We start from the raw sequence: 288,358 nt of genomic DNA on the forward strand, positions 1-288,358 counted from the left end.
GAAGAGAGCCTTCTTGACAGGAAGAGAGAAGTGAGACAAAATAAAATTTCAGTGGCTGAGAGATTTCAAACAGAGTTGAGAGGTTATCCTGGACATTATTCTTATGCATTATATATATATATATCCTTTTTTAGTTTATGGTGCATTGGAGTGGCTAGAGGAAAGTACCTGAAACTGTTGAATTGTATTCCAGTAGCCTTGATTCTTGAAGATGATTGTATGAAGATATAACTTTTACAATGTGACTGTGTGATTGTGAAAACCTTGTGTCTGATGTTCCTTTTATCCAGAGTATGGACAGATGAGTAAAGAAAATGGGTAAAAAAGAAATAAATAATAGGGGGGATAAGAGGTAAAATAAAGTGGGTAGATTGAAATGCTTGTGGTCAATGAGAGGTAGGAGTAAGGGGTATGGGATGTATGAGTTTTTCTTCTTCTTTCTATTTCTTTTTCTGGAGTGATGCAAATGTTCTAAAAAAAATGATCATGGTGATAAATACACAACTATGTGATGATATTGTGAGCCATTGATTGTATACCATGTTTGGACTATATGTGTGTGAAGACTTTTCAACAGAAATTAGAAAAAAAAGAATCAAGATATCAGTGGAGTCTGACTACTGTGACACTGCACTCCAAACTGCATTCTGTTTCCCTCTCCTTAACTCCTGTTGTATTAAAACATCTGCATCATCCATTTAATTTTTGGGACACACCATCCTGCCTTGTAAGTGTGTGTGAAGATACACATATAGGATATGGGATTGCAAGTTCCTTGAGCTTCAAAAATCTTCACACTTTTGTCCTTTCCATGACTGGCACATTGTAGATGCTAATCAGATGTGCCTTGGTAGTTGTTTCCAAGCTCAAGTTAACATCCCACCTTTTCTTGCTTGCCTGCGTTCTTGCCAATCTTCCATACTAACTTATAGAGTGATATTGAAAAATGTTCTAACCATAGTTAGGTCCCAGTTTCCTGTCAGGTGGGTCAGCAATGCTGATTCTATGGAAAAGAATAACTCATTCATTCATTCCTTTACTCACTCATTCATTCAGGATTTATTGAGTACCTTCTATGAAAACTATGTCAGGTGTCATAAAGCATACAAAGATAAATTAAAAATATATATTGTGACCTAAGAGTATTTAAAAACCTGTATGGAATGTAAAATAAGAATAAAATTTCTTAAAGGTAAGTTTGAATATTGTGTGTCAAAACATTTTATCGATCCCTTACAGAGGGAAATTTAGCAACATCTAACAAAATTATAAATATACTTCCCCCTTGACTCAGCAATGACTTATGGGAGTTTACCCTGAAAACATACCTCCATAAAAATGAAATGACACATGTATAAGGATTTTCACTGTGGCAATTTTTAATGTAAATATTTGGAAATAGTCTAAATATCCATCCTTTGAAGTCTGGTTGAATAAATTATGGAAAATCGACCCAGTTGAATATTTTGCAGCCCTCAAAGAAACAATATATGCTCTTTCTTGGTGTCTTCTTTCATTCAGCTTGATTTTGAGATTCATCCTTGTTGTTCTGTGCTTCGACAGTTTATTCTTTTTTATTACTGAGCAATGTTCCACTGTACCTTATTACTGAGGAAGATTTTATGGATTGAGTGGAGTGATTTCCAATACATATTAAGAGAAAAAAGCAAGGTGCAAAAAGTATATACAGTGTGCTAACTTTCGTGCTTGCAAAGGACAGAAAAATTAAAACTATATATTGTTTGCTTATTTTTGCATTTAAAAAAAACAGGAAAAATGAACTAGAAATTAATGAAAATGGTTACCAATGGCAGAGACATCTTGGGGGAATGGGTACAAAACTTCTCAAAGTTTTAACTTCTGAAATAAAAATCTTTTATATATTCAAAAGTGAACCTGAATTTAAAGGAATGAAAGAAACCAACCATTCGAATAGAATGCAAACATAAATTAATGGACACACTGTAAATCAATTTGGAAACAACAGAGAGATAAGAAATAATTGAGGTAACTGAGAACACAGTACTCTGTCACAACAATTACTGAATGAGAAGTGTTCTGAGGTCAAAAAGAAGCAAAGAAACCTTATATTTTGGTAAGATTTATTATTGGCAATTATATTGGTGTTGTAATTCTGAAACTATTTTGGGTGTGATGTAGAAGAGAATGATTACATGGATGTGATAGGGCACCAGAAAGTTCACAATGGTGGGAGAAGGGTAATGCAAATACGAATGGAGGAGTGAGGGAGAGCCTCGTGTACCAGATTTGATTTTAAAATATTATTATAGATTAATTTTTAAATTGTATTTTGTAGCCCTGTCAACTGAAAATAATAACACCCCAGTAGGAATGAGCACATCTAGTATCCAGATTTTGTTTTCCAAATATCATGTCTCACTTAAAAAAAACAGGGATCCTTAAGAGATGACTTGTTTCAGATTTGGTAAAATAAGAGTTGAAGGAAAACCTGGAACATCTTGTTGTTCCAGAAAGCAAGAAGGTACTAAAAAATTAATGGTGGTTGGGGGGGAGAATATCAAAATATCACAGAAACTAACTTGAGGGTTTCTCATTGGCCAACTTTGGGAAAATTGAATATCAAAAAGAATAATAGAGGGCAGTGCAATGTGAGTCAGTGGCAGAATTCTTGCCTGCCATGCTGGAGACCCGAGTTCAATTCCCAGAGCCTGCCCATGCCAAAAAAAAAAAAATAATAAGAATAATAGAATATAACACATTAAATAAGGAGAGATCCATGAGTCTATGTAGGAGAGAGAGAGAGAGAGGGAGAGAAACGGAGAATGGAATACCACTGAGCAATAAAAAGGAACAAACTTGATACACAAAACAACATGGATGAGTTTCAAAATCAAACGCTAAAAGAAACCAGAACCCCCCTCCCCCATAAAAGAGTACATAGCATTGATTTATATGAAATTCTAGTAAATGAAAACAAATCTAAGGTGGCAGGAAGCAGGCCCATGGTTGCTTGTGGATGGACTTGGAGAAAAGAGGTCAGAAAAATCCTCTGGAGGTGATGAAAATGCTTGTTGTCTTGATTAGAGTGATAGTTTTACAAATGTATATATGTGTCGAAACTCACCAAACTATACATTTTAATCATATGCAGCCTGCTTCTATTAACAAAAGAAAGGCAAATGAGGGCATGCCAGGCAAAAATAACAACTCTCCCTTACCAAGAACTTCGAAAAATTAAACAAAATCATTAAAGCAAATAAAAAAATAAGCATTCAATAATATTAACCCATAAAGTAAGAGTCACTATCCACTTAGAAACCCTGCCCATTTCTCCCATGGCTGTGATATGATGGAATAGAATCCAAACTCCCCTATTGCTTCTCCTAAATAACTGATTTGAGAAGCAAACTGAAAAAGAAATAATTAGGTTGGATCTGACCTTAATTTGCTTAAATAGTAACTTGGTGGACTTAATCGCTGCACCTATACCTGAAAGGAAGCAGCCCTCCTTTGCAGTAGAACTTTTGCAAACAAATAGAACAAAACTCTCAATCTGATTGCTACTTTTGGGATCTGTACTATCGGTAGAGAACCACCGCAGGCATCCTCATTTCTCCCAACGCTAGGTAGGGTTCGGCTGAAATAGTTTGTCACTGCTTGAACTGGATCGCTCTTTTCAGAATAAAGCTATAGTGTAGTGTTGTTTTCAAATAGAGTCTTCTGTTTTCTTCTAAATATTGGGTAATAGCCATTTCCATTCTCTCCGGGTACAACCCATTACTGCCAATCTCAGTGTTGTATCATACTGAATATTCTGGAGATTGTGCATACTGTCACAAGAAACCAGATTTATAAACTATTGTTATCTCAACCATTCCTGGTTTGTTCTGCTGTATTGAGGCCCTAGCTCATCGGTCATTAGGAATGTTCTATATAAGATTCACAGCTCTTGCAAATGGAGCTTTAGAGGTTTCCATATGTGAGTGAAAAGTCCATCCATTACTGCTACCCAGGAAGCAGACAAATGTTGCTATACGCTGAGCACCAAGGTGGGTGGGCACCCAAGGGCACTCCCTCTATGCCAATAAAGGCCTCAGTGTGAGCATTCCACACTGCTGGATTCAGGGAACAACAGACCCGATCAGTATGGGCCCTTGTTCTGGAAAGCAATTAAGCAACGCCAGGTCTACGAAGGTTCAGACAGGTCTGTTCCTCTTAGGAGAATTGTCACATGCACTTTGCCCACGGCAACTGTGGTTGACCCTACCCAGTGGGTGAAGTTAGCCACGTCTTGTTACAGCAGAGGGATGTCATCCATCCAGAGCCCTTCTAGAACTTTCCCACAGAGGCATGGCTTTCACCTCTGTGAATCTGTTTCTTCTCTGGAAGATGTAGACTTGGGCAGCAGGAAGTGTGCCCAGAGCCACTTCATTCTTCGTAGCCCATCACCCCTGAGACAAGCTGCTCGTTCGTCTTACTTTCAGATTGTGTCAAAGTGTGATGTGTAAACCTAATCTTTAGAAAGCTTGTTTTATTTAAGGGCTCTGGGGGAGCTTATTATCTAAAGAAAGCAAGTGACAAAGCCTGGCAAAATGTGGATAATCAAACCATAATGGATTTATTCTGAAAATGTGCATCTTATTTCACTTAAAATCAATATTGGAGGCTGGAGTGATCAACGGTCTCATTTCTTTTCCAAAAGTGGAGGCCAGTTTATTCTTTTCCAAGGTGACAAATTGGTGATCAGGAGGCCGTGGTCACATCTGGTCAGGGAGCTGAGTTCTCTTCTTGCTGCTTTCTGCTGCCAGGTGTCTTCCCTTTGGGTTTGAGGCAACCACCCCCAGCTTTTTAATCTTTCTCTCTTTACTGCACCAGAAAGTGACTGAGTATGTCCAAGAGCTAATTTGGGAGGAGTTGAAGCAGTCTCCATGGGTTTTGTGCTTGTGATTCATTTCCGTTAGCCTCCAAGAGATGATGGATGGCACTGGATTCCATATCCAATTTTTGAGGCTTGATATTTGCTAACTATTATAGCCAGGCCCCTTTGGCTCCCACAGAAGGGGAAATTTCAGCTATTAATTGAGATAAAGTGACTCATTTTGAGGTCAAACAGTAAGTCAGGGATAGAATGAGAATTAGAATCACAGCTCCAGACTGCTGCAAAAATGAAGACTTGAAGAAGAGAAGAAAGGACACAATTTAGGAAGATTAGTTACTCTTTCTCCCATGGCTACAGTGACAGACAACCCTGGCTCTGGTTTATTCTCAGGGATTAATAATTCATTTTGAACCTCAATAATGAATTAGAGTGTTGATGCACACGCATCTTTGTGTGAGAGTTCTGTGCTCAGCTCTAGAAGAAAAATGAAGCAGATGTAAATGGTTTGCCAATTCCTGCCCACCACCCCCTGTCTTCACGGTTGATGCAGTTCAACTTAATTCAGCAAGAATTTATTTCACACACACTGGGTGCCAAGCATTGCATTAATCCCCTAAAGTAAAATTGGGAATTTAAATGACAGAATTCCTGTCCATGAGGTACCTGAAATCCAGTGTCCTCTTCATTAAGAACCTCAAATTATTATTTGTGCACCCTTCCTTCTTTGACAAGTATAATTACAGGAAGAACACAAATTGGACTTTGACTTAAAAGTATCAAGAATACACAGTGTTCTTGAGGACACACTCAGTTAGTTATTTTTCATTCAGCCAGATGAATTGGAAAATGCCAACATGCACTCATTGACATCAGCTTCAGCTGTAGACTTGGAAAGAATATTCTAAATCCTTCAGCAAAGTGTTTTTGGCAGGCATTTTTATCCAGACATTATGACCAACAAAACTAAAACAATCCACACATCAATTCTGACTCTCAAGGGGGTCCTCGATGGAAATGTTAGAGACTGGAGGGTCAAGTGCTTTTACCCAAGCAAATCCCATTTTCTGATCAGTCATAATCTTTTAACTTGCTCTTCTGTCCAGGGTAAATAAAGTAACACAGGCATTGCCTTGTCCTTTTGCATTTTTCATTACTGCGATGTTTTTGGAGGTTATGACTAATCAAAGACTTCATTTCATTAGAACACTCTCAGTAGCAAAATGGCTTTTGAAGAAAACATTCCACAAGAAAACAACCAATTGAAGACGGGAGAGAACATGATCTGGGTAGTCCTTTTATTTGACAGCTATTTATCTCGATAGCACTCTGCTGGAGCTCACACATCTTAGATCAATGGCTCAATCTCTTTGAGCCTCAGTGTTCTTCACTTGTGAAATGGAAACAGTGATACCGTGCTGGTTAGAAACTGTTATATACCCCAGAAAAGTCATGTTCTTCTAATCCATTCTCGTGGGTGCAGACCTGTTGTGGGTGGGACTTGTTGTGGGTGAGACCTGTTGCTCAGGTTGTTTCCATGGACATGTGACCCATCCCATTCAAGGTGGATCTGAATCCTCTTGTTGGAGTCCTCATTGAGAGGATAAAAGACATGAAACTGAGAGAACTCAGAGATGTTTAGAGAAACGGAGAGAGAAAATGCCCTGGGAGAAGCCAAGAAATGCCCAGAAACATTTTGGAGACAGCGATAGAAATCAGAAGCCTAGAAAGGACCAGCAGATGTCACCATGTGCCTTCCCATGTGGTAGAGGAAGCTCAGCCACCATCAGCCTTTCTTCAGTGAAGGTATCCTCTTGTTGATGCCTTAATTTGGACATTTTTATGGCCTTCGAATTATAACTTGGAACTTTATAAGTTCCATAAAAAGCTAACCCATTTCTGATATATTGCATTCTGGCAGGTTTAGCAAATCAAACCAGATACCTACTTCCCAGGGTGCCGGTGGACATTAAGGACAAGGAGCTATGTCACAGGGCCCACTTAGGGGAAATACTCTGTGAACAGAGTTTTCCTTCATTGCCAGGGGAGAAGGAACATGCATATCAATGAAATGTAGTTTTTTTTCCACTTTCATCAAGTCCCCTTCTCCACCTCTACCCTCTTCACTTTTAACACATGCAATCATGGCGATTTCTTTAGTAGAGATAAACTAGAGTTCATTCTTTAGGAGCACCTTCATATTCCATATTCTTGTTTTCTGACTTCTCAGTCTGTACTCAGTCTTCACCTGTTTGGCCTCAGAATATCACCCACTCTTCTGCTGGTCTTCTCTTTCTGTGATCTGAGCCTATTCCATCCTGATTCCTAAGAACATCCTGACAATCATTCCTCTTGCCTCCCCTGACTCCTTCCAAAAACTTCCATCTTTTCCTTTCCTCTGATACTTCACTTTCTGCATATGAAAAAATTCAAACCTCTTCCTGGGTTCTTGAGTCCCCATCTAACTACCACCTTTCTCTCTGTTACTTCAAAATCCAGCTTCTGGAATAAATGGAGGTTATTCTCTCTACTTTCTCAATTGCCTTTCACACCACAAGCCATTGCCTCCTGGCTTCCACCTTCCTCATCTACTCACACAGCTCTTGCCAAAGACATCCTTCATTTCCAAATTGATTGGATATTTTTTCACCTTATCCTTCTTGGTTCTTTATGCTTTCTAAGACTGTTTTCCTTCTTGATATTGCTGTTTCCTTGGTTATATGGTACTGATTTTTTCTAGTCCTCCACTTCCCTCTCTGGCCATTCATGACAACTCCAAGGTCTACTTATCCATTACATCTGATGATACTAACCAATTTTTACTGAGACCTCAATATCTGCAGGTAATTTTCTAAGCACTTTACATATATTGTCATTTCATCGTCACAACAAACCTTTAAGGAGTACCAGTATTTTATCCATTTTATACATATGAAAGTGAGGTTTTAAAAGATTATCTACCCAGCTAATAAATGGTGGGACTGGTTAAAGTAAATAAAGAATTATTTATTGAATGAATGGGCTATACAGGCAATCTAATCCCAGATCTCTCTTATCACTCCCAGAATGTTAGTTTTTCTCCTCAATTTTTTTTTTGTTTTAATATTTCAATCTTTTTTTCTTCTCATGCTAGATGCTCTTCCTGGGATATCTCATTTACTTCCATTCTTCCATTTGCTCCATGCAACCATGGAGATTTCTTTAGAGAGGAATTTCTAAAGTCACTATATATAAGTGACTCTGTGTCAGTTCAGCTTTTCCAAGAAGCAGACACCAAAATGAAATTAGATGTACGTTTTAGTTTCCTAGCTGGTAAAACAAATATCATGCAATAGGTTGGTTTAAACAATGGGAATTTATTGTTTCATGGTTTTGAGGCTAAGAGAAATCCAACATTAGGGGATCCTCAAGGCGATGCTTTCCCCCAGAAGACTGGCATTTTAGGGCTGGATACTAGCGATCCTGGGCCCTAGGCTCCTGTCTCAAAAGGCAATGCACATAGCAGCATCTCCTGGCTTCACTGGGTTCCATTGACTTCTGGATTCTTCCCATGGCTTTCTCTTTGTGTGCTGAATTTCATTCTGCTTCTAAAGGACTCCAATAATAGTATTAAGACCCATCCTGATTGGGGTGGGCCATGCTTTCACTGAAGTAACTTCATCCAAATGTCCCACTTACAATGGGGGTACATAGACACAGGAATGGATGAAGATTAAGAACGTGCTTTTCTAGGGCACATTGCTCCAAGCCTCTACAATGTGTAAGAGAGTTATTGTGAGAAGAGCCTGTGAAGGACGAAGGGGAAGGGGAGCAAGAGGGGGTGGGAAAGACTCCAGACTATGATGCTAATCTGACACTTGAGAAAGGAGAGAGGGAAGGAGATAAGATTGAGATGGAAGAGTCTCAGATTGCAGCAGAGGCTGATGGGGAGTGTCAGAACAAACCAGCTCTAAGAGAAATCCAGAAGGGCCTGGATTCATGCTCAGTCATGGCCTGGAGTTACTCAGGAAGACCATGGCCTTAGCATAAGCCCTGAGAGGGCTGAAGGTAGAATTGCTGAAGGCTGGAGGCCAGCTACTCTTTGCACAAGGGTCTCATAACTAGAGACCTGAGAATGCACTTCCATCATCACTACAAATCCCAAATCTATATTCCCAGTACTGACTTAACTTGAACTCGTTTCTTATACCCAACTGTTTGTTTCCCACACACATGCCACAAGAATGTCATACTTGGCAAATCCAAGACTGGATTTTCCCACTTCACCCCTCAAAGTTCCGTGTCCTCTAAATTTTCTACATCAGGATATGGCAAACCATCTGCTCATCATCTAAAGTCAACCTTTCTCTTTTTCTTGTGCCTCCACATGCAATCAGTAACCAAGTTTTGTGGATCTTATATCCTAGGCTCTCCATCCATCTTCCTGCTGCCTTTGTTCAGATCCTCATCATTTCACTCTATCATAAGAGATTTATATCTCCTTAACTCTGCTCTTTTCTCATTGCACTACCACTAGAGTGGTAGTCCCTCCTTCTTGCACCTCCCCGCCCTCCCCCCCCAAATTACCCCTTGAACTGCTATTCTGTATGGTAGAGTGGAGTGGCTTAGAGGTGAGCCCCAAGTGCTATAAGAATTCAAAGAGGGGCCATTCAGCCCCTGATGGAAGTACAGAGGGAGGCTGCCTAGAGGAAGGCATCTGGAAAATCACAAAGTAGAGGGCTAGCCCCTGTTTAAACAGACAATAATCGACTGGAAACAGCCATGGTTTTTCATGGCCAAGAATGAGCTTGTCCTAAGAGCGTTTCATGCTGCTTTTAAAACAGAGGATTGCTAAAGGCAAATAAGGAAGGCGCTTCAATTTCCCTGAAATTTGAGGACCTTATAGGTTTGGGATTTCTATCTTTTAAGCAGAGTCAACATTGACACACATCTTTGCCATAATGCTCCCGGACCTCACCTCATGCTTCCCGTGTCCTTTTAACTTGAGAGGCAAACACCTCACCTCTCTTCAAGGAGGGATTGTTTATTGTCTTTTAGCAGAGAAACTTGAGAAGGCCAACAGCCTGGGCCTCCCCAGCCAGTACAGTGAATTCTAATGGGTCTGAAAAGCAGCTACCTTAGCAGAGTCTATTTTGGTTTTCAAGGATATGAACATCTTTAGACAATCACCCAAGTTTTGAATATTTTGAGTTTAATTTCAGGAGATAGCAATACTGATATGACTTTAATATATTCTGGAGGACACCAGATATTTTGTTCAGTGAACTGACTTGTGAAAGTTTAATCAGTTCACTTGTTCTGTCCCTGTCTCAGTCTCTCCAGGATACAGAAATTAACACTTAAATTCTTCCAGAAGATATGTATTTTACATTCTCTATGAGATTCTGTAATGGGAGCTATAATAAATCAGATAAACTGATTTATGTGAAAATGTTATAAACTATAAATAATGCCAAATGTAAAACTTATGATGATGACATCTAAATATAATTTCCCTAGGGCATTTCACTATATTAACACATAGTTTATTAGCTTCTTTGTGCTTATTTTCTAAGGGAAATGATCCCGCCATCTTCCTTCTGACTATAGGAGGAGAGGAGAGGCAGCAGAAGAAAGACAACTGAAGGAAAAGGTCACAGATATCGATTTGATTGTTCAGGCAGATGATTAACTGCCTCTGCAGAGGCTGCCCCATAGGCCATGAAAGTATTGCTCAATTTAAGACTTTCCCAAGTTTCCTTCTTTATTACTGAAATCTGATCTTTATTTTCAGGCATGCAGCAGTGGCTTGTTAACTTCTTTTTTTTTTTACTGTAATTTTTCTCCGTATTCAAGACTAGAAAAGTAGATAATAGCTTTATACACAGTGCTGCATCTTCATGCTGGTATTTGTCTTGGCATGTCAAGGTGGGAAGGAATAAGAGCTGGGAGGGGACGTCCAGAGAGGCCAGACCTGGGAACCACAGGTCTCTGGGCCCTCTGTGACCAGTCATTCTATTTAGAATTAGCTCAGCCAATGTTTCAGCTTTTTAAAGCTGCCGGAATGCAAAATACCAGAACTGGGTTGGATTTTACAAGAGGGATTTATTAGTTTGCAAATTTACAGTTCTAAAGCCCATGAATATGTCTAAATTAAGGTATCAAGAGAAAGATACCTTCTCTGAAGAAAGGCCACTGGCATCTGGGACACCTCTGCCACATGGGGAAGGCACACAGCTGGCAACTGCTGGTCCTTATCTCCTGGGTTCCATTGCTTTCAGTGTCTCATTCTAGTGACTTTCTCTCTGATGTCTGTGGGCCTTCTCTTAGCATCTCTGGGGCTATTTTCCCTCTGAGCTCTCTAGGTTTTTCTGTCTTTTATCCTCTCATAAAGGACTCCAATAAAAAGGATTAGACCCACCTTGAATTGGGTGGGTCACATCTCCATGGAAACAACCTAAACAGTGGGTCCCACCCACAAGAGGTCTACCCCCATAGGAAAGGATTAAAAGGAAAGGGCTCTTTCTAGGCTACATAACAGCTTCAAACCAGCACAGCCAGTTTCCTGGTGGGCCAAGCTGTTGGTCTATCATCCAGGTAGATGAAACATCCTGAAGTCAGGTTCAGTTGCAAATTTTGTCACTCACATACCCATTACTAATTATAATGTTGTAGAGCTTTTATTAGCTGTAGCTTTTATTATTATCAAATAAATGTGAGCAGATTAACAGTTATCCTTAAAATAATGGCCCACTAATCTGATCCATTCCAATGAGTTTTCCTGGGGGATGAATATGGGAGGGGGTGGTTGCTAATAGGGCATGGAGAATAGGAAAGCACTCTATGATTACCCTGGTGGTTAGGACCTGAGAACTTCTTCCATGTTAAGTGTTCTGATGAGCATAAGGTCCAAGATCCACCATGATGAGAATCACTGGTCCAAGAATAATCTTCCGGACCTCTCAGCTGGTGCATATGCAGATTTATGTGCAGTATCTTTTTTTCCTCCTTCTCTTGCAGTCTGGCCATAGATACGACACAACATTATGTTCAATTGGTTCTTAGATTTCAGAGGAACTCCTTCTGAAACCTCCTTTTGCTGAGTTGCCTTGGACCAGGCTGCCGACTCTAAACTGGTGCTTCAGTTCCACCCTCAAGGCTCCAAACATCCGAGGGAAGGGGGGAAATGGACTCAATCCCTCTATTCCTCCAGGACACGAGCCCTAACTACTCAGCATGAGTAATGGTGAAGTTCATGCATTGACTTGGCTAGATTATGGTGCCCAAGTTGATCAAATGCTGACTTAGATGTTGCAATGGAGGTATTTCATAGATGTGATTAGCATCTACAGTCAGTTGACTTTATAAAAAAGAGATTATTTTGGGTAACTGAGGTTTCCGGGAAAAGAATAATTTTTCTCTTGAGAACTACCACATCAACAACTATGTGATGATATTGTGAACCATTGATTGTATATTTTGGATGGATGGATGGATGATATGTGAGTATATTTCAAAACAACTGCTGAAAAAAAAAAAAGAACCACCATATTAACAATTGTCTGAGTTTCCAGCCTGCCAGTATGCCAGTATGCCCTACAAATTTTGGACTTGACAGCCCCCACCCCACCCCCAATCACATGAGCCAATTCCTTAATATATATACATATATACCCTATTGGTTCTGCCACTCTGTAGACCCCTAATCACTACAGCATGCCAGGATAATTGGCTGTGTTTTTCCTTTTTCAAAGAATGAAGGTTCAAATCACATCTCTGCCATTTAACTAGTGCATGACCTTGGGAAATTTTTTTAACCCCTCCAAAACCTCAGTTCCCTGCTGGAAATGAAGCAGGGTCGTGATGAGGGTTAAGTGAGATGATGTTATAAAAACACACAGTGCTATCTAGGTGTGAGTTGTATGGCTAACACATGATGTTGTTGTTGACATTATAGCTTAGGTAATGTCAAAGACATTACTAAAAAAATGGCACCACTGGCCCTATGGACAATGCACCAGTTTGGAGCAGAAGGTCCGCTGAGGCGTGGGATGTACCATGGCAGGCAAAGCAGCAATGTTGGCCAAGGGGAGGAAGGCTGGGCCTGACCAAGAGGAGAAAGGACTTTTCCACTCTCTACTCCTTTTCAATAAACACAAATGGAGGGTTTCTATCCATGTCTTGTAACAACAACCCACAAAAATCAAACTGAATAAAAATCATTTTATTTATGAAGTTTTACTCCAGATTTCTGTAGAGATGTCCAAAACCAGACAAGACACATGGCAGGAGGATTCTAGAGTCAAAGCAAGAATTTCAATCATCAAACAAGGACCAGAGGAAAACTTGCATCTCAGGTTTGTATATTTTTAAATCCTAGAACACAAAGAAACTCTCCCAAAATGAATAACTTTTATGTCAATATGTTATCAGGCTTCCAGATATTTTAAGCACTTGTAAGAAAAATCTATAAAATAACGGATAAATCTTTAGTTTACTCCCTAGAGAAAAGAATGGCAGCATGATAAATGATCCATACTGCATAGATTTTCACGTTTTAATTCCTTTTTTCAGGAAATCACATTCCCTCATTCTATCTGTGTCACAGAGTATGTAGCTGAGGATAAGGGCACATTAGAAAAGATTCTTGTAGCATTAAAATAAGTCTAGTATAGATAATGTACAAAAATAGGCTGATTCCCAGTGAGAGACTTGCTTTAGTTTTATTTATAATTTTATTATTTATTAATTGCATGTGGTACAATTAGCATTGCGTTAAACCTATAAATGTTATTCTATATTTAAGCAAACAATTAAAACATGGATCAATCTGAAATTTTAATAAGGTAAGGATGGTGGTTTGTCAAATATTTTCTTCAGTAAGGTGGATTTTTTTTCCTCCCTGGCTAACTGACAATTAAATAAGAAGAAAAGTAGGATACACTAATGATTACAGAAACAAATGAAATTTGTTTGTTTTAATATAAACACATCTTCCAATAAATTTTAGAGGGACTTGGTTACTGATGCCAAAGATGATCAATCAGTAAAGTTGTACATGTTAAGTACATGAGGTACTTTTTAACAAGTAGGCATTTCTGGGATTGTTTGAGGAGCAGTGATGCTTTCCTCATTTCAAAAGGTTGCCTTTTGTTACCCATTATATCTTCCCCTTGGGCACTTACTTATGAAAAGTAAATGAAAGAATTGCTTAATTGCTCTATTTACCTAAAAAAAATCTTGTCTGCATGTTGTCAGAGTCTTTACAGACATAATTAGTTCTTTCGGATTGTAAATCCCCAAACCAGTGGTTTTCTGCTCTGGTGTCATGTCTGATGTGTCATCATCTATCTAAGTAGCACATTCCTATCTAAGTACTAACTGAGGGTGTTAGCAAGAGAAAGGAGAGGTGTTGCAACTGTGGGGTGAAGTGGGGCTGGAATTAAGTGTAACTTGAAGGCTGCCCTATATAGCTATGCCCAGGTCTTTCAAACCTCTTGAATGCCTGTGGGATAGGGTCCCAGATGCCAATGTCCTCTGGCAGGTGTGTCTCTGGAGAACAAAGTTTAAGACCCAGGGTGCATGTGGCTTGAGGTCATGGTGATCCAAATGAATCTGACCAGCAAGCATCACTGGGAGCTGGCATCTCATAAAGGTCCCTGATGGTGATAACAAAGCAGGCATTGTCGTGATGGTAAAGTACTTTACTTTCAACTAGTTTCTAATATCCTTTATTTCATCTCTGCTTAGCCTACTAGACCCTAGAAAAGTTGGAAAGTTGGTTCTTAGAGCCAATGATAGCTTCCTGTCAGGAAGCTCAGTGAAAGGCATGGCATAAGATGAATCCACTCTTCTGCTCTGCTTGTCATACTTGCAGGCTGTGCTGGTTTGAAACTGTTATATACCCCAGAAAAACCATCTTCTTTTTCCTAATCCAGTCTAGTGGGGGCAAACTTATTGTTTAAGGTGGGACATTTTGGTTAGGTTGTTTCTATAGAGGTGTGACCCACCTAATTGTGGGTGGGATCTTTTTGATTAAGTTGTTTCCATGGAGATGTGACCCAACCAATTGTGGGTGGGACCTTTTGATTAAGTGGTTTCCATGGAGATGTGTCTCCACCCATTCAAGGTGGGTCTTAATCCACTTATTGGAGTCCTTTAAGAGGGAATGATTTAGGGGAAATCTCAAAGCTAATACAGACAGATATGTTTGGAGATGCAGAAAGAAAATGCCCCTGGGAAGGCTATTTGAAAGCAGAAGCCAAAACATCAGCAGATGCCAGCCACAGGCCTTCCCACCTGACAGAAGTGTTCCAGATGCCACTGGCCTTTCTTGAGTCAAGGTATCCTTCCCTGGATACCTTAGTTTGGATATCTTTATTGCCTTAGAACTGTAACCTTGTAACTTAATAAATCCCCTTTATGAACACCAACACATTTCTAGTGTATTGCATTTTGACAGCATTAGCAAACTAAAACATAGGCCCAGAAACAGAGGAAAAAGAAACGGGATCACATGAATTTGGACTTAGTAGCACATTCCTATCTAAGAAGTACATTCCTATGTAAGCACTAACTTAGGGTGTTAGCATTCACCAAGAGTTCCACAAACACTATCTCATTTGATTCCCACAACAGCCCAGTGAAGTCATTATTATTATTTCCATTTTATAGATGAGAAATTTGTCTCAAAAAGATTGAGTGTTCAAGTTTTTACAACTTTTTTGCACATCCAGGATTCTTTCCACCACACCCAAACCGTGTCTTGCCCTCAGGTCACTTAAGATCTAAAATTAGCAAGACATGGTATCCATGCATTTAAAATTAAAAAACGAACAATATTTGGAAGACAATGCAAAACAGCTATTCAGGAAATTTTACAGGGTGGTACATGATTAAGTGCCAAATGCGTAGGGGAGAGAGTAAGCATTTTTCAGGTGGAACTTTTCATTATTGATAGAGAATCAGTGTGTATATTATTGCAAGTGGAAAATCTTCCCTACAGAAGGACTAATAGCACATACTTGGAATTTGTTATGAATATATATAAACTATTGTTAACTTCAAATAAGTAAAAATGGATAAACTTGATCCATGTTTCTAATAGAGCCTTGCCATATCCTTTATTTAATTAAAAAAATTTTTTATTAGAGAAGTTGTGGGTTTACAGAACAATCATGCACAAAATACAGGAATGCTGTACACCACCCCATCACCAACACTTGCACTGGTGTGAAAAATTTGTTGAAGTTATATGACTACACTTTATTTTTGTAATTCTGCTATTTTTGAGCAGTCATTACATTTGTTACAATTGATCAAGACTGTTAAAGTAGCACTAGAGCTATTGTGCATAGTTTACGTATGGGTATTTTCCCCATATTCCTGATCTATTATTATTATTAATTTTTTTCATGCATGTCCTTATTTTATTTACTCATCTACCCATACACTGGATAAAGGGGGTGTTCATCACAAGGTTCTTACAATCACACAGTCACATATAGTTATAACTATATAACTATATAGTTATACAGTCATTATCAAAGATCAAGGCTACTGGATTTTTAAAGTTCAACAATTTCAGGTATTTCCTTTGGGCTATTCCAATACACTAGAAACTAAAAAGAATCATCCATATAATGATTCAGTAGTCATAATCATTTGGTAAATCTTGTTGTGCAAAATAAATAAATAAGGGGTGCAAGGGTAGTTCAGTGGTAGAACTCTCGCCTGCCATGCAGGAGATCTGGGTTTGATTCCCCCAAACAAAGCAAACAAACAAAAACCAACCAAAGAAAAATTGAACAAATGGTGCTGCAATAATGAAATAATCACATGGAAAAATAATGAAATGTGAGCCCACCATACAGCAAAACAAACAAATAAATAAATAAATGTCCATTCATCGAAGCCCATTTTTAATTGGGTGTTCTGTAACTTACAGCTGAAAGCAATCCCAGTTGATACATGGCATCACAGGGCATGCTGCTTGCTGTGCAGAGAGGCCATCTCCTTCTTTGCAAGGACAGCTCTCTTATTGGATAAGATATTATATTTTGGGTGATGATTTATGCGCTGCTCACTAAAACCAACTGATGGCTCCAGACGGAGATGCCAAGGCCACCCATCCACCCAGGGGGCACTCCCAGCCACCACAGAGCCTGGAGGGGGAACCACCACAGGCCCATTACTGCAGAATAAGGTAAGGGACTCCCTTTCAGGGGCAACTTTGGCTTCAGGACTCTCTATAAGCCTGGCTGAAATTACCTTTGCGCTCTGCTGCATCTGAGACTCTTCCTGTCCAATGCTCCTTCCTGTCCTTCTTAAAAAAAAAATTAAATATGTGAAAGTAGAAAGAAGAAATTAAAAGCTCACTTGAAATGCCATTCCTGGAAAAGCTACCATTAACATGTTTATGATATTTTTCACGCATTTGTATGTATATGGAATTATCTAGATTATTCTCACTATCTTGTCTGCTCTCCCCAATCCTTTCCCTGGAGATAAGTGAAGAACCATCTAATCACAGCTTAATATAAATTTAGTTGTCAGACTTTGCCTGGATGCTTACACTGCTTAGCAATATTTTAAAATCTATCTCGTTTTCTTCCTATCACATTTAGTTCTTCTCAAGCACTGCCCACCTTGGTGAATGTAGAGTGTCCCCAAACCCCTTTGATTCCCTTTTGACTCAGGGGACTTCTGTCATGGTCCATGCATCAAAAAAGGCTGGGGAGGGCAAAGAGGAAGGAGACAGCTCGGAGCCACCTTGGAATGGGCAGTTGGCGAGCTTGGAAGACAGAAGCTGGGCAGGTGGAGCATGTCAGATGACGCAGTCCCTGGAGCAAGGCCAAATCCAGATGCAGAAAAGCCAGCAAGGCAAAGTGAGATTGCAATGGAAGCTCAGGAAGGGCCTTATTAGAAATCCTGTTAGAGTCTCAAGTGAGGTTTTTAGTGGACTTTATTACAATTAACTCCAAAGGCTAAATTACTTACAGGGGTAAGTGTGACCTATGACAGTCTGGAAGTCTGATTCCCAAGAACAGAGACCCCACTGAGATCTTCCACTAGCTATTTCTTTCATTCCACTTGCCTGACCTTGCGTCTCAGACACAGCTATTGCCTGCACTAAGGTTAAGCATATGCCACACTCTGTACTCTGACTTGTCAACTGTACACAGTGGCCCTAGAAACAATTCCGCCCTGGCAGGTGGTTTTTCCAAAGTATTCTTCCTGATATTCCCTAATACTCTTGCCAAGCTCTGACAAAAGATACTAGATCACTTATCACACAAAAGATACTACATCGCCGTGTTCAAAGGAAGGAGAACATCCTACATTTTGCTGCTGCTGTGTAGAAAAGACAGGGGAAAATCACCTGAGTCCCTGAATCCTTCAATTTCCTGAGTGAGACTTGCAAGTCTGCTGGTAAAGAAGAGACAGTTGTCCCCCATATGCAGTAGTAGCGGGGGTCGAGGGTCTACAGGTTTCTTATCCAGACTTTCAAGCATCTACTTGTTTTCACCTGCAGGTTCATCTTCAATGCCCATCTTCAATTCCTGGGACTCTAATTCCTAAGCATTTTATAAGTTTTGTGAGGTAAGGTCACTTCTAGATTTCCCTCACTGCTGGCTTAGGATTCAGTATTCTCAGGTCTACCAATCTACTGTACAGTATTCAGAATGTTGCTAGTGTTTTTCCTCATGGGCTTATGCCAATCGTTTAAATTTTATTTATTTTTAACCTTTTACTTCTATTTTCAAGGAGGTTGAGAAAGGACTGAAGTAAATTTGTGCTTAATCCACCATCTTAAACCAGAAGTGAATATGAAAGTATTTGAGAAGGAGCACAGCATTGTGAAAACTTTATTTTAGGAAGTTGAGACCATCTACAAAATGCAGGATAAATCTGAGGAGTAGGAATTTAAGAAATGCAATCAGGAGGGCATGAAAAAATTCAAAGAAGAGATAGCAAAGCACTGAAAATATGATAGTGGTAAAAGGAATGAAAAGAAAGAAAAAAATCTTAGAAGAAGAAGGAGAAGGAGGAAGAGGAACTTGTTGACCAACTGACTTCAGGGAGGAAGAGAAGTAATGAAGAAGAGAAAGTGAAGGTGTTTGGGGGTAGTGGATGGGTTCTGTTTTTATAATGGTGTGTTGAGACTGAGGGAAAAGTGTACTATTTTCTTATAGCACCCAAAATATAATAGAAATTCTGTCAAAATTCATCAAACTTTAAAACATTAATTTATAAGGAAATCAATTTTTTAAATATATTTGAAATATATATCCAAGAACTTTCATATTACATAGGAAATCAAAAGACTCAGAGATCCCAGTGGTAATTTCCTTTCTTCTACTATTTGAAGGTCACAATTTTGAAGGAAAATGTTTCCTATTGTCTGGAGAAAGTAAATCAGAGGGTTACTGATTCGGGAATTACTAGGCATGGTTTAAGGTTGGGGTACTACAATGAAATCTGGGGAATTAAGGCAAATCCTACAGCTCTCTCATCTCCCTGGTAGCCAGGCTGTGTTTTCCATCTAAGGACCTGAAAAGCCTTTAAAAAAAATTCTGACCAGCCCAAAAAGAAAGATCTATGTATAAGAACAGCAGACCACCTGTGAAACTGTCCAGGCAGATCCCCCTCACACACCAAAGTCCACAGTCAACAACTACAACCTACAGCACAGACCTTCCAGTCAGTGTTTTTAAACCACCCTCCCTAAAATAAGAGAAGTTAACCAGAAATGAGGAGACATCTGAGGAAAGGCGCTTGGAGGAAACAGAAATATTCAGGGAGAGAAAAAAAAAAATCCCATCTAATCTAACATCATCAGAGAGATAAGAGAAGATAGTTCTATCATGAAACAAGAAAGAAATCATTGCAAAGAAGACTTCAGAGAATACAGAAAAAGGAGCTCTTAGAAACTACAAATATGAGAACAGAAACGAAAAACTTTGTTTAAGAATTGTAAGATAAAGCTGAGGAAATCTCCCAGAAAGCAGAACAAAATGACAAAGAGTTGGAAAATAGACAAGAAAATAAAATTATAAGATCAGTTTAGGAGGATCAGCAACTGAATAAGGTTTCCAGGAAGAAAAAAAAAACAGAGAAAATGGAAGAGAGGAAATTATCAAAGAAATAATGCAAGAAAGTTTCCAAGCAATAGAGGTCATGAGTTTGCAGATTGAAAAAGTTTACCCAGTTCCCAGCCCATTGGATAAATACATACCCACAACAAGTCATTTCATCATGGAATTTAAGAACACAAAGCTAAAATACTAAAGCTGGGGTCAGGGTCAGGAATGGGTGGGTGGGGTAGACAAGATGAATTATATACAAAGATCAAGGACAATGAACAATGCCTTCAAAACTCTGAGGAAAAGTGATACTTTAACTCAGAATCTTATTTCCAACCAACCTAGCAAATGTAAGTCATTTTCAGAAATGAAATCTCTCAAATAATTTGCTTCCCAAGCACTTTTTCTCAACAAGTGATGAAGGATGTGTTCTTCCCAAAAATAAAAGTGGTAGGGAGTAAACAAAGAAAAAGGAGAACAGGAGATTCAGAAATCAAGGGCTCTAACAAAACAGGGAGGCAAAAGGAACACATAGCAGGATAGTGACAGGAAATTCCAAGACATAGCTGTGTAAGAGAAAGCAGTCAGTCCACACTGGCTACATCAGAGCAACTTAAGAGAAACATCTCCAAGAATAAGAAGTTCACAGGACACCTGCCATGTTTAAACATATTAAGAGGAGATTTACACTTCTTGAGGAGAGTTTGGGGAGAGAAAATTAAGGAAAGGGGGGGGGGGGGGAAGCTCAAGGAAATAATTAAATCCAGAGAAAGCAAAAGGTTGTTCAAGAAAGGGAAGTAATAATGCCGGCTAATACTACTTGGCTCAATTATGAATAGTATTTACCTCATCAAGATAATGTAAACAGTAAATATTGTTTAACAAAATTATCTATTTGTATGGAGGATATATATTTATGGTACAGACAGGGAAGTGGAGAAAGAGAACTAGGTCTTTATCATTTACAATGGGAAATAGGGAGGATGCAGTAGTAACAAATCAAGAAACAGCAGCCCAGTAAGGTTACTTAAAGATTTAGAGGTAAATATACAAAAAGCAATTAAGGATTTAGAAGTGCTTGTCAATGAAAAGAGAAAATTAATGGTAAAGAGGAGGATGGCTGACTCTCATGATCAGCTTTGTAGAACTGTTTGACTCTTTGCACATGTATAATCTTCATAAAAACGAAACTTTATTTAAAAAAAAATCTTTCCAAACTTGTCATATGAACCTCAAGCTGCTGACAGTTTAAGAGCTCAGCTCGTGGAGTCAGACTGACCTGAGTTTTAATACCAGCTCTGCCACTTACCAACTGTATAGCCGAGGACAGGTTACCTAAATTCTCCAGTCTCTGGGAAAAGCAGATAACAATAACTCTCATGGTGTTGGAAATGGAATCCTTTCCCCCACAAAAGGCATGTTCAGGTTGCAACCTCTGGGCCTGTGAGTGTGAATCCATTTTTAAATAGGAGCTTATAAAATGTTGTTAGTTAAGGTGTGCCCAGACTGAATGTGGGTGGGACTTAATCCAATACGAATGAAGTTCTTGTAAGCAAAGGAAATTGGACACAGAGAGAGAAGCCCCAGGGAGCAGCCAGGACCTGAAAGTCAATGGAACCAGAAAGAAAAAATCACCGTGGGCATTGTCGCGTGGGCATTGTCATGCGACAGAGACGCCAAGGAAGCCCGAAGATTGCCAGCCAGCTGGAAGCCAGAAAGTAAGCCTTCTAGGCTCTGAAATCATGAGCCAGTAAATAACTCTCTGTTTAAGTCAACCCATTGTAATGTATTTGTTTTAGCAGCTAGGAAACTCAGATGTATGGTAATGGTACATAATGACTGATTAGCAGCACTGGTTCTGAAGAATGAATAAAATCATGTGTATAAGCTGGTATGTCCCTGGAACTTTGGGTACCTGTATGACACCCAAGACTCAGAGCTGGAATTCTGTGGCTCCAAAAGTCAACACTGCTAAATACAACTGTTAAAGAAACTGAAAAAGAAAATAGACTTCAATTAAAGATAAGAATGAGGCTAATTGTGGTTGGGACTAAGGTACATTGGAATTTAGGGTAAACAATAACAAAGTCTGTATTTTAGAACCTCGCTTACTGTATGAGACCAAAGTAAGACAGCTTTATTTTGTCTAAAACCTAAATTTTCTGTGGCACACAATCTGACCCAACCTGTCTGGATAGTTCATTTAAACAACCCAAACACATGGAGCCCAGAATGGCAATGAGGGCTTGCAATTCTGTATAGTTTAATGTAATTCCTAGACACATCCCAGAGTATGCTGGGCATAAAATAAAAAGTATAGGCAAAGTCCCTTAAGAGACTGGAAAAAATAGGGAACTATTAAACATTCCCACCTAGGAAACCCCTGACACTCTCTCAAATGCTATGGATCCCCAACTTAATAGAACAAGACTCTGATCTTGAGGTTTGCACTTAAGAAACTTATTTCAGCAGTGGAAAAACTAAGCCCACCTATAATTACGCCAGAGAACCTTTTTTGTTGCTCAGATGTAGCCTCTCTCTGTCTTTAAGCCCAACTTTGCAAGGAAAATCATTACCCTAACCCCTACGTGGGATGTGATGCCCAGGGGTGTGAGTATCCCTGGCAGTGGGGACGCGAGTCCCAAGGTGGAACCTGGCCCTAGCACCATGGGATAGACAATGTCTTCCTGACAAAAAAAAAAAGGAGAATTGTAACAAATAAGGTAGCAGTGCCTGAGAGAGTTCAAATAGAGTTGAAAGGCTACTCTGGAGGCTACTCCTATACAAGCTTCAGCTAGATATTGCTCATTGCTACAGTTTGCCAAACCTCAACCAATATCATTCCTCCTAACCCTAAGAACAACCAGGACTCTATATGAGATCCTACAAAAGTTGCACACACTAAGTTTGATTTTCAGAAACTTAAAACCTTCAGATGGTTCCTAGGCCAGCTAAGTCCTGAAACCCAGAGGTACCAGTCTTTCCAAGAACATCAGCCAGTACCATCCCCCTATACCATATTGTTGATACCACTTTTCAACATGAAAAAAGTTATAATGGGCATAACCCAAATATCCCTAAAGATTGGGAGAAGGATCAAAGGAGAAGGAGGAGTTGTAACAGAGAAGATAGGATTTAACAAAGGAGTATGAGTGCTGAATCATTAAATTGATATTTCTTTTTAGTCTCCAGTGGCTTGAAACAGCTAGAAGGAAAAACCTGGAACTGCAGAACTGTAGCCCATATCAAACTTGGAAATCAGTTCTATAACTACTTGTTAAAATGTACTTTGAAATGTATTGCTTTGTTATATACATGTCATCTTTCATGATAAAAAATGAATAAAATAACATGAGAAGTATAAGCATCATGCTGTACATGGAAATAGTATAAAATCTGTTACTGTTTTTATTGTCATTGGACAGACAGTCAAGATTCTTTGTCATCTCTACCAGCCTTCTTCCTACATTGTGACCCTGTTAGTCTCTTAGCTAAACTCCAGGCTTGGATCAGGCAGTTCTCCTTTCTGAAACATGGCATGCTCTTTCCTGCCTCCCCACCTCCGCCACCGCTCATGTTATTGTTTGTTTTCCTGTTTACATACTCCAGCTGGAATGACAATGCAAATGTGCTACACCCACTAAATAATTGCACAATGTTTGCCTTCAGAGGATCTAAATCCAAGATGTAAATCTTCTAGGGGTGGTAAGCTGAAAGGAGGAGTCCCATTTCCACTCAAGATGTGTTCATCTTGTCATTGTTCAAGGTTGCAAGGGTTCCTGACTGAAATACTTTCTTGATACTTCCAGGACTTAAGCTTCTGTCACCAACATTTGAACAAGTGGGAAGATCCTCATTTGATGGAGACAGGCAGATAGGGAGGGTGCTGGAGCTACAAATAAAAAGCCAGAATTTTCATGTCTGAATTACAAACTGATCGCTGTTGTCCCTGACACTGCATATTCCTAGCTTCATTTCTGTGAGTGTGATCAGGGAGCAATTTATTTAGTAAACCAGAGAGAGAGTCTTTACCCTTTTCCTCCTATGGCACAATTTAAATGGAAAAAAAAAATAACCATTTGCTTGTAGTTTTAACAATAACGGCTTCAATTTGTAAGTAAATTGTTAGAGCCAATTACTTTATTAGAGTGAGAGCTCATTAGAACATTAAGATGGGCAAAGTCTAGTCCCAAAAAAATTAAACTGATGAAAATTAAGCTAATTAACTTTGATAATCTATACTCTTGTCAACCTCACAATCATTATTAATTTTCTAATCATAGGATAGAAGAGTTCTTTGATAAGAATAAAATTGTATTTTTATGAGCCTCATACCTGTCTTTGACATGTTTGTCCCATGGTTCTACCTTGGTTTAGAGACATTTGGTCTCTGTGATGGTTGGGTTCATGTGTCGACTTGGCCAGATTGTGGTGTTCAGTTCTTTGTTTAAGTAAGTATTGGACTGATTATTACTTTGAGGATATTCCCTGGACTTAAATTATCAGTCAATTGGTTGCCTCCATGGCTGATGACATCTACAATAAACTGAGGAGATTGCCTTCAGTAATAAGAAAAGTCTCATCCAAACATTTGAAGGCTTTAGAAGGTAAAGTGACAATTTCAGCAGATAGAAAGGAGAATTTCCATCTCTCTGCTTCAGCTGACCAGCTTCTCCTGGGGAATTCTTTTATCAGAGTTCACAGCTCGTGGCCTGCCCTACAAAATTTGGACTTGTGCATCCCCACAGTCATGTGAGGCAATTTTTATAAAATCTCACAATATTTACAGATATCTTCTGTCAATTCTGTTTCCCTGGAGAACCCTGAGTAAAACAGATTTGGTCTGGGAGTAGCTCTTGAGAAATATAATCTTAAGTATGAGATTTCTGAATTGATTCTGGGGATTTTGCAATTGGTTCTCTATTCTGATTTGATTCAAAGGCACTGATGACTCTATTCCCAATAATCAACATGGCACTGATAGTCCATGGCCTGAGTTGGCAATGGAGATATGCAAAACATCACCCACTGGATATGGCTACTCAAATGCTAATAAGAGGTAAGGCTCTGGGTGAGAGAGTTTTTGACACCTTAACAGAGTTTTGTGGAGGTATATAGTATAATGATGTTGGATGATCCTTCCTAAATATGCTAGGTACAGTCATAAAAAAAATGAGATAAGCTGAAAGCTACAAATTTGTAACTTAAGCACTACATGAAGGATGTGAAAGTTTCTGTGTGTGCCTTAAAAGAAAATCTTATTTCATACAGCTGCAGATTTGAGATTTCTGAAAAACAGACCCAGAGTTTCACTGTGTGAGCAGTTAAATTACGTTGTAATCTAAATTCCCAATCTTTCAGGGTGTCTGCTATTAAAGTTAGGGCATTGATTGGAAAGGGATAGGATCCCTGAAATTTGGAATGGGAAAATACAGGTTGATGATGGTGATGGGAGAATTGAAATTTTAAATTCTGCTGAGTCTTTGCCAGAAAAACCTGTTATGGTCCATCCTGAGTAAACAGTCACCTGACCTCCAGTCTGTCCTTAGGACTCTCCATCCAACCTCCATCTGAAGAGATTTACCTACTGGACCCTGATAAGCCTGTAACCAACTCCCCTGAGCAAATAGCCCTCATGCTTCTTTCTATCTAAAAAGTTTAACCATTTACCAGATGAAACTGCAATGGAATGCCCTGAGGTAGTTGGCTTTCAAGACACTTTTAATTCTTCTCATGACCCACTCACAATATCACTCTTTTTTTCCAGACCTATAATTAGACTAAAGTCCCAACAAGCCCCAAAAGGTGAGGTACAAAGTGTGACCCATTAGGTATGCTATACTCCAAAAGAACTGTATGAGTTTTCCAATTTGTACAGACAAAAATCAGAGGATGATATGTGGGAATGGATACTAAGGGTATGAGATAATGGTGGAAGGGATATAAAGTTGGATCAAGTTGAATTTATTGATATGGGCTCACTAAGCAGGAATTCTGGATTCATTGTTGAGGTTTTCAGGGGTTAAAAAAAGGCATTAACAATTTGCTTGGGTGGTTGACTGAACCATGGAACAAAAGGTGGCCCACACTGCCTGAGGTAAAAATGCCATAATTGCCATGATATAATGTAGAAGAAGGGATCCAAAGGCTTAGAGAGGTTGGAATGTTAGAGTGGATTTATCTTGGAAGACCTGCTCACACACCCCAGGGATGTCCAGAGGACATACCTTTCAGGAAGACTATGGGAAAAAAAATTTGAGACTAGCTCCATCATCCCTGGAGAGCTGCATGGTTGCTCTTCTCTGTAAGTCAGATATTATTGTGGGAAAGACTGTCACTGAACTGGAATCCTTAAACACATTGGAGATGATCAGATCCTAAGTTGGCAGAAGCTAAGTAGCAGCACTTAGTTACCAAAGATAAGGTGGGCAGGTCTACCAAAATGGACAGCAGAGTCACAGCAGCAACCAGAATAATCGGATTCACAGAGACCTATGGCATTGGCTAGCAGCATAGAACCAAGCAGTGCAATAGATGGGTAGTACTAAATTTAATTGATCTGTATATGCAGAAGAGTCCTAGGTCATGTGAACAAAAGTCTAACTTGAATTACAAAAACAGAGATGGACCCTTAATCAATTCCCAGACCTGAGACAGTTTACAAACCCAGAGCCCTTTGAATGAGGGGAAGAATGGGTCCTCTTGGGGAAGTACCCTGTTACACTGCACCAAATTTATACCCTTAATCTTCCTTCCAGCCTGCCAAGAGACCTATAGCCTTTTACCAGGGTAGCTATGCACTGGGGAAAAGGAAATGATCAGACATTTTGAGGATTATGACACTGGCTTAGAAGTGACACTAATCCCAGGAGACCCAAAATGTCACTCTGGTCCACCAGTCAGAGTGGGGGCTTGTAGGGGTTATGTGATTAATGGAGTTTTAGCTCAGGTCCATCTCACAGTGGGTCTAGTGGATTCCCAGACCCATCCTGCAGTTATTTCCCAAGTTCTGGAATGCATAATTAGAATAGACATACATAGCAACTGGCAGAATCCCCATATTGATTCCCTGACTTGTGGAGTGAAGACTATTATGGTAGGAAAGGCCAACTGGAAGCCACTAGAACTGCCCCTACTTAGCAATATAGTACATTAAAAGCAACACCAGATTCCTAAAGGATAATAGAAATTAGTGCTACCATCCATCAAAGACTTGAAGGATTCAAGGATATTCCCACCATATCCCATTCAACTCTTCTATTTGACCCACGCAGAGAACAGATGAATCTTGGAGGATAACAGTGGATTACTGTAAACTTAACCAGGTTGAGACTTCAATTGCAGCTGCTGTTCCAGATGTAGCATCATTGCTTAAGCAAATCAACACATCCCCCAGTAGCTGGTATACAACTATTGATACAGCAAATGCTTTTTTCTCAATTGCTGTTGTAAAGACCACCAGAAACAGTTTGCAATACATCTTCACTGTCCTACCTCAAGTCTCCAGTCCTATGTCATAATTATGTTTGCAGGGACCTTATCATTTCTACCTCCCACTAGATATCACACTGCTCCATTATATGGATCATATCATGTTGACTGGACCTTGTGAGCAAGAAGTAGCAACTACTCTAGACTTATTGATAAGGCATTTGCATGTCAGGAGATAAATCCAACAAACAAACAAAATTTTTCTACCTCAGTGAAATTTCTAGGTGTCTACTGGTGCAGGGTATGTCGAGATATCCCTTCTAAGGTGAAGGATAAGGTATTCATCTGGTCCCTCCTATGGCTAAAAAAAAAAGAGGCACAATGCCTAGTTGGTCTCTTCAGATTTGGAGACAACATATTCTTCATTTGGGTGTGCTGCTCCAGCCCATTTACAGAGTGACCAGAAAACCTGCTAGTTTTGAATGAGGACCAGAACAAGAGGAGGCTCTGTGACAGGTCCAGGCTGCTATGCAAGTTGCTCTGCTACTTGGCCATATGATCCAACAGATCTGATATTGGAGGTGTCAGTGGTAAACAGAGATGCTGTCCGGAGCCTTTGAAAGGCCCCTATAGGACAATGACAATGCTGGCCCTTAGGATTTTGGAGCAAAATCTCGCCATCCTCTACAGATAACGACTCTCCTTTTGAGAAACTGCTTTTGGCCTGTTACTGGGCCTTAGTAGAAACCAAACACTTAACCATGGGCCACCAAGGTACCATGAGATTGCCTATCATGAACTGGGTGTTGTCTGACCCACCAAGCCATATAGTTGGGCATGCACAGCAGCACTCCATCATAAAATGGAAATGGTATATATAAGATAGGGCTCGAGCATGTCCTGAAGTCATAAGTAAGTTTCCTGAGGAAGTGGTCCAAATGCCTACGGTCCCCATTCCTGCCACATTACCTTCTCTTTCCCAGGTCAGAGCTATGGCCTCTTGAGGAGTTCCTTATGATCAACTGACTGAGGAAGAGAAAACTCAGGCCGGTTCACAGATGGTTCTGCATGATATGCAGGTACCAGCCGAAAGCGGACAACTACAGCACTACAACTCCCTTCTGGGATTTCTTTGAAGGACAGTGGTGAGGGGAAATCCTCCCAGAGAGCAGAACTTCGAGCATTTCACCTGGTTGTTCATTTCACTTGGAAGGAGAACTGGCAGATGTTGCATTTGTATACTGACTCATGTGTCAGTAGTTCGGCTGGTTGGTCAGGGACTTGGAAGGAACATGGTTGGAAAATTGGTGACAAAGAGGTCTGAGGAAGAAGTATGGTAGACCTTTCTCAGAGGATAAAAACTTGGAGATATTTGTGTCCCTGTAAATGCTCACCAGAGGGTGACTTCAGTAGAGGAAGGTTTTAATAATCAAGTGGATAAGATGACCTCTTCTGTGGATACCAGTCACCCACTTTTCCCAGCAACTCCTGCTATTGCCCAATGAGCTCATGAACAAAGTGGCCATGGTGGTAGGGATGGAGGCTATGAATGGGCTTGGCAACATGGACTTCCACTCACCAAGGCTGACCCAGCCACAGCAACTACAGGGTGCCCAATCTGCTAGCAGCAGAGACCAACAGTCAGTTCCTAATATGTCATATTCCCTAAGGTGATCAGCTTGCTATCTGGTGGCAGGTTGATTACACTGGACCGTTTCCATCATGGAAGGGGCAGTGATTTGGTCTAACTGGAATAGACAAATATGCCAGATATAGGCTTGCCTTCCTTGGACACAATGTATCTGCCAAAATATCATCCATGGACTTAACAAAATGCCATTTCCACCATCATGGTATTACACATAGCATTGCTTCTGACCAGGCAATTCATTTCACAACAAATGAAGTATGGGAATGGGCACATGCTCATGGAATTCTCTGGTCTTTCATGTTCTCCATCATCTTGAAGCAGCTGGATTGATAGAATGGTGGAATGGCCTTCTGAAGACCTAATTATGGCACCAAGTAGGTGGCAATATGTCATGGTTAGGGACATATGTCAACTCGGCCAAGTTGTGGTAGCTGTTTATCTGATTGGGCAAGTACTGGCCTGTCTGTTGCAATGAGGACATCTCATAGGATTAGGTCATGATCACGTCAGCTGCATCCACAGCTGATTCTGTTTGTAATCAGCCAAAGGGGAGTGTCTTCTACAATTAGTGATGCTAAATCTAATCACCGGAAGCCTTTTAAGGAGGACTCAGAGGAGACAGGCCCCATTCCTGTTTCAGCTGGTGAGCCTCTCCTGCGGAGTTCGTCCAGACCCTCTATCGGAGTCGTTGGCTTCGCAGCCTGCCCTGTGGATTTGGACTCTGCGTTCCTGTGGTCACGTGAGACATTTTTATAAATTTTATATTTGCGAGTGTTCCCTGTTGATTCTATTTATCTAGAGAACCCTAACTAATACATAATACTTTTCAGGTCTGGGGCAATGTTCTCCAGGAGGCTGTGTATGCTCTAAATCTGTGTATGTGTTCACTCTATGCTGCTTTGTTGCTCCTATAGCCAAGACTCAAGGTCCAGGAATGAAGGGGTAGAAATGGGAGTGGCACTATTTACTATTTCCCTGAGTAATCCACTAGAAAAGTGTTTTCTTCTAGTCCCTGCAGTCTTAAACTCTGCCGGTTTACAGGTCTTAATTCCAAGAGAAGGAGTGCTTCCACCAGGAGACATAACATTGATTCCTTTGAACCAAAAATTAAGGCTGTCACCTGGCCTCTTTGGGCTCCTCATGCCTCTTAATCAATAGGCAAAGAAGGAAATTACTGTACTGGCTGGGGTGATTGGTCCTATATAAGGGGTAACAGGACTGCAACTGCACTATGGAGGTAAAGAAGAATTTTCCCAGAATATAGGAGGTATCTGAGGTGCTTCCTGAGGGTAAAGGAAGCATGGAATAGGTAGTGGAAAAAGGTCATGATAAATATGAACTATAAACATGTGTGACCAGTAACAAAAACGAGAACTATAACTCCTTATTTCTTCCTTGTTTTGAGTATGTTATGTTTGAATATGTACATAAAAAAACACAAATATCTTTGTTTCCTCCCCTGTCTTATCTCTTTATCAAATGACAGGAGTTATATTAGTTCATATCATAGTACTTAAGTTATAAGATATCAAGTTTAAGAGTGTATATTACCCACAGACTTTGCACCCTATTCTGGAGAGATTTAATGTGTTTCTGGTTGTAATCAGAACAGTTGGGTATTGTTAGGTGAAAAATATGACTATTTTTTTAATTTAGAGATTAAGTATGGTATAAGGTGATATATATGACTTCCAAGTTGACAAGAGGTGGAATGTGATGGTTAGGTTCACGTGTCAACTTGGCCAGGTGATGGTGTTCATTGTTTGCTTAAGCAAGCACTGAACTGGCTGTTACTGTGAGGACATTTCTTGGACTTACATCATCAGTCAGTTGATTGCATCTATGGCTGGTTACATCTACAATGAACTGAGGAGCTTGCCTTCAACAATAAGAGTTGTTCCATCCAATCAGTTAAAAGCTTTAAAAAAGAAGTGATTTCCCTAGTTAGAAGAGAGAATTTATATATCATAATATTTACAGATACCTTTTATTGAGTCTGTTTTTTAGAGAACACCGACTAATACAGTCTCTGATATATATACAGTCTCTGATATATACAAGTAGAAAATAATAATATGGGAAATAGTGGTAATTGCTCTTGATTGCTTAAAATGATCACAAAATTTCATAATTTTACAAATTCCACAAGTTTCATTAATCTTTTGATAAGATTTTCTTTTGAAGATTTAAAATAAAAGGAGGGTAGGGTGGGCAATGGTGACTCAGTTGCAGAGTTCTCGCCTGCCATGCCAGAGACCCGGGTTCATTTCCCAGTGCCTGCCCATACAATAAATAAATAAATAAATAAATAAATAAATAAATAAATAAATAGGAGGGTAATGTTCTCTTCCTTCTAAGCTGAATTCAACTGGACAGACTGTCAAGAATCATATCCAAATTCTCCAGAATTTCATCATTTATTATCCTTGCCATCAATATTTTGTTGACATTAGCTGACACTTCGTGAGGGTCCCAAAGGCATATGACAACAAATCAGTTGCTACAATGTGTCTAACTGTATGACAGGGATATTCTCTTACCGCAAAGGGAAAACAGTTCACGAAGGACTGTGTCATGTATGCTGTGTTGATTTTTAAAACATCAACAATAAAGTGAGAGATGAGAACATTTTAGCGCAAAATGGAAATTTTGAGAATCCTCAGGTTTGTGATTAGGTTTTCAATACTCTTATCCCATTGGCTTCCAAAAGGTGTAAAGTAGAAAATATTTAGGTGCGCAAAGTTCTGATCCTGTTCTCTTCCTACTAAGCCAAACACTATTGCTTAGTATGTTCAGGAACAAGTGGAATAAGCCAATCTTTAGTTTAGACAATTTCTTATAAAACCAGGTTTAACCCATGGACATCCTTTCTGTCTAATTACTTTCATGCTAACTGATATCTTTGTTCATTTAAGCATATGTTGCCTGCTTAAATCTCCTGGTACCACAGTCCTGGATAGTAGACAGAATATGCTGCCAATGGAAAGTTGCCAACCACAGGTTGGGCCTGTGCTTAAAATAAGAAGGTCAAATTCAAAAAGGACCCATAAGCCAAGTTCTCAGGGCACTCGAGTATGCCCTGGATACAAATGACTAAACATGAAAATATGCTGTTTCAAAATTTCATCCAATAATGCCATCATCCTTGGGTTCAATTCTACAATTACTTCAAGCACAATGATTGCCAACTCTTCAATTAACAGATTGTTGGATGGATATATTGAAAAATTGGTCAGTTCTCAAGAGGTAATCTCACTAATGGCTATTATGCTTGATAAATTAATTCTAAGGTTAAACTTCTAGGCAGAGTGGAAACAATGAGAAAATCAAAAAGGAAAATAGAAATAAAAAGCAAGAGCACAAGGTACACATGCCAAAGAAGTGGAATGCAGCCTTTCATTCAGAAAAAAAAACAAGAAGAAATAAACATTTCCAGAAATGTGATGGCGCATGACTCAAGATGACTACCTCATAAAAACACCCCGACTGGCTGAGTGGCATGGAACGCTATCGTATGCAGGACCATATGGTTTGAGGGAAAAAGCTTTTTATTCTTGGTGATTTTACCCTTTGCAGGACTCACTCAATTACATATGATGACCACATACTTTCCCCATAACAATCTCTTTAGGATTGTGTAATTTGGAGGTTGTAGAACAATTCCAATGGCTGATAGAACCTCATATCCTTAATCGTGGTGGACCACTGACCATTAGGTTCAATGTTTCCCTAATTTCTTTACTTTTTAAATTCTACCTTTTCTGTCTTTCAACCACTGGTGATATGCAGATTGGGGTAAAACACTTCACAAATTATTTCTGGCTTAACATTGCTCATTTTCAAATGTGCTTTTCAGATTTTAATTAAACCTTGTCTCCCTGAGGGCCTACAAGGAAGCACTGTCTTTTTCTGCTTTCCAGAAAGGGACAATGAAAATGCAGTAATGAATGCAGACAGCAAAAGTGGAATGGGACCATAAAAAAGATGCTCTCCTGACTTAATTTGAATTTAGAAGCTTTTCTGCCTTTCCTCAGACCTGTATTCATGCTACTAAGCCTTCTGGGAGAATCAGTTTCCTTGAAGGTATCAAGAAGAAAAAATGTTATGAGAAAAATTTATCATTAGCTAATTTCTCATAGTATGAAGTTATATTTAAATTGAAATACAAAACATAAGAAAAAAAATTTCCAGTTTCAGTTTACTTGCTTAGAGTGACCAAAAGTTATTATAATTTGACCAAGTGGTTTTCAAGTCATATAATTTGATAATCTTATAGAATTACAATATATTGAGACAAATTAAAAATATAACTACTTAGTCTTTAAATCCAAGCCACGTGGACTTAAATGAGTTAAATGACAAAACCTCAGTGAGATTGCCACTGGAAAATTTTAACTACATTTACTAGACCAGGGAATAAATTTGCTAATGGCATATAAAAAATAACCACAGAAAAAATGTGAAATGAAGAAGATTCTTGAGGTAGCATTTACCCTTTCTTCCAAATTCCACAGCAAGCAAAGAGAATTTTATTTTCACAGCAGATGCTGTTGGCATGTTTTTGCAGAGACGGCATTAAAATAAAGTTCCTTTTCCTTGAGGTCTAGTGTTGCACAAATCCTTTTGACAGCTAATGGGAACAGAAATCAAATTGATGAAGACACTCATCTAAAATTTGTATTTTTATTAATTGCAGACTGAAAATGAAAAGAATGAGAATGCTCTAAAGATATTATATCAGCAAAAAAGCATTCTAGCATGGGCCAGTTTGGAATGGGTAGAGGAGTAGAAATGACACAGAATCAAGTGACAAAGGAAGCAAAGGATACAAGCAAGGCCAGGTGAGAAATATTTTCCCGTAACTAGTTCCCTAGAATGCCCATTGTGGTTGATGCCCCACTCTCCATTCCACCTACCAGATGATCAGTCTAGGCTACTTGTGGTAATCCTTTAATCTCTGCCAATGACCCAATGAGAAAAAATTCTTCTAGGGGTTTCTGGAAAAGGTTTCCTCCCTCTTATGAAAGAGACAGAGGAAGCATAGACTTCCTCCATTGGGTAGAACCATGCCTGGATATAATGCCAGGAATAATGCAGTAATCATGAGCTCATGAAAGGAACTGGTTTAAAAATGAAACCTAAACTCGGAAGATGCAAACAGAAAGAACTTTCATATTTGATAGCATCACTGAACTACTGAATCAACCAACCCTGAAGCCTCACATAACTCTTGACTTTCATTTATATGAAATAATATGTTTTCTTATGTTTAAGCTAGTTCAAATCATGGTTTTCTGTTGACTATTAATCAAGACTATCCTAATTTATATATTGATAGGAAGACTGAGGATTTCACAGGAACTTTTGCATGGCTCTATTTTAATTATAGTTTCCATAACTTTATACTGAAGCTATCTGAGCCTAGTTCATGCCACAATTTGGGGTCTTCTCATTTTAATTGATAGTTCCCCTTCTTAAGTTCTTACTAAATAATTATTTTATATGTTGTTTAGTAGAAAGCTACCTGAGCTAATTGACTATAAATGTTTTTGTAATCAAGATTTTGGTGCTCAGAATGGGAAGAATGAAATTTGTAATTTCAACTCTTGTTCCTCAGCTGCACAAGTCCATCAAAAACACTACTTAGCTTCTCAGCCACTTCTTCCAGAATTGGTCAATGGACCTTGAGAAAAGGTGGCCCAAAATACCATACTCATTTCCGTGGGTTTTCGTCTTCTCCTGGATCTTGGCCCTATAGATTCCTCATTGAATTATTAGCTCTCTAATGTATTCAAGGAATTTTTTCTTTTACGCTTTGTCAAAAAGTATTCTTTTTTCATCATTCTCAGTGGGAGGTTTTAGTCCAAATTAACCCAAGTTACGATACCAGAAGTGAGAAATCTTATCTTTTCAAAAATATAAATCAGGGCAGGTAACGGTGGCTCAGCGGCAGAGTTCTCGCCTGTCATGCCAGAGATCTGGGTTTGATGCCTGGTGCCTGCCCATGCAAAAAAAAAAAAAAAAAAAAAAAAAAAAAATCAAACTATGCCACTGAACTCCTCAAAACTCTCCATGTATAGAATAAAATCCAGTGTTTTTACCATGGTCCACAAGATCTTGGGAGCTCTCACTCCATGCTACCTCCCCAACTTTATCTCCTACAACTCCTCTCTATCTCACTCTACTCCAGCCATGCTGGCTCCTTGTTCGCCTTCACGTACACCACGTGGGCACTCATATCAAGGCCTTTGTGCTTGTTCTCTCTGCTTGGAAAGCTCTTCTCCCAGATAGCTACATGGCTCTCCGTTGCTTCCTTCAAATCTCTGCTTAAATATCATATTATCAGAGGTGCTTTCTCCACCACTTATATTAAATAGTAGCTACTCATTCCATCACTTTCGTTTTTGTTCTGCTTTATTTTTTCATTAACTATGTATAACGTTTTTATCTGCTTCACCCTACTTGAACATAAGCTCCATAAAGAAAGGCATTTGCTGAGTGCTATATCCCTTTGTACCTAGAACTGTGCTTTGCAAATACTGAACACTCAGAAAGCATTTGTTATAGGAATAAATTAAAATATAGTGACTAGTATAGTCCTGCAGAAGCTCCTAAGTTTTGAAGACTTACGATTGATGGAGGGATCCCCAAGTGTCTTAGGACCCCAAAATTGCTTTATTGTTATTGATCCTTCTGTAAATTTAAGGGTATTTTATTCCTTTTCATTTTATTTAGTAAGACAATATGCGTGAGCATACATCATTATTTCAGCGATCAATAAATGTTGTTGGGTGCCTACTCTGTTTTTTCATGAAGGAAAAGAAGGATGAATGTGACATTTTCTCTGCCCTTATGACCTTAGAGTGACTTTCCATAAATCTAAGGATCAAGACAATGCAAACTGCTAGAGTACGGAGACCATGTACTAGGTTTATTCTATAACCTCACAATACGTAGCATCTTATCAAACCAACAGATCAATTATGATTAACTTTGATTACACGTAAAAAAAAAAAATGACTTCCAAATGTTGGCTTAAACCAGATAGTTTATTTCCCATGTATAAGAGATCTTGGGGGCTTCCAGTTTTGGCCATTATGAATAAAGCTTCTATAAACATCTGTGTGCACCTAAGTTTTCAACTCAATTGCGTAAATACCTAGAAGCACAATTGCTGGATCTTATGGCAAGTCTATATTCTGCTGTGTAAGAAACTGCCAAACTGTTTCCAAAACAGCTGTTATTCTGCATTCCCAGCAGTAATGAATGAGAGTTACTATTGCTCCACATCCTCACCAGCATTTGGTATTGTGGAGTTTTGGATTTTAGCCACTCTGATAGATGTGTAATGATATCTTTTTATTTTAATTTGTAATTCCCTAATAACAAATAATGTTGAGCATCTTTTCATATGCTTGCTTGCTGATCATATTTCTTCTCTGTTGAGGTGTCTGTTCAGAACTTGACCCACTATGAAATTGGGTTGTTTGCTTTCTTGTTGAATTCCAAGAGTTCTTTGTATATATATATTTTTTTCCTTTGTATATATTTGAATACAAATCCTTGATCAAATATGCACTTTGTAGATATCTTCTACCAGTCATGTGGCCTGTCTTTTCATTCTCTTAACAGTGTCTTTTACAAGGCAAAAGTTTTAAGTTTTAATCGATAAGTCCCCTTATCGATTTTTCCTTTCTTGCCAAAGCCAAAGACACCTAGATTTTCTCCTATGTAATTTTCTAGTTTTATAGTTCCGCATTTTACACTTATGTCTTTGATTTCATTTTGAGTTAATTTTTATGAAAGATATAAAGTCTGTGTCTAAATCGATTTTTTTGCATATAGACATCTAATTTTTCCTTAAAGACTATCCTTTCTCTGTGGCATTGTCATTGCTGCTTTGTCAAAAATCACCATAGGTCTACTATTAAACTCTCCATTTTGTTCCATTGGTCTATATGTCTATTCTTTTGCCATTCCATGCTATCATAATTGCTGAATGTTTATAGTACATCATGAATTCAGGTATGTCAGCCCTCTAATATTTTCTTCTTTAGTATTGCTTTGACTATTCTGAGTCTTTGCCTTTCCATATAAACTTTAGAGTCTGTTGTCAATGTCTACCAAATAGCTTGCTGGGATTTTCTTTGGGATTGCGTTAAATCTGTGGATCAAGTTGGGAAGAACTGACATTTAAAAAATATTGTATCTCCCTATCCATGAACATGGAATATCTCTCCATTTTTTAAAGATTTTCTTTGATTTCTTTGATCAGAGTTTTGTAGCTTTCCACATATAGATCTTGCACATAGTTTTTTAGATTTATACCTATGTATTTCATTTTGGGGACATGTCAGTTTAAGCAGCATTGTGTTTTTTATTTGAAATTCCAACTGTTCATTACTGGAATATAGGAAAGCAATTGGTTTTTGTATATTAACCTTGCATCATGTTATCTTGCTGTAATCACTTATGAGGTCCAGGGTTTTTTATTTTTTTGTTTTTTCCTTCTATCCTTTGGGATTTTCTAGGCAGACAATATTGTCCTCTATGAACAAAGACTGTTTCATTTCTTCCTTCTCAATGTGCATACTTTTTCTTTCCTTTTCTTGTCTTATTGCTCTGGTAAGGACTTCCAGTACAATGTTGAATAGGAGTGAAGAGAGAGGATATTCTTCATCATAAGCAGAAAACATCCAGCAGTATCTCACTCTCTTTTCTTTGTCATTGTTTTTGCTATTTTTTACATGTGACATTTTTGTTAACAATTTTTTATGTTAGAAAAGTTGTAGGATTACAGAAATATCATACATAAAATACATAAAGTACAGCATTCCCATGTACCACCTTATTATTAACTATTAGTGAGGTACATTTGTTATAATTTATGAAAAAGCATTTTTATAATTGTACTATCAACTATTGTCCATCATTTACAACAGCGCTCATTGTGTTGTACAATCCTGTTTTTTTCTTTTAATTTTTATTCTAGTATCATGCCTATGATCTAAAATTTCCTTTTAAAATAATATACACATAAATAATTCATTGCTGTTATTATATGCACAATGTTATGCTACCATCACCACCATATCTTACTAAAACTTTACATAATCAACCCCAATAGAAATTCTGTACAGTTTAAGATTACTTTCCCTACCCATACAACCCAGCCCCTAGTAACCTATATTTGCGATTCTAACTCTATGAATTTGCTTATTATAATTATTTCATATCAGTGAGGTCATATAATATTTTTTCTTTTGTGTTTGGCTTATTTCATTCAACATAATGTTTTGGGGGTTCATCCATGTTGCCATGTGAATCAAAACTTCATTGCTTTTTAATGCTAAATAATATTTCATTGTATGTATATATCACATTTTATCCATTCATCAGTTGATAGATAATTGGGTTGCTTCCATCTTTTGGCAATTGTGAATAATGCTGCTATGAATATCAGTGTGCAGATATCTGTTTGAATCCCTGCTTTCAATTCTTTGGGGTACATATATATATGTATATGTCCCTGAAGTGGGACTGTCAGGCTCTATGGTAATTCTGTACTTTACTTCTGAGGAACTACCAAAATGTCTTCCAGAGTGGCTGCACCATTTTACATTTCCATCAGCAATGAATGATTGTTCCTATTTCTCAGCATTTTTCTCCAACACTTGCTATTTTCCATTTTTTTAGTAACAGCCATTCTAAGGTGTATGAAATAGCATCTTACTGTGGCTTTGATGTGCATTTTCCTAATGGCTAATGATGCTGAGCATCTTTTTATGTGCTATCTGGCCATTTGTACATCATCTGTGGAGAAATGTCTGTTTAAGTCTTTTGTCCATTTTTTTTTAATTGGGTTGTTTGTCTTTTTGTTGGTAACTTGAAAGATTTATTTATATTTTCTGGATAGTAAACCCTTATCAGATAAGTGGTTGCCAAATATTTTCTCCCATTGAGTACATTGTCTTTTCACTTTCACGATAAAGTTCTTTGATATACACAAGTTTTTTGTTTTTTTTTTTTTGTATTTTGATGAGGTTCCACTTATTTATTTTTCCTTTTGTTGCTTGTGCTTTGGGTGTAATGGTATTATTTTTTTTGTTTGTTTGTTTTAGTTACCCAGATTTCAGTCCATTTGCTTTCAGTAATAGCAATCTCATTTGCTTTTTGGAAATTATACCTCCACTTTGGATACTATCGGGTGCAACTGCTATTCAGGTGCCCAGCTCTCCCCCATACAAGGGAAAAAGACTTGGCCCTAATTAAGCAAGTCAGATGCTCTCTTCCTGCAATTTGAATCATTCATTCTAGATGGGGTTTTTGAGAAATTCCTTCCACAGAGACTCACACAAGCTGCTTGATTCTGTTCTTTCCAACACTGGTTCCTCAGCTTTCTCTACCCAATCCTTTGAGCTTCTCCAATTTGCCCAATACATTCTCTTGCTTAAGTTCACCAGAATCAGCTTCTGTGGCTTGCAACCAAAGAAACTAACACAGCCAAGGAAGAAAAAAAATAAATGGAGATAAATGCTAAAATTAAGTCCTGGAATGAGATTCACTGAGAATAAATTCTCAGTTTCTAAAACAGTATATATCAGGGACCGACAATTCCAGTTTCAACCTGAATCAAAGTGGAAACCAGTGCTCCACCATCACAGCACACCTCTAGGAGCAAATGTAATCACACTGTACATAGCAGAGGGTTTCCAAAAGATGAGGGCAATATTCATTTTCAAGGATTACTTGTTGTGGGATTGACACCACCAGTTCTGTGTATAGAAAAGAAAATGTATTCCTTGCAAAGCAGAGGTTTACCTCTGTTTTCACTATGTCAATCTTTGTTTCATTGATGATTTCACATCTTTGGCATGACTAAAGGATTTTTCCATTCAAATTAAACTCCAACTTGGCTAGTACCTCGCCTCCTCACCCTCACTCCCACCCCCGACCTTGCCCCCTGGGATAATTTCTTTTCACTGCCAAGGATTAAATTCTCTGTTAAAGCCTTGAAGGAAATAGACATCTGTACTGGAAATGAGATACCAAAATGTCCAAAAAGAGAGAAGCAATCCCAAAACTTAAATGAGAAAATAACAGAACTCTTATTCATATTGGAAAAAAGTTTGGTTTCACGCTGAGTTTTTAAATTGACTTTATTTGTCATAAGAAGAATCATCATTTATGTTGAACAAGAAACTGTTAGTCCCCTACTTTGCCAACAATGTTAAGTTTGCATATTTTAAATACCAAACATGTTCATTGAGAATGGCTTGCTGCCAATATCTGGTGTGCCTAGGAACCCTAAATGATTTCATATCTAAAGTTCATCCTCATATCAGAGACTCTTCACATACTAGAGGAATAAACAGGATTTAATCAAACATCTAATATTTTTTTGAAGGCAAAGCATCTGTGATTTAAACAAACTACAATGTGGGAATGGAATGGCTCTTTTGTCCTAAAATAAACTGCCAAATGACATACCTAAACTCTCCTCACTAAGAAGACAGAGCTCTTTGGATGAAATGACCCTTCTCCACCTATGCAGCTAGTGTGAGTGCACGAGACCTTCAGGACAACCCAGTTAAAGCAGTTCTGTGCTGGTGGGTGAATGATTCAAGACAGAAGCCAGAATTAGAGCTGAGTCCTAATCCTCCTTGGATTGCTCATTTTATTAGGGCATACCATGCTGGTCAGAAAATCACCCTAATTCATGGATCTATTTCTCCCTCCTCAACCCATGGACATGAAAGACACCTTATTGTTAGCAATGTGTAAGCATCAGATGTGAAGGCTACAAATTAAAAGGACGCTTTGTATATATTGTAGTTCTTAACTATTGCTTATTATTTTGTCAGTCCCTAATCTCACCGATCCTATGTATGAATTATTCAACAATAATTTTTTATTCTGGCAATTGGTGAGTGTAGTAGTCAGAAGTTGTACCAAACTAAATTGATTGCCAGTTTAGATGATGACAAGGGGATCATATAAGAGTAATGTATCATCAAAACTGTATCATCTCAACTTCAATCTATTAATCCAAAACCTCATGAGGAGCCTGAGGCTGGATATGGGGGAACATGATACGCTGGACAAGAACTGAGCTGCAGATGTTAGCTATTGTAAAATAGTCCCTTGAAAATGTCTCTTCTTTATGTTTATTATTTGCCAGGGGAAATAACATCAGTTGTTGCTCAGTATGAGTAAATTAAGCTGAGGGGAAAATCACATAGGTCACTATGTTAGCTATCCCAAATGGCTAGATGACCCTTCAATAAAATACCTAAGCATGCTTCACTTTTCTTATAATTGCTCAGGCTTCAATTCTATTGAACTGTGAAGTGGAAAAGTCATTCTATGAAATGACTCTTTAATATTTGATGAATGATTCAGTCTTAGGGGCTTCTGTGGTCACATCAGTCATGCTTCTTAGCTAAGTCTGCATATGTTCACATGGGATGGTCATTAAGCAAACCTTTCAAGATGACCAGACAGGACTTCAGTTTTTCTGTCACATTTTCCAGAAAGAAGAATAATGGATCAAGCTTGCAGAATTTAGAGGAAAAGGAAAGAGTACACACACACACACACACACAGACACACACACACACACACAGAGCCTCTATAACCTTGAAAGGCAATATAATTTAGTAGCAAAGAGCCACATTCTAAGTTGCAAAGTATATAGGAGACATTTATTCCTAAATCACCATATGGCACTTCAATGTAATAGTGAAGTGATACTATTGTTAGGGTCTTAATGATTAGGAAAATCAAGGAAAAGGAATATTGAGAAATATATCATATATTACATTATTAATCTGGATGAAAGATCAAAACCTACTCAAATATTCTAGTTCAGGGAACTGGACCTCCATCTGCAAAGCAAATTGGAATTTACTGAATTTTCACCTTCCAAAAGGATCAGGTGTTGTTTCCAGTCCACCTCAAATGAGATAGTACTGTTTTTGTCTATCATAGCACTGTTTTTGACTACAGGAAGGTAAAGCATAGGAGTATGGTCTCTCAATTAACTCAGATTGTCAGATCTCTCCCTTAGATTTTTCTCTTCTCTGCCCAAGTATCCCACACCCCATACTCTCCACTCATACCTACCAGTGCCCACAAGGACCAACTGCCTCCACACAGAGCTGTCAAGGCCAGGTCTTTTCATGGAAAGACAGCACTCGGAGGTAGGAGCCCCACAGCAGAACTGCCCCTTTGGCCTCAGTTCCATCTTTTGGCTCTGCCCCAGGTCTAACAAAAGATAATTGTATACCGTTGTAGAAGTCATGAAAAACAGAAAAATATTTTTAAAAAATCACCCATAAACTTGATTCCCAGAGAACTTCTTTTGTTGCTCAGATGTGGCCTCTCTCTCTAAGACAATTTGGCAGGTGAACTCAATGCCCGCCCCCCTACATGGGACACAACTCCCAGAGGTGTGAATCACCCTGTCAATGTGGGACATGACTCCCAGAGATGAGCCCAGACCCGACATCAAGGGATTGAGAAAGCCTTCTTGACCAAAAGGCAGAAGAGAGAAATGAGACAAAATAAAGTTTCAGTGGCTGAGAGATTTCAAACAGAGCTGAGAAGTTATCCTGGAGGTTATTCTTATGTATTATATAGATATCACCTTTTTAGTTTATGGTGTTGGAGTGGCTGGAGGGAAGTACCTGAGACTGTTGAGCTGTGTTCCAGTAGCCTTGATTCTTGAGGACGATTGCATAACTATACAGCTTTTACAATGTGATCATGTGTTTGTAAAATCTTGTGTCTGATGCTCCCTTTTTCAGGGTATGGACAGATGAATGAAAAATTAAGGACAAAAATTAAATAAATAATAGGGGAGAATAAAGGGTAAAAAATTGGGTAGATTGAAATACTAGCGGTCAATGAGAGGAAGGGGTAAGAGGTATGGGATTCATGAGTTTTTTTCTTTTTCTGGAGTGATTGTTCTAGAGGTGATCGTGGAGATGAGTGCACAACTATGTGATGATGTGAGCCACTGATTGTACACCATATAGGGACAGTGTGTGTGTGAAAATTTCTCAATAAAAATAATTTTTTAAAAAATCACTCATAATTTTATCACCCAAGGTAATGACTATTAATGTTGTAGTATGGTAAAAAAGAAAAAAAACTTTAAAAATAAAATATGTAAATATTTGTTTAGTTGTATATTCGATTTTGAATCCTGATTTACTTCTTTTTTTTTTCTATAGTTTATATTGTGAGCATTTTTCCATGACATGAAATCATTCTTCGTAATCATTACACATTTCTTTCTATAAAAAGTGTTGGTCTACAGCACACAGTGAACCTTAAGTTAATCCATGGATTTTAATTAACAGTGCAATTGTGCTATTGTCGATTGTAATTAATGTTCCACACCAGTGCAAGGTGATGGTGGCGGGCTGGTGTATGGAAATCCTGTATTTTATGCATGATTGCTCTGCAAACCCACAACTTCTCTAATAAAAAAAATGGATGAATGAATGAAAAAAGAAAGAAACAAAATGATGGATCTTAAAGAGAAACCGCAAAACCAAAAAGAAAAATAAGTGAAATTCTACCAGTTTGCAAATCCTAAAGGTTATGGGGGAATGTTCAGTGAAAATCTTAGGAGCTAGTACAAGACCAATAAAGCTACTTTGACAAATTTATAAAATAATCAAAAGATCACTGTTACCAAAGGTGTAACATACAATAGTTCAATACAAAGAAAGTGATTTTCACTGTGCAGCACCAATATATTGGTAAAATTAATTAACGCAGTTTTACTTTTTTTTACTAAAAAAGAGGAAAATCCCTACATTTTTAAAAAAAGGATGCCTAGAGAAAATATGCCAAAAGAACTTATTTACTGTACATAAGAATATTTCTAATGGTATTATGGATGCTAATATTAGAGTCCCTTTTGTTAATATCCTTAGGGAAGATAGAGATAAGGAGGAGAAGCATTGGGAAAACTTTCCAATGCTTAGGCAGTTGTTTTCTCCCTCCTCCCCCCAAACAAAGATTACTAAGGACAAGAAAAGAAAAAAAAAAAGATACGTATTTAATTTCTAGCAAAGTATTTTGTGTTTATAGGAGATTGATCCACTACATCCTTCCATTTGCTTTCCAGCTATTGCACTCATCACCATGATCACCTCTAGAACATTTGTATCACCCCAGAAAAAGAAAAAAGAAAAAAACTCATGCATCCTATCTCTTATCCCTCCTTCTCATTGACACTCGTATTGCAATCTACCTAATTTTTAACATTTTATCCCCACTTATTATTTATTGACTTTTGTCTTTCTTTTTTATGGGCAATAGCTGGAAAGCAAATGGGGGGAAGTGGTGGTATCTGGTCAACTCTCTGTTGACTCTGACCTGGGCTAGAGCTGGGAGGAGAGTGCTAAGATAGAGGCCCTGAGAGAAGATTGTGTCTTACTGGAAAGATGATGGGCTGTGGAGTCAGGCAGGAGCAGCATTCTAAACAAGGCATGGTCACTTTTAGCTGTGTCACTTGGGCAAGTGACCCAAACTGTTCGCTCTTCTTTCCCCATTTATACACAGGGGACAGGAAAACCTACTTCTCACAGTCATACTGTTTCATGAAAGATAGTTATTATTAGCCATATTTCATTTTATTATTTCTGATATTTCTCCTTGCTCTTTTTTATTTTGACTCATGGAATTGCTATTCATACCAATGGTGATTCTGGCTTCTTGCTGTTGTCCATTTCATTTCTAAAACTAACCCACTGGGCTTGTGGTTATGAAGAGCCAGGCAGATTTCACCCATCTTGGAACTTACCATTTGACATTAAAGAAAGCTCATAGCAGGTGGGCCACAGTGGCTCAGCAGGCAGACTTCTTGCCTGCCATGCCGGAGACCCCGGTTCAATTTCCAGTACCTGCCCATGCAAAGAAAAAAAAAAAAAAAAAGCTCATAGGTAGCCTGGTGATACTCTTTAAACATTCATTAAATAAAAATTCCCTCAATAACCTTTTTATTGAGAGTCTAATAGGTGCTAAGAACTCTGCCAAATGATATGACTAGAAATTAATAAATCCTGACTGGCAAGAAAGTCAAGAAAAAAATGGTTTAAGCAAATATTATAAAAACTATGTGTAACAGATGGGGCCAATAAGAAAGTAGAGGTCTAGATGTAACATGAGTTAAAGAAAATATTGATTTAATTTCAAGAAGCTTTCTGATGAGCAAAGAATATGAATTAAGAAATTAGAAACACAGAGTAGAGTAGCAATCAGGAAACTTTATTTTCAGGCTATGAATTAGCTATACAATGTTGAGGAAAACATTTAATTTTTGTGGACTTCTGATTCTTTATCTGAATTGGGGGTCACAAACTAAAAACAAAACAACAAAAAACTCTCCTGAAGAACTCATGGATTCAAGAGAAAATCGCAATGGAAATTATAAAGTATATTTTATATTTTTAACTAAAAACAACATATCAAAATTTGTGGAACGCAGCTATGGTGGTCTTTGGAATCAAATGTGAAAATGTAAATGAATTTATTTAACATATAAGAAAGAGTGAAAAGAAATAAGATGTGTAAATTCAAAAAGCCATGAAAAAACAAAAAAGTGTTTAAAAAGTAAATAAAATTAAAAGGAGGAATTAAAAAATAGGAGAAATAATCAAAACAAAGATAACTAACAAAAACCAAAATCTGGTCTCTGAAAATAATAAAAGCAGACATGACATTTTATAGAAAGAAAACCTGGGTCAATTTCATTTATGAATTTAGATGTACATTTATTTCTAGATAAATGAATAACAATCATTTCCAATAATGTACTAAAATATGTCATTACCAAGTAAAGTTTACCCCAATATCTGTCAATCTAATCCACCATATTAACAGATCAGAGGACCAATAGAGGCAGAGAAAAATTTGCTAAAATTCAATGTTCAAAATATTCTACTCTCAGACCTACATGGCCTATTCTTTCCTTTCCTTTCAGTCTCTGCTCAAATGTTATCAGCGAGGCCTTTTTAGACCACCTTATAAATAAACTAACACCCTACGCCACCCTGTCATTCTTTAATCATACCTGCTTTTTATTTTTCATAGTGGTAATTCTAGGTATAACAGTAATAGAAAAAAAATCACAAAACAGATAAATTTAACTACTTAAACATGTACAACTTCACAACACCAAAACATAACAAACAAACAAAAAAGACAAACAAAATTGGGGGAAATATTACAATACATTTAAGTGGAAATGGAGAATGAGTTTATTCACAATAATAAGAAAACTTTGTCTTATAAATAATTGGCCAAGGATACGCATGGACTAGTCTATCACAGAACAGGAATTAAGAAATGCAAATTAAAATAAAAGGATGCCTTTTTTTTTTTTTTAACCTATGAAAGTAGGATGATTTTTAAAAGAGTATAGCACAGTGTGGTCAGGCAGACACTCGTGCTGTGCTAGTAAGAGTATGCGCTTACTATATAAGTAAGTATGCTTCCTTCTCTTAGTTCTCTATTACTGTGTAAGAAATTACCTCAAATCTTAGCAGCTGAAACAACATTTCTCACCTCACAGTTTCTGTAGGTCAGGAATCCGTGAGTGGTTTCATTGGCTCTTCACTGAGTTGTGGTTGCTCTGTTGGCGGGGTTGACAGACATCTCAAAGCTTGAGTGGAGCAGAACCTGCTTCTAAGCTCAGTCATGCAGTCTTTGGTTGGCCTCAGTTGCTCAGTGGCTGTTGGCCAAACTGAGACCTCATTTCTTCACCATGTGGCCTTCTCCTCAGTGTTTTTACAACATGGCAGCTGGCTTCTCTCAGGGCGAGTGACAGGGGAAGAGCAACCACGACAGTAACTACAGTGTCTTTTACAACCTAACCATAACATTGACATCCCAGAATATAGCTTCTGCCATATTCTGTTGGTCACAATAATGGATCCTGGGACAGTGAAAAAGGGGACAACACAAGGCACGAGTACTAGGAGGCAGGAGTCATTGGGGGCCATCTTGAAGGCTGGTTACCATATTTCCTTAAAGCCAGTTGGCAATATCTAGACGTTTATACCCTTCAATCCAATAATATTATTAGGTAATTACACTTCCAAGATTTATCCTAGTAGTCACACATGTGGCCAAACAGTATTCCTAAACATCTTCAATATGGCATTATTATAATAGTAAATATGGAAATAAATGTCTGATAGAGGATTTATTTGTCAAGTAAATGGACTGTAGATACAGTGGTACTTGGAATGAAATGCATAAATGTAAGTGTATTTATTTTAAAGTACAAGAAAGTCCATATGATGAACTATTATGTATCTATTAAAAGTGATGATTTTGAAGAATTTCATGTCATGGAGGAATTATGATATAATGCTTATTTTTAAAGGCAGAATATGAACATTTACATACAATATGACAATATGTAAAAATTAAAATGTTTATATAATTATGCTAAGAAAGACCAAGGGCTCCCTGATGATATGTACTGAGAAGATAAAACAACACATAGGTAGTATTCATGCCACCTTCCCAAAATATTTAGTCTGACTCTGTGAAGAAACAATTAGACAATAATTTAGCTTGAGGGAAAGAGAGAGAGAGAAAGAGAGAGAAAAGAAGAACGAGAAGAAGAAGAAAGAAGGAAGAGGAGGAGGAAGAAGAGGAAGAGAAGGAGAAGGAGAAGGAGGGAAGGAAGGAAGGAAGGGAGGGAGGGAGAAAGAGACTAAGAAATTGTTCCAGATTAAAGGAGGCCAAAGAGATATAATAACCAAATGCAATGGATTTTCCTCAATTGGCGCTTGGGGCTTTTTCATTTTTGTTTTTGTTTTATGTTCTAAAGGACATTATTGAAGCAATTGGCGGAATTTGAACATGGACTTTGTTAGATAATAATGTTGAATCCAGGTTAAATTTCCTCATTGTGGTATTTTCATCGTGGATGAGAATACCTTTGTTCTTAGAGATACATGTTGAAGTTTTTTGGGCTGAAGTATCATGCTACCTACTATATGCACGTGTGTGTGTGTGTGTGTGTGTGTGTGTAGAGCAACACAGAGAAAAAGTGAATGTGGCAAAATGCTAACAACTGGTGAATCAAGGTGAAGAGGTGTTCATCCTAATAGCTTTACAACTTTTCTGATGGTTTCAAAGTTGGAGAAAAGTATTTTTAAAAGTAAATGCACATGGAATCTTGAACAAGGCATGAGATTTTGTTGGTCTTTCCAGGTCAGCGTGATGCCCGGATATATCCCAGAGTGAGTTGGGCAGTGAATAAAGAAGTATTTGCAAAGTCCCCTTTGGGCAATGGGGAAAAGCAGGAAATATTTAACTTCCTATTTGGAAAAATACTGACATTCTCACAGTCAGTGGGGACAACCAAATCAATACGCTGAGCCCTCGATCTTGGGGTTTGTCCCTATGAAACTTATTCCTGAAAAGGATGGGCTAAGCCTACTTAAAATTAGGCCTAAGAGTCACCCCCAGAGAGCCTCTTTGTTACTCAGATGTGGTCTCTCTCTCTCTAAGTCAGCTGAGCAGGTGAACTCACTGCCCTCCCTCCTATGTGGGACATGACTCCCAAGGGTGTAAATCTCCCTGGCAACATGGGACAGAAACTCTAGGATAAGCCAGGACCCAGCATTAAGAGATTGAGAAAGTCTTCTTGACCAAAAGGGGGAAGAGAGAAATGAGACCATAAGTGTCAGTGGTTCAGAGATTTCAAACAGAGTTGAGAGATTATCCTGTAGGTTATTCTTACATGTTATATAGATATCCCTTTATAGTTTATGGTGTATTGGAGTGACTGGAGGGAAGTACCTGAAACTGTTGACCTGTGTTCCAGTAGCCTAGATTCTTGAAGACAATCGTACAAAGATAAAACATTTATGATGTGACTCTGTGATTGTGAAAACTTTATGTATGATGCTCTTTATATCCAGGGTATGGACAGATGAGTAAAAAATATGGATAATAAATAAATAAATAAATACTAGAAGGGAAAAAGCATAAAATTAATTGAGTAGATAGAAAATTAGTGGTCAGTGAAAAGGAACGGTAAGGCGTATGGTTTCTTTTTATTTCTTTTTCTGGATGATGCAAATGTTCTAAAGAACTATCATAATAATGAATACACAACTATGTGATGATATTGTGAGCCATGGATTGTATACCATGTATAGAATGCATGTGTGTGAAGATTTCTCAATTAAAAAAAAAGTAAAAAAAAAAAAAAGTAAATGCAACATTAAAAAGAATTGAGCTATAGATAGTGGCTTCATTTTATTGTAAAATTAAGATAATATTTTATACTTTTCTGGTGTTCTCTGTTTTCAGTATTTTAATATGCTTAAGCATATGTTATTTTTATAATTGGAAAAATGTTATATATAAAAGATTCTTCTTGGTTAGGAATGTCTAATCAAATTTTGTGCACATGATTCCAATTTCTCTAAATGGCTTTATTTAACATTGTATATGGCAAAAAATCTTGCCTTGAAACTGGAATAAGATTGTTAAGAGGTACCATACAGAGCAAACATATATGTCGATATTAAAAGATACAGATTAAAACACATGGATGACCCTCAGAAGTATTATGCTTGGGAAATAAACCAGACAGTAAAAACACACTTTGTATAGTTCCATTTCTATAAAATGTCCAGAAAAGGCAAATGTAGAGACAGCAAGTAGATTTGGGCTTGCCTAGGGTTGGGACAGGGAATGCGAACTGTAAATGTACAGAAGTTTCACTTCAGGGTGATGGAAATGTTGTAGAATTAGACTGTGGTGATGACTGTATGCTTCTGTAAAAGGACAAGATGGATATGAATTGTATGCTTAAAACGGGGGAATGGTATAGTATATAAATTATATCTCTGCTGTTAAAAAAAAGATATAGGTTGACAGACTTTGACTAGATGAAAAAAAAAGACTTACCAAAGGAATGAGAAATCTATTAGAATTCCTTCTGAAACATACAATAAAACCCTGTTGTTCTATCCTTAGATATTCTTTATTATCATCAAGAGAAGTACGATTATTTCAGACTCATTGGGGGCATACTGATGTAGAGGAATATCTGATTTATACACTGATTCTCAAAGCAAGACATAATTTTAAGGTACAACAAATGAGCAGGATCAAGTCAGTAGCGGATTATAGAAGACCCATTGCTTAATTAATAGAATAAGTTGCTTTGTACGATTTCAACTTTTCATTCTTTCAGCAAATTATTACTGAAAGATTACTATGGCAAATCTTAGACGTACCTGTCAACATAAGATTATCTGTATATAGATAACAAAGTGATGGTGGTGGTAAATATTTCAAAATGCTCCTTGAAGCCAGGTTTATATGCTTGATTCTTAATCAGATCCTCTACAAAAATTGGTAATACAAATGTAAATTTACTCTGTCTACGAATCATGATGGTTAATAGAGTCTGACTCTGTTCTCAAATAAATGTGTTAATGAGGTTGTTCTTGGGAAATGTAAATGACTCTATAAAATAGTAATTAAAAGATACGTGATCAGAATTAGAATATTACATTCTAATTCAAATTATGGCAATCAGTTCTGAAGCACTGTGATGACCAGGCACTTCAAAATTCTCCTCTGCCCCTGGGACCACTATCACTGATTTCATAGAAGCCCAACCTGCTTTGTATCAGTGGGATGGGGCAGAGCTGGCCTGAGCCCACTTCTTGGAGTGGCCCACCATCAGGACAGGCCGTGCACACATGCACATGAGACCATTCTGGGCACTTAATGAATAAATGCTGACCCTCTGTGTCTCCTTGTGAATAGTTTCAAAAGCATGTTGTATTAGTCAAGGTTCTCCATAGAAAAAGAAATGAGATATAGTAGGGCAGGCTGCAAGTTGGAAACTCTGATGAAGGTGAAGTTGAATTCCCCAAGAAAAGTCAGCTGACTTAAGTGGATAGAAATTTTTTCTTGACTTCTGAAATACTTAGTTCTGTCTTTAAGGACCTCCAATTGATTGCTGAGGGCAATCTCCTTTGTTGGTTGTACATGCAAACAACTATAGATGCAACTGCCTGGCTACACATGCAAATCCATCTATGAGATAACCTCACAGTAACAGAGTTTTGTTTGCTTGAACAAGCAACTGGATCCCATAACCTAGCTGGGTTGACATGTGAACTTAACCATTACAGGCTACTCAGTGGTAGGCAAGTCAATACTGGTTTACCTTCTTTCTCTGTTTTACTCCCCCCCTAACATTCCTGCTCCATGGTATGACTTTCTCAAATAAACTACCTGCCTGCAGGCCTTTTCTCTTAATTTGGAGAAACTTAAGCTAAGCATATGAGATATTTGATATATGCAATATATAGTACTTGTTAGTGAACTCTGTTGGAAAATTGACAAATGCTGCACCAATAGGTTTGCATTTTCCACTTTAACAATATCGTCCAAGTTGTAGGAATTTTACAGAAAATAAGACACTAATGTTATAGGAGATAAGTTAATGAGCACTTGATGGCAGACTCTTCATAGTTCTGATAATCTCTGTAATTTAAATCACTCAGCTGTTGTACCAGGGACCTTGTTATTAGGATATCAGTTTAGGCCTCAAAGGAAGACAATGATGCTATCAAATGACATTCAGTTTACATTCTGAATGCCTGGGCTATCTGTTTGAGGCATAAGAAAAATTGCCAAAGAAAAATTAAAATTAGGGGGCCAGGACAAGGTGAGTCCTTTGAATGCAAAGGGGTTTGGCAAGTGTAGGCCCCTTTACTCTGCCAGAGAGCTCTCCTGGCTGCTCTCTAACCAACCAACAACTCATCTGAGAGCTCTGTGTGAATCCTTAAGACCCAACCCCCTATAGCCTTTGAAGGCCTCTGGATATTAGCTCACTATCCTCAGCTAAGTACTTATTCCACAACTATTGCCTTATACTTTGGCAGCCTGATTTGCCTTTAGATAGAAAGTCTTAGCCTATCCCACCACCGTGGCCTGACCCAAAGTCACAACCCCTCTACATAAGCTTGATTAGCCCAGGTTTCTGCTGAGTAGGTAAGTGTAACATAGTCTAGTGAAATGTATGTTTACAATCATTCTAGAATGTTCTGTCATGAGGTAAGTAGGGACAAGCTGAGTTTTCTGTTCTGCCTTAAAAATGAGCTACAATTTAGGAGAAGCCTGAAAAAATGTTTATGGGCAGAGAGCTTGTTGAAACAATAGCAATCAATTCTTTATCTTTGCTACTAGAAGAAAGCGATGATGCAATTATTCCAAAACAGTGAATAAAGTATAATAGACTTTGAATTAACTTTAATGGATTCTCCAACACCACCACCACCACCAACAACAACGGATTTATCTGCCTATATATTGTTTTCTCTTTTGGTATAGACTAAGTTTTAGATGACTTCACATCATTTGTACACACATTAACAGGATGGGAGGGGGCAAATGGTGGGGAGGTTAGATGTGACTGGGGTTGAGTGATAAATTCAAGATGGCCTGGAAATGCAAATTGCCCAAGAGAAATTCACAAGAAGATAATGAGGTGGTGGCTGTACCTGAAATGTTGATCAAAATGCAATTCAATGCATGCAATAGATTCCAAGGTTCTCCTCGTTTGGCTCTAGGAGGGCCATAGCCAAGTGGGGGGGGGCCTTTCCTGAATAGAACAGCAAGTTTAACCTTTTAAAATGGTTCCCTGTGGGGCAATATGACAGTGGGATTGAGTGGTGCGATGGTGGCTCAGCAGGCAGAAATCTCACCTGCTATGCCAGAGACCCGGGTTTGATTCCCAGGGCCTGCCCGTGCAAAAAAAAAAAGTCCCTGTGTTCCTTGTTGACAATGGAACTCAAGTAAATGTTTAAAATGTCAGCTGGAAGCTTATTACTCCTTACTTGAACATAAAATTTACTTTCTAGTCTTTCTCATGGAATATTCTATATGGCACTATACAGATAATGGGCTGCCATAGATTAAAATTGGTGAATGCTATATATACACATATATCAGGGACACAAACGTTATTCTATTCATGGCTGCTGCAATCATGATGATCATCTGGGAGCAAGTAGCCTCTTATAGTCCATTAATGTGTTCTTTCTGTCCCTACTTTCCACTAAGTTTTCATCTTATTAATATATATTTTTTTTACTTTTAATTAACTTTAATCTTGAAACATCACAATTCACAAATAAAGCAGTTTTAAGTGGATGGAAATATTATGTTTAAAAGTCTTAACTTACACATATTATAATTAAATAGCAAGATGTTTTCAAATCACCTAGAGATAAAAGAAAGTTAAATGATATAACTCCCAACCAGGACCATTCCAGCCAATCCTAAAGAATACCTAGGGCAATATATAAGATATCACCAGGGTTCCATGCACTAGAGTAACTTTCCAGAAACATACAATCTCCAAATGGGTCCCTGATCCAGATAAGTCCTGAAACCTAGCCCAGCCTCTCCAGAACATCAGATAGTTCCATCTCCCTACCCCATATTAATGAAAGACCCTTCCAATATCAAAAATTTAGAACTGACATAGCCCAAACATCCCTAAAGCGAGGTTGGAAAAATCAAAGTGATGGTGGAATTATACATAGAAAATGGGATTTAACAAACGAATATGAATGCTGAGTCATTAAATTATCTCTTTAAGTCTCCAGTATTTTAGAGCAGCTAGAAGTGAAAACCTAAAATTGTGAAATTGTAACCCATGTCAAACTCTGAAATATGTTCTATAACTAATTGTGGTGCTGTGCTTTGAAATTTATAGCTTTTTTACTTTTTATTTTTTTATTTTTTTAATTAATTAACGGAAAAAAAGAAATTAACCCAACATTTAGAAATCATACCATTCTACATATGCAATCAGTAATTCTTAACATCATCACATAGATGCATGATCATTGTTTCTTAGTACATTTGCATCGGTTTAGAAGAACTAGCAACACAACAAAAAAAGATATAGAATGTTAATATAGAGAAAAAAAATAAAAGTAATAATAATAGTAAAAAAAAAACAAAAAAAACAACCAGACAAAAACAAACAAAAAACAAAACAACAACAACAAAAAAACCTATAGCTCAGATGCAGCTTCATTTAGTGTTTTAACATGATTACTTTACAATTAGGTATTATTGTGTTGTCCATTTTTGAGTTTTTGTATCTAGTCTTGTTGCACAGTCTGTGTCCCTTCAGCTCCAATTACCCATTATCTTACCCTGTTTCTAACTCCTGCTGGACTCTGTTAAGAATTTATTAACATTTTTGAGATTTTGCTACACGAGAAATATAGTCTTACTTTTGGTAAATGTTTCTCCTCTAAAATGCCTGTCATTAAAAAACGAACAAATGCAGCAACAACTTAAAGAAAAAAAGTTAAAAGCAACCAATAAAACTCGTACACTCACTCAGAATCAATTATCTTACTAAGGAGCCATAATCGTAGCTCTTAATGTGGAGCCCGGCACTAACCATGTGCCACTCCCCAGAAGGTGTAGGCAACAATGAAGCCTTCCCATCACGGCTTCTAAACCATATTGCTGCCATTATTCCACATGAAACATATTCTTATCTAATTTCCAAAGATCCAGATTGTACCTCTACGGACATGGTGGATTAAAAGAAACTTGCAATGCCATCGAGGTCTCTGGTTACCTCTAACCTGGAGGAAAAATGTCTTCGATGAAATATGAACTAAATTGATCTCCTACTGCTTTTTAGTTGTCCTTTGTTTACAATATGATTATGGAAATACATCCTTGAGCTGAGGTTGTGGAAGGCTGTCTCCTTTGGTGCCCTCATTGGTGCATGGAAACCACTGACAGGCGATTTTGTCTCCCAAAGGCAGTAGATATTCAATTAACGACATCCAAGTTGGTTCAATCTTATCTTTTGTGTTCCTAGTTCTTCTAGGGAGAACAAAACTCCACATTTCCCATCTTCTAGTCCTTAACAATATAGCAACCCATGAATTATTATATACTTTTGTTTTATTCTTCTAAAAGAATTTTTCAAGGAAAACCACATGTAGATTAGAGTATTTTATCCTAACGAGGTGAGAAATATCTGCCATATGGCTTAGATGAGAACAGCCATGGTCATTATTAACATTATGTATTTGTGAAATGCTGAATGTTCCTTTTTAAAGTAATAGAATATCCTTTTGTTTTTATCCCTTATGTTTTAGTAGCAGTACTATTCATGAAATACCATTCATCGTATACTTAGGTTGAATGGTATAACAAGTAATGTTATTACGTGACTACTGCTGCACAATTGTCATGAAGTAAAGAAGAGAATGGAATTTTACTATTTGAGGGTTTCATCAAAGTGGAGATGGTTGTAATTTCGATTTCTGAGGTGCGGTGAGGGAAATGGGAGAAGGGCAAGGTTTGGGTAGAGCAGAGAGTAGAAAGGGAAGAACAGGAGTGCCCATTATAAAATCTATTCAGCATTCAAAAGACTTGACTTGTAGATCAAAGCCATTTAAAATCATGTGAAGGCCTGAGTCTTAAATGTGTGACTCATCTGCTACAAGTATTAATAAGATGGATGCTAAGTTGATGCCTTATTAGAACAGAATCATTGAAAACATTGCCAATGACTTTTCTCTCTTTGGACATTTTAAGCAGAACTGGATAGAAATGGCGACCTGCCTCCTAGAAGATCCCATTGATCTGAGAGGTTCTGGGGCCAAAATCTGTTTTTCCAAATAAAGGGGCTGCATAAGAAGTCCCACCTTCAGTCAATTAACATGCATTCATTGGGAATAGATGTCAGCTACAGAATCATTATCATAAAAAAACATATCGAACACTTGCATACTGTGCTAAGTATTACAGACTTAATTTTAAAACATATACATAATAATCTGCAAGGTACCTTCTTTAATTTGACCTTAGTTATATAATAGGTGTTTTTTTTATTTTACTGACAATCATAAATAAAAGTTTCATGTGTATGAACACTTCAAAATGAAAGTTTGATCAATTACCAGCTAGTAGAAATAGTTAACAAAATTTAGACATATTAACTAAGTTGGTTACTTTTTAAAAGCAATCATACTACCTGAAATTCTTAATAGATTTTGTGTGAGCTCTGTGATTCGTTATGTCAAAGATCACTAAGTTTAATTTTAATAATGAGCTTATTTCCAACACCATAACTTCTGAACTTAATGCTCTCTAGAAACATCTTCGGAATAGTTTGGTAGGAAAGCTCACATGTTAAATTATGTTGATGATATTACTACATAATGTGGGATATAAGAAAATCTTCGGAAGTACTTGAGTTTCTACCATACGCTTGAAAGAATGAAGAAAATGTACTTTCTCAAGATGCTTCTCATGAAAGTACTTCTTTCAAAATCCTTGCTTTTATTTATCAAATAAATTTTGGTAATGATGACATTGAGGCAACAGAGTGAAACCATTTCATTTAAAATAAGTGTTGATAAAGTTATAATCTAAAACCATTTTTGTATGACTTAAAGAGTGTTAGAAACATTTCAAAACATAAAAGGCAAACCACTGAGTTGACACTGTCAGGTGGTCTCATTCCTGTCTAAAAATAAATGGGGCAAGAAAGCACCTGGACCATTTCTTCTTCCAGTTTTTGAAGGAAAGCTTTGTTGGCATCTTCGCAATTAACTTTACATTTAACTCAACGAAGAGGCTGTCAGTCATGTATTTAATCTTCTGAGTCTGAAAAGTATGTATATATTGCATGTAATAAAACAAATAATTTTGTAGGCCTTTTCCACCTAAATCTCATCTCATGTTTTCTCTGAAATACCAGCATTTCCTCTTTAATGATTCTAGTTTATTATTCATATAAAGTTTTTTTTGGAATGCCTTTCATATGCAAACAGTCCTGTTGTCCTTTACTTTCTGAGATCATACTAATGGGATTTTATTTTGCGCTTCTGACTCCAGATTAGTTTACAGCATGTTGAAGATTTTCTTTTCTTCTTCTTTTAAATAAAGTATTAAAATCAGAAAAGATTTTGGTCTTTAAGACAACTGATTTCCTTCCAAAGTGAAATTAACTGAAAATGTCAATTTAAATCTAACTTACTAAAACTATTTTATTAATTTTCTAATTAACAGAAAAGATAAGTGAGAGAAGAGGGGAAAAAAATGAACAAAGGAAAATTCCATAGTAAGTAATAACCTCAATAGCTGCTCCTTTTTTCCTTGAGCTTTGAGGCTTGAACTTTGAGACCTAAGTGTTTGTGCACCTAATCTTTGAATATAAAGGAATACTGGTTGTTTTGATTTGTTTGTATTTCTTGACCTGGTTTTAGTTCATTTACAGACAAAGACTTGTCTTAGAATTGTGATACAATTACCATGATAAATGTGATATAGCTCAGTATTCAAAAAGACAAACTGGTCTTTATGGCATGTTGGGAAGACTGAACTATTATTCTATAGGCTCTCACTCTCAATAAATGCTAATTGCTAAAATAGGAAAATACTAACCTTGTCCTATGCACAAAGCATTTCTCAGTTGTGTGTGATTAAGGCCATTCTTGAAGCATCTGGCTTCCATTTTGATCAGTAAAGGATCATGAAACTAACCGAAGCACTGGCCTTTCATTTATGTCCAACTCCTACGTGTTCAAGGAGTTCAAATCTAAAATATATATTCTTTGTTAGAATGGCTCTGAATAAGGAGAAAATGGTGCTAATATTCTTTAGAGATATCTAATTATGAAAATTGTAACATGAGTATACTGTAGAAATTTTAACTTGGGAGTTAGAATTGGCAGGAACCTGATTTAAAAATATGTGTTAGAGGCAGCTGCGAAGGAGTGGTTAGGCTGCTGGGATTTGCATCTTAGCCCCTCCATTTGATGTAAAGACCTCACCCTCCTTGCGTCTCCCTTTCCTCACCTGTAAGATAGGGTAGTCTTCCTACCTGGTGCAATTGTGAAGATTAAATGAGATACAACATTTAAAGCATTTACAGCAATGCATTGTATGCGGTAGGCTTTCGATAAATACTAGTTATCATCTGGGGAGATCATCAAGGGCTATTTGATTATGGACTTAAAATATTTCTAATTAATATACTTTCTTTTTCACTGACATTCTTCAGTGAAAGTTAGAAATGACTTTCTTAAGCTACGAGAAAATTCTCCAAATTTATATATTAATCAGTCAGAAAAGACTGCCTGTAGAAGAATATATAATGTTTACCTGGGCTCAAGCAGAGAAAAAGTTTTTAGTCTTTTCGTAGGGAAGAAGTGTTCTTTGCAATTCGTGTCACAGCATTATCTTCCTTGGTATTCAAAAGCATTAGAAGAACCCACATTAATTTCTCAAAGATTTTTGAGAAATACTAATCCATAGAGTTCAGAGTGCTTTTTCAGAATAATTCCTCAACACAGAAGCATAGAATCTGAAGTGAAGAGGACCTGAAACCATGATTTAGGCATGGACCTTGAACAAGTTATTTAATTTCTCTGTGATCATTTACTTCTAGAATGAGAATGACAATGCTTCCTCCCTCAGTGAGTGGAATTAAAGGAGTGAACACATACCAGTGTGCCTTGTAAACTATAAATCCAAATTTCTGTATTTTGTTTTATAAGCATTCTCTCCTTTGAGGATATAAAACCGTTTAAACAGAAATGTAGCTCCATTGAAAAATCTAACAAATGCTGCCAAAAATGAACTAGCTATAAGCTTACCTACACTCATTGACATATGAATGAAAAGTTTCAGAGTAAGTATAAGTAACACCTATGACTTCTGATCTCATTCTAACAATTTTTTGAGAGAACAAATTAATTTATAAACATGCTAGAATACCCTTTAAGTTTCCTCGAGTAAAAATGTGGGGTTTGTCACGTCTCTAAGACATGTTTAAAAACTTACCTTTTTTTTTTTTAATCAGATGGCACTTAATTGTTACAGAGAAGTTACACTGCTGATGAAGCACTGGTTCTGCAGAATGATAACTCAGTGGAAACATCAGTTGTTGCCACTCACTGCTGTTCTGAGGGTCGGTACTCCTTTATGGCTCTTCCTGGCACTGCTTTTGGAGAATTACTTAGTTTTAAATACTGACCCATATGGCAGGTCACAAACAGGTAAATTGTGCTACAATGTTCAGCAAATTTTCTATTTTATAGTAGAATAAATACTAAATATAGCCAAATATACAGTCTGATCTGCAATGTGGCAATACCTAGATTTAAATCAACACTGAAGTACAGTCTAATCCTTTCATCAGTAGAAAGGTAATTGAGAGCAACACCTTCACAATGTAAACACTGAAATTCAGTCCAAAAGGTAAATGATAATTCTAAATAGTGGGTTCAAAGGATTGAAAACTTCTTTACACACAGCAGTAGGCATTTAATACATTAAAAAAATTCAAACTTTTTCAACAAAGATGGTAACATGTTTTAGTAACATGTTAACAGAGGGCTGTGGGGGGGAGGGGGAGAGAGAGGGAGGGAGGGAGGGAGAGAGAGAGGGAGAGAGAGAGAGGGAGGGAGGGAGAGGGAGAGAGAGAGAGAGAGAGAGAGAGAGAGAGAGAGAGAGAGAGAGAGAGAGAGAGAGAGAGAGAGGGAGGGAGGGAGAGAGAGAGAGGGAGAGAGAGAGAGGGAGGGAGAGAGAGAGGGAGAGGGAGGGAGAGAGAGGGAGGGAGAGAGAGGGAGAGAGAGAGAGGGAGAGAGAGAGAGGGAGAGAGAGAGAGGGAGAGAGAGAGAGAGAGAGAGAAGACATGGATACACAAACTCTGGTTTCCTTAATTGGAGAGTGGCATTTTGTCTTAGTGGGACTTGATGCAGCCCAATCAGGGGTTTGAAAGTGATAAGGCAGACAAAAATTAAATACATTTCAAAAGACCATATTTTCTTAAGTCTTATGTTATCCTGGAAAAGTAAAGCAGTAACAACGACAATATACTTTGCTAATGGTTAGTACTGTTTTCTTTAGGGTTATCTCAACAAATCATTCATTCTACCATATTAGGGTAAGTACTTTAATACGGTTTGTGTTTTTGTGCTTCAATCCATATCCACACAATCACACAGGTATTCAGGGGACCCACAGAGTGCTGAGCGCTGTTTGGGGTAATTTAAAACTTTGACCTAAGGCAAGATTTTGAGAGATCAAGAGCATTTTCTTTCACACTGTAGTCCAAAGAAACGGAATTCTGCCTATCTACATTCCATTGCAGATTCAATCGGTTAGGATAGTTTTTATTTTCCATGCAAAAACTGTTGACAGTGGATGGCAGCCATTAACCAGGAGTATCACTTGCAACAAAAGCTATTGGGGGATTAAAAAAAGAGATCATTTTTTAAAAATACAAATGGCCATACTTATCTAAATACACAATCACTCGTGTATTAATCCAAGAGTGTATTATCATAAAACGAGAAATAAAATATGGTGTGCTCAATTGTATTTGATATTTATCACCTTACCACTTTCAATATATGTGAGTGCCTTACTTTGTACCTTGCAGAGAGCTCCATATTAGTAATCTAAAGTAAAAAAATAGAGTCCCGGGTGGGCCATGGTGACTCAGTGGCATTGTTCTCACCTGCCACGCTGGAGACCCGGGTTCAATTTCCGGTACCTGCCCATGCAAAAAACAAAAACAAAATAAAACAAAAAAATATATAGTCCTGCCTTTTCTGTTTAGTGGGAGACACCGCAGGTAAAGCAACAATACATCATAGCTTTGATATTGTATTTGATTTCTGATAGACACGGGATGTTAAGGGTGCATTTCTACTCAATAACTTAAGAGAATGGTGACAATTTTAGCTTTTTGAGGGAGGGAATGAGGGGGAAAGTTCAGAGAAACCTAAAGGTAACACGCTGAGTTTTCAACTACAAGTTTATAAAAAATCTGAAAAAGATGACAATGTTAACATTTTAATAATCTCCTGAAATAAGAAGGTGGACCTCATGAGTATGTAAGGTTTCCTGAATGAGAGATCTAACCATAAATGTTTGGTCCCCCAACAACTTAAATTAAACAAATTCATCTATTGAATTTTCTTGGTCATGTTGTTGTTAAATTCCTGAGCTACAGGTAGTAAAAATAATAATAATAAAAATAAAATGCCCAGAGCGAGAATGTTTTGACATGCACTGCCGGGCAAACTACTTCTAGTAAATTGAGTCCAATCAAACCTGACATTGCTTCTGAACTACATTTAGACTCATGAAATGCTGACTCTTTTCTTTAAACGGGAGTTTCAGACGGCTTTTTCTTTTTTTCCCCTATAAGGCATTCTTCACTTATCGTTCCACGTGTTTCAACCATGTCTAGGCCACCCTGTCTTGTAAGACAACCTGGACAATGAAATGGAAAAGGCACAAGGGTTGAATAAGCGCCACCTGTTGAGGTCGGCGAGTTCACTGGGCTGGGTGCTGCTTTCCTCGAGGTAAGGATCGATCGCAACCACTCCTCTCCAAGGAGCGCCTACCCCCGGTCCTTGGGCAGTTAACTGCAAACCTCTGCAACCTCTGCCCCGCAGCTCGCCCCAGCCCGTCGGGGAGCGATGGGACCGCACGGTAGCTACAACGACATGCCACAAAGGGCGACACCCACCGCGGGGAGCCACTGGCCTCCCCGGGCCCCCGAAGCCACGGCCCCAGGCAACTCCGAGGGGCGAAGGCGGCGCGGGCCGGGGGCTGAGCCCAGGTGCGGCGAGGGGGAGGAGGACTCTGCCGCGAGCCGAGGAAGAAAGCCTGACTCATGTCGTGGCGGCAGCGGGCTCCAGGGAGCTGGAACTCGTGATGCTGTTGCTGCGGAGAAAAGCTTCATTACCCATTCCGCAGGCGGGGGACGCCACCCGCGGCACGCACGCACGCCCGGGACCCGGACCACAGCAGCCTCCGCGGGCCGAGCGCATGGTCCTGCCTTCCTCCCGGGTCCTCGAAGCGCCCCCTCCCCGGCTGCGTGCCCGAGCGCGCGCGCTGGCCGCGTGTGAGAAAAGAACAGACACACCTAACCAGCGCGGGCGCGCGCGCGCGCTCAGCTGCGGCCCCCGAGCTCCCCAGCCTTGCCCCACCCCCACACCGCCCGACCCGGATTCGCTCGCTCTGCGGAGATGCTCCCCAACCCCCCACCCCCACGACGACGGCGCCTCCGCCAGCCTTCGGCAATCTCCGCGGAAAGACCGAGCGACCGGCAAGGCCCGAAGACCTGCCGCCTCCTACCCCGCCAGACCAGGCTTTATGTCTACGGCGCCGGGGCGCATGCGCAGACGCCATCTTCCCTCCTTCTCCGCTCTTCGCCCCCTCCCCTTCCCCCGCCACCGCCTCCTTCTCTAGCCGGCGGTCGCCCCTCCTCCTCCTCCTCCTGCGCTCGGGCGCTGGTCCCTCCTCTCCCTATGCCGCGAGAGACCCGGGGAGCCGAAGAGCACTAGTAACAACCCCCTCAGTCCCCCGCCCGACCCCCTCCCTCAGCACCCACCCACTCACCCGCCCCGTTGGCCAACACCGAGCGGCCCCACCTCTCGTTCCTTTGAGCGGCGTCGGCTGCAGTCGCTGCACCAGCCCGTCTGGCCACCGAAGCTGCCGAGAAAGGAGTCGCCGCCGTCGCCCGGGGCTCTCCCGCCCCGGTCCGGCAGTAGCCGGGTGAGGACAAGCCGGCTGCGGAGGAAGAGGACGAGAGCGGCTCGCACCCCTCGGCGCTAGCCTACGGCCCGCCGCCCCCTGGGGAGGCTCGGGCGCCGGCCCCTTCCTCCCCGAGGACGCGTGCCGAGCTGAGGCGCCTGCCCCGAGGGAGGAAAATGCTCGGGCTCCATGGCTGCCAGTGATGGAGCGCTCCTTTGGCTCCGGCTCGCACCGCCGCCGTCGCGCCCCGGCCGCGCTCCGCGAGGACCCGGCGCCTCTGCGCGCCCGCCCGCTCCTCGTTGCCGGGCTCACCGTACCGGGCGCCCCGCCGCCGCCGCCGCCGCTCAGCTCGCAGCCTCGCCGCCTCGGCCCCAGCCGCGGCCAGCGTTTCCCCTCGGAGCAGCCGCCGCGAGCCCAGGGGGTTTGAAAGGGTCCGCGGGGCGTGGGGGGAGGGCGGAGCGGGCGCGACGGGACTGGGAGGGGAGGTTTGAGCGCCCCTGAGCTCGGGGCTCGTCCGCGACGGCGGCGCCGACGAGAGGCGGGCGGGACTCGCTCCGCGCCGTCTTCGTGCAGCGCGGCCGGGAGGGCTTTGCAGCCGCCGCTGGCGCCGCGGCGGGAGGAGCGGGTGGAGGTGGCTTCCGAGTTGGCGACTTGGCCGCGGAAGGTGGGCATCCCTCGGTCTCCTCTCACCCCCAGCCCCGCTCCCCTCCCCCGCTCGCTCGCTCGCTCCCTCCCTCCTGCCCCGCACCCCACGTGAAGGGGAATATAAAGGGGGGGTGGGTGGGGTGTGAGACTAGAGGGGAAAGCGAAGGGCGAAGGACTGAGGGGTCCCCCCTTCGGGTCCCCGGCAGCCTTGTTCACCCTCGTTCGTCCTCCCTTCCCGAAGCTCGCCCCCGGAGGCAGAAGCGACCGGCGCCTGTGCCTTCGGCTGAGGAGGAGGAGGAGGAGGAGGAATCGAGCCAGGCGGAGCGTGGGGTCCGGTTTTCCTCTCCGGCGTCTTGAATACAAAGATTACGGTGCAGACGGAAATTGCACTTGCCTCCTCCGCCCCCCAGTACCCAACACAATGCACCAGCCGCCGGAGGCCGCCGCCGACGTGAGCGCTAGGAAGATGGCGCACCCGGCAATGTTCCCGAGAAGGGGTAGCGGCAGCGGCAGCGCCTCTGCGCTTAGCGCAGCAGGTACCGGCGTCGGGAGTCATGCCACATCTGCCGAGGATCTGCCGCCCCCGTCGCTGCTCCAGCCGCCGCCCCCTGCAGCCTCTTCGTCGGGACCACAGCCTCCGCCCCCACAAAGCCTGAACCTGCTTTCGCAGGCTCAGCTGCAGGCACAGCCTCTTGCGCCAGGCGGAACTCAGATGAAGAAGAAAAGTGGCTTCCAGATAACAAGCGTTACTCCAGCTCAGATCTCCGCCAGCATCAGCTCGAACAACAGTATAGCAGAGGACACAGAGAGCTATGACGACCTGGATGAATCTCACACGGAGGATCTGTCTTCCTCCGAGATCCTTGACGTGTCACTCTCCAGGGCTACTGATTTAGGGGAACCAGAACGCAGCTCTTCGGAGGAGACTCTGAATAACTTCCAGGAAGCCGAGACACCTGGGGCCGTCTCTCCCAACCAGCCCCACCTTCCTCAGACTCATCTGCCTCACCTTCCACCGCAGAATGTTGTGATCAATGGCAGCGCCCACCCCCACCACCTCCATCACCACCACCACGGTCATGGGCACCACCTCCACCACGGGCACCACCATCCCGCACACGCCGGGGTGGCCGGTGCACCCATCCCTGGAGGACCCCCCACCAGCCCAATAGCCAGAAAACTCTCTACAACTGGAAGCTCGGACAGTGTTGTACCAGCTGCACCAACTTGTGCTGTATCATCAAGTGGGTCACCTGCATCTGTAATGACTAATGTCTGCACTTCGAGTACTCCTGGCGGTCTAGGTATACATTCTGTTCCTGGCACTAACACAGTGAATAATGTAAACCTTCCTGCTGTGGGTGGTTTTAATCCTAACGTGGCCAGCAGCATGCTTGGGAATGCTAATGTAAGTACGAGTAATATTCCCAGTGCTGCTAGTGTGAGCGGTGGGCCCGGAGCTGGCATTAATGTGAATATCTTGAGTGGCATGGGCAATGGAACTGTCTCTGCCTCCGTTGTGGGTAATATCCCTAACGTGGCCGCTGGGATGGCTGTGGGACCCATTTCCAGTCAGCAGCCACAACCGATGGTCAACACATCCAGGTTCCGGGTCGTTAAGTTAGATACCAGTTCTGAGCCCTTTAAGAAAGGCAGGTGGACTTGCACTGAGTTCTACGAAAAAGAAAACACTGTACCTGCCACCGAAGGTGTGGTGGTAAATAAAGCAGTGGAGACGGTAAAACAGAACCCAGCAGAGGTGACTTCTGAGAGGGAGAGCACCAGTGGGAGTTCCGTGAGCAGTAGTGTCAGCACACTGAGTCACTACACGGAGAGTGTGGGAAGTGGAGAGATGGGAGCCCCTGCCGTGGTGGTGCAGCAGCCACCACCACCACCAGCTCCTCAAGGTGTGGCCCCTCAACAGATGGATTTCAGTAGCACTGGTCCACAGAGTATCTCAGCAGCAAGTATACCACAGAGTGTTTCTCAGTCACAGATCTCCCAAGTACAATTACAGTCTCAAGAATTGAGCTATCCGCAAAAGCCAGGTCTTCAACCAGTACCTCTGCAAGCCACTATCAGTGCTGCACCTGGTATCCAGCCATCGCCTGTTAACGTTGTTGGTGTAACTTCAGCTTTAGCTCAGCAGCCTTCCATTTCCACTTTGGCTCAACCCCAACTGCCATATTCTCAAATGGCTCCTCCAGTGCAAACTCCCCTTCCAGGGCCACCACCCCAGCAGTTACAGTACGGACAACAGCAACCAGCTGTTCCTACACAGATGGCCCCAGGCCATGGTAAATCAGTGACTCAAAATCCCACTCCAGAGTATGTACAACAGCAGCCTATTCTTCAGGCGGCAGTATCCTCTGGACAGCCCAGTTCTGCAGGGGTGGGAGCAGGAGCAGTGATCCCTGTGGCTCAGCCCCAGGGTGTTCAGCTGTCAGTGCAGCCCCCAGCAGTCCAAGCACAACCTGCAGGGGCATCTGGCCAGCCCATGGGCCAGGCTCCAACAGCAGTGTCTGCTGTACCGACTAGCAGTCAGATGGTAAACATTGGTCAACAAGCAAACATACCTATTGCAGGGCAGCAGCCCTCCACCCCCGTCACACCTTCAGTTATTCAGCAAGGTGCTCCTCCAACTTCACAAGTAGTTCCACCTGCTCAAACTGGGATTATTCTTCAGGGAATTCAAACTAGTACTTCAAGCCTTCCTCAACAATTGGTCGTTGCACCCCAGAGTACTTTGTTAACTGTGCCTCCCCAGCCACAAGGAGTAGAATCAGTAGCTCAAGGAGTTGTTTCGCAGCAGTTGCCCACAATTAGTCCTTTGCCCTCAGCTAGTAGTATTTCTGTTACAAATCAGGTTAGTTCATCTGTTCCTTCTGGAATGCCCTCTGCCCCGACAAACTTGGTTCCACCACAGAATATAGCACAAGCCCCCGCCACCCAAAATGGTAATTTGGTTCAAAGTGTTAGTCAGCCTCCCTTGACAGCGACTAATGTAAATTTGCCTTTGGCACAGCAGATCCCAGTAAGTTCTCAGTTCTCTGCACAATCATTAGCTCAGGCAATTGGAAGCCAAATCGAAGATGCCAGGCGCCCAGTGGAACCCTCCTTAGTTGGCTTACCTCAGACTATCAGTGGTGACAGTGGGGGAATGTCAGCAGTTTCAGATGGGAGTAGCAGCAGCCTAGCAGCCTCTGCTTCTCTTTTCCCGTTGAAGGTGCTACCGCTGACGACACCCCTGGTGGATGGCGAGGATGAGAGGTAAGATCATGCTCTGTTTCTGCAGACATTCGACAAATCCAGTCACTCTGTTTAGTAGCTGTGTATATGCATAAAGATAGTCTGAAGCGCTTTATGTTTTCATTTTTGTTTGCGAAAATGCATTTTCATGGTAAGTGTTTTCTTAGAGCAAGCGTGTCATGGAATGGTTTCAGAATGGGTAGGAAATGGCATAAATTTCACATGTAAACAATATTTGTCAGAATAGTTTTTGTTCATATTAAAAGTATGTGCCAGGGCCCCAAGTGGCTTTTCTTATTTGTAAGATGCTTTTTAGAAAGATTAGCAATTAACAAAAGCTTAATTTTGGTAATCCCCAACAATGGTTAATCCATTTTTTTGTTACTGAAGTCCTTATGATCATCTCTAGAGGGTTTGTGGTTCCACGTTTGTTTCTCCTTTACTACTAATCCTTTTTCCATTCTACTGTGTTTGATCGTAGTCTGTGATGGCTAATGCTGTCTGCTTTTTCTAGCCAGATACTATCGCAAAGTATGTGATAGGAAAACCCTCATACTGTAATTGACCAACTTTTGTGTACTTATTCAATGGTCATTTTATATGAGCAGTAAAGGAATAGGAATCTTAAATATTTTGCAAGGGAGAAAGGCTTGCACTGTCCAGACAACCAGTTTATCTGAATATTTTTCTTGTGCCTGATAGACGAAGGTGGTAGCCATTTTAAAGAGTAAGGAAAGAAGGTCTTGGAGGGTTGGGCTTACAGAGGCGTGAGAATAAGACCTTATTCCCCTGCTCTTCTGGTCCACCTGTTCCCTTCTTGCCTTACCAAACAAACAAAAAAACCCAAACAAAAACTATAAAGCCTAAAATCTGTTCTTAAGCCACTGTGTTCTCAGATTGGAAATAATGTGCTAATAATGTTTATAGAATCAATTGTCTTTGAAGCTGACTGGCTTGAAAAGTTGTGGAGTCTCTCATGATTCTACATTACTTTTAAACTAAACTGGTTGTGAAAGGAATATCCTTTTTACAAATTTACCAGTCTGTGACGGACTGATCAAAATAATATCATAGGAGTGATGTCAGATGCTACTCATTTTCACTGTGGAATTTTGAATAAACTTTGCAAGATATTTACTATTAGAGATTTTTGTGATTGAACTTTAATAAAAACAATTGAAGTATCTGTATTTTACATATATGTTTGTGGCTCTCACTGAGGAAGAATTTAGCCTATTTCAAAAATAATTGCAAGTTTGAGAAAAAGAACACAAAGGCCATGTGTTTCACTGAGGTTTTCATGATACTTTTAGTTGCTTAAGATACATAAGGCAAAGACCTGGTTAATTGAAACACTTTAAAATTTTACCTTTCAATATTTTTCTAATGGTCATTTAATTAAAATCTTGTTTACCTCATCAGATATTTTAGTATCATGCATGTGAAACTGTACTTTAATTGGTATACTTCTATGAAGTAATGTCCTTACTGTCCCATTCTAATTATTGGTAAAGTTTTATTTTTATCATTAAATACTGGTATTTGCCAGTAATTTTAATTTAGAGAAAATATATTCCAGATATCAGTGTTTTAAAAATCTAAAATGTTTTATCCAAGTGAAGTCCCTATAAAAACAGGTAGATTATGTGGATGCTACTTTTAGAGTAGGGCTGAAATACGCAAATGAAAATCCACATTTTGCACAGCCAAACCTGCCAAGGTTTCGTTAATTACCATTTGTGGTCTCCTGGCATGACTTTTATTTTTTTTCCCTTCCTGGTAGTGTGGTAGGGCATGATAGGGCTTTCTACAGCTTGCTATTCCAGACATTTAAAGCTAGATGTTATGACTTACAACTAGGTTTTAACTGTAGGAATAGACCCACAGATTTCACAGATTAAGATATTAGTACAAAATTAATTTTTTAGATAGTAATTGAGATAAGGATTAATTAGGGGCAAACTATGTGTGAAGGTTAGGAATTCTAGGAAGGGACATGAAGAGATCCTGAGAAATGTGATGAGAAATGCTGGTTTAAAGTAACCTGAGTGTTTTCAGACTGTACCTGCTTTGAATTTACTTATGTTTGTTAGTTAACATCAAAGTTAGTCACCACAACTGGAAAATTTTTTTTCCAGAGGTATCCTCAAGTCCCAAAAGTTAAACATTTTCACCCCTGAAATAGCTTAAAAGGTCAGAAAGGATTATACACATATATTATTGTGTTTTACTGCAGATTATTTCTTCTGTCATTAAAGATGGAAAAAGAAATGTTTGTTTCAGTTAAATTTGTTCTTGGAAGGGAATTTGAAGATAACTTCAAAGAGGAAAAAGGATATTAAATTATTAAAGAAAATTCTTTTCGTCTTTCTCCCCATATGAGCTGCTTTGTCACTTATATCATCTGGAACTTGGCCACCATTAGTCTCTTGTGGGAGAAAGGAGAAGGGGTGCATTCAATTTTGATATCATGACTTAGGAAGTAGGTTTACAATATAACTTTCTGGTGGTAGTACAAACAAGGGTTGATTATTATTTAATCATCTTTTGAAATAATACCTTAAACTTTTAGATTGAAAAATGTGCATTAGACATGTGGAAAATGCTTTCAGTTGCCACAGAGACCATAAAGATTAGAAAATGAATCAAAGCATTAAGATTATATATTATCTTTTATTTTTAAAAAGTCACTCAGTAAAAAGGTTTTATTTTAGCCTTTTTAACATGAACTTAACTTTATAACAAGGGAGAAAGATGTTTCTTCCTCACCAAGATGTGATAATTCACACCAAGATGTGAAATTTTCTGTTTTGTAATTGTTAGTATCATTTCTTTTGTTAAATTGGTCAGGCTTCTATTCATCCTTCAAGACTCAGCACAGATATTCCTTCAAGCATTCTCTTTCCCCAGGGAATGTTGTTTCCTTAGCTCTTTCTAACATTCCTGTATTTAAGCACTGTACATGTTAAACTATAATTTATCTTTTTACCCATCTTCCCCACAAGACTGAGTTCCTCAAGGACAGGGACTAAATATTTTTTGAACGAATTAACAAGCAGACCTTTCTCTGCTGCTTGAATTGCAGTGTGTTTTTCTATTCATGTTTTAAAATTTATATTGCCCTTCATCTTAATCACAACTGTTTAGAGATGTTGGAGCATCTCATTTATGCAAGGATTTGAAAAGAAGTGAATACAAAGACTTGCTTTTTTGTACCTCTCTTTGTTGTTCCTTGAGGTGAATTGATGTGGCTGTCCTTTAAACACAGTCCCTGTGGGTATTTAGTAAATTCTCAGATATTTGTTAGAGGAAAATGAGAGTTTTCTTATCTATAAAATGGGAATAGTATTCTTTGTACCTGCCACTGAGGTTGGTTGTATCAGATAAAGTATTAATTGTGACTCTAAATAAAGTTTTATTTTTTCTTTAAGTTGTAAGTGCAGAGTTTAGAGTCATAATTTGAGGCTATTTTTTTTTTTTAAAACCTCTTATCCCTTTTACCGTTCCCAGAAGCAATCACACTTTCACCTGTTTTAGATGCTCATTGTAATTATTTACCTCCTATTCTCTAAATGACATCCTCATATTGCTACAAGATGTGCAAGATAGCCTGGACTCTGGAAGTAGACTACCTAGGTTTGATCCTTCCTCTGTCATTTACTAGTTTTATTTAACACTGGATCGCTTAACCTCTCTATTCCTCAATTTATTTGTAAAAGCAGGGATGATAATACCTAGTTCATAGGGCTGTTACAAGAATTAGATGAGTTTGGAAAGCCCTTAGGACGTGTCTGATCTCATATGCCTTATATAAGTGTTGATTAAAGAAAATACTTCTTGCTTTCATTTTTGGTTTTAAATTTAACTTTTTTTGTCACCATCTACCCACCTGGTCCCTCTCCCCAACAGTTTTATCGAAATTATGATTACATCACTATTGATGGTTCAGTATTGTAAAATATGACTACTTTTCCTTCCCTGAGCAATGTCCTGTGGCCACCTCCCTTCTCACACCTCATCCCCAGCTATCTAGTATGTAAACTTGTTAGTGGTTTGCCCCCCCCACCCCGTTTTCATCTATCAACAACATTCTGTTTCTTGCAAGTTGTCTTTTCCCCTTTTTTGTATATTTTGAGCTTTTCCTTTCATGATATAGCCTTTCCTCAGATGTTTAGTAATTCTTGATTGTCTGCTTGTATTTACAAAGTAGGGGGGCTAAAGATTTGATGTGAAATTTGCAGTTTGGCTTGTCACTGCTAGCGTGATCTGGCTGGAGTCCGTTGTCTTGCTTGTTCATTTTTCCTTGCTTTATTTTCCCTATAATTTATCACTAACTCAACTTTTCACCCTTGTCTCTTGAAAGATGTTCTTACTTATCATATATTGTTACCGGTTTTATCTTATGAGGATGTTTCTCTTATAGCCTCTGACCTCCATTCTGAACTGGTTGCTCAGGAAACTTAGAACATAGCTATTTTCCTTCACTGGATTCCCTTCACTTAATCCTGTGGTGTATCTCCGTTTTTCCTTTGACCCACTTTGTCTTCATTTCTGTTTTCCTTGATGTTAATTTAAAATGACTGTGGTTTACCCTGGTACTTGTTTGAATCTTTGGTTGAGGAAAGAATACCAAGTGGGAAATGCATTGTCTTAAAGTTTTGCTCCATTACTTTCTAACTTCCATATTGCTTTTGAGAAGTCTGAAGCCTTCTGGCTTCTGATGTATTGTGTGCTGTGTGTGTGTTCTTTTTCATTTCTTTCCCTTTCCTTGTCTTTCCCACCCTTTCTTAAATTTCTAATAGCCTTTAAATTTTTAACTGTGTTTCCATTGTTCTAAAATTTTACAAAAATAGCCCCTGCTGTGCCTCTGTCTTCATCCAAGGTGCTGAGTTCTTGGTGTGTGCTCTTTTCAGTCTAGAAACATCTTTTAATTCTGGGATTTTCTTCTTGAATGAGGTTGTTGATTCTTTTCTCTTTTTCTTAAACTCCTCTTATTTGGAAAGACTTTCTGGCTGTACTCTGATTTCACTTAAATCTTCTTTCCTCTTTTCCATCTCTACTTTTTTTGAGTTTTTATTTCTGTTATGTATTCTTATCATGAAATTAATTTCTAAGAGCCCTTTGTTGTTTGCTCCTTTTAAGTACTATGCTATTCTAATTTCATGACAGTACTTTCTCTTAACTATCTGAATAATATAAATGTTAGTTTTTTTGTTTTTTTTTTTTTTTAAGTTTTCTTCTCGTGTGTAGTCTGTTTTCCTCCAGGTTTCCTTTTCTTTTTGTTTGCTTTGGTCTTTCTTTTTCATCTTACAAACTCTCCTTACATGTGTGGTAATCATATGTAAGAATAGAGCACTAAAGTGTAGATTAGAAATTCTCAGAGAGGCTTGTCATTGTCAACTGTTGGCTTCACTGTCTGGTGACCTGAGTGGGCTTCTTGGTGGGGGGACTCTGTGGTCAGTATCTTGGTATCTTTCTTCCAGGCTGGCTATATTCCCCAGAGAAGGCTACACTGATTTCTTGCCTAGAGAGTGAAGGCCTGTCTGAAAGCCTTCTGGAGGGCAGGTGGGGTAAGAGGTCTTGGGAAGTTTGGACATCCCCGTGTGCATTTCTTCACAAGATTTCCACCCCCTGCCGCTTTTTCATTATTTTATCCTTTCTTCTGCGTGACAGATTACCTCAGTCCAGTCTTGAGATCTTACATTTTATCTTCTTCAAACAATATAACTAGTTTTTATCTTGTGTTGGGGGGGGGGACGAGGAGGAGAGGTTAGTTGAGATATGTGGGGCTGGTTGACTTTTAAACAATTTTCCTTATTTAGCATCCCTTCCCCATCCTACATCCCACTTCAGATGTATGCAGTACTGCCAATTCTTGAGTCTTTTGGGAATTTTGCAGTTTAAATTGGGTTTGTTCTTGGCTTTCTCTACTGTTTGCTAAAGATTTGATTTTCCTTGTTTGCTAAGTCATTTGTCACTCAACCATCTGCTTCCCAGCTTTTAAGTTTTTGTTGCTATTGTCTTTTCACCCTTTCTTTCCAATTTTGTGGGCTTATATTTTTATATTTAAAAAAACTCCTATTCTGTCATTTTAGTGAGGTTTTAGGGAAAGATGTGTTTACTTTCTTTACACATTTATCTCCACTATAGAATCTGCACTATTAAGTGTAAAAACTGATGCTAATTTTAAAAAAGCCATTGCTGTGCGATATCGTCTATAATGACATAAATTTAAAGAGTGGAGTTGTTTGGCATAATCTAGCAGAAATAAGAATGGTATGTAATATAGTATTTTAGTTTGCAGACGTGATTGAGAAAGTTTAGATTTAAAGTCAGTTAATATTTATTATCGCATTTAACCAACTGAATAACATCATAAATTAAGTTTTTTTCATTTTATTGGTGAATAAACTGAAGCCTTAGATGCCAAGTAAGTTATCTAAGGTTACATATACGGCAGTAAAGTAGAAGAACTAGGATTAAAAACTGTTTTCAATTCAAAATCCAGTGCTCTTTCTACTAATGAAACCAATTGTAGGTAAGGCTGAGGCTCTCAATATTAGAGGGCTAAAAAATATAAGAGTACAGGCTACATTGCTTCATTGATTTCATTCATTGTGTAATAATACAAATAACGAAATTACTAAACATATCAACGTTTACTTTTATAAGCCTATAGTGAGAAAATACTGGGGGAGATTGTCAGAGTGGTGTTTCTGGACTGCAGTAGACGTAGATGTTAAATGAATTTAATACATGTCTTTTTAATTTTTTTGCAAGTTATGGAAATTATCTTTTAAGGGAGACTATTTTGATTTTTTAATAATTTAAATTCAGTGCTTATAACATTGGCTTCAAAATTGCAAAACAAATAGATTTTATTTATTGTTTAGAAAGTTTAATTTGAAAATATGAAACTGCAAAGCATGAGTTGTTCTGGCACTGCAACATTAGAGCCATGCTGCAATATTAGAACCATGCTGCAATATTAGAACTTGGTGGTGTTTTTTTTTGCCATGTCACTGTAGTTAAGGTAGAATACGGCTTGGTAAGAATATGCTTTAATGGCTCATTGAAAGAAACCTACATAAGGGAAAATTAAAGCATATTTTCACTTTTTAAAATAGTCATTTTTAATTAGTTTTAGATTCTGGGTTGGCTTTCATTAAAATGCCTTTTTTCTCAGCTGTTTCTTCCTTATCAGTCAGTTTGAGCTGGAAATCTTAACTTCACCTTTCAGGATCCTTAGACCTGGTTGACCTGTGTTTTCCCTCCTTTTTTATTTTTTTGCATGAGCAGGCCCCGGAAATCGAACCCAGTCACCGCATGGCAGGTGAGAACTCTGCCTGCTGAGCCACTGTGGCCCGCCCTTCCCTCCTTTTTGAAACATGAACTCTCTTCTTGCTTTCTATATCTTTCTTGGTTTTCTTGCCACCTTTCTGGTCAGTCCTTTTCAGTCTCCCTTTTAAATTCCTCTCCTCTTTCAGACTCTCAGTATTGGGAGTTTCTTTGGATCTGAGCCCTTTTCGTTACCGCCCTTTCCCTAGGTAGTCATCTGTTGCCATGGCTTCACATACAGTCTGTATGCTGACAGTTCCCAAGTGGGTATCAATAGCCTTAGACTTCTTTTTTTTTTTTTTACATGGGTAGGCATTGGAATTGAACCTGGGTCCTCTGGCATGGCAGGCAAGCATTCTTGCCTGCTGAGCCACCGTGGCCCGCCTGCCTTAGACTTCTTACTAGCCTTGGACTGATACAGTCACCTGCCTTTATAATACCTCTACTTGGATTCTCATAGGCTTCTCACATCTCAACATAACACGAACTTAACTCTTGATTACCCTACCTTCAAATTTCCTTCCTCTTCAGTCATTTTAATATATGTCATTTTTTACTGTAGTTCTTCACTTTAGAAACCTGGAAATAATTCTTAGTAGTTGCCTTTTCTTCACTGTATATATGCTGACCTTCACCATCAATATACCTTGAATTCATCTTTTTTTCATCTCTATTGTCACAACTCTGGGCTAAGATAACATCTTATGCTCCTGCATACAGCCTTGCCTTTATTTAATATTGCATCTTGTAGTCATTGGTATTACAATGGAAATTCAGGTCATTCAGCCAAAACACCTTAAAGCTCTCCCATTTCTTTTAAAAGTTTTTTTTTATGATCTATTTTTTTATTAAAAAGTTGTGGGTTTACAGAATGATCATACATGATTTCCCATTTCTTTTAAGATAATTACTCCTGTCCTTTGCTTACTTCTGGCCTCATAACATGCCACTCTCCACTCCTCTGCCCCCTTTCCTCATTCCAAGGGCATGTGGCTTCCTTTCAGTTCCTTAACTTGCCATCTACCATACTTGCTTTCTTCCTCTAGGCTTTTGCACAGGCTGTTTCTTTAACCAGAACCTCACCTAAGCCATCTTCCCTCCTATTCATTCTTAAAGCTTAGCTGTGACTTTGAGAGGTCTTTTCTGGCATACCATTCTAAATTTAGGCTCTTTGCCACTCTGTTTTATAGTTCTTGTTCTTTTCTTTCATAATGCTCATTACAGTTTGTAATTAATTTTTTATTTGTGATTATCTTTTTGATGATTTTAGGTTTATAAACAAGGATTCTGTATATCCCAAGTTTCTCAGTATCTGAAAGCATAGTATATACGCGGGAAAAATCTACTTGTAAATAATTGAAAGAAAAAGTTTTTTAATATGGCATAAGAATATGAAATATATCACTATTATATATTTCAACTACCAGTAAGTCCTTTTATAGATTATCATGTGACATAACTGTTTTTTCCTTTAATGGGGATGATTGAGAGTTACTTGATTTACTTTTTTGCTGTTTGTAAGCCATAAATGTCGTGATTATTTTCTGCTTTTATCAAGTATTTTTTAATTTTAATATTATATTTATTTTGCATTTACTTACATTTATGCCGATAAAAATCCTCCAGTTTGTGAATTTTATAGATGGCCACTCATTTATTTAATGTGCTTTGCTGCAGTTTCAGCTGTTCAAAGTATAAACGTTTAACTTGTATAATGCCACTTGTTTGTGTTTAGAGTTTTCTTTATTAAACAGTTGAGTAAGCAGTGAATTAATTACTTATTTAAACTTTCTGTGATTTTACTTATGGTTATTCTAATTACTTGTTAAACCAGTAAGTTATGAATTATACAGAGGGAGAGGAGCCATGAATAAAGTTTGGTAGTGGCAAGAATTAGCAATAAACTTTTTGTTGATTATCTATGGGTATTAAGTGAGAGTAAAACTATTAAGAGATGAGGCCTTTGGTTTGAAAGTTGAAGCAATTAAAAACAGAAGGGAAAATGTGGAATCTGATTTCGAATTACAGTGATAATCTGAGGCTTCTAGTTTTGAGCTCTCTTGGGGAGGTTTTCACATTCTTTTTGTGAATATCAGTGTTAAACCTGATCACCAGAGTTTGAAACCATTGTATGTTTGCTAATTGGGAGAAAAGTTCCTGGCTTGATTTTTTTAAGGGTTAAGTGTGGATCCTGGTGACTGGTATTGCCCTTCCTCATGCAGGTTGCACAGTGCCATAGAGCAAACCGTGACCCTGAGCTCATTGTGGAGAAGACAGACAAAATAGTGCCTTATTCTTCCAGGCCTCCCACACCATTTTTGTAATCTCAGTTGGCTCCTCAGGTTGAGAGCTCCAGATACCCTTTCTATATGGCTGAGTGTTCTTTTTTGAGTGAATTGTGAATGGCTTGATTTATAAAATTGTTTACTGATTGAAATACATTCTCTTCCACTCACTGAGTTACCTCATTTCTTTGGTTACTAGGCTTTGTTGGTGTAAGTCACACCAACAGCCAATATCGACTAGTTAGGGGTGCTTTGAAGATATAAACACATACAGTTGATATAATATCTAGCATTACATGGACAGTTGATATAACTAGCATTACATTTTACCTGTCATATATGTATGACATTACCTATGATATGTCTTTAATGCTGATAGTAATAAAATCCTGCTTTTGGGTTTTTAACAAAGCACTTTGAAATAGATTATTTTCTCTTGAGTCTGAATAGTCTTAATGTTGATAGGATACTTTTGTTCCAGCTTCATGGATGAAGAAAGAATATTGGGTTTGCTTGTTCAGTCAATAATTATACATGTGTTCCTACTATGTATTATGCATTTATGTCATAAAAATCCCTTGTTCTGATCTTGGGAAGTTTGGCTGCTCTTGTTCCTGTATTCAAGAGTATACTTTCCATGAGAGTGGGGACCTGCGCTGCTCCCTGCTATAATCCAAGTGCATGGAATAGTGCCTAGCTCATGGTTTAGTTCTGAAATATTTGTTGAATAAATGAATTCATATATGTAGCAGAAGAAAATACAAGCTTCCAAGATAGGAATATAATCACTTCTAAATACTTTGCCATCTTTTTACCATTCAGCTCACAGTCATTTTGATAGTCTGAATTAAGGTTCAGTTCTTCTCAGATTTGTTACTGTGTTATTTTAAATTTTCTCTTTCCCCACCTCTTCCCACTGCATAGCAAATGGATATAGTTATTGAGTAAATGCCTGGTGTATATCATTAAATCTATTAATGGTATAGGCAAAGGTATAATCAAGCATGATTTTTGTCCTCAAGAATTGCATAAACATATACCTGGGGAAAATATATGGCATGCTAAAGCCAAGTAATAGTTTTAAGCAACATGAAATGAGAAATTGAAGAATCAGAAATTTAGAGCTAGAAATCTTGAGATGTCATTCAACTCTTGGTTTATAGATGAAGGAATAAGTTCAGAGAGGTTAAGTGAACTCACTGAAAGAGTGCTATCAAATATTTCTTAGCCAGTAAATAGAACTCTGATCTTCAAAATGATACAGGAAATTGTATTCAAAATTCATAGAGGGGATAGAATTGACCTTTGGTGTGTCAAGAAAGCAACATTATTCAAATTGACTTAAAAGTTGAGGTGGAGAATATTTCTGGTAGGAAAATATTAATAAAAATGGGGTGAATAAGGAAAACATCCTGGGCCACTGAGGCAACAGTTGGATTCAACAAAAGTAAATTTGTCTGAAGAACAATAGGGAATGATTGAAGGCCGAGATGTTCAAGGCAGATTAATTTAACAGGAATTTGTAGTTTGGATTGGAATAGGGGAACAATTGGAAGTAAAAGGACCAGTTAGTTTTTAAGAAGATAAGTTCTCTGTTATTTGTTAGTGCATGAAGGAGAAATAAGTTAAGGAGATAGTGATTTCCACAGGAATCTTTAAGTTAGCAAATTCCTCGAGTTATAAAAATACTGTATGTACTTGCCTAAGTGATCCCTCAAAGCAATATGTTTCTCTTCTTTTGAGGAAAAAAAAAAAATTAACCTAATTTCCCAGAAAAGCTGTTAACCATAGCTACAATTTTAAAGGTCTTAGGATAAGTGATTTTAACCTTAAGGTAGAATTTTTGGAGGTTTTAATGAATTTTCTTAGAGTTTATCCATGTTTGTAATCCAAAGCAGATATGCCCCAAATACATTTAGTAATGAAAAGAAATCCAAGTGAATATGAACTAATATTTCAAGATTGGGGCTTTACATTCGTGACTGTAGAGACCTTTTCCTGCTTTCTTTCCTACTACCCAGTTCCTACTGCCAGTCACATCCAGGCAGTGGAACGAGCAAGAACTGAACTGTTCTAATCCCTGGGTACTCTACGGGCTCCACCAAAAGGACATGGTTTAGATCTTAAATTATTTAAAAAGGGAAAGTATTAATGCTGCCATTGGTGTTAAAATGTAATTTGATTATTTGAATGACATTTAAAGTGCCACAAGACTAACTTTTATCCTTTTACATGTTGGTACCTTTTTTCACTTGTTTTAAAATTTAAGATATATATGCCTATATGTAGGTATACATATAAAGAAATAGAATGTTTCAAAAGGAATTTTTTGAAAATTGTCCATAAGTTACAGAGTCTCTTAGATATCGGAAAGAGTGTAATTTATTTAATAAGTGTATGCCCAGTGCTGTCCCTGTCCTTAAGGAGCCTACAGTTGAATTCAGGAATAAGTGTGGGTGTATATATGTATATGTGCATGTGTATGTGTGTGTGTGTGTGTATATATGTATGTATGTATGTATAAACGTATGTATCTATGTAGAGAAACAGAGCAGGTGCCGTATTTAGTCCTTTACTTCAGTTTGTTTTTTCCTTCATCTGTTTTCAGTTTATTTTACCTTGCAATGTTGATATAGTCAGCTGTAAATATTTTAGGGAATGGCTTGGGAAAGACACCCAATAGAGAAAAGTATGACAAGGTAGAATATGATATATCATGAGTGTTACTAATAAAGCAGTATTGGGAGTCAGAAAAAGTGAAAGATCACATTGTTTTGAGGAGGTGACATTTGAGAGTTTAATGACTGTGGGGGATTGGTCTTTTTTGTGGAGAAAATAAACCAAAAAGGTTCAGAGTACAGGGAGTGTTTATAGAAGAGATTATAGGACATAGTCTTAGGTTGGTGAGATCACGTCTTATGTACAGATGGAATACAGATGGTAAAGCTGACTTTGAGAAGCCTTAAGTGCAGGTTTGAGAAATCTGGGCATCATTTTAGTGCCCTGACCAGTGCTTTATTTTAGGAACATGGCTGGATTTACTTGGGATTTCTAGTTTCTTCTCGTTTCTTCCTTCCTAAATTGGGTATAAGGTGTGAGAAACTCAGTTATTCCTTTTCCCTCAGTGGGGTGGAAATGGAGACACCTTGTCCATAGGGCCATGTCTTATCTTTCCTTGATGTTTCATGTTATTGTAGAGTCTTGGAATAAGGGGTTTGATTGAGTAATCTTAAACTATTTTTCATCTTCATTGTGTTATTTTCCTTTTGGGGGATCTACCATACATTATTTATTATTCTCTGAAATGACAGATTTTAATGCGTCTGGTTATATTTTGCAGATACATTTTTGTATATCTGGTTATATTTTATTAGGAATTTTACCTATTTTGAGGCTCCAGGCAGGAGGGGGTCCAGAATGAGGAGATGGGATTAAATTCAAACTAGGTATCTTTCTAGTTTCCTACCTACATTTCCAGGCCCCAAAATAATAAACTATGATACTATACCCCAATCCTCCTAAGAGCAAGTATATTTAATACTTGGTTATTGAAGGTACATAATTTTTTTTTTGCATGGGCAGACACCGGGAATCGAACCCAGGTCTCCAGCGTGCAGGTGAGAACACTGCCTGCTGAGTCACCATAGCCCATAGCCCACCCCATAATATTTTAATTTTAATATTTTAATTAGCTCCTTTTTTATTTGAAAATTTATATAAGATTGATGATAAGCTCATAGGAGACCTGAAGATTGTAAGAGAGCAAGCTCGTTTTAAAATTTGATTTACTGTATTTTTGGCTGATATATCATTATAGGTAAAATATTACTAAGTTAGGTAACTTGGTCACGTACCTGCTAAAGGATGGTGCTAGTACTCCAACATGGGCAATTTGATTGAAGCCTATGGTCTTAACCGCATTCTGATGATTGTCCAGACTACTGATTAGTAGCCAGAGGTGACAGCTGACAACTATAAAAAGTAGTCCTCAGCCTATGAGTGTAGAGATTTGAGTAGTTCCTTAGGGTGCCATTATTTTATGGAGTTGTATAGAAATTGATGTTCCTAATGATGATCACTTTAATCTTAATTGTTATTTTCTGAATACGTTTTGTAAACATTTGCTGCGCAAAATGGTTAAATTTTCCAAATTTGTTGTTAACGAGTAAACTTTAAATTTGAAAAATCTGCTTCAGTGGAATTCAATCTTTGAAAATTAAATGAACATTAAAGACTAAATTTTATGATATATTTCAATAAATCAGTTTGGTGGCCTTTCTTAGTCTCATTTAATGGCATTTTATTAGACAGTATGGATTGATACTTGTGTTCTTTAAGATTAATTTGATCAAGTTACATTAAAACAAATTTTATAGAAACCTCACTTGAATAACTAGTTGAATTGTAATAGTATTTTATGACTCAAACCTTTAATTTTGAGTGGTTTACAGCTTTATTAGCATTGTATGTTTATTATTGGATCAAGAAAATGCTAATTTATATGAACATTTTAATATCCAGTTGAAAAATAGGATTTGCCTTGTCCTTTTTTTGGTGGGGGGAGCATGGTCAGGCTCCAGGAATCGAACCCGGGTCTCTGGCATGGCAGCAGAGAACTCTACCACTAAGCCACCATTGCCCGCCCTGTCTTGTCTTTTGATCTCTATTCTGGAAGGGGAGATTTTGTTGTTGTTGTTGTTTTGTGTCTTAGACAATTGCGTTAGTTGTTCTTTAATTTAAAACTTCTTTCCTTTATTTTCATTGTGTTGTTCCTGTTCATTAAATAAACATTGGAGCTATAGAAAGAAGCAACTGAAATTATCTTTGACTTGTGAACAGCAGCAGTAAAGAACTATCTTAAAAGATACAGGAGCTTAATTTATTATTTAATAGTAGTATAATACAAATCTTATTTGTATGTTCTGTGGTTTCTACTTTTCACTAATATGAAATGGTCAAAAGCTACTGAAAGCCAGTAATTTTCATTTGTACAAGTTGATCGAATTCCTAGATATTTCACTTAATTTGATATCCTTTTGACTGCGTAAAAGTACCGTTCTCTCTTATTCAGGTAGGCAGTCAGTCACAGGGAAAATAAAATGTTTTAAAAGTGGTGTTAATTTTTGTGACATGGATATACGTGTTAAAGACCTGCTTCCAGGTTTGTTTCTTTTATTTAGGGGATTTTATTATCGTTGCAGTTGTACTCAGATTCTGAACCTGTGGGGATCTGCCATTAGCTTTACATTAACATGAAAACAAAGGTTTTTTTCCCCAGTGGACACATTAAAGCCATGTTGTATTGTAATTGAGTTTATGAATTTGTGACCTAAATGCCATTATTGCCAACAGTCTGGATTAGGGTCTTAACACAAGTAGCAGAGAAGAACAGAGAAGTGGAGCGGACTAGAAGACCACTGAATGGCACAGACAGGTGGGAAGAGGCTCTGACATCACTACTGCTTAGTTAACCCTTGGTGCAGACCTCCTTTAGGGTACGTGCAGATGTTACCTACCTCTGTAAATCTACCTATATAAAGTATTTTAAAAAGTTACACAGCTATTTAATAAATTGTCATATTAGTTTGTCAGGCTTTCTGTTCTTTCCTGATATTCTGTTGATTAATTTATTTTAGAAATAATGAGTAAAGGTACTAGATACAAAGAAAAAATAAATGCAAGGTTTTGAGCTTTGAGAGCTTTGTCTGGTACCCCAAAGAAGCATCATAAGATGTTGATGTTCCTTCTGCGTTATCCAGATTAAGTTGGGTTATGCTCAGTTGTTTTTCTGTATATGGTGTACATGAAAGCTTTTTACTTCAAATTATGTGGTTAATCTAGTCTGTAAAATGATTCAGTGACATCAGTCTTGACATCAGACTTAGTCTCTAATGTTTCTGTTACCTTTTCATTATATGACCTTTGTATATGAGTTAAGGTCTTTAAACCTAGGTTTCCTCACCTCTTGAGTGGGAATAATAGGTACCCTTGCACTGTTGTTGGGTAAACAACTGTGTTGTTAAAGAGAAGGGTATAATGCACTTAGTTTAGTTCTTCATAGTTCTTCAAACAGTAGCTGCTCCTAGTATTACCATGCAACTCAGAGCGATTATTTTTTTAAGCACTGTACATTAACATCAAAAGCTTGCCTCCATTTTTAGAGACTTTCTGACTAGTGATTCTGTACTTTTTATTTGACATTTTTGTATAGCATTTCTCAACTGGGGTTCCACAAGCAAATTAATCCCTATAGAAAAGGTGACTTCTTTCTCACTTCTTCTAAGGACAGTAGTAATACCCCTATCCTAGAAGCATAGAAAATATATAATGAAAGTATCAGGGTTGAATTCTTTTGCTGAATACCAATTTGCTAGGACTATTCTATATCTGTAAGTGCTTTGAAATTCTTTAATTCATAGAAACAAAAGTTGGGAAGCATTCCTTCCCCTTTTTTGTTAATTGGAGATACTTAGAAAGAATGTTGTATCATGTAACAGGTTGTTAATATTCCTAAATAAAGCCATTATCCTAGTTGAGTCTCAAACTTTTCATTCAAAGTGCCCTGAAGACCCTTTGTTCCATCTTAGTCCCATATGGAACCAAAAACTTTGTCCTGAGAATGAATGGAATTAATCAGTTTTTGATAAGATAGTGAGTCAGTACCTGCTTTTTAAGTATCAGAGATTCCATCAGCTAGATTTTTAAATCTAGCATAAATAGTCAAAAATAGTGTTTTTGGAATACTAGCACTTCAAGTGAAAAAAAAAAGTTCTAGAGCCCAGGAAGTTTGAGGAATGCTTTTTGTTATATACTGGAAGGAAACTGAAAAAATTTATAGAAGAGAGACAAGTTTTATTTGATTGAATCCAACTCTTTTGATCATATTATACCTCTTAATGTCCTGTACAACCCAGTTGCTCATGAAATACACTTTGGGAAATATTAATGTTGTATTTTATGGATGAGAAATGTCATGTAATTAAGTGATGGCAGGCCTTATCTGGAGTCCATCTCTACATTTATTATTCCACCCTAATAGTTCCCTTTCTGTTACACAGAACTATTTCATATTAGAACTATTTCATATTAGAAATAAAAGTATAATTATTGCTATGTAACACTACATACCAAGTGGACCATCTAAAAGACCTTTATAGTATTTTGAAAAGTAGAGCACTGACAATTGACTGTGTCTTTGTAAATGGTTTGCAGGCCTTAGGAATAGCCTTTATTTATATGTGGTAGTATATTCCTGGGGGGAAATCTGAAAATAGGATAGAAAGGATTAGTTAACTCAGTAAACATTCAAAGATGGAAAGTAATCAGAGTTTGTTCTGTGCTTCAGTTACCATCAATATTAGAGCATTTCTTTACTTTCTTTGTTTCTGAGATAAATCTTTGGTGCAAACTAAAGGAGCCAATTAAATATTCTTGACTCCTATTTGTACATTTTCTATGTTATGCTCATTTGAGAGATGGAATAAGAAAAAACTACCAAAAGAGATGTAAAAATTCTAAGGAGAAAAAACAAGTCTTTTGGGGGACTAAAAGATTTATCAAAGGGATGGAAAAGATGGTTATTGGAATGTTTCTGAATATATACCGGTAGATTAGGGACAGCATTTTTTTATGTTCTTTTGTGAATGTCTTTTAAGATAGAACACCACAAAACTGTTGGAAGTCAGTGCTTAAAGTACTAAGATCCATTTAACAGTTTCGGAGATTTGATATTCAAGTTTTGAAGAATTCAAGAATGAAAGGACATTTTTCTTCCTACTTAGAAACGCCATAATATGGTGTTACTTCTGAGTAACATTTAAGGGAATGACTAAAACGTGTAAAGAAAGAAGCATTAGCTTCATTGTTTAATGGATGTATGTCCATATGTGAAGATCTGACTAGATAAATCAAGAGCTTGCATTTCAGTGGAATTGATACTTTCAGGGACTTAAACCAAATCTCTTTGGTTTAAGAGATTTGCTAGTCAATTCAATGCTAACTAAATTTCATGTATCTCTTATATCAAATCATATGTGTTAAATTGTTGTTTTAAGGGGGTGGTGTTCTTTTTCTTTCATACCTTTTCACTTTTCTTTTTGAAAATATTTTTTCTGAAATTTTCAGGTATGGGTTGTGACTTTATCAAAAAATTTTTTCCTAGGGCTGGCCATGGTGGCTCAGCAGGTAAGAATGCTTGCCTGCCATGCCAGAGGACCTGGGTTTGAATCCCGGTGCCTGCCCATGTTAAAAAAAAAAATTTTTTTTTCCTAGAATGTTTGGAAAGTAGAAGCAGCTGTCAAAGCTGTGAATGGCATATAGGATGCCAGGATTAAGTTTTTTTCCTCTGGGATTTAGATTTAGGATAGCATATCAGGTTAGATATTTTTTATTTTTCTGGTTTGTAGTCTCATCACTGAGATAACCCAGTGAATAGTTGACAGACAAACCAGATTGCAAATACTATTGAATAGTTTTATCCTTAACAATTTCAGTGTCTAAAGCACTTTTAGTAACAGCTTGTGGTCTCAATGGCTCTTGGTCCAGTTAGAATTGTTTTACATTTGTTTATAATTAAAATGATTGAACTTAGCTGTTTGAAAAATATCCTTTGAGATTTTTTCATGAATGAAAAATTTCTGTGTAAAACATAGTTTAATGTAACAAATTTCTAAAAAGTTCACTTGTACCTGTAGATTTAAAATAACACATTGTGGATATTTAAGTTAAAGTGAGCAGTATAATTGAAAAGGTATAGGTTTCCCTAGTTTATCCAGAGGTTATCAAGGTAAGGGAATGTTACTTAACTTGCCCAAACCCAAAGAGATTGATATATAGTAATCAGAATATCATTTTCTTTATTTATAGGATAACATTAGCTGTTTTCTGTAGAAACTTCTAGAAGCATGAGTTCTCTTAAGCAGCCGAAAGCATAATATTTGAGTGAAGGTTGTCCTGAAGGGAGTTCCCGTTGTGTTCCAGTAGATGAATGAATTGGCTTTCTCCCTTTCTGATGGATGTATAATGAGGCCCTCAGCTTCAGGGCTTACTTCTGAGGCTGCATATTGACTTTGTTTCTACTGCAAGCCCAGTTGCCAGAGTCCTGTCCCACAAGGAGTAGATTAAAGGCTTTCTTCGTAATTTCATATTTTACCTATCTTCTTAAAAATCTACCCCACATCACTGATAAGTCATTGATAAGCACCCTGTTCTTAAAGTGTTGAGTATTTCTGCAGATGTCTCATAACATATTTGTGGTGATTCATATGAAGATGCAGAAAGGTATTTTGGTATACTGTAAATTATCTGTAAATAATATTTAGAATATAGTTAAATTTCAGACCACTACAACATTTAACTATTATATATTCTGTAGCAAACTGAAGGGTGGCATTCTCTGGGCAAAGTAATTAAGCTGTGACTCGTGGAAATATGTACATTAGAATATCTAATTAGAAAAATACTTTGTGTCTTGCTTTTTGCAGATACTTAAAAAGTGAAGGGATTTCTGATGACCATTTCAGCGTACTTTTAGGTCAGATAGACACATCTGTTCCTGATTACTTACATTGCTGATTTTGAGTTCTGTTTTGCTGTATTTCCAAGTTCTGTTGCCTTGTCAAACTTTTCATAGGTTGATAGAAAAGGCATTGTAAATAACCATCATCTGATCTATCTATACTTAAAGGAAATTGAAGGAAGATATTTCAGAATTCTGCTTGAAAAATAATGTGTTTATTCTAGCATCATCTAAGTATTTAAAAAAGTAATGGTTCATTGTTAATCAAAGTAATATGATTTGCAAAGTATGAATTAGTTAAAACTCAGTATCCTGGGGTCAAACTTCTTTGAATTTTCTTCTGTACAACTTATTAGGACGTCATCTTAAGTGAGTGAATTACTTTATCATTTTGCGCTTTAGTTTCTTTATTGATACAGTTGTGATGATAATATTACAAATATACACTGAGTTCTTGATAAATGTTAAAAAATAAAGACAAAAAGCTACAAATATTTACTTATAACCAACTTTGTAAATGAAGGTAAATTATTTGGGATGGGAGTTTTATCTTTTAAAACATGTGAGAAGGGTATTTATGCCACTAAACTTTATTTCCTCTGGAGAATTTAAAAGAAAGTGATGAGCAAAATGTCCTCCATTTTTAATAATGCAGGAAGAAAAATTCATATAATAATTTTAATTTGAAAGTTTTTTTTTTGGTTTTTAATCCACTATGTGTCATGGTTGCTGAGGTTTGCCATTAATGTGCACATTAATTGTTTAACAAGAGCATAATTGTATTCCTGTTGGTAGGAGAGATTTTCTCTTTCCATCTCTAGCATACTTTCTTCTCACTCAAAGTTCTTGATAGGAAACTATTTAGCAAAAAAAAAAATTCCATTGTCATCTGATTACTTTTATGATATTAATACAGAACATCACTAATGCTATCATTTCCATCAGGATTAGTTTTTAAGAGAGATTAGACTAAACTTTTCATGTGAATAATAAAAACTGTAAATTTACATTTGTTAGATTCTCAGTAGCTATTCCATAAGTGTGCCAAAATATGATACCATATTCAGGATCTTTTAAAAAAATGTTTAGATTTACCAAAAAGTGCTAAAATAGTACATGGTGTTACCATGCACCCTTTACCCAGCTTTCCCTAATTTTTGTATCTTACATAACCATCATACAAATAATTGAATACAGACATTGAAAATAGGATATTAATGTTTATACAATGCTATCCTATAAGCTTTATTTGAATTTTAACTGTTGTCTACTAAATTACCTTTTTTTCTGGTCCAGGATTCAGTCCGGGATCCCATATTGTAATTGGTTGTCATGTCTCCTTAGGCTCCTTCAGTCTGAGCTGATTCTTCATTTCTTTCTTTGCCTTTCATGACCTTGGCACTTGAAAAGAGTACTAGCTAGCTGTTTTGTAGAACATCCCACAAATTGTGTTTGTCTCTCGTTTTCTCATGGTCAGATTGAAATTATGCATTTTTGACCAGAATACCACAGAGATGATGAGGTCCTTCTCAGTGTATTATATCATGAGGTACATGCTATCGATTTGTCCCATTAACATTACTGATGATGTTAATCTTGATTATTTGATTAAGGAGATATCTGCCAGATTTCTGCACTGTGAAACTAATATTTTTCCCTTTGTAATTAGCAAGTGTCTTGGGGAGATACTTTTTAAGACTATGCGCACATCCTATTTCTCATCATACTTCGACCTATAATTTTAGTAACCATTGATGATTCTTGCCTGTATTAGAACCTTTTAAATTGAATTCTTTAACATCTTTTTGTTGTTGTTGTGGACTAATAGTTTTACATATCATGGATGAATAAGAATCCTGAGAAATTAAAGACAGCCTAACTCATAAAAGATAAATGTATATCTTGGTATAGTTGTATAATCATCTTTTTCCAAGTGTACTCATTATGAATGTAGCATAATATAAGATCTGGAATAAAAAATAAAGTAGAAAGATGATTCTTTTCTTTTCGGTATAAAGTATAATATACTTTAGCATATTGGTCATTATGAGAACAAAGATGAATATTTAATACTGGTACAGTAAGCAGGTGAAAAAGATGCTAGAGAAATAAAAGTGATGGGCTAGGTTATTTATGAAAAAAAATTATAGTAACTTAGAGATTTTTATTACAATTAGATTTATTAAGGTTTTCTTTTTTTTTTTTTTTTTTTTTAAATACACCAGCCTATTTTACTCAGAGACATTTTAAATGTTTTAGTTTAGACCTCGGCCTCAAGGTGGCCTTTTCAATCCTTTCTTATAGTTGATATAATTTATACAGATATATTTATTTATTTATTTTGTTTCTTTGTTTGTTTTTACATGGGCAGGCACTGGGAATTGAACCTGGGTCTCCAGCATGGCAGGCGAGAATTCTGCCACTCAGCCACTGTGGCCTGCCCTATTCAGATATATTTTTATGATTGTCTTTCATCTTTAAACTATAGTGGGTAACTGCTCTAAATATTTTTATTGTGTATTTCTGGTTTTAACTGATTTACATCTTCATCTTACATTATACCTTTTTGGATTATGAAGAGACTGTTGCATTAGCTCTGTTGCTTGTCTATAGACAACAAGTAGTTGACATTTAAATCTAATGGAGTAACTTGAATTCCAATAAAATTTTTAGGATGGTGTCTTTTCTGAAAAGATAAGGAGGATATATGTATGTATGTATATATTTTTAAATACTGATAAATATTGAAATTAGGCTAGGTGGCAAGTTTAAAAAACTCTAATGGTTTTTTCACTTTCACTACAACTTCTCTTTTAGGAAGTTGCTTTCCATGATTAAGTGCATAGCCGCGTAATGCTATGCTTTTTAAGTTCCAGGCTTTCTTCCTTCTTCTAGTGTTTATAATGTATATTCCACTTGATAGTTCATATGAGATTTGTGTATTTGTGTAGAAATAAATTATTCTTTTCTTGCAGAGTCAGTACAATGCTGTGGCTAAGAAAGCTATTCTTTTATTTATTTATTAAAGGCAAATTTCTCAACTTTTTGAAATTGAATATTTTGAAGTGGGATGTTTTGGCAGTATCTGGTTTGTTTTCATATTAATTTAAAACCTCTGGAAAAGAACATTGGAGAATCTGTGCTAGGTTTATAATTTGGCTAAAATTTATATCATCTTAGGATATTACCTTTGAAGTTTCTGCTGACTATACTGAAAAGTTAATTCTAGAAGCTAATGACTCCCATAAGAGACCCATAAAAGTCATACTTTTGATAAAATTTTTATTTGCTTTAGGATTAGGAAGTTGAACTTTTTATTATCTACTTTAGATATCAGCTGCTTGGCAAAATTTTCCTTTTACTTTTTTGTTTCTCGATCAGTAGACGTCATTCATTTGTTAAACATTTCTGAATATCTACTCAGTCTGCCAAACACTCCTCTAGGGACTGGAGATACAAAGATTCACTGCTTCTGTTAAGGGTGTTCTTTTATTTTCTTCTTAGTTCCAAACCTGGGACTGTTTGGGAAGCTTAGGGGGATTTGAGAGAAATTCTTTTACTTTATAGAAATTCCTCAGAACCAGGAAGAATTAAGTAATAAAAGGCAAATAAGAAAAAGGTGTGGCATCATGATTCCAGCTTATAGAGCATCTTTTATGAATAATCTCTAAATGTAAACCAGCAAGTGCAACTTTAGATCAGTTATAAGTACAATACATAAAGCAAAATATTTGTAGAAACATTACCTTTTATTTCATTGTTTAAAAATGATTAGTTGTAGCCTTCCCTTTTTCTTTGCTATTAGAAATGCTTAAAACTAGTAAGCAGTTTATGCTCATTGAGTTTACTGAAGAAAAATAGCAGTCTCTTTTGTTCATCTCAGAAGAATTTTCTGAGTGCGATTTTTATATAAAAACTAGATTTATTGTTTCTGATTTTAATACAACTGGATTTTCAGTAAGATCTTTTAAAATGTTTTCAGAAGCATTATGAAAAATGTTAAAATGCTTTTATTTTTCTATTTGTAGTTTGATAGGCCATATAGCACCCATTTGTTCCTATGTAGCATCTCAGCATTGCTCATGTTGTTAGCTTTGGTTTGGAATTTGTTCTTTCGTGATGAAATGCACGTTCTGCTAGAGTACTTTTCTCTCCCCTCCTGGGGCATCACATGATAGAATGCTATTAAAATAGAATTAGATAAGATAGTACTGTAGTGTTCTTGTGAGACTCCATCAGTGACTCACACCGAGACTGTTGTTTCTTGTTTGAATAATGATCGCATTTGAAAAGCACTTTTACATTTTTCTGTAAAAATGGTATATTATGAAATGCATGGAATCATTATAAATTATTAACTCCTGAAGTAGGAGAAACTCCAGCTCTCTCTAATGATTTCACAGTAATCCTATTTAGGGAAATTGGATTCTTTTTTGAGTGTCTGTTGAATCCAGAAGTTTAGTACTTCATGCAAAATAAAGTTGTTTTCTGAAAATTATTGACTTGAGGCAAGTTTTGAAAGTAGATCCACTTCTCCACCCCACCCTTGTATTTAACTTATCCTGTAACCTAAAGATAATTGGTTTTTTAAAATCCACGTTTGTTGTTTTTTTAACCTATATTCTTTGGGGTGTGGTAAACAAGTGAGAATAGTTCAAGCTCATACCGAAGGAGTAATTGTAATTTAGCCTGAATTGAGCAAGATATCATTTCTTGGGAGTTTTCATTTTCAAAATGAAATGCTACAGTAAACTTGAGAAAAATTTTTTTACCAGATTTACTTCCTATTTCAAAAATGACCTCTCCCTCTGCCTGAATTTTCACCCAGCTATTATTACTGATTAATATGCAAGAAATGAAGGAAAACTGGAAAATCAACTTATTTGTAGTTTTTATGTTTGTTAACTATATTGTAATCAAAGTAGTTAAGTTTTACTTATATGTCATTAATTTGGAAATATTAGATAATTCTTATGCTTTATTGAAATATTAAAATGGAAAACTTTTCAGGGAAATTGAGTAGAAAAGACTAGATGATGATTAATAAATAAATTTTAAACTGTTTTTGTAGCACCTATCTACACAGTATAGGTGCCTTGGAAACCTAAATATTATGACTTGGATGTACTAATTTTAAGCCCTTTTTATTTTTTTTGATAAAGATCCACCCCTTAAAACCACTAGCTGTGAAATACTGTGTTAATCTGGGTTTTATGGACTCTCGAAAGTAACCCAATTATTATGTTTCTTAAGATATTCAGTATTTAGATGTTTCTCTAATCATGCTCCTTTGTGTACTTCCTCAGTACAATTATATTATAAAATACTTTTTTAACCAACTGATCTAAAGGTATAGTTTCTTCAAAACTAGAAGATGTTAGGACATAAAATCCTTTGGAAATATATTTGAAACCTAAAATGAAGAAATAGCTGCCACCAAAGGCTCATTAAATTCTTGGCGAAGTAGTTATTTATTTGATCTCATGCTAAATGGCAGTTTTCCCCCTTATCTTACTTCTTGCTGTGTGATAATTTTCCCCCTTGTCTTATTTATTTGTTCCCTCCCTCCTTCCCTCCCTCCCTTCCTTTTCTATTTTTGGCAATTGCGTATTTGATGATTAAATTCATAGGTTTTTTTCTTAGGTCAAACTATTTTCATTTTTTATTTGTACAGAAATTGGTGTGTTCCTAAGCATCAGGATTAGCTTGTTCATTTCATCTTTAATCTCTTAAAAAATATAGTCTAAATGTTGTTAGGTGATGGAATAACAATTCCCTTTCAGCTTTGGATATCTTTCCAAACTGGCCAGCAGAGCCAAGGGAAAATGAAGGTATTAAGACATTAACTTTGGTTGGTTGCTACCTTCTTAGTGCTGAGACTATAACCTTTGTTGGTTGATTGCTAGAGGACACGAGAGCAAAATCCTCGTTCCACTAACAGGTAAGGAACCCTCGTGATAACCAGTTGCTTTGAAAGGGAGATTACTTGGTAGCTTATTTTTTTCTGTAATTTGTTCCAAAATATGTAATGTGTCCCTGAAACAGGATAGTATGACTACATTTCATAGAGCAGGAATTTGAAGCCCCTTTATATTTAGGATAGATCTAACATTTAATTAGGGTTGTGTCACTGTATTACAAAGTGTAATTGATAAGTTATCCAAAGGCAATACTGTTAAAATTTATCCTGAAGTCCCTGTAACTTTAAATACATATCTACCTATCTTATTCTCCTTTCAGCTTCTCCTTGATCAGATACTATGTGCTTTGAACTTTCTTCTCTTATTTACCTTTTTCCTAAAATAAAGCAAGCTGTTTTCCAGTATCTTTACCATCATCTATTTTTTGGATGTGTCTTACTGCTTTAATTGCTACATTATAGCCATTAATTATTTCCTGGTCCTTCTTGACCCCAAACCAAACGATCGTGCTTTTTAAATAATTTTGAGTCTGTGTTATCTATGTCCGTTATTCTGCCCTCCTTGTTTTAAAGATTAGTGCTTAAGAAATAAACTTTTCCAGTGACAGTAGTCATAACTTTGATAAAATTCAGGTTTAGCTTTTTATTGCTTATTATACGGAATTGTAGTCAGAGTAATTCTTTAAATTACTGAGGCCTTGAGAACCGAGACCAAATTCAGCTTCTTAGACATTCCCAAGGTTTAATAGTATTCTTGTTAATATCCTTGATTGTTTTGTTTCTACGTTTCAATCCATCATCTTCTCTTTGACAGAAGAATTAACTGGGACTCCTCCTTTGACATGTCTGAGGTTGAGTGCCTTTGCCCTGTCCCTTTAGGAAGGTGATGATCTTGTTTTCAGTTATAATTTATCTTTTGTTGATTCGGTCTTCCACTTGAGGTTGAGTAGTGTGTTACAGAGTATGTTATGGCTTAGACCCAAGATAGGTCCCTTCTTAATAGTTACTGAGGAAGTAATCATTTGTGGTGATGGACTTTAAAATTCAAATTAAGACGATACTAAAGATAGTGTGCCCAAAGGTAGCTCCTTTTTATCCTGAGGATAAGCCATTACAAACTCAAATGAGCAGAGAATGTAATTTCTTAATAAGAATTTTTTCTTAAATCTATATTCAGCTCTCTATTTCAGTGCTTCTCTCCTACCAGAGGTGCAAGGAGTGATCCTAGAACCACAGATACAGCCAAGACCACGGAGAGCTTTTGACGTCAGGGGTCCACTTTCTCCACTGAACCCTTGGAGGCAGAATATCCAGCTTCTGGAGAGAGTGGGAAAGGATAATAAACAAGTGGGTGCTTTCCATTATTTGCTTGGGTTTATTTATAGAGTGGAGTGTCCTTTCATTGCCCATTTAATTCTATTGGTGAACTCCTTGAGTTCATATTAGAACCAAGTGGGGCTGCAATCTGTTTGTTTATCTAAGAATGCTGACAAGTGCCCATTCAAAAAACAGACCTAAATTTCTTTCATTTTCTCTCCAGATGATTAAAGCAGTGGATGATTTGGGGCACATGCTTTGGTGAATGCCTGTGTAGTCCACAGGAATTTTAAAAGGGAGTTTTTGCCCATTTTTAGCCTTTAATGGTATTAGTGGACTTCTCAATGCTCTTTTATATTCCAGTAATGTAAAAGTTCTATTTTTTCATCTTTGGGCAGGCAGGACACCTGAACTCTCTTAATTGACACCGTCAGATGTCCGGGTGTTAGCTTACCCTGTTAGAGAGAACTTTTTGGTCTTTTTCCTACCTCAAACTTTAGGAATTCATATTAATTAGATCTTTTAGAAGATACAATGATAGAACCGTTATGGTTGTACTGTCAAATCGAGGCTTTATTCTTTAATAAAATAAATATGAATTAATAGAAGTTTCAGGATATAATATCCCTGAAAGCTATGTTTACTATACTCAAAAGTAGTTGTCCAGTCCCTAGGAATAATTTTATTTGTGGCAAAAGAGCCTTGTCTTAGATTTTTCCCATGGCAGTAAGATGGGGTTTCTCTTAGTTTCTTAGATGCCAAAGGTGTAGGATTTGATTCCAGGAAGTTCTTATCATCTGCAATGGGTAGAACATGAACTTGGTGCCTTTGGCAAGTTTTCATTTTTCCTTGGTGGATTCCTTCTGTGACTCCAGGTATCTTGATAATGGGAGACCGGTTTATTTGTTCTCTAATTGCCCAGATTTCTTTCAACTGGTAAACATCATACCTCTTCAGCAAAAGGAATTCTCCTAGCAGAGCCTTCATGGATGATATCTGTCACACATGCCAGCACCTGCAGTTTGGAAGGCAGTGGTGAATGGATCCATGCAATATGTCTAGAAGACACAAGGATGAGAGAGCCACCTGATCTTGTCATTTATAAACTTTACTCTGGTTTACTCTTGGTCTGGAAATGGAAAGGCTCAAATCATGAAATAATCTTTTCAGTTTGGAATTTTACATGGCCATGAAAATACTACTTTCTATTCAGAAGACTGAAATAGAGGAAGCATGAGAGACTCCTTTCTTTAAAGAGCAGCTCTCTGTATCAGTTTCACTTAAAAGATGTGTGGGATTGAATCTCTTCACCTTAATGAAACAGGCATATCTATTTTTTAACAAGTATAAAAAATCCAGAAAAACTTAATGAAACTGATGTTTGTTACCTGACACGGAAAGAAACTTAGTAAATAAAGGGTGAACTTTTAAATCATTCCCAAATTACTTTTACTATTAGGAATTTCTCCGTTAACTTATCTTTTTCTGGTCTTGAACCTTGTTCTCACTATATTTGTCTAATGTACAAAGATTCCAGTAGAGAAGTAGAGGAGACATCTTAGATGAAAGCAGCTTGGTAGGTTGTTTAAAGTATTAAATACCTGTTAAACTTCAGGTATTGTTCTGTACTGAACTTATCTTAAAGTTTGAATGATATTGGCACAAAGTGATAATATTTCACAGAGCAAAGGCAATTAGTATTAGAAGAAGCCTAGAGGGGTAATAAGTATTGCAAAAAAGTTATCTAAAATCAATGAATTGATTAAAGTGTAGTTGTCAGTATTCTTTTTTTGATATCTATTAACTGGCTAGTCAAAAGTTATTAAAGAACTTTTTTTAGGTCACTTAATGCTGCCAGTTTGTTTTGTTTCGGCATAAATTTAAGAACAGAAGCCCTTGAGTTATTAATATAGAAGATTTAATAATTTGATTTTTGAGCTTCAAAAATGCTTCAGGAATCCTGAAGTTTTTAGAAGCCACTTTTGCTAAGATATAAACTGATTTGTATTTTTTCCCGCTATTTATGAGAACTGCTCTTTTCCTCATTAATTATAACTAAATTTCTGTAAGTATAGTACTTAAAAGTAAGTTTAAAAGATTAATTTGAACTAAAATTTCCCTAGAGAACTCGAAATTCTCATAAATGATTACAGTTTTTATTCTTAAGTTTTGTTAAATGTTAATGAAGGTTTTAAAAAACACATGAATTAAAAAAAAAAGTACCCAACATTTTAAAAGAACTCAGTGGACTAAAAGTGAAATTTGCTTGGAAATTGAGTTGGTTGAACTCTTTGAACTGCAGCACAAACTAGTTTATGGCTTGTGTGATTGTTAGCCTTTTGTTTCAGTTTTAAAGAAAAGTGATTTAATCTCTTAATCTCGTGCTTTTATTACATTTTAGCTCTGTTCCTTAGAGTTGCAAAAGAAATGTAAGTGCATTTCTATTCACCTCATGACACTAAAAACTATTTAAAAGTTAAAATTTTTGTGTATTAATGTGAACTGATTTGTTTAAACTATTTTGATGCATTTTCATTTCAGATTTTTAAATTATTGTGTCATAATATACAGTCCTATATTTTTCAGTGTTTATTTTATGAATATTGATATAAGCTATTTTTTTTTCCTAGAATGACTGTAATATTTGTATATGTGATGATTTTGAAAACTAATAAATATTTTCTCCATGAAAAATGCACTTACTGATAAATGGCTTATTTCTGTTTCAGGAGTAGAAACTGAAAACTCCAACAGTACTTTTAGGTGTATTTTAATTTTATGTGTCTTCCTCTAAGTATTTCTGAATAATACTATATCTTGTGTTTTTTAATCTTTTTTTTTTGAAAAAAAATTTTTTTAAACTGTTAAAATGATTTTTCGTTGGGGTCAATAAATACCAAACATAATAAATTTTGGTGACCTCTATTTAATCTCGTTTTACATTTTCCCAGATTAGCTTTATTTTAGTTTTGTTTCCTGGAGTAGATTATTTTTTAGATGCCTTTTTACTATGTCAATTTTACAAACCTTTAAAACTCCTGAGTTAATACCATAAATATCAGGAATAATTTCATCAAAGTTAGATTGATCAAAATATGACCCCTTAAAAAATAGCGTACAAAAAGATAACCCTTCTTACCCAGTAAAAAGAACCTTAGAAAGTAATGGTTGCTTGGGAAACTACCCTGTTCATTAAGAACTGTTTGTAGAAGAAAAATGTTTTGTACTTTAATGTTCTACTTGAACAGATAACTGTAGATGGAGAAACCTTGACTCTAGAGTCTCTCACTTTTAAGCTTATCAAGACAACATGGAAAAGGATGAAATTTGGTTTTCATGAAGACAAAGATTGTCTTTATAGCTACATAAATTTAATTGCAGCCAGAGGAACAATTTACCTTTTCTATGCAGGGTCTGCTAGAAGTAAGAGGATTTCCTTTTGGATTTGAAGAAGAGATAGAAGATGTGGACTCCAAATTTTAAAAATAAACATGAAGAAGGAGTTCTAGGCAAGAAAATAAAGTTGAATTAATGACAACCTATGGATTAAAATGAACAGCATATGGATTAAAATGACACGATTGGCTCCCCAAAGAAATTATACTCTGAAAAAATAATTATAAAAAGAAATTAATTATGATTTAGAATAGATACTGTATTTTTTGTGTGAGTATGGAGGGAGGAAGGGAGAAGACTAAAATTGTTGACTTCAGTTGGATACATTTGGAAAAGACTAGTCAAGATTCTGTGAACAAGTAAAAGATTTATGGGCATAGTATATTTCAATGAAGGCTGTATTTTATTTGACAAAATTTGTAAGCCTTTCTTATAAATGCATGAAAGGATGAGGTGTGAGGGTGAAAAAAAAAATCTGCACTGGAAGCTTCAAAAGTATTGAAGGTATTGCAAAGGTATAATGGGTACAAGAAGTATTGAGTAATTTTTTTTATTACATGGACTCTTCCCTTAAACCATCAGTTGCTTCAAAATAAAATTATTACAGACTGTTGAATTTGGCTACCTTTATATATCTTTTAGGTTTAAGAACACATGCTTAATATTTCACCACCCTCACTTGGTTAACTGGAGTATAAAAAGATCTGTTCTGATTGTTCTTGTAAGGTTTTTTTTTATGTGTTAAATGTCTTTTGTTTACAAAAGTAAATGTCACATAAGCATTGTGACTGTAAAGTACTGACATCCTTATAGCTCATTGTAATTATTTGCACACAACTTTCTTTACTTTGCTGTATTGAAGCAATTGAGCACAATGTCAGTACTTAGAGATCCTGACCAATTTCTTACTTTTTAATTATTCTAGTATTTATTCTAGTTGCTTATTAGAAATTATTTCATCTTAATTTAGTCCAAAAAGATGTGAAAAATTTGTGTTCAAAATAAGCACATAGTTGCTCTGAATGTCCTTCCCCCCTGCCACTAATTCATACATCTGATGTAATTAGATTACTAAGGTTAAAAATGTTAGAGAACTTCAAAGTATGCATCGGTGTTTTCAGGAATTATGATCCAAGGGATCTCTCTGCTCAAGAGGTAAGGTATGGCAAAGGTAGAAAAATGTTCAAAATGTGTTCAATCCAATTTTTTTAAATGTCTGATGATAAAGTAAACTATAATGGATATCCTTGAATTTTCAGACAGATGTAGGATTAGGAAAATAATTTTTCTTAAAATCTCCCAGAAAGGAGAAACGGACAAAACACAAATTTGTTTTTGTCTAACTTTCTTTGCAGCATGTCTGGAAATATGTGTGCACATTGAAACCCTCTGTGCTCTCGGCCTCCTCTGCTCCAGGTGTTTGAGATCCTTATGCAGTTTGGTGTTTGCTAGGTGCTCTATAAAAATAATGTACTTTGCATAGGAAGTTGAGTACATAGACTGTGAAATTAGTGCTGTGTATGCCTGTTTTTATTAAGTGATAACTAAACAGAAAACAATCATTGTACAAAGTATTTATACTTTAGTTTGAGATATTTCAAGGAGCTTTATAAACATTCTCTTAGTTGCAACTCAGAGTTAGCTCTTACATTAAGGCTTAAGAAATTATACTATTGGCTAGTATAAAGCCATTTGAAGGAAAAGTTAAGCTGAAATTTTTGAAAGAATATTAAGTAGGTTCAAAGAGTTGAGTGTCAACATACTATTTAGTGTCATTTCTAGAAATAAAGTGCAGTATTGAATACCGATGACCTGGAAAAATGGATAAATATTTTTCCTTAAAGTTAAATTACCAGTATAACCTACTTGAATCGATAGATGGTAACATAAAAAACACAATTATCTTCCCTCTTGTGTTTTAATTCCTTTTATAAGAACTCCAGCTCATGAGCATTTGGCTTTTTACTTCAAATAAGTCATTATCTATTCCACTTTTCTCCCTTTATGTATAGCAAATACTATTGATGTGAACTAGGGACCGAGTTCACTGCTTCCTGTGGTACCTGTCTCTATGTTCAGTGTGCTCTTATGCTAAGAAGTTGACACAGAAGTTTCTCCAATGTCATTCTTTAAAAAGTACCTTAGAAATTACCTAGTTTAGTACCTTCCTTTTATAAACAAGATTAAATGATCCAGAATTATCACTTACATTCCCAATATTGTGCAAATGAACAAAAAATTGTCAGTGGGACCCATGTCTCTTGACTACTAGCTCAGAGATGTGCATCACTTTATTGCCACCTTATGCTGATCCCAAGTTCTGGAAACAGCAAGTCTGGTTCCCTTCACATATGTTAGGTATTTGAAGATAGTACTCATATTATTTCCTAGCTTAAGTTTCCTTTTTTTCCGGGTTAAGCATCCTCGTTTTCTTAGCTCTTGTTCATGGTGGCATGGTGTGGAGATCCTTACATGTTTTGTAGATCTCTGAACATTCAACAGTTTATTATTATTTGTCAGAGTATGGCAGTGAAACAACGCAGTGCAGGTCTAAATCAGCCTTTGCTGTTAGAACACATGCCCTTATATTGTGTTTAACTCTGGAATGGTCATGCCACTTTGTTGGTCCTTAACGTACTTATCCAGTTAGCTTAATTTTATGCATATTGAGAGTCTGTTAGGAAAAGAAATTATAAAGTGATAAGCAAAATATTTTATTTCTAAAAATCAGAGTAGTCCATTTATGCTAAGACTTAAGTTTTATGTCAATGTGCACAGTCAATAGAAAAGAAAAAAATGGACTCAAGGTGATAGCCAAGGTTTTGGGAAATCAGTTACAGAAGTACATTCTGCATTTAAGCTATTTTTAGTTTGTTTGCTAAAGGCTGATGTAAAAACTATAAATTCTGTATTAAATGATTTATATAATGTAAAATTATTTTTCAGGTTGTCCTTGCTAATTTAAGGGTAACCAGACCTGCAGGAGCAAATCTGCACATTGGAAAAAAGTGAAATTTTATGACATACTTAAAATTAGAAACGAAAGGCAGGTCTTAATGGAAGAATTTGAGAATATACCTAACTGCAGAGGATGGTGGAGAAGTAGACCTGGAAGTCTGGGAATGTAGCCTAAATTCTATAGTTATAGTAGTCTTATGTTGCCTCTTAAAAGGTAGTGTAACTATTCTGCTATTGCAGCATTATTACAAGTTAGAGAATTTAGCTTCCGTCCTCCCCCCACCCCCGATTTTAAACTGAACTCCAGGAAAACACAAGGTGTTCATTTAAAGATTGCATGTACCTTTAAGGGTACAAGCACCCGTTTGAGAATCACTGGGTTGAGACACAGAATCTCTTCTACCTTACATGAATTAGAAGAATTTTAGGGAAAATGAGGAAAAAAGAAGAGAATGGATGTTTGCATGCCAGCTATGTGCATCCTTGGTGCTTTACATATATTTTCTAATGTAATTCACCTAACAATCCTGTGAGGAAGGAAGTACTTTTTCCCATTTTACATGTAAAGATGCTGGAGCCTTAGAGGTTACAAAATCTGCTAAAGGTATATAATCAGTAAACAATGAAGATTGCATTAGAAAGCTAAATATTTCTATCACACCATTGATTTCAGACTTTTTGCTAATAAGAATTCATATTCCCAATAAAGCTTTCACGTAGAACCTCAGTATCTAAAGAAGATAAAAAGGATATTTTGCTCATTTGGTTTGGGTCATAATACTTAGAAGAAATGGTGCTCTACTAGGAGCCATCTAAACCATTGTTGCAATGTAATTTGATTCTTTTCGAGCATCATCTGCTAAATTTCATAGAGCAATGAAAGGTGATGAATTTTTTAAAAATGATTTTGCAGTATCCAGTTTCTGTATAGCCTGAAGCACTTGTTTGAGAGCACTGCATGGAGTATTTTCTAAATGAATAGGTAGTACCCAAATAATATATACATATTAAGAAATCTTAGTTTTATTATTAAATCAGTTGCTGTTGGTTCAGTAAAACTAGTTCACTTGGGGTTTTTTTTTTTCTTTTTTTGGAAAATGTATGTGTATACCAACCAGTGACCCAAGACATTAGTCGGTGTAAAAGACTTAAGTATAGTGGCCATAATTTGATAATTATGTTTTCTTGTGAAAATAATATGAAAGAATATGCACGGTTTTATATTCTAACCTTGCGTACATGACAGCTGAAGTTTTCTTAAAAATACTATTAAAAATAAACACTATCAATTATATGCTTTAACAGCTGGCACACTGCTATATTATACAGGGCTTAAAGATATCAATAATGTGACTGTCACCAGTATTTCTGGTGGCTGCTGTTTAATTTAAATGGCTATCCATTAACCAAGTAATCGTTTGAGTGACAAGTATTGCTAAGTTCTGGGGGAGGAAGGAGTGAGGTGGGTGCAGTTTCCTACTGATACTCCAATGAAAATAAGCTTTTTATAAACAAAAGCATTTTATATATCCCCCCTTATCATAAAAGGCTTATTTTCTTCATCTGGATATTTTGTAACAGCTCATAGTTTTTTATAATCGCCCCTTTTGTAGGTCTGGTCCAGTGGTCTTCCAAGTATAGCTCAGGTTTACCCATTTGAGTAGGAGAAGAAAAGATTACAGTTACTTCCATTTACTATGTCCTTTAAAATTGCTTACAGTCTACATAATATTCATGAACATAATTTATAAAGAAAACCTCATTTTTTTTTTAACTTAGGGGTTGCATATGAAAAGAAACTGCCCACTGGTCAAATCTAGCCTCCTCCTCTGATTATCAAGAAAGGTGAGAGAGATTTACCTAACTTCATACACAACTAAGGTAGTTGCAAAGGGCAATTGGAATCCATGTCTTTTGGCCCTTTGTCCAATTTTTTATGTACCACGTGTCTGTTGCACAAAATGTGTGCTTTCCATCACTGCAGGTAAATTTTTTTAAAAAAACGTGTAGTTTCATAATGCTGTAGGCTACACAGAGTCATCTAAAAATAACCTCAAACCGATAAAATGCTGTTTGAACTCAGTTGAGACAGTCTGCAATTAAATTATATGCCAATTAGTTGATTGCCTTTTGTTTACCCAGCATGTGTGATGTGCATGTTTTAGATATTCTTTCAAACTGCAGAATGGTTTGTTTTGATTAAAAGTAGTTCCTGTTACCTAATTTTAAGCCCATGACATTCTTGAAGTTATTCACCCAACTATGTCAAATCATTGGGAGTTACAGTATTAAATACCTTAGTAACATAGCATAATTCAAATAAGCAGTGGTAAGAGAAAAACTTAGGAGATACCACTACTTAAGATTGTATGATACCACTACTTAAGACTGTATGATGTGTTCCAGTATTAAAATCTTTAAACATGATTCTTCCAACCATAAAGGGAATTAAGACAGTATTTTCTTTGGAACGGATTATTGTTAGTCTACATGCTCTACAGGGCACCGTATTCATTAGTTCAGAGCAGAAAACAGAAAAATTATCAGAGTGGAGAATTACTCATAGTGTGAAAAATATCCTGATAGGTACCTTGTGTATTTTCTGTATATTGGTGTACCTTAGTGTGAACAATACCTGTACGCTAATTGGGTACCCCCACACCATCAGTTTAGTTTGGGTCCTAACACTTAGTAATGCTACTCTACTAGGAGCCATTTAAACCATTAGTTATTTGATTCATTTAATATCCTTGTTGAGCATCTGCCTATTAAATTTCATGTCTCTCCAATCATTGAAATGTCAAGATGCCTCTAACCCATATCCATCTTTTCAAAGACTTTCCTCCATTGTCTTCTAAGCTAGAGCTGTCTCTTCTATCTTAAGGACTGTGGCTTTAGTGTTCCCTTTTATCTGCTGTATCCCCAAACCTCCCTCTGTAGTAGATAACTTCCATCAGCATCTAAATATGATCTGTGTATCTCATCTTTTTAAAAAAATTTTTATGTGTTTTTATTGAGATATCTTCACACACCATACAATCCATCCAAAGAATACAACCAGTGGTTCACAGTGTATCTCATCTTAACCACCCTACCTTGACCCCCTCTAGCTTCTACTGTATTTCTTTGCTTGCCTTCATTGCCAGGAATGAAGTAGACAAGAATATTGTCTGCTCACATTTTTTAAATATTTCGAATTTTATTTCCTTTTCAATCTGTTCTGGTCTGGTTTTTGCTTCTGATACTGCTTGAGATGCAGTGAACACTTTACCTGTCCCTTTTTACTTGACCACCTAGCAGCATTCAATCCAGTTGAACATTCCTACCCACTGTAGACACGCCCTTCTCTTGGCTTCTGGTTTTCCTTCCAACCTTTACACTTGAGTTGCTGTAGCTAGTTTCACTCTTGTTCATCCATGGAATGTTCTGTGTATCACATTCCCATGGCTTAATACTTTTTCTTTTGTCCACTCTCCCCCAACTTTTTTCTTCCACATGGGAGCTACCTCCTCAAAGGTCCAGTGTTTAATACCCATTTGGATGACACAAAAATTTAACATATTCAACCCTGAACCATTTTTCTCTTAGTCTTTCTCATCTCAATATAGAACTACTGTTTATTTACACCAAAGACCATGAAGTCATTCTTGGTATTTTTTTCTCTTCCTTACCTCCCATATATAATCTGTTATTTACTAGACCAATCGGTATTTTATTAAAATTGGACAGAAAGTAAGAGTTATCATATACCTACCCACCCCACCCCTGACAGTTTCCCAGTTATTAACATGTAGCATACATTGTTATTAACTAAAGTTCTTTAGGTTTTGACAAACATTTGCCAACCCCAGCATTATAGTATCATACAGAATAGTTTACCTCTCTAAAAACCCCCTATGCTTCACAAATTCATCTCATTTCCCCCAGTCTTGACAACCACTGATCTTTTGCTTTTTCCATAGTTTAGCCTTTTCCAGAATGTACTAATAGCTGGAATCACACAGTAAATGGTCTTTTTAGACTGGTTTCTTTCACTTAGCACTATGCGTTAGTTTCTCTGTGTCTTTTTGTGGCTTGATAGCTCATTTCTTTTATTGCTAAAAAATGTATGGATGTACTACAGTGACTAGCCACCTAATGAAGGATATTTTGGTTGCTTTCAATTTGGGGCCATTATGAATAGTTGCTTCAATTTTGGGCCATTGTGAATAAAATTGCTGTAAACATTTCCGTGCAGGTTTTGGTGTGGACGTAAATTTTCAACACACTTGGGTAAATACTCAGGAGTGCAATTGCTGGAATGTATGGTAAGACTATCTTTATCTTAGTAATAAAATGCCAAACTATCTTCCAAAGTGGCTGTACTCTTACATTCCTACTAGCAATGTCTGTTACTTCACATCCTTGCCAGTATTTGGTGGTTTCAGTGTTTTGGATTTTAGTCACTAATCAATATATAGTGATAGCTTACTGTTTTAATTTGCAATTCCCTAATGACAAATGATGTTGAGCATCTTTTCATATGCTTGTTTGCCATCTGTACATCTTTGGTGAGGTGTCTGTTCAGATCTTAGGCCCATCCTTTAATTGGGTTTTTGTTTTCTTGTTGAATTTCAGGAGTTCTTTGTATATTTTGAATACAAATCCTTGACAAGATATGGGTTTTGTAAATGTTTTCTCCCAGTCTGTGGCTTGTCTTTAAATTCTCTTAAGTGTCTTTCTCAGAGCACAGGCTTTTTTTTTTTTGGCCTGAGCAGGCACCAGGAATCGAATCTGGGTCTCCGTCATGGTAGGTGAGAATTCTGGAACTGAGCCACTGTTGTACTGCCCAGAGCACAGGATTTTAACTTTACTAGCTTATAGTTAAGTTTGATAACTTACCGAATTATTCTTTCATGGATTGTACTTTTGGTATTGTATCTGAAGACATTAACTGTCAAGCCCACAGTCATCTAGATTTTCTCCTAGGCCATCATCTTCCTAGAAGTTTCATAGTTTTGCCTTTTATATTTAGATTTGTGGTCCATTTTGAGTTAACTTTTATGAAAGATATAAGATCAGTGTCTAGAATTAGTTTTTGCATGTGGATATTCAGTTATTCCAGCACCATTTGTTGAAAAGTTTTCATTGAATTGCCTCTTTTTCTTTGTCAAAGATCAGATTTTACCTCCTAAATATTTCTCAAACTTATCCACTGCCCTCCATTTCTATTCACCAAGCTTTACTCCAAGCCACCATCATCTCTTGCCTGAACTGCAGTAATATCCCTCCGTAAAGGTCTCTTGTTTTTCCCCTCTGACCTCCATTTTCTTCACAGCATCTAAATTATTTTAAAGCATAAATCAGATCATATTTATTTCCTGCTTAATACTTGTTGGTGTTCCTTTGTATAAACAATAAGATCCAAAATCTTTAAACATGGCTTATATGGTGCTAAATAGTTCGGCCCTACACTCTACTCCAATTTTACTCTTTCCTCCTCTCTAGCCCCTTGGGTTTATTTCAGTCCCTGAATTTGTTAAACACCCCTTTATCTTAAAGACTTCCCAATGGCTGTATTCTCTCTCCTTTTCCCTCCATACACTTATTTTACCTTTCAGCCTTAATGTTTCCTCTTTAGAGTGCTTTCACTGATCACTATATCTAATCATGCACATCTACTCTTGGACGTGATGTGGATTCCTTGTATTTTTCTCAAGAGCATATCTTGTCTTTTTATTGTCTGACTTCTTGAGACCAGGGATCTTGTCTACCTTGTTTACTATATATTTAGCCCTTGGCACATTAGCTGCCATAAAAAAGGCTGAACAAATATTTTAATGAAGAAGACATGGGCAGCCTTTGAGGTGCCAAGTTTGTGAGGAAGATCTACATGTAACTATATAAACTTCAGAGCCACTTTGGGGCTGCAGGAAAGCTGTTGTAGCCCTGGAAAATAGGCAATGAAAGATTTAGAGAGAAATAATATTCTTCCACTCTTTGGAATTATTTCTCACTGGTGTGAACATCAATTTATACGTCTCATTTCCTAGGCTTCCTCATTTATTAAGTGTGGAATTTTATTATTTGATAATGTGGGATCAGCATAACTCTTACTCTAGCTGTCACCAACTTACAGTTTGAAGAGTTCAGAGAAACCATCAATCTTGAGAGACAGTGGTATGTAGGGTCCTTCCCATGCCCACAAAGAGGTCAGATAGCATACTAACTGAGCACTGATTGGCTCTAGGGTCGGTGCATAAGCGGAGCAGCTATGCCCCTTGGGTAAGTCATGACCTCTGCCTCAGTTTCCCCATCTGTCAAAGGGACTATCTTAGCATTCCCATTTCACAGGAATGTTTTGAGGATTTAATGAGATAATATTTGTAAAACATTTACAATGTGTCAGGCACTAGAATAAATAAAAGTTTCTATTATATAGAGATCTCCTAACTAAGATTTTATTACACTAGAGTACACTTATATTGTTCACAGTTTTCTCCGGTGATAACTCACCTCCTTTATGGAAAAAGTAGCAATCATCAGTTGGGACTTCATTTTTCTTATGCCAAACAAATCTGATTTTTTTAGCACCCATCCCTTCTTTCCCCCACTTGTACTCTGGATTTAATCTCCCTCTGTTTTCTTAGATGTCTTAAGATTTTTTGAATTTCTCCTTTCAACTTTATACTTCTCATGTATAAAAACATGTTCAAGTCATTCCACATTGAAAACAATTTTCATGGATATATATCAAACTCGAGCTAACTCCCCCATTCTTTCCTCTGTGTACCAACTTCAGAGCTGTCTATAGTGTTGCCATTTCTTCCTCCCTGACTTGCTTCTCAGCCGACTCTAATCTTGCTTCCACCCCTAACTGCTTCACTGAAATAATATTAGAAAGGTTACCAGTGACCTTAGCACCAAGTGAAAAGGACACTTTTCATAACTTGTCCTCCTTGTGTTCGGCAATATTCAACATGACTGATCACATTCTCCTCTTTTTATGCTTGGGCTACTTTGAGTCTTTACTCTGATTTCCTCCTACATTGCTTGCTGGTTTTCAGGCTCTGATTTGTGGACTCATTCTCTACCCAGCTTTTACAGTGGTAGTTTCTCAGGCTGGGTCCTTGGTCATTTCTCGGTTCCTTAGGCATTTTTGTTCATGCTGTAGATTAAATGCCTTTATATATAGATAGATCAAGTCTGTAACACCGGTCTAGTCTTGTAGATCTCACTTCATATCTCTTTTGAATGTACCGCCAGCATTTCCGACATGATTGATGAATTTATGAGTCTCCCCTCACCCCCACCACACCTTCACATCTGGACTTCCTTCAGTGTTCCTCATTATGGTGAATGTTATTCCAGATATCGGCTTGTGCATGCTGGAAACTTAGGTGTTACCCTGAATACTTACGTATTCCTTACACTTTACCCACTCCATGTGTGTGTTTGTTTTGTCTCTTAAATATCTCAAAAATTTGTCCTCATAACCACCTTGGCTCAGCCCAGGGTGGCTTATAGCCTTCATTTCATCAAATTGTAAGAGGCCATCCCTAGTTTTATTTTACTAAGAAAAAAAAGATGTTAGAATGTGATCAATAAAAGAAGAAACAATTTATGAGATGTAAAAATGCTACTTAGAATGAAAGAAAAATTCACAAAAATATTGTTGAAAAGTCTCTATGAAAGCTCGATTAACTTGAACTGTAACATTCTCAGCCCCCTGCCCTTCTAAATGATGATAAATGTTATTTTTAAAAAATCCGGACTGTTTCCTGGTATATACAGTTTAGATTGACACTTTAAGAAAAAAATTGACAGTTAATAGTTCTGCTATTGATTACAAAGTTTAAAAAATTAGATTTGCTTCTCACTTTGAAAATGTTCAAGCTAGTTTTAATGAATTTGGCTTTAAATATGTAGTAGGTTTGATGATTTTCTGAACTCTCGAGGGATTTCAACTGGAGACCATCCATCTTTAGGAGGGAGGCATTTAGGATAGTTTGTTTGAGACTGTCACAGGGATTTTTTGGTTTAGGGTGATGCTTAATGAATCATTGCTTTTTTGTTTGTCTAGCTCTTCATTTCATCAGTTGGCCCTTTCTGTTTTCCTTCATGCTTTTGTTTCTTATAAGAAGATTACTCACTGTCAGCATTTGTGTATCTACTCCTCAAAGTTTGGGAGGTTCTCGGTACCATACTCACAGAGAGGAAGAGGTCATTCCCTAAGAAATGTAATTTTTGCCTTGGCTCAATTTATGCCTTGCACAAGAGAAATTTAGAATGGAAAGGCTCAGTTCGCTATTTTAACACTGTATTCTTTGCCTGAAAGAAATCTTAACAACAACAAAAAAATCTATCTTAAATCCTTGTAGGACCGTGCAATGGTGGCTCAGTGGCAGAATTCTTGCCTTCTATTTCGGAGACCTAGGTTGGAATCTTGGTGCCTGCCCATGCAAAAAAACAAACAAAACATACCTTGTAAATTTAGGGCCTGCTTTGCTATGGTCTGAATAGCAACCACTCTTGGTAGCCTGATATTTGGTAGCTAGAATAAACTAATCACTTCAGTCTTTTGCAGTGACTTAAAATACTCATTAACTGTGAGTCATTGTTTTGAAATAATGTACCTTATAGCTCTTTTGTTTTTCTTGAATTGCCTAACATTCTTTAGAAGAGCTTTGCAGCCATTGTGAGCCAGAATTGTATTTGTATTCTGGAAATTGGGTAGTGCTACTAAAGTACACTACTGGATAACAAAATATTTTTTCCCCACTAAGCAAATTGGGGGTAAGATGTCCCTTTGTAGGAAAAGAAAAAAAAAGCACCTTAAAGTATAAAACTTTTTTTCTTGCTGAGATACTAATAAGTTTGAGAAGATGCATTATGTTGATGAATTAATAGAGAACTAACCACCTCTAGAATCGTTAGAAACAAACCTGTTTCTTTGCTAAAGAGATCACTGCATTTCTTTATTTTGAAAGCAGCAGATAACCTTCATAATTATTTATCAGTGATCAACCACTATCATCACATTTTTCAATTTATGTGTAAAATAATTTATTAATGCTTCCTAAAGTTTCTGAGGCTCTATTCATAAGGACTCAGTATTTTTTCATAAGTAATTTTTATTCAACCACTTTAAGTACATAGTCTTTATTTTTTATATGGGCTGGTTGCATTCTACTATAAATATGTAAGAATCTTTTCTTCATGAAAAATGTTGCTTAACAAACATGAACTCATATTTTTTCAATATTGTCTTTGAAAAGACATTGAAAACAACCTCGTAATAGCTATCAGGTTTTTAAAAATAGTCAACAGCTCTGCTTTCATTTTTCTTACAAACTAAACCAGGGCCTTGGTTTCTTAGTAGCAAAATTCAGTGCATTAAAAACAAAAACAAACCAACAACAACCTCCTGGAAATCACTTTCTTTGTTCTTTGAACTCTGCAGTTATGGGGCAATATACCTGAATGAGAACACATTTTATCCACATTTCTGATTAAGTAGCCTAAGTTCCAAAATCTTAATACATTACATTCATCTTCCAGTAGTTCAGTTTCTCAGTTAACGTGTTAGGTCTCCTATAGCGAAGAAGAGGTTATACTGAGAGTCAACTCTTTTTGATCATTCTTGGAAAAGTATTCAATTGTTGCAAATGAGGATTCCAATAGGAATGAAGAAATTTATATGCAACTTTTTCAATTAAAAATTGGACATTATTACTGACTGTGTTTTGGTAAAGCATCATCTTATTTTCTATTTAAGTTTGGCTGCTTCATTAGAAAAGGAGAATCTATAGGAGGAACAAATTTGTTATATAAATTAGGTTTTTGTGGCTCACTTCCATGAGTCAAGTTTTTGGTTTGTTTTTTAGTTCTCCCCTAAATATATAGGTACATATTTTGAATGTACCTATATATTTGCATATGGCTGTCATAACTGAATAAGACAGTTCACAAAAATACATTGATTCACCCTCCTTCCATTCTCAAATGTGATAAATACCTAGAAGGAACAATGCTAAGTTTGACAGACAGGTATGAGAGGCATAATCCTTTGTCCTTTCCACCCCCAACCTGTTTTTAACTGTCTTCAGGTATAGGTGGGAGAAACAGCATGTCAAACTGGACATTCTTCAACAGCGGATGGGATTTGCTCCAAAGTACACAGCATTGACAGTGTTGTGGTCTTGCTCAAGATGTTAACCTGCATTTGAGCGGGAGGAAGTTAACAGACAACCACAGACTATCTTCCATTCAACACGACAACCTTCCTATTCAAACGACCAGATCCACAAAGAACTGCAACAGACAGGTGTTGGGTACATTTTATATTTAAAACCAAAGGACTTACTCCATAGTACTTTTGAGCCAGAGGTGTGTCCTCAGTGTTTTGTTGTCATTCATATCGATATTGACTGTTCTGAAAAGGCCAGATCAGGTTTCTGGTGCAGTGTTCTGCATTCTGAAGTTGCCTGATTATTTTGCTTATGACTAAATTTAGATCGACATTTTGGGTAAGATACTCGAGAAATCACCAAAAGATGGTGTGCCTCCTACTTCATCCTATTAGAAGGACAGTGTCCATTTGATTTGACTTCTGGCATTATTGTGATCCTATGTCTGGTCATTTGGGTAAGGAGGGGTCCATCAGATGTTTGCATTGTAAAAATACATTATTTTTTATAATTAAATAACCCAGAAAGAGCTACTTTGAGAATATTGAATATCATGTTCTATAATAATACTTGTCTAAACTTAGCATTTATTGACCATCCCTGCTCCATTACAGTTACTATCTTTGTCTTTGTATATTGAAAATTTTCTAATTTAGTCACTCTTCCATGCTTGTATTTGCTGTTACTCTGCTGTAAACAATAGCTCCCCGCTCTTTACCTGCCATTACATTATTTGTGACTATCTTTACAGACTCATGAATTCTTTTACTCCATATATTCTAATCCATTATTATTATTTTGGGGACATATGGGTATACATTAACACAAATATTATTTCCCCTGTTTATGTTCAAAATTCGTGCACTGTAGACTATACTTGCCACATGTATTAGATTATATTTACTGTATTTCTCCATTTTATTTATTTTCTCTGTGCATGTGATTATTGTGTATGTATGCTTGTATGTGTGTGTTATTTATTATTGAGGAAGGATTGTGTAGCTATTGTTCATCATTGGAATGAAAACCTAGGAATTTATCAAAAAAGAACAAAACAACAACAAAAAATTGACTCAAATGAAAATTCTTCCTAAATTATGATGCTTGGATCTTAATACCATACAGTAGTCATGCAGGGAATTTAGGTGAAATTCTGTAGTGAATTCTATCTTCCCTAATGTCAGTCAGTCCTTCTAGCTAATCTGAAGGTTTTAAATATCATTTTAAGAAACAGATATAAAAACTCATTGATATGCTTTTAGAAGATTTTGAAACAGGTTAAGATTCTATTTTCAAGTCTTTTTTTTTTTTTGAGTGCAAATAAGAGTTTTTTAAAAATTGTTCTCAACATTTTTTAGTACAAATCACAAAATGATGGGGATATTTTTAAACTTTCATCTTTAAAACATTTTCCCATAAATTAATCTTTTCTAGACACTCTCATGAGTTACCATATGCCCCTTACATGGAAGGTACAGCTTCAGTGTATTTGTTTGACCTTTAAACTCTAGTTATCACAGAAAAGTTCTGCAAATTTGAAATATTTCTCCATAAAAGAGAAATCCATAGCCCATCTTTTAAGTTCAACAACTTTTAAAGTTTTTACAACAGATAACTAGTGAGCTATATGGGGGAAATTTTTTCAGTCACTCTGTAGCTCATTAAAAGTATCTGAATGAGTCTTCTGTTAAAATTAACCACACTGATGGTATCCTGGGGCATTTAGTGCATACTTCTTACTTCAGCTTCTTTGCTGCAATAATCCATCTATGAACGAGTGAATCGGTAATTTTCATATATGAAGGACTATCTTTGTAAATTTAACAAGAGCCCCTTTTCTAGTTAAGCAGCTACTACATTAGAAGTTACAGTTTATTAAAGAAATAATTTACTGTTGAGATTTTATCTTTCCCAGTAAAGCTTTCTTTTAATCGTTAATGCAGGCATGCGTGCACGTGCATACATACACACACACACACACACACACAATATTTGTTTACTTTTGGAGACAGAATCTAGCAAATACTGTGGACTGAGCCATGTAAGAAATCTCTCCTTTTCTCTTGTATCCAACTTTTTGTACTCAGTTATTTGTTCTAATACTTGTTTAAGCATTAAGCAATCTTTCCTAAAATACTTCCAACAGTATTCGCTAGTAAAGGATTGTGTTTTAATTTGTCATTATAATCTTTTTATTTGTCATTTTACCCAATTTTACCACAGGGGGAAAAACAAGTATTTTTCTGATGTAATATAAGTGGTATTTATTTTTTGTTAATATTTAGTGAGTGTTGTAAAATGTGGAAAGAACTTGACTGAGTATTGCATGGCCTTAAACATAACTTTTTAAAAATATAGAAGTTTATATTTTGGTTGTTTCATTTTTTTAGATGTGTTATGAGTAGCAATGGCTTCGTCGTCTCATGGTTAATTAACTTCTCATAGTATAATATATATTTAGTGCTATGATTATCATTTTTGTTCATGGGTGTAAATCTATACTTCAATAGAATTCTTGGGTTTTTTTTCTTGTAAATTGTATTAGCATGATGTTTTATATCACTTGATATGGTTAATAAGGTGCTTGTGCTGGGAGAAGTGGTCAGCCTTGCCATTTTCCTTTTACAGTAGTGATACTATCCTAGTTCTATTTTCCTTTACACAGGTATTTTGAAGCCATTTCTCCATTTGACAGGGGTTGTTTTGGTTAAAACAATATACCTCACTTAATCAGGCATCCATAAATTGCCATTAAATTTTAAGCAGCCAACCCATGAATGCTGCTACCTCAAGGTCCCCCGTCTTCATGGGGCTCCCACTGAGGACAGCACAGCTTGGGCACCTGCCTCGTCCATCCCACCGGGGAGGAAAAGAGCCCGCAGCGTCAGCCAGCATGTGAGAGACAGCAGTGCGCTGCGTCTTTCTTAACTTTTTAAGATAAATAAAAATAGAAATTCTGATGTTTTCTTCTGGAGCCAAGTAGATTGTCTTTCATACCCAATTTGGAGATTACTGGTGTCATGTATGGTTATTAAAAACTGGGGCTTTCTCTTCACTAATCCTTCAAAATTAAAATAATTTGCATGTTAATGAAAATAAATTCCAGCCTTAAGGATCCCTGATTTTTTCCATCATTTTCATGATCATCAGACTTTCTGAATTAAACAATTCTTGTATAGTCTTAGATTAATATTAAAGCAAAGTTTGATGAAAGACAGGACTATCTTAAAAATATAAGCCAGCTGATTTTAACTGTTCTTTTTGGGGGGCCATGAGATTAGATTAATTAGAAATAGCCTTTGTGAATTAACATAAAATTTACCCCCACTTTGAAGCAGCCTATATTAGTTTTCTTCTGGGATTTTAAACTTAATTTTTCATCAAAACTATTTTGAAAGTGCTGAGATAGATCATTCAGATCTATGTAATTTGTAGGCATTTAAATAAAATAGCACCATTAGGCTGGAAAATACTTTAAAATGCTTAGGTTTTATCAGATCAAGGATAGTATTCCTGCATATTTTCGGTTTGAAAGTTTAATGATCATCTTCAGTTTGTTATTAGTATGCCTTAGAAATTGTAAGGAGTAATTTCTTCTGTGATATTTTCTAATTTGTGCTCTGTTCCTTTTCTACAATGTTTACCAACACTTTAATGAAAGGAAGATAATTAATTTTTTAACAGTATAAATGATATTATCATTCCTCTGTAGTATTTTAGATGCAATGGCCATAGACAAGTGCATGCTAAGAAAATAAATATTAGAGTGTGAGGTGGGCTGTGGCACAGGATGATAAAACTTTGAAAAATGCTTCTGTTTCTGTTGATTCCTCACGCAGTCTGAATCTAGGTCTATTTATACATGTATTATACATACACACACATGTATGAGTGTGTGTATATGAACACTCCATAAATCCCAGACCAGAAAAGGAGTGAGGTAGACCAGAGAGCTATGGCTTTGGGCTGCTTTCTGAGAGAGCTAAGATGAGGGGGCAGGAAGAGGGAGTGGGTAACAACTGGGCAGGACTGGAACTGCTTTTTCTTTCTTCCTTCATTTTGGTGGTAATCCATCTGCTTTGCTGGAGTGTTTTATTTTCTTTTTTGAGAAGCTCCTATTGCTGGCTGTGTTGCTGTTTGCAGAAATTGGAAGGAAGAGGAAAGAATTATAGAGGGAAATTTTAACTTTTATAACCTGTCTTTGAGTAGAGTAATTGCAAGTTGGCTTGGCCTCATCTTTTCTCCTTAATGGAATTTTGATGGAGTGTTTTTAAAATGTCCCTTTGCATATTTTGCTACTGTTAAGGGTAATTAAAATAGTATTTCACTTGTAATATTGGTGTTTTTTGTTTTCATGTTAAGTAAAGAAGACTATTTCTCTACTGGTATGATTTAGTTACTGAATGCCTTTGGACATGTTGCAATATCCTGGATTTCTTTTTTGTCCACTGGCTTCCATGAGGCTAGTTTCCATCAGTCATTTTACCCAGGTGCCCCTTGGGAGTCTGAGTCCTAGTCTTCAGAACCTTTCTTAAGATATTAGTTAAGACTATTAAGAGACTACTTTTTAAGAAGTAGAGTCATTATGATTAAGATGGAGGTTATTCATGTACGTTCGAGGGGAGATACAAATTTTCAGTGCCCCAAAGATTCCCAAGCACATTAATGATGTTCAACAACATTTTAATAACACAGATGCTGAAGTTCTGCAGGGAAAGTAGCATATTACTCTAGGGATATCACCTATTAACTAAAGAATTTAGAAAACCACCTTTTGGAAATGAGCTATATTTTCATTAAAATCAGCCCCACTTTCTCTTTCAGTGTTCCATTTCAAAAAGTATTATAAAGGTAGAAGATGAGACATGCTTACTTGTTCTCAGCAATGGTATTCTAGAAGTGTGGGTTTTGTACAAGTTTGTATCCTATTTTTCCTTCTGTGAAGTTACTATTTACTCAAAGTGATGTGGTTTTCTTTTTTTGAAAAATTTTAATTGGTTTAAAAATGGTACATGGTACAAAGCTTTTCTCTTGCCTCAGTCCTGAATTCTCCCAGTGCTATCTCCCTAGCCCCAGACCTTAGGCAACTGTTAAGTCCTTTACACATTCTTTCAGAGCTCCTATGTTCATATTCAAGCAGCTAAGAATTTGTACTATAATTTTTTCACTTTTGAAAGATTTGCATAAAAGCACACTATACACACTGTTCCACCCCTTGCGTTTTTTTCCTTTAACAATATATTTCTTGGCAATCTTTATGTGTAGTAAACTGGGCTTCATTCTTTTTTAAAAATTGTGTAGTATTGCATCATATGCATGTATCATTTTATTTATCCAGTCTCTAATTAATGTACTTTTAGGTGGTTTCTTATCTTTTGCTACTGCAAACATCACCGTGGTGTGTAACTGTGTGTATATATCATTTCCTATCTCTATAACTTTAAAAATAAGTTAAATTCCCAGAGATAGAATTGCTGGGTCAAAGGATATGTATTTGCAATTTTGATGAATGCTACCAAATTCTGGTCCATGGGGGCTGCAACAACTTTACACTCTCACTAACAGTAGAAGGCAGTGCCTGTTTTCCTGTTGCGTTGTCAGCAGAATATGCTGTTGAACTTCTGGATTTTTATCTCTCTGTCCCGTGAAAATTGTGTATCAGAGTAATTTTAATTTGCATGTTTCTTACAAGTGACTTTAATCTTTTCATGTATTTTCTATTTCATGTACTGCCAGTTCATAATCTTTGCCCATTTTTCTGTTGAGTTGTTGGTCTTTTTTTTTAATTGCTTTCTAGGTGCTCTTCATATATCATGGAGATTAGCCACTCCTCTTGGTTGTCTGGAATTCTGAGTCAGAAAGACCTTCTCTACTCCAAGGTTATAAAGAAATTATCTTATACTTTCTTCAACTGCTGGTTTCAGTTTTTCTATGTAAATATTTGATTGCTTGGAGTATATCTTGGTACACTGAGTGAATCCAATTCTACTTTTTTTTTCAGATGGCTCCTAGTTCTAATAACATTTATTAAGTAATATATTTTCTCTAGATCATATTCAGAATGGGTTTTAATTAGAATGTCCTTCACCTGTTTTGAATTTTAGGATCATAGAAAGAAAAGATGAGTGTTTTCCTTCTTGCTTGTGTTATCAAAGCTTTCGTTTTCTGCAGCTCCCCACACATTGAAACGAACTTTTCTAGATTTTTTTTGTTAGAGTTGAATATAGTTTATTGTCAAGGTTTATCTGACAAAACTGTTTTTAATTGGTGTCTGGGGTTGTTCGTGCCTATTGAGGTAACTTGTCATCTGACTTCTCTTCTCCCCAAAGCCTTAATTAGCTAACTGTAGATCATATTTGGAAGGAAAAGGTAGAAGACATAGGGCAGCATTATCTGCTGTGGTTCAGCATAGCACCGGCTGATTTGCTTATGATGACTGTAGTTTAATAAAGCCCCTCCGTTAGCCGATAGGATTTCTGATGGTTTACACAAATTCCAAAGGAGTCCAAATGAAAAAACATAGCCAGGTTCAAAAAGCTAATCTCTGTTCTAATCAATTCCCATTATTTCTGGAGTGCTTTCTGTCGTTAAACATTTCACTCCATTTTGTTAGGTCAGGTTCTTCCTGGGTCCACTTTTCTCCGTTTCAAACGTGAAGACCTTTTCCTAATATCAAAAAAGCTTCACAGGGATGCAAGGGTAGTTCGGTGGTAGAATTCTTGCCTGCCATGCAGGAGACCTCAGTTCAATTCCTGGCCCACACACTTTCCAAAAACAAACAAAAATTCAACAAATGGTGCTGCAGTAACAGTGTCCTCATATAGAAAAAGAATGAAGTGTGACCCCCACCATGCAAGCATACACACACAAAAAAGTTTCACAGATATTTGTGTGATTTTTTTTTTGTATACAGTGACTAAGAAAATGCACGACAGAAGCCTATCATTTCTAGCAGTGAGATTTAAATTAATTTGTGTTGTATTGATCACAAAACATCTGCAATACATTTAAAAATAAAAAGTTCTCATTTGAGATGAACACGGGTCACTTGTTAGGGCCTGTGTGCTAAGTCATTTTAACTGAATCTTAGAGGAAGTGAAACAGAGCATAGTGGTCTGAGACAGTTCCTTCCCCGAGCTGACAGCCATCACAGAAATATTTTTAGGTGTTAAGACAGGGGAGGTAGAGGATTTCTGTGTGATCGCCCACCGTGAAATGTAACCTGGACTAGGGAAACCAGGAAGACCTGCCTGGGAAGGTGACAGTCAAGCCAATCTCTGAAGAGTTATGCTGATTTAGGACTGGAGGCAGGAAAATCAATGGGGAGGGGGGGGTGTGTGGCAAAAGCTAATGTAGGCCTGAATTAGGGCAGAGTCTTTTGAAACAGAAATGAAGAGACTGATTTAAGAAATACTTAGGAATAACTAAGTCACGTTAATTAATGGCTGTAGGTACAGGGAAAGGGATAAATTAAGGATGACCTGGTGGGAAATGGTTCTGTTTCTCAAAAATAGGCAATATAGGAAGAACAGATTCACAGAAAAAGAGATATTTATTCAGTTTCAAACATGTTTGAAAAATCCATCCAAGTAGAGATGGCCAATAAACTTGAGTTTAAAGATAGGGATAAAATTTCAAGTGAAGATATTAATTTGGGAGCTGTCCTTCTTAAAAGTGGCAGTTAAAGTTCTGAGAGTACGTATGTCCAATCAGAAAGTATGTGTAGAATGAGAAGAGGAGAACTCTTGAGAACATTGGCATTTAAGAGATGCCAAGATTCGAGTTATGGCCCCAGCTGGGGCAGTTCCTCTGCCTGAGTTGCTTGAACTCTTCACCCAGTCCCTCAGTCAGATCAAATCAGTCCTTCAGTGCTCAGCTGAAACCTGTCTTCACCATGGAGCCATTTCTCCTCCTTGCTCTGAAAATAGAAAAGGGGGCAGGGGGCATTTATTTTTATATATAATAAAATACTACTTTATAGATTCCCAGATTTTTAATTGGTTGACTGGATACTGAGTATTTAGAGAAAAAAAGTATGCATGTGTATTTTTTTTAATTTAGAAAGATAGCATTTATGGGGTCATTTAGGATCATCATTCTAATCATTTATTGAGCAATACTTTATTAATCAGTATGCTGGATGTTAGAACTAAAGAAATAAGTATAGTTCCTCACCTTAGTGTACCAATACCCTGGTAGGGAAAATAGAAAACTGGGTGGATATTTTGAGTCCATAGTTTCCCTTATTCTTTTCTCCCAAATGTAAATTAAAATAAATTTATTGCTAAACTAACCTTATTTGCCCTCCATTACTACAGAGATATAAGCTCCACTGTAGAAAAGCAGAAGAATTCTAGAGGCATAGATTTTTGTCCATATTGTTTGGAAATGTTTGAAATTGTATATGGTAATATTTTATATACAACTTTTCATAATTTTTTAACTTACCAGTTTTCCATGTTATTATAAACTCTTCCGAAACAATTTTACTTGCTATATTAAAACATCGTATGGATGTATCGGTTTATGCCTTTACTGTCAGAACTTCATTTTATTTTTCACTCTTTCATTACAAATAATGCTGTAATGAACAATTATATTTATGCATTAATATCTTTATGCATTTAAAATTGTTTCCTTAGGGCTAATTAACAAAAGTAAGATTAGTGGGTGAAACAGTAGGAATATTTTTAAGACTCCTATTATCTTCCAACAAATTACCTTTCAGAAGGGCCTTGCCTGTGCTTTCACTAGCAGTGTATGAGTACTTTTTTTCCTTGCCCAGACAGAGCATTATCTTTTATTTTATTTTTGAGTATTTGCTCACTTTCTAATTTGATAAGTGAAAGAATATCACATTTTAGGTGAATTTCTTTGCTTATTAGTGAAGATAAACCTGTTAGAAGTATATTTCTTCAATTGCCTGTTTCCATTTTCTTCCCTTTGGTGAGCAATTGTACTTTTTTACTGTGTCTTTCCTGATTTAATAGACTTCGGTCATATGTTTCTTAGCTTTTATATTTCTTAGGGAAGGAGTTCCAGATTTCAAGATGTACTGAAGCTTTCCTATCTTGATCGTTTTGATTACTCCTTCAGCATAATACCATTTACTTCAGAATTCACCAGTATTGTTGGTAGCTTTCTTAGCATCCGTGAACCAGTCTTTTGCTTCTAATAATTTTGTGGAGTTTTGTTGGCTTCCTGGGCATGCTGAGTTGAGATTTCCAGTTTATACTGGAGACCCTCGTTCAGTGACCATGGCTTATTAGCACTAGTTTCTGCTAAACTCATTATTTTATGCTGCCAAGATTGATGGACTCTTGCACTTTATGTTTAATCACACGGAGGCTTGTGAGCTATTTATATATGCTGTTGTTGTTTTTTGACTGGACGCTTTATTCGGAAATTCTTCACGGTGAGCATCGGGACTGTGTGTCTGTCCCTGTCTCTGTTTTAGCAGAGGGCAGAGGAGGTGCAGAACCTCTGCTGAGGGGAGGAGTTTGACTCACCGGAGGAGCAGAATGCTAGTGCGCCGGGGCCAAGGGTGACAGAAGTTCGAGACAGAGTTGCAGAGGTAAACGGGGGCCAGATATGGTAGGGCCCTGTGGTAGTTAGGTTCCCAGAGTACTGAGAATAGAACTCTTGTGGAAGGATTTTAATTGGGTTTGGGCATGGTAGCGTAATCTGATGTTTGTTTTTTAAAAAGGTCACTCTGGCTGCTGGATGGAGAAAGGGATTCTAGAGGCTCTTTGTTGACCAGGTGGCGTGTTACACTGATTTCTGGATTCCTTCTCATTAGGTCCACACTGTGACCATCCGCAGGCAGCATGCTGGCCAGGATTGCTCCATGGAACAGTGAAGCGTATTAGGACATCTGAACACTGGAACCAAAGGTTCATTAGTATTATCCTTTAACCAGCCAAGCTGACTAGTTTGCATATGAATCTGAAAAGTTCACCATCAGCCCTCTCTGTATGTTTAATGAATTTTAATCACAAATAATTTAGTGAATTCACAAATAGTCGTCTTGTGATTTTATATGTACAGGATAGGAAGTAGAGTTATTATTAGGACTGAAATGAAAGCAAAACATTTGTCAGTTTCTCTTAACAACCACTACAGGCACCATATCATCAGCACCATGCTTTTAGTTTAATTTCCTCCAAGTCTAGCACTTCAGGGTCTAGATGATATTAGAGAGTTTCATGAACATTTTTGGCATATATTATTCTGGTGTCCCAGGCTAAGGGTTGTGCTCCTCATCTGTGCTGAGGAGCCCCGTAATCTCTAGGCCTAGGTCAGGCACTTAGCATGCTGAATTCCAAGGCTCCCTGAGGCCCAGGATGGAGAAGGGAGTACCAGCACAAATGCACGGCGGATTCTGAAGGCAAACTCATGGGGATTTGAGGCAGGTGTGAAATTTCTTTGCAGTCTTTTCACTCTTCTGTTTTACTCCATAACATGTTTTTGTTTGTTTTAATGTTAAATACTATTTTAAATGACCTAATCTTGAGTAAAATTGGCATGCCAGGAAGCTGTACATTTTGTTCATACTGTGGCCTCCTGTATGCTTAGCATGCATTTTTTCCAGTGAAGAGGAGAGTATTTCGTGTACTTTGGATTAGTGTCCTGTATTAGCTTCAGGGATTAGCATCGTACCCATGTGATTAGAATTTGCAAGTTTTCAAAAATAATTTAATAAAAAATAGTTACCTGAGTGTAATTTTCACAAGAAGAATTCCAGCCTTCTTTAAGTTTGGTCTTTGACTCCTTTCTGAACTTCCTTATTTTGACACTGCACTATTCTAGTTTTCTTTTGCTATTTTTAATCTCCTTCTTGGCTATTTACCCTCTCTGCCGTGAGGTGCATGTAGGCATGTAAAGGTTATGTCCTCTGTTCTGTTCCTTTCTGCCTTATCCTAACACATTGGCCACTGCTGTTAAACTCTGAATTCAGCAGATGACTCCAAATCCTTATCTTTACCCCAGGCCCTGTCCTGAGGGTCTAAATAACTGCCTTATGTTCTATCCGGGCGGCTTCCAGGCTTACGCTTTCTGTTAATGCTTGCCCTGACTTCCTAGGCACCCTGGCTCACAGTCTCAGTCATCTGGACGGCTTTTGCAGGGCTCCTGTGAGCTTGTGCCTGGAACCCAGCGGCCACACTGAATTAGCCAATTTTGTAACCTCTGACTGTTCAGTGGGTCTTGCTTTTGTCCTCCCCACCATGCCCATCATCACCACTGATTGTTATGTCCTTGGCCTATTTACCTTCCTCGTCCCCAGTCAAATGTGAATCTTTTAAAAATTCATCTTCTCTGTAGCTAGCTCAAATCTTTACTGGCCTCTGGTTCCCTTCTAGCTGACTTCTTGCACATACTTTTAATATACTGCCTTAACATAACCCCTTGCTTTTTCTAATGCGTCCCCCTTACCCAGAACTCCCACTCCTCGTCCCCTGAAGCTTACATATCTTTCAAGGACCGTGTTTCAGGATCGCCCCGATTGGATGTGATTTCCTCCTGAAAGTTATGTTTTTTGTACTTCTTTTTAAAAAATGATACTTACATATCCAGCCTCTGCCTTAATCATTATTTGTGTGTCAGTGAGGCAGAGTGGTTAGGAGTCTGGACTCTGGAGCCTGTGTTCTAATCTCTTTCCACCTCTTTCTCGCCCTGAATTTGAGCTGGTTACTTAACCTCTCAGAGCCTGGTTTTCCTCAGCTGAACTGGAAGCACACTAGCAGTACCTACCCCACAGGGCTCTGTGAGGAATGAGCAAGTTAACATATTGTTTAAAATATTTAAAATTGCCTAGTACTATATAGACGCTTGCTATCATTACCTGTTAAAAAAGATTTTTTCTTTTATGCCATAAGCCCCGTAAAGACAGGAAATGTCTTATTCTCATATGCCCACAAAATCTAGCATTGTACCTTATGCATCATAAGCACTCAGTAAATATTTATTGCATTAAAATTAAATTGAAAAGTATTGAAAAATCCAGTTGTCCACTAATCACTACTTTTGGTTTTGAAATAAGGTTGTTTAAACTTGTACTGAGCAGTTATAGCACTCATAAAGTGAGGTCAGCGAATTTTTATGAGATAATTTACTAGCAGAGTATACAGTTTTCCTTGTTCAGTTGTGTGGTTTGGAAACAAACCCAGCCTTGTAGTTTAAAAAGTATATATATTTTAAACAAAATCCTAAGATGATGAAAAAATAATGAAACTTTAAACACTAAAACTTAGAACACAAGCTTTGGTATTTAAAAACAAAAGTCATATTGGGCAACAGTTTGCATGCTGTAGAGACAACTTTCTAAGTAAAAGCATTCCAGAATAGAGCTAACCAATAATGGTGTATAATTTTCTTTCAAGAACACTAGTGTTAAGCTCCATTCTGGATTTTTAGCTTACTTATGCCTTTGGTTTTTTTAACATATGTAATAGAGCTTTAGAGTAACTTAAATTGAATAGAGATGTTCAGGATTAAAATTTACCATTGGTCTTGATATGTTAAACTTTAATACATTGTTAATTAAGGTTATGATATTTCAAGCTTAAGTATTTGATATTTGGGTACTTTTATTTATATCCTTTTAAATAAATAGTAAACATCATTGGGGGTAGATAGTTCATTCAAATAATTTTTAAGAATTTTCTTGGGATTCTATTTATAAGGATTTAAGAAAAAAGACTAGATCACAAGTGAAATTTAGAGTAGTGTTTGGTTTTGACACGAAAAAGGAAAAAAAATCCATCAAATGTGGGCTCCTCTGGCTCTAAGAGGGGAAAAATTAAATTTCACCAGCAAAAAACAAGCAACCTTACCAAATGCCCTAAAAAAGTGAAATAATTTTTTTCACTTTAATATTTTATTCCATTTGTTGATATTATATCCATTTTATTCCATTTGTTGAAATAGGGTTTTCCCTGTAAGTTTTTCAGAAGCTTTGGAGCATCTGACGAACCAGATTTCTATTATGTCAACTAACCCAGTAGCTCAAATTCTTAATTAAGTAGTCATTAGTTGTAAAAGTCCAGGGAATATTATCTTTCTTTATAGAAATATGTATTATATTATTTAGTTAAAAACTAAATTTCTTTTTGTGTTAATATGCTGTTAGCATTTATTTAATCTCTTAACTTCATCATGAATTTATTTCAAATGGTAGAATGTTTTAAGTATTTTCTATTAAAAAATAGAAATTTGCATACATTTAAAAGTCTATAAATTCAGGTTTTGTAATGGATTGGTATAGCAGGGAAGGTATCAAGTAATGGTGACAAAATATTCATCAGCAGTAGAATGACCTGCCCTACTCGCCAACTCTTACCTCTTACCTCTTTTCTTTTATTTGTTTTTACAATTCGTACTGAAATACTTAGAAACTTATACTGTAAGCTCCCTCCTCTCTCTGCTTTAGAGTTGGAAATACTGAAAGGTTTTTATATTCTAGATTAAGCCCCACCCCCACCCCCTGCCCCTGCCCAATTAAAGACAGCTCCTGGGGCAAGTGGATGAGTTACACACCAACTAGCAATGGCAACAGTATGAAAATTCAGAGGTATTTATCCATGGCATCTTGGAGTTTGGTAGAAATCATTCTTTCTCCTTTCTCTTCTCTGGTGTTAACTTTAATCTTGATTTGTTATATTCCAAACTAGAACCCCAAAAGATTTCTGGAGACTTTCATCTTTCACTGTGTCTCTTCTCTTGCCTCTATTCTTTCCCATGTACGTCTCTGGGGTATCTGCATGAAAACATTAGAAACTATCAGAAGGAACCAGGAAGTAAAATTGCTGAAATAGCAACGTTCAAATTAGTTATTGTATGAAAACTTGAAAATTATCCATTGTAGATATGTCTACATGTAAATTTCCATATTTTTATCTTCACATTTCATATATGTTCAATATGCACAAATTATTATGTCTCTAAGAAAAGGCACACCAGTAGTTTGACATAAGCAAGGCTAATATCAGGTGAGTTAGAAACACCTATTTGAATTCATCCATCTTTGTTTCTTCCATTTCTGTGGTTATTATTAGTTGCAATGATCAGTTAAATTCTGGATGCCTTTTGTGGGCTGGGCCTAGCACTGTGGGAATATAAGAGAAGTTTGGCTTTTTACTTTAGTTTGTGATGTTGTGGGGAAAACAAATAATTATAGAAATTTTAAAAGAGCAGATCACCAAGGATTAGGCCATAAAACTCATCCTTTGCATGGAGGAAAAGCTATTTTGATTCAGAGGAGCAGGGTTGGACTTACTGAAGTAAAGACGCTGGAGCCAAACTGCTCCTGGTTGTCCCACTTAAAATTAGGTATGTGAACTTCCTCAAGTGAGTCAGCCTCTGCCTCAGTTTCCTGGATCTGTAAAATGGGTGTGATGATATAACCTACCTTCTGGAATTACTGTGGTTTGTGGCTTTTCTCAGCTGTGGTTTCTTGAAAGAATTAAGCCGTACTTAACCTACGGCGTCTGTTGCATGTAATGAATGGACTTGTTTCCCGTGCATCAAGAAGGCATTAATTGCCAGCCATTTTTGGGAGACTTGGCAAACAGCCACGCAGGTCATTTTCTGTGTATGGCGCATGCGGTGAGGAGCCCTTGTTGAGGATTAGAAGAGTTATGTGAGAGACTGAAAAGTGTTAGCTGTTGTTGTTTTTGGACTCTGAAAAATCAAGAGGATTTAATTCGTCAGAGGTAAAGGTTTTTTTCAGGCTGAGACAAGTTACAGAAAGGTTATCTGAAAGTGTTTTCCATCCCAGGCAAGTATCCAATTACTTTTGTCTCTGGGACCAAGATGGGACCTGAAAAATGGTCAGTCAGAAAGACATTGATCATTCAAATAGAGGACTGAAGGAAAACAAACACACAAAAAAACCACTTCTTAGTAAGCATATAACCTATGTCAAAGTCATATGACTTTACAAATGTCATATCGAATATGAGAGAGAGCCATAAAGATTTCTAGTGAGCAAGAGATGGCAAATGGAAATTAGCCACGTTGCATAGGTTGTGTATATTGACGCATCTTTTTTGATACCTATAAAGACTGGTTGGGGAGAGACACTTATTTCATTTGATCCACTGTACCCTACTAGTTAAATTTTTAGGAAGGTTAAGTACTAAAAATCTGTAGTTGAGTATAAAGATCATTGGTGATATTGGGAGAGATTTACTTCCGTGGAGTTTCACACACACATGCATGCACTTGCACGCTTGCTCTCACACACCATTTCAATATGACATTTGTAAATTTAACATGGCTTTGATACAAGTCATGCCTATGAAGCTTTCTGGTTTTTTTCTTTTTTTTTACTATAGTAGCCTCCAGCTGATCACCCTACCTTCAAGGTCCCTTTGCCCTGCAGGTCATGCTGCTTATCTTTGCCACAAGAATTTTCTTTCGTCTCCTCCACTTGACCCAGCTAATAAGTGCACCCATCCCCCAGCCCAGCCTCCTGGACCAAGTCTGGCCTCAGGCAGGATTTAAAGAATTCTGGTTCAGTGCTGGGGCACTCAGCACTAAGGCTGTTGTTACTAGTTGATGCTTCTGGTTCAGTATTTATAATTAGGTACCTTACCCCTTCCAGTCCTGCTGCAGGGATCTCTGGCACTGCCTGAAGAATGGTAGTGACAGAGAATGTAGTGTCCTTATAAAACTCTGGCAAAGGAAGGAGTTTAAATATGAGAGATGAAATAAGGCTATAATAAAAGAAGCTTTAGCACTAAGAACCCAGATGGAAGCCTTTTGTTTGTTTGTTTGAGATTATAATTTAGACATTTTAAGATGGGTGTCGGGGAGAGTGAGGGAAATTACCTGATTGATTCACCTCTGAACTCTAGGTAGAGATGTTACCTGTTGATAGTGAGATAAGTTGCCATGGCTTTAAGAGAAATAAAAAGAAGTGTATAACAGTTCATATGGAGAAGAGGGCTGTAGTTGGGAATGAATCCAGGAATCCCTGTGGAGTAGCCTCTGACTGGCTTCTGTGATGTTCTGAAGCCCAGAAACTGACTGACTAATAGTTGGTAAAGTGTGTACTTGAGGTTTTCTAGGTTTATTTTCCAGAAGGAATTTAAAGCAACTGACAAAAATATATCCAATATGATGAAATAAAGTTAAACATATATTGTGACAAAGGAGAAAAAGAGATTAGAAGAGAATAAGATAGAGTTCAGAATGAGAGTAATACCCAAATTGCCTGTAAGGAATAATAGATAGTGGCCAAAAATTAGCTGTGGGATTTTCAGCAGCCACTGTAAAAACTGGAAGTAGTAATTACTGATTCCAAGCCTGTAAAATATAAAACAGAGGAATACTTAAAGAGAAGTGTGAGAATTGATGATATTGAAGAAATATTTTCCCAGGGATCATTTCTGGAAATTTGTAATCTAATTACAAAGGGGACAGTGTTTTGGGTCAGCTAAAACAACCCTCGGAAAAATCAGCCTTGCCTGTAAGAAACTACGTTAATATCTGTGCTTCATTCTTTTGGATGTTTGAAATCTATAGATGTAATGTGGGCAGAATTAGACTGGAATGAAGCAATTGGAGTTAGACTGACCCCATTAACAACGGAAACACATAACTATAGTTTTTCATACAAGTGCAATTTTATAGGAAGTACTCTAGGAGTTTCAAAATATCTTTCTCTAAGAATTGAGGAGAACTAGAGAACTAGTCTTGCTTCTCTTAGGCTCACCTGGGTGCTTCAAATTCAGATTGTTGAAAATGTTTTCAGACATAAGTGTCTTCAAAATTATTAAAGGCAAGAGCAGAGAATGATTTGAAAAACATTCAGACAGAAAATCTAGCTTCTAGCATATTCTCTAATCCCAACCAAATGATTTGGGGAGCCTGAGAACTCAGAGCAGTGTGCCTCTAGAGGTTTGTGGGCAGCGGTGTGGGGTGAGTATAACCCTGTGTCTAAGTTTAAAGACTGAAATTGGATTGTATTTCTAGTGAGTGAGAGCAGTTAGTTAATTTTTATATTTTCATCTCTAAACTAATTAAGGAATTTTTACCTTGACAGTAGCCTTATTTAATAAAAAATTATTTTACATATTCTTAATGATTGACAAAGAGCAGCTTTCGGTTTTTTTTTTTTAATAAGAAGGATTAGAAAACACCCTTTCATGTATTTAAGTGCTCTAATCAAGTCAGAGGCTCTTGTTTCACGAAGGACAGAATACTAAGCAGAAACTGTACAAACAAGTTGCTAATTATTCTGTCAGATACTGGCCAGCCCTCAGGTAGCAAAGGGTGAGCAGATCTGTGAATTGTTTTATGCTTGACTGAATGACTGAATGAATGAACATTGGCTGAGCAAGGTACTTGTGATATAAACATGGTGAAGTCTTGGACCCTGCTCTCAGACTGGGAGTCTTCTAGGGGATTATCTCGTCTATAGGAAAATAAGCCAACTGTAATAGTGAGTGTTGAGTGCTCTGAAAAATGCCAGGCATAATCCTTTCTAGAGGATGAGAGACTTAGCTGAATTTTGAAGGAAGATACTCACTGGGGAAAGGCAGAGAAGGTGCACAGCCCTTAAACAGCACCGACCTTCCTAGTAGGAAGAGGATGCCTGGGTTTGCTGGGGAGAGGGGAGGAAGAGCCCAGGATAGGAAAAGTTTCACTTTCTCCTGAAAGCTATGGGGAACCATGGGAGGATTTTGAGTGGGAAAAAGCATATGATTATATTTTCATTTTAGAAAGATGGATCAGGCAGCAACTCGGAGAATGGATTTGGGAGTTATCAGTTGTACACAGGTATCCAGGGAGAGAGTGTCTTGAGTAGTTTTCAAGGGAAATAATAGAACTTCCATTTATTTATTTGAAATATATATTTTGTCATTTGAGATGGGATTCCTGTGAAATCTTTTGTTAAATTCTAGGTATTTTATATTTGTATTGCATTGTAAATGGTATATTTTTGATAATTACATTTTCTAAGTGTTGATATGTATAGGAATGCCATAAGCCACCCTGCTAAATCTGCTGAGTCTAGTAAATTCTCTGTGTACAATTTTGAGTTTTCTGTGTAGACCATCCCAGCATCTGAGAATGACATCTTTGTTCATGCTTTCCAATCAATATTTGTCCTTCCATTTCTTTTGCTTGCTTTATTAAACCAACTGGAATAGCACTATCCTATAGAAATATATGAGCCATATTTGTAATTTTAAATTTTCTAGTAGCCACGTTAAAAAATACACAGAAGCAGATGAAGTTAATTTTAATAATTAACCCAATATATTTTATATCCAGTGTTATCATTTCAACTTCTAATAGATGTAACAGTTATTAATTTTTTATACTTTTTTTAATACCAAGTTTTCAAAAGTATTTTATACTTACAGCACATCTCAGTTTAGATCAGTCATATTTCAGGTGGTCGTAGCCACCTGTGGCCAGTGGCCACTGCATGGACAGCGCAGGACTAGAACTGCCACAGAATGCTGGTATTAGGCATTCTTGATCCTAATTTTGAAGCGAATGCTTTCACTGTTAGGAAGGATACTTTCTATAGGTTTGAGTCGATATCTTTTCTGTGGTTAGAGAAGTTTCCTTTCTATTTCTGGCTTACTAAGTTTTCTTTTTAATAAGCAATTAATATTGAATGTTATCAAATGCATTTTTTGTACCTCTTAAAATTATAGTTTTTCCTTCTTCTTTCTTCCATTATGGTGACAAATAACATTAGCCTATAAACAATACCACACTACGAAGAACACACCATAAATGTCACACTGTATCTATAAAGGTTTTCTAATGGTTAACCACATATTCCTAGAGTAAGCCCACCTTAGTCGTGGCATATTGTCTTTTCATTCACTATTGGATTTGTTTTTTCTTTGCTTGTATGTTTCTTTTTTAAGGCTTTTTACACTGTTCGTAATAGGGAATGACCAGTAATTTTCTTTTCTCAAACTATCCTTTTCTGATTGTGGTTTCAAGGTTTTACTGGCCTTTTAAGCTTGAGAATATCCTTGCATACCTGGGATGAATCCTACTTGGTCATGATGTATAATTCTTTTAATGTGTTGTTGGATACGATTTGCTAGAATTTTATTGAGGATTTTTGCATCTATATTCATTAGAGAGATTGGCCTGTAGTTTTCTTTTTTTGTAATATCTTTGCCTGGTTTTGGTATGAGGGTGATGTTGGCTTCATAGAATGAATTAGGTAGTTTTCCCTCTGCTTCGATTTTTTTGAAGAGTTTGAAGAGAGTTGGTACTAATTCTTTCTGGAATGTTTGATAGAATTCACATGTGAAGCCGTCTGGTCCTGGACTTTTCTTTTTAGGAAGCTTTTGAATGACTAATTCAATTTCTTTACTTGTGATTGGTTTGTTGAGGTCATCTATGTCTTCTTGAGTCAAAGTTGGTTGTTCATGTCTTTCCAGGAACCCGTCCATTTCATCTACATTGTTGTATTTATTAGCGTAAAGTTGTTCATAGTATCCTGTTATTACCTCCTTTATTTCTGTGAGGTCAGTAGTTATGTCTCCTCTTCCATTTCTGATCTTATTTATTTGCATCCTCTCTCTTCTTCTTTTTGTCAATCTTGCTAAGGGCCCATCAATCTTATTGATTTTCTCATAGAAAAGCTTGAGAATAAAGAGTAAAAAATTTCCATATATATATAACTATATTTTTATATAAACCAAGCTTTTATGGCTTATATATACTATATATTTATATGTAAAATAAATATATAAAATATATATAAATATAAAATGTATATTTTATATATAATGTTCATATATATAACAATATATAAAAATAAGTTTTCATATATATATGTGTGTATATATATATATATTCTCTAGAAAAGTTTTTATAAACGGTATCATATGTTCCTTGGAGGTGTAGGTAGAATTTTGCATGTAAAAACTTCTAGGTCTGGTGTTTTCTTTATGGAAAGTTTTTTCTCCTGGCGATGGATTCCTGCAGGCTCTCTTATTTCTTTTCAGATTAGCTTTGGTAAGTTCTGTTTTCCAAAGTTCATGGTATTCCCTATTGTATTTTAAATTTTGCTGTATCTATAATTATATCCTCTTTTCATTCATGATATTGTTTATTCTTGCTTCCCCTTTTCTTCATTAATCTGTTTAGAAGTCTACCTATTGGTCTTTTCAAAGATTTTGCTCTGAGATTGAATGTTTTAAAATTTCATTAATTTATGCCTTCATATTATGTGCTTCGTTCTGTATTTTTAGGTTTATTCTAGTTTCTTCTCTATCATTAATTGAAAACTGAGCTCATTAATTTTCACCCTTTCTTTAACATTGTGAGCATTTAAGGCTATAAATTTCCCTCCAGGTTACTACTTTCACAGTATATTTTACAAGTTTACATTTTCTTTCCATTTTAAGTGTTTTAAAATTCTATTATGATTTCTTTTTAACCTAAAGTGTGTTCTGAAATTTCCAAATGTTGGTGTTTTATATTTTAATCATTTTGTTCTTGGATTATACGTTGATTGCATGGTGATCTGCAGACAGGGTTGTGAGGGGCGATGGGGAAAAAGGATACTGATCCTTTGAAACTGTTTTAAAACTCTTATGGCTTAGCAATATAGTACATAGATACTTTATGTAACCTTTAAAAGATGTGTATTCTTTAATTTGGGATTAAGGGTTCTATATGTGTCAGTTAAGTCAAGTTTTTAAGTTGTTTTGTTCAGTATTCAGTATCTTTACTTTTGCCTGCTTGACCTTCAGTTATGAAGAGAGGAGATTTGATATTTTCTTATAGTTTTATCAAATTTCCCCTTATATATTTATATGAATATTATTATTTATTGTATACATATTTAGAATTCTTCTCTTCCTGGTCCACTAAACCTGTATGTAACCCTAACGATGTTTTCTACCAATGTTTATTAACAAAGTTATTCCAGCTTTCTTTGGTTGTTATTGCCAGTGATAACTTTTTTCTGTTTTTCATCTTTTAGCATTTCCATGTCCTTATATTTCAGTCTATCTCTTGCAAATACTATATAGTCAATTTAGAGGTGACATTTTAAATCTTTTAACTGTTGAGTTTGGTCCATTTATATGTAGTGAGATAACTGATATATTTTAATTTCTTTCTTTCATCTTTGTGTTTCTTATTTGCCCTGCTTTTTCTAAACTTTGCCTAGTCTCCCATTCTTGAATTAAAATTTTTGTTTTGGGTTCCCCCCCCCCCCCTTTCTGGTTTGGGAATGAAATCTTCTCTTTCTATTCTTTTTGTTTCTACCCTTGGATAATTAACTTAAGATCTAAAGTTAATCAGTATCTTAAAGCCCATTCTCCCCCTGTCCTGAGAAAAAGGTAAAACTGTGACTTTTTAACACTGATTACCATCTACCCACTCCCCACAATTTACATATAGCATACATAATTTTAAGTTCATTTTGTGTAATCCCACAAGTTTGACATTATCATTGTTTTATATAAACAATGTTTAGCTTTACATACATGCTTTGTCAGTTTCTCTGCTGATTACTGTTTGTAATTTGCACCTCTTTTAAGGAGCATTATTTTTCTTCTTCAAGTATATTTCCTGGTCATTCCTTTCATGAATGTCCATTAGTGGTAAACTCTTATTTTTTACATTATCTGAAAATGTCTGTATTTCATTCTAGTTCTTGAAAGATTTGGGTACCAAGTTCTAAGTCCGCAGTTACTCTAGTCCTCTGTTCTTTGAGCAGGGGTCATTCTTTATGTACTGAATTTAAGTCTTCACAGCTAACTGGTTTGTTTCACAAATTTGAGTCAATTTTGAAATGTCTTTTTTAATGAAAAATATAATCAGTAGTCATTTATTATATGAAGTCTTATAAAAAATCTTACTAAAAACCTCCCCTGAACAAGTTAATAATAAGTTACTGGTATAAATGCTATATGTTGAAAAACTGAAAAGCTACACATGGGTGTGGTTTCTACCCTTCAGTTTGTAGCTAGAGTCACTATTTATTGTGCCTATTATTATACATGTCTTTGAGTTTTTATTTCCATCTTCTAGGCACTGGTTGTTTTTTGTTTTTTTTTGGTTTGTTTTTGCCAGAAAACTCATAGTTTATTAGCTCATGATGATAAGAGGGTAGCTTATCTGCATTTTTTTTTTCATTTCATTTTCTAGCTGTTGCCTTAATCAAAGTCGTCTTTGGTGAATTTATACTGTTACTTATGCTTGTCCCTTATTCTGTAATATGGCAGAAGGAAGAGGTTGGAGTCTAGCATTCATTAAACCTTTATATATCACTCATGCAACATACTCTGCATATTTTTTATTTTATAATTCTCACCACAATCCCACCTTACTTCCATTTTATAAATGAGGGGCTTGAGTTTGAAAGTTGGCTGACTTCTCAAGGTATCATAAAATTTGGAAGTAGGAGACATAACACAATTTCTCATGCATTTTTTCTGAGACCAAGGGCCATTTTAGCAGAGCTGCCCTGTGATAATCAGCCCTCTCTGCAGTCCAGGCAAGACTGGAGAAACCACTTCTGTGGCTTGATGTTGGATGGGTGGAAGGGCCTCCTCAAGTAGGAATATTACTGTACGATTATTCTGCGATGCTTCAAAGACCTATAATTACACTCACGTCTAGGATTTGAGATGGTTACCGCATGCCACAGATCATTAAACATTCTCACGATTTCTATTACTGCCTCCCTTCCCCAGGCCTAACCCCTCTCCTAGACTAATGTGACTGATGGTAATAAATAGCTATGTGATAGCTTCTAAGCCCAGCGTTATATATTCAGAGGCATTATTTAATCTCTGGATTGCAGAGCACAATTGTTTGGTGATGGTGAGAAGGTGGGTTAGTGTGAGGAAGGAGTTGTCATAGTCTTAAATGGAAATCCCATTATTGAGGATGTTGGAAATTTTTGAACATTCCCAGAGCTAACTTTAGAAATAATTTCAAACTCTCATATATCCATAAGAATTTCCTAGTTTCATTTATGAAAACTGGAAACTGCATGCTATTTTCCTATAATTCGAATAGCTTTAAAATCTCAAACCATAAAAGAATTATTTGTTTTGAGTTTATTTTACGTAGTCCTGTTCTCCCCACCCCAGTTTTTGTCTTAGTTTCTGTTGTATTTGTTAATAAATTTTGTAACTTTTATTCTTTAAGTAATGCATTTCTTTTAAAAATGGCTCCAGAGTCATGTATGAGATACATCTTTTCAGCTGAGGAAAAACTACACTTTCAATTGCATTATATAAAATATTATATAAATAAACATTTTACTTAATTTGAGATAGGCTAGATTGTATATATTTTTAAAAATGCTTCTTTTAGAAATGGGCAATGTAATAGGACATGATCAGTGAGCGCCATCTACTGTTGAGTGAGAATAATCACTCCTTGGTGCACATTTAGATTTGTCCCTGTGCCATATACCAAATCCTGCTTATTACTCTGGATATTATCACTTAGTTGACCAATCAGTAGAAACTGCATGTTTGGGGTTATTCAATTGATTTTCCCATTTATGTTCAGGCTAACCAGTTTTGGGAACTCTTGCTTTATTATTCTTAAAATAAGTAATGGTAAATCTCTGACAGTTCAGGATTTTAGAATAAAACTGTCTGATTATGCTAGCCTCCCATACTATAGCTGTGTTTTAAAATTTGCCAATTTATTGATCATGGTTATAAAAAGACCGGTGGATTAAAATGGGATTTAAATCAAAATTCCCATTTGTAGTTGAAGGTAGCCTGTGCCTCAGTTGTTGCTTGCTATTTAATTAACTGGATGTCCAAATCTTGATAGCACAATATTGGGTACAGTGATATTTTAGGGAAAACCTGTGTCTAAATAATATAGTCCCTTTTATTAAGTTTTATTTCGTAAAGGACAGGACATTGCAAAAGTAGATTCTACAATTCATTGATAAAGAGCATGAGCTTTTAAGTTAGATTCCCTGAGTTTAAACACTGGCTTTACCATTTACTTTCTTTGTGATCCTGATACCATCAATTTTAACTTCTCTGAGCTGCAGTTTTCTTATCTTTAAAATATAGAGGAAAACAATAGAAAAATAATCTCTTGGATTATTATAAAGTGAGATAAATAATCCTTTTAAAGCACTTAGCACAGTTTCTAGCACACTGAATAAACATTCAATAAATATTAGTCACTATCATTATTGACAGTATGTTTATTCAGAGTGAATATGATGTTTCAATAAATATATTTTATCTTATTAACCAAAAGAGTGGGTTTTTTTTTTGTTTTTGGCCATGAAACCTATAATATTTGACTTAAAATATGTAACTTAATATAAATACTCATATGTTTACTGTATGTTTCTGAGCATTATTTAGAGAAGCAGAAACTGGTAAAGTGGAAATAACAGGCATTTGGGAGCTTTAATTCTGATTCTCTCACAGCTGTAGCTTGCAGTAAATTATTCAACCTGTCTGAACTTCAGAGAGAGTTTTGAGGATTAAATAACATATGTTTATCTTTCTTGGCACTTAGTAGATGAATAGAGTGTAGATGTTCATTCTCCCTTTTAGTTAATTACTAGAATTAACTAACATGTATATCTTTCTATAATTTCACTTTATATGACTCATACTAAAATAAAATAAAAATACTGAATACCAACCTTCATGTTTGAAAAATTGTTAGAATTTGTGAAGAATACAAAGAAATTATGACATCCTCAAGGTGTATATTGAGGAGATGAAATACAAATATGTAAAGATGTTTTAAAAAATTCGAATAGTGGTTCAGGCAGTAATCTGTTCGAGGTTGCTAAATGAATTATACAGAAGATGTATTTTAAGTGTTCAAAGAAGGAAAGTTTTTTACACTGGACGCAGCATCTGCCCCCTACTTCCTTCCCTCATTCCCACGTTATTACTGTTATTACTTGTTTTGGTAGTTGAAATCCCTTAGGCATTCTAGGGTGACATAAAGAAGATAAAATCCACTCATGGATTTGTCTGTTGGTTTCATGATATATATCAGCATCACAGATCAAATCTGTGGATGTATCCTGCCTCGTTCAAAGTAGGGGATGGTAGATAATCAACACAGAGTATTGTTCCTGAGGATGGGAGATGCCCATACTTACTTGTTTCCATTCATCTATACTGCTGTAGTTTCCATTAATCTATGTTGCTGTAGTGTGGCTGCTCCCTCTTCCTTGCCATCCCCCAATCCAAGCTTCTGAAATGGTTCACTTGCAGAGATCCCCAGACTCCCTAATTCCCAAGTCTAAGGGCCATCTTCAGTCTTCATCTCATTTAATCTGTGTCTGGCGTTACTGCCCATTACTTCCTCCTTCTTTGGAGTCTGTGTGCCCATCTCACCTGGTTTTCCTCTGTCTCTTGGCAGCTGCCGTCTTTTCAGTCTCATTTACAGATTTTTTTTTCTCCTAAATGTTGGTGTTTCTCTAGGTTCTATCATTTACCTGCCCTGCTTTTCATGCTAGTTTTCTTTGGAGTCCAGGGAGCCTGCCCACGTACTGATGATTGGGTGCCTCCATTTGAGATCTTTGGAACCCAAGTTCAACCAGTGATAGTGCAAGGAAAGGGGGTATGGGCTTTTAAGTCCCTCTTAATTTCCATCACCTGTTCTCCATTATATATGCATGCAATCTTACATGTATTAAAAAGTTAAAAAAAAATCTTATGGAAAAGCAAACTCAGCTTCTAGAAGAGTCTCCCAGCCCCTTCTGCCCCTCAACCTCTCCTTTATAGAAATTCTGGAGCTGCCCTTGAGATGAGTCTCAGCCGTCTTCTGAATATCAGCTTGGATGTCCCATCCAAACTCAGTCCCTCATTCGTCCGCCATATTCGGTGTGCTCTTGTATGCATTCCGTCATGGTTAATGGAACCCAGATGCACCCTGTACTCAAAGGTAAACCCCAAATCATCCTAGACTCGACTTCTCTTGCCTCAGTAGCCAGTCCTAGGATCACTACTGCCTCAATCTCTTTTTTTTGTGGTAGAATTTATTATCTGAGAATTATTTGATTATATTATTATGTCTGGTTTCTTTCACCAGACTCCTTAGGTCCTAAGAATATACCAGCACTTTTATGTAGCAGGAAGTGCTCATCTAATAGTTTTATGTATAGAGATTAGTTTATCTGTAATAACCAGGAAATAGTAATTAAAAAAATCTTATATTAATGATGTTAAATTAATATTATAAAAATATTAATTAAATCTTGTTAATGATGTTAAGTTAATATTGTAATAAAATTCTTGAAGATATTTTTCTCTTAGAGTTTCTCATTTTAAAAGAGAGTTCATATGCCATTGGTGTATTTTGGAACTTGCATACTTCTAATACCCTCTGTTTTTTAATTCCTTCATTTTAAAAAATAAACTCCAAACCTTCTTAGCAGTCTTAGGTTATTATTCACATTTTTATTTATCATATTTGTTTATTGGATGATCTTAAATGGTGATTTGATGTTTGCAAAATGCGTAACTATGCTTCCATTTGTTGTCATTTTTAAAAGACAATGTTCACATTTTATAGCAGTCCTTGACAGGCCAGCAGAAAGTGGTAAACTTTTTCCATTTTATTCCTAAATAAATAGCATAAGACAGAAAAATGTGTTTCAGATTCTGAATGGTAACAACCTGTTTATATGGTTTTCTAATGGTTTGAATACTTGACATAGGAGAAATATTCAGATCATCGAAGCTTAAACTTTCAGATACCTAATGTTATTTTATCCTTCAAAGGTGATTGTTTGGTGAAACTCAGGTTCAGTATCGGGTGATGAGTTGTCGCATGTAGGGTCTACTCCTTATTTCTCCTGTCTCATTAGGCTGAACGCTGTCTCGTCTCAAGACTGTTGGGGTGTGTGCCTGGTCACAGCTTTCCCTTCTTTGATTGGTTGCTTTGGTTGCTTTTGATTCCCTGAGGCTCAAGAACCAAATAACCAAGTGTTAAGAATATATGATAAACAGGAGCCAGTAATTCCTACATAAAATCTAAAGAGCAGAGTCTGTTGCTTTGGTGTAATGGCGTTATGAGAGCTTTTCAATTATTCAGTGGTTGGTTTTCATTCTCTTGAGTTTCTAGATTGGGTAGTGAAGGTTAGCATTGCTGGTTTTAGATACATTCCAGGCGCTACCCATTCCCTTATGCTTCATTGAGTCTTAGTGTTTCTGCAGCCAGTCCCATGTAGTTTATTTCCTTGCATCTGCACCTGGCGTAGTGGGTTTAGGTTTTTATTCTTCCTTCTTCTTCACTAGTATTCAGAGGGCTTTAATCTTTGGTGGGGCTGATGATGTGTATGCAAATTACATATACATACAAGGTACATATGTGTGTTTATGTTAATATACACATATAGTACAGATTGTTTAATCTTGTTCTTATTATTAGCTTACTGCCAGAGTCCCTGGCTTAACACTGTTTAAAGCATATTGGTGTCAAGGTGTGCCTAGCAAGGAAGACTAGATACTGTGGTATAATCGAACTAAGCACAGATTTTCCATAAATAGTTTGGTGCTGGTTTATACTCTGGAATATGTTTTAAATTTGCTATCACTGACTTGTTTCAATTATATAAAGAATTGCTATGCATAAAAATGTGAAAAAATTCCAATATGCCCTTATTTATTTATTTTTTCTCTAACTGTGAGCTGTCATATTTATCTTGTTCTGTGTCAAGGCAATCGAGTGTGTGCACCCTGGCCTCAGGTTGATGCAAAAATGTGCTCACTTATGCCTGTTGCTTGGGCCTGTTATTTGGTCTCTCTGTACTCAGTTTTCCTGCCTATAAAATGATAAAATAGAGTTATTCTGAAGATTGCATGAGTTAATACAGGTATAGAGTACTAGAACAGTGTCTGGAGTTCAGTAGTGGGATTATTATTCTATCTGCATGTATTATTTTTCCATGAAAACATTTGGAATTTAAGTAAACTTTAATATTTCTTCTAACCTAAGAATTCTACAATCTCCTGGCATCTCCGAGGGAAGGTTGTCATTTAACTAGATTTGCAATCTAAAAACAGTCCCTGTTTTTCCAAGGAATCTGGTGAAATTAAAGGTTTGATTTAAAAATAGGAATAATACTTGCTGTATTCTCCCTGGTCTTCTCTTTTCTCTTGTTAAAACACACCTGACATCCAGGAAATGTGTTAGGTCCTGTGGATACAACTGTCAGAAAAGCAGGCATGCCCCTTCCTACTGTACGCATAGTATTTTGGGGGACACATGCTGTCTGACCTTTAATTATACAGGTGATTCATTCACTTCTGCTGAGTAGTGGAATTTGTATCTAGGACCTGGTCTGAGGATTCAGGGAAGCCTCCCTTCCAGAAGAACTTATGTTGAGATCCAGAGGCTGAGTCTGTATGAACTCAAAAAGTAACAGCCATGACAGGGCATGGAGGGCTGTACTTCAGGCAGGGATGGATGTTTAAAGGCCTGAGATGGAACCCATTGGTATATATGGAGAAGGTATACTCCAAGAAAAATAATGAATTACTATTTTGGATAATTTCCTGTTAAATATCTTCTACCTCTCAGTCCGTATAGTATTTTTCAGGTGGCAGTCCTAAATTTTTAAAATTAATCAGTAACTAAGATACCCTAAAATTTTCTTAAAATCTTTATATGTAAGAAAATATAAAAAGAAACTTAATTGTGAATGTAAATTGGAGTTACTGAATATAAAATAATCATGACTCATAGTTAACTGTGACTTTTTTAAATTAAAGATTGCTTTCAAGTTTAAGATGTTATTTTCAATAATTCGGGGGTCAATCTATGAATAATCTTGGTTGCTTTTTTCTTTTTCTAAATAAAGCACGTAATCCCTGCTCTTGTATATTAACATCATTTATGAGATAACCATCAATAAAGGAGGAAAATCACTTCAGTAGTTTATTTCAAATTACAAATACTTCATTTTTAATGGACTGATTTAGAACAAAATGATTCTGTTCTATAATAATTCTTATGTATTTTTTTCTGTACTTATATTCCTGGAAGGAATTACACAAGTTCTACAGTTTACACATAGTTTACATAACTGTTTGAGAGGAAAGTTGGATAGGTTTTGAATAATGCTTGATATACATATTCTGTCAACAATCACATTTCAGCTTGGTTTTGACAACTCCTTATCCTTATGGCATAACCAATTTTTCTTAGAATATTAGTTTTTAATAATTGTAAAATCCATGCTTCAGTGGTACTTGCCCCCACTTGCTAATGTGGGATACCAGCCTCTTGGAATTGGAATTCCAATTGGAATTCTCTTCCAATTATTTTTTGGAGTGCCCAAATGTGTGTCTCACATAGATTCATAGATACATCTTCGTGTCAACAGCACTATGTTGGTTTTAATTCTGTTCTGGCCACCCTTAGCTCACTGGGCACTGCCACCTTCGGAGGGTGTAATGGCTGATCCCCATCTTGGCCATTGTGGGGCCCTGCTGGCCGGGTCACAGACATGCCTTAGAGTTGATCCTGGAGGTGCCAGGAGTACAGTCCTTCTTTCCTCCCCCATGGAGTTAGAAATTAGTCCATAATTAGAAAGGTTGGTGGTGTGGTAGAGGCGAGGACCAGGAGAAGACCCCAAAATGACAAACACTGTATTTAGAATTTTCAGTTCCATCTCTTGACTGAATTTTCTTTTTTATTACTGAGCTATGCATGTCCACTTGACTATCCCTTTCCTTTTCTTGGACTTGATTCTGATTTGTCAGCTCCTCGTAGAGAAACGTTCCTGAAATCATTCTGCCATTACTAGACATTCCATGAGATGTTGGCCTGTATGGTTTAGGCTCGAGCTGGGACCCCCTAATCCCTTGTTAACGTTCTCCATTCAGATACTCTTCTCTGTGTCTTAAGATATTTATTGTCTTAGGTAATTGGATAAAAAAACTAAGTAACGAATAAAACCTAACCTAAGCAAAAAAAAAAATTTTTAATATAGCTATCTTGTTTTTCCTCTCTTTAGTGAAACCATTCAGTTCAAGTGATGATATTTGTTCATTTCACCATGTTGAGATGGTAGAAGTTAGAAATGGAATTGAATTTATCTTAAAAATAAGATTAGTTTACTTCTTCTGCTGCTTCTTTTTTATCCTATTAAAACACTATGCAAATGTCTCTTGATTCCAACATGTAGAAGGTATAGTATTCACAAGTTACTTTTTCCAGATAGGCTGGTAAATGGAGTTATATCAATTGGTTTTTTTGGAATTATTTATTATCTTATACAGTTGTTTAAAATAGTGGAATGAATTAATTATTGATCTATTATTATATTAATTGTTTCATTATCCTGATTTGTTGGTGGTAATTAGAGTTCTTGCTTCATATGAAAATGAGACTTATGGTTATAATAATTACAGGATTCTAAAGCGTGGAATTTCATAGAATCTTGTAGTTGGAAGGGATGGATTGGTCATCTAACTCAATCTCTCTGTTAACGTGGGAATCTTTTTTTACAGCATCTCTTACAGAGGAAATAAACCTACTTCTGCTTGGAATCTTCCATCAGTGATGGAGTTCACAACTTCACAAAGCAAACCATTCTTCCTACTCATAATTGCACAGCTGAATATTTGAACTCACTAATTCATTTCATCCATATCTTTCAATTATTAGCATAGAATCAAGCATTTATTTTGATAGAGACTTTATGCACCTATCTTCACATGTAGTGTGTGTCTAATGATAAGAAATAGAATATTGTCAGCATGCCAGAAGCCCCCATACCCCACTCCTTTCTATATCTTCCATCACAGCTCTCTCCCTCACTTGAAGAATTAATGACTATCCTGGTGTTATAAAAGATTTTTTCTTAATAGTTTTACACCTATATATGCACCCTTAAACAGTACAGTTTGTTTTTTACCTTTTTTTTTAAAAACGTTGTGTTATTGGAATCATTATGTTTTCTTAGACTCGATTATTAAATACCACAAAAAATACACACTTTAAAAAATTGTTATTACTCATAAGTTTGAAGAAAATTGACGTCTTTATAATATTTAGTCTTCCCATCTATGACTATGATTCTTTCAACAAAACTTATAATTTTCTCCATAGAGGCTTTATTTATCTTTTGTTGGTTTATTTCTTGGAATTTCATATTTTATTGCTATCTTTTGAAAAATAACATTTTCTAATTGTTGCTGATATATGAAAATATAATTTTACCTTGAAACTGTATCCTGAAATCTGGCTAAATGTATCTTATTCTGTCATATGATTTATTGGTATATTATTTTAGGTTTTCTTTGAAATACAGTCATCTATGAATAATGTCAGGTTAATATCTTCCTTTCCAACCCTTATATCTGTTATTTATTTTCTTGCCTTGTTGCTTTGGTCAGGTTCTCTAATATAATGTTGAGTACAGATGTTATTAGCAGGCATCTTTTTATTGTTTCTAATATTAGAAGGAACACTTTCAATGCTTTACTATTACATATTATGTTTGCAATAGATTTATTTTTGTTCATTTGCTTTGTCAGGTTAAAGAAATTCATTTCTATTACTAGTTATCTAAGCTTTTAAAATATGGCTATTAAATTTTTCCATTTAGAGAATACTTTTGTTAGCTTCTGTAATCAAATCCATGTATGGAAGACCATACATATTTAATACAGAGTGTTACCCTTGTAGAAATAGAAAAAATTAAGTTTAATGTTTCTAGATCAGTAGGGCTGTTAATTTCTGTAAATGCCAACTAAACATGGGATACTTTTTCCAAAGTTGACAGCTAAAGTTTCTAAAAATTCAAATTAATTATATATATATATAATTATATTTATATATATATAAAGACCAGTAGCATCAATAGCAGCAAAGCTTTTTCCAGGTTCTGTAGTCATCAGAACAAAATTATAGGGACTGCTAGCACACTCCATTAAAAAAAGAAGACAAAAAGTATGGCTATTGAATTTCTATCAAATACTTTTCCTTCATCTTTTGAGATTATCAAATAATAGTTTTCCTTTAAGCTTTTCAGTGAAGTGAGTTACAGTAATTGATTTTCTAATGTTAACAATATTTGCATTCCTGGGATACATCCAACCTGATCATGGTGTCTTATTCTTTTAATTCATACATTTCAAAGGATATTGCATCTGTGTTCAGGGGTGACATTGACCTGTAATTTTTCTTCTTTGTGCTGTCTTGTTGTGTTTTGGTATCAAGTTTTGTTGGCTCCATAAAATGAGTTCAGGAGTATTCTCTTTTTTAATGTTAGGGATCACATTTAGAATTACTTGTTCCCTGAATGTTTTGTAGGACTTGCTAGTAGAGCTGTCTAATCTGAGAGTCTTATTTGTGGACAGATTTTTCACTATTGATTTAATTTTATTTAATGGCAATATAGGACCAATCAGGTTTTGTTTCTTTATTATTTCCTTTCTTGTATTTTTTTTTTTTCAGATTTATTTTCTGGGGATGTCACTGAATTCTCTTGATAAATACTTTCTCACAAATCTTGAAACTTTGCACTACACTGCATTTGTAGTGTTTTTGTTCTTTCTGAAGCAGCGTCATAAATAAATTGGTTCACTGCTCCTTTAAATAGAAACTGCCTCGAGGGGTTGGTGGAACTTTGGGACTACTGCTTCCTGGGGGCACGTGTGGGTCCACCCCAGCGTCGGTTGGGCCCCCTGAAAATAGAGGCCCCCAAAAGCTGCCCAGTGTGCGTAACCTGAAACCTTCCCTGTGATCTATTTGACAGACCTGTTGTGTTTAACTGTATGTAATCCAAATAAGTGTTGAAGGAATTGTCCTAAGCACTATGATGTTGAAAGGCAGTTGGCTTCTGAATACCCATCTTTGAGGATGAAATTAGATTCAGTTCAGCCATTTTTATCTTTTGTTTTTCCTAGTTGAAATACTTTAAAAGGTTTCTTAAAATTCCTTGGGAAATTATTTGAAGATGACAAAGGAAGGTATTTTTTCCTTCCCTTGTTAACTGAGATGACTTGTATAAAGTCCTTTTTTATTTTCAGTTCTTTAAAAATTTAGTTGCAAAATGTTAAAGCTTTTTAGTTTGTTTGATTTCCCTAGTTGAAGCCTTTATGAATTGACTTCAATTTGTAAATGATTCGATTTTATTTTAAGTTTTTCTTTTAGAAAACATTAGCTTTATTTATCCATACTTGAAAATAAACTTAACTGTACTTTAGAATGTCTTAGAAATAGAGACTTTTAAATTTATGTATAAAGCATTGGCTACATGGTTTTCCTGAAATGTTTAAAATGTTCGTGGATACTTCTTGGAGCTGGTTAATTCTAGTTCAGTGTTTTAAACTATGTACATATCGGCCCAGATATATGTATGCTGTTTCTACTGTGTTTGTACAATTGTATAGTTCTAAATAATGTAAAGTACTTTAGATGAGTTGGTATTAATTCTTCAAATTAAAGATTAATTTAGAGTTATAATTTTAAAACCATTTAAGTTTCAAAACAAGCAGTTACTGGCTTAAAGTTAGTGAAAACAATCACAGAAATGTTGTGGTTAGCCTCCTATAAAAAGTCATAAATTACCTTTATCTAAAGAGGTAAATTTTATCTAAAGAGAGGTTTATCTCTTTAGATACGGAAAGGTAATGGACAGATAAACCTTCAAATCTTTTATGATTAAATCTGTACATTGATGAACATTAATCATTTCAATAGAAGATATACATTAGTTCTGAAATTAGAAATGAGTAAATTCCTGCTTATTGTAAATGAAATGCTTAACTCTTAAAAGATAAAAAAAAGTGTTTTGCCTAAATTAACTCGTTGTTCTATGGTGGCAAATTTTTTAAATTTATTTTTAGTGGAAAAGTAATGAGTCAGTTATTAATTTTAAAATATTTTTGATTTGTGGGCTTCTGATATGTTTGAAAATTTTCTAATAAAAAAGTCACAATTTTAGAGCACAAAGGGAACTGAGCGTTCATTTAATATTTGATTCCTAATAGTCAAAGAAAGTTTGTTTTTATGACTGTAGATGGGGCTATAAAGTTTTTTGTTTTTGTATGTGTGAGAGACTACTGAAGGCATTTTGATTTTAGCTGTTGATACTAATAGACAACTAAGAGTTGTGCTTTAGAATGTTTTTTTTTAGAACTGGCTGTGATACTTTTTAAAAACAACATATTTTTGGGGGTAGACCAGTTAGAACTTGTGAGTCACAAATAAATATCCCACTGAGATTAATGGTTAATTAGAAATATTTTGGATATATAGGAAAAATTTCATCTCAATTTTAGCATTAAATAAACCTATTTACCCACCTTTTGTAATATGACTTCTCCAACTCTCTGACAGTTGGTTTTGAAAGCAGCTTAATGCTACTTTATAAGTTCTTGTTCATGTATTGTCTGTTTTTTTTTTGATCCTTGAAATAACTTGTGGGGGAGGTAAGGCAAGCATTTTTATCCTTTTTTTACACTTGAAGAAATTGAAGTCAACAGATTGTTTACTTACGGAAACACAGCTGGTCAGACTAGGTCCCCAGTCTTTTAATTCCCCATTTTATACTTTATATATGTATGTAATATGTAAAAGGTATGTGCTTAATAAATATTTTTGAATGAATTAATGTAAATATTATATCCATATGTATATGATTCTGATATATTGAAATGTACTTATATAGCTGCCACACATTAAAATTATATAATTATAGTATATAATATGTGCATTTAGATATGCATATATATGCGTATATGTCTGTGTATTTAAATGAAATCATATTTTATTGAATTTAAAAAATCTGACAATAGACCTTGTCTGAGGAAAGAAGCTTTTCTATTGGAACTTCTGTCCAGAACTGTTACAGAACTATTCCCATAATAAGGCTAACAGTCATAATGAAATTATTTTATTTTCAGTTTCAGCTATGGGCCATAATCTAAAGAACCTTAAAAGGTTAAGTGTGTAGTTAATCAAATGAAGTTTGCGGAGGAAATGATTCTCCTTAGATATTTTGTGATCTGAGTTGTGTATTGTACTTTAAAAAATGCTTATTGATTTTCCAGTTTGAGGGCTCTCATGGTTTTGAAGGGCTCTCTTAGGTGGACCACTGCCAGTACTGAAGTTGTGGTTGGAGGGAACTTGGAAATGGAAATCGTAATGTAACCTAATCTTGACCAAAATATTTTTATCTTTTACGTTTTTTATTTAAGGGAAAAAAAAGTATACTTAGAACCACCAATGATGGATATCTTAGTTAGCTTGACCATAGGCATATTTAAATAAAGTGTCCATATTATCATTATTAAGCCTGTGTTTGCACAGTAAGTTTCATAAACCAATTTAAAATTAAGGCAACAAGGAAAAAAATCTATATATTAGGGTAGCAAAGTTCTTAAATTCTCAGTATTAAAAACCAACTTAGATACCATTTACCAGCTGTCAAAACTGTGAATGTTCTCAAAATATCAAGTAAAATGCTTTTACAAATATCTGCATTGCTATCGTAATGACTTGTGTTACTAAATATTTTCCATATTTCAGGAAAATATGAAGATACAAATATTTTTACAATTAACATATGGAAATCTTAACTACTAAAATGGATGTCTTAGTTAGCTTATCCATACACATATTAAAAAAATAAATAAAAATAAATAATCATCGCAAAGCCTGTACAATGTTTCATGAACTGATTTAAAATCAAAGCAAGGAAGGAAAAAAAATCTGTAAATACAGATATCAGAGTTACTTGAATTCTAAATGTTAAACAGTATCTTAAATACCGTTTGATTAACTATCAAAACTGTGTGCATTCTCAAAATATCAAGTAAAAAAGTTATTACAAATATTAACTTTGCTACAGTAGTGAGCTGTTACTTAATATTATCAAAGTTTTGATTTCAGAAATTTATTTTACCTAATACTATAACTGCCTATAGTTTTTTTAAAACTGTTTTTCAATTGTAAAATATATATAAAAACAAAGAAAAGAAAGAAAAAAAGCAATAATTTTCAAAGCACACTGCAACAAGCCACAACAGAACAGTTCCCAGAGTTTTCATGGGCTATCATGCCCGCGACTCAGATTTTCCTTCTAGCTGCTCCAAAACACTGGTGGCTTTATCAGAGTCCTAACAGTGGAATCAAAACAGCATTTGTCCTTTTGTGTGTGACTGATTTCACTCAGCATTATGTCCTCAAGGTTCGTCCTTCTTGACAAATGTTTCAGGACATCATTTTGTCTAAATACTGCGTAATATTCCATCGTATGTATATACCACATTTTGTTTATCCACTTGTCTGTTGATGGGCACCTGGATTGTTTCCATCTCTTGGCAATTGTGAATAATGCTGCTGTGACATCGGTGTGCAAATGTCTGTTCGTGTCACTGCCCTCAGCTCTTCTGGGTATATACCAAGAATTGTTGTTGCCAGCTCATAGGGCAATTCAATATTTAGTTTTCTGAGGAATCAAACTGATTTCTACAGGGGCTGAACCGTTTTACATTCCCACCAACAGTGAATAAGTGTCCCAATTTGTTCGCATCCTCTCCAACGTTTATTGTTTCCTGTTTGTTTAATAGCAGCCATTCTTATAGGTGTGAGGTGATACCTCATTGTCATCTTAATTTGCATTTCCCTTCTAGCCAATGAAGATAAGCAGCTTTTCATATGCTTTTTAGCCATCTATATTTGCTCTTCAGAAAAGTGCCTTTTCATTTCCTCTGCCCATTTTATAACTGGGTTGTTTGTTCTTTTGTTGGTGAGCTGTATAATTTCATTATGTACACAGAAGATCAAGCCTTTATCTGATATGTGGTTTCTGAATATTTTCTCCCATTAAGTTGGCTTCCTCGTCAGCTTTTTAACAAAGTTCTTTGAGGCACAGAAGCTCTTGGTCTTAAGGAGTTCCCATTTGTCTATTTTATCTTTCACAGCTTGTGCTTTAGATATAAAGTTTAAAAGTTACCTCCTATTACTAGATCTTGAAGATGTTTCCCTACATTTTTTTCAAGAAGTTTTTTTGAATTATGTGGAAGGTAGGGGTCATCTTTCATTCTTTTGGTGGCCAAAATATTTTATGTTCTTATGCTAGGCACACGAAAATTAAACATTTAACTGCTCCTCTGTCTTAGTATTACTCAGAATATTTTCCAGGTGTGTACTTCCTGACTTATCTGAAGTTAAAATTCTGAAATTTCAGATTAGTAGCGTTTTAGCTCTGAAAAGAGCTCATATTCTTAAATTTTGTACCATGATAAAGATAATTTTTACCTGAATAGGTGGTGAATTTAGATTGAAAACCTTAATGAAATCTAATTCTGTTTTTTGCCTGACATGAGAAAGAAAATATAATTTTATAGGAAATTGTTTTCGGTGATAAAAGAAAACCTAAGAAAAGAGGTATATTTTATCAAGAAAACTGAAAGGGAGAATGCAGTTAAAAAAAAAAAGGGGGGGGGGTTGTATTGGAGCTTTGGAATGTGGCACTTTGTTAATAGAGTTTAAAGCAAATCAATTTGCAAATCATTGTTTCTTGAATTGTCTTTTATCTGTTTTTATGAGTTTAATTGTGGGTTATACTGATTCTCTTGCTTCACCTTAGCTGTTTAGTGGATTATTTCAACATTTTAATTTATGGACGGAGAAGATAAAAAAGTATGAAAAATGTTATATTTGCATAATCATTATTCCTGATAAAACTTTTTGTTTTGTACTTTTATCTACAAATGCTAATCATGACTTTTTAGTATAATACTTTATACCATTAAAATGAACAAATACTGATTAAAATTACAAATGTGGATTTTATTTGGTAGAACGATTTTAGGGATGGAAAGAACAGCAAAAATAGGTACCTCAAAACAAAATTAGTTGCTTTTCCTTCATGATTATATTATACTCTTTGATACTTGTCCCGAAGCACTTATCATTGTAAACTGTACCAGCCCTTCTTGTATCCCCTAATGGACTCTGAATTTTTAAGGGTAAGGGCTATGCCTTTTCTTGTTTCTGTCCTCATTACCTGGTACACACAGGAGATTCTCAGATAGTGTTGGATAGATGACAGGCTGAGAGGGAAGAGGCAAGCCAATGGTTGTGAGTCTCTAAAGGGTTGAAACCAACATGCAAGGAAAACATGAGAAAAGGGAAAACTCTGGGGTTGCGAGATACAAGAGATGACCGGTTTCTGTTAAAGGAGTAAATTCAAATGATGTAGAACAGAAAAATATACCAGTCTCTCTTTGCCCTCCCTCCCAAAAGTTTCTGGAGTAATGGAAAGAAGTATAAAATGCTATTGAGATTCATCACCAAGAGAAAGGAAAAATGTTTACCAACAGATTAATTAATTAATTGTCTTTTCAGAAATATTTAAATAGATTTTTGTTCGATATCTCCTCTATTGGCTATGGTGGTTAAGGCCAGGGGAGCTGGGGGCAGACAGGCACTGTCACTTAGGGCAGGTTCTCTTACCTCTAAGTCTCAGTGAGCTTGTTGGTAAAATAGGAATAATGCTGCCTCCTCCACCACGCTGAATTCACGATTATTACATGAGATTGGTTAGATAAATTACACAGCATAGATCTTATAAGAAGCTCTTGAAATGTGTTAGAATACTAAACCAGATCCAACCACTGTAAACTACATAAGTAGACTTTTCATCCAGTTCAATTTAATGTCATCATCATATTCTGTAATTGACGGCTCATATTTTCATGGGATAAGTTTCCAGTCCTTTATATGTCAAGAGTCATCATTTAATAATTTTCTAAAAAGGAATAATGAATTGATTCATAATGCATAGTGTTCCGAAAATGGCAGTGATCCTGTATTTTTATCCAGTTTTAGAGCTATCTCTTTTATGTCAGTTTGATATTAAAAAACGAAATGCTTACTTCAGTTCACTGTGGAGTCTGAACAATCTAAGGATTATAAAATATATTTAGTAAAGGTACTATAGAAATTTACCATGCTTCCTTGATTCATACTTCATATTTTAAAATTGATCAAGCAGTGCATCCAGTGGGCAATTTATTTAACATGAAAGCATGATCTGCAATTGATGCTAGGAGTGAGATTTCCAGCTGCTGCACAATCACATTTCTTCATCTTATGGTTGAAGAAAGAATTTAGGTGCTTTTTTTTTTTTTTTGTATGTTGTATGGCGGGATCACACTTCATTCTTTTTCCATATGAGTGTCCCGTTCTTGCAGCACCATTTGTTGAATTTTGCTTGTTTGCTTTTTTGTTTGTTTGTTTTTTGGGGGAAAGTGCATGGCCCGGGAACTGAACCTCGTCTCCCACGTGGGAGGTGAGAGTTCTACCACTGAGCTACCCCTGAGAATTTAGTTTTGACCTTAGAAATAATTTCACTAAGCTAAACATTGACAAGTTAATAACTTTCCGCGAATTTTCATGATTATCAACCTCGGTGTTTAACATTTAGAAATAATTATGTTATCTTGATGAATACTTTTCCAAATTAGAACAAAAAAATTCGGTTGAAAATGTGAAGTGGTAAAGTACTGTATCTACCACCAGGTGGCAGGATTGTGTTTTTGTGATTCTTTTTTTGCTTCAATGCTCAGCAAACGGTCAGTTTTCTAACATGGAAATTTTCCATAGGGATAAGCTGTTAAGCGTTTTATGTGTCAGGATTTTTGAATTTTAACTTTTCTGATGGAAAACTTTTTAAACTACCTCTCATGCTTTTCTGTATTCTTAAGCAGAAGAAAATAACTTAACCTTATATATATGAGCCATTGGAATGCCAGTTACTGGATTGTGATTAAGATCAAACAATGAATAAAATAGTAGGTGATATGGAGGGAATTAAGGTGGGTTGAGAAAAGACTCTGGCGTCTGCTCTTAAAAATTGCTTGACATCAGCTTGCTTTTTGCTTATATGCTTTTTTTTTTTTTTTTGATACGAGGTGTAGTAGAACATAACTGCTTTCTGCAAAATTAAATAGTAAACCGAGGCGAACCTGGAGTTTTGTGCCAGTGTTTGGAGTGAAAACCAGCCATGAGGCCTTACAAATTGCCCATCAGAGGCCACTCTTGTAAAGGCAGCACCAGACTCTGGCCTCCTGTCGTGTGACTGAACAAGATTCTGTATAGCTGCGAGGGTCACCAGAATCCAATTTCACTGCCTGTGGGGTACAACACTGAGAAATCTTTTCCCTCTACCACTGAGCCACCATGGCCTGCCCCAGAATAATGTTTTGACTCTGAATTGTACATAATTTGGATGCATGAGCTTAATATTGATGACAAAAAAGCTATGAGCAGATATAAATCTGCTTCCCTGGTGAAGTTATGCCATGATTTGATAATGGGCAAGCTGTTCCAAGGCAGATGTGCCCTTGATGGTGTCCGACAAGCCTTGGGGAAAGTCTTCAGTCTCTTGGACCTCTTGGTTCACTTGTTGGTGGATGCTGCTCTTTTTGTCAGAGCATTTCTTTTCCCTTCTGTCTACTTCCAGGTCTAAAGCTGTGCTGTGAGTCTGTTTTGAAGGACTGGTTAATCAGGAGGCATGTGTCTACATTTGTGTCCTTTATTAATTATTTGTATTTTTTTCTAATCTTTTAAGGGATATTGTACAGAAAATTCATTGGACTAAATTTCAGAATGAATCACTTTAGCCTCACGTACACAATAAGCAAGCAGTAGTAGAGTCCTACAGAGTAAAGGAAGAAAAGATACAGTTTCCAGCGCAGTGCTGTTTCTCTGGCTCTCTAAAATGTTTACCTACCTGCTTATCGCGTTCCTGCCCCTATGCATTTTACATGGTGCTCGCATAAATCAGCAGCTTATGGGGGATGTTTTTTCTGGGGTAACTGAGAACTTTTATAAAAGCACCACAGAAGCCAAGGGTAAATGACCAATAAATTATCTCCCCCTGAAATGGATATTACAGCAGACACTTGAGCCTTTCTTCTCAATTCTCCTTGGTAGCAGAACATTTTTGTTTTTTATCCTCAAAGTAGATGATGAATAAATTTAACATTAGTGACTAAAATATATGGATAAATTTCCCTAGATCATAATTTTCCTTCCTGGTAAGATATTGTATGTTTTTAAACTAAAAATCCTTTTAAAGATCGACAGACTATGTGGATTATATGAAATCCATGCTTTGAGAGATATAGGCTAAACCCTCATTGTTGCTTGGCAGAATTTTTTGGTGTAACTGTACACTCTGAAAATTAAATTAACTCTAACGTTGAGATTATCTGAAAGATCAGATAGATGAAGATGCAAAAACTTAGCTTCTGTTAGGAACATCCTCCTACAGATTCTGCAAAAAGTTTAAGAGCTGTTGGTAAAAGCAGCTTGTCTGAAGTCATACCAAATTAGAACATTTAACTCTAAGATAGCTAGGATCTCATTAATGAATTTAAAGAATTACCCTACAATTGAAATATTTTTCCTCATTTTAAGTATACTTTAAAATATATTTAAATGCTGTTTTTTATAAAGAAATTTTGAATTAAAAATGCATTGTAATTTAATTTTTTTTTTTTTTTTTTTTTTTTTTTTTTTATTAGGAAAGACAGAGAGAAGGAAGGAAGGATAGAAGGAAGGAAGGAAGGAAGAAAGGGAAACATTTTTAAACATTTTCTTGTTTTATTGTATTCTGTTTCTCCGTTTTTGTTACATGGGCTGGGGCCGGGAATCGAACCGAGGTCCTCCGGCATAGCAGGCAAGCACTTTGCCCGCTGAGCCACCGCGGCCCGCCCTGTAATTGAATTTTTAAAAAGGAAATTGGAAATGTGTAGGGACAGGCTAAAGATTGGATTTTATCATGCAGGTAGTCTGTAAGCAATTAAGACTTCAAACTGAATGGATGGTAGGCAAGCAGTGTTTTTAGAAAAGAAATAAAGCAGTATATAAGAGGTAAGGGCTTGGATTGGGCTGGATAGAAGGATGGGATTGGGATGGCAGTCACCTAGAAGTCAGAAAAGACGGGTCTGGATTAGGGTGATGGCAGGAGAAACGGGAAAAAAAAGGTAGAGGTATTACTAGGAAATAATTGACAAAGCTTAGGAACTTGCTAAGTAAGGTAAAGAAAAAATGTTATGTAAAATTTCTCTTTTTGCCAGAGACAGAGGTCTTAGAATCCCTTTTTCTGCGTGAAAACAATTTCTGTCCATCTAGTAAATTATTCATAATAAGGAAGATAATGCTACTTGACCTAAAGCCCAGCAACAGAGCACTGTTTATTTGGGGCTGGATTTCATAGGCCCATCTGGTTAAAAGTGATTTTGAAAGATTGCATCGTCCAACAGGTTCCCAAACACTGGATGAATAGGGAGTGCCTTGAAATCACATGGCTTGTCGAGGGCAGAGTGGGGTTTTCTTGCTAATGCAGAAGGCCATGCTTAAGAGCACAAGCTGCGTACGTCTACAGGTTTTGCAACCTGCTGTCCTACCTCCGTATCACAAGACTATATCTAAACCACTACTGTATTTTTATCCTTTATTTTGATGTTCAAAAGATGACCATGTTTTGCTTCAGTGTGTTAAGTCAGGAGCTCCTTTTGAATAGTTTACTTAAATTCCTTGTATCCCGATCCCCAGCCCCTCTTCTGCGATGGAAATGAGGATCCTAGGCCCCATTTGCTTCAGTGTGTTAAGTCAGGAGCTCCCATGGCCCTTAGGACCCAGCCCTCCCTGCTGCCTCACCCAGACACCTGGTTTCACACCCCTTGGTCTTGGTCCCCACATTCCAGCTCAGCTTCTTTTCCTTAGTAGTGCAGGCATTTATTCTTTAATAGGATGCATAGGTTCCTGAAAACCTTCCCATTTTGCAAAATCGCATATTAAAAATAAGATCACTTATGAGGAAAATAGTGGTGGTGCTGACCACTCAAATCTAGGCAGCTCTGTTTTGTTTTTCATTTTTAAGCGGTTTTATTCACACACCACACAATCCAGTCTAATTGTATAGACATGCCTTCACTACCATACTCTAAAAACATTTCCTTTTCTTCCACACAGAACCATATCCCTTTCCCAATCCCCCTGTCTGCGGACATTCAGTTTTGCGCAATGCCTTTGTTATATTCAGTCGAAGCACATTGCAGTGTTACTGATGACACTAGCTCCTAGCTTACAATGATTGTACTTTTTCCCATATACTATCTATTTTAACACACTTCCTGACATTCATTTGTTCTCCCTCATGCAAAAACATATTTTAATTTGTATATTTAATGGCCACCATTGTACACTCTAGGCTTTCCTAAATTATACCATGTCAGTCTTTATCCTCGGTCATTCCTTTTGATTTCATATGTGCCCCCCAGCTCTCTCTCTCTATCATACCCACATTCAGCTTTATTCAGTATACTTATATTATTGTGCTACAATCAGGTAGTTTTGTGCTATCCATTTCTGAATTTTTACTGTCAGTCCTGTTGCACAATCTGTATTCCCTCAGCACCAGTTGCCCAGTCTCTACCCTATTTCTATCGTGATAACCTGTATTCTTAACTTCGTTTCTCCAAGTTCATTCATTAATGTTAGTTCTTATTAGTGAGACAGTATTTGTCCTTTTGTTTCAGGCTACTTTTACTTAGCATATTGTCCTTAAGGTCCATCCATGCTGTTACATGCTTCATGACTTTATTCTGTCTTACAGCTGCATAATATTCCATCATATGTATATACCATAGCTTGTTTAGCCACTCATCCGTTGATGGACATTTGGGCTGTTTCCATCTCTTGGCAATCATGAAAAATGCTGCTATAAATTCTATTTTACAAAGTAAGTTGTTGGGATTTTGATTGGTATTGCATTGAATCTATAAATCAATTTGGGTAGAATGGACATCTTAACTATATTTAGTCTTCCAATCCATGAATACAGTATGCCCTTCCACTTATTTAGGTCTCCCGTGATTTCTTTTAGCAATTTCTTGTAGTTTTCTGAATATAGGTCTTTTGTATCCTTGGTTAAATTTACTCCTAAATATATGATTCTTTTGGTTGCTATTGTAAATGGAAATTTTTTCTTGATTTCCTCCCTAGATTGAGGCACCTCTATTTTCCCCATAAGCAATCTTATTTTTAGTGTGCAGTTTTGCAAAATTGGTGTGCAAAATGTCCATTTGTGTCCTTCCTCTGTATCTATACCTAGTAATGGATTTGCTGGATCATATGGCAGTTCTATACTTAGCTTCCTGAGGAACTGCCAAACTGTCTTCCAGGGATGTTGTACCATTTTACCTTTCCACCAACAATGGATAAGTGTACCTCTTTCTCTACATTCTCTCCAGCACTTGTCGTTTTCTATTTTTTTTTATAATGGGTATCCTAGTGAGTGTGGGATCATATCTCATCATGGTTTTAATTTACATTTCCCTAATTAGCCGGTGAAGTTGAACATCTTTTTATGTGCCTTTTAGCCATTTGTATTTCCTCTTCTGAGAAGTGTCTGTTCATGTCTTTTGCCCAGTTTTTAATTAGGTTGTTTGTCTTTCTGTTGTTAAGTTGAAGAATCTCTTTATATATTCTGGATACTAAACCCTTATCTGATATGTGGTTTCACAAATATGGTTGCACAGACTTCCTTTTTACATTCTTTTTTTTTTTTTTTTGGCATGGGTAGGTGCCGGGAAACGAACCTGGGTCTCCGTCATAGCAGGCAAGAACTCTGCCACTGAGCCACCATTGCCCGCCCCCTTTTTACATTCTTGACAAAATTCTTTGATGTACAAAAGTGTTTAATTTTGAGGAGTTCCCATTTATCTATTTCTTTTCTTCAATGTTCATGCTTTGGGCATAAGATCTAGGAAACCACCTCATTTTACAAGTTTTATGAACTATTTTCCTACATTTTTTTCTAAAAGTTTAATGGTCTTAGCACTAATGTTTAGGTCTTTGATCCATTTTGAGTTAGTTTTGTTTTTTTTGCTTTTTTTAAAAATACTTTTATTGATAAATCTTCACAAACATACAGTCCATACATGGTATACAATCAGTGGCTCACAATATCATGACATAGTTGTGTATTCTTCACCATAATCATTTTTTTTATGAAATATAACCACATGCAAACACGAACATTCTTACCATATGATCATTCCATTCTTGTTATATAATCAATAACTCACAAAATCATCACATAATTGTATATTCATCATCATCATCATTTCTCAGAAGATTTGCATCAATTCAGAAAAAAAATAAAAAGAAAACAGAGAAAAACTCATAATACCATACCCCTTACTCCTCCCTTTCATTGACCACTAGCATTTCAATCTACTACATTTATTTATTTATTTTTTTATAATTTTTTTATTAATTAAAAAAAAACTAACACAACGTTTAGAAATCATTCCATTCTACATATGCAATCAGTAATTCTTAATATCATCACATAGATGTATGATCATCATTTCTTAGTACATATGCATCAATTTAGAAAAAGAAATAGCAAGACAACAGAAAAAGAAATAAAATGATAATATAGAGAAAAAATAAAAATAAAAAATACAAAAATATAAAAGAGAAAAAAAAACAAACAAACAAACAAACAAAAAAAACTATAGTTCAGATGCAGCTCCATTCAGTGTTTTAACATAATTACATTACAATTAGGTAGTATTGTGCTGTCCATTTTTTTTTTTTTTTAGAAATCATACCATTCTACATATGCAATCAGTAATTCTTAACATCATCACATAGATGCATGATCATCGTTCCTTAGTACATTTCCATCGGTTTAGAAGAACTAGCAATATAACCGAAAAAGATATAGAATGTTAATATAGAGAAAAAAAATAAAAGTAATAATAGTAAGAACAAAACAAAACAAAACAAAAACCTATAGCTCGGATGCAGCTTCATTCAGTGTTTTAACATGATTACTTTACAATTAGGTATTATTGTACTGTCCATTTTTGAGTTTTTGTATCTAGTCCTATTGCACAGTCTGTATCCCATCAGCTCCAATTACCCATTATCTTACCCTGTTTCTAACTCCTGCTGAACTCTGTTACCAATGACATATTCCAAGTTTATTCTCGAGTGTCGATTCACATCATTGGGACCATACAGTATTTGTCTTTTAGTTTTTGGCTAGACTCACTCAGCATAATGTTCTCTAGGTCCATCCATGTTATTACATGCTTCATAAGTTTATTCTGCCTTAAAGCTGCATAATATTCCATCGTATGTATATACCACAGTTTGTTTAGCCACTCGTCTGTTGATGGACATTTTGGCTGTTTCCATCTCTTTGCAGTTGTAAATAACGCTGCTATAAACATTGGTGTGCAAATGTCCGTTTGAGTTTTTGCCCTTAATTCCTTTGAGTAGATTCCCAGCAATGGTATTGCTGGGTCGTATGGCAATTCTATATTCAGCTTTTTGAGGAACCGCCAAACTGCCTTCCACAGTGGTTGTACCATTTGACATTCCCACCAACAGTGGATAAGTGTGCCTCTTTCACCGCATCCTCTCCAGCACTTGTCATTTTCTGTTTTGTTGATAATGACCATTCTGGTGGGTGTGAGATGATATCTCATTGTGGTTTTGATTTGCACATTGAGCATCTCTTCATGTGCCTTTTGGCCATTTGTATTTCCTCCTCTGAGAGGTGTCTATTCAAGTCTTTTTCCCATTTTGTAATTGGGTTGGCTGTCTTTTTGTTGTTGAGTTGAACAATCTCATTATAAATTCTGGATACTAGACCTTTATCTGATATGTCGTTTCCAAATATTGATTCCCATTGTGTAGGCTGTCTTTCTACTTTCTTGATGAAGTTCTTTGATGCACAAAAGTGTTTAATTTTGAGGAGTTCCCATTTATTTATTTCCTTCTTCAGTGCTCTTGCTTTAGGTTTAAGGTCCATAAAACTGCCTCCAATTGTAAGATTCATAAGATATCTCCCTACATTTTCCTCTAACTGTTTTATGGTCTTAGACCTAATTACTACATTTATTTTAACATTTGTTCCACCTATTATTTATTTATTTTTAATTCATATGTTCTACTCAGCTGTCAGTAAGGTAGATAATAGGAGCATCAGACACAAGGTTTTCAGAACCACACAGTCACATTGCAAAAGCTATATCATTATACAATCATCTTCAAGAAACATGGCTACTGGAGCACTGCTCTACATTTTCAGGCAGTTCCCTCCAGCCTCTCCGTTACACCTTAACTAAACAGATGATATCTATTTAATGTGTAAGAATAACCTCCAGGATAACCTCTCAACTCTTTTTGGAATCTCTCAGCCATTCACACTTTATTTTGTCTCATTTCACTCTTCCCCCTTTTGGTTGAGAAGGTTTTCTCAATCCCTTGATGTTGAGTCCCAGCTCATTCTAGGATTTCTGTCCCACATTGCCAGGAAGGTCCACACGCCTGGGAGTCATGTCCCACATAGAGGGGGTAGGGCAGTGAGTTTGCTTGTCGTGTTGGCTGAGAGAGAGAAGCCACATCTGAGCAACAGAAGAGGTTCTCTTGGGGGTGACTCTTAGACCTGATTTTAAGTAGGTTTAGCCTATCCTTTGTGGGTTAGGTTTCTTATGAACAAACCCCAAGATTGGGGGCTCAGCTTATTGCATTGGTTGTCCCCACTGCTTGTGAGAATATCAAAAATTCTCCACTTGGGGTAGTTTTGAGTTAGTTTTTGTATAAGGTGTGAGATATGGATCCTCTTTCATACTTTTGCATATGAATATCCAGTTCTCCAAACACCATTTATTGAAGAGGCTGCTCTGTCCCAGGTGAGTTGGTTTAACCACCTTATCATAGACGAAGGGTCAAAATCTGAACACTCTTTTCAATTCCATTGGTCAATATATCTATCTTTTTGCCAGTACTAGGCTGTTTTGACCACTGTACCTTTGTAATATGCTTTAAAGTCAGGTAATGTAAGACCTCCCACTTCATTTTTCTTTCTCAAGATATTTTTAGCTATTTGGGGTACCCTGCCCTTCCAAATATATTTGGTTATTGGTTTTTCTATTTCTGCAAAGTAAGTTGTTGGGATTTTGATTGGAATTGCATTGAATCTATAAATCAATTTGGGTAGAATGGACATCTTAACTATACTTAGTCTTCCAATCCATGAACATGATATGCCCTTCCATTTATTTAGGTCTCCTGTGATTTCTTTTAGCAATTCCTTGTAGTTTTCTGTATGTAGGTCTTTTGTATCCTTAGTTAAATGTTTTCCTAAATATTTTATTCTTTTAGTTGCTATTGTAAATGGAATTTTTTTTCTTGACTTCCCCCCCAGATTGCTCATTACTAGTGTTTAGAAATGTTACTAATTTTGGGGTATTGATCTTTTATCTTGTCACTTTGCTGTACTCACTTATTAGCTCTAATAGTTTTGCTGTGGGTTTTTGGGGAGTTTCAATGTATAGTATCATATCATCTCCAAACAATGAGAGCTTTACTTCTTCTTTTCCAATTTGGATGCCTTTTATTTCTTTTTCTTGACTAATTGCTCTGCCTAGAACTTCCAGCACAATGTTGAATAACAGTGGTGACAGTGGACATCCTTGTCTTGTTCCTGATCTTAAGGGGAAAGCGTTCAGTCTTTCACCATTGAGGATGATGTTAGCTGTGGGTTTTTCATATATTCCCTTTATCATGTTGAGGAAGTTCCCTTCTATTTCTATCCTTTGAAGTGTTTTCATCAAGAAAGGATGTTGAATTTTGTCAGATGCTTTTTCTGTATCAATCAAGATGTTCATGTGGTTTTTCTGCTTTGATTTGTTGATATGGTATATTACGTTAATTGTTTACATATATTGAACCATCCTTGCATACCTGGAATAAATCCCACTTGGTCATGGTGTATAGTTCTTTTAATGTGCTGCTGGATTCCATTTGCAGGTATTTTGTTGAAGGATTTTTGCATCTACATTCATTAGAGAGATTGGTCTGTAATTTTCTTTTTTCATGGTATCTTTGTCTGGCTTTGGTATGAGGGTCATGTTGGCTTCATAGAGTGAGATAGTTAACTTTCCCTCCTCTTCAGTTTTTTTGAAGAGTTTGAGCAGGATTGGTACTAATTCTTTGAATGCTTGGTAGAATTCACACATGAAGCCATCTGGTCCTGGGCTTTTCTATTTTGGGAGCTTCTTGATGACTGATTCAATCTCTTTACTTGGATTGGTTTGTTGAGGTCGGCTATTTCTTCTCAAGTCAGTATTGGTTGTTCATGCCTTTCTAGGAAGTTGTCCATTTCATCTATGTTGTCTGGTTCATTAGCATATAGTTGCTCATAGTATCCTCTCATTACCTCCTTTATTTCTGTGGGGTCAGTGGTTATGTCTCCTCTTCCATTTCTGATTTTATTTGCATCCTCTCTCTTTCTTTTTGTCAACCTAGCTAAGTGTCTATCAATTTTATTGATTTTCTCTAAGAACTAACTTCTTGTTTTGTTGATTTTCTCAATTTCATGTTTTCAGTTTCATTTATTTCTGCTCTAATCTTTGTTATTTCTTTCCTTTTGTTTGCTTTGGGGTTAGTTTGCTGTTCTTTCTCTAGGTTTTCCAAGTGAACAGTTAATTTCTCAATTTTTGCTCTTCTTTTTTAATATAAGCATTTAAGACAATTGATTTCCCTCTCAGCATTGCCTTTGCTGCATCTCATAAATTTTGATATGTTGTATTTTCATTTTCATTTGCCTTGAGATATTTCCTGATTTCTCTTATAATTTCCTCCTTGACCCACTGGTTGTTTAAGAGTCAGTTGTTTAGCCTCCATGTATTTGTGAATTTTTGGGCTGTCTGCCTGTCATAGATTTACAACTTCATTCCTTTATGATCCAAGAAAGTGTTTTTAGTATTATTTCAATCTTTTTTAATTTATTGAGGCTTGCTTTGTGACCCAGCATATGGTCTGTACTTGAGAATGATCCGTGAGCACTTGGGAAAAATGTGTATCCTTCTGTACAGGGGTGTTCTGTAAATATCTGTTAAGTCTAGTTCATTTATTGTATTATTCAAATTCTCTGTTTCTTTATTGATCCTCTTGTCTAGATGTTCTATCCATTGATAAGAGTGGGGAATAGAAGCCTCCAATTATTACGGTAGAGGCGTCTATTTCTCCCTTTAGTGCTGTCAGTGTATACTTCATGTATTTTGGAGCAATGCCTTGGTTCATTGATATTAATGATTGTTATGTCTTCTCACTGAATTGTTCCTTTTATTAATGCATAATGTCCTTCTTTGTCTCTTTTAATTGTCTTATATTTGAAGTCTAATCTGTCTGATATTAGTATGGCTACTCCTGCTCTTTTCTGATTGTTGTTTGCATGAAATATCTTTTCCTAATCTTTCACTTTCAGCCTATTTTTGTCTTTGGGTCTAAAATAAGTCTCCTGTAGACAGCATATAGATAAGTCCTGTTTTTTAATCCATTCTACCTATCTATGTCTTTTGATTGGGGAGTTTAATCCATTAACATTTAATGTTAGTACTGTAAAGGCAGTACTTTCTTCTACCATTTTGCTGTTTGGATTTTATATGTCATATCTAATTTTTTTCTCTTTTTATCTTTACTGATAGTCTTCATTTCTATACTCTTCTCCAGACCTCTCTCTTCTGCCTTTTCCAATCCGCCTGTAGTGATCCCTTTAGTATTTCTTGCAGAGCCGTTCTCTTGGTCACAAATTCTCTCAGTGATTGCTTGTCTGAAAGTGTTTTAATCTTCCCCTCGTTTTTGAGGGACATTTTTGCTGAATATAGAATTCTTGGTTGGCAGTTCTTCTCTTTTAGAATCTGAAACATATCATACCACTGCTTTCTCACCTCCATGGTTTCTGCTGAGAAAACCACACATAGTCTTATTGGCTTCTCTTCTATGTGAAGGATTGCTTTTCTCTTGCTGCTTTCAAAATTCTCTCTCTTTTTGACTTCTGACAGTCTTATTAGTAAGTGTCTTGGAATATGTCTATTTGGATCTGTTATGTTTGGGGTATGCTGTACTTGTTGGATCTGTAATTTTATGTCTTTCATAAGAGATGGGAAATTTTCAGTGACTGTTTCCTCCATTAGTCTTTCTCCTCCTTTCCCCTTCTCTTCTCCTTCTGGGACACCCACAACACATATATTCATGCGCTTCATGTTGTCATTCAGTTCCCTGAGACACTGCTTATATTTTCCCATTCTTTTCCTTATATTTTCTTTTGTGTGTTGGATTTCAGATTTCCAGTCCTCTAGTTCACTAATCCTTTCTTCTTCCTCTTCAAATCTATTGTTGTTAAGTTTCCATTGTTTTTTTTTTCATCTCTTCTAACATGCCTTTCATTCCCATAAGTTCTGTGATTAATTTTTTCAAACTTTTAATTTCTTTGTTTTATTCACTCAATGCCTTCTTTATATCCTCCCTCAACTTGTTGATTTGATTTTTAATGAGATTTCCGTATCTGTTCCAACATCCTGAATTAGTTGTTTCAACTTCTGTTATCTCATTTTGAATTGTTCGTTTGTTCCTTTGACTGAACCCTATCTTTGATTTTCTTAGTGTGATTCCTTATTTTTTGCTGGCCTCTAGGCATTTGATTTCTTTAATTAGTTTATTCTGGAGATTGTTTGCACTTTTACCTAGGATTTTCTTGCTGGATGGCCTTTTTCTCTATCTGTTCTTTGACATTCAGTTCAACTTATTCTGGACCTCTAGCATAGGTTCTGTTTAACTGATCAGAATTTTTCAGTTCTTGTTTTCTGTTTCTTTCCCTGCCTATATGGAGTCTTTTTTCTTTTCTTTTTTTTTTTTGAGGAAATCATTTCAGATATTTTAGACCCGAGTCAGATTTCCCTGACTGGACTTGTCCATGTCTCAGAAGTAAAGAGTTGCTAGCATCAGTTTTCCCTGAGCGTACCTAGGTAGCTTTGTAACGAGAGCACTGAGAAAATAAAAAAATTGATACCAGTCCCATATAGTCAGTCGAAAGCTCTCATGGTAGATATTAAATATACACAAAAAAGAGTGAAATGCCACAGAGGTGGCAGGTACTGAGATAAGGCAGACATTTGTTGGATCAATGGCTTAGCTAAAATTTCTCTAAAGGAAATGGTGGGAGCAATTAGAGATACATGCACCAAATATGCTTTTTAAAAAAGGAGTGATGAAAGTTCAGCAAGTTAAAGAGATCACCCCCAATCTTATACTATAGTCATACTGTAATAAAATTATGATTATTATTTTTCGCATGTTCCTCTTTAAATATATATAGTATATTGTTCTCTACTGCTGTGTAACAAGTCACTCTGAAACCTAGTGGCTTAAAACCACAACTAGCATTTATTACCTTACTCAGTTCTGTGGATCAGTAATTCGGGAGTAGCTCAGCTGGCTGTTTCTGGCTCAGGGTCCCTCCTAAGGCTCCCATTATCTGAAGACTGAACTGGAACTGCACAGTCCATTTCCAAGATGGCGCACTCCTATGGCTGGCGAGTAGTACTGGTTGTTGGCAGGAAGCCTGAGTTCCCTGCCACTTGAAACTTTTCGTAGGGGAGCATGACAGTTGGCCTCTCCCAGAGAGAGTGATCAAAGAGAAGGCGAGGCAAAGAAGGGCCATGCAACTTAGTCTTGGAATCCACACACACACTTATTTGTGCAACATTTTTCCACAGTTCAGCACTGTTCACTGTAGGTGGGGACCATACAAAGGCGAGACCGCCAGGAGAAAGATTGTTAGAAGCCATCTTGAAGGCTGACTGCCAGATATTACATTCTTTTCTATAGCTGTCCTCACAGAATGTGTGCAATTCTCTATCTTCCTTTTTGTTCACTTAATATTGTATGTGTTTCCCACACTGCTTGTGTTTATTATTTTGTGGGACTATAAATAACTCCTTAGCTTCTTTTGTTTCTAAATGTGAGATTATAAAACATGATAATTAATTACACATAATTTCCTCTAAAATGCAATTCAACAGGCATCGAATAACCTGTGTCATAGCTAAGCATTTTAAATTTGCAGATATATTCCTAAATATATGAAAATGAAATCTCTGTACATACATGTGAAATAACTCAGTCATGGGTATAGTAAGCAGTATGGAAAATGACTGATTTCTTTCACCCTTTTTTCTTTCATGACTTGATCTACCCTTTTGGCATTTTTCTTTGTCAATTACTATGATTGGGCTGCATGTAAGGATCGCTTCAAACTTTTTCTCTTCTGTTTTAGGAGCATATGAATATTAATTTGCAAATATAATTTGCATAAAATACTCAAATCAAATAAAGGCCAGACAATTCAGGATTTAGACATTTCTTTAAAAAGGCCGTTGTAAAAGAGAGACCTGCTCACTTTAAACAGACCTCTTAATGAAATTCAGCAGTTAATCTGATTTAAAATCCATTGACCCATCTGAGTCAGAGTGTGTAGTGTTTTTTATGTGGGCTTTACCCACTTTAACTTAATTCAGAGTCGAGTGTTGCTAGAGCTGCTGTTTCTCTAATTCTGGATAGATGGAAGATGAATACAGATATGTGAGAGGTGTGGGCATGTGTCAAACAGCTTGAATTTGATTTATAGATGTTAGGTCATTACTGCACTTTCAGAGAAATTTCCATGGACTTTTTGCCAATATTCCATAATTTTGAGAAATCATATGTACTGTGTCCATTTCTTTCCCTGTTCTTTGTTCTTTTCTACTCTTGTTTTATAACTTTGTAAGTTCTTTTTTGTCCTTTCAGGGGCTCTTTCTAAATTTTTTATATCTACTTTTTGATGTGGAAATGGAGCCTACCTCCTGTACTTTGAGAGCTCAGATACCTTTTAGGGGCTAGAGTAACTTCTCATATCTTGTATCTCATAATAATGAACTTTTTAATTCTATATATACATCTTGCTATTGTTTAAGATTTTTAATTTGGGTTTTCATGCTGTACTTGTGTTCATTGCCATTCAAGGGCTTGTAAATGATTTACTGGTGTATATGAACAATCTAAGAGAAGCGTGGGCCAGATTGCATCTTGTTTTTTTTTTTTTTTTACATGGGCAGGCACCGGGAATCGAACCCGGGTCCTCAGGCATGGCAGGCAAACACTCTTACCTGCTGAGCCACCGTGGCCCACCCCAGATTGCATCTTGAGCATTTGCTGTAAGATGATCACAAGGAAGGTCTCAGAGTCTTATAAAATCTGCTCTTTTTTTCTCCGTAAAATAGATTAAATGAGACCATCATAATGTAGTGTTTACAGAGCCATCTCATATATATATGTGTGGGAGGAATCTAGGAGCCCCTCTGAATTATTTTTATTGCATAATGGCTTCTGTGTTTTACACACACACACGCATGCACACACTTTATTTGTTATGGTTGTAGGCTCATATAAAATGATTATATTTTGAGTACTTGCTTTCTTTAAAATTACGTCTTTTTTTTTTTTCTCCCAGCATAGCCCCCTTAACAAAACTTGTCTTGGTCTCTGCTTTTGACCTCCTTCCAATTCAACCTCTGCACTATACCCAGGATTACCTTTCTAAAATACACAGCTGGTCAGGTCATTCCCCTGCAAAGAACCCCACAGTGGCTGCCCCCATTTCCTATGGGCAGGGTTGATATTTCACTGGTTTGCTCCAGTGAGATTTAACTGGCTGTTTATAGCCAGCATATGTTCTGATTGGCTAGTGCTCATGACCCATCTGCGGTATAACTTTCAGATTCCTTAACAATGACAGTTTTCATGACTTTTGGGGATGGAGGGTCACTAATCTTCCTTCTCTGCCTTTATGTTCTACCATTCTTTAGTTATTTCAGATGTTCTTACTTTTGGGGGTACCTTCCCCTGAGATGCTTAGTTTTGCCTCTGTCTTGGACATGCTCTTCATTTTCCTTGAAACGCTCCCCTCTTTTTCTGCTCTAACTAGTGATCTCATGGCTACCCTTCTAGATATAACTTAGGATGGAATTACTTTGAAACATTTCCTGGCCAACACCTGCCTCCCCTTATAGTTGGTTTCTCCTCCTGTGCACCCAAGGCATTTGTCACACCTGAGATGTCACACTTACTACTTTGCCCTCTAATTATTGCTTGCAAACCTGCCTCCTCTCCTGTATTATAGCACCTATCCCAGTGTAGGCCCTAAAGAAATATTAAGTGTGCTGGAAAGAAGTTTTTAAATCAGACATAATGGAGTACAAACTCCAGGTCTCCCATTTACCAACAGTGTGACCTTGAACAAGCCAATCTTGCTCAGTTTGCTCATCAGTATATGCAATGATATTAGGATTGAGTTGAAAATTAAACAATCTAATATGTAGAGTATTTATTACATTGCCTGGTGCATGCCTGCTCAGTGCATATTCCCTTCTAGTTAAATTTGGTTTAAAGTTTTGTTTTGCTTTTTTTTTTTCCTCTTTGAACTTCAATTTGTAATGAGAAAGCAGTTTTTATCTGAAAGCCGATATCTCTGTTCTGGTGCTCTGTGATAAAGATAGACTCTAGGTAGTTGCATTCCGACTGCTGAGAAGAACCACTGTTAATGAAGTTCTGCTGGTACTCTGGTTTGGGAAGCTTTTTAGAGTAAAACCAGCTTCACTCTTCAAAAGAAGCCCGGCAACTTGTACTATGGCAGTGTTCTAGTTTGCTAGCTGCCGGAATGCAATATACCAGAAATGGAATGGCTTTTAAAAGGGGGAGTTTAATGAGTTGCTAGTTCATAGTTCTAAGGCCAAGAAAATGTTCCAGTTAAAACAAGTCTATAGAAATGTCCAATCTAAGGCATCCAGGGAAAGATACCTTGGTTCTAGAAGGCCGATGAAGTTCACGGTTTCTCTTTCAAGTGGAAGGGCACATGGCAAACATAGTCAGTTTTTCTCTCATCTGGAAGGGCACATGGTGAACATAGCATCATCTGCTAGCTTCTTCTCATGGCTTCCTATTTCATGAAGCTCCCTGGAAGGCATTTTCCTTCTTTGTCTCCAAAGTTTGCTGGCTGGTGGACTCTGCTTCTCGCCGCTATTTTGTTCTGTTCTGCTCTCTCTGAATCACTCTCATTTCCAAAATGTTCCGTCTTTTGTAGGACTCCAGAAACTTATCAAGACCCACCCAGATGGGTGGAGACATGTCATCACCTAATCCAGTTTAACAACCATTCTTGACTAAATCTCATCATCCAGGGAGATGATCTGATTACAGTTTCAAACATACAGTATTGAATAGGGATTATTCTGCCTTTATGAAATGGGATTTAGATTAAAACATGGCTTTTCTAGGGGACATACATTCTTTCAAACCAGCACATTCCACCCTCTGGACCCTAAAAAAGACATGTTTTCCCCATATAAAAAATATATTAATTTCATAACAATATCAGAAATCCTTAAACAATTTCAGTAGCAATACATATGAAATTCAAAGTTAGAAATGTACAGACTCTTATCAAAGTTAGTTACAGGCATAGTCTGTTCTAAGGCAAAATTATCCTCTGTCTCTGGACCTATAAAAACTCGAAACAAGTTATTTGCTGCCAACATACAAAGGAGGAATGTTCATAGGATACATATGTCCATTTCCATAGGGAGGAAGGAACACAGAGGTCACAAGATCCAAGCAGTTTTGAAAACCTACAGGGCAAAGTCCATTAGATTTCAAAGTCTGAGTCATTTGTCTTTGGGGTTTTGAAAGTAGCAGTCTCACCCTTTCCAAAGGCCAATGCAGAGGCCTGCCTCTCTCTGAATGCAGCTTTGGGGGATATTGGGGAGACCACCTTTTTCTCAGCTCCACCCTCTCCAAGAATTGGGGCTGTACCCTGGCTCTCTGCCATCGCCAGGCACACGCTCAACCCCTCCATGTGGTGGCAGCCAGGCTTTTCCCAAACCCCAGGGCGTGTGCTTCACCCTTTTCAAGGCCTGAGGTGGCATAACTCTTCCATTGCAACGAGGTGGAAGGCTGATCCTCTGCCTTCAGGGCAAACTCATCCTCTCCATGGGGTTGGGTAGGTCCACTCTCCTGGCCCAAGGCTTCTTGACAGCAGACCTCAGCCTCCATGGTTTTGCCTCTGAAGTTATTTTTCCTCCAATGTGTCCCTTCTCTGAACACCCCCCGCCCCGGTCCAGACTGGCAGTGGCTCTGTTTATACAGATCCCACAGCACTCTCATTGGCTTTCTATGCAGTAGCCTTGGATCATGCCCATCAGACATAAGGAGTTTCCAGAAATCCTTCCTGGATTGCTCCATGTCCAATCCTGATCTTCTCTGAAATGGCTGACTGGTTCCACATTTGGCCAAGACCTCATGTGGGGCACTATTCTCTGGAGTCTTCCTTCCTGGAAGCCCAGAATTTTCCAGAATACCAATTTCTAGTTTCTTTGTACCCAAGTTTATCTTGTTTATTTCTTTCCTATCACATTTCACTATAAGCTGCGAGGAGAAACCAGGCTGCACTTTTGACATTTAATTTGGAGATCTCTTCTGCTAAATATCCAAGTTCATGACTTTTAAAATCTGCCTTCCAGTCAAAGCCACTAGTCAACTTTGCCAGATTATCTGCCATTTTAAAACAAGGATTGCCTTTCTTTCAGTCTGTAATGACACACGTCTCATTTCTGTCTAGAGCCTGGGCAGAGGTCTCTTTAGAGTCTATATTTCTATCAAGATTCTCTTCAAAACATTCTAGGCCTTCTCTATCAAGCTCCTCACAACTCCTCCAGATTTTTCCCCTTATCCATTTAAAAAGCCTTTCGATCATGTTTGGTATTTGCAAACCACAGCAGCACCCCACCCCTGGCACCAAAATCTTTCAAGTTTGCTAGCTGCTGGAATGCAATATACCAGAAATGGAATGGCTTTTAAAAGGGGAATTTAATGAGTTGCTGGTTTACAGTTCTAAGGCCGAGAAAATGTCCCAGTTAAAACAAGTCTATAGAAATGTCCAATCTAAGGCATCCAGTGAAAGATACCTTGGCTCAAGAAGGCTGATGAAGTTCAGGGTTTCTCTCTCATCTGAGAAGGCACATGGTGAACACAGTCATGGTTTCTCCCTTGGCTGGAAGGGCACATGGTGAGCACAGTGTCATCTGTTAACTTTCCCTCCTGGCTACCTGTTTCTTGAAGCTCCCTGGGAGACATTTTCCTTCTTCATCTCCAAAAGTTGCTGGCTGGTGGACTCTGCTTCGTGGTGCTACAGCATTCTCTGCTCTTTCTGAATCTCTTTCATTCTCCAAAATGTTTCCTCTTTTATAGGACTCCAGAAACTTATCAGGACCTGCCCAAATGGGTGGAGACATGTCGCCACCTAGTCCAGTTTAACAACCACTCTTGATTAAATCACATCTCCAGAGAGAGGAACTGATTACTGTTTCAAACATACAGTATTGAGTAGGGATTATTTTACCTTTATGAAATGGGATTTAGATTAAAACATGGCATTTCTAGGGGATGTACATCCTTTCAGACCAGCACAGGCAGGCACAAAATATTTATGAAATAAATATCTGTAATAAATATTTGTGCAATAAGTATTTGTGGAAGGGAGCTACACTGGGAAAGAGTGTATCTCCTTCTTTCTGTAGGGTTGAGGCCACTTGATTTCCTGCTGGAACGACAAACGTGCCAAAATTGCTAGTAGAAGGAAAGATGTAGAAACTGACTGTGAGCCTTCCTCCTTAAATTTTCCTTTAGGAGAAGCCAAGATGGCAGAGACGGCCTGTGTCAAGGAGGCCACGGGGATGGCAGCACAGTTTGGGATGTCAAGTAATTGAAAAAAAAGAGGGAGTTCTCTTTAAAGCTATAAAGTGACGTTATCATAAGTCATTCTCTGAGCCAAGTCCTCATCTCACAGAGATCCAAGCAAAACTAGAGTTGCCCTTTTACCAAAACGATCTCTTAGAACCCTGTAAAATGCCACCAGATCAATTATAAATCAATTCTCACAATAATTCTGTGTTAGGGAAAAGGGGAGCAAATTACATAAAGGTGATCTTCATCTTTGAAAAGAATTGTTTTTGGAAATAATTTATAGTGATGCTGTCTATACTAGGCCATTTTCAAGAAACTGCCTACTTTAAAAAGTTGAGTGGGGAAACGTGCCGATCCCTTTTGATTAACCTCGGTTCTGGCTGAGGCCTGAGTAGTTGAGAACAGGAGATCATGACCTGATTTGCTCTCCTTACTTGCCGTGGAAAATGCCAGGTCTTTGCCTTGTTTTATTCCATTTAATTCTCATAACATAATGAAATAGCTATTATCACTCCCATTTTGCATAGGCGGAAATGATTTTGGGGAAGTTGAATTATGGTCTGACATCAAAGCTCAAAATCTGACCACTGCTCTTTAAAACTGCATTTAAAAAATCAGTACTGAACAGGAAATAAATAGACTTTGAGTTTTGAAATTGCAAATGCACACATAAAGTGACCAAAATAACAGCATAGATGCTTTTAAAGATTGTTTAGAAGTGGCATTTTAATTGGGATTGAAAGGAGAAATCAGCTTCCTTCTCGGCCATATAGACTCATGCTACCAAGAGAATATGGATAATTTTGGCCACTATTTGAAGCTACGTGAGAAATAATAGGAAGATCTAATTTGATATAGTGACTCCAAAGTAATCGAAGACTTTACTGCTCTGTTTAAAAAGTAAAAGTAGATCTTAGAGCTTTTTCTATTTTGATGTAATTAGACCTTGATATCCTTGGAAACGGAATTTTCTCAGTCCACCCAGTATATATAACAGGGTTAGTAGACTTAGATCTGGCGTGCATTGATAATAGATACCTGTTTCGCCAAAATTGAAAATTTGATCCAATGTAGAACCCTCTTCTCCAATCAGCTTTTGTATCACTCCTGGAAATACTTTTGTAGCTTTCTCACCTGTGCTTTCTGCTTCGCCGGACAGCTGAAGGCTTTGGAGATTATAGAGATATTTGAAACTGCTACCTTTACTAACTAGCACTAAAAAAAGAAGCAACTTCTGCAGGATTTGGTGATTTCTATGTAAGGTTTTCATAAATCTAGAAGGTGCTTTCTTTTGATTGTGAGAAAGGTTAGTCCCATTTTTGGCCCCCCGTCTGTATGTTAACACTGTCCATTTCTTCTGTTTCTATAGAGCTTCTTCTTATTGACTTTGCAGCACTTGAAGTTGTTACAGCCATAGACTGACTTTTGTGTGTTCTCTCTGATGGCCCACAGTGCATACTCCTTTATGCCTACCACTCAGGTGATACCACATCTTCTGTCTTCTTTCATGGATGCAGTTATCTACAGCTTCTCCTATACTTAAAGGTTACCTCTTGCATGCACTGCTTGGTAGTTTTGAACCAGGATGCTTAGACAAGTTTGGAATGTTGGATGAGTGCTTTTTTTTTTTGCATGGGCAGGCACCGGGAATCAAACCCGGATCTCCTGCACGGCAGACAAGAACTCTGCCTGTTGAGCCACGGTGGCCCACCCAAATGAGTGCTTTTTAATATAGAAATGCAAATGTAAAAAATAGTAAACATGACCTGGTAGGACAACAAACATGAACAAATGAGCTACCTGGTATATGATTAAGATATATGTGTTTGTGTTTTGCATTTATCTATGTGGTGACATGCAGTTTTCTGTGTTCACCTAGTGTTTCTTGAAAATTATGCATGGGCAATCAAGAAATGCTCATTATGCTCAAGTTCCCTAAAATATCAGTTGCTTAGGAACAAATTCACGTTTTCAAAACTGACTTTAGAACTAATTGTACTTGATAGACTCTTTTAACTTAAAAGTTATGATCTGTGGTTCTAGGAAGTGTTCTTTTTTTTTCAATTTTAAAATATTTTAATTACTCCAACAAAATAAAATCAAAACACCCAAAACATCCCATACCCTTATCCCTTCTATTATTTATTTATTTATTTATTTATTTTGTCTTTATTTTATTGCTCATCTGCCCATACAGTGGATAAAGGGAGTGTCAATCATAAGGTTTTCCCAATCACATGGTCACACAATAAAGCTATATAGTCATACAATCATCAAGAAACCAGTCTTATCCAGGAGTGAAAGTCTCCCTGGTGGCGTGAGAGATGACTCCCAGGGATGAGCCCAGCCCTAGCACTGTGGGATCAACAATGCCATCCTAACCAAAAGGAGGAAAAGAAGTGCAAGTAAGGTATTAATGGCTGAAAGATTTCAAATAGAGCCAAACAGACCTCCTACTCTACAGGTCACTGTTACGCAAACTTCAGTTAGACATTGCTACCTATCATAACTTGCCAAACCCCAGCCTAAACCATTCCTGCCAATCCTAAAGGACACCTAGGGCATTTTCTAAGATTCTACAAAGCCTCCATGCACTAGGGTAAGTTTCCAGAGACCTACAACCTCCAGATAGGTCCCTGGACCAGATAAGTCCTGAAACACAGAGGGGCCAGATTCTCTAAGAACATTAATTAGTTCCATCCCCCTATCCCATATAATTGACAGCCCCTTCCAATGTGAAAGAGTTAGACTGGGCATAGCCCAAATATCTAGGAAGTGTTCTTGAATTATTTTATGGTTGCTTCCTCCCTTCCATATTCTTTGTTGTTCTATTGTTTGAACTTCGACTCTCCTAAACTGGTATTCTCATCTTTTCTTTCCTATTTTCTCTCTTTGAGAGTTTATTCTAGTTCCTGAGATATTTCTTCGGTTGTACTTTCTAATATTCTAGTGAATTTTCCCGTATGTTCTCAAAATATCAGGTTTTTGGTTTCCAGGGGCTTGTTTTGGCATTCCAGATGTTATAGTTATCCCACCTTTATCCCCTCCTGTTTCACCCGTGTAAACTTTCAGGATTTTCTTCTGTTCCCTACATTTCCTTCGGGTTCCTTTTTTTTTTTTTTTTTTACCAAGTGTTAGTATGTTAGGGGGTCACAAGTGGTTGCTCTAAGACCGGGCTGGGCTGGGGATTGGGGTCTGGCTGTGTGGAGACGCTCACTCTGCTGACACGTCCTGCTTTTACAAGTACAGGGCTGCCTTTTAGGTTCTTCAGTGCATAGCAGCCACCTTCTGGGCCTTCTTTCCAGCTTCCTTAGGTCTCAGTTTTTTCCACAACTGCTAAGTGAGTTACCATTTTTTCTAACTTTGAAAGCATTGTGAAATTGACATCTCTCCTATTCTGTCTATCCTTGTTTTTTACAACTGGGCTCTCTCTTTCATAGTTTATGGGAAGAAACAGAGATAAACGTGTGTGTTCAGTCCACCTTATTTAATTAGAAGAGACTCTCAAGAGCTCTGTAACAGAAGAAAGTATATTCCCCTGTGAGAAGCCACACGCAGACATCCAGTCCAAAACTGGGAAAAAAGCTATCATTGTACATCATTCTGTCATCATAGCAGATGATTCTATAGAAGGACATGGCTTGTTTGTACTTCCAGATGGGAAAAGATTTTGATTATTTTTCCTATGGGAAGGTGAAAAGCACTCCAAAAAAACCTATGAAAAGCCAAGCTTCGGAGACCATAAAGTAGTATCTAATGCCTACTATCTTTAAATACACAACAACAGGACCCCTTGACTCTGCCAGGACCTCCAAAATCACATGAGAACTCTTGCTGTTCTCTTTTCGTAAAGCTCTTCTGTGACTAATTCTATCATTTCCTTCAGGTCTTAACTCAAAACTCACCTTCTCAGGGAGGCTTTCCTTAATTACTTATCTAAAGTTCCACCCTCTCTGATAGTTCATAACCCTCTTTCACAGTCTTTATTTTACTCCTCAGCACTTGTTACCATTTTACTTGTCCTGTTTACTTTTTAAGCCCCACTCACATGTATGCTGCCTGAGGGGCAGGTACTTTTCTCCATTTCCTTCACTCCTGAATCCCTAGCATCCAGAACAGACACTCTGTATCTATATATTTGTTGCATTTTCATCACTTTTGTGGTGATTACAAATACTCCAGTGGTAACCAATCCTTCAAAGGACTGAAATTTCCAAAATCTTATGGCATCAGTTACGTCAAAACTACAGGAATACTTTTTGTTTTTCATAGTGGTGATGAGTATGGCCTTGATCAAGTCACAAGACTGCATTGTGCCTCAGTTTCCTCATCTGCATAGAAGGGCCTGGTGAGGTAACCCATGTTATAGGAACTGTTGAGAGGATTGGATGAGTTGGTGTGTGTAAAGGGCTTGAATAGGGACTGACGAATAAGCAGTGTAATTAAGTGTTTGCTGCAATTATTATCACCGAGTTTCATCTTCCTTCATTGGCTAACACTATATGGAACCCTTACTGCATGCCAGCTTCTGACCTAGGTGCTGGGGTCACACTGGTGAGTAAAATAGTCCAAACCCCCTGCCCCATGGGGTTACGTTCTGGTAAAAGCAAGCCAACTGCAAACATAGTAAATGAGTAAATAATCTGAATTGAGGGAAGAATTACCCTTTGTGGGCTGGGGGCAGAGGGTTTTTGTGGTTTGGGTCATGTTCTTACTTTAGTGGTGGGTTCTGGGATGTTTGTTCTGTGGGTAGTCTTCATAAATTACATAAATGTTAAAGATATTGCGTATGTTTTAAATATTTTATTTAAAAAAAACACTTTTCTGTCCCAAGTGTTCTTACGTTAAAACAGGTTTAATCTAGTTATACTGATGAGAGAAGACCTTTTATTTCTTTTTTAAATCCCTTAAGGAATGTAGCCTAACTTGTCCCCCACACCCAATTTGTTAAGGCAGTCCAGGTTGTTTACCTCTATTTTTACTCACAATATATATTTGAAGTGTCTGGTTAATGTAATGTGTCCAAAAGCACCCAGCCATAATGACTACAAGCAACGTTTGCGATTTTAAGGACAGGCATCAGTTTCTACTAAGTTAATCAGATTGTACATTGCAGGGTGTCTGGCAGCGGCCCCACTTTTGGCTGTGTGGTGGCAGTGCCACACTGTACATAGAGTTGACCAACTTGAGTTTGAATCTCTGCTCTGCTGTTGATAGAAGACTTTTGTCACTGTGGGCAGGGTGTTTGGCTACCCCAGGTCTCAGTTTTCTTTCCTTTAAAATGAAGAAAATAATGGTATATCCCTCAGATTTGTAAGGATTCAATAAGATAATGCCTGTGTAAATGGATTTATTGAGAAGTCTTAACTTTTGGAGGGTGATATCAATGTGGAGCAGTTTTATTTTTCTAATGATAACCACTAGCTTTGCCCTTTTGACCTCCTCTCCCCTCGCCTTGCTGTATAGTGGGAATGCTTCACAGTGTCTGTTTACTTCCATATCTTTTCAGTTACTTTTGGTTACTTAAACAGCCTTACTTTAGTTCTTAAGACTTAGTTTTATTATTTAATAAATTTACATCACATTTGCTTTCTCATAGAACACATCTGAGGATTCTTCGGGGAGCCCTTTGGGTCCCTTGGAATTGGAGAGCTGGCCTGGTCTTTTCGTTCCCAGCCCCTCAAAGTCAGGTCACCTTGATCATCTTGTTTCTTGGTCTCCTCATCCAGTGGGCTACTCTCCCAGACAAGGTTCTCCCATAATAGCTCAAGCCAGCCGTCTTCTGTGGTGTGTGCAGTTGGCTCACAGAAAACCAGGTGTCTCTGCAATGCCAAATGGTGGAAATGTTGCCTGCCCCAGCAGCCTTTGACATCTCTGCTCCACCATCTCTGTCCCACACACCTTCCTGAGGTGCTCTCGCCTACTCATGGTTGTTGACTGCTACCGAACTTTTTCCAGACATTTTTTCTTAAGTCAGATCTCGCCCAAGCTCCAAAACCATAGCTCGACTTCCTAGGGTGTGCTGTCACTCGTTTCCCAGAACCAGTTCCTCCTCCTGCACCATCCTAGTGAACTGGCACGACTTTCCATGCACTGCCATAACCCACAGGCCTGGCAGCCATCCTTCCTCCCCTTGGCTCCCACGTTTGGCCAGGCCTGCCAGTTCTAACTTCTGAATATCTTTGGCATCCCTCCCTCTTTTCTGTCTTTTTCCCTCAGTACTCCTCAGTCTGGCCTTCATTATTTCCTTCCTTTTTCTCCACGTTCATCTCCTATAGTCTTGTACATTTTGGACAGGGCGAACTTGCTAAAGCACAGATATTATTGCAATTGCTCACCTGTTTAAAACCCTTTAACATGAACCCCCTTGGCACTCATATTTTTTTTAAATTTATTTATTAATTAAAAAAACTTAACAAATGAACTAAAACATCAACATGTATAATCGGTAATTCACAATATCATCACTTAGTTGCATATTCATCATTTCTTAGAACATTTGCATCAATTCAGGAAAAGAAATAAAAAGACAACAGAAAAAGAAATAAAACAAAAACAGAAGAAAAAAAAGATTATACATGCCATACCCCTTACCCCTCGCTTTCATTAGCATTTCATACTAAATTTATTTTAACATTTGTTCCCCCTGTTATTTATTTTTATTCCATATGTTCTACTCGTCTATTGACAAGGTAGATAAAAGTAGCATCAGACACAAGGTTTTCACAATCAAACAGTCACATTGTGAAAGCTACATCATTATTCAGTCATCCTCAAGAAACATGGCTACTGGAACACAGCTCTACATTTTCAGGCAGTTCCCTCCAGCCTCTCCATTACATCTTGAATAACAAAGTGATATCTACTCAATGCGTAAGAATAATCTCCAGGATGACCTCTTAACTCTGTTTGGAATCTCTCAGCCATTGCCACTTTGTCTCATTTCACTCTTCCCCCTTTTGGTCGAGAAGGTTTTCTCAATCCCTTGATGCTGGGTCTCAGCTCATTCTAGGGTTTTTCTCAATCCCTTGATGCTGAGTCTCAGCTCATTCTAGGATTTCTGTCTCATGTTGCCAGGAAGGTCCACACTCCTGAGAGTCATGTCCCATGTAGACAGGGGGAGGGTGGTGGGATTGCTTGTTGTGTTGGCTGGAGAGAGAGGCCACATCTGAGCAACAAAAGAGGATCTCTTGGGGGTGACTCTTAGGCCTAAAATTTAAGTAGACTTGACCTATCCTTTGTGGGGTTAAGTTTCATATGAACGCACCCCAAGACTGGGGGCTCACCTTGGCACTCATATTAAAGTCCAGGCTCCATCACATGGCCCACGAGGTGCCAGCCTGTTGTCAGACTTTTTTCCTTCTGCTTCTCTCTCTGCCTTCCACCATTCACCCTCATCTTCTTACTTCCTAGCCACACCCAGCTCCTGTTAGGTCTCCAAACTCAGCAGGCTGTTTCCTGACCTTGGAAACATCCCCTGGCTTTCTGCTAACCATCATTCTTTATATATAGCAAGTTATACCAGATGTCACTTCTTCCTCTACTAACCCCCACCCCGCCAGCCTTCCCGGATCACTGAAGGAAGGGATTATGTTTTATTCCTCTTGAGAATTCTAGTGTTAAGCCTAAAGTTCCTGGCCTTTCTTGGGTGCTCAGTGTTTGATAAATATGTGTAAGTGAATGAAGGAATGCCTGGAGAGTTAGTTGTACAGAGAACTTTTTTATTCCAGTTTATATCCTCCTGGCTAAGATGTGTTATACTGAACACTCCTTCTGCAGTAGTGGCAGCAAGTTTATATACTAAAAATTGACCTAGTGGCTGTTATAAATTTACAATTCCCATTCTGTTACTCCACTGACTTTAGTAGGCCCACTCGGCACATTATTTTCATTATATTCCTTCTTACCCTTACTTAATTGTGAGTAAAGGAAAAAGTAACAGTGTCAGAAACGCCTTCTGGATGAGATGCCTGCCAAGGGTAAAGATCCCTGGGGACCGATTTGGACAGAATGGAGCTTCCCAGGGGGATTTGCTGCGGAGCCGTTTTCTCCACTACCCCTGGCTACAAACCTTGGGGGGGGCAGCCTATTTTCCTTCTTTATAAGTGAGTATTATTCCTTCTGATCCGCTTGGACCTCCTCTGACTGTTCTCACAGCTCTTGAGGGATCCCCAAGGACTTACCAGGGCTTATGAAAACAGTTTTTAAATAATTCTTAGGCACAGTCCACAGAGGTGTGTCAGGCAGCGTGAGTGTCTCCATGCCTCTGGAGACCCTCCCTCCCTTCTCAGGTCTTTCTCCCAGTGGCCAGGACACACCTCCTCAGGATATAGGACCCCTGCTCTTGGGGACCGACTTGCAGCCCCCCTGCCTGCCCCTCCAGCGCCGTGCTAGGAGACTGAGGAGGGCCAACTCAGCACGAGCACATCTCCACTCTGGGCAAGCCTGGAAACCCCGTGTCCCCAACGCCATCTCCCAGCCCGTCTCTCCTCTGTAGAGTGGCCAGCTTTAGATGGTCACTAAGGGAGGGATGCCACCGCTCTCTTTACTCTTCCAGCTCTACTATCCTTTAGTTTGGATCTATAGCTACGGATCTGGATTCCTCTGGATTTCCAGGGGAAAGTATTTTGAAACAGCAGTTGGTTCTGTCCTGTGCCCTACAATTAATCAGGTAAAGCCTGAACCAAAATCATTTAATGTCTTTGAGCCTCCATTTCTAAACCTACAGAATAAGGAAACTGGAGCTAGATAATCTCTAAGATCCCTTGCTGCTCTAAAAGTCTGAGTCACTTAAAGAGATCCTCAGGCGCCACTGGGAGCCAGAGAGACTGTAACATGGGAATTTTCCCTCAATGGCAGCTGAGGGTAGTTACTATACATTCAGTGTGTCCCTGGCACAGACTCATCTTTTCCAGTTTGTTACTGCTGACCTGAGTCTGCACTATATCAGAAATCCAGTAGCTATATAACACCCTTGAATTTATCTTCATCTTTGTAGATAGCACTGCATTTGAGCTTCATTTAGTTGTTTTAACGTCACCAAGGGGCCGCCTCTAATGGCCCTCAGTGGTTCCATGTGCATAGAAGAAGGGTTAATCTGGTTCCTGCTGGCTCTTCCTTCTGTCCTGCTTATCACTGTTGTTAGCTTCTAGAAGTTAACATGAAAATGTAGCTTAAGCCAATTATTTCTAAAAATGTGAAAGAAGATCCTGAAGCATCTATTTCCTACAGCCATGCAAAAGTAAAATAAAAATAACATTCCTTTTTGATGGGAGATGTGTGACATTTTTGAAATAAAAAAAAAAACATAAGCAGGACAAATTTTTTTCATATATTTTGCATAGACTATTATTTGGTTTCTAACTCTGCAATGACATTTTACCTGTGACTCCTGATTTTCATAATTCACCACTATTAAGCAGAAATGGCAGTTTATGAAGAAATTTAACTTTGAAGAGATTATTTTCAGGATAAAAAGTAAAATAAGAATGTTAACCATTTGAATCCTGGTACTTAAAGGCCTTGAGTCTTTTAAGCATGTGGGCATCCTTTTGGAATTAGTAGTTATATTGAATAAGGCAAAGAAAATAGAGGCATGTGCAGACAGCTATGGGAAAACCGGAAATTATTTCTAGAACAGTAACAATAGCTTAAAAACTATCATAAATATTTAAAAAGAGAAAAAATACATTGACAGCTTTACAGACTGTATATGTGTATAGATATGTGTTTAATATAAATGTGTATTAATATGTGTATAAATAAAATATTAAGTTTAAACTCTCACATGTAAGCAAGTATTTACTTTTTAAGTCTTTTAAAACTAATACAGGATTCTGGGAGCTGGATTATTAATATATCTAAGTTAGTTCTCATGCACATTAATCCCCAACAACCTTGACAATCTTAAAAACAAAGGAAAATTATTCCTTAAAATTCAAGTCAAATACATTTCATATGATTATAGAGCAATTACTTAGTTATAAGATAGGCAATTTTAGGTCTCTTCAATGAAAGTATTCACATTCCTGGGTTTTTTCTTCTTTTACTTTAATTAATTTAATTAAAATAAAGCTATGCATATATATAAAGATTAAATTGGATTAATTGAACAAATCTAATCAGCCCCTTTTCTTTTTTCATTCTCTCCAGTTTGCTACATAGAGGCAGCTACTTTTTATTGTATAGTCCTACAAACTTTGACAAACACAGAGGGTGTAATCACTACAATCAAGATGTAGGATGGTTTGATCATCAACCAAAAGACCCCCTCCCATATTCCAAGGCCCTGGCACCTCTGATCTGTTTCCTGTCCCTATGTCTTGCATTTTCTAGAATGTCATGTAAATAGAATCATACAGTTTGCAGTCCTTTGAGTCTGGCATCCATAATATATTTGAGAGTCTTTCATGATATTACATTTGCTAGTAGTTCACTTTAATTTCTGGGTAAGTAGGGCTGCATTATATGGACATATGAGGTTTGTTCATCCAACGTTCAGTTGAGTAACATTTGAGTTGTTTCTATTTTAATCAATTATAAATAATGCCACTCCAACATTCATGTACAGATTTCTGTGAGAATATAAGTTTTCATTTCACTTGGGTAAATAAATTATTGACTTATGGAAAATATACATCTGAAAGCAGCTGCCAAACTATTTTGCAAAGTGATTGTATCATTTTGCATTCCCACCATTGGTATGTGAGCATTCCAGTTGCTCTTCATTCTCATCAACACTTCATATTTTCAGTTTTAGAAAAAATAATTTCAGACATTCTAGTAAATATGTAGAGGCATCCTGTGATTTTAATTTGTATTTCCCTAGTGATTAATGATGTACAGAATTTTTTGCCACATGCTTATTTGCCACCATATATCTTCTTTGGTTAAGTGTCTGCTCAAGTCATTTACCCATTTTTGAAATTGGGATATTTGTCTCCTTATTGTTAAATTTTGACAGTATTTTATATATTCTAGATATAAGTCCTTTATCAGAAATGTGACTTTCAATATTTAATCCTAGTTTATAACTTGTCTTTTCGTTCTTATAACAGAACTTTCAAAGAATAAAAGTTCTTAATTTTTTTTTTTTTTTTTTTTTTTTTTTTTTGCATGGGCAGGCACCGGGAATTGAACCCGGGTTTCCGGCATGGCAGGCGAGAACTCTACCTGGTGAGCCATCGTGGCCCGCCCAAAAGTTCTTAATTCTGATGAAGTCCAATTTACCTTTTTCTTATGGATCCCAAGATTCCAAAGATTTCTTATGTGTTTTCTTATAGAAGGTTTTTAGTTTGGGATTTTACATTTAGGTCTATAATCCATTTAAGTTAATAGTATAATGTGATGAATGGATCAAGTTTTTGCTTATCTTTGCTGCATTAAATTTCCTTTACATCTTTGTTGAAAATTAATTTACTATATATATGTCTGTCTATGACCTCTCTTTCCTGTTCCATTGATCTTTATGTCTCTCCATTTACTAAGACCACACCATCTTAATGAGTAGCTTAATAGAAAGTATTGAGATCAGGTAGCATGAGTTCTCCAACTTTTTTCTTTTAAAAAATTATTTTGGTTGTTCTAGTCCCTTTGCCTTACAATTTTAGAATCATTTGGTCAATTTATACAAAAAGCCTTGCTGGCATTTTGATTGGGGTAACACTGAGTCTATCAGTTGCAGACCAGGGGGCAGGGAGGATTGACATGTTAAGAAAACTGAGTCATCCAACCCACTAGTTTGCTAGCTGCTGGAATACAATATACAGAATGGCTTTTTTCTGTTACGATAGAAACAGAATGGCTTTTAAAAAGGGAAATTTAATTAACCTGTAAAACTTACAGGTTTACAGTTGTAAGGCCATGAAAATTTCCCAATTAAAGCAGTACATAAAAATGTCCAAATTAAGGCACCAACAAGAGGTTACCTTCATTCAAGAAAGGCCGATGAAGTTTGGAGTTTCACTCTCAACTGGAAAGGCACATGGCAATATGGTCACGTCTGCTAACTTTCTCTCCAGGCTTCTTGTTTCATGAAGTTCCCCTGGGGGTATACTCCTTCTTCATTTCCAAAGGTCTCTGGTTGTGTGGGCTCTGTGGTTCTCGTGGCTCTGCTGCTTCTGTTGGTTCTTTCCATAATGTTTCCTCTTTTAAAGGATTCCAGTAAACTAATTAAGACCCACCTGAATGGGTGGAGTCACATTTCCCTCTGATTAAAGGGAAGTTAATACCTACAGTTGGGTGTGCCACATCTCCATGGAAATAATCTAATCAAACTTCCAACATATGGTGCTGAGTAGGGATTAAAAGAAATGGTTGCTCCCGCAAAATGGATCAAGATTAAAACATGGCTTTTCTATGGTGCATAATCCTTTCAAACCAGTACACATAGTATATCTCTTCATTATTTATATTCCCTTTGATTTCTTTCATCAATGTTTTCTGGTTTTTACCGTACAGATCTTGTACATATTTTGTTAGATTTCATACTATTGTACATAAAATGTCTTAAAATTTCAATTGTTTATTGTTCATTGTTAAAGACAGAGATACATAATTTTTGCATATTGACTTTATATTCTGCAATCTTGATAAACTTGCTTTTTGATAGTTCTGGTAGCTTATTTGTGGATTCTTCGGGATTTTCTACACAATCATGCTGTCTGTGAATAGAGATAATTTTATCCCTTTCTTTCCAATCTGGATGCCTTTATTTCTTTTTCTTCCCTTTTACCCTGACCGTTCCCTCTGGTATGATGTATATTGAACAGGAGTGCTGACAGAGTGGACTTTTTTCCAGTATTAGGGGAAAGCATTCACTCTTTAACCTTTAGGTATGATGTGAGCTAAATGATTTTGTAGATGCCCTTTATCAGGTTAAGGCAGTTCACTCAATTCCTATTTTGCTTAAAAGCCTTTTCTTTTTTAATCAGGAATGGATTTTGAATTTTGTCAAATGCTTTTTCTGCATCTATTGAGATGATCCTGTAGTTTTTCTTCCTTAGTCTGGTCAATTTCACTGATTGATTTTCTAATGTTTACTTTGCATTTTCAGTATAAACACCACTTCGTCTTGATGTATTTTCTATTTTATATATAGTTGGATATAGTTTGCTAAAACTTTAAGAATTTTTACATCTATGTTTATGAGGGTTATTGACATATAGTTTTTCTTTTATCTTTTTTTAAATGTCTTTGTCTGGTTTTAGTGTTTAGGTAATGCTGGCTTTTTAGAATGAAAGTGTTTTCTCCTCTTTAATTTTCTGTAGAATTGGTATTATTTCTTCCTTAAATGTTTTATAGAATTTATCCAGTGAAACCATCTGAGCCTGAGGTGTTCTTTGTAGGAAGATTTTAAAGTATAAGTTTAAATTTTAAAAGGGATGTAGGACACTTAGGTTATCTGTTTCTTCTTGAATGCAATTTGGTAGTTTGTGTCTTTTTAGGAATTTGTCCCTTTTATCTAAGTTGTTGAAACTTATTGAATTAGATATGCCATGTTTTCCTTTTCATTCAGTTAGGAATACTTTTTAAATTTCCCCTTTGCTTACTTTTTTTTATACAAGGATTATTTAGATGTGTGCTATTTTGTTTCCAAATATTTGGAGATTTTTCAGATAATTTTCTGTTACTGATTTCTAATTTAATTCCATTGCGGCCAGAGAACATATTTTATGTTATTTGAATCCTTTAAAATTTATTGAGACTTGTTTTATGGCTCAGATTATGATCCACCTTGACCAAAATTTCATGTGTACTTGAAAAGAATGTTTAGTCTGCTGTTGCTGAATGGAATGTCCTACGAATATAAATTAGGTCAAGTGGCTTAGTGTTATTCAAGTGTTCTATATGCTTCCTTTTTACTGTTTAGCTGTTCTTTCAATTATTGAGAGAGGGTTGCTGAAATCTCCGACTGTAATTGTGGATTTTTCTATTACTCTTTTGTAGATCTATCGGTTTTTACTTCATGTATTTTGAAGCTCTATTATTAGAGTCACAAATACTTAGGAGTTTAATGACTTCTTGGTAAATTGACCCTTCATCATTAGGAAATGATGGTCTTTATTCCTGCAAATATTCTTTGTTCTGTGGTCTACATTGAGTGATTAAGAACTGCCCCAGCTTTCTTTTAATTATTCTTAACATTGTATATCTTCTTCCATTTTATTTTACCTATTTGTGCCTTTATATTTAGAATGTGTTTCTTATAGGCATATATAATTGGATCTTGCCTTGTTTTTTTTTAAAATCCAAGCTGATAATCTCTGCATTTTAATTAAAGGGTTTAATATCATATGCATTTAATAAAATTATTGTTATGGTTGGTTTAAATCTACTATCATGTATTTATTTTGCTTTTTGCTTTTTTTTAATTCCCCTTTTCCTCTTATTCTACCTTCTTTTAGATTGTGTTTTCTTCTGATTCCTTTTTGTCCCCTTTATTGGCTTATTAGCTATAAATATGTTATTTTAGTAACTGCTTTAGAGTTTGTAGTCTACATCTTTAACTTACCACACTCTACGTTCAACTAATATAGCATAAAAACTTTACAATGGTATACTTTCCTTCTTTCCTGACCTTTGTTCAATTTTTCTCATACATTTTACTTTTATGTTATCCGTTCCCCCATCCCACCCATGCCCCATTATTATTTTAACTTTCAGCTACGAATTATGTTTTAAAGAGGTTTAAATAATAAGAGGGGAAAAATATTTTGCATTTAGCCGTGCAGATGTCAGTTCTGCCACTCTTTGTTCTTTTGTATAGATCTAGATTTCTATCTGGCATCATTTTCCTTCTGCCTAGAATTCCTTTAAAAATTTCTTACAATGCAAGTCTACCAATGATGATCCTTCCAGCTTTTGTATGTCTGAAAAAAGTCTTTAATTTTTTATTTTTTGGGTGCCTGGGCCAGGACTTAATCCTTGGTCTCCTGCATGGCAGGCAAGCATTCTACCACTTGAACCATTTGTGTACCCCTGCCTTTGTTTTTTTTTTGAACTTTTTTATTGTATAATAGAACATATATACAAAGCGAAGAAAGAAAAAAGCAATAGTTTTCAAAGTGCTCTTCAACAGGTAGTTACAGGACAGATCCCAGAGTTTGTCATGGGCTACCATACCATCCTCTCAGATGTTTCCTTCTAGCTGCTCCAGAATATAGAACCTGCCTTCATTTTTTGAAAGAGACTTTCAGTGGGCATAGTAGGTTGACAAAGCCCCCCTCTCCCAACACTTAAAAGATGTTACTCCTCTGTCTTCTGCCTAGCATTGTTTCCAACCAGAAGCATGCTTTCATTTTTATTGTTCTTGCTCTGTATAATGTATTTCTTTTCTGGTGTGCTTTGAAGATTTTTCTCTTTAGCACTGGTATTAAACAATTTGATTATGATATCCGTTATAGTTTTGTTTTGTTTTTTATAATTATTTTGCTTGGGGTTCATTCGGCATTTTGCATCTGTGGATTTATTGTTATAATAAAATTAGAAAAAATGCCATTATTTTTTCAAATATTTTTCCTTTCTCCTCCTTTGAGGCTGAGGTGTCCTTTGTAGGAACTTTGAAGTCTCCTTTAGGGACGGACTTCAACTACTTATATAATTTGGTTCTTGAAGTTGTCCCACAACTCAATAATGCTTTGCTCTTTTTTTCAGGTTTTTTTTCCCCAGTCTTTTTCTCCATTTCTTTTTTTGTGGATAGTTTCTGTTGCTATGTTTTCAAGTTCACTAATATTTTCTGCTGTGTCTACTCTGCTATTAACCCCATCTAGTGTATTTTTCTTCTCCATACAATGTATTTTTCATGTTTATTAATTTCTTTTGGGTCTTCTTTATGTTTCCCACATCTACATTAACATATTCATGTTTTCCTCTACATTCTTGAATGAATAAAATGTAGTTATCAAACTGCTTTAATGTCTCTTTCTACATATTCTACCATATTTGTCATATCTGCATTATTTTGATAATTTATCTGATAAATTTCACTGAATTTTCTCCTCATTTTGAGAGTCGTATGTTCCTGCTTATTTGCAAGCCTGGTAATTTGTTTACTGGATGTCCAACCTTGTGAATTATTTAGTCGATTTTACTAAATATCCTTGAGCTTTGTTTTGGGGCAAAATTTAATTACCTGGAAACAGGTCGATCCTTTCCAGACTTTCTTTTAAGCCTCTTTCCATAGACCCAAACCCCACTTAAGTCTAAGACTAACCTTTCCCTACTTCTTAGGCCATTTCCTTCTGATTGTCTGATGTCCATGTATTATAAGGTTTTTCCACTCACACTGTTGGTAACACCAATTATTCCTGGCCCTTAATGATCATTGAAAATTGTTCTGCCTGCTCCTTTTGGGTGGCTCTTTCCTTGGGTGATTTCCTTACATGCATATGCTGAGAAGCAAGCACCCAGCTGGAGCTGCGGCAAGGGAAACTCTGCCGATCTCTCTTTTTCTTTTACTTTAAAATGTTTTTTAATCAAAACAGTATGTGTGCATACACAAAGCTCAAATAGAATGAATAGGAAAAATATTAACAGTTCCCTTTCTTCATTCTCCTATTTTCATCATTTTTCAGAGGTAGACATTTTTAATTTTGTTTATTTTTCTCACTTTGCTTCAATATTTTTACGTGGTATATTTATACTGTTCTCTTGCTTTTTCAATTCTAGATATTATATATTCACATTGTAGTAGGTTAGAATTTAGTGCTTTTAAATCATTCCTTCTACACATTTTTTCTTCCTATCACCCTCTCAATTAAGTTCGTTTTAAAGTTAAATTAACAAATTGTAAAACTTAATATAATCATGTAAAATATATTTAAGAGGTTATGTTTCTTTTCTTGCATTGTGTCCTGTAAAACTGTTTTTGAACTTAGTAAACTGCGCCATCAGATCTGTCATGTATTTATCAGTAGTGCAAAAGCTCAGATGTGTTCGATAATCTTTTTTCTTAAGCTCTCCCTCCCAAGTCCACCATCTTCCTGCACCACTAGAGACCAGCTGCTTACACCTGGTTGGCAGCTTTCTTCCTGAAATTTCCACTCACCAACATCCTCTGGATTCATATCCCAGCTTTTAGAATTTTCTCTATATTCCTAATGGTTTGAAGTTTCATGATGATGTGATTGGGTGTAGACCACTTTTCATTCATTTTGCTGTTTGGGCAGCTCTTGTAATCTAGAGACTTGTGCCCTTTAGTTCTGGCAAAATTCTTAAATTATTTCTATTCTGTTTTGGAAACTACTCCCAATTTGAAGTTGGACTTATTAGATTCACCCTTCAAGTCTTATCTTTTATCTCCCATTGTCCATCTCTTTTTCTTTTGCTCTGTGTTCTGAAAATTTTCCTCAGCACTATCTTCTAAGCTTTCTATGGAAATCAAGGAAATTTAACATATGTGTGAATGCAATGACTTTTTCTTGTTTTGATTTCTTTGACATTATTTCTTGTTCTGCTAGTGTGTATAGGACCCAAATACGTGCTTTACTTAATAAGGCTCTTCACTGTTCTTGCCTGCCTTAGAAATAATATTTCAGATGAACTTGGAGCTTTACTGCAGGTGTATTTCTTACCAACATTATAGTGGTTGTCAAAAGATTCAGATTTCCCAATTGTATTAGTAGCCCTATGTGAACTTTGTTGCTTACATTACAGAACCGTGTCATATTATTTGGGGACAAAATGATTTTATCTATTTAATTGCCTTATCCAGGATTGGCATTCACATGTTTTCAGGTGCTCTTCATTGACCATGTCAGCCGTTTTAAGAAACATCATTTCAGCCTTTTATGCATGGGTGGAAGGTTTTACTTATGAATGCGCATAATGCTCCCGGTGAGGGTTGCCAGATAAAATACAGGATGCTCAGTTAAATCTGAATTTCAGGCAAACAGCTTATTCTGCACAGAGCATACTTATACTAAAATATTATTCGTTGTTTATCTGAAATTCATATTTAACTGGAAGTCCTGTGTTATTTGCTAAATCTGGGTAACCCTACTCCCAGTGCCTAGTGAGAGTAAAGTAGAAAAGCAGAAATGACCTAGCAGTCCTTGGATAACAGTGATGTGGCCAGGAACAGGGGGATGGGTCTTAGCCTTTCCCTGGCAGCTGCTTTAAATTTGCAAGGAGCTTGGAAAGAGGGAGAAATAATTATCCCATTTGAGTGGCAAGTCCCCACCTATGCCTGCGTTGGCCAAGTCAGGTCAGATTTGGAAGGCACGCATGTGTGGTAGTGAATTAGGATCCCTCTCCTCTTCTATCCTAGCATGCTTGCCACCAGCACGCAGACCTGAATGAACTGGAATTAAGGTGGAAAAATCTCAGTCATAAGCAAACCAACCCAACAAGAATACTCCCCAGTCTCACACTCAGATCTCAGATATATGGGGAGTGAAGCTCCCACTGAAGAGCTGTTTTCATCTAAATGGAGAATTTCCAAACTCTTTCCGCGCTCCTAGTTCCCCTCCTGAGTGAAGGCTTCTAAATTCTACTCCACTATCCTGAAGACTTGTCTTCTGTTTAGGGGTCTATTCTGAAGGCAGTTGTGGTGTTTTCTCCGTCCTTTCAGCATGTCTTTGTCGAACTCTAACTAGGCATGAGACACACAGATGTTTTGTCTTGCAAATACAAGAACATTTGAAAGTAATTCTCGTCATTTGTGCCTCAGACATTTCTGACCCAAGGGTTTTCCTCCGTGGAGATTTGTTCCACTTCCTTTGCCTTCTTTTTCAAATTATGTCTTTTCATTTTTTGATATAAAAATCCTGTTTTAAAGAAATGTACTACCTTTAATGTGAAAGATATGAAAGGACTGTATTTCCAATTTGTTTTTCCTGATTGCATATCCTTTGGCCCAACAAATTCTCCAGAAATCCACGCACAAGTGTTCAAAGATGTTTCTTGCAATTTTATTTAAAATATGAAAGGATTCCTCAATAGGGAAATGGGTTAAATGGACTGTGGGAGCTCATATTTGCTTCTGTACTTTAATACAACAGATGCAGTTGAAATAGAAACTTAACCAACTTTTGTCAGCATGAATAAATAAAATTCAGTTAATTCAGTCATTTTCTTAAACTCTAGCTAGCTATTCATTTGAACATTTTTTCAGATGACCTGAGAGTTTTGTTTTTTAAACTATTTTTAGAGCTGATAATGTAAATAGACTTACACTGTTTTAGTCATAACTTTACCTTCTCAAAATATAAACTATCATGTATAAATAATAATTCTATTCAGCTTTCATAGACATGGGGCCACATGCCTGCTCCCCAAATCATTCTTTTTAAGCTTCCACTTACTAAGTACCTGTTTCCTTAACTGAAAATAAGTGCCTTCCTCAAAGGACTTTATATCATATGAGATTATATATATATATTTTTTAAATTGTAAATATGCTAATAAATATGTTATTCTCAAGTAAAGCTTTAAAATTTGGGGAATAATATAGCTTACAATATAAAAAAAATCATTACTTTATAGTAAGTCACACTTTGTTTTTCGACACCAAAGAGAATTACTCTCTATATCATCTACTACAGTCACCAGATTTGGTTCCTCATCACTTCTGACAGTTTCTAAAACCAAATGCCTCCCTGCAGGCATTGGGTCAACTTAAAAGAATATACAAAAGGCTGTGATGGCAGTTTTAGGAAAGGATGCTGCTTGAGGGAGAATGCTTTTTTGTGAGAGTTTGTGTATATATATTGAGTAGTATACAGCTATATGTTCTATAGTCAAATTTTTTGTTGGAATTATTTGTGGCCACTTGCCTATGGACTAGAGAATTCTCCCCTAGCACTGTTAGTTTTTATTGTTTCTGTTTATAGTTTTATGCCAATAGAGGGCAGTGTCGTAGAGTTTAAGTTTGCCCGCTTACACTGAATTGCAAACTTTAGGTTTTAGGTTTATAATATACTAAATCATGACATAACCGCTGCATCCGTGAAAATGTTTTAAATTAACAAAGAAAAAAAAGTTTTAAAGAGGCTATGACGTTTTAAACCCGGATCTCTTGATTTTGGTTGGGCGAAGGGATTTGGTCATTTTGGCCATAGGGTGAAATGGAGAGGAGAGTGAGCTTGCCGCATCTATTAGATACTTAACTATTTTTAACCACCATAAAGTCTCCTTTTCTACTAGTCTGGACTGGGCAAATGGGCAAAGAAATAATTTCAAGGAGTTGTGGGCTTTTAATACATTACAATATTTCAGTCTCTCCGATGCAAGAAAAGTCTCTTAAAATTGAGTCTCAGAGTCTTGCCACTCTTAACTTCCAAAAACTTGGTTAGGAACTTAACTGAAAAATAGATCTATGTAGGATTAAGCCTATAGGTTTGACTTTTCTAATTATAAATGAAAGACAGCATATTTAATGACTGGTGAGAAGGTACTGATGGTGTGTGTGTGTGTGTGCAATTTCAAGGTTTATGGCCCCAGAGACATTTTGGTTAGATCCACCTGATTTCATCCGGTGGATTTCCTTTTTGATTTAATTTTATGTACGCCTAGCCAAGAATATGCAATGTTATTTTTGTTTGTTTGGTTGGTTGGTTCTACAAGCCATGGAAAAATAGTTTCTCATTTCAAAAAGCAAATTTTTTTTCCCTCTAAAATTCACTGGCTTAAAAAAATATATATTATTGTAGCATGCCTATTATCCTTACAAATAAAACCTGCTACAGAATCCTCCCACTACCGCTGCCGCCAAGAACTAGATAATTGAAATCGAGCCGCTTGAGTTCCCGCACGTCTTAAGCGGAGGGACTGGGCATGCCCAGTAGCTCCGACGGCTCCGGTTGCAAATAGGAAGCTTTCGCAGCTCGGCAGCCGCGGGCGCAGGCAGCTCCGGAGACCGGGTCAGACTCCCTTCCACGTAAGCACGTGCGGGGTCCCGGCTGTCTTCCTCAGGGACCTTTGGGGCTACCTACCGCAGCAGCCGTCGGGCTCCACGGCCGCTGCAGTTTAGGGACGCCCCGCGCCGCGACCCCTCCGAACGCGGCCTGGGCCAGCCCACCAGAAAAGCGGGATCCGGAGGAGGGGGCGGGGAAGCGTTGGGGGAAGGGGGCGGCGGGAAGAAGGAGGAGAGGGTGGAGGAGGAGGTGGGGAAGGAGTGGGGCGGGAAAGGGGCGGGTCCCAGGGCGCGCTGGCCAATCGGTGCGAGCGCCCGCTGCATATATTTTGCCCGGAGCCCGGGAGACTGGGTTTAGAGCTGAGCTGATCAGAACTGAGCTGAGCGGAGCCGGGCTGCAGACCGAGAGTCCTTCCCACGCTAGTGCGCTCGGCGTCCTCCCGGGATATCCAAGTCTCCTGCCGTTAGAGCGGCGGGTCTCTGTCTCTTCTCTGTTCTCTCTCCGGGCTGCAGCAAGCTGAAAGATTTTATCTAGCTTAAACAAGGCTGCAGGTGTTCTCCCCCCGTTTTTTTTTTCTGCGAGGGTGTTTTTTTGGCTGCAATTGCATGAAATCCCAATGGTGTAGACCAGTGGCGATGGATCTAGGAGTTTACCAACTGAGACATTTTTCAATTTCTTTCTTGTCATCCTTGCTGGGAACTGAAAACGCCTCTGTGAGACTTGACAATAGGTAAATGTCGCTGTGATAGTTTAAATTTAGTCGTGAGATATTTGTGATAATGCAGGTGAAAGAGATACCCAGGCGAATTCCTTTGTCCATTGCCGAGAGGCTTCGGTGACATGAACGTAGCTTTTTGAAACGTTCAGGGCATCCTGCATTTTCGCAGGTCTGGTCAGAAAACGGGTTTTTCCCACATTCTGTAATTTATAGTCCTTTGTGGCTCAGTAAAAAGAGGGAGATGTCTGGATATTCGTTAGTAAGAGTGGCTGGTGTACCTGGAGGATATGTTACTCACACATCGTTAAAGAATAATCAAAAGATGATGCCTGTAACGTCGCAAAATTGGGAGATCCTTTTTATCTTGAATCTTTGGGATAAATTCCAAATTATCGATGGTCTTTTTCTCTCTCTTTTCCAGCTCCTCTGGTGCAAGTGTGGTAGCTATTGACAACAAAATCGAGCAAGCTATGGTATGTACTGATTAACAATCATTTGCACTAAATGTGACCTCAGCACTAATAGCAGGCGTCTTGGGATGGAACCAGTTCATGGTCAATAAGTTATGATGATGGTTGCTCTACGTGCATTTAGAAATGCCAACGCTGTCTCCATTTTGCCTGCATAAAGCAACATTCCGCGGCTGCCATGGAGGGAGAAATGGGCCCTGAGGGTATTAAATGTTCTTGCCGTAATGCTTTCACATAACGTCGGGATTTTTGCAGTGGTGTCCCTGTTTGCGAGAGAATGTGCGGGGAATTGCTCCCTACGTTCCCTGTGTTCGTGTGGTCGTGGGCACATCTTTAGCGACGTGGCTTTACTGGGAATCCTACGGTTTTACTAGGGAGCTGGGGAGAAGTCCCCAGAAGTGGGGATCTCGGGGAAGGGCTATCTAGACAGCCTACAGACGAATCCCCGGTGATGTCGGCTACTGCACGACGAAGGAGAATCGGAGGAAAGTTTTGTTCTCCCAGCCTGTGCCTGGATTTCTCCTATTTTTTATTTCCGCCTTGGCTGTTCTTTGTTATTGGAGCAGCGCCTGTGGCTCTTCTCACGGGATTCTCTGCCGGCTGTTGCTAGGCAAACTCAGAACCTTTAATTTCGAGCTATAAATAGCTCGGGCTCCCATTGGCTGCGACGTCTGCCCAGGTTTCTGTGATGTCAGCTTAATCGCGAAGGAGGGTGGAGGAAAATGCGGCAACATGCTCGGTAGGAACTGGCTGCAGCTGGTGCTGAGCGAGGCGGGGGCGGGGCTTGGGGGGCGGTGAGCCCCTGTGCCTTTGGCCATGTCCAGGGGGAAATCGACAGAATGAATTCCTGTCTAAGGTCTGTAGGGAGTTCACAGGCTTTAAAAAAACAAACAAAAAAGAACCTTGATCATTTCTGTATTAAACGTAAGTGTTGTGTAGTTGTGGTTGTATTCAGTAGATTACCCCCAAGTACGTTTAGTGAATTTTAAGGTCAGCATATGTAAATGGTGCTTTAGAAATCCCGAGTCGGGAAAATAGTTGTTAAACCTTTCTCCCCCCTCCCTACTCTTTCTCTCAGGATCTGGTGAAAAGCCATTTGATGTATGCGGTTAGAGAGGAAGTGGAGGTCCTCAAAGAACAAATCAAGGAACTCATAGAGAAAAATTCCCAGCTGGAGCAGGAAAACAATCTGCTGAAGACGCTGGCCAGTCCTGAGCAGCTTGCCCAGTTCCAGGCCCAGCTGCAGACTGGCTCCCCCCCTGCCACCTCACAGCCACAGGGGACCACACAGCCCCCGGCCCAGCCAGCGTCCCAGGGCTCAGGACCAACCGCGTAGCCTCCCATGCCCCCGCAGAACTGGCTGGCACCGCCTGAACTGAACAGAGCAGAGCCGAGATGTACTAGCGGGAAACCGCCTCCACAGTCACCCATTTCATTGCTGGCTGCAAAAGAGACGTGAGACTGATAATATGCCATTATCTCCCCCCCCCCCCTTTTTTTTCCCAGTATTAAACAGTCATATGCTTTTGGCTTGAAGAAATTTCTTAGATGGGTGAGTTAAAGGTTAATCAGAATTAGCGTGGATATACTGGGACCTTATGCAGCTTGGCAAATGCCAGAGAAATGGTTTGATTCATGCTGAGGAGCTGTGTGCCTTTCCATCCCTTCCCGGCTCCCCACCACCACCACCTCAGAGTTATCCTGCTTGCAAGTAGTTTAACACAGTGGGGTTAGGAAGCGGAGTTCCAGGTTGGAGTTCTCTCATTCCTCTTCTCATCCAGTGAGGACTTGAAAGGGAGGTACAAGTAAAGACTGATGCACAGTCTCACCTAAAATGAGGGGAAACAGTTCATTGTGCAAATTGACGGCTGTCACCAAAATCCTTGAAAACTAATAGTACTGTGTGCCCTTTTCTGAAACATGGATGACACAAAGCTATTTGTGTGACTAAACGGTGACAGGTAGCTGGGACCTAGGCTATCTTGCCACAAAGTTGTTTTGCTTATTGTATATTTGTGTATGTAGTGTAACTATTTTGTAAAATAGAGGACTGTAACTACTATTTAGGTTGTACAGATTGAAATGTAGATGTTTCATTGGCTCTCTGAAGAGGTGTGGATTGTCTTTTATATATAGACCTACGTATAAAACGCTACATGATGAAAACCACACACCTAAAGGAACTTTAAGAATTTGGAACAGTTAGTCCCTGTGTAATCTGCAATCTTCTAGCTGCTGAATATCCTGAAGTGAATCCCTGTTCACCAAAGTGTTTTTGATTGAGCCGGTTGAATACTTTGAAAACTGATCAGTTCTAGCTAATGAGATGACTTTCCCAGTAGGGGTGTCTGCCTGTTACCTGTATAGTAGTTATATGCATATGTTTCTGTGCATGTTCTCTACACAGTTGTAAGGTGTCACTGTATTTAACTGTTGCACTTGTCAACTTTCAATAAAGCATATAAAATGTTGATTAACAAGTGTTTCCGTATTACAGTGTTAATATAATTGCAGTCATTTTTGCAAGTATTTCCAAGTAAAGTTAAAATAGATTGGTAAACTCTTGAGGCAAAATGAACGGGCTGGACAAAGTAGGGGTGCAAGTGGTATAACTGTAGAGAAAAAAAGAAGTAGACGTTACATTGTCTGGCCAGCAAGGGAAGTGGAGATGAGAGCTTTATTCTAACAAATCCCTTCATCCCTTTGGGCTGATGCTGTGTAGGGAATTGGAAAAGATCATCTGAGTTATCCTATGGCCTTGGAATTGTAGCAGTCCATGAAAATCTTAATCTTTAAAAGATTTGAAGAGTAAGATTTGTTTCAATATTTATTGTATTAAAAGGGAAATGAACCTTACCCTTTATATAATCCTGATAAGCAGTGCTAGAGTCAAAAGATGGGTTATGGAGAGAGAAGCTTGGAGTTCTGTCACCAGGGTCTGGGATGTCTTTCCTTGTGAGGAATGAGTTTCCATCTCCTGGAAGTGTCCAAGCAGAGACAGGGTGGATTCTGCCTGGGTTTCACAGTGGGGTCTCCACTGAGCAAGGAAGGCTCTCCCAGTTGATGCCTAAGACGTGTGAAAGAAGTTGAAACTAAAAAAGCAGCTAATAGAATCCTAAAGCAAATGGACCTGCAGAGCGCACCTGAGCAGGGGCCACATCTGCTCTAGGAGCAGAGTGGGTGAGCCTGGGGGATCAGCAACTCTGTCATTTGCCCCAAAAACCTCTACAACAGTCCCAGGTATGGGGCACCCCAAGCTCCAAGGCTTATTTGAGTCCCTTGTTTCTCTAATGTAGAGCTGGCAGAGTTTGAGAGGTCACTGAAACCTCAAAGGTACCAGACAAGAATTGGAGGGCGATGTGCATGTGTTTTGAGGCAAAGTGACAGAGATAGGGAGATGGCCATGCAAGCCTCCATGTAAGCAACTGGCTCAAATGGGCTGATGGTCGCTACCATAGAGATGTTTGGGGGAGGGCCTAAAATTTTTTTCATATTGGTTTGTAAGTTCAATAACTTTGATTTTAATAGATGATAGCATAGTAATTGCGTTGCCTATAAAAAAGAAAACTATAGTGAATAGAGATCCCTAACTTTCATCTCTCATGTTTTTAATGAAGAATTTCAATATCAAAGGCAGCAGATGTAGAAATTTTTTTTTTTTAATTTCACATCCGTGTATTAGGCAATGGAGATAACTGTTTTCTCCATTATTTAATGGAATTTCTGGTCCTTTTATTTAAAAAGTGAAGCTTTGATGGAATTTTGGTGGGTGCATATTGCATGTGAAATTTGAACTCTAAAGTACTGTTAAATGCTTCCAGGAAATGTTCATATAAGATTGAATTATTAAAATCAAAAGATGTTTTGCCACACATGTTCCTCATTTCAGTAGTTACTAAACATTTTAAGTGAATTGGCATCTACTTAAGGCAATTTTAAAGGGCATTTTACTATTTGCTTGCAAACCTAGTTAGGTCTCATGGGCCTGTGGTTATTATATAATTGATTATATCACACTTCTGTTCAGTCAAGCAGAAAAGATTTCTAAGGGGAATGGAATGTTGTACCAGTATTGGGTGCTTATGACATCATCTATGCTAGCAGGAAAGACCACTTTTCAGTGAAGGAGAAACAGAAGGAATTCTACATGACTTTAATGAAGGTCTGCTTTCGGTTTTGAATTAATGGTGTTCGTAATTCAGTAATTCTGTGCTTTTTTTTTTTTTGGCATAGCAAAAATTTATTTTTCATTATGTGATGATATGCAACGTCAGAATCAATTTTAAATTTGTCTTGACATAAGAAATATATTAAGGTTAATTATAACTGATACTAGAAATGCAATTTAATCTCAGTGCAGACATTATAAAGACCCTGGCTTTATGTAAAATAAGTCGTTTAGCTATCGGGCCTGTCAGCATGACTGTCTTAGATGTCAACTTCCAAACCATTTCAGACTGCAAAAATGACATAAAAATTAGAAAATGAAGTTTCCTCTTAATGAGATTGCCTGAAAACGGAGAAGCGTGCCCAGGGTTAGCGCTCAGAAGCAGATCGTGCAGTAAGCTTCATGCATTGGCATGTGGAAAAAGAGCACCGGCCTGGCCTCGAGTGCCGAGCTGGTTGACATTGTGACCAGGGATGGAAGCTCTCTGACCTACATCTGTAAAACAAGCAGTTGGATCAGATCGCTAATATGTCCCGCTGTAAAATACTGCCAATATGTGATTTTTCTAATGGTTTTATTTTATCCCACTAACTTTACAATGGGGGAGGGATACAGGTTTTTGTTCTTTTTTTTTGGACTAAAATACATGAAATTAATTTGGCTTCATACCTAACTCCTAGCCTGTTACTAAGTGACCTTGGGCAAGTTTCTTGTTAGCTGCTGTTTTCTCATGTTTAAAACAGGGATATGGCATCTTCACGGGGTTTTGGTAAGGGATTATGCTGGAAAGCTGAAATTTGGTTTGGAGTAAGCATTCAGTGAGTGTTAACTATGAATTTTGAGTCATCCTCTTATTTCTGTTTTAAGTTTGTATTTTTTTATGTAAGTATAAAGCTGTGGCAGTTTATTTTCTAATGGCTGATTTAGCATTTGATAATAGTAACGGTTGTTTACATTTTAGTATGAAAACTCACAAAGAAGAAAATGCCCTTTAGAGCATAGGCAGAAGTGCACTATTTCTTCTTTATTAAAAAATAACATTGAAAGTCGGCTCTTTCATTTATGTGAATTAGAGAAGGGATTCGTTGGGAATTGTCCATGTTTGAACATATTGGTGGAAGTAAATAAACAGTTAATGGGGTATATATGTCTTAAATTATTAATTTCATAACGGGAAAAGTTCTTTGTTAAAAACGGCAATATGGAAGGCTGGGCAGAGCATTAGTCATTGGGTTTAGTTATCGAGCTCTCCATAGCAACTGGAAGGTTCCGTAGCCATTATTACATGTGCAAAGCTGCCACCATAAAAATGTGTGCCTGAACCAAGTGTGTGGGATGCAGATGTCTATGGAATCTGACAGAGAGGTTCCTTGAGTGAAGGGAGAGTCAGGCAATGGGAAGTGGAAGTGACTGCCTGTTGGGACCAGTTTTTTTTGCCATACGGGAATTCAAGCACCATCTTCTCAGATCTTCTGTTGTTTCCAAGTCCAGAAATCCAGGTCTCTGTTTGAAAATTCCTGTTTTTTTTTCATCCACAGATAAACTCTTTATATTTTTTGTACTAGAAAAGTTGTAGATTGCATAAAGTTCATGCATAAAATGGGATTCCCATATACCCTCCTAATATTAGCACCTTGAATTAGTGTGGTGTGTCTGTGAAAATTGATGAAGAGACATTTTTATAATTATACTATTCACTGTAGTCCATTTACTTTAGGGTTCACTTTGTATTGTACAGCCCTATTTGTTTTGTATTCTTTTTGTTTTTTAATTTTATTGCAGTAACTTATATATAACCTAAAACTTCCCTTTTAACCACATTCAAATACATAATTCAGTGCTGGTAATTATGTTCACAACGTTATGCTAACTCCACCACCATCCATTACCTAAACTTTTCCGTCACCCCAAATACAAACTCTGTATAGTTTATGCATTAGTTGCCCAAACCCTCCCCCCATCCCAGCACCTGGTAACCTCTATTCTAGTTTCTGATTCTATGAATTTGCTTATTCTAATTATTTTATATCAGTAGGATCATAAAGCATTTGTCCTTTTCATTCTAGCCTATTCTACTCAAAGTGATGTCTCCAAGGTAGAAATTCCTGATTTTTAAACTCCACGTAGACAAGACACACATTCCTGATTTTTAAACTCCACGTAGACAAGACACATCCATTCCCCTGATCTAGCCCACAGGCCCCAAGTTTTCACCCTCTACTTTATATCATGTGATTGTGTCTCAAAAACCAGACTCTAGCCCTAATGGCAACTCTCAGGTTAACTTAAACAAAACAAACAAAATGCCTCCTCTTTTTATTGGAGAAAGGAGCACAGGCTGCAGGTAAGCTATGGTTTAATTTCTTTAGAGAATATTTATTGAATACCTTCCCCATGCCCAGTTAGTGAACAAGCCAGTCCCTGCCCTCAAGGACAGCTCTCATAGCTGCCTTTTATCAGTGAAAATTTGCCTGTATGATGTATCTGAATCATTCCCTGACTGGTCCTTCTCAGATGAACCCTTTGGCAAAAATACTGTAGGAATTCTTTTAAGAACTCTTGTTTAACAGTATCACCTCCTGGTAGTGTAACCCCTACCACTCTTTTTTATAATGACTTCAATTAAGGACAGTACAGCCCCTAAATGGGCTTATAGATGAGTACTACGAGTTTCCATCACACGTCCAGGGACAACGTATATTTTAAAGTGATTTGTCCTATTGTCTCATATGGGCTTTAGCTCCATGCCCTGATGTGGGGTATGTAGTCACTGCAGACTGGGAGACAAAGCAAGCACAAGACTTAGCTTCTCTCCTTAAGGACAGTGAGAATGGAATGGAAACTCAGGATGACCAACCCTAAGTGGTTTGCCTAGGACCTAGGGGCTTCCTGGAATGTGGGGCTTTCAATGCTAAAACCTGGATAGTGATAGGCAAACCAGGACAAGCTGGTTGTCCTCGGCCCAATTTCCCCCTTCTGCCTGGACACACAGCTGAATGGCATCTCCCACCTTCCCCCGGGGATAGGTATGTCCAGTGAATTGAGAACCTACATGGCTGAGTGCCACTTCCTGACTTGGCCCATAAGAAAGCCACTCTCAGCAGTCTGCTGTGCTCCTTCTCCTTCCACTGACTGGACAGAGGAACATGGTGCTGTGGAGGTGACAGAGCCCATCACCCTGGGATCCTGAATGACTGTGGGCTAGGTGCCCTCTCCCACTAGCATGGAACCTGCCAGCAGAGTTCTGAGAGCAAGAGTGTTACTAACATTACGCATTTTAGAGTCCGCTTGCTTTGGTGGTCAATATTACCTTAAGTGACAAGGAAATGAGTACTCTGAAGTGGGGCGCTGCTCCTGCAAAACCCTGAACTACATGGCATTGACTTCATGGTTGGGTGATGGGCGATGAAACTCTTGGAGGCTACAGAGATTGAGACTCATTACAAGGTGGCAAAAGATTGTGGAAAACCATTGCCTGTAGTAACTGAGAAGGCTGACCACGTGCCTAGTGAGTGTGCAGTTCAGAGGAGCCAGGGTTAGTGACCTGTTACTCCATGCTGTGTTTGGCAAATGATTTCAAGAAAAGGGTGAGTCTAGGAAAGACGTAGCCAGTTGGCAAAAAGAAAGGAAAAGGAAAACTTGGGGGCTGCCACATCTTATTTCTAAACCCCCTAGAGTTGGAAATTGGACCCAAAAAAGTAAAAAGGCCCATTAAGACTTTTCAGTTAAACAAGGTCGTTCGTCCCTTCAGCAAAGAGCAGACCAAGGATTTGGAGTCTCCATGTAAGCCTTTTGTTTCAGATGGCTTCTAGGTGACCACAGTTCAGCTGTTTGAAGTAAGGGAGAGGAAGTAATGAAACGGAAAACAGGATTGGGAAATACATCCAGGGAAATATTTTGGGTCTTGCTACTGATGCATTGAATTGACTGGAAGCAAACAGGGGAGAAGCCTACAAAATTTTTGAGGGAGTCTTATTGCCAAGGAAAAAACAAACCCAGATTTCACCAATAACAAAACTTTGTTTAGGCCTTCAGATGACACTCAGGCACCCCTAACTTAACACAGTCCGCAAGTGGGCAAAGTAGGTGTCTAAAGCCATACAGTTCCCAAGCAGAGCATTCTCCCCAACACCCATTTCATGCATGGCTGTGGAAGGATACTGGACAAGGAAAACCTCCCAGAGCTCTGGAGAACCGTGAGCCAGGGATTTCCTCCCGGAGACCAGACTCTGTCCTATAAGGGAACTTCCCCTGCTGCCAGGACCTCAGAGTCTTCTATTAGGATGAAGATAAATGCTCCACTATTAGGATTTCACAAATGCTAACAGTGGGAATCTACCATGTGTCTCCCACACTTCCATTTTTCTAAAGGTAGCTTTATGGCAGTTACCATGCCCCGGCTCCACCATTGTGCATTATCAGAGGAAAGGAAGGTAATTTGTCTTGTGGTTCATAGGTCGTCAGACCTCCCGGAGCTGTGCCCAGACCTGTTTCTCTCCTAGAAATTTTGGAGTTGAAACAGGATGTAGTAGTGGGTGGGACTTGGGGTTGATTTGGGGAAGGGTGTTTCCTGTGGGTGCAACATGAATTTGGGTCTGAAAAAAAGGGTGACAGCAGAGACTGTTAAGTGTTTACCAAAAAAACCTCCTCCTCTTCCCGGGCACACAGACTGCGTTTCCCAGATGGCCTCACAGCCGGGTGAGCACTTGAGATTGAATTCTGGCCAAAGGAATGTGGACAGAAATGCTCTTCTGTCATTTTCAAACCCAATTCACAAAAACTTCCCCTGGGCAATCCATGTTCTCTCCCCTTTGCCCAGCTGATTGGAGATGGCTACAGCCACTTTGAAAATCACATGTTGGAGATGGCAGTGCGTTATCACCCTGGAGGACGGAGTGGAACAGAGCCCTTCCCTCACCTCCTCATTCCGCAACCTGGAACTGCTCAGGACTGTTATATAAGAGCAAGAAACAGACCTCTATTATATTTCAAAGATGCATTTTTAAGTCCGTTACTTAACCAATACTCCAATATTTGGAATACCTGAAGCAATACTACAAAACCACACTGTGCAAACTGAGTGTGTTAGGGCCCTACAGCAGTGAATTGAGTAAATGAATAGAATAAATCACAGAGCAGGTCCTGATAAAGGTGGATCTTCAGGTAGGTTGTTGAAAGAGCTTTAAATAACATAGAATAATTTCTCGCATAGTTATTGTTTTAGTTTGCAACCTGCTGGAATGCGATATACCAGAACTGGAACAGCTTTTAAAAAGGGAATTTAAGGGCAGGACATGTGGCTCAGCAGATAGAGCTCTCACCTGCCATGCTGGAGACCTGGGTTCACTTCCCGGTGCCTGCCCATGCAATAATAATAATAATTTTAAAAATTAAAGAAGGGAATTTAATAAGTTACAAGTTTATAGTTCTAAGCCTATGAAAATGTCCAAACTAAGGCATTCATGGAAAGATACCTTAATTCATGGAAGCCTGATGGGTCAGGAACCCCTCTGTCAGCTGGGTAGTCATGTGACTTGGCATCTACTGGTCCCTTGCTCCTGGACTCCATTACTTTCAGCCTCTGTTCCTGTGGAGGTTCCTCACTGTGCTTCACCGGGGCTGGCTGTCATCTCTTGGCCTCTGTTCTAGTTTGCTAGCTCCCAGAATGCAATATACCAGAAACAGAATGGCTTTAAAAAGGAGAATTTAATAAGTTGCTAGTTTACAGTTCTAAGGCCATAGAAAATGTCCAAAAGCAAGTCTGTAGAAATGTCCAATCTAAGGCATCCAGGGAAAGATACCTTGGTTCAAGAAAGCCAGTGAAGTTCAGGGTTTCTCTCTCAGCTGGAAAGGCACATGGCAAACAGGGCAATGTCTGCTAGTTTCCTCTCCAGGCCTCTTGCTTCATGAAGCTCCCTGGCAGACTTCTTCATCTCCGAAGGTCGCTGGCTGGTGGACTCTGTGTGGTTCTCTCATCATTCTGCCGTGGTTCTGTGACTCTCATTCTCAAAAAGAACCCTCTCCAAAATGTCTTTTTTATAGGATTCCAGAAACTAATCAAGACTCACATAGAATGGGTAGACACATCTCCATCTACTCAAGCTTAATACCCACAATTGATTGAGTCACATCTCTACAGAGATGACCTAATCAAGTTTCCAACCTGTAGTACTGAATAGGGATTAGAAGAAACCATTGCTTTTAGAAAATGGAATTAGGATTAAAACATGGCTTTTCTAGGGTACATAAATCCTTTCAAACTAGCACAACCTCCCTTGGCTGTCTCCATGCTCTGGCTTGCTTAACATCTCCTGGCAACATCTTCTGGGCTCCAAGCATCTCCAAACATCCATATCTCTGTTCTCCAAGTGTTGGCATCTGTGTCTGCTCTGGGTTGGCTCTGAGGCTTCTGTCATTTCTAACTCTTTCCAAAATATTTCCTCTTTCAAAGAATTCCAGTAAACTGATCAAGACCCACCTGGAATGGGTAGAGTCACATTTCCATGTAATCAAAATGTCGCACCCACAATTGTGGATGTCACATCTTTGCAAAGATAATCTAATCAAAAGTTACCAACCTATGGTATTGAATCAGGATTAAAAGAAACTGCTTCTCACACAAGATTGGATCAGGATTAAAACATGGCCTTTGTGGGTGTAATACTTTCCAACCATCATAGTTTTGAGGCTGGGAAAAAGTACAAATCAAGACCTCATCAAGACAATGTTTTCTTCCTGAATACTGGCATTCTGGGGCTGGCTGCTGGTGATCCTTGGTCCTTGACTCCTCTGTCACATGGTGAAGCATATGGCAGCTTCTCTAGGCCCCTCCCTTCTTTTCCAGGTTTCATTGATTTTCAGTTTCTTGCTGCCTGTGGCTTTCTCTCTGTCTGAATTTCATTCTGCTTATAAAGGAATCTAGTAATAGCATTAAGACCCATCCCATTTGGGGGTGGGTCACACCTTAACTGAAGTTACCTCATCAAAAGGTCTTCCTTAAAAATGGGTTCACACCTGCTAGAATGGATTCAGTTTAAAACATGTTTTCCTAGAGTATATACATAGCTCCAAACCATCACAGCTGTGAAATGATTGAACTGGGCCACAATATGAAGACTGGTGATCTCTTTCTGGGGAAAGGAAAATAGAACCAATTTATCATTGTTCTTACAAACTACTGAGCTCTTACTATGTGCTAAGCAAAGCTATTGAGCTCTTACTATGTGCTAAGCAAAGCTATTGAGCACTTACTGTGTGCTAAGCACTTTAAATAGAGTATCTCATGTATTCTTTACACCAGCTCTATGAAGAAGGTCTTATAATCCCTGTACACACAAGAAGACTGAATGAGTAACTTTGCCAAGTGAAATTTAAAGAGCTAGTATGTATGATTCAAGCCAGGTTTGTCTGACACCAGAGTCCGTGCTCTTAGTCACCACTTTGTCGGCTTCCTAAAGACGGGCAGCCCCTTCCTGTGGAGGATGTCCAGGGCCCGTGGCTGCTCCAGGTGTTGGAATCTGTCCATCCCCTTAGTATATACCCTGCAGGTGCGTGTGTTGGCACAGTTCAGGGCTGACACATGGGTCCTGTCCTTTCCAGAAAACAACAAAGATAGGACACTGCCCACACCTCTTCCCAGGCTGTCAAGCTTCATGGCTGGTGGGGACCAGTGAAATTCTGTGTCCTTTAAGAAACCACTAAGGAAGAATGGGTACAGATTGACCCAGATAGCGCATATCTTAGTTTGTCAGGCTGCCGTGATGAATACCACACAATGAGCTGGTGTAAGAGGAATTTATCAGCTCATGGTTTAGAGGTTCAAAATCAAGGTGTCAGCAAGGTAGTGTTTTCTCCCCAAAGCATGAAACTTTCTCATGTCAGCTGCCAGGGTTCCTTGGAGTTCCTTGGCTTAAATGGACTGCTTTGTGTCACACAGTGATGTCCTCTCCCTTCTCTTCTGGATTCCACTGACCTCTGGCTTCCGGCTCCTCCCCCTGGCTTTCTCCCTGTAAGATTCTAGCAGTCCAGATTAAGAGCACCCCCTGCTTTCCAGTAGAGCTACACCTTAATTTAAAATACTATCATCAAGAGGTCCTATTTACAATGAGTTTGTCTCCACAGGAATGTGAATTAAGATTAAGAACATGCCAAAGTTGGTATACACAACTCAAGTCTATCCCACAGCACAAAGCCAAATGTGCCCCCTTCTCTCTGTCCAGCAATCCCTGACCTCCCCTCCCCCCACACACACATATACACTCACACGCACACATACGCACAGCCACAGTATCTCTGGAGCATAGCACTAGACAGACCCACAGCAGAGAGAAGACTACTTTTCCCATTCAGACCCCATGGTAACTTAGAAAGCGGCCCTAGAGAATTCAGTGTTTCTGCAGACTATGCTACTATTTGTTTCTGTTCATTCATAAAACTCACCGGATTTATTAAGCCCCCACAATGTGCCAAGCTGAAGGAGTCCCGCTAAGTACTGTGGATACAAATCTGAAAACACTCTACTTCTCCTTTTGAGAACCCCCAGTCCGATGGCAAAGACAAACATTAAAAAGTATTATAATGAAAATCACTGTCTCCCTCATGATCATTATCCACTGAGGCACTGAGGGAACAAAGAAGAGGAAGACTTGATTCTGTCTGGAAAGTGAGATATTGGCCCAACTTAAGTTCTGGGTAGGTGCCAGGAGCAGAAAGTATGGCCCAAGGAGGCTCTTCTGTCCCAGCAGATATCAACACCTACAAAGATACAGAATAGAATCATTATACAGAAGCAAGACAGGATCCCTAAAAAACCTTTAGTCTTAGCCCCTTCCCCCTTCTAAAGAGGAGGACACTGAATCTCTGGGGTGGGAAGTCAGTGATCCATAATCAACAGTTAGTGGGCAAGCCAGGACTGAAACCAAAACTGGTTGGTAGTGAAAGAAAAGAGTTGGGGAGGGGTGGAGAGAAGGAGAGAGGAGGGGTGTTCATTCATTCATTCGTTTATCCATTCACTTCTCTTCATTCAGCAAATGTGCTGGTGCCACACATATGAATACCACCTGGTGCTGCCTTTCAGAAACTTATAGGCATGGAGAGCAGGTAGACAGTTGTAGTGGTGAATAAAATGTGGAACAGGGAAGTGGAACCATCATTTCTGCTTGGGGTGTTGGAGTGGGTAAATGATGAGTATCAGGAAATACTTCCAAAAGGAAGTAACACTTGAACCAAATTCTAAAATATGAGATGGACTAAAGTGGAAGAGGACATTTCAGCAGGACTGGGGAGCAATTGGCCTGACTAGGTGAGATAGAAAAGGTTATGCATGAGTCTGTTTAAGGAGGAAAGCTGTGCTGAAGCAGCCCACTGGCTGAAAGAGTTAGTGATTACTTCTTGGGAATAACAGTTTGATTGGTGGGCAATAGAGGAATAAACTTCAGACAGTGATCCTGGAGTAGCATATGTTACAGATTTATCCTTTGTAGGCTTCATCAGTTTAAGTCAGCCAGTGGAGAAAGAAGAAACTTGCCCAAGTCATTTGCTGAGAACTGGAGGAGGCAGAGTTCAAGACCAGACCTGCTGAACTCCAGGATCTCCAGGCCTTCCATCCCACCTTCTGCCCAGATGCCACATACATACCCCGGGGCCCGGGAGCCTGGAGCAAGTCAGACACGTGCAAGTAAGATGTGACAATGCATCTATGGCAGAGTATTGAGGGAAAGAGTTCTTAACTCCAGTTCCAGAGGTGGGTTCTTGAGGGACTATTAGGAGTTGATAGAGTGGAATGGTAGTCAGCGAGTGCTGCGGGCTCTGTTGGGGAAGCCTTTAATTTTTCTGGTTTAATTGTCACCTTAGAGAAGGAGTATCATTGAGTTTTAGAGAGCAAACTGCTGGTCTCAACAAGGTGATTCCAGTTGTTCTGCCCAGTGTGGTTAAGCAAGCCTGCTGGTGGGAGATGTGGGGCACGGAGGGGACAGCTGAGCAGAGGCCACACTCAGGGTGCTCAGAGGTGGGGAGGGATTGGACTTCGGCTGAACTTTGATGAGGATGGAGTTGGTTTGTGATGGTTGTCATTGGCCCAACAGCAGGGATCCCACCCAGAGGGCCCACAGGTGGCTGGGCAGGACGGAGGACCCTGCAGACGTGAGGTGGTCTGATTCTGTGCTGAGAAATTGGCAGAGTTTTATGATTCCATTCATCTATTCATTTATTTATTCACTCCAGCCAGCCAGCCACAACTAATGAGATCTTCTTTATATAACTACTCTCTGTTGTCTGTCTGTCTGTCTATCATCCATCTATCTATTATAAAAGCCATAATACAGTTCCTGTTGTCCAGCAGGAGAGACACGAAGGTAAATATTTGTCCTCTAGAAGAAGTACTGGGTGAGTGTTCGAGCAAAGATGCAAATGACAGGCTTTGAGGTGGGGCGGGGAGGGAATTCCAAGCAGAAGCACAGAAGTGTCAATAGCATAAACTGACCAACCCAGGACCGGGATCATGCAAACGGAGCTTAGGGTCATGCACAAGGGCCATCAAGGGAGCCAAAGCAGGTGGGAAGGGGCTCAAATTCACCTTTGGAAATCCCATGCTGAGGGTGGATTGGGGATGAGGAACCCTGGGAGGAGAGCACAGATCTGGGAAATATTTGTGATGGGCAGAATGTGGTGGGTCCAGAAATGGAAGGGAAGGCCAGCCAACTACTGGTTCTTTACACCCCTTGGGATACATGTATGCTTGGGGGCAAGACACAGAGTTCAGCTGCTATGGAACATCCTGGTCCAGGAGCCCAGTGGGCAGCTGGACATAAGGACATAGAGCTCAAGAGAGAAGACTATGGTACACAGCATGTGTTCTGGGAGAGAGGACCTGCCCCAGAGCCCCATGTCTGGGTCCCAGCCTCGTGTGGCCACCTACCACCTTGAGCAAAGCATTTCCGTGCCTCAGTTTCCTTTTTAAAAGGTGGATCACATTAGGTTGCAGTGAGGATTAAATCAGATCACATGGTGTTGTGCTTAGGACAGTGCCTGGCATGTGAGATGCTCCATGCATATTGGTTCTTTCATTCTGACTATGTGAGGCTCCAAGGTGTAAGTCATGGCTGGAACCCTAGGAAGGGATGATGTGGCCTGGCAGGGAGTTGTCAGTGTGAAGACAGCCTGGGCCCTAAGGAGCATGCAAGGAGATTATCTAGCAATGTTTCTCTCTGGGCCAAGAGTCTCTGAGGCAGAATCGTGGGTAGAACCTACCAAAGGGCTGTGGCTTAAAAATTTTTACCAAATAAATCTTCACCAGACCTTCTAAACAGGCCTTGGTTTTATGAGTAAGGCACATTAAGCCTGCACTGTTTCTGTTTCTTAATGAATAAAGCGACGCCGTAAACATCATACAAGACATTTTTAGGTACATGTGAACTCCTCTTAAGTCCCACACTTGCTGTTGACTGGCTGTGCGATCTTGGGGAGCCACCTTCTCTCTCTGGGCCTCAGTTTGACTCACCATAAAATGAGTCACTTACGTTAGAATCACCACTCAGCTTCCTTCTAGTTCTAAGAGTTCAGTTCGAAAGGCAACCCACTATTAGCCTGGCTTTAGTGCCTCAGTGTACTTGAAAGTTAAATGACTGATCTTTAAAAACAAGTTGGATGCGAGAAGCCAAAGCAGATGGGGGAGCAATGTGTAAGTTGGTGGGGGCGGGACAGCCAGTGAGTTGCCCCGGCCCTCTAAAGTTACAAGCAGGGTACATCAGTTAGTCAGTCAACAGGCATGGAGTGGGGGCCTCCTGTATGCTTTGGCCTTCATTGTGTCCACAGTTGGCTGGGGAAGTGAGACATTGAACAATTCCAAATAACTAAGTGATTGTACAGACCCTGGGTAAGTTACGTAACTTTCCCGAGCCTCCGATTTCTCCTCTATAAAATGGGGATATAAATGTTTAACTTGAGGGGTGCATGGGACGTTCAGTGATAGATTGCTTGCCTCCCATGTCGGAGACCTGGGTTCGATTCCTGGTCCATGCACCACCTCTCACTCCCCCCACAAGAGATTAAAAAAAAGTTCAACTCAAGGTCTGCTGCAAGAGTAAATGAGCTAACGCAGCCTATTTATTTATATTTGATGTGACTTGCAGAGATGTCTAGAGTATAATTAGCTGAAGAGTTCACAAACAAGCACCTAAGATGAAAAAGTGAAGCAATCTCTGAAAGGCCCTCCAGCCCTCCATGGTTGTTAGCAGTGAGCTGCAAGTTGGGTTCTGAGCTTCCAAGCTATGAAAGAAAGAAGGAAATATGGCCAGTGTGATCATGTCACTTCTTGGCTCAAAATTTTTCATTGGCTTCCTATTGCCCTTACATACAAACCCAAAGACCTTCATCTGTCTGACACCCTCTTCAAATCCCCTCAACCTCTGTCACCCTCTACAACGTAGAAAAGTTAAAATTCTCCTTTCCTTGGACCAGCCATTTTCCTTCTCTCTCTCTCTCTCTCTCTCTCTCTCTCTCTCTCTCTCTCTCTCTCTCTCTCTCTCTCTCTCTCTCTCTCTCATTTCTTTCATTCATGGCTCAGCTCAATTGTCCCATCTCTAGGAGTCTTTCCAGGATCCAGAGGCTGGGTTGAGAGCTCTGCTTTCTGTTCCTGGAGCATCCAATACCACCCCCCTTTGTCTCAGTTTTCCTGAGCTGCAATCACAAATGGCGCACAATGGGTCGGCTTAAACAATGAAATGTATTGGCTCACAGTTTTGAGGCCCAAATCCAGATATACACAAGGCTTGCTTTCTCCCCAAAGACTGTGGCATTCTGGTGCTGGCTGCCAGCCACCTGTGGGCTCCCTGGGCTTTCCCATCACATGGTGATGTCCTCTTCTTTCTCTCTTCTGTGACTTCCGGGTTCTCTATGTTAGGTCCCCAGTGATCCAGATGAAGAACCAACCCCATGGTGCTGGGTGACACCTTAATGAAAATAACATCTTCAAGAGGTTCTGTTTACAATGGCTCCCCCCCCCCACAGGAAGGTGGATTACGATGATGAGCACGTGGTCATTGGGGGACATGATTCAATCGACCACAACCCCTCATCTTGCCTGTCATTGCTGGTCCATCTCTCCAGTCCATAGTGGCAGGAGCTTCCTCTCCTATGGTCCCATCCTTCCCAGAGTGCTTGACATAGAATACGTACTCAGGAAATACTAGTGGAATGAATGGAGTGGGTAAAAGTTACTCAGCTTTCCCTTATCCTGAGATCTCTTATCTCAGAGATAAGAGAACTGTGTCAGCTGCCCCAGGATGTTGATAAAAGGAGTGTCATGTGTGGTGGATATTCTGCCTGGTTCAGGCCTGGCTAGTGGGTGTGAATACATGGCGACAGACATAACAAATCAATGGCTTGTGGTGTCATGGTAACGGTAAGACTTGCTGAAGAAAATAATCTCATGTTTAGAATTAAAGTGGGAGGTTACATGAATGGGAGGGAAGGAGAAAGGGAAAGAGTGAATTCAAGCTAGTTTCCATAAAACTTGCAAAGGGCATTTGAGGAAAACCGTTTTCTATTGCCACCCCTTGTAAGGTGTATCTGTGAAAGTTAGTGATAGATTTCAGAGCTAAGTAAAACAAAAGATCAACCCCATAAAAAAGAAAGCAGAGGCTGGGACAAACCTGTGGCTCCAGGGACATGTTCTAGAGCAAAGGTGGCAGATTTACCCACTAAGTAGGCAGTGTCAACTGGCAATCAGAAGTTTCTGTGGCAAAATCCTTCAGAGTCACTGAGTTGGGGAGATGCTGTTATGAACTTCATGGTACATACTTCCAGAACCTTGAAAAATCCCAATAAACTCCCTACACTCCAGATCTCTCTGTATGCCACACTAGATATTCAGCTACCTGAACACACAAGCATGTCTTTGCCAAACGTCTCCCACAGGATCCATTCCAGAACCTTCACAGCACACTTGCTTGTTGAATTAAATTGGATTCAGATGATTGGAGATGTATAGTTTTCAGATGAGCTTAATGGTGTGTGCCAGCATTTTAGTAGTCTCCAAAGAACTATTCACTCATAGAAATATTCACTAGCCCATAAAAAAGTGATCCAGAGCCTATGTGAAAACAAGACGTAGAGGTTTTAGATAAGAATTTCTTATGCCACGTGAGTCCTCTGGGAAATGACTTCCAAGAAAACCCTCAGGACCCATGCACCACGTTCATAAAAGTGTACCATGTTCCATCCTCCACCGTTCAAACCACAGCCGAAGCAGGAAGTTCTTTTCTGGGCCTCACATCATAAGAAGCTAATGGGGAAACTCTGGATGCATTCAGGGAAGTATGACCAAGGAAGGAGGAGGGCCTCAAAGTTACGAGATGTGAGACACAGTTGAATCAAGACTCAATTCCTGCCACCATTTCCCCTCTCTCCAAAAGCAGGTTCTGGGCACTAATCCTGGTTTCTTTCTCCTTCCCCAATCCCTCTTGCCTCTGGGCACTGCTCTCCATCTCCCAGTGTCCCCAGCTGAGTTCTGTTTCCCCTTTGTAACTCCCCTGGGCTTCTGCAGCTACCCCCTTCCTCCAGGCCTGCTCCCCTCTGACCATCCTCCATGCACTTTCTAAAGTGTACATCTGCTTGATTCACTCCCCTGCTTAAAACCCTACCTAATGAAGCCTCCTATTAGGTCTTTCACTGTGAGAGCTAAGGCCACTCCTCTCCCTCATCCTCATCCCCCTCCACCAGCACCCTGAGCTCTGGCCAGCCTCCAGGGCCAGCAGGCCCCTCAGTATGTCCTTCTCTTTCTCATCTCTACACTCTTGCACATGTGGTTTCCTTTGCCTGATGAGCTCCTACTCTTCTTTCAAGACTCTGCGAGGATACAAACTCAACTCAAACTCTCTTTAAAACAGAAAGCATTGGCATGAATGCAGCATATGCTCAAGTGTAAGGTCATCCTGAGATAAAACCTTCTCCAGGGAGCAGATTCTTTGCCCCACCCCAAGTTTTTCCCAACTTTACATTATTGCGGATTTATAGCCTCCCAGCACCCTAAATTCAGGGGCAAGAGGCAATTTTGTCCCTAATGGAAGACTCTGAGGGGCTAGGCTGTGGGGACCTGCCTTCCCTGGATCAATCACGGAGGCTGGGGGTGGGGCGGGGCACCCCAACTAAGCTCCTGCCAGGACTCTATGGAGCAAGGTAAGCAGGGAAGGTGGTTCCCCAAGGAAAACAGGCCAAGGAGCCTCCTCTAATCTTCCCAGAAGAGTCAAGTGCTTCTTCCTTGATGCTTCAAGAGGCCCTGTGCTCTCTCCCAGCATAGTCTAGGTCGCTATCAGACTTTTGATTTGTTTTGTTTGTCCTTTTTGCGTGTGTTTTCATTTTCCTGCTGCAGTTTAGCAGCATGTCTCTTTTTACATTTTATCGTGGTTGTACATAAAACATAAAAATTCTCACTTTAGCCATTTTTAAATACACAATTCTTGGCATTAATCACACTCACAAGGTTGTGTTACCATCACCCCCTTCTGTCATCAAAACTTTTTCGTCACCCCCAACAGAACCCTGCATTCATTAAGGAAGAACTCCCATTCCCCATCCCTCCAGCCCCTGGGAACCTCCAATCTACTTTCTAGTTCTACAAATTTCTTAATTCTAGATATTTCATGTATGTGGAATCACACACTATTTGTCTTTTGGTGTCTGGCTTATTTCTCTCAACCTAATGCTTTAAAGGTTCATCCATGTTGAATGCTGTGATTTTTTTTATTATGTATCATCTCATCCATTGGGTGTAAGTTCCTGGAGAGCAGGGATGTTGATTTTGCTGGTCACCCTCTCCCTCCGTTTGTCCCTCCATGTTCCCCCTCCACTCGTCTTCACCCAGCTTCTTTGCGAAGCTTCTGCTTAGGTTTGGCCAATGGGGCACACTGGTGGGAGAGCAGAGAGGGAGAGGGGAGGAGAGCGAGGCTGAGCTATGCCTCCCTCTGGCCCCTTCCCTGCAAGGGGTCCTGGGAGCTGGCTGTTTCCCTGGACTGAAGGCAATAGTGCCTATCAGACAGCCCTTTCCAACCCAGCCTTCTCTTTGGGCTCTGGAAACATGTCCCTGCCCTCACCCTTCCAACCTTGCACTGCTGGTAGCTGTCCCGGGGTTCTGCACTGTCTCTTTAGGTTCCCCTTTACCCTCACACACCTTTAGAAAACATTCCTTGATTAAACTGGCCTCATATTTCCCAATTAGAGAGTGCCACCTGCCTCCCAGCAGGAGCCTATTAACACAGTATTCTAGTCATCTCGGTTCCCCAGGGACTCAGCCCAGTGCTTCCCCACCATGGGCCCGTAATAAATTCAGGAATTAGGGGAGGATTAAACAGGCTAAATATGGACGTGCTGAACCCTATATGGAAAATGAACTTGTGGAGTAGCCTTCAAACTTTTTTTGACCAGGACTCATAGCCAGAAACACATTTCCTAATCAATGCAGTGTACACATACCCATCTTTACGTAATAGAATGAGAAGTTTCACAAAGCGCTGCTTATCTTTACTCTCCGTGCGACACACCGTGGTGGTTTCTATTTAGTTCTGTTCCATTTCATTTCTGAAATTAAATTCTGGTTATGGACCGCTAAATGGATTTCATGACCCGTGAAAGGGTTGCAACCCATGGCTTAGCCTGGAATGACCTTTGACTTTTGCTTCCTTCTGGAGAGTCTGCAAATCCAAGGGGACGGCGTTGGCGCATTTAATGGGAGTTGGCTTCATTGCCTTGAAAAACTCAAATGAACTTGCCAATCCATCTTTGTTTTTTTTTTTATAGAATTCAAGGTAGCTTTTTTAAGGCTTGGCCTAATTTGTGGGGGGTGCTGGTGGCATGGTGGAAGATTTAGAGCTCTTAAAACATGTATGAGACATTTTAAATCTCAGGTTCGTAAAAGTCAGTGTCCTGGAACCACAGTCGCCAAGTACCAGCTGGGTCCATCGGGCTCCAGAGCGATCCCGGAGAGGAAAGCCAATTTTCTGTGTTTCTCTAAAACCATCCCTGGGCCTCTCCATTGTGTCCTTGCCACCACCAGCAATTCCTTTCCCTCCTCAGCAAAAGCTTTTCCCAGGTCCCTGATTGTATGTTGGGTTCAACCGGACAACCACATGGCCTTGTCGGAGCCACCAGGGCCATGTAATCCATCTGCAATCAGATATGCTCTTGCTGTTTCAAATTCAGTGTGTGGTCCTCTCCACCTCAGAAATTGCATGATTCTATTTTTAAAGCGGAGTTATATGTTCTATAAAATTGAATCTCCCCTCCTACCCCGCCATCTGTTATTCTCCTGGTATCTAAACTGTAAAGCCAAGTTAAAAGGGTAGAAGATGGTAAGTGATGTTATTTAGCTGTGAGTCTGAATCAAATCCTCAAATCCTGTCTTCAACCCCATATCCCCTGCACTGATGTTCTTGAGAGAAAGGGATGCAAAAACAGACCAGCCAGGGAAATGGGCTCCTGACCACATGGGGCTTTGGCCACCAATCCAAGGTGGGGCCTTAGCAAGCTGGACAGACTGTTCATTCACGTGTGTATTGATCATTCTTAAAAAAAAAATTGCCATTAGTGCCTGTGCTATGCCAGGCAAAGGGAGATGGCAGTGAACTAATACAGAGGCCCCACGATCTTGGAGTTTATGTTTTAGTGGGGGAAGCAGAAGAGAAACAAATAAACAAAAAAAAGAGAAGCAAATATATGTACTCCCTGTGCTGGCTTGAAAGGATTATGCACCCTAGGAAAACCATGTTTAATCCTAATCCAATTGTGTGGAGACAGCTGTTTCTTTTAAACCTATTCAGTATTGTATGTTGGAAACTTGATTAGGTTATCTCCAAAGTGATGTGACTTACTCAATTGTGGGTATTAACCTTGGATTAGAGGGAGACGTGACTCCATCCATTCCAGGTGGGTCTTGATTAGTTTACTGGAATCTTTTAAAAGAGGAAGCATTTTGGAGAAAGCTTCAGAATACAAGAGGCAGAGCTCATGCAACCAGAAACCAGAGATGAAGAAGGAATATGCCCCTGGGAGAGCTTCATGAAACAAGAAGCCTGGAGAAAAAGCTAGCAGATGTCACCATGTTCACCACTCTACCTCTCTAGTTGAGAGAGAAACCCTGAACTTCATCGGCCTTTCTTGAGTGATGGTAACCTCTCATTGGTGCCTTAATTTGGACATTTTTAGAGACTTGTTTTAGGTGGGACATTTCCTTAGAACTATAAATTAGCAACTTGTTAAATTCCTTTTTAAAAAGCCATTCCGTTTTTGGCATATTACATTCTGGCAGCTAGCAAACTAGAACATTCAAAATAGGCAATGGTGGTACATGCCATGCAGAAAATAAAGCCAGGTAAGGTAGTGTGCTGATTGGGGTGCATATGTGTGTGTACACGTGTGACTATTATTTTAGGGATGTCAGTGGAGGCTTTTGAAGGCAATGACATTTGAGGAGAGACTGGAGTGGATTTGAGGCCTGGAAACAACCAGGGGAAGAGCTTTGCGGGTGATGGGTAGAGCACCTCATAGGCCCTGAAACCGTAAAGAAGGGTTCGTTATGCCCAGAGGTAGAGGCAGGCCTAGGGACTCTGCTTTGTTTCTCGGGACCGCAGTTTGGTTAGAAGTTCAAGTGCCAGGTGCTGGCAGGGCCAGGCTCCTTCTGAAGGCTCTAGGGGAGAACCTTCCTTGCCTTTTCCCAGCTTCCTATGGTTGGCTGGGAATGCTTGGTGCTCCTTGCCTTGCTGCTGTATCATTCCCATATTCGTGCCTTCTGCATGTGACCCTCCCCTTCTAAGGTGTCTGTTCTCCAAGTCCCCCTCTACTTATACCAACACCAGGTGTGGCTTAAGAGTCTGCCCCACCAACTACAACTTCATCTCGGCTTGCTTTCATCAGCAAAGACCCTATTTCCTAATAAGGCCACATTCACAGGTAGCAGGCATGAGACTTTCTTTTTCTCTTTGGGGGGACACATTCGCCCACCACAGCCTCGAAGCACAGCTGCCTGAGCGGCTCCCTCTGTCCTTCTTCACCCCAGCCCTCACCACATCGCGGCCATCTTTCTGACCCGCAGACTCAACAATTTTTTCCGTGGGTTGCCCACGGTGCTGACAATGACACCTGCTGAGGAGCTCCTGTGTATCTGTTTGCATGTCTCTCTCCCCTCTGGGCTGAAAGCTCCTGGCAGGCAGGGCAGACACAAGGCCCCTGGTCTGTATTCCTGGGAGCTTATTAAACGAGTGAATCTGGAAAGTGCTGTTGGAGAGAGGAGGGCAAAGGGAGGCCTGGCCTGAGCCCTTCCTACCTCCCTCCTGGATTTTTCCATATTGGGCTTCTCTGTGATTTTGTGTGAACAAAAGGCAGTGCCCCTAAAACAAAAGCTGATACAATCCAGCTCCCTGTGGGAAAAAGATGAAAAACTCCAGCAGGTGAGTGACCGCTGGACGTCGAGCTCGAGTCCCTGGCACGGTCAGGAGGAGAACCTCGGTTCCCAGCTCTCCATTCGGCACCACTGCCCCAGTGCCTGTGAAGGGACAGGCTCAAGAAACTGTCTCCTTTTGCTTCCCCGCCTCCGCCCGTGCCTTTTGCCCACAGCAATTGCTCATCTCACAGGTCAGAGCCCTGCGAGGCCAGGCAGACCCCAGAACCAGGAAGCAGCCCTGGGAGTCAGAGGTGGCGTGGGCATTCCTGTCCACCCTTTCCTGTCCGCCAGCCAGCAGGGCTGACTCAGGACAGAGGCCCCTCGGGACACCCCCAGACGGAGGGCGCGCAGCTGCATGCTTGGGGGCTCAGCCAGAGGGTGAGCAGAGACGGTTTGAGGAGAGAATCCACAGCTTGTCGAGTGTAGATGAGACTGTGTGTGAGAGAAAGAGGCCCAGGGTGGGTGTGAGAGAGAGAGAGCGAGAAGAAGCAAGAGAGAAGGACGTGATGCAGATCGAGAGGATAATAATAGAACCTTCTTGGTAGAGTTTGGGGGGGAATGATCTGCAAATCACTCGGAACATACCTGGCACCCCAGGAAGGCCTGTGTAACATGTTGGTTATTGTTTTAGAGGCAGAGAGGCGGAGGGAAAGAGAGAGGGATTCAGAGTGAGAAAGAGAGAGGAAGAGCTAGGTTCTTGACACTGGAGCCATTTAACAAGGAGGCAGAATCCTGAAGCGCTCCCTGGTAGATTATCCTCCCACAAAGCCCATCACCCCATTCCTTCCTGATGGGTTTTTATATTTAAATAGCACAGCCTCAGGGTGGGGAGGAGAAGCCTCAGGCTCCGCGGAGGGCCCCAGGGCACTGAGGCCAGGGAACCTGCCCCCCAGCAGCCGGCGCTGCAGCGGCTCCCTCCGCCCTGCGCTCACTTGGGTTTCACCACTTCTTCGGCTGGGGAGGAAACCACTTCCCTGACATGTGGGATTCAGAAGGGGAACCCCGCACGGCCTCTGGTCCCGGGACCGGGGTGGGGGTGTGTCCGGGGTCACTCCAGGCCCTGCAAAGGTCCCGGGGGTGCAGCTCCCTCTCCCCTCACCTCCACCCCGCAGCAACTGCGTTTTGTCGGAGTCCCACCCTTTGTGGGGGCACAGACAGAGCACCCCCGAGTTGTCTCCGCTGGGGTGCAATCGAGGTCACCATCACAGGGAGGCCTTTGCTTTAACGTTTTAAAAATGCATTTTCTTTCTTGTTTCTAATGGAGACCAACGGGAGGCCCGCGGGCTGCTGCCCCAGCGCGGTGCGGGACCCTCCGGCCGACGCGGCCACGCGGACTGCCCTTTTCCTCCACCTTCGCGCTCAACCGCGGAAAGCAGACACCGCACCACACCCCCGCGGCCTCCGCCGCCTGCTCTCGGGCTGCAGGAAGGGACCGAGGCAAAGCGGCCGGGGAGAGGGAAAGGGAGAGAGGCCTGCGGAGCCCCAGCCGGCTGGCCTGGGAAGGAGGCGCAGGGCTGCGGCGGGGACGCGGCGACCCCCTAACTGGGTGCGAGTGACTTAGCTTGAAGGGGTAATAGTGTTATACTCCCCAAGCCCCGGCATCTCTTTTGCATTTCAAAGGAGAGACTAAGTAGATACCGAGCAGATATACGGGGCAGCAACTGCAGCTCCGCGTAATTGGGGGCGGGGGCAAGAAAGAGATACAGAGGCAAAGAAAGAGAGAAAGGGAGGGGCAGAGAGAGGGAGGGATGGGGAGGGAGGGAGGGAGGGGGAAGGAAAGGAGGAGGGGGAAGAAGGAGTGAGAAGAGAGAAAGAGGGGGAAGGGAAAGGGAGAGGAGAGAGAGAGGGAGATAGAAGGAGGGAGGGGAGGAGTGGAGAGAGAGAGAGAGAAACAATGGACAAAGACAGCCACTGTGACACCCTCTAGGGATGTGTTGTCAAGAGGTGGCTTCCTAGAGAAAACTAGGAGCTCTTCTTCAGATGGCTTCTATGCTGTGTGAATATATCTCAATAAAATTGCATTTAAAAAAAACCCACATGGGCCCTTGCTGCAAGTCTCCAAGACTATTTTGCCCACTGGCCCTCCTGGTGTGGTCCTCCCGGCTTCCCTGGCCCTCCTTGCTGCCCAGGCACGCACCCCGAGCAGCTTCTGAACAAGGTGAGGGACCCTCACGCCCTGTGGGGACAGCTGCTGGAAGCCTGAAGCTATGATGCCTCCCTGGACTTTCTCTTCCTGGCTGAGAACAGGGAGGGGGTCCTGAGGGGCCAGACTTGGCCTAATGCCTCCCCTGGGACTCTGAGACCCTGCTCGAACTGCCCCACCACCACCAAAAAAAAAAATCTACTATATCCTTTCCTACCACCCAGTATTGTTAGGTCAAAGAAAAAAGCACTGGCTACAAACCAGGAGCAGATGGACTTTCTGGAACGAGCTGGGATGAGACCCAGGGGAGGGGAGCAGGGCTGGCGGGAGCACTGTTGTATGAAATGAAAACAAAAAATTCCCTTAGCATTGATTTAATTCTGTCAGCATTGACTGAACCCTTTTTACAGAGAAAAAACACTCAGGCCACACGTTTCATCCTTTTGTCAAAGAACGTGACTAAGTACCTACTGTGCAGAGTCGCTCTGGAGTGGTCATTCGTAAACTGAAATGGGGGGAGAAAAATGGGATTTCTGCCCTCCAGGAAGTTACATTCTAATAGGGGAGGCAGATTATATATAAACGAAGAGTGCATTCCCAACCCTCAAAAAATTGAAGCAGCACAAAAATCCAAAGCTGGGTCATTCCATCGCAACCTTCCCCTCCTCGGCCCCTTAGGTGATGGGCCAGATTGGAGAGCAGGAGGGACCTTTTCCAACACAAATAAACGAAGGCTCTTAGGTAGCAGCCCTGATACCAGAAAATGGGGAGCGACAGCTTATTTGTCTGACTCAGACAGAAAAGGACGCGCATCTTTCGAAGAGCCAAGGCTGGGCTGCAGGCCAATCTGGAAATGGAAGCAGGAGAAAAGTCCCTTGAAATACAGGTTTGATGACTTCTGGCCGGGAATGGCCTTAATTCCCAGAGGAATAGCCAGTCCCTTTGCCAGGCTTTGCCAGCAGCACTTACTGGAAAACAGAGAGTGGCACCTGGACCAGGTCTCCCATGCCGGGGACAGTTTTTCCTACGGCATTAGAAGACCACGTATTCCCAAATGTAGTGCATGGACCAATGTCACGAACTTCTCCCCTTCCTTTTATCTTCCTGAATAACCTTCTAGAAGAGAGAGAGAGGAAACGCCAGTTTTGTAGCCATATTTCCAATATGCAGATACATCCTGTGGCACCCTCATATTGAAAGTCACAGTGCATCTGTCAGCTGCCTTGGCTTCTCATAAGGAAAATTAGACTGTGCCCCAAATGCCAGGGTGACAGGGAGGAAAGCGGGATGTGGCCATGGCCCCACAAGGGGCACTGGGATCCTGGGGCCTTTGGGCAGCTCCCAGGCCCTGACTATGCCGCATGCTGGAGGGACCTGCTCCCCTGTGTGTCAGGCTCCCTGATCAGCCCCTTCTGGCCTTGTCACCAGAAATGCATCTTTATTCCATTTGCACACACACACGCTTTGCTATCTCCAAATTTATTCAGGCTAAAGACGGCGTATCAAAATGATGACAGGCAGATTTGGAAAACAGGGAAATAAGCCCTTTTCCCATTCAGAATCAGGACAAGTCTTGGAACTGGACATATTTTGCCTGTCCCAACCTCTCCCCCTGAGTGTGGTTCTGAGACTGGAGATTGAGGCTGTGGGAGGTGTGACGTGCAGGGGCCCACAACCGGGTCATGGCAAAATACACTGGGCGATTTCTGTGAATGATGAAGTGAATCACTAAATTGTCAGAAAATCACCTCCCTTCTTTCTTTCTTCCTTTTCCCTCCCTCCTTCCTTCCTTCCCTCCTTCCTTTTTTCTTTTTCTCCCCATCTGTTTTGAGTCTCCAGGGCTGTTGAATCAACTGTGTATCCCACCTCCACTCTCTTCAGAATAACATATTAGGAGGTTTGGAGATAACAAACATACGATCAAAATTAAATCTGCCGTCAGCCAACCTCTTAACAGATGCCAAGAGTACCAGATGACCCAGATTAATTTTGAATCTTGCCTAATGTCCACTTTCAGAAGTTACTATTAATAACTAGAACAATTAAGACCGTGGTCCTGACCTGACAACAGCGTGTGTGTGCACTTCGAGTCTTTCCCCACCAGCTGCATTGGGCTGACCCGACCACACTTCCCCTTCCAGGCATTCTTGCTGCCAAGAGCCTGTGGTTTAAGCTAGGGCCCTGCTAGAGGCAGGATTGCAAATATGAAGCAATGTTTTTCTCTGTGCAGTCCCCACCTGTCCCAAGCAGCAATTACTATATTATTATATGATTGCCGGCTATGATTACATAAGTTTAATTGTATAGAGAGATATCATTTGTATAGCACTTGGTAGTTTTTTCAAAGGAATGTCATACGCATCATACCATTTGTTTCCCACAACAGCTTTGTCACGTGGGAGGGTGGGGCATCTTCAAGGGTTCTGATGAGAGAATCAAGGTTCAGAGAGCAAAGTGATAGGCAGAAGCCCAGGCAAGGATTCCTTCCCCTGATTTCTGGTCTTGTCCTTTTTCTAGGATTCTATCCTGCCTTCAACAACTCAAGCCTCTCCAATCTACGTACTCACCAAGGGGCGAGTTATTCATTCATTCATTCATTCATTCACTCATTCATTTCATGAGTAGTTACCGAGCTCTAGGCATTGTTTTATGTCTTGAATACATGGCAATGAAAAACACAAAAGAGACAAAAAGAAAATCAGCTCTTTATTCAGCATGAACACACCCTTTGGAAGAGGAAGTGGCAAAGAGCACAGATGCTGGAACCAGCCTGCTTAGGTTTGAATCCCAACTCACTTCTTTGCTAGCAACACGATTTTTTCCAAGTCTCTGAGTCTTGGTCTCCTTTGTAGGACAGGGATACTTATAGTACCTAAGGATTAAACACATTAATAATCCTACATAGCTGAATAGTGTCTGGCACACAGTAAGTGCTCCATAAATGCTGGCTGTGAAACTAACCTACCCGATTTACCAAAGATTGAAAAAGGAAATGTCTGGAGAGGATGCAAAGATTATAAAATGCTGAAGATAATATCTTGCAGCAAAATTGGAGTGATGACTTTACACTTATTTGTTTTTGATGTTTTCTTCTTAGCAGCAACTTTTCTTCTCCTCAATCATATCCCTTCCCATATTTTCTCCCATCAGAAATAAATGAAGGTTATACAAATGTCGTTGGCAGTTGTGATAATCTTCATCTGTTTTTTTCCCCGCAGAGCTCTGCTCAGATCTCATTGTGTTCTTGATGCAAAACTTAGATTTTGTATGTGTCAAAATAACCTAAAATAAAAGTCTTTGTGTATAAATGCATGTATTAGGGATTTTCAAGATGTCAGCAATACAGTCTATTAGACCAGTGGCATCTTGAACAGGCAAGGCTGAAGCTCTCCAGTTACTTTCCAGAAAGAATGGTGTTGCTTGTCCCAACCCCATTACACTTTGCCTTACTTCTATGTCCTGGCCCCATCCTGACTCCCCGCTAGTGGGGTAAGATAATTGATAGCCTTTGTGCTCATCCCCAAAGACTTCTCACAGCTCTGTCAAGGCAAACCAGCTGCCCATATCACTTTTATTATTTAAATTCTAAATTTCTTCTTAGCAGAGACTGCCCTATGCAATGAACAACAGGTTTGTGGAAATGTAAAACTTAAATCTTGAGACAAGGGTTTGTGCAGCTCTCCTTGGCTCGGCTGACCATAGCTCTTGATTTTTCCAGGATGGTCCCTGTTTATGCCTGGCATCCTGGTATAATTATCAATTGTACTCTTTTTGATGTCTAAAAGGTTTCTTTGGTGTGGCAGCTTGAAGTGCTATGTATTCCAGAAAAGGTCATGTTCTTTTCATCCATTCCTGTAAGGGCAAACCTATTGTGGATGGGACCTTTTGGTTAGGTTATTTCAATTGAGATGTGACACACCTCATTCAAAGTGAGTCTTGATCTTTTTACTGGAGTGCTTTATCAGAGGATAAAACAGAAGGTAAGAGATAAGATTAACAGAAGCTCACAGGAAAAGCCCCAGAAGAGCTAAGAGAAGCCACTGAAGCCAGAAACTGAAAGCAATGAAACCTGGGTGTGAAGGACCAGCAGACACCAGCTATATGCTTTCCCACGTGACAGAGGTGTCTTGATATTTTGAGTTGAAAATTTTCACAGCCTTAGCATTGAAAATTTTTAAGCTAATAAATCCCCATTGGTGAAACCCAGTCCACTTCTGGTATATGGCATTTCATCAGCTTTAGCAAACCAAGATACCCGACTGGGATGATGAATGACATGGTCACCATCCCATGGCCCAGGACAAGCTTTGTCTCACCCACCATTTGTGAGCTCTGTACAGCTGGGCTCTAGAGGCAAAAGGAGCATGGTGAGAGCAGGTTCCCAAGAAGAGATGATGATTAGGAAATGGATGTCAAGTAAACTCTGAATCTTACAATCACACAATACCCTGAGAATATAATGAGTGGGCTATTGTGACAGAAACAGAGTTCACCAAATGTCCAAGTGCTCTCTGGATGTGATGGTTATGGTCATATGTCAACTTGGCCAGGCTTGGTCAAGCAAGCACTGGCCTATCTGTTGCTGTGAGGACATTTCATAGATTTAAATCATGAGTACATTGGTTGCATCCATGGCTGATTACATCTTAGCAGTTGGCTAAGGGGAGTATCTCCTGCAATGAGTGACATTTTAATCTAATTACCCGAAGGCTTTTAAGGAAAAGTCAGAAGGGAGAATCTCTTTCCACATCACCCAGCCTCTCCTGGGGAGTTCATTGAGGACCTTCATTGGCGCTGCCAGCTCGTGGCCTGCCCAACAGATTTTGGATTTTTTGCATCCCCATGGTTGCGTGAGACACTTTCATAAATCTCGAACTGACAGATAGCTCCTATTGGTTCTGTTTCCCTGAGAACCCTAACTGATACACTGGTATTTCCCAGGCTTCTTTGCAGATAGGTTGAAGCCATGTGACTTGTCCGGGACAAGAGAAGGTGAACACATGTGAAGCACCGCTTCTGTCCCTCCTACCTCTCTCTCCATGCTGTGGTGGCCTTGGAAGCCATCTGTTGTGAGGGCAGCAGAGCGTGGATCACAGAGCCACCAGGTGGAGGTGAGCCTACTGGCTACCCCAGACTCGTGTGAGAGAGATGTCAACGTTTATCATGCTAAGCCATTGAGGTTTCTGTTTTGTCATTATGGCAGCACACCAGTAACACTAACAGTGAAATGAGCACTCTTACAGCTCCTCTTATGTAGAGAGGACTATTTCAAAAGGCCTATGTATTCTCTTTAAGGTCATAAAAAAGCACTTGATATTGTGGTAGGTTGAATCGTGTACCTCAGTAAAAAACGTTTTTAGTCTTAATCCATGTTCTTGTAGGTATGAACCCATTTGTAAACCGGATCTTTTGAAGATGCTATTTATAGTTAGGGTGTCCCCAGATTGAATCAGGGTGGCCTTAATCTATAATACTGGGGGCCCTATAAAGAGAGGAAATCTGGGTGCAGTCAGAGAAAACCACAGGAGGAGACTAAGGACATCTCCATGTGACAGAGGCAGAGAGCAAGTCAAGGAATTCCAAAGATTGTGGCAAACCAGCATCGAGTGCTGCAGATTCTAAGAGAAAGCGTCTTGCTCATGCCTTGATTGGGACTTCTGGCCTCGAAAACTGTGAGCCAATACATTTTGTTGTTTGAGCCAACCCATCATGCGGTATTTGTCATAGGGGGTCTGGCAAGTTTTCATCTTGGTTTTTCTCTGACCGTGCTGTCTAAAATCCCACCCACCCATTTGTCACTGCTGCATTATCTTGCTTTGTTTTTCTTCATATTGATTCATGTGTGTGTTACTTTCAAGAATGTAACCCTCTCTATTTGGGAGACAAAATATAGAGAGATATGAAACAGAGAAAATACCAAACTCTAGCTACATAATGTCTAATTAAATACTAACCATATTTATAAAGTTGTGAGGGGTGAAGGGGAAGAGGCCATGTAGGGTGTCAATCTGGGGACACCCTAACTATAAATAGCATCTTCAAAAGATCCGGTTTACAAATGGGTTCATACCTACAAGAACATGGATTAAGATTAAAAACGTTTTTTATTGAGGTACACGATTCAACAAAGGCAGTTCCACAAAGGCAGAGGGACTTGGTACCCTAAAACAGTGGGGGCTCAATGTATATTTTTGAAAACTGAATGGGGCTGAAAATTCTGTGCCTAGGTACCTTTGCTAAGATCCAAGAAGCTAATAAAGAGTGGGAGTGGTGAGTAGAAACAGAAGTCAAAGATACAGACTCTACTTTAAGGGAATGTTCAATCTATTTGGGAGACAAAATATAGAGAGATATGAAACAGAGAAAATACCAAACTCTAGCTACATAATGGCTAATTAAGTACTAACCATATTTATAAAGTTGTGAGGGGTGAAGGGGAAGAGGCCATGTGGGGGTCCAACTCACCATGGGAAACTTCCTGAAGCAATTAGGCTTGGCACAAGATCTAGAATAGTGGCTCTCAAACTTGAGCTTGCATCAGCCTTCCCTGGAGGGCTTTTAGAACCCAGACTACTGATTCTGACCCCCAGAGTTTCTGATTTAGTAGGGCTGAGGATTTACGTTTTTAACAAGTTCCCAGGAGATGCTGATAAGGCTGGTTAGGGGACCACAATTTGAGAACTGTCCTAGATCAGGGATCGGCAACTTTGACTCTGTGAGGCCCACTTGTTGTTATACATAAAACTTTATTAGAAGTCACGTCCATTTGTGCACATATTGTCTATAGCTGCTTTTAAGCTACAGCAGCACAACAGAGCAGTCTCAAAACCATATAGCCCACAAAGTCTAAAATATTTACTATCAGGTCCTTTACAGAAAAATGTCTGCTAGAGAGGAAGCCATGGCCTGCAGCTGGCAAATGGAAGAAGCCTCAGGACTCAAACAGTTCTCAAGGAAAGGGGACCCGTGGCTGGAAACTATTATCATGTGCTCTCATTTTGCAGCTCAATCCTGATGATGACTTGTGTATGATGAAGAACGTCATCCAAATGATATTTTGCCTCTAAAGCCCTGGGGGTCAAGGTGTGGAATAATCACAGGGATGTTTTGGTAGAATATTCTTGTGTTTGGATAGGATGAGAACTGTCTAATAACAAAGTACAGTCTACATTTCTGAGTGCATTTCCTGTGAGTTTAAGTACTTGTGAAACAGTGAGTACATTCATCCCACATACCGGCCTTCTCAGAAACCGTGTTTACTCTGCAATTATGCCCTGGAGGGTGGGAACCTGGGAAAAGACCTTAGCCTTCCCATCAGGCATGCTTATTCCCTCTTAAAGAGATCTGAGGGCCACGTATTAAGCACGTGTGCCCCAGTCTGGGTCTTAGTTGGAACTAATAAACACATAGAAGGCCTGAAATGAAACAAGAAATAGTGTCTCGTCCTTGCTGAGCTCTGTGGACCACACTGAAGTGCACAAGAACATTGGAGGGAGACGGAATGCTGGTGGATTAGGGTTGGTGCAGCTGCTGGTTTGTGGGATGTGACTTCTGGGTCCCTGCTTTGACTTCATCAAACCCAGTTTGCTTGTGACATGGCTCCCAAATGCCAGTTGGTATATGAGCAACATCAGAATTGTCTGAACATCTTTTTAGAAATACATGCATGCCTTCACAGGGGCGTTAGATTTTCAGAGGGGTGCTGGGCTGGATGCTTTTAAGAGGTTCCCACACCCCATGATTGTGCTGCACAGTGAGAAAAAGATGACAGATGGAATCTGTTGTGTGCTTCACATTGTCCCCATGGGCTCAAGGTGGTGCTGGATCAACAGATTCACCTGGACCCCAGTTCGGCTTCCAGGTGTCTCTGCAGAATATGCCAAATGTACCTTAACCCCCAGAATAGTCATTCATCTTGTGCCACTGGAGGTATTGACTGGCCGTCATCATTGAGATGTCACCTCAGGTTCTCCCCAGGATGCAGAGTGGGATTCTGTCTTACCTCATGAGCCCTGCCCATCTGTCTCCTACAAAGGCTCAATATTCCCTGGAGAACATTGTTTTTCAAACATGTAGACTGGAACCTATCTGCGAGCTATAAAACCAGTCAGGGAGATTCTAACCAGCATTAAAAAAAAATGTAAGTAGCTGAGAAAATAAGTCAGCGGGTATCACCCGGGGTAAGGAGAAGTGTATTTTGTAAAACTTGTTTCAGCTGAGGTGTTTTGAGCACTGGGTGCCATGTGAAATGTATTTCTTACTGTGTGTCATGGAGAAATATTTGTGAGTCTCTGCTATAAAGCATCCACTGACTATTCCCCTAATTACTTATTCCAACCCTTATCTCTGTTTCAAAGGCCCCAGGGAAGAAGGGACTGGGAATCAGACTGTCACATACAAGTACTTATAGCAGGCTACCTGGAAACGAACAGAATACCAATCTGTGGATGAGCACGTATACTGCAGAGCTAAAAAGCCACCACCCACAGATGGGTGGAGAGCAGTGGACTCAGCTGGCTGGGGACTCAGCCTGTCACCTGGGGGTGAGCGGTATTTAGCTGGAGCTGCATCTGGCTCCGTTTCAGTTTCCCTCTCCTGGAACTGATCTTCTTGACTCTGGGGGAAAGTCTGAATTATATATATGCAAATATAAAACTGTCTAATAAGTGAAAAACCACAAAGCTAAGACCCAGTAGTGGCCTTTAATGGTGCTTTGGTCAGGGTGCTTTTATTGGCATGAGGGAAGGGAGAGAAAGGGCTGCACTCAAATCAGGTCTAGGCAGCCGAGGGAGTCAAACGTGTGCAAAGCGAGTGCGACTGGAAAACCTTAATCCAGAGGCCTTTCTTCTGGCCACCTGGCAGGCAGCCATGGGCACTTCAACAGCACACTGGTCTTACCAAGTGGTCCAGAAGCAGAGGCAGCAGGGTGTGGGACCAGCTCACCTAGCATCTCTTTGGAGGGAAATGTCTTCCGCCTGCTTGGGAGGGAAAGGGGGCAGATGGGGGGAAGCACTGGGTGGTAGACGGTCCCTGAAGCTGCTAATTTTAAGGCCTCCCTGCCCCCCTGCTCTATCCAGTGGGAAGCCAAGAGGGTAGAGGAAAGGAGGATAGAGGGGTGCTTTTGGAGGAGAACTCTGAGACTAGGAGGAAAGCTTTGCGAAACATCACGGAAGGGTCTGAGGTTGAAGGCTCTAGGTGACAAAAAGCACCCCCACTTCTCATTTTGAAGTATGCCACTTTTAGTTTCCTTCGCTGCTCAAGGAATAAATACCATGCAATATAGTTGGCTTAAATAATGCACATTTAATGACAGGTGGCTTTGAGGCTAAGAAAAGTCTAAATCAGGTCCAAATCAAGGCAATGCTTTCTTCCTTACGATGGACATTCTGGGGCTGGCTGGTGATGGTCCTTGGCCCTGGGCTCCTCTGTGGCAATGCACATTCTGGCCTCTCCCTTGTTTCTCCGATCCATTGATCTTCAGCTCCTTGTTTCTCCCGGCTTTCTCTCTCTCTCTGCTGATCAAGGCTTCCAGTAACAGGACTAAGACCCGTCCTGATTCAGTCCAGCCACACCTCAACTGAAGGAACCTCATTCAAAGGTCTGACTTACAGTGGTTTTGCACTCACAGGAATGGATTAAGTTTAGGAACATATTTTTCTGGGGTCCATACAGCTCCAAATCACCACGGCTACTTACCACAAAGCCTCTTAAGTGGTGGAGAGGGGTTCTGGCTATGTCTGCTGCTTTGATTTTTAAACCTCCCACAATATTAAGGGATGGAAAAAAATGCCAAGATGGATTTTTGTTTTCAAAATAAAGACATGTTTGAAGTTGCACAGCACCCATATTTCTTTAGTCCTGTCAGTGATCTGGGCAGCTATACCTATAACTTTGTCAATATAAGAAGTACAAACGTCAGGCTAGCCCTTCTCCCTGCTGCCACAGGTTCTGCCTAAGAACAAACTGCAGCGGCCTTCAGGTCTTCGCAAGGGGACAGAGCCTCTTTTCCCTCCTTAGTTGGACTTTGTCTGGATCAGAGGTCCCCGAAATTTAGCATGCATAAGCCTCACCCAGAGAGCTTGTTAGAAGGACTTCTCCTTAGCCCTCATTGTAGGAGATTCGGTGGCTTGAGGGGGAGCCCAAGAACTTGCATCACCCCTGGCTCCCCTGCCCCTCCTGCTGGAGCAGGTGCACCACACTTCAAGAGACCACGGGTGGGGTTGGCTGACCAGGAAGAGGGATGTTTCCACTCAACAGCACTGTGCTCTGTCCCCTACCCCAACCCCAACCACTGCACAGCAAGGAAGACTCCTGCCCCACCCAGCAGTCCATCTCCCCAGGAGGCCTGGGGTTTCTGCTGTGCCCGGAACCCTGAGGGAGGACACAGAGGAGAGAAACCAACTCACAAACTAACATGCACTGTAGGCACATTTTCTGGATTGAAAAAAAGGAGCAACAACAAGAAAAGAAACAAAAAAGTTTAAATAAGAAAGGAAAACCCAAGGTCATTTTAGCTGCCTGGAGCTTCCTTTCAGGCAAAGACCTTGAGTGCATGCCAGGGCCCTGCTGGGTAGAATCTAGCTCTGGCTGTCAGTCCACAGGCTCCCTGCACCCCCTTCCGATGGTGTCATCAAGTTCTCCTACCCTAGCCCAATCCTTCTTGAACTATACTGATCTTTTCCTCACTCCCGTTTTCTCACTGTGATCTACAGTTGCTATAAGGCTGAACAAAGACATTTATTTGTAAAACCAATTCCCAATGGAGGAGAGGGTGGATCCGTAGAAAGTAAACCAGCAACTGTTCAGAGGGCCACATGCATACATGGGTGAAACTGAGGGGGGAAAAACAACCAGACAGAGGACCCGGCCGTAGACAGCCGGGTGGCGACCAACCCAGTCGTCAGGAAAGCAACATGTCCTTTCTGCTTGAGCACCAAGATGTCCTGGAAGAAGGCGACTGATTTCATCTGACATCCACCATGAAATGAGCAGGGCACCATTGAGGGAGCCGTTTTTCTGTTCTCTGTGGCTTGTCTGCTTCCCACAGATGCCTGGGGAAGAGCTGATGAGGTCCTCGGCTGCCCCCCTGGCAGGAGGGAAGCGGTGGCGAGCCCGGGGCTTTCTCACATGCCCATGCGGATGCTCTGAATGATCTGAAAGACGGCTGAAACGGGAAAAGCAGACACACGGCTCAGATGGCAGCCACCATGCAGCTGGCAACCCGCCCCACCATGGGACCTCGGCTCCTGCTGACCCCAGGCCCCCTGACATGTTAGCACAAGCACACAGAGCTGACTAGATATTTCCCATCAAGGAGCGAAGTGAACACGAGGGGCAGTCAGCGAATTTCTTTAAAATGCCAGCCTTGCTTGGCCTGCTGATGGGATGCCACAGGGCTGATCCAGGTAACTTCTGCCAATTCCAAAAGGAGATACAGGGTCAGAAACCCTTCAGGTGCTGAGAGGAGAATTACCCCCTCCCCACTTCCCTTGAAATGTTCTGCTGTTGGGGACAGGGATTCAGAGCTGCCCTGCAGGCTCTGTCCATTTACCAGGCCAGTAAGCTGGTGTCTTCAAACCGGCCTTGACCTGGAAAACCAACAGCTTCTGTGATGGGAAGACCCACCAGGCTGGGTTTCCCGCAGCCCATAACCCTCGATGCAAATGCATCTTGTAACCCTCTGAAATGTAGTCTCTTGCCTACTGCAGCTCTGATTTGTTCAGGGCGCAGTCTTCACTCAAGGGCCCCTGCCTGGTTTTCCCAAGAGCTATGGCTTGTGAACCCCTGGAGAATTCCTGGGATACCCCTCCCCCCCTTCTTCTGGCTAAGAGCCCAGCCTTATTCTCTCTATAGGATTCTAAATGTGTTTCAGGAGAGGGAAGCCCCAACTTTTCCTGCCATCTTCCCCAGCAGGTAACAGTGGGCAGTTCTGATGACGACGACGACGATGATGATGACAGCTACTCCCATGGACTGAGTTACACTTTGGAGGGGAGGCCGTGTATCATCTCACTTAATCAGGTGTAAAACCAGAATCAGGCTCCAGTTCACAGATGTCTCACCCCCTCTTCTCAGCTTCATAAAGCCATCCCGGGATAGTCCCGGGTCTGCGGGTTCCCAAGTGACCGTGGGAAACAGGGCAGGACACAAGTCATTCGACATTTCATCAGCTGGCCTGAGGACGTGCTGTGGTGCCAGGCACTGCGCTTCAGGGTAAGAAAGAAAAATAAAACAGAGAGCCCTGGGGGATCTTTCCAGCACTGCTGGGCTTTGAGGGTAGATAAAGCAGTCAGGCTTTTTCTACAGCCCCCCCAACACAAACAAACAAAAAACAACAATATCAAAAACGTAAACACTGCACTTAACATCTCTGCCTTCCTAAACTGGGTACACCAAACGTAATTTAACATGAACTTGTCATGGATGCGCAGTGTCACCACGATGACAAGTAGTAATGGGTCACCCTCTTTTGTAATGGAAGACGCACAGTGTTTGATCTGACCCCAAGATAGCTCTGGTGTCATTTATGCTTTAAAAAAAATTTTATCTCCTTATTCTTGTCACCCATCACATCTCTGATTTTGTGGCATCAATCTGCAGTGGGTCTTCTTCTAATATGTCATTTACTACATGGCTGCAGATGAAGAAAGCTGAAAACAAAGACTTAGAACTATGTCTAAAAGCGAGAGTAAATCAGTCTGTGTGAAGGTCTGAGAGCCTCTTCTTCAGATACTGCAAAGGAGGTAGTCCTTCAACTTATTTAATTCTTAATTGAATTTATTTAATTCACTGACTATTAAATTAATTAACTATTACTTATTTGATTGATTGATTCTGGATTTCTTAGAGGTTTTCTTGGCCAATGCGTGGTTCCTGGGTGAGTCTTAACAAGCAAAGTTGCTAGATGGATGAGAGAGTGTCTGGCCAAAATTTATAAGCTCGTGAAAGTATCTGACCTTTCTGTCCTCTCCTACCAAGGCTGACATGTAGCAAAATTTAAACAAACATTCTTTAGGCTGGTTCCATAGAAATAGTGGAAGGCAGCTGCATATTCAGCAATATTAGACAAAAAAATATTTACATCTGCCATGCCTCAGGCTTTGTTCTTGGCATCAGGGAAACATTGCTAATCTGAATAAACAAGCTGACCTTAGATGAGAATTTTAATTAGATGGAACTGGGTTTGAATCTCTATTCTTGGCTTAACAGCTGTGTGATTGAATAAGTAACTTCACCTCTTTGAGCCTGTTTCCTCTTCTGTAAAATGAGGCTCACAGTAGTTGCAGGGTTGTTGTTAAAGATTAAATGATAACATATGAAGGGGGGTGCAAGGGTAGTTCAGTGGTAGAATTCTCACCTTGGGTTCAATTCCCGGTCCATGTACTTCCCCAAACAAACAAGCAAACAAACAAACAAAAATTCAACAAATGGTGCTGCAATAAGGGGATACTCACATGGCAAAAGAATGAAATGTGACCCCGCCATATAGCATACAAAAAATATAATTAAAAAAAAAAGATTTAATGATAAATTGACGCTTCCTCATACATTGAAGATTCAATGTGTGATGACTACGGCTATTATTACTACTATTACTACAACAACTACTTCTTCTCCACGTCTGAGCCCAAAGGCCAAAGCTTAAGTACTAATTCTGCCATCCTTTAGAGGTGCTAACCTTGGGAAATTATTAGTAACTGTCATACTACAGATATTATATCTCTTAAAGGATTGCAAAGAACAAATAAGATGACATAAGGAAAAGACCTACCAGTAATAGATACTCAAAAATGTTATTTTGTGCAAATAAAAAAAAAGTTTCTCCATGAACTAGAACAAATGTATGAAACTATTACAAGGAGTTAATAATAGAGAATAATATGGGAAAAAACACACCTATCGCAAATTATGGGCTATAGTGAACAGTAATACCTTAGAATTCTTTCACCAATAGTAATAATTGTACCACACCAATCCTAGGGATCAATGACTGGGGGGATAAGGGGCTTGGGACGATTTGGGTTTTCTCTCTCTCTTTTTTCTTTCTTTCCTGGAGTAATGAAAATGTTCTAAAATTGACTGTGTTGATGAATGCACAACTATGTGATGACACTGTGAGCTATTAATTATATACTTTGGATGGACTGTATGGTGTGTGGATATATCTCAAAATTGCATTAAAAATGTTATTTCTCCCCTAATTTTGTCTTTAGACAAGAAATGATCAGTGTAGTGTAGGTCACGGAATAGGCAACAGTGTGTGTGTCTTAGTTAAGTCAACTCATGACTTAAAAAGTTGTAGGTAACCATAAAACCACTGAATTCTTACATAACTGCTGAAAATTTCTTGAAAAAAGATCTTAGGCAAAATATTGCTTGTTTCAGAGTAGCAACTCTTATTATATTAAAACACTTCACCTATTTCTTTGCATCTGTCTTAAAACTAATTAAAAATTATTTCTGTTCCTAATTGGCCTTGTGTATTATTAACATGTAAAAGTTCTCTGGTCCTTAGCATGTTTCCAGGTGACCCCTTAAAATGGAACCTTCTGGAGAAATCACTCTGAATAAAGTCAAGTTCACCATGTGCCTCCACATCTAAGATAATGAATAGAGAGAAGGTGGTGTTTATTATCCCTTTTTCAGTTGCAGCAATGTCTTTCAAAAGCCTTCACCATTTTATACCAATTACCTTAATTGTAATTCTGTGTGCCTGCCAAATACTGATCTGCAAGAGTAGCTCCAGTCTCCCAGAGGCTGACTGTCCAGGGTGTCGGGCAGGAAGGCAGTCCTCGGTGAGTTCAAAGAGGGAAAGGAAGTGGGGAGTCTAGACCCTGACAAGTTAAAAACTTAACAGTGGGTGAACAAAGCTGAGAAAACAGCTGAGCAGGCTGCAGGAAAGGGGCTGTGGGCAGGCGAGACAGCAGGGAGGAGGGAGGCCGAGGGAGGGAGGAATGGCAGGATTCCAGGACAGCGAACCTGGCCCTGGGCAGGTTACAGAGGGTCAGTAAAACCCAGGCTGGGAGCAGGAACTACTAGAATCAGTGAACATCTGTACCTTCTACCTGGACTTTGGATCCTAGTCCTCAGTCACCTTAGCTGATCCCAGCTCTCTTTCATTCAAACTTCCCCTTTCAACCAAGTCCTCAGGCTTTAACACGCTAGAATCATTCTGGTTCAAAAATCAATCCAATTAAAACAATCCTCCTGACTTCATGTCTCCCATCTACTGGTGCCCTCTCTTCCCCTTCCCAGTAAATCATTCCCAGAGCTGTCCACTCTCACTGTCTCTACTTCCTCTGCAATCCACTTCACTCTAGCTTCTGCTCTCTTCATGCCAATGAAATGTCTCTTGCTAAAGTCACTAATGTGCCCATTAGGGGATCTTCAGCCTCCTCTTGCGTTGCTCCTCTACTCAACACCACTGAGCACAACCTCCCCGAAACACTCTCTTCTCTCGACATCTGAGATACCATATTCTCCTCATTTCCACCATCTCTTTGGCTCTTTCCTCTAAGGGGTCATCTCCCTCTACCCAACCATTAAGCATAAAATGTTGAAGTTCCTCAATGAACTTTACTGGTCTTTTGTCTCTTCATTTTATTCCTTCTCCCCAGGCTTCCTCACCCAGTTGCACGGTTTCAATTGCTATTTGGAAGTTGATGACTGACACCAGGCTCTCCTCAGAGCTCCAGACCCCAGCCACTCACCATCTTTTTTGTATCTACACTTGGATGCCTCAGGACTATCTCTAACTCAACTGGACTTCCCATGACCTCTTCCCACTACTGAAGTCGGCAACACCACCCTTCATCTTTTTGTGTAAGCCCAAACTACTAGAGTCTTCCCTGATACCTGCAATCCATGACCAAGACCTGTGGATTCCATCTAAGAATTTGTTGAATATGTACCATCCTTTCCATTATCCCAGAAATCACCCTAACCCAAGCTACCATCATCCTTCCCTAGACCCCTTCAATGACCTCCAGCTGGTCTACTTTCACTCCTCTCCAGTCCTTTCTCCATAGTGTAACTAGAATGATCTTTTAAATAAAAGCAAACAGAATCATGTCATCCCTGTGTTTAAAGAACATCAAAAGCGTGATGAGGGCGGGCCACAGTGGTTCAGCAGGTAGAGTTCTTGCTTGCCAGGCCTGAGACCTGGGTTCTATTCCCGGTATTTGCCCATGCAAAAAAAAAAAAAAAGAAAAAAAAAAAAGCTTGATGAGGCCTCTCCATGACCTGCATATTTTGACCTCTGTCAAGTTCTCCATACTCATTTCACATTACTTTTTCCCTGGCTTGGGGCATTATCTCATTTTTTCAAAAGCTCCACACTTCTGCTACAGGGCTTTCATACATGCCATTCTTTCTGTCTGAACTACTTAGCCCTCATTCCCCCTATTAGCTAGTTATTCTTCATAATCCAAAAGTTATCTCTTCAGAATGACCACCTAGGGCAGCCATTCTTCCCCAGATTCTCAAACTGTGTGCTCACAATCCCCAAGGATGCGTTAAAACCCACAGATGCTGGGCCCCCTAGAGTTTTTAATCCAGTGGGTTTTGGGCAGGTTCACAGGTCATGCTAATGCTACTAGCTCAGGGACCACACTTTGAGAACCATTTACCCAGAGTATATTAGCCCTTTGCATTAATAGTTTTCATAATCCTATGGACCTCTCCTCCAAACACTTTCCCAGTTGGAATTTTACATGTTTTTGTGTGATTACTTGATTAACTCATCTTTCCTTCTCAGTAGACTGTAAATTCCTGGAGAGAAAGAAGGGTGATTGTGGTCACAAGTCTACCATGGCACAAAGGAGGGTCTTCAATAAATACATTTTGAATAAACAAAAGGTGAATAACTGCAAATAGTATGAAGGAAAATACATTAGAAAAAACTGAAATGACTACTTTTCAAACCAAAAGAGTCAGCAACAAATTGCTGCCTATAGATTCATATCTCCTAAAACCCCAGTCTCAGACGAAAAGCAAAGTCATGACAGACCATAAATTCCTGGATCTGGAGCCTCCCAACTACCCTTACCCTGGGGACTGATCTTCCCCAGCCATGAGGTAGTTGTATAAAACTACAATTGGATCCTAGAGGAAACTGTCAGGAAGCCTGGAGCCCTGCCAGACAGCTTGCAATTGCAAGCTTCTTCAAGCCACTTTTATTGAAAATAATTGGTAAAAAATAATTGGTAACAAAAAGAAAGATCAGGAACGTTGTTGAGAAAGGAGATTAAGACAAGACAGAAGAGCTTTAGGAAGAAAAGGCAACCCTAGAAATCACACAACTCTGAATTTTTAAAACTGAAAATGATGGGAAAAAAAATCCTGAAAGAGCTTGTAAGAAAAGTTATGGGCTCCAGGGGAGACAAAAAGTTAGGAGGCAAGATATTGCAAAGGTGGATCATTACACTTTAAAAGAATCAGCCAAAAGAAAGTCAAAGGCAGGATACTATTTTCAGGAAGCTTCTCCAAAGATGGAAAAGATAAGAAAAAGAAAGGCCAAGGACAGGTGAGGACAGGCAGGTACCATGAAGAACATGGATATGATTTGCAAGAGTTTAATGGCCTGTATCCAATTAAAATGGCAGGTAACAGAAATTCTCTTCACTGAAAGACACTTGTGACAGGATCCCAAATGCACACTGGTGCACAGGGCAGAGGTGGCAAAGAACAAGGGAGGCTAGAGGTCACCTTGAAGGAGCCAATGGATGATGAGATATCTTCTCCAGATTGTCCATCTCAGATCCAAGCAAGGGAGTCCAGAGCAGATGGATGTCCTCAGTGGTGACACAGAAGGGTTTCTCCAGGGCTGTCTGGTACCCCGAGCATCCCACTTGCCAGTTTGATGGGAGGGATGCCCTCTGAATGCCACAATTTCAGGAAAGTTCTGCAAGTGTCCAGGAAAGGCAGGTCCATGAAAAGCAGGTCCACCACCAAATATGGCAAATTCAAGTCTGTCCTGGAGCAGGTGTCCAGAAAAGAGTAGCGTGAGTGGGAGCACTGCAGACTCAAACACAAAGGAGCCCATGGGTGGGTCAAGGCTTTATCCATCTGGGAGCAGGCCCAGGATGGCTGCACAATTGGAAGCTCTGGAAAATGCACCTTTCCTAGCAGGGAAAGCAGGGGCTCTTTTCAACACTCAGTTGAGTGCTCAATGCCTAGAATTGGTGGAGAACTCTTATGTTCCATATAACTTTTAGAGAAAGAGAAAAAAGAGAAGAAATATAGGGTAAATAGAAAGAAGATGGGTAGGAAGAACTAGGTTTGAACACTAATTCCGTCAATTTTAGCCATTGTATGTTGACCAATTTCCTCTATAAGCCTGAGTTTTGTAATCTGGAAAAATGAGTATAATACTTTCTTTGTAGGGATGGTGTGAGTGTAAGAGAAAATGTATGTGTACGTCTTGGCAGTATAATAAGCACTCAAGAAATACAGCCATAATAGTTGTATGTACAAATCTTGCTCACCCTGTAGGCTAGTTTATGAAAAGTTCTTTCTAGAAGGAGAGGTTTGGTTCCTGCTGCCTCTGCAGTGGTGACAGTGGTCAGTGACACCTTCTGACCTTTTGGCTTACAAACCCTACCACCTATCTGTCCAGGTGGATGCTAGGCTTAGCTTATGCGGGTTCCTCAAGATCTCAGAGTTATGCTCCTCTTTCCAAATTTTCTCACCATCTGTGATGGTAAGTTTTATGTGTCGACTTGACTAGGCTACAGTACCCAGTCATTTAATCAAACATGTGTCTGAAAGGTGCTGTGAGGTACTTCATAGATGTAGTTAACATCTATAATTGGTTGACTTTAAGTAAGGGAGATGACTCTCAAATAATGTAGATGGGCCTCATCTGATCAGCTGATGGCCATAAGAGCAAAAACCAAGCTCTCCTGAAGAAGAAGAAATTCTGCCTCAAGCGTATATTAGCTCCTGCCTGAGTTTCCAGCCTGCCAACTCACCCTACAGATTTCACAGATTCCAGCCCCACAGTCACATGAGCCAATTTATTAAAATAAATCTCTTTATATAGAAAGATATAAAAATCTCTCATTGGTTCTTTTTCTCTGGAGAACCCTAAGATACTGTCCCAAAGCTAAGCCACCAAAAAGGTTAAAATATTACCTTTCTTTCCTTGTAAGCTTTCAGAATCTTGGTCATCCTTCATCAGAACCTTGGCAGGGTGGGTCAAGAGATGGGGAGACAGTGGGCAAAGGCCCCAAAACATAATTAAAATAGTAACAAGCATTTCTAAAACCATCACCAAGATTCTACTAAGCATTGTCTCATCTAGTCTTCATGATTAGTTCTTAGGAGTTGGAAACTCATATCATCCCCTTTAGAGAATGGGAGCGCAGAGGTTTAGAGTAGGCATATGTAACTTGGGAGTGCTGATTTGAAGCTGTTATGTACCCCATAAAAGGCCATGTTCTCATAATCCATCCCTATGGGGGACCTTTTAATTAGGTTATCTCCGTGGACATGTGACCCAGCCCATTCCAGGTAGATCTTAATCCCCCTGCTGGAGGTTTTTATGAGAGGATAAAAGACAGATGAAACTCAGAGAGTTCAGAGAAGCTCAGAGAGAAATGCCCCAAAGACATTTTTGGAAAAAAACACTGAAACCAGAGCCCAAGAGAGAAGGAACAGTAGACGTCGCCATGTGCCTTCTCAGGTGACAGAGGAACCCTGGATGCCAGCAGCCATTCCTCAGGGAAGGTATTTCCTTCTTGATACCTTAATTTGGATATTTTCATGGCCTTAGTGCTGTAATTTTGTAACCTAATAAATCCCCTCTGTAAAAGTCAATTCATTTCTGGTATATTGCATTCTGGCAGCTTTAGCAAACTGAAACAGGGGGCAAGACCACGCAGCTTGTCCATGGTGGAACCAAAGTTTGGAGCTCAGATGGTCAGACCCTAGAGTTGATGTTCTTACCCATTATGCTGACTGCCACCTCATGACATATGGACTCTGTAATTTGGTTGCTTTCAAGCAATGACCCCACAAATACAGTCCTGTATCCTTTCTCAAATCTTGCCTTCATGGGAGAGTTCAGAGGGGAGCTAGGAGTTTGCAAAGGCTCTTTACAGCTCTTGCAAAAAGCTGTTGCAAAAGCACACGAGGGTCTCATAAGGGAGTAGGAAAGAAGGGGTACTGAGAGGTTCCTTGGCCCCCACTGTTCTGACACACATGTGGCTTAGGATTTTTCCTTCTTTATACCATCCTTAACAAAACAGCCAACCTTAGGGCTGTGTTGGTCCTTCCAGAAATGGTGTGGCCTCTAATGCATACCCAAAGAGAGACGGTTGAACCATCTGAAGCAGGAGGCTGGGAAAACGGGAGGAGGCCCAGCCAAGAGCATGCCAGAGAATCACATCTTCACATCTGTTCTGAAAAGATTGTCCTGAGAAAGGGACGTGCAGTGACATGATATCTGTCTCTCTCCACCCTTCCCCCACTCCCTGGGGCAGAATACAGGAGAAAGAGTACAGTCTGTTATACTGACAGACAAAAGGAATGTCCCTGCCCAGACACAGTGGAGCTACTCACAACTGATAGTGCCATATAAACTTAGCAGGCTCTTTGGTGAAAAGCTTTAACTGTGTAATAACAGAGGCCTGCTTTGGTCAGACACAGTTTCTCATTTGATGGGTCCAAATGTGTGTTCCCCTCTGGGGATGAGAAGATTTGCATATTTAGCATCAGAAGGAGATAGCCCCTACACACGCATGCACACATGCACACATGCATATGCAGACACCCTACTTCAACCAGAACATTGCCTTTTCATTTGTTTCCCTCGAAGATACGAACAAACAGTTCTTATCTTCAACTTAGTTCAACTTGAAAGGGAAAAAAAAGGCTGAAAACTACTAGTCTAGACATGTTGTTTTAAAAATATATTACATTTTTTTCTGATTATAAAAGTAATATATGCTCATTGACAAATTTGGAAAATGTTGAAAGGTATGAAGAAGGAAATAAAAGTCACTAATCCTATTACCCTAGAGGTTTCCCTCTGATGGGGGCAGAGAACCTTGAAAGTTTCAAGAAAACCCAGACTTCCAGAACCACTAAAAATTTCATCACCTGATGGAAGAGTTTTGGAAGTGGATGGTGTAATGGCAGCACAACATTGTGGAAACAATATCATTGAGGCGTAGACCTGGAGGTGGTTCCAGTGGGATATTTTATGTTGTGTATGTGTTACCACAATAAAAATTTTAAACAATTCTCATAAGCTCTAATCAGGAAATGAATATCAGGGTTGGTCAGAAAGAGAAATGAAATTGAAATCAGAAATACAGCAGGGAGAAATAGTCTGAAAAGGAGAATTGGGACATGGCTGGTATTTAAGGATTTCCCTCTGAGAATCAAAGGATGATCTGAATTAAATGGTGATTTCATTGATTGCTGTTTAAACCTTAATTGAAGGGGAGGGACAGAGAAGGCTACAACCACCTTGCAAAGCAAGAGTGTGTGGTAGTAGCCTGCTACTTCTCTGCAACTTACTAACATCGGGGCCCTAAGGGGGGTAAAAGAGACCACAGGATCACAAGAAACCTGCAGATGCGGATTCTCAACAACAAAACCATCCGAACAGCTAGGATGTTAAGGAAAAGACCTGATTTCACTGAGACCAGGAGGTAGCTTGGTCAAAGGGGAAAGTTGAAAAATGCGGCCACTATTGTCCTGGAATTACAGTGACACTCACTAGGAAGCAATAGGTTGGGTTAGAGATTACACAGATAAGGAAGCGATTGTGCTTGCAAAGGGGTCATGGCAGATACTGTTAGTCACCTGTAGCTCCCTTTCCCACTGACCCTTGGGGTGGCCTAAGAACCCTTCTTGGTATCACTCTGAGAAGAGCTGGGGAGAAAAGGGAAAGGAATACAGAACAGAAACCAGGGTGAGGGCTGCGGTCGAGCTTCAGGAAGCCCTGGGGAGGTGCACCGAGGCCACAGGGAATGGGGACAGAGCAGCTGGCCAATCTGAGTGGCAGCACCTTTCTGAGGTCCAGAAAGTGATTCTAGCCACGCTTGTCTCAGAACATCAGGAAAGCAACAAGTGTTCTAGAAGCCATCCGACAGTTCTCCGAGAGGCAGGTTCTGAAACCCAGGACTGAGAGAGTCAGGATGAGCTGCTTATTTGGAAGGAGGCCCCACTTTCTGCCCAAGTGAAAGATAACGTTTTTACAGAACAGGGCAGAGTCTCCTAAGGGGGCTCCAAATCCTTTGGTTTTTGATGTGGATCTGGGTCTTAGGAGACCAAGGAGGGACAAATGAAGACAGGAAAAAAGGCCTGAGCCTTCTGAAACAAAATCCCAGGTCAAGATTTGAACAAATAGTCTAGCCTATTTGTACTGATAATCTGAGGGTCCCACAGGTGCTTCATTGAGAAAAGGTTTTAGATTTCTGACATCATCTACATATCATTAATGATAAAACTGGCTACTAAATTAAACAAAATAAAACAAGATAGGGCCCCAAGGCGTCCTATCTGGATAATACTGTGTCTCAAAAGAACACACCATTCCAAAACATTCATTTTTATTTCAATGAAAACTTCTAGAGCAAAATGGGTTGCTTTTCAGTTGCTTTAAGGAAACAGAACTCACATTTTGTTTCTGCAATTCAACTTCAAGTACAAACCATTATTCATTGATTTTGGTCTGTTCCACTTGGGAAAGTAAGAAAGATTCTGGTGCTTTTAACACTTGGGAAAATAGGCCTCATACACCAGAAGTGTTATCACTTAAAGTGTTCACACTCCTCCTTGGAGTAGAGGCAGGAATTACTGCTTTCTGATAAATAGAGACCAATAATGGAGGCCGAACCTGCCAACTAAAGGCACAGCCTGGCAGAATGAAAGGCACATGATATTCTCACAAAGCCACGGTTGTCCATGAAGGAAGGCTAAGGATGGTGGAAGCGATAAGGGCTGCAGCTCCAGGTTCTGAATTTACCATGGGTCGGGCACTTACATCCACTGAACCATTTAATCCTTAGAACAACCTCCTGGGGGGCTCTGACTATCTCCATTTCATAGATAGAGGAAATCAGTTCAGAGAGATGAGGTAACCTGTCCCAGGTCAGTCAGCTAATAAACAGCGAGTTCAGGCTCTGAACCCAGACCTGGCAGATTGCAAAACTTTCCTCTCTGCAAAGTCCCTCCTTCCCATTACTGCCCATTTGTTGGTTTTCAAAGTCCCTTGCTGCAGAGAAGTTCTGCAGTCATGGAAAGCAGAACTTTACTTACAGTGGAAGAGGGCTGTCTTTAGATACCCACCCCCCTCAGCCCTGCCCCACTAGACCAAGGATCCTGCCTTAGAGTATGTAGCAAGAACAGTGAGGGTGGGTGTTTCCTGGGGGCACGTTTGTATCCGGGATCTCCAGGCCCACACGGCTCTCTCCTGGCTCCTCTTCCTTCTCATGATCTCACTCTTATCAGCCCTACAGACATGAAAGGCAAGTGCTGGAGAAAGAGGAAAGCCATGAGATAAAAGCCTAGAAATAGGCTGCAAGAGTCGAAGGCAGCGCATCATCCCCTGTGATCGAGGTGTCTCATAGCTTCCTCAGGTGGTTGCCTGTTTTTCCACATAGATGGTGTAAGGGTGACATTTAAATGTCAAAATTTCACCAGCCCTAATCCTTTTCAGAATTGAGTTAGGAAAACTGATACAATGTGTGTACTTTAGTACTTCTCTGATCTGGCTATCAATTTACCCCAGGTACACCTCCATTGTTTCTAAAAAGAAATCCACCCAACCAATTAACAATTGGAAAACTGAGTTCAGAGAGTAAAAAACGAAAACAAGTGAGTCATTCAAGGGACTTAGATCAGGGGTGGATAGCTTTGCTAATATTAAGACTTTACGTTTTTTCCCCTTAGGGTCTGTGTAAAAATATACAACATATGAATAATCAACAATATGGACTCAAAGAGGGAAATATGACCTCAAAGGGGTATCACTGGAACTTGGTGGAATGGAAGCTATACCTGGAATAGCAATTTTCTCTTGCTCAAAGAAAACAGATCTAATGGAAAGGGACATGGAGAAGTGTCTGTATATAAAGGATAGAAACCCTGTGAGAAATTCCAGGGCATTTTGAATGAGCATAAAAGTCAAGAGAAGCCATGAGAGTGTTGATGGGCAAATGACAGTCAGCCAGTCAGATGGGAGGTAACTTTCCTACTTTCCAGAATTCGAAGAGAAGCAATACGGAACGGTGACAAGGGGCTTCATCTATCCTCACAGCCTTCTTGTAAATGAAGCAGAAGACCTGATATGATGGCTCAACTTTAGGACATCACATTTTCTTAAGTGTAGGGAAAAGACAGGTAGGAGCCTACAGCCTGAAACTCTAAAAAGACAAAATCTCAGAAGGAATGAAGGCTCTCCAAAACCAAGTGAATCAGAACTGATCCCAGAGAGATGGCAGTGGAGACAGAGCTGAAGGAACTCCTGTGTTTTCATGGCATGTTCAGCTTAGAAAACGATGTGTACCCAGAGAAAGAAGGGCATATCACCAAGGACAGACTGAAAGAGTGACACATTTCTGCGAGAACAGTGCCTGATTTGAGCTGAGGCTTGCAAAAAAAAAAAGGAGGGGGGTGGTGGCTGATTATTTTTAGTTATGATTGAAAAAGGGATGAAGCCATTGCTTAGGGATCATAGCAGCATCTTACCAGGACAGAGAGAGTAAGATGATTCATCTCTGCTTTTATGTCTGCCCAGAATGGTCTTCTGAGAAGACTGAAAAAGCTGTCATGAAAGGAGCACTGAACATTCAGGGATGGGGATGTGGTGTGACAATATGTGGTAGTGTGTCCACTTTGCCATGTTGATTCCAAAATCCAAGACCCTTGGAAAAACCTAGACACAGGATAACAGAACCAATGTTCTGATACCTGCAAAATTACAGGAACTGGAAGCAGCTCTAAATGCCCCAATTTACCCAAGTGGGAAGGATATAACTCTTGGGAGGTGGATCAATAAGCCCGGCAAAAGTTTGAGCTAAATAATTTAGTGGGTGTTTTTTTAAGCCCTTTTGGAAAAGAAAGAGATGGACATTGAAACTGGCATGAATCTGAGAAAAATAAGCTGTGCCAAATAACTTCACTGGCTCTTTTTTCCCATAGGCTACCTAAAGGGGCTGACTGGGGAAGGTAACAGTTACTATGTATCTCAAAGCCAAAAAAGGAAAAACTTACTGACTCTGTATCTAGTTAGAGCCTTGACAACAGGGTCTAAGATGATTGGCCCCTGGTGATCGCACTTGGGCCATTCTGAACTACTTGCACTCTTGAGCCCATCCTGCTATGTCACACCATGCTGCCTCACTTGGAATAGACTCGCTACAAGCTGTCCTTCAAAACTCAGCTCAGACAGCACCTCCTCTTGGAGACTTTCTCTAGTGCCAGTATGATTTGTAGCCCCGTATCTGTGCTTACCAAGCACTAAGGACACGCCACTGTCACCACTATCATTGCATTCTCACCCTGGCCTACGACTCACAGCTTCCTTATCTGCCCCGCCAAGGCCCCTGCGAGCTCCTGAAGATGTGCCTATTTCCAAAGCCCAGCACATGCCACAAACAGGGCCCCTCAGCAATGATTACTGTTTGAATGAGTTTTGCTAAGAGGTTCAAAAATCAGCCTGATGGGGGAACTGTCTCTAACTCTGTTCCTTGGGGTTCTCTATGTCTAGATTTTTCTTGGTGACTTGGAGGAAAATATATTTTCAGAGATTATAAAGCTGGGAAAGAAAGATAATTAGGTGGAAGTTTCAAGATCTAACAAGCTAAGACTGGCCATAAAGTTTAAAAACACAGATAACTCTCTGATATAGATTGACTTTCTTGCTCATTTCTTCTATGACATGCTAAAGGCACAGCTTTTGTTTAGTGTTGTTGGTGCAAATCAGAGACATGGAACATCTGAGGCAATGTATCACACATGAATATGCAGGAATTTGTTCATTGTAATTTTGTACAGTGCTTTGAACTCTGGACCATTAATGAGGGAACCATACATTGAATAGATCATGTAGTGTCACTGACCATATTGTATATTGTAATGTAGTATCAGTAAGCCACTTGTTACATATATTTGTATAGGTGACAGGAGTATGCTGCAACTATTAAAAAGTAACTGAAGTCTCGGGCCGTATTAATAGAAGCACAGGGATGAAATCAAGCGTTATACCACTTCTAGATGACTTTCTGAAGTTGCAAATGCTATGCTTTAAGAGAGTCATTGAAGGTATTCAGAAGAAGAAGAAGAAGAGAGAGAGTGTGCACAAGTAAGCGTAGGCAGGACACAGACAGGTCTCTGGCTTTGAAAACAGCTAATAAAATGGTCACTTAAACATATCTGATCATCGGAAAACTTATGTTGAAGCCTCAGGCATCAGAAACATACAATGGAAAATAACTGGTCTGACCAATTTAGAAAAGCATTTTAGGAGAACTGGGGAAGTGTAATTAACAGAAAGAAGCACTAGGCAGTCATTTTCAAGATCTCCAAGGATTCAAGATGTTCAGGAGAGACTGAATTCATTCTGTGTTCCAGGAAACTAGACTTGAACTACGGAGGTTTTAAGACAGCATAGGGTAATTCAAAACGGGAGAGACCTTTGTAACAGATTTAGAGCAATATAAAAAATGGAATAGGCTTTTTGCAGAATTGAGCTCCCCATCCTTTGAATATGACCTCTACATACCATTACGGCAGAGACTCAACACATGGGGACCAGGAACCACAGCAAGGCTCCCAATAATAGAATCCCCCTAGAAACAACTTCATGATACTTCTGCTCAAATCTTCCCCCACCTTTGTGTGTTGCTGTGTGTGTGTGTGTGTGTGTGTATGTGTGTGTTAAGCAAAGTTCTCTGAACCTGCCACCTTCCAGTAGCAGGTGGTCAGGTCAGGTCCAAAGCTCGTTTCTATCTAAGAGCTCTGCAGAGCTCCTTCCTAAAGCATCAGGGCATTCTTCTCTCTGGAATGTGAACTTATCTCAAGCAGTCAGGTACTCTGCTTTCCGTTCGAAATGTCCTTTTTAGGCAATGTCTTCACAGAAAACCTGAACTGAACTCTAAAGCATGTGTAGCCAGTTCAATTGCTCAACTTAATCATTTTATGATTATGATTTGATAGTATATCAGCTCTGTCTCTACCCATATTTGGTCTGCTGTAATAGAACTGGCTCAAAGCTCATTAAGATAAAGGCTTAAGGGAATGATTAACTTGAATCATAGTCCCATAGGTTGTTTTGTCTCTTTACCTTGTGAATAAAGCATTTGTTTTTGAGGGACAGTGTTTTGAAGAGCAGTGGGCTAGAAGTTCAGTGAAAAACCCTTACCTGAGCCACAGACAACAAAAACAAACAGTGCCAGCAGCCATGGCCCAACAGGGTATTTCTCTTCTTGCGGCCTCTAAAAGACAATGGAAAAAGGTAGGATAATGTTTACTTGTTGAGTCCATGCCTACTGAATACTAGCAGGCTAGTCTCAACTAGTTGGGACCTGACTGACCCTCAGTGGCTCTATTGAGGGTGGGTAGGTGGGATATAGATAAGTCAATTATAAAGGACTGAAATAGGTTAGTAAGATTCAATAACCTTCTTAACATACCTGTTACTCAATGAACTTGGTGGTCTTAAATATTCTACGGACAGTTGTGGCATACATATGTAAACAATATAGTGATTTGGGAGCCAAAAGCTCGATTAACAGAGTCTCCACTTATTAAAAGCATACTCTATCCCAGATACTATGCTAGATACTTAATATCCATTATCTCCAGCATTCGAGACTCTCTGCAAGGCAAGTTTTAAGGTCTCCATTTTACAGGTTAGAAATTGAGATTGAAAGTTTATGTTAATTTGAGAAAGAGCTGGGATTCAAATTTATGTCTGCTTTATCACAAAGCTTGAGTGTTATCCGTGAATAGATTCATCTTGAGTTCTCACATCTGTGAATTCCAAGCAGGGGTCACAGAGCACAGCATTTCCTCAAAACCTTCTACATGCAAAAATAAAATAAAATAAAATAAAATTGGAGGGCGGGCCCCAGTGGTTCAGCAGGCAGAGTTCTTGCCTGCCATGCTGGAGACCTGGGTTTGTTTTCCGGTGCCTGCCCATGCAGTAAATAAACAAGTAAATAAATTAAATAAAATTGGAAAGTCAGCACGGTGGAAATTCCAGGAACATCATAAGCACTGCATTAACTGTGAGAAGTGGTGAGGGAAGCAACATTTCGTAATAATGCTCCAAAGCCTTAATGAAGCTCGCATTGGAGGAATCCATTCCCTGGGAGGAGAAAGGAACCGCTGCACCTGCTTGAAGCTAGCTAGCCCCTGAATGCTCTTGCTCTGCTCATACTCTCTAGGTCTATTTGCAGGAAGGGTTGGCTCTTAAAACCAAATCAGTCAATAGAACAAGAAACATTTTTTTGAGAGAGCCATCAGTAAAAGCCACGGATTTTTCAAATAAGAAGGGAGAAGGAAGAGAGTAGAGAAAAATCAAAGAACTCACAAAGAAATTCCTCATTAGCTTGAGCCAAAAATAAGCTCAATAAGAGTTCAAGAACTCATTTTATTATAAATAAGGCAAGACTTCTTTGGCTCTCACTGTTACCTTCCCTCTTCATCCTCAACTGGGTTCACTTGTCATTTATATTACCAAGTTCTTTTCCTTGATAGCGTTTATCACATTTTGTAGCTCCATGTTTAATTCTGGGGTGGTACGCTTAATGTCTTTCTACTCATCGACTGGAGGCCCCAGGAAGGCAGGTACCATGTGTCTTTCATGTATCAATGTATAACAATGCCTGACACAGAACTTAGACACACTAGATACTCAATAAACATTCATCAAAGAACGAAGCAGCATATGCATTTCATTTCATAAGATTTCTTAGTTTTAAGTAAAGACAGGGTCTAGGAAGGAATTTTAATTTCTCATTAATACTTACAATTGGGGGAAGGGTTATCCCTGCATTTCTAGAGAAATATGGATTGAAGGGTCAGTGGCAGGTAGACTTTAACCAAGGAAATAAAAATCATTCACTTTTCTGTCCTTGAGAAGCTTGGAAGTGTATGTGTCACCACACCCACATGATGGCAAAGGGAAAAGGCAGTTGCTCTTGACCAGACAAAAATCAGTCTTAATTACATAAACTGGCTTTAACCAGAACTTCTATGGTGCCATTCTTTGGCTCTTAAGACCAGGTCAAGTTCAGATCAAGTAAATAATAGAGATATTCAATAAAGTGATCTGAACAGACTGTGACATTAATCCCCATCACCCTTGTAACAAAATTATATTCTTGACCAGAAACCAATTCTACTGCTGTTTTCCCACTGATGCTAAATGAAAATGCTATTTTAGTTCTATTTCCAGCAAGACCCATAAGTGAATGCAGGAGCCGGAAAATGAATTATTCGTTAGTATAGCTTCCAAAGGCAGTCCTTTATTCCTCATTTGCAGAAAAACACAATTTTTGAGCATGCAGAACTTGGAGCACATAACACAAATCCTTTGCGAAGGCATTGCACAGTGAATCATTATTATTTGGGGACTTTCAGGGCCCAAGAACACCTGGCTGACCATAATACCAATATATCTTGTTTTGAGAGCTCTGGGTTAATCTTTCTTGGAAGGGATGTCCAGCACAATCCCATTGGGACAATCCACAGTTGCCTGCATCTATGACTGGGAATAGGTAAGGAAAGCAGTAGCCATTCACAACTGACATGGTTTATTTCAGACAGGAGTTTGCCACTTCCTGAGGCTCTAAAATGCCAGAGGATGGCATTCCCTGTGATAAGATACCAGGAGGGTTACTCAGAACTCTGAAATTTAAATTCTTGCTTCATTCTAGAGAAGATGCTAGTGAAGATTACACTACTGCACAATCATGAAATGATCACTCCATTACACTATTTCTTGGATTTTGTCTTCTATCTGCAGAATGACATTGACTTACCCCATAACTATTAGCTAATAATACAATACTGAAGCATCTGCATGCAATTAAAGAAGTTTATTTCTGAACTATTAGTCTAAACTTTCAGTTGGAATCTGTTCCTATCTTCCAATTTACTGATTTCATCCTGAACAAGTTATCTTTGCAAGTTAACATCTATCAAACTATAATCACATTTGACCTATAATTGGGAAAATGAGATTTAGGATTTGTAGACTTTCTTTTTGAAAGATAATTTCATCTTACCGGTTGGCTGCTGATTCATTTACGATAAGGTGAACCAATGAGCCCTTCTAACCAGCTGAAAGTAAACATATATTGTGGCTTGATTTGGAAACCTTCTTTACAAATTTAGTAGGGCTTATTTAAAAATCCTCATCGGAGCCAGGCACTCTTGGAGGGCCTACCCATGGTACATCAAAGTCTATTAAAATGCACCCACATCTCACATAGAGTATAATTTAAATGTAGGTATATGAAAGTAGACTTGAACTACAAGTGACTAGTTACATTTTCCAGACAGTTAAACCGCACCTCCCCCCCCCCCCCGCCCGTTTTCCATTTTCTTTTCATGTTTTGGAGCCAGTAATTTTTGTTTCAGGTTCCAAACATTTTTTAGTGGTCTTGTGAAGCTTGAAGGTAGCACACACTTGAGTCTACTAAGCCTAATGGAACATCAGCTCTGCAAATTAGTTCCTGTTCCGTTGCTATTTCTGCAGACCGATAAGCTGTCAACTTAGTTAACTGAACTTCGGTTCTTTATTCAGTAAAGAGAACTACATAGGTAGAGAGCTTTATTAAGTGAGCTAGTAGGCATGAAATACTGTGAAGAATTTATCTAGTGATATAAAATCCTGCATGCTTTAATGCTAAAAATTTTTTTTTCAACAATTTGGACAGGATTTTTTTTTTCTGGGTAAAAATTCACAGGGAAGACTTGGATCTCTACAAAAAATGGTTCCAATTTGAAGGCACACTATCGTTTTGCTGTCCCAATCATGACTAAATGACTAACCCCCAAATAAGAGAATTTTAAGGAGGACTTAAGCCTGGAGCTGTGTGCAAAACTCTGAGTAAAGTTGAGCTTAATCCTAAAATGTCTTTGCCACAATACTGCTTGGTTTTGCATGAACTCTGGTATGATGACTCCAGATCCAGCTTTTTGCTCTGTTAATCAAAACAGCATCATTTCTTTGGCTAAAAGGAATTGCCTCATCAAGCCTGCAAGCTTTTCCAGCCAAACCCCAAGCTTCAGCTGGACTTCCATTTTCACTGTATGGGATAACAGATTCCAGACGCCTTTGCTCATAGACTTGGAGACCAACATTATCCAACAGCTCATCCAACTCATGCCTCTAAATGTCCAAAAGTTACAGGCTTTGGATTTTCTGTTGAAGCAATTCTGATTTGCTAAAAAAAACAAAAAAACAAAAAAAAACAACTCTGTGTTTTACTTAAAAGCCTAGTTGCAAAGCTCCAATCTATAGTTTTAGGGGCACAGAACTCCTGGCAGTAAACAGGTCTCTAAAGTTCTAAGTCAGATTATCAAGATGACCCTGAATTCACAAGGTAAGTAACATTAGCCAAGAGGTAGAAGTCCTCATTGGAGAAGGGTTAAAAGAGCGAGGAGGAGGGAGGGAAATGTGGGTCCAAATCCTCACTCCCCACTTCGAGCTCATTCAATTTACACAGGACAGACCATTACAAAGGGGCTGGAAAGAAAACCGTATCAGTGGCATGCATCTTTTGGGCCAGGGGACAGAGTTTGGGAGGCACAGATGATAAATGGCCCCCACTTACCCATTCATTCATTCATTCATTCATTCATTCATTCAACAAACGTTCTAGCACCTACTAGAATGGAACCCGTGTCCTACATTTGGCTCAACCGTCCCCTGAGAATGTGGCTTTCTGCCTTTCCCGGGGACCAGGGCCCACTGCGTTCCTGGGGAGGCTCCGCCGCGCCTCCAGTAAGAGGGCCACGACCAATCAGGGTCCTCGCTGCGCACGAGGACGCCGAGAAGCCCGGGCCGCCCCGTGCCCACGCTTGGGGACCCCGCAGGAGGCGCAGGAGGCCGGTCCGCCCCGCCCCCGTCCGGCCCCGCCCGGCCCGCCGCGGCGCCGCCCCGCTCACCAGCGTTTTGGCGACGTTCCCCCGCTGGGTGATGTTCTTGCTGTGCTTCTCGTTAGCCATCCGGATCCGCTGTTTGGCCACCATGGCTTAGGCGCTGCGGAAGGCTTTCGACTCCCACCTGTCAGGAGGAGCTCCCCGCGTTAGCGCCTTCCGCAGGGCCGAGCGCGTCCCGCCCAGGCACACGTGGCCGCCCGGCTCGCCCGGGCCGCTGCAGGTGGCTAGGCGTGGCTCCGAGCCCCGCGCACCCCAGCCCCCGACCCCCAACCAGCCGGCTCCGGAGAGAGGCCAGAGCCCGGACGGAAGTAATCTCTCATCTCAGGAAACCCTCTCCTACTTCCTCGTTATCCTTCCGGTCCCCCCAGCTACCTAACCGGCGCGGCCCGGAGGCGGCCGGGGCGCGCCGAGTCGCTGTGGCCGCGGGGACCCCTGCCGTGTCCGCATCCGGCGGCCGAACGCCGCGGGGCTGAGGGTTCGGGGGCGCTCGCGGGCGTTTGTGCGCGTGTGGGGGCACTGGGGCGCAGCCACTCCCGGGGGCACCGAGCGGGGTGCACCCCCAGCCCGAGGGTGAGGTATGGGGGGTGAGGGGGCGGGAGCTGCTTTCGGGCTAGGCCTCGCGGACTCCCCTCCGCCGCCGCGCCTTGGCCGAGGGCTGTACCAGAGGCGACAGGATGGGGCCTCAAAAGACGAGGAGAGCCAGGGAGCCCGCGCTGTTGGGGGGCGGCCCGGGAGAGAACCCTGCGCCAGGGTACCCCACTGCGGAACTTTCTCGAGGGCTGCTTTGTCAAATGCGGAGGGAAGACAAAACCACCTCCCCGTTGGGCTGGGGCTGCGGGGCTGCGCGGATGGGACTCGGGCAGGCCTTTTTATCTTTGCAGTTGCGGAAGGACGGCCACTGGTACGTCCAAGCAGGACGTGGAGGAAGGATGGGAAGGTTTGAGGCCTGCAGCCCAGGTCCGATCTGGCGGACGCTGCCCAGAGGTGGGCCAGCCGGACTAGCTTTGGCTCCCCTCCGCCGGTTCTGGGGCCAGGCTCGCAGGCCCAGGAAAGCCCAGACCTCCTTCCCCCGACCCTTGTCCGATGGGGTCTGAGTGTGGACTCCCAGTCTGAGCGTTTCCCGCAGGTAGGGGATAAAAACAGAAGCGTTTGCCTGCATCACAGACCCTCCTCTATTCGTTCCCTGCAGATGGCCTCCGGGAGATGGGGGAAAGGGGGTCAGTCAGTCCCATAATTTTCTTAGGGCTGAACAGGTTGGAGTTAGCCAGCAGGAGCTCAGAAGAGCCGAGAGGAAGAAACTTCACCCTAAAACATTTGGTGCAGTGGCGAAGCAGTGAGCTCATGTTGGGGTGGAGGCATGCAGGGCCGCCAGTGTGGGGAAGGATAGCTGTGGGGTGAGACCGCTTTGGTTTTTGCATCCCCAGGCCTTCCCTTCCTGGCGTTGTGGCGGGGTTTCTCCAGGGATGTGTGTCCATAAAAATCCCCTTTTCTGTGGGAAGTTAGGGAGCGTTCCTTCTGACTTCTTGCCCACCCCCCCACCCCCACCCCATTCTTGTCATGCAGGCTGCTCTGGGGAGCTGTTTGGGGTAGCAGGGAAGAAGGAGACTCTCCCTAAATTCATTAGTAAGGGATGGTCCTTTTTTTTCTACTTCAGAGGTCAGTTCAGCCTTCAGATTTGCTTCCATTGGCCTGTTCTTACCACAGTCACAGCCAGGACTACACAACAAGTCTGCCCAATTCCAATCTAGTGCCCTTAATAACCACCAACTTTTATGTTTTTTTGAGGGATTGGCATCCCTTAGATCAGGGATACTTGCTGAGTTGGGCATGTCTCTGACTGACTTGCCTCTGTCCCAGTACACTCACATACCTGGGCAGAAGGCAGAGGGCGGGTCCTGGCTCCAGCTCGGTACAGGCCTGGCCTGAGGGACATCAGTGAAAAGCTATAGGTAGAGATGGTTTTCTCTGTGGACCTTCAAGTGGTAAAGTGTGCTCAAGTTCCTTCTCACAGGCTCAGGCCAGCTGCCTTGTCTGGGCAAAAATTGTTTCTTCACCCTTTGATTGCTGTTTGATATTGATCAATTTTACTCCTTTTTCCTGCTGTGTTTCACTCTGACGACATTTATAATTAGTTTTTTCCTTTTTTTTTACCAGTTTTATTGAGATACATCCACGCATCATACGATCCACCCAAAGTATACAATCAACGTTTCATGGTATTATCACATAGCTGGGTATTCCTCATCTGAATTTTGGAACATTTCATTACTCAAAAAAACAAAAATAAAAACAAAACAACAAAACAGTTTTACAAAAAAAGCAAACAAACCAGAAATAAATCTCCATAACATCCCATATCCCTTACCCTCAACCCCCATTGACCCTTAGTACTAGTGTGGTATATATGTTTCTGTCGATGTAAGAATATTAAAATTTTACTGTTAACTGTAGTCCATAATTTGCAATGAGTGTATTTTCCCCATGTACCTCACTATTAATAACTGCTTGTAGTAGTGATGTACATTGTTCTAGTTCATGAAAGATCATTTTTATGCTTGAACTGTTAATCACTGACATCGTCCACTGCAGGGTTCAGTGTGTTACCCGGTCCCACGTTTTATCTTCTAGCTGTCTTTCTAAGGACATAGACAGCAAACTCACAGTAAGCAAATGGAAATAAAGATGGAAGGTGAAAAGTAAAAGTCTTCCTTTCCTTGCCCCACCACTACCGCCTCCTACTAATTCCTATGAATTAACATGGTAAATGATTTTTAGGTTATCCTTCCAGTATTTTTTCGTTGTTTTATAACTTGTATGGTGGTAACAAATGTATCCCACTCAAAATTTCCCATTTTAACACTCTCAAATCTACAACTTGGTGGATTAATTGTGTGAATATTCTTGTGCCACCATCACCAGGATCCATTACTACAATTTTTCCATCAACCCAAACAGAACCTCTCGACCCATTAAGCAATGATTCCCCCTTCCCCCTCCCTCCCACTCCTGGTAACCTGTAATCTATTTTCTGTTTCTGTGAATTTGCATGTTCTACTTATTGCATACAAGTGAGATCATACAGCATTTGTCCATTCGTTTCTGACTTATTTTACTCAACAGGATTCAGCATTCATCCATGTTGTAGCATATATCAGAACGTCGTTCCTTTTAAAGGCTGAATTTTATTCCATTCTCTGTATATACCACATTCTGTTTATCCATTCATCTGTTGATGGACACATGGGTTGCTTCCATCTTTTGGCTCTTGTGAATAATACTACTGTGAACATTGGTATATAAATATCTGTTTGGGTCCTACTTTATACCTTGAAGTGGAATTGCCGGGTCATGTGGCTGGTATTTTTCTTTGTATATACAAGCTTATTTGTATATTCCTTTTAAAAATGGAATCATACTTTGTGAACTGTTGTGACACTTGCTTCCCACTTAATTGATTGACAGTATTGTCCTGTCTGCATATATACCACCTCTTTCTTTTTCATGGTTGCATAATAATGTGATTATTCAGTAATATATTGAACTATATGTGGCAGTTATTTCCAACTATCTTGTGGTTGCCAGCAATGCTTTATTGAATATCCTTGTACCGATATCTTTATTTACTTGTTCCAGTATATAAATAAATTCCTTGAAGTGAAATTGCTGCAAAGTTTTATGTCCTTCCATAGAGTTCCTACTGCTGTTTTTGGATGAGAAACCTTCAGCTTGTAACCTCCATTTTACCCACCCACGCTGCTCCTTTTGCCCTCTGCAGACCTCAGTCTTGTTTTTGCCTTGAAGGTCATCATCATTTACTCAGCAGAGCTTCCCCTCCCAGCACAGATCCTGTCCCTTCCTCTACCCAACTTACAGGCTCCCGCAGCTAGAGGCTGAGCCACTGCTGCCTCATCAGGGGTCCTTCAACAGGTGAGTTGGGGCTCAGATCTCCAGGGTACCCTGGGGCTAACAGGTGACCAATCTTGTTCTTTTCATGTGGGATGATTGAGAATGGTAGAAGAAACTCCATCAGAGCTGGAAGTTCTCCTGAGTTAATCCATGCTTGCAGTAGGAATTTTATGGCGTACTGGTTAGCAGGCAGTGCTCAACTACAGCTTCTAAGATTGCCTTGGATAGAGTCGCAGGACATTACTAACTGATTAAAATTTCATCTTGGCTGGCAAATTTTTCATTCTTTAGAGCAAGAATTCCCAGTGAGCATATGGACATTAATCCCATGTCCGTTTCACCTACGGTACTGGATCTGTGGCTGTAGAGACTCAGTTTTGCCCATCTTTATAAATGATGCATTTTCAAAGCCTTATAGATGCCACATTATTATTTTTTATAATATAATAATATTGACATTTATTATTACACAAATGGTTACTTTTACCACAGATCTTTATTTCTTTACGCTGTTTTAAACCACTGTCTGTGTCCTTTCCTTTCGGTTTGAAGAACTCCCTTTAGCATTGCTTACAGAGTAGATAAAGTGGTGATGGAGTCCCTCAGTTTTGTTTTGTTTTTTCATCTGATAATGTCTTAATCCCTCCCTCATTTTTGAAAAAGAGTCTCACCAGATATGAAATTCTTGGCTGTCATTTGTTTTTTTTTCCAGCACTTTAATCATTTCAACTTACTGCCTTCTTGCCTCTCTGATTTCTGATGAGAAATTGACACTAACTGGGACTCCTTTGGATGTAACATGTTGTTTTCCTCTTGCAGCTCCATAACTTTCTCCTTGTTCTTTGCATTTGATAGTGTATTCAGTATATGATGGGGTGTATTTGTTTTCATGTTTATCCTGTTTGGTGATCTCTGAGCATCTTGATATGTATATTCACATATTTTGCTAAGTTTGGGAAGTTCTTTATTGTTACTTTGTTGACTATTCCTTCTGCCCCTTTCTCTCTTTCTTCTTCTTCTGGAATTCCCATAATCATATATTGGTGTGCTTGATGGTGTACCATAGTTGTGTTAGACTATTTTTGCTTTTAATATTTCGTTTTTTCTTTCTGTTCCTCAGCCTGACTCATTACAAGTGTCTTGTCTTCAAGTTCACTAATTCTTTCTTCTGCCAGCTCCAATCTTCTCTTGAAAACCTCCTGGGCATTTTTTTTTTCCAATGACATATTTCAAGTTTATTCTCGAATGTTCGTTCACATCAGTGGGACCATACAGTATTTGTCCTTCAGTTTTTGGCTGGACTCACTCAGCATAATGTTCTCTAGGTCCATCCATGTTATTACATGCTTCATAAGTTTATCCTGTCTTAAAGCTGCATAATATTCCATCGTATGTATATACCACAGTTTGTTTAGCCATTCTTCTGTTGATGGACATTTTGGCTGTTTCCATCTCTTTGCAATTGTAAATAACGCTGCTATAAACATTGGTGTGCAAATGTCCGTTTGTGTCTTTGCCCTTAAGTCCTTTGAGTAGATACCTAGCAATGGTATTGCTGGGTTGTATGGCAATTCTATATTCAGCTTTTTGAGGAACCGCCAAACTGCCTTCCACAGTGGTTGCACCATTTGACATTCCCACCAACAGTGGATAAGTGTGCCTCTTTCTCCGCATCCTCTCCAGCACTTGTCATTTTCTGTTTTGTTGATAATGGCCATTCTGGTGGGTGTGAGATGATATCTCATTGTGGTTTTGATTTGCATTTCTCTAATGGCCAGGGACATTGAGCATCTCCTCATGTGCCTCTTGGCCATCCGTATTTCCTCTTCTGGTAGGTGTCTGTTCAAGTCTTTTTCCCATTTTGTAATTGGGTTGGCTGTCTTTTTGTTGTTGAATTGAACAATCTCTTTATAAATTCTGGATACTAGACCTTTATCTGATATGTCATTTCCAAATATTATCTCCCATTGTGTAGGCTGTCTTTCTACTTTCTTGATGAAGTTCTTTGATGCACAAAAGTGTTTAATTTTGAGGAGCTCCCATTTATTTCTTTCTTTCTTCAGTGCTCTTGCTTTAGGTTTATAGATGCCACATTAGTGAGGGTGTGGATGACATCTATATTAAAGTCAATACCAGATTTTCTAGCTGGGGGACTCGCCCTCTGTGTGAGTCTTAGAGGGAATAGGACCTCCTCTCTCTCTTTGGGAGCAAGAGGCTGGCAGATATTGTGACCCAGCTTGGCCAACAGATGAAAAAAAAATGCCAACTGAAAGTTCACATCTAGGTCATTTGGGGCAATGACAGAGGGACAAGTTAAAATCCCTTCTGGTGGTGTGGTCCACAGAGCAGGCAGTACCCAGCAGGGGTGGTGAGGTGGGGCGGATAGAACCAGTGGCAGTATCCTATCTATCCACTGGTACTTGAAATCCTTACAATAAATTTCTCTTCTGCTTCCATTGAACAGAGTTTGTGTTGTTTATAACCAAGCACCCTGACCAGTGCACATGAAAATAGACAAATTTCCCCTCCCAGATAAAGAATGACTGTCATGCTACTCAAGGCTTTCAGACATTTTTAGCTAGTGGCTCTCTTCACCTTGCCTCACAAAGGGAAACTGAGTGACAAGTCCTTTGGACGGCCAGCTCTCGATTATGGGTGGGAGTGGATGACAGGTATGACCTGCATAAAAAAACCCAGCAGATCACCCACCCTTCAAATTAATGAATAGTTGCAGTTTCTTCTTCATCCAAACCACCTCCTGTACTGTCAGAAGAGAGGCATCTCTGGCAAACCTCAACCCCAGTTGTCATGCTACTCATGTCTTGGTGGAGATGTTCATGCTGCCTCAACAGTGGACAGAGAAAATGAAGAGGAGAGCTCACAGCCACTGTTACCTGCAGCATGCACTGGAGTCACACTATGTGTTAGATTATGACTTATGACTATGGCAGGAGACACAGAGATTCCTTTATTCATTTAGTTATTGAGTATGCCAGACACTCCTTTAGACACTGAGAATCCAATAGGTGATACAACAAAAGTTCCTGCCTTTAGAGAACTCTCGGCTGAGTGAAGGAGACAAATGAGTAAACATGGGAGACTGCCCGAATTTCACAAAAAATCAAAAGTCTTATTGTAAAGGGACTTGAAGCAGAGCTGAAAGCAGAATTGAGGCCTCCTGACTTCCTGGCTTCTCAAAAGAACAGTTCATCAGAAAATCTTGAGTGACACCCAGGTCTCTCCAACTGAGCTTTGGAGCAGAACATATATGCACAAAAAAATACATCCCATGCACACACACACAGGCACATGCACACGTGTGCACACACTGTATTAATCAACAACGTTTCATATCTTTAAGGATTGAAATTTGGGTCCATAAATGGTGGCAAATACTGACTTTAACCACTATGACAGCTGTGTAATTCCTTGACCTTAGAGGTGATCAGACTAAGCTTTAAAATGCAAAATGTTTACCCATTCCTGGTCAATAATCGCCTGGCCACGTCTGTTATTAATTGTTGTAAAACCATTCTATCCCAAGGGGAAAAAAAAAAAACCACAACCTGCTGTGGCAGTTTCCCTTGTCCCCTCCTGTGGCAATTCATTCCTCCACCGAGTTGTTGTGCAGTGCTTCCATCCACCGAGTTGTTGTGCAGTGCTTCCATCCACCGAGTTGTTGTGCAGTGCTTCCATCCACCGAGTTGTTGTGCAGTGCTTCCATCCACCGAGTTGTTGTGCAGTGCTTCCACGTGTAGAGTTCCTGCTAGTGGCTCTGCATCACTCAGGACTGTGCCCCTCCAAAATCTCATCCCTTATTTCAGGACAAAGCCACTTTACTTCTGGGTATCAGATGCATGTTTCTAGTGGCTGGAGCAGTGACCTGGTACAGAAGAGATAACATCAGTAGTACTATCTAACATTTGCTAAGTGCTTTCTGAGAGCCAGGTGCTGTGGGAAATATCTCCCTTATGCTTTCTGTCTTACTACAACTCTGTAGGTATTGGACTCCGCAAGCAGACAATTCCTGGCTCCCCCACTTCCTGGTTTGGTGATACAAGTTTCTTTCTTCATCCGTAAAAGGGGTGATAGCAATCATGCTTATTAAATACGGTTGTTTTGAGATGAGATGAAATTATCCATGTAGAAGCACTGAGCTCAGAGCCTGGCCTCTCAGCATTTTTTTAAATGTCAGCTGCTACTATTATTATTCCCTCCATTTACAAATGAGAAAGCAGGTTTACAAAAGTCAAGCAACTGCACAAGGACGGCCCAAACCAATGGGTCACAGTCACTACCCTCAGGTATATGAATATCTACAACTGAAAGCCATAAGCATGGATGAGCTCAAATAGCCATGGACTTGGGAGACATTATAGGTGGTCAATTCTTTCTGTGTACTTATTTTAAAAACCTGAAAAATCCAGGCATTAACCAAGGGATATAGAGAAAAGCGGCTTCCCTCATCCCTGACCTCAAGGCAGCCATTGTTACCATTTTACCTACATCAAATACTATATATGTAAATTTGGGCATACGTATACTCCCTTTTAAGAAATTTCAAATAATGTCGTTACTCATTATTATCTGTACCTTATATTGTGGGTTTGTTTCCAATTACATGATATATCATGGAGATTGATCATTGATATCATTACATCTTGCTCTCTTTCATTCTTTTAAAATGACTGCATGATATTCCACTGTAAAGAGATGTCATAATTGATTTAAACAGTCCACTATTAATGAATATTTATGTTGTTTCCAGTTTTTCCCCTACTGTAATAATGCTGCCATGAGTAGAATTGTATATGGGTTTTTGCAAACCTCCAAGCATATATATATTGGAGAACTTTCTAGAAGTACAGTTACTGAGCCAAGAGGTATGTGCATTTAAAAATGGGGTGGATATTGCCAAATTATCCTCCAAGGGGACTGTAGCAATTTATGCACCCTCTTTGATGTATAAATGTGTTCAGGATATTTTTTTCTTAGTTATGTGATAATTGGACAAGCAATTTTGGGCAAGTATGTTTTGGTGATCTCTTTTACATGCACTTATGTTTGTAACTGTTATATTTTCTTGATTAGTTGACCCTTTTATCAATATATAATGTCCCTCTTTATCTCCTATGACTGTTTTTTTTTCTTGAACTTTCTATCTTGAAATCATTTCAAATTTATTGGGCAGTTGCAAAAATAATACAAAACCTGCAAGAGAATTCCAACATTCCCCTCTCGCCAGATACACAGTTGTACCAATTTTAACATTTTACCACATTTATTGTATTATTCTATCTATTCATCTGTCAAGCCTTGACAAAATTGAATGGCTATTAGACAATAATACTTGGAAAGCTCAACATAGCACTTTCAATAACAGATAGAACATTTAGACAGAAGATCAATAAGGAAATAGAGGACTTGAACACCATAAGCCAATCAGACCTACGAGACATACATAGGACACTCCACCCAACAACAGCGTGATATGTATTCTTCTCAAGTGCACATGGCCTTCTCCAGGATAAAGCATGTTACCTTATAATACATTTAAAATAGGTTGGCATTGTGCACACTAGCTTATACCATAATGGAATGAAATGAGAAGAAAAACAGGAAAACTACAGAACAAAAATTTGGTCTAAGTAGTGTTATTTCCTTCTATTTCTTTATAAAGTATGCTTGTTAGATTACATGCTATCTAATGAGACCAAGGTCGCAATTTTGTCCATAAGTAGTCATTTAGTTTTGCTCTATCTTCATTGAAGGGTAGTTCTTTGCAGGGTCTATGAGCTCAATAGAGACTAAAGGAGAAAACAGAGAGGTAAACAAATATTCCTCACCATTCCAAAACAGTTTACCTTTGGGAAATTAGTGAATCATCAGAAGATTAACTTTAAAAATTGGTGATAATGCAATTGCTCTGTTTTTTAAAGTTCATTATTGTAATATGAGCATTTATATGGAGTATAAAGCACTGAATGATTTGGAGAAAGGGGACTTGTATTTACAAACAATTCTTAATGTACAGAAATTGCTTCTAGTAGACGGTGAACTCTTTTAAGGTGAAGACCACGTGTGTTCATTGCAGCATCCCCAGAGGCTAACATGATGACATTGTTAGGTGTGGAATGAATACTGAATGAAAGGACAAGTGGAAAACAAAGGATTTGGGGGATTCAGATATTAATTTTTTTTTTTTTTTTGCACAGGCAGACACTGGGAATCAAACTCGGGTCTCCGGCATGGCAGGCGAGGACTCTGCCACTGCACCACCATGGCCCGCCCCAGATATTAATTTTAATACATATTTATTCAGTGTCTTATATAGTTTGTGTTCCTGTGTTTCATTCAGGGTACCTGCCAGCTGGTGTTAGCCCACAAAACATGGTCAGAGTGCACATTGTAATTCAAGCATCTCCAACAGATATTCATTTAAATCCTTATTTAACTGCCAATGTTATTTTCCTTAGATCTAAAATAAAGTTACCATTTAAAATTGACTAATATACATATTTTATCGACTCAAATAATGTGACCTGTGTTATAACTGCTATTTTTTTTCTTGGTCACATCAAATTTGGAGAAAAAGTCCAGTTCTTTTCAAGAACTTTGTCACAAAGTTATATGATGCTCAGGAATACCCACGGCCTTCCGGAATGTCAGCATCCCAGCAACCCAGGATCCCATCTTCTAAAGATATGGGAAACCTGTCGCGTCTGATATACTTGTAAATGGTTTTACAAAGAGATTAGTGGCAATGGTATGTGGCTACTGTACCTTAGTAAACCATCTGCAGAAAGCACAGGGGTTTGTGGGGAAATGTCACAGAGACCACAGAAGCTTTTAATCCTGACAGAGTGAGTGGGAAACTCTGCACCTCTCTGGTTTTCCCAGCTTCATTTGGGTGGAACTGCTTGCTTGGGCGTGGATTGCCCCAAGGTTGTTAAATATCAGAGTGACATCCTAGCCAAGATTAGGAAACAGGTGAGAGAATAGGAAGAGGAAACACTGAAGGGAGTCCCCACCTGGTTCACGGTGGAAGCAATTGAGCCCTCTTGTCCCCTGTAAACATAAACCTGGGCACAGAGACTTGTTCTGTGTTCCGCAACCACCGTGCACAGCCATTTCGTCTTGGAACAGAAATCAGGAAAGAGTCAATCTGTGTGAATAAAGGAAATGACTCAGAGAGGTTGGCAGTCATCAGCACTAAACTGATTCCTAAGAATTTCTCCAGACATGCTATTGGGTGTGTGGTTTAAGCTGCCCCCTTGGCTCCAGAGCTCTTTGTCCAAGCGTGACAAAGAAAGCAGCAAAAGGTGACATGGTCTCCAGCATCCACCCTGGAGGTCGGGTCTCAGGGATTGGGGACGATTCTTTCTGACAGATAGGCAAGTGCTCTATTTTCCATTTTTCAAGGCTTTTTACAGGGCTTAACTAGTCAATCCCCATACCACCACTGGGAGGTGGGTCAGTATTATTATAATTCTAGATTTACAAATGAGAAGCTAGCTCACAGACAGTGGTCACGACAGAATTTCTATATAGGAAGACCTTAGGAAACCATCTGATTAGAAGGGAGGGTCGTGTTTGTATAACATGTTATAAAAATTGTGCAAACCTCAAACATGCCCAGCCCTTAGCCCGCCACTGTCTCCCTCCACTCACAACGAAGTGACTTTGCCTGGGGTTTCTCACATACCAGTGGTGGTCCTGGGTGAGAATTCGTATTGCCTGGCTTCTCTGCGATTGTCAGACCTCTCTGTTTGACAGTCCACGAGTCCATGCCCCACCTCCTACATAGATTCAAAGAGCTTCAGGGTTGGAAGGGACCATGCAGAATATCCAGTCCGACTCCCCATTCAAAGGTGATGCAAAGGAAACATCAGAAGATGGAAAAACTAATCGTGGAATTGCTTGGCAGCTGAAAGTGACAATTTTCATATGGAAAAAAAATGTATTCAAGGAATCTGTGCTTGGATGTGTCTATGTGTTTGCAAGCCAGGGGTTGGGGCTCATTTTCTGTTTCTTCCTCTATCATTTTCATAAAATGCATGACACGTCCTTAGACTATATTACATTTCTTCATTTTAGCACAGTTAATTATGGTTTTCTAGTAAAAGTCATAAACAGAGTATGGCAGTTAAAAGAACAAAGTCTAGAAGGAAGAAAATATGGCTGGTTTGACTGAGGGTTTTAATTTGTTCTTTTGCTCTGAAAGAATAGAAATATGTTTCTTTCTGGTTAATCGTGGTTAATGCAAACAATTCTGCTTTAATAAGAGATGTTTACAATTTTACTGACAAGCCAGGCTGTCCAGGAAGATCCCGCAACTGATTCCATCTAGACTTTGTTTTCCTTGGTCCTTTAGCACTTTGGCACTCCTTTCATGCTTTATTCATTTGTCATAATTGATATTCCAGGAGCGCATTCCCTTAGTTCGTATTTGCATGATCTGTTTTCTCTTTCCCGACCTCCTTCCCTGTGGTGCTTTTCACAGTGTTTTCACATTTCAAAGACCCAGACATTCAAGCATGTGGACTTCTGATTGGCAGAGTTGTCCTAAATTACGAACGGTATTGTCTGAATGCATGTCCAACATTCTGACTTCATGCAATAGGGAAAAGCTGAAGGTTTATATTGATAATTTTCCCAAAAAGAAGACTAAGCTTACAAATCATACAGCTAGCTCCTTCTTTAAACTGACTGAGGAAAAAAGGCTTAATCAGCTCTATTTCAAGACCAACCATGATTGATATTTCAGAGGTTGTGGTGCCTTCGTTCTAGTGGCTCTGTGAAGAACTCATGGGAAGACAGTCCATCTGGGACTCTCCTTAGTTCCCTGGCCACCAAGAAGGTCAAAAAGGTAGAGCCCATTCAGCTTCTCAGACATCCATATTTCTTCCTGTTTCTTCATTCTTCCTGAGAGGCTTATACCTGGACTGCCCATCGGGACCTCTTGAAGAAACCTCCATGCTTGGATTGATGCAACTATTTTCTTCTCCACTCCAGCAAGAGCCAAGGAGAAGGTGTCATATAGTGATCAGTATTATGTTGTCCTCTCTCAATTCCTCTCCTGCTCTCTGGATTACCCTTTTTCCTCCTTCTGCCAAACCCACAGAGTCAAATCAGTACCCAAAAGAGCTTTATTACAGACTTGGCTTTTTCAGTGACAACTTAATGAAAAGGGACTGAAACTCCGGTTCTTGTTTCTCCCCATCCATCTTCTTTATTTCCACTCCACCCTGTGAATGGAAGGGTTTACTCTTTCTCTCCCTGGGCTGCGGAGATCTGGAAATAAGGGACTTGTCGAACACATATTTTCACAGCTGAACTTGACTAAGTCAAGTTGTGGTCTCTTGTGCTTCATTGGCTATTTGTTTTCTTAACTCTAAAATAGGCAGCCTCCTCACTATCCCCTTCCATCCTGTGGTATTTTGTTTATCCAGTGTGGGTGGTTGCTAATATAAAAGAAAGAAAATGACCAGTTAGGGCTCTGAATAGTTGAGGAGGAGGAGGAGAAAGTGGACACAGGAGGTCAGGGAGAGAGAACTGGACCACTTGGGAAACTTGCAGCTGAATAGGGTCTTACCAGCCAAAGACCCAACATGTGTATCTGCAGAGTTGACTGATCGCTGCCTCATGTCCATAATAAATTGTTTTGTGAAATGTACTTTTGAAGGTTTCATTTTCTAAACTGATAATAATTGACTTTAGACCCTCAATGAACTTTTTTTGAGCTTGCTGAACGACCACTGGGGAGACAGAATTAGTCCTTAAAAAATCCAAGAAACAACTGTGATTCACCTGAATTACTCATGCTATGACTTAGCAAACAGTTTGACTTTCCTTCATATTATGAGCTCAAAAGCCTCATTTCTCCCTTCCCTTCATTTAGGATGTTTTTCAAATAGTTTCCCAAAAACTGCTCTGTCACAAAAGGGTGTCACCTGCTCTCATCACTGACATAAGGACATAATTCTGGTAACTGGTTTTCAATCAAATTCCTTTTCTTCTATTCTCAATCTATATAAATACCATTCAACAGCAGAAATGGGATTTCACATGAAGAGAAAGGGATTTGTAAAACTTCTGGCCTTTATTTCAGACATATATTTTGTCACATCAACCACAGATTCCTGGTTACAGGTCAGCAATTTTGTGACCTTTTTACTGTAGTAAGGAAACCACACTAACCAAATATTGTCCATGTTAGGTTAGTTTCCTCTTACGTAGCGGGAATCCTATGAGCAATGTTTGTTTAAATATAGCCAGGGATTGCTGATTTCTAAAAGGGAGATTGTGGCCTTGAAGGACTGTTAAACTTAGTCTGGGAGTTGGAGTGTGGATATCTGAACTCATTCATAGCACTTTCAAATGCCTGTAGGGTGGGAGTGCAAATAAAACTGATTCATGTGGTGTGAGAAGGAAAAAAGGAAAGCTACCAGAAGTGGAAAAAGCCATTCACCTAACTGTTTCAATATGTGTGATTAGAGAGTTTGTAATTTTCTCTTATTTTATGAAGAGTGGCTAGGAAGAGGGAGTAAAAGATTTTAATTTGTTTGTTTTCTCCTATCTTGGTCCAGAAAAGGTCAAGATAAATGTGCAGATGTATTAAAAAATAAACAGGTGAGCAAGAGCAGAAAATAATTCTTTTAGAGAATACTCAGGCCCCATTTTTCTCCTCAAGTCTTTTCTGATAAATCCTGCCAACTTTTGCCTCCTCTGAAGTACTCTCTTGCTTTCCTGAGTCACTCATTCAAGAAGAACATAACAATTCCTTGGAAAGTTCTTGGTGGTTAGGGTTTGATTTACAACCCAAGGTTGTAAACTCATTGAGGACAATAAGAAAAGAATCAGATCTCCTACGTGAAACTACCTTAGCATGTGCCTTATGCAAACTTTTATCAGCCACCAAGCAAAACACTTTACCCCAGCAAGCACTCAATCTTGATTTGGCGAGTTTGTTACTCGAAGAGACAATACCTGCTTTTCCTTCCCTAGGCTTTCTTTTTTTTTTTTTTTCCTTTCTGACTTTTCATCCTTTAACCTCATCTTCCCTCTTTTCTCCTCAATACCTGTGGGAATTCTCTCTTTTCCTTCTGTGCTCCCTAAAGCAGGAGCTCATGAGCTTGTAGAGTTAGTTGTGGTTGAGTGTAGAGAATACTGAACTTGGAACCAGAGGATGTGGGTTGGGATTTTGGAACTCTGTGATCTGGGCAAGGCTTTGGGTTCCCATCTGTGACACTGACCATAATAATACTGACTCTCTAGACTTGCTGTGCGATTAAGTGTGGTAGAGGATGTCCAAATGTGCTATAATCTGTAATGATAGTTAGAGTGGAATTGGGGTAGAGTGGCCCAGGATGTGGGCCTGGGTGCCGGCTTGTCTGTGCTAGAAACCTGGCTCAGTCTTATTTCCTTGATTGGGTCATTTAAACTTTTGGTGTCTCTGATTCCTGATCTGTAAAATGGTAAGATAATAATAGCCTTTGCTCTGAAGACTTCAGGGAGTTAATATGTGTGTAGACACATAGTAAGCACATGTAAACTATCATATAATGATGATGATTATGTATTCATATAGAGTCATTATTGCTGAGTGCAGATAAATTCCAAATCTTGCCTCCAGTTTTATTTTTCATTATTCTTCTTTCCAGTTGCAAGATGTTTCCACTTGCATATTTTACCAACACTTAAGCCTCTGTTTCTAAATTGGAATATATTGTTGCAATTCTTGTTTCCCCCAGACCTTCACTGCTGCTCAATTCTATCATTTCTCATAATGACAGTGCTCAGTTCTTAGTTACCCATGCTTAAAGTCAAATAGCTGTCTTTGAGTTTATCCCAACTGTTATCTTCCAGGTCCAAATCATCAATAGGATGTGCTATTCCAAATAAATTTAGCTGAAAGAGATGGAGACAATGTTCTTTGCTTTAAGAGAATTACTTTGGGACCAAGTTGTAGATTCAATTCAGAAACACCGATGTCCCAGACTCACTTGGAGAACCTAATTTTTGAGGTTGTTTCCTCAGCTTTGGAACAACAACCAAGTGTTCTGCTTCATGGATCGTGAAACCAATGTCATAACCCGAGGACTCAGTCAGATCCCATGTACATGTGCCATGTAGCGCCTTCATAGGACTAAATGTGGTAGAGGATGTCAAAGTGTAGTTTCACCTTTATGAGTGTGATTGTTTGATTAGTGTGGGTGGCCCCTCTGGATTGTAGCTCCATGAGGGCAGACACCATGTATTTAATACTCTTCCCTTTATCCCCAGGAACAAGCAGGATAATGATAATAATAAAAAAGTTAACAATTGACTGAATATATGAAAAGTCAAGTTAATACCTTTAAACCTCAACCTCATTACTTGTAAAACCAGTTGAACTCATCTCAAGTGGTATATAACACGGTACAGAATGGACATTCAATAAAAGGGAGTGATTACTGCGTCGCAGCTGTTTCTACCGGAGTTTCCACAGAATACGCATTCATTTTCTTGTGCTGCTCCTGCACATTAAAACAATGGACAATTATCCAACCATGCGTCATGACAAATGGGTGTTGAAGATCAAAGTGTTTATTTAAAGGAACTCTCCAGTATTACTTTCCTCATTTGTCAATCAAAACACTGAAGTATTCTTGATACCTATATCCTAATCCTATCTAAAATGAATTAAAAAAAAGTCTTCGACCACATGATAAACTTGACATCTGATTATGACTTAAGTTTCTAGGAACAGTTTCCATTTTTGATGTGTTGTTTCACAGATTATGTTACTAGCGAGTTAGGCAGAATGGAAAATAAGATATTAAGCTGACATCTTGGATAGATGAAACTATAGATTAATGAGGCAGGGGAATTTACTTAGGGCTGTGAGAATATACACCACAACTTGAGCAGTAGTTTTGTCAGAAGATGCAGGCAAATTGCCAGGCTGGGGATAAATGAAAGTGAGTCTGTTGGCTTTTGCTTTCATGACAGATTATCAAATGTATTTTAAAAAATGCTATTTATGGGTGTGTAATTTGGAAGGAAGACAAAGAAGAATTCAGCTACCGTTGTTTGTGAAATAGGTTACAAGGGTGATATGTAGAGCAAGAACCTTAAAATATGTGGCATGTGAGCTTCTCATAACATCCAGAGAAGAAAATCTTTGTGAGTGGTTTATTCTGGGTTGTCTTAGCATCACCTGAAAAGAAAGTTACGTTGAGAAATAGAACATCTAGGGGTTATTCCTATTTCTACTACTGTGTGATCTCAGAAAACACTAATTTTCAGGCCTTATTTGGCAGATTTGTAAAATGAGAATATTTGTTCTCTTAATTCATGAAGTTGGGGTAATCATTATGTAAAACAAAGTCGATGAAAATCTTTAAAAAGTATAAAGTGTTGTTTTGTTTTGTTTTTAAAATGCTGTTTTATTGAGATGTATTGTATATTCACGTACCATATAATCATTCAAACTGTACAACCACTGGTTCAGTTTTATTATATAGCTAGGCATTCATCATCATAACAGATTTTTGAACATTTTCATTACTCCAAAGAAAATAAAAAGTATAAAAGTAAAAATAGTGGAAAAGAACACCCAAAATATACCAATACCCCACCCCCTGTTATCTATTTTGTCTTTTTTTTTTTACTCATCTGTCCATACACTGGATAAAGAGAATGACATTCACTAGGTTTTCATAATTTTAAACAGTCACACCTTAAAAGCCCTATAGTCATCCAATCATCTTCAAGAATCAAGGCTATTGGATTATAGTTCAACAGTTTCAGGTATTTCCCTCTAGCCACTCCAATACACCAAAAACTGAAAGGAGATATCTATATACTGCATAAAAATAACCTCCAGCATGACCTCTCAGCTTTATTTGCAATCGCTCAGCCACTGACACTTTATTTTGTTTCATTTCTCTTCTCCCTTTTGGTCAAGAAGGCTTTCTCACTTCCACGATGCCAGGGCCAGACTCATCCCTGGGAGGCATGCCCCACATTGCCGGGGAGACTTCCACCCCTGGGAGTCATGCCCCACATAGGGGAAAGGGCAGTGAGTTCACCTGCTAAGTTACCTTAGAGAGAGAGGCCACTTCTGAGCAACAAAAGAGGTTCTCTGTGGGCAACTCTTAGGCATAATTATAAATAGGCTTAGTTTCTCCTTTGTAGGAATAAGTTTCATGAGGGCAAACTCCAAGATCAAGAACTTGGCCTATTAAATTGGTAGTCCTCAATGCTTGTGAGAATATGAGGTCTTTCCCAGGTAGGGAAGTTTAACATTTCCACCTTTTTCCTCAGTCCCTCAACGGGACTTTGCAAATACTGCCCAGATTACTCTGGGATGTATCAGGGCATCCCATCACCTGCACAAACCCACAAGATCTCACTCCCTATTCAAGGTTCCATGTAATTATGGTGTTTGAATAAGTTGACCACACAAGTTAGATTAGATAGTACACTACCGAAAATATAAATTTTGTACCAAATGAACATCTCTTCCTTTTGTCTCTCACAGAAGTTGAAGTTTTAAAACACAGTCAGTATCGTCCTTTACCCTTTAGTCTGGTTTACCTTAGTCCTATACATAACAGCTTCATCCACATCTCTAATTAAAGTCTGGCCACTTTTTCAGTGTTTTAAACAATTGTTGTATGGGGTAGTGCTGATTTTCATAGCCGTAGAACTCTAGCTCTGAGTCTCGGGTATCCCAGGAATATCCGAAGTTCCAGGGAATGACCAGGTTATACACAAAGGGCTCAGCATCTCAGATTTCAGAAATAACAGTTACAACTCTGGGATAGATGTGACTGCTCTAAGAGCTTACAGTCTAAGAATCTTTGCAATAGGTATTCATCTGATAACCTATGCTCTTGAATTCAATTCTTAGAGTTGGCAGATTATAGTTAGTCCATATTAATAGGCATAATAATATTTGCCTTTTTGTTTCTGACTTCTTTCATTCAAAATACTGTCCCCAAGTTTCATTCAACTAGTTGCATGCCTAGCAACTTCATTCCCTCTAGCAGCCGCTCAATAGTCCTTTGTATATACACACCACAGTTGATGTGCCCTTAGGTCATTTCCATCCATTGCAAATTGAGAACAAACTGCTGCCATAAACACCAGTGTGCAAATGTCCATTTGTGTCCCTGTTGTCAGTTCCTCCAAGTACCCAGCTAACTACAGGGTTGCAGGATCGTATGGCAACCGCACCCCTAGCCTCCTGGGGAGCCACCACACTTCTCTCCAGAAGGCCTGCTCCTCTCACCTTCCCTACCAACAGTAAGTAGGTACATCTCTCTCTTTCCACATTTTCCTAAGCACTTGTATCTCTCTGTTCATTTATAAAAAGTTTTGTTCACACATCTTACAGTTCAACCTAAGAAAATGTTTCCGGGTATAATCACATAGCCATGCCTTTATCACCACAGTCTATATAAGGACATATCCATTTCTTTGGCAGAGAACCCCATACCCTTCTCCCATATCCTCCGCTTATTGACATTTAGCTTTGGCATATTTCTGATATTCTTCTACATCTTTAATCTGGCATTTGTAGGCTCCCTTTCCAGCCCATATTCTCCTTCAGATTTCTGAACAATTTTGAATTGTTCTTTTTTAAAACTGAATCTCTGAGGAGAGATTTTCAGTAGCTGTCTACATCACCAAGTTGATAACGTCACCCCTCCCCCCGTAACATGCATTCTTACTGACATTATATATTTTTTTCTGGGATTTACACCTTATTTCACCTTTACATTTTTTTTATGCTTAAAAAGTTGTCCACATTTACCTGCATTCTCAGAAATGTTTAGAAAATGATTCTATTACTTATTGAGAATTGAGATCTGAAGATCAGCTTGGGGCTTGTTGACAGCCAGTATGTACACGTTTAACTTTCTTCATACGTGCCTCCCTCTCCTCCCAGCAGTCCTACAGGGAAAGCATAAAACATGTGGAAGGTTCGCTGATTCTGTCTGGGATCATTATCCAGGGAACCCCAATTTACTTTCTAAGGAGGCTGAGATGACTGACTAGAATGAAGTAAATGCTTATGAGCACGTTCCTTAGAGGGAGCAATCTGTATTAGGCAATGTCCTAATAACAATACTGATTTATCTTGATTTATACCCAGCTGCTAATAGAAATAGAAAGTAATAGAAATATAGTCTCTAAGATCCCACTGATTATAAGACATATCTTTATGTTTTATATCCTAGCATAAAGAGGAATATCACCGTGATAATTTTAAGATCTTATTGACGGTAAGACAGGTTCTGATTTCAGAGATGTTAAAATGGGGAAACTGTGACTTAAGTGGATGAAACTCAGAAATGTTTAGGAGTGTCCCTTAAGCTCCAGCAGCTTTACAGACCTTAGTCACTGATTTTGTCCCCACCACAGACCCTGTACACATTTTACGGATAAGCAAACAGACACAGATAAGTCACTCAGCCAAAGGATTCAAAACTAGTAAATATTAATCCTGGAATACAAATCCAGGTCTGTCCAATTCCAAAGACTGTTGTGCCACTCTGGGTTTCACTGTATTTTAAGGTTAGAAAACTTGTGGCTGGCAATAATCTGTGCTTTAGCTAGACTTTCTTCTTTTAAAATCATGACTTATATTTGACTTTTGCAGGGTAACTCACCCCAGGTCTGGACTTGACCAAAGAGATCAACTTGCACAGGTCCCTGCCTTAAGACAGGCTGCACGTACAGCCATCAGCCGTCTTGGAGAGGAGGCCAGTGGTGACCAAGGAACGATGAGGGGCCAAACCGACCCAGCCAACGGTGGAGGGCAGACTGCTTTTCCGTGTAGTGCTTTTTCCTGATACCATTGCCTTTTTAATTTTGAACAAATAGTGTGTAAGCACAGAAAACAACGGAGACTCTAACAAACATCCTGTACCTGCTTCCCAGAAAGAACAAATGTATACATTTTATTATATTTACTTCAGAGGAAGTCAAAGTCCCTTTGGCACCCCCTCTCAGTACCAATCCATTCCCTCCTCCCTAAGAGGTTGCCGCCGCAGTCATGACTTTAATGTGCACCATCTAAATCATGGGTTTTTGTATTTCCTCCATTAAAGAAAATAGTGTATTTTTAAATTTTATTTATTGTGGGTTTTTTTTTTTTACATGGGGTGGGGGGCACTAGGAAACAAACCCAGGTCTCCAGCATGGCAGCTGAGAATTCTGCCACTGAGTCCCTGTCACACTGCCCTTCTTTATAGATTTTTGGTTTTCTAATAGTGTATTTTTAAAACATTTGCAGAGATGGCTATACTGTTTTTATCATCCTGCAATTTCCTTTTTTCATTTAAAATTATGTCCCTAAAATGTAACACTGATTTAAAGGATCTAATTCATTCATTTCCTCCTCCTGATAGTGAGACTATATCACAAAATCTACTAATTCCCCAATTTCTGGCTATCGCATAGATGGCTCTAATAAACCTTCCTGTAGACACCTCCAAGGGCACACACGCAGAAGTGATGTGGCTGGATCATAGGCCATGCACAATTTCAATGTTACCAAATGCTTTCCAATGTTTGAATTGATTTACACTCCTACCAGCAGTATATGAGAATTCCTGTTTTCCCCATAGTCTCAACAACACTTGGTATTGTCAAACTTTCACATTTTGCCAGTCTCATGGTTAGGAAACGGTAACCCTGTTGTTTTAATTTACTGGTGATATTTTGTATCCGACAGTTTAAGGCACACTGTGCCCACACAACCACAGGTCTCAGCCTCTGGCACATTGCATCACACCACCCTCTCTCCAACCTCACCCACCTGTCCAAAGCAGAGAGAGGGGTGGTAGGCAGGACAGGGAGAAGTGAGCTGTGCCTGCAGGAGGTGTGTCCTGCTGTGCAGCTGGTGATTGCTCTGTGCCCACATCCTGTTAGTCTGTTATGCAAGGCCATAACAAATATTGACCCCACTTTTCCTAAGTGTGGGCCTCTCTCTGTTTATAGGTTGGGTGCATTTAGGAGCTGCTTTGCTGATGAGCAAGCAGAGTAGAAAATGCCTCCAGCCAAAGGCTCTTCGCAGAAAAACATTCTGCTTCTGGATAGGAGTGAAGCCTCATTCTTAAGAATCCCTGCCAAAAATCTTGAATAGGACATGAGACCTTGTGGATTTGTCCAGGTTAGTGTGATGCCCCAATACATCCCAGTAATTTCGGTAGTGAATAAACAAATATTTGCAAAGTCCCCTTCAGGGACTGGGAGAAAGGAGGAAATATTCAACTTCTCCATTTGAAGAATTTCTGATATTCTTGTAAGCAGTGGGGACAACCAAACCAATAGGCCAAGCCCTCGATATTGGGGTTTGCCCCCATGAAACTTATTTCTGCAAAGGATAGACTAAGCCTACTTAAAATTCGGCCCAAGAGTCACCCCCAAAAACCTCTTTAGTTGCCGAGATGTGGCCTCTCTCTCTAAGCCAACTCAGCTAGTGAGTTCACTGCCCTCCCCTCTACATGAGACATGACTCCCAGGGGTGTAAATCTCCTTGGCAATGTGGGACAGGACTCCCAGGATGAGCCGGGACCCAGCATCGTGGGATTGAGAAAGCCCATGCGAGTCGAAGAGAGAAATGAGACAGAATAAAGTTTCAGTGGCCGAGGGATTTCTAACAGAGTCAAGAGGTTAACCTGGAGGTTATTCTTATGTATTATATGCATATCCCTTTTCAGTTCATGGTGTGCTGGAGTGGGTGGAGGGAAGTACCTGAAACTGTTGAGCTGTGCTCCAGTAGCCTTGACTTTTGAAGACAATTGTATAATGATAGAGCTTTTATAATGTGACTGTGTGATTATGAAAACCTTGTGTTTGATGCTCCTTTTATCCAGGCAGATCAGTAAAAAAAAAAAAAAAGGATGCAAAATAAGTAAATAATAGCGGGGATAAGGGATAAAATTAATTGGGTAGATTGAAATACTAGTGGTCAATGAGAGGGAGGGGCAGGGGTATGCGATGTTTGAATTTTTTCTTTTTTCCTTTTATTTTTTTTTCCAGAGTGATGCAATGTCCTGAAAAATGATCATGGTGATTGAATGCACACCTATGTGATGATATCGTGAGCCACTGATTGTACACCATGCATGGACTGGATGTGTGTGAAGATCTGGCAATGAAAATATTAAAAACAAAAAAGGAATCCATGCCAAGTAGATGCGAAGGCAATGACTTGGTTGATGGAGGTTCTCCCCAGGTCCCTCTCCCTCAACTCTTAAAAATCACTTAACCATCAGATGTTGTAGCGTGTCAGAGAACCTGGGATCGGAGCACACAGTGAGCTGATCCCAGGTCCAGTTCTCAACAAATTCATCGTCTCATTTTCCCATCTGTAAAACTGTGATCTAATAGCACCTACCCCATAACCTCCACCCAGTGTGAGCCGCGTTAAGTGTTAACTGTATGTGGTAAGACTGATCTGATTAGCTTACATGATTCCAGGGTCATAGCAAGTGACACAAGTGCCATGGCATTGGAGTTGGTTTCCAACTTCAGCTCACTCTATATTGGAGTAAACCAATTGCATTTTTACCTTGAATAGACATTGCAAACTGGTGGCCCATGGGGATGCATTCTACCTGACTGCCAAGATATTTATTGTGCTTTTAAAAATTTTGACTTGATTCAACATCGGAACACAGGGAACTCTCAAATAAATATCTTGACTTCTTGCTTCTCTTAAGCAAACTGAAAGTTCTGAGACCCTTGTCAGATGCCCATGTGTTTAAGATAATTCCAAAGGCCTCTTTTTTTCCATTATGTCCCTGACCCTCCTTGTAATCTGAATCTTCAGCTCATGCTTTTGTGATGGCTGGTCCTCACAGCCTCTCACGATAATGAAGTATCATTCCCTGAGCGGGTCCCTATAATCTGTCCATGGCTTCCTGGGATGGGGTAAAGAGGAAGAGAGTTGATGTTTGGTGACCACCAGCTCTGTGCCCGGCATTTGTGCTATGTACTTTACGCTTCCTGTATTATTATTATCTTTTTAATTTTTTAATTGTTTTGAGGTGCATGGCCTGGAAAACAAACCTGGGTCTCCCGCATAGAAGGCGAGAATTCTGCCACTGACTCCTTGTATTATTCAATCTTTGCAATGACTATAAGGCAAAAAATACCCTTCTCTCCCTGCACAAAATGGAGGAACAAGCTCAACGAGGTCCAGTGACTTGCCCAAGACCACACGGCTCTCAGGAGGTTGAGCTGGTGTGTTCGAGGCTGGACCTTCAGAACTGCTTTTCCATTTTCTGTTCTGTCTTGTGCCACTGGAGAGAAAATGAGCTGGTCAGGGACTCTGCGGGCGTCACTGCTGAGCTTCCCCTGGATGTTTTGGCAGTTGTCAATGGCTTCCTGGCTGGCTTCTGGGGAGGAGCAGGGAGGGTCTCCTGGAGGTGTGTGCTCATGCACCAGCCCCAGGCATTATTTATTATTTCCAAGTGGCTGCAGCTTCCTGCCTGGCGGTTATCTCTCTGTCATCTCAGCGTTTGTTCTCCAAAGATGGAGGGTGTCACCTCTGGGTCTTGAGAGCTTGGCTGTGCTACTGGGTTTTGAGCCTAAAGAGTAAAGCCTGCCTTGCACCTGTCTCACGGCGGACTCCTCAGTACAGTACTGATGTCAAGGGAGATGCCAGGTGGAGACTGAGCAAGCAGAAACAGGGTGTAGACCACACTGAAGGTAATTACATGGCTGGACTAGTAAATGGTAATAAGGTAGGCGAATTCATACAAGGGCCTTGCCACTGATTGGCTGAAGAGTGTTGCTTTTACCTGGATAAATATTTTGCAGCAGTTACCTGGGTGAAAACCAACTTCCTGTAAAGAGGTGATTAAACAAGGACTCTTGTGGGTTGAGTGTTCCGTACTACGTAGTTATTTCCCAACTAGAGATACCGACTCAACTCTATGCAGAGGGAAGGTCCGAAAGACAATTCTCCTTGGCTAAAGAATATTCCAGTCTGTCTAACTATTGCTCCATAGTGCCAAAGGTGAGAACTACTTGTTCCTTTTAAGTCTTCAAACAGAATTCCCAGCTATGGAAACCTCCTTAAATTGAAGAACAACAAAAAAAGAGTAGTCATTTAATTTAAAGTCCACAAATTAGGAGAAAGTGCTGTGTGTGGATGTAGAAGTCAGAAACCTAGCGCTAATATCTTTAATGGGGGAACTTAACCCTGTATACAGCCCTTCCCTTCCCCCCTCCTTCCCTCCTCCCCTCTCCCCCGCCTCATCTTCTCCCTCCTTCCTTTTCTTCTCCTCCTTCCCCTTCTTCTTTTTATAATTAGAGAAATTGTAGGTTTACAGAAAAATACAGAGGTGCAGAATATACAGAGTTTCTCCGTTCTTCATCTCGCCTGCACAGTTTTCCCTATTATGAACACTTTGCTTTAGAGAGGTACCTTTGTACAATTGATGAAACAATATTATTACAATTATACTATTTAACTAGAGTCCATTACTTACAGTAGGGTTCACTGTTTCTGTTGTATAGCCCCATGGTATAATTTTTTATTCTATTAACATATATATAGAACCTAAATTTTCCCTTTACCCACATGCAAATATGTAATTCAGTGGTGTTAATTACATACACAATGTTGTGCTACCATCACCACCTTCCATCACCAAAACTTTTCCTTCACTCCAAACAGAAGCTCCATACCAGTTAAGCCTTAACTCCCCATTCCTTACCCTCACCCCAGCCCCTGGAAGCCTGCATTCTAGTTTCTAATTTTATGAATTCGCCTATTCTAATTATTTCATTTTGGGGAGATCATACCATATTTATCCTTTTGTATCTGGTTTATTTCACTCAATATGATGTCTTCAAGGTTTATCCATGTTGTTGCATGAGTTAGAACTCCATTCCTTTTAACGGCTGAGTAATAGTCATTCCATATATGTAATGTATATCCCACATTTTGTTTATCCATTCGTCTGTTGATGGACCTTTGACTGTTTCTTTTCATCCTTGTCCTCCTCCTCCTTCTGTTTTGACTTTAACTTCTTAGAGTCTCCATCTTCACCTATCTAAAACAGAATCACATGCCAATTTCCCATGGTGTTGTGAGGACCAAGTAAGCGAGATCACAATCAGTTCGTACAATGTGTATTGCGTATCTATTACACGCCAGGCACTATGTCCGATGGTGGGAACAAAAGAGCTTCACACACTCCCAGTCTTCTGGAAGATCTGATCTGCCCCACACAAAAGGGTGAACGCTGCACAGCGGGGCCCAGTGAAGGCCACGGGGCCCAGTGGGTGGGGTGCCTCTGGGTGAGAGGCGGCGCCATGCTGGGTCTTTAAGATGTGTGGGCTCAACTGGAAGCAGAAAGGGAGAGAGGAGGGAGGAGTGGGCCTGCAGTGGTGAAGCAGCCTAGGAGTACAGGATGGGTGCCTGCAAGTCCTCTGGGTTATTGCAGATCTAAGGGGGACACTAGAAGTAGTGGTTGGGGGCATGATGAAGCCAAGAGGTTGGTATGCAGGACAGGAGGGCCTGGGGTGCCCCAGCTGCTAGTTGAGGAGGTGGGCTTCCTGCTGGAGGTGAAGGGAAGCCCTGGAGGCAGAGAGCTCATGTGGGGCTAATTCAGCTAATGTGGGGCTGCGCAGCAGAAACTTGAATCAATTACAGAACGCAAACCTCCCTGGCACTTCCATCATCCCAAAGTCTGTTCTTTCTTTTTTTTTTATTTGGCATGGACAGGCTCTGGAAATTGCCGGGTCTCCAGCATGGCAGGAGAGAATTCCGCCACTGAGCCACTGTGGCACCGTCCCCCAAGCCTGCTCTTTTATGCAGTCGTGTACCTACCCTAGGTGGTCTTCCTTCTGTCTTTTCCATCACACCCTCTGCCTGGCTCAGGTGCCTCCTTAGCCCAGGACTTCCCTTTGCTGGGACCTCACTGTCCTTGTCCCAGCATGTCCTGTGCCTATGTCACTCTGACTGTCTCCAGGAAAGACCCCAGGCCTGACCAAGGCCTGACCCTTTTAGCACTGGGACTCAGTGGCTCTCTCTCTCTGCAACTCTTTCTGTCAATTTGCTTGGGCTTCATCTCTTCAGCAGGACCTTCGGAGGTCTGTGGTCTTATAAGAACATGAGCCAGACTTCCCTGACAACAAACCACAGAAGCAGCCCACAGTTCCTTTCCCTCTCCCTTCAGGGGAAACGAGGCTCCTTACATCCTGCCCTTGCACTGGCCTGGCTGACAGAGTAGGGTCTCCCGTGGAGACCACAGCCTACAGTCCGTGTACTGAAAAGCTATCAACTGAGTTGACAAACTGATAAATAAAATACGTTATGTCTGCACACCATGCAAAACAGTGACAAAAATCCAAAAATACATGTAAAACTAGCGTTTTCTTGACAAATAGTTCCCAAGATATCAAAGATGAGTTAATTAATTGTCATTGGACATATCTGGGTGATGTGTTGATGAGCTGGCAATGTTTGGACAGATAATAAATAGAAGCCTAAATAATTATAAATTATTATGCAATCATGACATGAATTTTCATTTTCTTGCCTTTGTTTTTGCACAATCACTATAATCAAGATTTTCACATCATTTCTGCTCGGTAGATAATGATATAAGCAATTTAAAATGCATTGTGATCATTTGAAGGTGACAAAATGTAAATATAATCTTTTTAAAAAAATTGAATTAAATTAAATGTGAAAACTGATTATTTAAAAATATATTTTAAAATAGTTACTTTTATTCTAAATTAGTCAAAATTACTTTTTAAAATTAAAAGGCAATTGCAAATCAGTGAACAAACATCAAAAACTTTCAAATCAAAATAATTGAGAGCTGAGTTTTAAATTTTTTGACTATTTGAATCCTATTAAATTCTTTTATAAAAATAAAATGACATTTATTTCTAGCACTAAACCTCTGTCTACTCACCAACATGAAGAAGCATTATTACATTTTATGCATGTCATGTGCATATTTATAAATATACAAAATCAAGGGTAATAAGAGTTGTTTAAAATTGCAAAGCATTTCCGTCACCATGTTGTGAATGTTCCAGTAATTTCCAAGTACCTCCTGAATCCCACATTGGAACACAGATGAGTCATTTAGCACCGGGGTGAAATAACATGCAGTTTTGTAGGAATCTCTGTAGTCAAAGTAATTGAAAGGAAGGTCTTGACAAGTTAAATAATACGTCTTTCACCTTCAACTTTCTGTCACTGAAAAACTCCCTGCATTTTGAAGCAGTCTGCTTCTGACCTTGGCAATAGCCCAACTCCCAGACCGTCACAGCATTTGGAGATATTTGTCTTTTATTTCAAGGACAAAAGAGCAAGAGGTGTAGAAAAGAGGTGTGCACGCCCCGGAGCCTAAGCTGGGTTTGCTAGAGAGTGACTTAGCCACGAGAGAGTACGTTTTGGGCTACAGCTTACATAAGTCCACTAGTGAGCACCAGGTCTGCATAACAGTTGACAGAGGTGACAGTGTATTTATTTACTATATATATTTTTGATGTGTTTATCTTATGCTATGTAAGGCCCTTTAAAGAATGGAGCACATAGGGTTGTCAGATAAAATATAGGAGGTCAAGTTAGTTATATTCGAATTTCAGATAAATGACTAATTTTTTCATATATGTATGTCCCAAATATTGCATGGGATATGCATGGATGTACTTATTTAAAAAAAAAAAAACATTTCATTGTTTATCTGAAATTTAAAGTTAAGTGGGCGTGCAGTATGTTTATTTGCAAAATCTGGCATAGCTCATGCTCTTTCTTTTCCAGGACTAAGAGCAGTACTGAGCTGCAAAGGCATTATATACAACACGAAACAGAGAAAAGCCCATCCCTGAACTCTCAGAGCCTTAGCCATGTCACCTGTGGGGAGAGTGTTGAATATCTTTTCTACTATCACCAGAGACAGACAGAGTTTGGGAAGGTAATTTTCTACCAGGAATGTGGAAAACACAGGAGGAATGCTTCTCTTCCAAATATTTCTTAAATAATGAAACCATGATGTGTCATTAGTTCATTCCAGCATATAGCTTGAATAAACACCAACTCTTCATTCATCCATTCATCCGTAAAATATTTATTAAACCTTTTTATACACCTGACACATTATTTTTAATAGTCATAGCAACCTTACGCGTAGATATTATTATCTCTCTTTTATACCTACAGAAATGAAACTCAGCAAGGTTAAATAGTTTGCGTAAGTTCACCCACTTGGTAAGTGACAGGAGCAGAATTCAAACCTTTGTTGTTGTGACTCCGAATTTCTCGGTGGAAATGCAAATGGAAATGTGGAAGTGAAAGTAGGGACTATTATTCCCCAGGTACAGCGTTCTATACTTTAAACTACTGATAACTTTTCATGTGAAAGTCAGATTTGAATTCTGACCTCTTAGAAGAAAAAAAAAAGATGGAAGAAACTGAGAATTGTTTCCGGAGAGTAAACAATGTAGCACCCCCCAAAAGTGTGACTTTTCCAAAAACTTACATGAAAATGCGGAGCACCCAAAACTGCCAAAATAATTTTGGAAGAGGAGAACAAAGTTGGAGGACTTACGTGATCTGATTTCAATACTTCCTCTAAAACTGCAGTAATCAAGCCCTGTAGTATTGGCATAAGGATAAAAATAGTCAGCAGTAGCAAAGAGAATCTAGGAATAAACCCACACACATTTGTGGTTAATTGATTTTTTTTACATTTTTTAACATTTTTTTGTATGCTGTATGGCGGAGTCACATTGTATTATTTTTCCATGTGAGTATTGCAGCACCATTTATTGCATTTTTTTGTTTGCTGTTTGTTTGTTTTGGAAAGTGCATAGGCTGGGAATTGAACCTGGTCTCCTGCATGGTAGGTGAGAATTCTACCACTCAGCTACCCTTGCAACCTCAGTCAATTGATTTTTGACAAGGGTACAAAAGGGGGAAAGGATAGTGTTTACAACAATAGGGAAAGCATAGTCTTTTCAAAAATTGTGTTGTAACAATTGGGTATTGATAATGTTAAAAACAAATTTTAAAAAACTGACTTCAATCCTCACCTCACACTATGCACAAAAATTAATTCAAAATGAATCATATAACTAAATGCAGAGTGAAAACTATAAAACATCTAGAAAAAAGTATAGAAGAAAATCTTTGTGACCTTGGTTAGGCAAAACTTTCTTAAATATTACATCATAAGCATGATTCAGAAGAGAAAAAATAGGAAAGTTGGACATCATCAAAATTAAGAACTTCTGCTCTTTGGGTGACACTGGTATGAGAGTGAACAGGTAAGCCACAGATGGTGTATTAGTCAGGTTTTCTACAGACATCCTACAAGTTTGAGGTTTTAGTTTATGCTGTGAATTTGCTGCTTATACAATGAGACTCTGGGTCTGGTTTTCAGAGGTTTCAAGTCTGTGACTATAGGAAATAAGATTTTCTTTCAGGGCACACAGAAACATTTCCAACTTTAATGTGGCATGAAGTTGCAAATTTGAAGCCTTCAGTTCATTCCTTTCTCTCAAAATTGTATTCAGCGTATCTAAGAACAATTAGCCAACATCATTATACTGCATAGCTCCACAAAACTCATTAAGGTGTCAAAAACACTGCCACCCAGAACCCTGCCTCATACAAGCGTATGATTAGGAGAATGAAATGGTAATATTTTGCGTATCTGACTGCAGTGCCATCTTGATCATTGGAAATAGAGTCTTTAGTGCCTTTGAATCTAATTAGAGTAGAAAACCAATTGTAAAAACCAATTTTTAAGACTCCATTTCTCAAGAACCACTCCTAGTACCAGGCTGTATTCATGAGGGTTCTCCAGAGAAACCGAACCAAAAGAGATATCTGTCAAATATGAGATTTTGCAAAAGTGTGGGGATGCATGAGTCCAAATTCTGTAGGGGGCTGCTAGCACACAAAGACGTGTACATGAATAATATTATATTATTCATAACAGTTTCAAATAACCCAAATATCCATCAACTGGTGAATGGAGAAACATAATGTTATATATTCATACTATGGAATACTATTCAACTGCAAAAAGGGGTACGGTACTTAAACACGCAACAACATGGATGAAACTCAAAAACATTATGCTAAACGAACGAAGCCAGACACGAAAGACCACATATTACATGATTCAGTTTATATGTAATTTATGGAAAAAGCAAATCTGTAGCCTGAGGTTGAGAATGGGAGTGGGGATTAATTGCAAAAGACATGAAGAAATTGTTTGTGGTGATGGAAATGTGCTGCCATCCATTTGTGGTGACGGTTAAACAACTGGATAGGTTTACTAAAATCATTCAAACTGTACACTTTCAGTGGATGGATTTGACGGCATGTAAATTATACCTCAATAAAGTTGTTCAAAAAATATGTGCTGTATCTAACCAGTCATCCTGCTCTGTCTGAAATAACTCCTTTCCCCAGTGCCTAATACGTCAGGGCCCTCCCACATGTTGATGAGTAGTCTGATAGAAACATGTTTGCAATGAGTTGGCCTCTTTGCGTGTGTCTTTCACTTCTTTCCCTTGCAGATGTTCTTAGCTACTGAAGGAAAGGGATGTACATAGGTATCCCAGAGTTCCATAGAACGTAGTGTCTTAGAGACAACATTTGGGTAAATAGAGAATTAATCACCCAAGGAAGCCACGAAACTCTTAGATTCTCTTATTTTTAAAATGGAAGAGAGTTCTGTGAGGTGTAAATTTGCCAAGGCCTCAGTCTATTGCCTTTTTTTTTTAAAAAAAACTTTTTTACTGTGTAATATGACATCTATACAAAGCAAAGGAAGAAAACAGCCATAGTTTTCAAAGTACTCTTCAACAAGTTGTTACAGGACAGATCCCGGAGTTTGTCATGGGCAACCATACCATCATCTCAGATTTTTCCTTCTAGCTGTTCCAGAACATTGGAGGCTGGAAAGAATAAATATTTTTTTATTGTCACAATTGACTTTTTTTTTTCTTTTTTGTGAAAAATAACATTTGTACAAAAAAGCAATAAATTTCAAAGCACAGTGCAACAATTTAGCTGTAGAACAGATTTCAGAGTTTGGTATGGGTTAAACTCCCCAATTTTAGGTTTTTACTTCTAGCTGCTCCAAGATACTGGAGACTAAAAGAAGTCCCAATGTAATGATTCAGCAATCTGGAGACTAAAAGAAATCTCAATATAATGATTCAGCAATCATATTCATTTGTTAAACCTGACCTTCCCTGTATGACTCCACCATCTCCTTTGATCTTTCTCCCACTCTTTAGGGATATTTTAACTTTTTAATGATGGAAGGGGCTGTCAAAAATATGGGATAGGGGGATGGAACTAGTTGATGTTCTGGAGAGGCTGGCCCCTCTAGATTTCAGGACTTAGTTGATCCAGGGACCCAACTGGAGGTTGTAGGTTTCTGGAAAGTTATCCTAGTGCATGGAACCTTTATAGAATCTTATATAGTGCCGTAGGTGCTCTTTAGGATTGGTTGGGGTTTGGCAAGTTTTGTTAGGCAACAATGTGTAACTGAAGCTTGCATAAGTAGCCTCTCGATTCTATTTGAACTATCTAAGCCACTGATACCTTATTAGTTACACTTCTTTACCCACTTTTGGTCAGGATGGCATTGTTGATCCCACAGTGTCAGGGCCAGGCTCATCCCTGGGAGTCATCTCCCATGCCACCAAGGAGACTTTCACCCCTGAATGTCATGTCCGATGTAGGGGAGAGTGCATGGGTCCATTGCCTTTTGCACTTAAATGGGTCACTTGAGACAAGTGGGGAGGTTGCTCTTTGTCCTGACTCAGAACAAAAGCACCTATTTCCAAGTGCTACTGAAGAAGCTCATCCAACAGGAATGCAGAGTGTTCCCACTACAGGTGGCAATGAAGAAGCTATGAAGTCCTTGAATAGCACCGCTGCCATCACCATCACCACCACCACCATCGAAACAATAAGAACAACACTAGGAGCTGAGGCTGTGCCCCCATTGGGGTCCCAACCTTCTTGGTCTAGAGGACAAGAGTAGCTTCCCTCAATCATCTTCTTTTGCAGCCATTCCTCTGCAGGCAAAATCATTATCCTGATGAGCAAATATGACCCCATCACTCCTCTGTTTAAAACCTTTCAATGCCATCCTGTCAGGATAAGTGGGTAATGCTTTAGCTTGTCAATGCTGCTGGAAAAACAATATACCAAAAATGGGTTGGTTTTTATAAAGGGGAATTTATTAAGTTACAAGCTTATAGTTCTAAGGCTATGAAAATGTTCAAACTAAGGAATTTAGAGAAAAATACCTTGATTAAAGAAAGGTTGATGAGTCCAGAACATCTCTGTCAGCTGGGAAAGCATGTGGCTGGCATCTGCTGGTCCTTTAGTTTCTGGATTCAAACAGCATCCCCAGGGGGCATTTTGCTTCTGCATCTCCCAGCATCTCCGTGTCAGCTCTGAGCTTTTTCCAAAATGGTTCCCTCTTAAAGAACTCCAGTGAGCAGATTGCCCCACTTTGAAAAGGTGGAGATACATCTCCATGGAAACCACTTAATCAAAAGGCACCCCCACAGTTGGATGGGTCACATCCCCATGGCAATCACCTAATCAAAATGTCCAACCCTAAACAATGGGTCTGCCTCCACAAAATTGAATTAGGAAAAGGAACATGGTTTTCTGGTACATAACAATTGAAAACCAGCACAAGTAACAAACATCCTTAAATCATATTGGTTTAAAACAACAAAGATGTATTTTTGTTGATACAAAGTCTACTCTGAGTTGGGAGACTCTCTCTGGATAGTTGACCCCATGTGTCAGCTTAATGTTCCATCTTAATTTCAACACATACTTCCATAATCACCAAGATACCAGATGAGAACTCAAGAGTCTTACACTGGCAATTAAATACTTCTGCCCATATCATTTTCTCTAAAAGTTATTGACCTACACAACATATTCCTACCTGGAAAAAGGAGAACTGGCAATGCTGGTGGAAGCACTCGTATTACCACAGTACTTGTCTTGGAGTACTTGTTGTAGTGATTTGCTTAAATATGTCTGTTGCTCCAGCCGTGTTAGGCTGTGAGTATCTCTAGAGCAGTTACTATACTTATGTCTTTAACTATCTTTCCCTAGCATAGCACTATGCCTGGTACTTAGTAGTGCTGTATAAAATGTTCTTTGAATGAATAAATATTTACCATGGAAAGCACAAAGGCATAGGCTCAGAGAAGCTGTGTGTTCTATATTTTCGCATTTTACTTTATTTTTACTAAAAAAGTAACCAAAATTCTGAAGCTTCCGCTTGTTATCCCCTGAGTATTAACATGACCAGCTGTATTTCTCCCAACTTGGCTGGGTCGAATCATGAGGGGATTTATGATTTAGTATTTTTAAAAAATTACAGAAAAAGCACCATTCGTTTCTTTCTGATGCTGGAATATTTAGAACAGTATAATTTTGGCTCAAACCCATTCTCTAGGGAGCTCCCAGTAGTAACAGGCATTACATAATGCAGGCACACTTGGGGGAGGGGACATGGGTATAAGAGCCACCACTGTTGGGGATGAATACAACTCAGTGAGGGTCAGTGGTTTGCCCAGGAACCCATGGGGGCCTCACACACCTCTACGTTTCCTCAGCTTCTGTCTTAATTTTTTAAATTAAAAAAAAAATGTATGAAAATGAACATCTTAATTGGCTTCTTTTAAGGTGAATATTTTTAGGTGAATATTTTTCTTTTCCTGTGTCTTTCTGATGTTCTAAACAATTTAGATTCAAAATACTATGATAACAAATAGACCAAAATAGCAGACAACATTGCTCTGAAGCCAAGTTACTATTGAGGTGGGGCTCAGAGGATGAAGTTAAATGACCTTGCAGGTCCCATTCTGTTCTAAGATTTCATGATTCCATCCTTGAGAACAACATCAAATAAAATCTACCCTGATTCAAGCAAATATATCCCACCTGCTGCCCATGGGCTGTTGGAGGTTTGCCCCGGGCACTAACAGCCTCAGGTGCTCAGTCATCCTCCCTGGCTTCTATTCTTTGGGGAAAAGTGGTTTAGAGGTTAAAAAAAAAATACCACCATTTATTTTTGCAAGTCACTTGGCTTACTAGACTTTTTCCTCCCACTTTATCTCTTAGTTCTCCCATTCATTTCTTCATCCATTCATCAAGTATTTACTGAGTCCCCACCTTATGTTGGACACTGGCCGACAGCAGGCATGAAGAAGGACCTGGTCCCCACCCTCACCTGATGGGTGTGCACATAGTGACAATATAATGTGGTAAGTACAATAGATGCACAGAATATTTTGAGAACACTGAGGACAGGCACTTCATCAGGGGCATGGGGGGTCAGGGAAGAGGTCAAGGAAGGCTTCCTGTAAAAGATGGTGTCTTAAGTTTAGTATTCAGGTATACCATCATCCAGGATAATGGTAGGATACCTGGTGGCATTGAAAACCCTCTTAAGATGATTAGTCATGAATTTAAACTGAGACTTAGCAGCCTGGCAGAATGTTTTTTCTAAACCATGTTTAGATGCTTGGGTATAGGTATGGAGGTGGTTGGGGGGTTGGATTTTTCTAGGGTTTGGTTTTGCCAAGCAAGTATGAGGAAGGGAGAGAAGAGTCAAGAAGATGGAGGGTTGCATGCAAAACAATGCTTAAATATAGCCAGTGAAATCTAAGCTGGGAGGGGGATGAGGGAAAGAGAGCTTAGCTTTGGAGTTTGGGTACTGGGGTCGAGGGAGCGTGAACTGTGAAGAGTAGAGAAGTGGAGATTAGAGTGTCTGATGCTTGAAAATAAGATTATAAAAGGTTATAGTTATAGGTAATCATAAGAGAAGGGAAGTGGGGTCCGAAGTGGGGCAATTGCACCTACCTTTGGAGGACAGAAGCTCACTGAGGGAATGGAGGATATTGAATAGATTGTCAATTCCACATGGACATAAAATTACTAAGACTTCTGTCAGCAGCTGTATTAGTTTCCCACTGCTGCTATAACAAATGACCGGAAACTGAATGGCTCAAATTTATTATCTTACAGTCCTGTTGGTATGATGGATTGCAGATCTTATGGACTCAGGAAGAATGTTCTTAAAATTAATCCATTCCTGTGGGTGTGGACCCATTATAAGTAGGATCTTTTGGTGAGTAGGTGCTTAAGTTGTGACCCACCTCATTCAGGGTGGGTTTCATCCTCTTTTTGAAGACATTTATAAGAGAATGAAACATAGAAGCTGGTCGAGAAAGCCATAGAAACAGAGAGGAAACCACTGAAGCCAATGGCTGGAAGCAATGAAACCCGGAAGAGAAGGGAGGGACCAGCAGACACTGCCACATGTCTTGCTATCTGACAGAGGAGTCCAGAATCATCTACAGCCTGTCTTCAGGAAGAAAGCATTGCTTTGAGGATGCCTTGATTTGGACATTTTCACTGCCTCAGAACTGTAAGCTTGTAAGCTAATAAATCCCCATTGCTGAAAGCCAGTCCATTTCTGGTACATTGCATTTTGGCAACCTAGCAGACTAAAACAGTGGGATAAAAAGCCCAGTTAAAACCAAGATGTTGGCAGGGGTATGCTCTTTTCTGGAGGCTCCAAGGGAAAATTCACTTCTTGTCCTTTCAAGCTTTTAGAGGCATCTCAATCTCATTGGCTTATGGCCCTTTCCTCCATTTTCAAAGCAGATATGTTGAGTCCTCATATCACATCACTCCAACCTCCTTTATGCTTCCCCTCTCCAGTTTTAAGAAACTTTCTGATTTCATTGGACCCACTCGGATAATTTTTTAAAATCTCCCTATTTTAAGATCAACGATAAGCAAGTTTAATTCCACCTGCAACCTTAATTCCCCTTTGCCATGGAACATAACATTCAGAGGTTCCAGGGATTAGGACATGGCATGTTGGGGTCCACTATTCTGCCTCCCATGGGAGTAATGTTGAAGAGAGTGACAGCCAGCTATGTCCTTAAATCTTCAAGGGCAGGAATGGGCCCAGGACATGTGCTACACAGAGTTGTGGTCTGACAGCTTGTGTATTAGAATTGCTGGAGGTTCAGGAGGGAAGGCTGGAAGAGACAATGTGGAGTCTGGCCCACTGGGTGCTAGGGGATGAGTCTGTGAGAAAGGGCCATGGCTAGAGAGGTTACCAGAAAACCGGCTTCCCTAGTTGGGAGGTGGCTGTACTTAGGGTAAGAAGGTGACAGAAATGCCCAGAGAAGAGGTTAATGAGATAGCAATGTTTCAGATCATGAGTTCCAGAGACACCGGGGAAAGGTTTGGTGCATTAGGAAGAGGGTAAGATTGTGTCAGCCTAGAGGTATACAGAGTCATATGGTGAGGTGGACATGACCTCGGAGGCTTGGGTTCCTTATGGTGACTGGTGTTAACAGAGATGGAAAGCATCTTAGTTACTACTCAGCCCCTTCTCCCAGTTCTAAACTCCCTCATAAGCTTTTCCCAAGTCCACACTAATCCCATTCCCCTCAGACCTCTATTTTACCGAAGATCTTATTTGGTTTGTGTGCTTAATAGATCTTTGTCTATACAATTAGACAATTGGATGGCCTCACTATCCAATTAGAGGGTAACGTCTTTAAGGCAGGGACCAACAAACAGACCTGGGCTTGGAGTTCAGCTGCTAAATAATTAATTGGTTAACTCCTGTGCCAGTTTGAATCTTGTGGACCCCAGAAAAGCCAACTCCTTTAATCATTCAATATTGCTGGGTGGTATCTTTTGATTGTTTCCATGGAGAAATGATCCAGCCAATTGTGGGTGGTAACTTTTGATTATTTGGTTTCCATAGAGATATGTCTCCACTCATTCAAGGTGGGGTTGTTTACTGTAGCCCTTTAAGAGGGAACCATTTGGGAAAGAGCTATAGAGCCCTCGCAGACAGAGATCTTTGGAGATGAAGAAGAAAAATGTCCCCAGGGGAGTTTCATGAAATAAGAAGCCTGGAGGGAAAGCTAGCAGATGTCACCATGTTCACCATGTGCCATTCTAGTTGAGAGAGAAACCCTAAATGTCATTGGCCTTCTTGAACCAAGGTATCTTTCCCTGGATGCCTTAGATTGGACATTTCTATAGCCTTAGAACATGTAAACTTGCAACTTAATAAATTCCCTTTTTAAAAAGCCATTCTGTTTCTGTTATATCATATTCTGGGAGCTTGGAAGCCAGGACAACTCCCTCCTGCATTTCATAGAAAACAAATCAGGCAGGATACATCCACCATACATTTTATGTTTCCATTTTCTTTCTTACAATTATCATCTATCCTATAACTTAAGAGTTTTGCTAGAAGTGTGGCATGATCTAACTTCCTAACATATCCAAAATGATGGCTCACCCTGGGGAATTTTCTTCATGTGGGTGTTGTACTGCAGGCATTGTCACATTTAATTTAATCCTCCCAGCAACCCGGGAGATGAAGGAGATGTCTTTGCTCTCCTCCTCATTTTACAGATGAGGAAACTAAGATCTGGACAGGTTAAAGCAACTTTTCCATGAGGTCACATGGCAGGAAAGTGGTGGAAGCAGTTCTCTGATGCAACTCTGTCTGAATCCAGAGCCTATTCTTTACATTTCGCAGAGCAGCCTTCCATGAGGCAGGTGTCTTTTCTTTTCTAGTTGAGAAACAGCAAATGGTAACCTGTATAAGAGCGTTGCCTCTACAGGTGGCTGCTTTTAGACTTATTTCAAAGCTTTATTTTTGTTGTGCAAAATAGAAACCTTCCAAATCCAGATTCTTGCTATGACATCAGTGTGAGTTGGTGGCCAAGGAGCTTTTGAGTGGCGATGAAGCCTTGAGCACAGCTTCGGCAAACAGACTTTTTTCTTGGCTGCTCTACAGAACTCTGTCTTTCCAATGATTTCTGAAGATGTCGGGGAGGCTAAGCGATGCTTCCTGGACAGCGAGTGCTGAGTCAAGCATCTGCGTCATAAGCCTTTCCAACTGAAGGACAGAGGACTTGTTTTTCCTAAAGCACGTCATTTAAAACCATAGTTTAGTAAACTTGTTTTTAAGAAAAAAAATTACCCAGGCTGCTCCTTAGTCGGGGTGGGGGTGGGGGTGCTGTGTGTGTGGTGGGGGGAGGAGATGAACTCTAGAGCAAAAATTCTGTCAAAGTTAAGGATATTTTCTATCTCTATCATATTTCTCCAACATTCTCAATGTCTTTTTGTGAGTGTCTAGAGGTGTTGCATCTCAATTGTATTGGCTTCATTTGACCCAGTGATACAGGATGGAGAAAATGTTCTAAGCCATTCGAGCAGGCAACCCAGCTCTCTCTGAAGGTCACAGAATTTCAAGTTACATACATGCAGCCTGTTGTTTACTCCAGAAAGAAGACTTTCTGAACTCTTAAAATCTCCAGAGAAGGAAACGCCAGAACAGCTTTTATTGCAATGGATTTCAGTGTCCCACCACTCAGCAATGGCAGTTTGTTTTATTAGCTAACTGAAATCCCATCTTCTGAGATGGTTAGTCTTCAGACGTTATTTTTCCCCTTAGTGTGGCTTAGATAGCTCTTTTTAATATTACTCATCCTGTAGAATGCTTCTCCTGGGAGTGACAACCCACACATTATTTCTAGAGCCCACCTGGGCCCACAGCATACAAATAAATGAGCTGATGAGGGTTCTCTAGGAGCCTGTTTGAGGCCAGGTCCACTGTGATTAAGCCTTGGAGAAATTTCCTTAGCCGAGTTGTGAAAGGTCAGGCATTGATCTGATTTTAATTGGCAGCTGCAGGTGGTCACCTGAGAACTATTGGGCTCGGGTTATTCTGTAGCTAGCAAAGGCAGGCACTGGTTCTCTAACACACGGACTGTTAGACTAGAGTATGGAAACCAAGGCTCATTGACATAGGAGAGAGCTTGGATCTTTGTGCTTTTTCCAAGTTTCCCAGGAGATTCTGCTATATACCAAAGTAGGAGAACCACTGCTCTAAGCCTAACACTAATTATTAAACATCTTCCAGGCTTGACAGCAAGCTAGCCAGATGCTGGGCTTATAAATGAAAGTGTATTGCTGGAGGGTGACCTTTTACAAAATCGTTTATTACATCTGGTAGGGAAGAAAATAGAAGGCACAGAGGTACTATCTTCTTACAAGGCAATCAGAAGAAAACCTGAATCATTGATAAGGAGGGTTACTAAGCAACCACATGCTGTCTAGGATGATAAAAGAGCTTCAAGTGTGAGCTGCGTGGCCTGGGGATAGAAAGCTCTGGGTGCCACAAAGAAGAACTGTTACTCTTTATTTTGTTTCACTTTTTAATTTTTGTTTTATTTTGTTTCTGTTATTATTCCCGACAAACACACCTTAAAACAGCCTCCTCATCAAATACTTAAACCAATTCTGCACTGTCTGTCCCATGCAAGCGAAATAATTTATGCAGAAGGTAAAACCAGAAGACTTAAGTAAATAGCTCTTAATGATGGGTAATCAAGTACACTA

General features: G+C 39.1%; 2 protein-coding genes and 2 long non-coding RNA genes across 34 annotated transcripts; 1 reads left to right on the forward strand and 3 right to left on the reverse strand.

Moving 5' to 3' along the window:
* Nucleotides 1-40,076: 40,076 nt before the first annotated feature.
* LOC143681343 (uncharacterized) lies at nucleotides 40,077-48,971 on the reverse strand. Its single transcript, XR_013174531.1, has 3 exons — nucleotides 46,589-48,971; nucleotides 44,826-44,925; nucleotides 40,077-42,271 (listed from the first exon to the last, which is right to left on the reverse strand). It is a non-coding gene; the product is annotated as an uncharacterized LOC143681343 (long non-coding RNA).
* Nucleotides 48,972-54,070: 5,099 nt separating this feature from the next.
* LOC143681346 (uncharacterized) lies at nucleotides 54,071-62,853 on the reverse strand. 6 transcript variants are annotated; one of them, XR_013174541.1, is made up of 6 exons: nucleotides 62,518-62,853; nucleotides 60,591-60,626; nucleotides 58,910-59,066; nucleotides 58,229-58,310; nucleotides 57,509-57,662; nucleotides 54,071-56,728 (listed from the first exon to the last, which is right to left on the reverse strand). It is a non-coding gene; the product is annotated as an uncharacterized LOC143681346 (long non-coding RNA). The 6 variants fall into 6 exon arrangements; XR_013174540.1 differs by lacking the exon at nucleotides 58,229-58,310 and having other exon boundaries at nucleotides 54,073-56,728; nucleotides 58,910-59,069; nucleotides 62,518-62,838; XR_013174539.1 differs by lacking the exon at nucleotides 58,229-58,310 and having other exon boundaries at nucleotides 54,073-56,728; nucleotides 62,518-62,837.
* Nucleotides 62,589-192,572, forward strand: TSC22D1 (TSC22 domain family member 1). 23 transcript variants are annotated; one of them, XR_013174533.1, is made up of 5 exons: nucleotides 63,308-66,535; nucleotides 92,765-92,921; nucleotides 101,025-101,090; nucleotides 103,483-103,552; nucleotides 109,334-128,862. XR_013174533.1 is itself a non-coding variant. In XM_077158297.1 (4 exons), the coding sequence occupies exons 2-4, from the start codon at nucleotides 63,687-63,689 to the stop codon at nucleotides 191,426-191,428; spliced, it is 3,159 nt and encodes a 1,052-aa protein (XP_077014412.1). In that variant the 5' UTR covers nucleotides 62,972-63,051; nucleotides 63,507-63,686; the 3' UTR covers nucleotides 191,429-192,572. The 23 variants fall into 23 exon arrangements, 16 of the variants coding, with proteins under 16 accessions (XP_077014419.1, XP_077014412.1, XP_077014414.1 ...); XM_077158297.1 differs by lacking the exons at nucleotides 92,765-92,921; nucleotides 101,025-101,090; nucleotides 103,483-103,552; nucleotides 109,334-128,862 and adding exons at nucleotides 62,972-63,051; nucleotides 190,044-190,095; nucleotides 191,171-192,572 and having other exon boundaries at nucleotides 63,507-66,535; XR_013174532.1 differs by having other exon boundaries at nucleotides 101,025-103,552; nucleotides 109,334-128,864.
* Nucleotides 192,573-226,548: 33,976 nt separating this feature from the next.
* On the reverse strand, nucleotides 226,549-248,422 carry SERP2 (stress associated endoplasmic reticulum protein family member 2). 4 transcript variants are annotated; one of them, XR_013174545.1, is made up of 5 exons: nucleotides 247,969-248,416; nucleotides 243,209-243,281; nucleotides 227,895-228,038; nucleotides 227,306-227,420; nucleotides 226,549-226,996 (listed from the first exon to the last, which is right to left on the reverse strand). XR_013174545.1 is itself a non-coding variant. In XM_077158306.1 (5 exons), exons 2-5 carry the CDS (start codon nucleotides 248,050-248,052, stop codon nucleotides 226,956-226,958), a joined length of 342 nt encoding a protein of 113 aa, XP_077014421.1. In that variant the 5' UTR covers nucleotides 248,053-248,086; nucleotides 248,335-248,422; the 3' UTR covers nucleotides 226,549-226,955. The 4 variants fall into 4 exon arrangements, 3 of the variants coding, with proteins under 3 accessions (XP_077014421.1, XP_077014420.1, XP_077014422.1); XM_077158306.1 differs by lacking the exon at nucleotides 227,306-227,420 and having other exon boundaries at nucleotides 247,969-248,086; nucleotides 248,335-248,422; XM_077158305.1 differs by lacking the exon at nucleotides 227,306-227,420.
* Between the last annotated feature and the right edge of the window lie 39,936 nt (nucleotides 248,423-288,358).

The sequence above is a fragment of the Tamandua tetradactyla genome, chromosome 4 (assembly GCF_023851605.1).
Source record: "Tamandua tetradactyla isolate mTamTet1 chromosome 4, mTamTet1.pri, whole genome shotgun sequence".
Lineage (NCBI taxonomy): Eukaryota > Metazoa > Chordata > Mammalia > Pilosa > Myrmecophagidae > Tamandua > Tamandua tetradactyla.

What these genes read in the sequence shown, in the direction of transcription:
- TSC22D1 (XM_077158297.1), top strand. Translation starts at nt 63,687, where the DNA reads ATGCACCAGCCGCCGGAGGCCGCCGCCGACGTGAGCGCTAGGAAGATG. An exon ending in GTGGATGGCGAGGATGAGAG is followed by an intron (nt 66,536 to 190,043) that starts GTAAGATCATGC and finishes TCTCTTTTCCAG; the next exon opens with CTCCTCTGGTGCAAGTGTGG. An exon ending in ACAAAATCGAGCAAGCTATG is followed by an intron (nt 190,096 to 191,170) that starts GTATGTACTGAT and finishes TCTTTCTCTCAG; the next exon opens with GATCTGGTGAAAAGCCATTT.
- SERP2 (XM_077158306.1), bottom strand. Translation starts at nt 248,052, where the DNA reads ATGGTGGCCAAACAGCGGATCCGGATGGCTAACGAGAAGCACAGCAAG. An exon ending in TTTTGTTGTCTGTGGCTCAG is followed by an intron (nt 228,039 to 243,208) that starts GTAAGGGTTTTT and finishes CTTACCCTGAAG; the next exon opens with CGCAGTGCCTGGCACCACAG. An exon ending in TATGAAGCTGAGAAGAGGGG is followed by an intron (nt 226,997 to 227,894) that starts GTGAGACATCTG and finishes TTCCCGTTTCAG; the next exon opens with CCGTCTTTCAGATCATTCAG.